Source organism: Medicago sativa, chromosome 6, assembly GCF_051527215.1.
Source record: "Medicago sativa cultivar Bolivia chromosome 6, Bolivia_mono, whole genome shotgun sequence".
Classification (NCBI taxonomy): Eukaryota; Viridiplantae; Streptophyta; class Magnoliopsida; order Fabales; family Fabaceae; genus Medicago; species Medicago sativa.
In genome coordinates this window covers 79,856,098-80,144,455 of record NC_140754.1, presented here as the reverse complement: position 1 = coordinate 80,144,455, position 288,358 = coordinate 79,856,098, and the positions used below count along the sequence as shown (strand labels likewise).

General features: G+C 34.8%; 10 protein-coding genes, 8 long non-coding RNA genes and 5 pseudogenes across 59 annotated transcripts; 14 read left to right on the top strand and 9 right to left on the bottom strand.

Moving 5' to 3' along the window:
- Positions 1–24,485: 24,485 nt before the first annotated feature.
- Positions 24,486–25,050, top strand: LOC146917233 (uncharacterized; annotated as a pseudogene).
- A 23,005-nt stretch (positions 25,051–48,055) lies between these two features.
- On the bottom strand, positions 48,056–108,067 carry LOC146917230 (disease resistance protein Roq1-like). 17 transcript variants are annotated; one of them, XM_085719017.1, is made up of 10 exons: positions 107,533–108,067; positions 106,195–107,296; positions 105,833–106,060; positions 105,013–105,735; positions 103,741–104,925; positions 103,331–103,508; positions 101,400–101,545; positions 100,516–100,776; positions 49,028–49,277; positions 48,056–48,766 (listed from the first exon to the last, which is right to left on the bottom strand). In XM_085719017.1, the coding sequence occupies exons 1-5, from the start codon at positions 108,003–108,005 to the stop codon at positions 104,308–104,310; spliced, it is 3,144 nt and encodes a 1,047-aa protein (XP_085575143.1). In that variant the 5' UTR covers positions 108,006–108,067; the 3' UTR covers positions 48,056–48,766; positions 49,028–49,277; positions 100,516–100,776; positions 101,400–101,545; positions 103,331–103,508; positions 103,741–104,307. The 17 variants fall into 17 exon arrangements, with proteins under 17 accessions (XP_085575143.1, XP_085575145.1, XP_085575147.1 ...); XM_085719014.1 differs by lacking the exons at positions 48,056–48,766; positions 49,028–49,277 and adding exons at positions 98,533–99,139; positions 99,410–99,601; XM_085719026.1 differs by lacking the exons at positions 48,056–48,766; positions 49,028–49,277 and adding exons at positions 98,533–99,139; positions 99,410–99,601 and having other exon boundaries at positions 101,400–101,550; positions 104,265–104,925.
- LOC146917232 (TMV resistance protein N-like) lies at positions 52,746–57,109 on the bottom strand. Its single transcript, XM_085719011.1, has 5 exons — positions 56,215–57,109; positions 54,850–55,951; positions 54,472–54,687; positions 53,659–54,378; positions 52,746–53,571 (listed from the first exon to the last, which is right to left on the bottom strand). The coding sequence occupies exons 1-5, from the start codon at positions 56,805–56,807 to the stop codon at positions 52,978–52,980; spliced, it is 3,225 nt and encodes a 1,074-aa protein (XP_085575137.1). The 5' UTR covers positions 56,808–57,109; the 3' UTR covers positions 52,746–52,977.
- Positions 87,750–94,295, top strand: LOC146917231 (uncharacterized). The gene is made up of 6 exons (XM_085717206.1): positions 87,750–87,938; positions 93,239–93,343; positions 93,436–93,499; positions 93,602–93,697; positions 93,798–93,900; positions 94,054–94,295. Exons 2-5 carry the CDS (start codon positions 93,300–93,302, stop codon positions 93,888–93,890), a joined length of 297 nt encoding a protein of 98 aa, XP_085573332.1. The 5' UTR covers positions 87,750–87,938; positions 93,239–93,299; the 3' UTR covers positions 93,891–93,900; positions 94,054–94,295.
- A 4,522-nt stretch (positions 108,068–112,589) lies between the features above and the next one.
- LOC146917229 (uncharacterized) lies at positions 112,590–112,907 on the top strand. Its single transcript, XM_085721848.1, has one exon. The coding sequence runs from the start codon at positions 112,590–112,592 to the stop codon at positions 112,905–112,907; it is 318 nt and encodes a 105-aa protein (XP_085577974.1).
- An 18,184-nt stretch (positions 112,908–131,091) lies between these two features.
- On the bottom strand, positions 131,092–132,890 carry LOC146917228 (uncharacterized). Its single transcript, XR_015015526.1, has 2 exons — positions 132,788–132,890; positions 131,092–131,405 (listed from the first exon to the last, which is right to left on the bottom strand). It is a non-coding gene; the product is annotated as an uncharacterized LOC146917228 (long non-coding RNA).
- A 10,747-nt stretch (positions 132,891–143,637) lies between these two features.
- Positions 143,638–144,294, top strand: LOC146917227 (secreted RxLR effector protein 161 pseudogene; annotated as a pseudogene).
- A 9,297-nt stretch (positions 144,295–153,591) lies between these two features.
- On the bottom strand, positions 153,592–164,715 carry LOC146917226 (disease resistance protein Roq1-like). 12 transcript variants are annotated; one of them, XR_015015496.1, is made up of 15 exons: positions 164,183–164,715; positions 162,845–163,946; positions 162,488–162,694; positions 161,665–162,390; positions 160,778–161,576; positions 159,856–160,266; positions 159,410–159,588; positions 159,115–159,174; positions 157,689–158,814; positions 157,330–157,488; positions 156,740–157,007; positions 155,745–156,114; positions 155,175–155,622; positions 154,597–154,848; positions 154,019–154,342 (listed from the first exon to the last, which is right to left on the bottom strand). XR_015015496.1 is itself a non-coding variant. In XM_085719010.1 (7 exons), exons 1-6 carry the CDS (start codon positions 164,653–164,655, stop codon positions 160,821–160,823), a joined length of 3,171 nt encoding a protein of 1,056 aa, XP_085575136.1. In that variant the 5' UTR covers positions 164,656–164,715; the 3' UTR covers positions 159,199–159,588; positions 160,778–160,820. The 12 variants fall into 12 exon arrangements, 2 of the variants coding, with proteins under 2 accessions (XP_085575136.1, XP_085575135.1); XR_015015498.1 differs by lacking the exon at positions 159,856–160,266 and having other exon boundaries at positions 158,535–158,814; XR_015015497.1 differs by lacking the exons at positions 157,689–158,814; positions 159,115–159,174.
- Positions 153,592–250,685, bottom strand: LOC146917219 (uncharacterized). 12 transcript variants are annotated; one of them, XM_085719049.1, is made up of 8 exons: positions 250,507–250,685; positions 248,006–250,218; positions 246,212–246,375; positions 156,740–157,007; positions 155,745–156,114; positions 155,175–155,622; positions 154,597–154,848; positions 153,592–154,342 (listed from the first exon to the last, which is right to left on the bottom strand). In XM_085719049.1, the coding sequence occupies exon 2, from the start codon at positions 249,896–249,898 to the stop codon at positions 248,018–248,020; it is 1,881 nt and encodes a 626-aa protein (XP_085575175.1). In that variant the 5' UTR covers positions 249,899–250,218; positions 250,507–250,685; the 3' UTR covers positions 153,592–154,342; positions 154,597–154,848; positions 155,175–155,622; positions 155,745–156,114; positions 156,740–157,007; positions 246,212–246,375; positions 248,006–248,017. The 12 variants fall into 12 exon arrangements, 8 of the variants coding, with proteins under 8 accessions (XP_085575175.1, XP_085575172.1, XP_085575171.1 ...); XM_085719046.1 differs by lacking the exon at positions 246,212–246,375 and adding an exon at positions 157,330–157,493 and having other exon boundaries at positions 250,507–250,684; XM_085719045.1 differs by lacking the exon at positions 246,212–246,375 and adding an exon at positions 157,330–157,488 and having other exon boundaries at positions 250,507–250,684.
- On the bottom strand, positions 179,856–183,356 carry LOC146917225 (disease resistance protein Roq1-like; annotated as a pseudogene). The gene is made up of 4 exons (XR_015015519.1): positions 182,821–183,356; positions 181,482–182,583; positions 181,101–181,318; positions 179,856–181,004 (listed from the first exon to the last, which is right to left on the bottom strand). The product of XR_015015519.1 is annotated as a disease resistance protein Roq1-like (transcript).
- On the top strand, positions 185,726–187,713 carry LOC146917224 (uncharacterized). The gene is made up of 2 exons (XR_015014135.1): positions 185,726–185,829; positions 187,461–187,713. It is a non-coding gene; the product is annotated as an uncharacterized LOC146917224 (long non-coding RNA).
- Positions 192,280–194,341, top strand: LOC146917223 (uncharacterized). Of its 2 annotated transcripts, XR_015014134.1 has the most exons (6): positions 192,280–192,478; positions 192,629–192,667; positions 192,813–193,136; positions 193,395–193,489; positions 193,614–193,629; positions 193,952–194,341. It is a non-coding gene; the product is annotated as an uncharacterized LOC146917223 (long non-coding RNA). The 2 variants fall into 2 exon arrangements; XR_015014133.1 differs by having other exon boundaries at positions 192,629–193,136.
- LOC146917222 (uncharacterized) lies at positions 201,247–202,750 on the top strand (annotated as a pseudogene).
- Positions 223,318–223,788, top strand: LOC146917221 (uncharacterized). Its single transcript, XM_085721847.1, has one exon. It carries the CDS (start codon positions 223,318–223,320, stop codon positions 223,786–223,788), a length of 471 nt encoding a protein of 156 aa, XP_085577973.1.
- Positions 242,101–243,969, top strand: LOC146917220 (uncharacterized). The gene is made up of 2 exons (XR_015014132.1): positions 242,101–242,406; positions 243,604–243,969. It is a non-coding gene; the product is annotated as an uncharacterized LOC146917220 (long non-coding RNA).
- Positions 250,686–252,013: 1,328 nt separating the features above from the next.
- LOC146917218 (protein FAR1-RELATED SEQUENCE 5-like) lies at positions 252,014–258,174 on the top strand (annotated as a pseudogene). Its single transcript, XR_015016659.1, has 5 exons — positions 252,014–252,037; positions 252,565–252,580; positions 255,392–257,571; positions 257,666–257,731; positions 257,868–258,174. The product of XR_015016659.1 is annotated as a protein FAR1-RELATED SEQUENCE 5-like (transcript).
- A 201-nt stretch (positions 258,175–258,375) lies between these two features.
- On the bottom strand, positions 258,376–259,630 carry LOC146917217 (uncharacterized). The gene is made up of 2 exons (XR_015015492.1): positions 259,267–259,630; positions 258,376–259,144 (listed from the first exon to the last, which is right to left on the bottom strand). It is a non-coding gene; the product is annotated as an uncharacterized LOC146917217 (long non-coding RNA).
- A 671-nt stretch (positions 259,631–260,301) lies between these two features.
- Positions 260,302–264,343, top strand: LOC146917216 (uncharacterized). Its single transcript, XR_015015491.1, has 9 exons — positions 260,302–260,556; positions 261,006–261,095; positions 261,941–262,091; positions 262,219–262,316; positions 262,699–262,775; positions 263,528–263,586; positions 263,769–263,881; positions 263,971–264,083; positions 264,198–264,343. It is a non-coding gene; the product is annotated as an uncharacterized LOC146917216 (long non-coding RNA).
- Positions 264,344–264,953: 610 nt separating this feature from the next.
- Positions 264,954–265,738, bottom strand: LOC146917215 (NDR1/HIN1-like protein 10). The gene has a single exon (XM_085717202.1). The coding sequence runs from the start codon at positions 265,700–265,702 to the stop codon at positions 265,076–265,078; it is 627 nt and encodes a 208-aa protein (XP_085573328.1). The 5' UTR covers positions 265,703–265,738; the 3' UTR covers positions 264,954–265,075.
- A 2,852-nt stretch (positions 265,739–268,590) lies between these two features.
- LOC146917214 (uncharacterized) lies at positions 268,591–269,022 on the top strand. The gene has a single exon (XM_085721846.1). It carries the CDS (start codon positions 268,591–268,593, stop codon positions 269,020–269,022), a length of 432 nt encoding a protein of 143 aa, XP_085577972.1.
- Positions 269,023–273,423: 4,401 nt separating this feature from the next.
- On the bottom strand, positions 273,424–274,231 carry LOC146917213 (NDR1/HIN1-like protein 10). Its single transcript, XM_085717201.1, has one exon. It carries the CDS (start codon positions 274,167–274,169, stop codon positions 273,540–273,542), a length of 630 nt encoding a protein of 209 aa, XP_085573327.1. The 5' UTR covers positions 274,170–274,231; the 3' UTR covers positions 273,424–273,539.
- A 5,606-nt stretch (positions 274,232–279,837) lies between these two features.
- LOC146917212 (uncharacterized) lies at positions 279,838–281,473 on the top strand. Its single transcript, XR_015014130.1, has 2 exons — positions 279,838–279,960; positions 281,226–281,473. It is a non-coding gene; the product is annotated as an uncharacterized LOC146917212 (long non-coding RNA).
- A 3,530-nt stretch (positions 281,474–285,003) lies between these two features.
- On the top strand, positions 285,004–286,727 carry LOC146917211 (uncharacterized). The gene is made up of 2 exons (XR_015014128.1): positions 285,004–285,174; positions 286,480–286,727. It is a non-coding gene; the product is annotated as an uncharacterized LOC146917211 (long non-coding RNA).
- Positions 286,728–288,358: the final 1,631 nt, after the last annotated feature.

The following is a 288,358-nucleotide window of genomic DNA, read 5'->3' as shown; positions in this document are numbered from 1 at the left end:
ATTTTTTTGTCCCTAATTTTGCCTGGATCGCCCTTTCGGGTTTTCGATCCACCGGGAAGCGCATTTTTGCCTAGGCCGCCCTTTCGGGTTTTCGACCTACCACGCTGTTCTTTTCTTTTTAGACAAAGTATTTCTTGACTATATCGGCATTAACAGGATTCGAAAGTTCGACACCATCCATGTGTGTAAGAATCAAAACACCACCAGAGAAGGCCTTCTTGACAACATAAGGACCTTCGTAGTTAGGTGTCCACTTGCCCCTTGGGTCGGGTTGCTGACTTATCCTTCTTTTCAATACAAGTTCGCCTTCCTTGAATTCTCGAGGTCGGACTTTCTTGTCAAACACATTCTTCATTCGCACTTGATACAACTGTCCATGAGCCATAGCATCCATACGTTTCTCTTCAATCAGATTCAATTGATCGTACCGACTTTGACACCATCAGCCTCAGTCAATTTTGCTTCCATGATCACTCGAAGAGACGGAATCTCCACTTCCAGAGGGAGAACTGCCTCCATACCATAAACAAGAGAGAAAGGGGTTGCCCCGGTTGAACTGCGCACTGTAGTACGGTAACCATGCAAGGCAAAAGGTAGCATTTCATGCCAATCTTTGTAAGTAGTGACCATCTTCTGAACAATCTTCTTGATGTTCTTGTTAGCAGCCTCAACTGCACCATTCATCTGAGGTCTGTAAGGAGAAGAGTTGTGATGTTCAATCTTGAATTCTTCACATAGAGCTTGCATCATGCTATTGTTCAGATTGGACCCATTGTCAGTGATAATCTTGTTGGGAACACCATATCGACAGATGATATTATTCTTGATAAACTTGACAACCACTTGCTTGGTCACATTTGCATAAGAAGCAGCCTCAACCCACTTGGTGAAATAGTCAATTGCCACTAGAATGAAACGATGTCCATTGGAAGCTTTTGGTTCAATCCTCCCGATCATGTCAATGCCCCACATAGAGAAAGGCCATGGGGAAGAGATAACATTGAGAGCATGTGGAGGCACATGAATCTTATCAGCATAAATTTGACATTTGTGGCATCTCTTAGCATGTTTGTGGCAGTCCCGCTCCATGGTTATCCAATAATAGCCGGCTCTTAACAATTTTCTTGACATGGTATGGCCCGTAGCATGGGTCCCAAAAGTACCATCATGTACATCATGCATCAATTTTTCAGCTTCCTGTTCATCAACACATCTTAACAAAACCATGTCGTAGTTTCTCTTGTATAGGATTTCTCCATCCAAAAGGAATCTACTAGCCCATCTACTAGCTCAGATAGTATATGGCATGTTCTTTCTTTCCAGTCTCATCCTGTTGTCCGAGAACACAACCCACTGAATCATCTAAAACTGACAGATACATAATCAAGGGCCTTCCTTCCACTGGCGGGACAAGGATAGGTGGTTCCAACAGGTATTCTTTAATGCTATCAAAAGCTTCCTGGCATTCATCATTCCATACAATAGGCTGATTCTTTCTGAGCAATTTGAAAATTGGTCCACATGTAGTAGTCATGTGAGATATAAATCTTGAAATGTAATTCAGGCGGCCGAGGAAGCCTCTGACTTGCTTTTCAGTTTGAGGGGCCGGCATTTCTCTGATGGCTCGGACTTTGTCAGGATCAACTTCAATGCCTCTTTGACTGACAATGAAGCCTAGCAATTTTCCAGACCTTACACCAAATGTACATTTGTTAGGATTCAACCGCAGCTTGTACTTTCTCAATCTTTCAAACATCTTTTTCAAATACACAACATGCTGCTCTTCATCACTTGACTTCACAATCATGTCATCAACATATACCTCTATTTCTTTATGAATCATGTCATGAAACAGAGTGGTCATACCCCTTTGATAGGTTGCACCGGCATTTATCAAGCCAAACGGCATCACTTTATAACAGAATGTTCCCCATGGAGTAATGAAGGACGTCTTTTCTCTATCTTCAGGTGACATTCGTATCTGGTTATAACCGGAGAAACCATCCATAAAGGAGAACACTTTAGACTGAGCAGTACTGTCAACGAGTACATCAATATGAGGCAATGGGAAGTTATCTTTCGGACTGGCTTTATTCAAATCTCTGTAATCAACGCACATCCGAACTTTCCCATCTTTCTTCGGTACTGGCACAATATTGGCAATCCATTCTGGATATTCAGCTGTCATAAGGAAACCCGCATCAATTTGCTTCTGCACCTCAGCCTTGATCTTAAGAGCCATGTCTAGACGAGACCTTCTCAACTTCTGTTTGACAGGAGGGCATTCGGGCCTTGTCGGTATCTGATGCTCCACAATCTTGGGATCTAGACCCGGCATATCTTCATAGGACCATGCAAAAACATCTGGATACTCATGGAGGAGCTGAGTGATTTTCCTTTTCACTTCTGGTTCAAGTGCAGCACTAATCTTGATCTCTCGCTTGTTCTCTTCAGTACCCAGGTTGATAAGCTCAATCTCTTCCTGGTGAGGCTGAATGGCTCTTCTTTCTTGTTCGAGCAGTCGAGTGATCTCATATGGTATCTCTTCATCATCATCCTCATCTTCAGCTTCATATGCAGGGAATTCAAAATTTGGGGGAACCGTAGGGTCACTGTGTTCAACGGGTTTATTACGGTTCAATCTGCATAATATGATTGGGATGATTTTAGAAAAAATGTTTTTCATGCAGATTTTTGAAATTAATAAGGAAATAAAGACGTTTTGGTTTTTTCTGGCATTACCATTATTTCCAAGGAAAAAGGCACTAAAAGTATAAAAAGCAAAGAGTCGCGGAAAAGACGACAATTTTTATTAATAACGGGAATGCCGAAACAAACACGCCCTTACAAAGATATCACTTTTGCCTTGGGCAGAGCGAAAGGATTGTTATTTTGAAAACAAAGAAAAACATGAGCAACAAAACACATTACATGGAAGCATGCATGACTAAAGGAATATCAATGGCTTCCCAATTCCTCGCAGTGCCTCCTGGTACAACAAACGTAGGTACATGACTACTCCCAGCAGCATCCTTGGTAATAGCATTGATAAATCCAGTACTGTAGAAAGTTCCTTTTGACACGCCTGAGGTTGGGGAGAACCCAAGACCCTCCTTATGCTTGTTCTCCAAGATCTGTATCATTTTGCCCCAGCCGGCAGCCTGTCCTTCTTGAACAGCGTTCTGGGCGTCTTTCAATGAAGCCATAGCAGTACCAGCTCTTCGAGGCTCCGCACCTTCAACAGTCAATCCTTGAAATGATGTCCCTTCAGCGGACCCTGCTTCAACACAAGAGAAAGATGACACTTGGCTGACCAGATACGCTTCTTCACCATGTACAGTGACAAGATTACCATTCCTCACAAACTTGAGTTTCTGATGTAGAGTAGAAGTTACTGCCCCAGCGTCGTGAATCCACGGTCTTCCGAGGAGGCAACTGTAAGAAGCATTGATGTCCATGACCTGGAAAATGATTTGGAATGTCTCAGGACCAATGGTAATCGGTAGATCTACCTCCCCAAGAACATCTTTGCGAGATCCGTCAAAAGCCTTAACCAAATAGCTGCTTCCCCTTAGGGAAATTCCAGGATGACTCAACTGTCTCAGTGTAGACTCAGGCATTACATTCAGGGATGATCCAGTGTCCACCAGCACATTGGATATCATATCAGACTTGCAGTGTACTGAGATGTGCAAAGCCAAGTTATGGCGTTTCCCTGCTTCGGGGAGTTCATCATCACCAAACCCCAAGTTATTGCAAGCAGTAATGTTACCCACTATTCCATTGAACTGATCCACGGAGACTTCATGATCAACATAGGCTTGTTCCAGTACCTTCATTAACACCTTCCTGTGGGCTTCTGAGCTCAGGAGCAGAGACAAGATGGATATCTTTGACGGAGTTTGCAGCAGTTGGTCAACAATCTTATAATCGCTCTTTTTGATGAGCCTCAAAATTTCGTCCAGATTAGACTCTTCAATAGACTGGCCTGATGGATCGGCGTTCTTGTCAACAGGAGGAGCAACTGGTGGAGTTATCGTGGCAACAGGTGTAACAACCCTCTTTTGAAACAAGGGTGGGCAGACCTTTCCACTTCTCAGAGTTGCAATTCCCTCAGCAATATTACCAACTGTAGCTGGGGATACCAGAGGCACTTTCACCCCATTCTCAATCATAGTTGCATCATACTTGTAGGGGATTGCCTTAGTAGAGGCATAAGATACCGGGCCAGGTAACCTGATCACTAAGGGTTCAACATCCTTCGTCGTAGATACCTTTTCAGCAGGAGAATCATGAAATACCGGCACAATCACACAAACATCACCGGCAATCAAGTGCTTGGCATCCATCAGGCTCTGTATGTCATCTTGCACTACACAACAACCCATAGGATTTTGAAGACATTCTGAACAAGAAGTATGATCGTGAGTGAACAAAGAAGCTTGACAAAGTTTGACATGTAGCGGTACCAAGGGAGTAACAACATTACGGACATTTAGGGTGGAAGCTTCTCGAGGAACACGAACTCTTTCGAAAGCCTCGATCATATTAACAGCACCATGATTTGGAAGTGGATTGTCAAGAATATGAGGAACACTATTTTCAAAAGTCAACCGTCCTCTGTCCATCAGGTCTTTTACAATATACTTCAGAGCATAGCAACCCTCAACATCGTGGCCTTGAGCGCCCTGATGGAATTCACATGTGAGATCCTGTCGGAACCTGGGAGGCAATGGCGTAGGCGGAGGCTTGCCTGGTCTGGTGATACAGTGGCCCTTAGCAAGTAGAGTTGGGAGTAGCTCAGCGTACCGCATTGGTATTGGTGGAAAATGAGTCCTGGGCCGAGGGCCCTGCTGTTGCGGAGGTTGTTGTGGAGCAGGAGGCTGTTGTTGTACCTGTTGAGCAATGGCATTTATGGGTGCTGGTGGTTGACCCGGCGGTAGAGGATACTGCTGGTAGAACGGTGCGAAGAAGGGATGTTGAGAGTACTGCATGTAGTGATAAGGTAACTGAGTAGCATTAGGAGCAACTGCAGCTGTAGGCTGATGACCAGATACCATCCCTACTTCGGATTTTTTCCTCTTGTGGTGGCCATTACCATATTTCTTTGGCGCACTGGTTGAGGACTCACCTTTTTCAAGAACAATGATACCTTCTCTGACAGCCTCCTCTAGATGAGTTCCCATGGTAACCATGTCGGAGAAGTTATTGGGTGCAGAGACTATCATCTTTTCAATGTATTCCTTCTTCAGAGTTTTCAGGAATGTCTGTGTTAGTTCTTCCTCATCCAGTCGAGGAGAAACACGGGCAGCTGCCCCTCTCCATCTCTGAGCGTATTCACGGAAAGTTTCATCTGATTTCTGAGTCAAGGACTTAAGAGAATCCCTATTCGGCTTTAAGCGGGTGTTGAACTCATAATGACTTTCAAAAGCAGCAGCGAGTTCCTCGGAAGTATGGATATTGTCTTTGCTCAGACCAGTATACCAGTCTGCTGCATCCTCTGCCAGACTGTCCTGGAAGCAGTGTATCATCAGAGCATTATTATCTGCGTAGTTGGCCATCTTTCGGACATATCAGATGACATGGTTGTGTGGACAAGAGGTTCCATTGTATTTGTCAAATTCTGGCTCTTTGAACTTCTTAGGAATCTCAAACCGGGATACCAGGCATAGATCACGAGCCTTAGTTGAGGTAGCGTTCCCACGGTTAGCTTTGACTTCACGGAGTTCTCCAGCTAGCTCTCTTAACTGTTCCCTCATAGCCTCCATAATAGGGTCCTGTCCACGCGGAGTATCAACGTCGATTACTTTCCGCACAGTGTGTACAACAGGCTCGGTAACAATGGGAGTCACTTGAGGCATATAAGTAGGTGTAGTAGCAAAAGTTGTTGCAGGAGTAGGCCCTTGATTGGCAACACCAGAGATACCGGCTGCAGTGTCAGGAGCATAGAAAGCTGAGAGCCCATAAGGACGGCCATTGGGCATAACAAATCGAGCATCAGAAGTCACTGTGGATAGTGGGATTGATGGAACCACTTCAGTAAGAACCGGACCGGATGTGACCGGTTGTTCTTGTGCAGCCATCAGAGTAGACATAGTGTCATGAGCCTTAGCCAAGTCTTCTTTCATAGCAGCCAGTTCGGCACGGAGCTGAGCATTCTCTTCCTCCAAATTAGCCATATTCCTTCTCTTGTACAGTCTTGTGTGATGAACTCTATCTGGTCGGTAAACTTTGCGAGCACGAGCCACCGTTCAGACTGCGGCGGAGAAACCAGGAGGTAATGAGCACGAGGGAAGTCTTTTGTGACCAATGAATGCATATGATGCATGAGGTGTGTTAATGCATATGCAAAAAAGACTCTTTTCATGTTTATCGAAGGGTTTTAGACAAATTAGAAACTCGTAAACATTACTAATGATTAAAACTAGACAAAACAATCAAACATTACGGAGTCTTACAAGATAACTCCCTTTGAAATACCAAGCCAAGGGATATACTTTGGAATGTAAAACAACATAAACAACTGGAAATAACGGTGGGAAACAGGAATCCTCAAGCATAGGAAGTGGAAGCATCATCCTCGGACTCAGACTCAGACTCATAGCTGCAGTATCGGGCATAGAAATTACGGGCTCCCTTAGCCCTCTTGGAATCCCTCATAAGCAGCTTATCCTTTTCTTCAATTTCTTCCCTAGCCTTGGCTAACTCCCTCTTCAATGTTAAAACTTCATGAGTCTTCTGCTCATCTTTCCCATCCAAAGTCATAATCAAGTTCTCAGCCTCATAGTATCTAGCTCTCCACTGATGCTTCTCTCGGCTCTCCATGGCTAGATGTTCCTGATACTTCTCCTGAGTGGGTGGTAATAGGGGTAAAGGCATGGTCGGAATAGATGCAGACACATATCTCATGGAAGGGTAAGGCATGCCAATCTCCTCAGCTCGGTTTATCACCCATTGAGTATAAGCCTCGTGAGCAATACCGGATCTCACACCCATATGCTTCACCTCTTTCTTCCGTAGCTTAGACCAAGCCTCTATGAAATCTTCTCTTATCCCGGTAGGAGCATTAGAGTAGTGAAAGAAGTAAGGAGATATAGCAAGATTGATGGGATTCTCCTTCATCGGGAAACCAAATTGTCGCAAGGCGAGTTCCGGGTTATAGTTGATTCCACCCCGGGTGCCAAGAAGAGGTACATTAAGAAACTTTCCACCACTGAAGATAATCTCTTTGACTCTAGAAGCGGGAGTGAGCCAAACCACTTCATTAGGAGTGAGAGCCATGATCCTCTGTGAAATAGACCAATTCTCCGCATTATCATGGAAAGACTTCGGAAGGTGCGAAATAAACCACCTATAGAGGAGAGGCACACAGCAGTAAATGTATCCACGACCCTTGCCAGAACGATCATGAATAGCATGGTATGTGTCAGCCAACAAAGTAGGAACCGGATTCTTGGAGCGGAAGATCATAATAGCATTCATGTCCACGAAGTTGTCAAGGTGTGGAAAGAGAATAAGCCCATAGATGAGTAGTGCAAGGATAGCCTCGAGAGTGTCCTGACAAGTAGTTTTGAGATTAGCCTTTTCAAGTAGATACTTCGAAGTGAACCCTCGGATGCGAGCCTTGGTGACAAGATTCTTGGAGACATCGGTGGTTTTGAGATAGAGATCCTTAGCAATAATCAAAGGCATGGGAGGATGCTCAAGACCTGTGAAAGGTGCTCCTTTGGCTATAGGTAAACCCGTCAGAGAAGAATAAGCCTCTAGAGTAGGTACCAGCTGAAAGTCCGGAAAAGTGAAACTCCGATACTCCCGATCATAGAATTGCACTAGAGTGTGCACAAGCTTCTCATCCACATTAGTCCGGAGAATAGTAAATAAGTCCCCATAACGGTGTTGGAAACCAGTCGGATCCTCGACCTTGAGTGCCAAATCTCTCAAACTAGCCAAATCAACTTCCATGAACTTGTAGGACTTGGTCTTCCCCATTCCTACAATGTTTACAAATTCAATTTTGTCTAAGCCCTTCTATAAATGCATGGAAAAAAGTTTATGCATGTATGCATGTATGCATGATCACATTTCAAGTATGGAGAAAACATGGAGGGTTAAGTTTCAAAGTCATGGAGCCATGGGTAGACACGGTGTCCGGTAAAACTAGGGCTTTAGGTAATAGTAATCGGGTTCTAAAAAGTTCCCAAGTTGCAACTTCTCCGACGTATATCATGGTGCCACGAGACAACACTCGCTCCATGATTATCCGTGGAAGGTCTAACTTGAGTGTAGTATCGCGTGATGACTAAAACTCGAGACAATACTCGATTTAGCCTCCGCACTACATCCTAGAAAATGGTCATGGATGGGTTTGGTTATCTACGGTTCATAGCGTCATAGAACAATTAGAAGCAAAGTGCCTAAACGCGACAACACGCGCCGACAAAGTCACCCCCAAAATGCCTCAGCTATGTGGGATTGATCGCATAATCCAAAACACGAGGCAACCCCTGGAATGAATTGTCGATTATATCCCCCCTAAATCCTAAGTTCACTCAGCCCGGGTGTAGGACTTTTGATATTCTCACCCCCACACGTTTGCAAGAATTTAAACATTTATTCACAAAAGAAAGCAAGTAAAAGAAGCAAGTAAAAATACAAGCGCAAGCGTGGAAATAAAGACTAGGCGTAACTCTCGAATCTCCCCAGTGAAGTCGCCAGCTGTTTTATCTTGGTTTTTCGGGTGTCAAACATTGATTACGTTTGAACCTTTTTAACCTTTGATATCTCATTTTTTCTTGGGAAGGGAAAAAAAAAAGCAAAACCCTTGAGAATCGAGGTCCGGGAGTTGTTTTCGCTACGGGAAGGTGTTAGGCACCCATAACGACTATAGTATCCTATAGGAACCGTCTTTTACTTTCTACACGCGCGCTTTATTTTTAAATGCTATTTGAAAAATGATATTTACACCTAAGAGTTTACTAAATGAAGAATTGGAGGGAGAAGAATGTGTTTGAATTTTAATTTTAATTGAATTGAAGGAATTTTGGTTCCTTGCCTACGTACCCTTTTAAGGGATCAAATCCACCGTAGTTCTCTTCCAAAAAATGTTTTTGTTTTTGTTGGTTGATTTTAAGTTTGAAAATTGGAATTTTTAAGAATGAGAGAGAGAGGCCTCAAGGGCATAGGGTTTTGAAAATGTGAGGTGGAATTAGTTATTTTGCAAAAGAAAGTCAAAGTATGGTTAAAATTCATTGAAGTTTGATTAAGAAAATAAAAGAGAAAATCAATGGGGTTTTGGACCCCAAGGTTTATTTAGAAAATGATTTGAGTGATATTATTCATATTTATTTGGAAAATGATTTCTCTAAGTGTAAATCCTAGGCATTCATCTAAAGCATTCAATCCTAAACATATATCTAAACATGCATATCCTAGCCATACATCTAAAGTGAGGTGTGTGCATGTGTCGGTGCTTGTGTCGGTGTACATCATTAGAGTCCATTATCCTTTACATCATTGGCATAGATACATTCTATGGTCTTGCAAGAAATTAAAAATTGTATGAAGTAAAATACACCACCCTAAGTTTTTTTTTACATGCTATATCTTGGCAAGGATTAAATTGCAAGAAAAATAGAGATGAATATGAGATGAGAGGAGCTTATGGGATGCATGAAACATGAAATGAAAGTGGTTAGTGGCATAAGGTGTAATAGCATGAAAATTATAAGCAAAAGAGATACTAAAAAAAACTTGACAAAAAGTAATGAAACTCTTAACCTAAAAGTGGCAAAATACACCTAAAATTTATCATGACATCAAGACAAATATATGGCCTATAATCCTCACATCATGACAATTTTCTAAAGGTTTTATTACAATCAATAATATGAGAATTATAAGAACACATTCAAGTCAAAATTCATGATATATTTAGGCATATTTGCATTTTTTATTCACAAACATAATTTGCAAATCAAGCAATTAAACAAAATCCACACACATGCAGCAAAAGCACATACAAACAGTAGCTAAAACTCCACAAAATCATGTGGTATGGGTCACAAACTTTTATCAAGAAATTGGAATTAGAATCAAGCAATTTTCACAAACTTTTAATTCAAAACATCACAAAATGGCAAGAAAATCAACACATCATTTTTTACCAATTTTTAAAGTGCAAAAAACCATCACAAAACACCACAAAGTTAACAAGAACATATATGAAAATTTTTAGAATTTTTTAAACTCAAGAACATATGAAACTTCACAATTTTTAACAAAAAATAATAAACCATTAACAAAAAAAACCACATATATTTTTTACCAAGATTTAACACACAACATTATCACAAAAATGCCAAAAAATGATCAAGAATCATAGAAAATTTTTTAGGATTTTTTATAAAGCAAAAATAAGCATGCAGGGGTGTAACTAACAATTAGTAGTGTAGAAATAGCAAAAAAGGAAACAAAACGAAAAAAGCAGCAAGCTGAGGCCCAAGCCCAAGGCCTTTGGTGGATTCGGATCCTCCAAACGCCTCAGAGGCGTTGGATTGATCCATCTCCCACAAAACCCTAGATCTGAGGGCTAAGGACACGTCATACACCATAAGACAATTTAGGCACACCAAAAGAACGAATCCACACCGTACACATCATAGGAAAGCAGATCAGACGGTGAGGAAGAAAGAGAAGACGGTTTGGGGAGCGAACCAGGCTGGTTCAGGTGAACCGGTCCGGTTCACTCCCTTATAAAAGCAATGAGCCGGTTCTCCTTTCATTTTTAAATGTTATTTCTCTTTCTTCTTCTCGTCTTCCTCTCGTTCTCTCTTCTAAACCCTAACGGCGCCGGTGACTTGAAGGAATGGCGATGAACACGCCGTAAACCTCAAGGAAGGACAGAATCTTCGTCTTCTCTGGTGAGAAAGACGGATTCCGTCCGTTCATTCTCTATCTTTTGCTAAAACGGAGGTTTACCGGTGTGTCTTCACTATTCTTTACTTCGTAACCCTAGATCTATGTGATGCGAGGCAAACAAACGGTTTGGAAGCAAGATTGGAAGGTTTTAGGGCTTACCTGAAGTTCAATCGGAGAAAAGAGAAGAGGAATACGTCGGAAACCTTCGTGTTACCCTCTTCGTACCTTCTGGTAAGAACTTCCACCGAAAATAAATCGGTTATCTCTTTCTTCTTCTTCACCGGTTCCGTTTTGCTTCAATCCTTCTTCTTACTTCTCTCGGAATTCTCTTTGTGATCTCGTTGAGTTTGTCGCAATTGTTGACGAACTTACGATTGAGTTGCAAGGAAAAATGGTTCGATGATGATGATTTTCGAAGAAAATCTCTGAGACTATTACAAATACAATCGAATTTCATGAAAACCTAACGAATTGGTATGATTCTTGTTTCGTTTTTGGATGATTTGTGTTGATTTTCGTGGAATTGAAAGGAGTTTTGGTGTTATGGTGATTCTGTGATGTTGAATTTTTGGTGAATTTTCTGGAGATTTGTGGTAGTTTTAGAGGTTGAAGATGAAGGTTGTTGAAGTTCTTTGATGAACTTCTTCAAGCTTCTGGGCTTCAATTCGGTTAGAAGAGAGAGAATGTGATTTTTTTTGTTTGTGGTGATGTGGCTCTCAATGATTGATCCTTCTGTGTAATTTGGTGAGTTGGCTCCTTATATAGCTTGACATGTGTTCTGATGCTCCAATAAAATGTTGACATGTGGACTTTGAACTTGGTTGACTCGGCCTTGCTGTATTTTTGGACCCAGGGACCAACCTGCAATTTTTGGAACTTAAGGGACTGGACTGCAATTTTTTAAAAAAGGACTGGACATCAATTTTTAAAGACTGGAGGATTTAATTGCAATTGACTTAAAAATTTGACCTAAAAAGGACTAAAATTTAAATTGAGAAAAAAGAAAGACTTTAAGAGAAGTTTAATGAAAAAGGACTAAAGTGCAATTTTTAGGGACTTTTAGGACTTAAAATGAAAAAATAAAATAAAATTGAATTAAAACTGGTAAATGGAAAATAACGTAAAGTGAAACGATTAAAAATGACAAAACGGACTAACACGAACCAACTACTTAAATGAGGTACTTTAAAGTAACCTCTCTCTGCCAAAATTTTGTGTGAAATGACCAAAATGCCCCTAGGGACTAAAACGACTCAGATGTGATTTTAAAATGGCTTTTATCATGAAATTAAAACAAGAATTTATTCAAACCAACTGGAAAGGCTCAGAGACAATTTGTGAAATTAAACAGAGTTTTATCATGTGAAAAGACTAAAATGCCCCTAGGGGCTAAACTGGCTCAAAATTACTTCAAATGCAATTTTTAAAATGGATTTTGACATAGAATTGAAATAAGGACTTATTCAAACCAATTGAACAGACCCAAACAATTTTTAAGGACTAAAATGAACTTGAATGCATGAAATGACTAAAATACCCTTTTTCATGAATTTTGCAAATAGCTTTGAAATAAGATGCAGAGAAAGATGCAATTGATCAGAGATATATCAAATGACTTAGAATGCAAGAAAGATGTTTTGGATGACTTGAAATGCAAGAAAACATAGACAAATACACAGTTAAAAGATTTGTAAAGCTAAGTTGAGAGATAAAGCAGAGTAAAATGTCAGTGTAAACAATAGTAAATTGGCAATTCTTCAAAAGTAATAGACATATATCAGAGATGAAAGAAAATTTTGAACAGGTATTTTTAGGTCCAAAATTAGGGTATAACATCGGTGAATTTCTTGCTCAGATAGTAGATAGCATGTTCTTTCTTTCCAGTCTCGTCTTGTTGACCGAGAACACAACCCACTGAATCATCTAAAACTGACAGATACATAATCAAGGGCCTTCCTTCCACTGGCGGGACAAGGATAGGTGGTTCCAACAGGTATTCTTTAATGCTATCAAAAGCTTCCTGGCATTCATCATTCCATACAACAGGCTGATTCTTTCTGAGCAATTTGAAAATTGGTCCGCAAGTAGTAGTCATGTGAGATATAAATCTTGAATTATAGTTCAGGCGTCCGAGGAAACCTCTGACCTGCTTTTCAGTTTGAGGGGCTGGCATCTCTCTGATGGCTCGGACTTTGTCAGGATCAACTTCAATGCCTCTTTGACTGACAATGAAACCTAGCAATTTCCCAGATCTTACACCGAATGTACACTTGTTAGGATTCAACCGCAACTTGTACTTTCTCAATCTTTCAAACATCTTTTTCAAATACACAACATGCTGCTCTTCATCACTTGACTTCACAATCATATCATCAACATGTACCTCAATCTCTTTGTGAATCATATCATGAAACAGAGTGGTCATACCCCTTTGATAGGTAGCACCAGCATTTATCAAGCCAAACGACATCACTTTATAACAGAATGTTCCCCATGGAGTGATGAAGGACGTTTTTTCTCTATCTTCTGGTGACATTCGTATCTGATTGTAACCAGAGAAACCATCCATAAAGGAGAACACTTTGGATTGAGCAGTACTGTCAACAAGCACATCAATATGAGGCAATGGGAAGTTATCTTTTGGACTGGCTTTATTCAGATCTCTGTAATCAACACACATTCGAACTTTCCCATCTTTCTTTGGTACTGGTACGATGTTGGCAATCCACTCAGGATATTCAGCTGTCATGAGGAAACCCGCATCAATTTGCTTCTGCACCTCAGCTTTGATCTTAAGAGCCATGTCTGGACGAGACTTTCTCAATTTCTGTTTAACAGGAGGGCATTCGGGCCTTGTCGGTATCCGATGCTCCACAATTTTGGGATCTAGACCCGGCATATCTTCGTAGGACCATGCAAAAACATCTTGATAATCATGGAGTAGCTGAGTGATTTTCTTTTTCACTTCTGGTTCAAGTGCAGCACCAATCTTGATTTCTCGCTTGTTCTCTTCAGTACCCAGGTTGATGAGCTCAATCTCTTCCTGGTGAGGCTGAATGGCTCTTCTTTCTTGCTCAAGCAGTCGAGTGATCTCATATGGTATCTCTTCATCATCATCCTCATCTTCAGCTTCATATACAGGGAATTCGAAATTTGGAGGAACCATAGGGTCACTGTGTTCAACGGGTTTATTATGGTTCAATCTGCATAATATGATTAGGATGATTTTTTTAGAAAAAGTTTTTTCATGCAGATTTTTGAAATTAATAAGAAAATACAAATGTTTTGGTTTTTTCTGGCATTACCATTATTTCCAAGAAAAAAGGCACTAAAAAGTAAAAAACAAAGAGTCGCGGAAAAGACGACAACTTTTATTGATAACGGCAATGCCGAAAAAAACACGCCCTTACAAAGATATCACTTTCACCTTGGGCAGAGCGGAAGGATTGTTATTTTGAAAACAAAGAAAAACATGAGCAACAAGACACATTACATGGAAGCATGCATGACTAAAGGAACATCAATGGCCTCCCAATTCCTCACAGTGCCTCCTGGTACAACAAACGTAGGCACACGACTACTTCCAGCAGCATCTTCAGTAATAGCATTGATAAACCCAGCACTGTAGAAAGTTCCTGTTGAAACGCTTGAGGTTGGGGGGAACCCAAGGCCCTCTTTGCGCTTGTTTTCCAAAATCTGAATCACTTTGCCCCAGCCAGCAGCCTGTCCTTCTTGAACAGCTTTTTGGGCGTCTTTTAATGAAGCCATACTAGCACTAGCTCTTCGGGGTTCTGCACCTTCAACAGTCAAGCCCTGAAATGATGTCCCTTCAGCGGACCCTGCTTCAACACAAGAGAAAGATGACACTTGGCTAACCAGATACGCTTCTTCACCATGTATAGTGACAAGCTTACCGTTCCTCACAAACTTGAGCTTCTGGTGCAGAGTAGAAGTTACCGCCCCAGCGTCGTGAATCCACGGCCTTCCAAGGAGGCAACTGTAAGAAGCATTGATGTCTATGACCTGGAAAGTGATTTGGAATGTCTCAGGTCCAATGGTAATTGGTAGATCTACCTCACCAAGAACATCTTTCCGAGATCCGTCAAAAGCCTTAACCAGATAACTGCTTCCCCTTAGGGAGATTCCATGATGGCTCAATTGTCTCAGTGTAGACTCAGGCATTACATTCAAGGATGATCCAGTGTCCACCAGCACATTGGATATCATGTCGGACTTACAGTGTACAGAGATATGCAAAGCTAAATTGTGGCGTTTCCCTGCTTCGGGGAGCTCATCATCACCAAACCCCAAGTTGTTGCAAGCAGTAATGTTACCCACTATTCCATTGAACTGATCCACGGAGACTTCATGATCAACATAGGCTTGTTCCAGCACCTTCATCAACACCTTCATGTGGGCTTCTGAGCTCAAGAGCAGAGACAAGATGGATATCTTTGACGGAGTTTGCAGCAGCTGGTCAACAATCTTATAGTCGCTCTTTTTGATAAGCCTCAGAATTTCGTCCAGATTAGACTCTTCAATAGATTGGCCTGATGGGCCGGCGCTCTTGTCAACAGGAGGAATAACTGGTGGAGTTATTGTGGCAACAGGTGTAACGACCCTCTTTTGGAACAAAGGTGGACAGACCTTTCCACTTCTCAGAGTTGCAATTCCCTCAGCAATATTACCAACTGTAGCTGGGGATGCTAGAGGCATCTCCATTCCATTCTCAATCATAGTTGCATTATATTTATAAGGGATTGCCTGAGTAGAGGTATAAGATACCGGGCCAGGTAACCTGATCACTAAGGGTTCAACATCCTTTGTTGGAGATACCTTTTCAGCAGGAGAATCATGAAATACTGGCACAATAACACAAACATCACTGGCAATCAAGTGCTTGGTATCCATCAGGTTCTGTATATCATCTTGCACCACACAACAACCCATGGGATTTTGAAGACATTCTGAACAGGAAGTATGATCATGATTGAACAAGGAAGCCTGACAAAGTTTGACATGTAGCGGTACCAAGGGAGTAGCAACATTGCGGACATCCAACATGGGAGCCTCTCTAGGAACACGAACTCTTTCGAACGCCTCGATCATGTTAACAGCAGCATGGTTTGGAAGTGGATTGTCGAGAACATGAGGAACACTATTTTCAAAAGTCAACCGTCCTCTGTCCATCAGGTCTTTTACAATGTACTTCAGAGCATAACAACCTTCAACATCGTGGCCTTGAGCGCCCTGATGGAATTCACATGTGAGATCCTGTCGGAACCTGGGAGGCAGTGGTGTAGGCGGAGGCTTGCCGGGTCTGGTGACGCAGTGGCCCTTAGCAAGTAGAGTTGGGAGTAGCTCAACATACCGCATTGGTATTGGTGGAAAATGAGTCCTGGGCCGAGGGCCCTGCTGTTGCGGAGGTTGTTGTGGAGCAGGAGGCTGTGGTTGCATCTGTTGAGCAATGGCATTAACGGGTGCCGGTGGTTGACCCGGCAGTAGAGGATATTGATGGTAGAATGGTGCGAAGAAGGGATGTTGAGAGTACTGCATGTAGTGATAAGGTAACTGAGCAGCATTAGGAGCAACTGCAGCTGTAGGTTGATGACCAGATACCATCCCTACCTCGGATTCTTTCCTCTTGTGGTGCCCATTACCATATTTCTTTGGCGCACTAGCCGAGGACTCACCCTTTTCGAGAACAATGATACCTTCACTGACAGCCTCCTCTAGACGAGTTCCAATAGTAACCATATCAGAAAAGTTATTGGGTGCAGAGACTATCATCTTTTCAATATATTCCTTCTTCAAAGTCTTCAGGAACATCTGTGTTAGTTCTTCCTCATCTAGTCGAGGAGAAACACGGGCAGCTTCCCCTCCCCATCTCTGAGCATATTCACGGAAAGTTTCATCTGACTTCTGAGACAAAGACTTAAGAGAGTCCCTGTTCGGCTTCAAGCGGGTGTTAAACTCGTAATGACTTTCGAAAGCAGCAGCGAGTTCCTCAAAAGTATGGATATTGTCCTTGCTTAGACCTGTGTACCAATCTGCCGCATCCTCTGCCCGACTGTCCTGGAAGCAGTGTATCATCAGAGCATTATTATCTGCGTGGTTGGCCATCTTTTGGACGTACCGAATGACATGGCTATGCGGACAAGAAGTTTCATTGTATTTGTCAAAATCTGGCATTTTGAATTTCTTAGGAATCTCAAACCGGGATACCAGGCATAGATCACGAGCCTTAGTTGAAACATCGTTCCCACGGTTGGCTTTGACCTCACGGAGCTCTCCAGCTAGCTCTCTTAACTGTTCCCTCATAGCCTCCATTATAGGGTCCTGTCCACGTGGAGTATCAACATCGATTACCTGTCGCACAGTGTGTACAACAGGCTCGGTAACAATGGGAGTTACTTGAGGCATAGAAATATTTGTGTGAATCTGTCCTTGATTAGCAACACCAGAGATACCGGCTGCGGTGTCAGGAGCATAGAAAGCTGAGAGCCCATAAGGACGACCATTGGGCATAACAAATCGAGCATCAGAAGTCACGGTGGATAGTGGGATTGATGGAACCACTTCAGTAAGGACCGGACCGGATGTGACCGGTTGTTCTTGTGCAGCCATCAGAGTAGACATAGTGTCATGAGCTTTAGCCAGGTCTTCTTTCATAACAGCCAGTTCGGCACGGAGCTGAGCATTTTCTTCTTCAAAGTTAGCCATATTCCTTCTCTTGTATAATCTTGTGTGATGAATTCTATCTAGTTGGTAAACCTTACGAGCACGAGCCACTTTTCAGACTGCGGCAGAGAAACCAGGAGGTAATGAGCACAGGGGAAGTTTTATGTTTTTTGGTGGTCAATGTATGATGCATATGATGCATGATATGTTTATGCAAAAGGACTCTTTTTGTGTTATCGAAGGGTTTTAGACGAATTAGAAACTTGCAAACATTACTAATGATTAAAACGAGACAAAACAATTAAACATTACAGAGTTTTACAAGATGATTCCCTTTGAAATGCTAAGCCAAGGGATAGACTTTGAAATGTAAAACATCAATAATAACTGGAAATAACAACAGGAAACAATAATCCTCAAGCATAGGAAGTGGAAGCATCATCCTCAGACTCAGACCCAGACTCATAGCTGCAGTATCGGGCATAGAAGTTACGAGCACCCCTAGCACTATTGGAATCTCTCATAAGCAGCTTATCCTTTTCTTCAATTTCTTCCCTAGCCTTGGCTAACTCCCTCTTCAATGTTAAAACCTCATGAGTCTTCTGCTCATCATTTCCATCCAAAGTCATGATCAAGTTCTCAGCTTCATAGTATCTAGCCCTCCACTGATGCTTCTCTCGGCTCTCCATGGCTAGATGCTCCTGATACATCTCCTGAGTAGGTGGTAATAGGGGTAAAGGCATGGTCGGAATAGATGCAGACACATATCTCATGGAAGGGTAAGGCATGCCAATCTCCTCAGCTCGGTTTATTACCCATTGAGTATAAGCCTCGTGAGCAATACCGGATCTCACACCCATATGCTTCACCTCTTTCTTCCGTAGCTTAGACCAAGCCTCTATGAAATCTTCTCTTATCCCGGTAGGAGCATTAGAGTAGTGAAAGAAGTGAGGAGATGTAGCAAGATTGATGGGCTTCTCCTTCATCGGGAAACCGAATTGTCGTAAGGCGAGCTCCGGGTTATAGTTGATTCCACCCCGGGTGCCAAGAAGAGGTACATTAAGAAACTTTCCACCACCGAAGATAATCTCTTTGACTCTAGAAGCGGGAGTGAGCCAAACCACTTCATTAGGAGTGAGAGCCATAATCCGCTGTGATATAGTCCAATTCTCCGAATTGTCATGGAAAGACTTCGGAAGGTGCGAAATAAACCACCTATAGAGAAGAGGCACACAGCAGTAAATGTATCCACGACCCTTGCCAGAACGATCATGAATAGCATGGTACGTGTCAGCCAACAGAGTAGGAACCAGATTCTTGGAGCGGAAGATCATAATAGCATTCATGTCCACGAAGTCATCCAGGTGTGGAAAGAGAATAAGCCCATAGATAAGTAATGCAAGAATAGCCTCGAGAGTGTCCTAACAAGTGGTCTTGAGATTAGCTTTCTCGAGTAGATACTTTGAAGTGAAACCTCGGATGCGAGCCTTGGTGACAAGATTCTTGGAGACATCGGTGGTCTTGAGATAGAGATCTTTAGCAATAATCAAGGGCGTAGGAGGATGCTCGAGACCCGTGAAAGGTGCTCCTTTGGCTATAGGTAAACCCGTCAAAGAAGAATAAGCCTCTAGAGTAGGCACCAGCTGAAAGTCCGGAAAAGTGAAGCACCGATACTCCCGATCATAGAATTGCACTAGAGTGTGCACCAGCTTCTCATCCACATTAGTCCGGAGAATAGTAAGTACGTCCCCATAACGGTGTCGGAAACCAGTCGGATCCTCGACCTTGAGTGCCAAATCTCTCAAACTAGCCAAATCAACTTCCATGAACTTGTAGGACTTAGTCTTCCCCATTCCTACAATGTTTACAAATTCAATTTGTCTAAGCCCTTCGATAAATGCATGGAAAAAAGTTTATGCATGTATGCATGTATGCATGATCACATTCAAGTACGGAGAAAACATGGAGGGTTAAGATTCAAAGTTGAGGGGTCATGGGTGGACACGGTGTCCGGTGAAACTAGAGCTTTGGGAAATAGTAACCGGGTTCTAAAAAGTTCCCAAGTTGCAACCTCTCCGACGTATATCATGGTGTCACGAGACAAACACTTGCTCCATGATTATCCGTAAGAAGGTCTAACTTGAGTGTAGTATCGCGTGACGACTAAAACTCGAGACAACACTCGGTTTAATCTCCGCACTACATCCTAGAAAAAGGCCATGGATGGGTTTGGTTATCTACGGTCCATAGCGTCATAGAACAATTAGAAGCAAAGTGCCTAAACGCGACAACACGCGCCGACAACATCACCCCCAAAATGCCTCAGCTATGTGGGATTGATCGCATAATCCAAAACACGAGGCAACCCCCGGAATGAATTGTCGATTACATCCCCCCTAAATCTTAAGTTCACTCAGCCCGGGTGTAGGACTTTTGATATTCTCACCCCACATGTTTGCAAGAATTTAAGCATTTATTCACATAAGAAAGTAAATAAAAGAAGCAAGTAAAAATACAAGCGCAAGCGTGAAAATAAAGACTAGGCGTAACTCTCGAATCTCCCCAGTGAAGTCGCCAGCTGTTTTATCTTGGTTTTCGGGTGTCAAACATTGATTACGTTTGAACCTTTTTAACCTTTGATATCTCATTTTTTCTTGGGAAGGGAAAAAATAAGCAAAACCCTTGAGAATCGAGGTCCGGGAGTTGTTTTCGCTACGAGAAGGTGTTAGGCACCCATAACGACTATAGTATCCTATAGGAACCGTCTTTACTTTCTACGCGCGCGCTTTATTTTTAAATGCTATTTGAAAGTGATATTTACACCTAAAGGTTTACTAAGTGAAGAATTGGAGGAAGAAGAAAGTGTTTAGAGTTTTTATTTTATTTGAATTGAAGGAATATTGGTTCCTTGCCTACGTACCCTTTTAAGGGATCAAATCCCCCGTAGTTCTCTTCCAAAAAATGTTTTTGTCTTCGTTGGTTGATTTGAAGTTTGAAAATTGGAGTTTTGAAGAATGGAGATTGAGAGGCCTTAAAGGCATGAGATTTAAGAAAAAGTGGGGTTTGATTAGTTATTTTGCAAAAAAAAGTCAAGTATGATTAATTTTCATTGAAATTTGATTAAGAAAATAAGAGAGAAAATCAATGGGGTTTTGGACCCCAAGGTTTATTAAGAAAATCACTTGAGTGATGTTGTTCATGTTTTTTTGGAAAGAAGATTTTCTAAGCGTAAATCCTAAGCATTCATCTAAACATGCAATTCTAAACATACATCTAAACATGCAATCCTAAACATACATCTAAAGATATCTATGTGATGTGTGTGCATGTGTCGGTGCTTGTGTCGGTGTACATCATTAGAGTCCATAGTCCATATTACATCCTTCACCTACATACACACTACTTCCTTGTGGGAACTTAGTCCCATACGAATAAATTAAAAGCAAAAGAAATGTAAAGAGATGGGATGAGAAAGTGTGATGGAGAATGTGCTCATGATGTATGAAACATGAAACAAGAAAATGTTAGTAGCATAGGGTAATATCAAAGAAAATAAAGCAAGTAAAATATTAAGGCAAAAACATAGAAAACTTCACAAAACAAAGCCAAAAAGTGCAAAAATATAACTAAAATTTACTCACAAAATGCAAGAATCCTATTGCCTAAAATTCCCACATTCTAATACATTTTTCAAAGGCTTAGAATCAGGTCTTAAAATGAGAATTAAGGCAACATGATGAACTTGACATTTTTAAAGTGAATTTTAGACATATATGCATTGTTTATTTACAAACATATCTTGTAAACCAAGCAACTAATCAAGACTCACACACAAGCATCCCAATTATGTACAAACAGTAGCTAAAGATTCATAGAATCATATAACATATACATCAAATAGTCATCAAGAACATAGAATGGAATTGAGCAAATTTTTAGAGGTTTTTTCCACATAAAACCAAGAAATAATGCAAGAAAATGTGTTAATATGTTTTTAACAAAATTTTCAGTGAACAAAGTGCATAGAAACATCACAAAAATAACAAGAAATAGGCATGAAATTTTTTAGAATCTTTAAGGGATTTTTAAAGCTCAAGAACATCTAAAACTTCACAAATTTAACAAAAATAGCAAACAATTAATCAAGAAAATACCACACATTTTTTATCAAGATCTAACACATAAAAATATCACAAAGAGGTTAAGAAAAATATCAAAAACATATGAAAAAAATTATGGAAATTTATAGGACAAAAATAAGCATGCAGGGGTGTATATAGCAGGCAAACAAGTGCATATAGCAAAAAAAACAAAAAAAACGAAAAGGAAAACCCAGGCCCAAAGGGAAAGTGGATCCTGGACTATCCAAACGTATCAGGGACGTTGGATTGATCCAGGATCCTAAACCCTAGATCAAACGGCACAGACACAGGTCCAGGAGTGAACCAGACTGGTTCAGGTGAACCGGTCTGGTTTACGTCCCTTTAAAAACACCAAGGACCGGTCCAACACTCACTTCTCTCTTCTCACTCTCTCTCTAGAACGCTCTCCTTCTCTCTCTAGTTGCAGAGCTTCGCCGAAAACTTCATCTTCTCCGGCGAGAAGTGCAGATTCCGACGAGCTTCAAAATGCTCCGATCTAAACAAACTTTACATTTTTAAACAGCTATTTCTCTCCTCTTTTCAAATCCATAATTAGTTTTCAAAGATGATGAATAGATCGGAGCAGATCTGCAGTTGAACTATTCGGTTTTAGGTTTTTCAAACCTTTTACGAATCTCTTGAAACGAAACCCTAATCTACTCTATCTTCTTCACTGATTATGGATTTGAACTCAGATTTCGCAAATAAACGGTGAATCTTCACGAATTTCATTTTTAGGGTTTCGGTTTCAAAGTTTTTCGAATGTTTTCAAGGTTCTTGCTTCGATTCACCGTTTATTTACGTTCTCAAGTCTTCGATGATGATTCAGAACGAAAAGACGAGAAGATTTGTTGAGTTTACCTGGAGGTTCTTCGTGAATCCTCTCTGATGTTTCTGGTAGGTGATTTGTTGTTGCGAACTGAAAACGAACCGGTGAACTCCTCTTCTTCTTCTCTGATTCGAATCTTTTCGATCTTTCTTCTTCTCTTCCTCAAAACTCTTCTTGTGATCGCGCTTGCGCTTGAATTGCAAGAAGCAGTTCGATGATGAAGATTCTCGCGAAGAATCTCTGAGAACTTGTTTCGAATTCGTTGAAATTTGTTGGATTCTGTTGAAATGGAACGTGAATTGAGCTTGTATCTTATGGAATTGGTAGAAAATTAGTGTGAATTTGTGAAATTCTGATCTGGAATTGGGAGTTTGAGACAGTTAGGGTTTAAGTTCTTGATGAATGTTCTTGAAGTTCATATGAGTTTGTGGCTTTGATCCATTTTTCTGGGAAATGGAAGGTGGAATCTGTTTGTGTGAGTTGGCGTGTGTTGAATGGTACTGTGTGATGACTTGGCCTTTTATAGGCTGACACATGTGATAGTTGGACCAATACCTTGCTGCCACGTGGATTTGGACTTGTAACAAACTTTTGGACTAATCTGCAATTTTTAAGAATTTGGGATCAATCTGCAATTGACCTAAAAAAGACTAAAAAAAAAAATAAAAAAAAAATAAAAGTTTGACTTGGAGGACTAAAATGCAAATTGAAAAAGATTTTAAAAAGAAAGAAAATAGAAAATAAAAAATGAAATAGAAGAAAGGACTAAAGTGCAAAAATTAATAAAATTGAATAATAAAAAAAAAAAGTAATTTGAAATAAACGTAAAGTGAAACCAATAAAAAACACAAAATGGACTAAAACGAACCAACTACTTAAATGAGGTACTTTAAAGTAACCTCTCTCTGTCGAAATTTCATGTGAAATGACCAAAATGCCCCTGGGGACCAAAACGACTCAAAATGACTCAGATGCAATCTTAAAATGGATTTTTAACAGGGAATTGAAGCAAGAGCTGTATACAAGCAACTTAAAAGACTCAGAGACAAATTTTAGAAATTAAACAGGGTGTTAACATATGAAATGACTAAAATGCCCCTAGGGGCTAAACTGACTCAAAATGACTTCAAATGCAATTTTTGAAATGGATGTTGCCATGGAATCAAACAAGGACTTATACAAACCAATTGAAAAGACTCAACCAATTTTAAAGGACTAAAATGAGTTTGGATACAGGAAATGACCAAAATACCCTTTTTCATGAATTTTGCAAACAACATTGAAATAAGATGCAGAGAAAGATGCAATTGATCAGAGACAATTTCAAATGACTTAAAATGCAAGAAAAGAAGAATTGAGCTAGTATTTTTAGGTCCAAAATTAGGGTATAACAAAGTGTTAGTTTGAACTGAGATTGTAAAAGTCTAAGTGGTTAACTTAGCAACAAGGTGCAAGCCCGCTGAGGCTTAGAGAATACAGAGTTGTAAGTGTTCAGGTGAGCACAGGTTTTAAGGTGCAGGATTTGAGAGGTTATCTCAAGCATCATAGTGGAAACTCGCACAAGATTGTGAGGAGTGGACTAAACCACATTGGGGAAACCACTATAAATGTCTGTGTGTTGATTCTCTCTTCCCTATACTCTTTACTTACTGCAAACACAAACACACACAAACACATTTACTTTGTTAAACTGTTTTTGCACTCAGACATCAGAACGTTCTGAAGTCTGCTATTAACTTAACCATTCCAAGTTTCAACTTGAGAATTAATTTTTAAGTTACAGAATAATTTTTAAAGGGTCACAATTCAAACCCTCCTCCTTCCTTGTGACTATTTTATCTACTTCAATTGGCATCAGAGCCCGGCTCTAAGGGTTTGAACACTTAAACAAATGTTAGAGAAAAGATTCAGGAAGTATGTCTAAAGTCAAGTACATAGCTGAAGGAGGATCATCAAACAGACCACCATTTTTTGATGGCTCAAACTACTACTTCTGGAAAGGAAAGATGGAGCTCTTTCTCAGATCTCAAGACAATGATATGTGGGCAGTCATATGGAGACTTTGTTCCAAAAACCAAAGAAGGAACTGTCAAAGAAAAGAGTGCATGGTCAACAGATGAAAAAGATCGGGTATTGTTAAACTCAAAAGCTAGACTCTTTCTATCATGTGCACTAACCATGGAAGAAAGTGAAAGAGTTGATGAATGCAAGAATGCTAAAGAAGTATGGGATACCTTGAGAATACATCATGAAGGTACATCTCATGTCAAAGAAACTAGAATTGACATTGGAGTTAGAAAGTTTGAAGTCTTTGAAATGAGTGAAAATGAAACCATTGATGAGATGTATGCTAGATTTACTACAATAGTAAATGAGATGAGATCTGTTGGAAAGGCATACTCCACTCATGAGAGAATCAGAAAAATACTGAGATGTCTTCCAAGTATGTGGAGACATATGGTCAAGTCTCATCCACTTTAAGGGTACTAAAGTGTTAGTTTGAACTGAGATTGTAAAAGTCTAAGTGGTTAACTTAGCAACAAGGTGCAAGCCCGCTGAGGCTTAGAGAATACGGAGTTGTAAGTGTTCAGGTGAGCACAAATTTTAAGGTGCAGGATTTGAGAGGTTATCTCAAGCATCATAGTGGAAACTCGCACAAGATCGTGAGGAGTGGACTAAACCACATTGGGGAAACCACTATAAATTTCTGTGTGTTGATTCTCTCTTCCCTATACTCTTTACTTACTGCAAACACAAACACACACAAACACATTTACTTTGTTAAACTATTTTTGCACTCAGACATCAGAACGTTCTGAAGTCTGCTATTAACTTAACCATTCCAAGTTTCAACTTGAGAATTAATTTTTAAGTTACAGGGTAATTTTTAAAGGATCACAATTCAACCCCCCCCCCCCCCCCCCCCCCTTCTTTCGTTGTGGCTATTTTATCTACTTCAGCCATGTCATGGAGTTTGATAATCTTTTCACCTGGGTATCATTTAGGCTAATATATTTATATATATGGTTGGAACTTCATGGTGAATTTGAATATTTATTTAAAAAGTTCAATTTTGTTTCAAAGAATTTGTTCTTATTTTGAGCATACAATTTGAAGTTTTGAATTAAAAGATTTGTTTATTAATGTTCAATTTGATCCATTTAAATTGTTTCAATTTTCAAAATCATGTGGCTGATAGAGAAATTAAATATTTCCTCTGGTTGTATGTGTTCGGTCTTTGATTATCTAGCAAACAATTTTCAATCAAAATGAAGTTACTTGAACAAGAGTTTTGATTGTTAAACTTCCTAAATCTATATGAAAGATGGTTTGAGTTTAATAATTGTTTGGGCAATTATTATTTTTATATGTGTCATACATTTATGAATACTTGTGAAATTGGTAAATTGATCCAATTTTGTGTGACTCCTTCTATTAAGTTTATGGATAGTTTCCTTTATATACGACCATCGTTTCTACTTTATTATTTGAGAGGATTTGAGATTTGGTTTATTTATAGATTGAAGTTCCTTTAAGAATATATTTATCATAATTGAATTACAATTGCATATGTGGATCCAGAGATAATTTTGAGTAGTCATGTTCAAATTGAAATCATGTGTTTTTGTGCTACTCCTTTTGATGTTGTGTTCGTCACTGCAAATTGATTTTTACATTTGCGGTTTTTGAAACAAATTTCACATGTTGTTATTCATTGTGCATGTGCATCTAATGTGTATAAACATTGACATGATTACTATATGAATATTCCATCGAACATAAATTTATTTTATCTCAAATCCGAAAGGAAACGCCATGATTAATTGTTTTATGGATCAAAACTTTGCATATTCAAAAGGATTTGATGTGATTTTGATGGATTGATTTGTTTTGAAAATTGAGTAATTTGATTGGAAATAATTTCCAAACATTGTTTTCACATTTTTATTTATGGGAATAAATTTTATTTTCTGAAATATGTAACTAATTGTTGTTGATTAGAAATGAAAAACATATATTCTTAAAGATGTGAGTCTAAAACATTATATGTGACAATCTTTTTTTTTTAGAAGTGAATTATTCTATTAAAGTGCTGTAATTGTGAAATTACTTTAAACTCAATTTTGTCAATCATAGTACCAAATGTTAAGTATATGAATTTATAATTATTGAATAAACTGTATGTTGCCTTGTTGTTATTTGCATGCCCAATTGGGGAATATCATAAAAGATAATTTTGAGCATTTCTAAAGGCAATCAAAAACTATTATCTTTGTATTTTATTGATTTACTATTAGAGTCTTTCTTTTTCTTTATTGGTGGTTGTTGAATTATGAACCAATTGAGATGACAATATGCCAAATTGTGCGGAACTTTCTTTAAGTCATCGAAGCTTACTTACTCTACAAGGAGAATTGATTACACTTTTCGAGGTTAGCCATGATTTAATTAATTTAAATTCTTTTATTGAATTTGATTACACATGTTCCCTTATTATATAAAGGATGGGCATATCCTATTGGTGTAATTTTAATTGACATGACCATTGTGTGATAGAGAATATAGTTGAATATTTGTTTAAATATTTTAAAAATCTTGGATTGATAATCCAACTATCATTCTCTATCAAGTGGGAGAATCTTACATGTCAATTATAGTCTTTTATTAAATATTTTTTGTGGCTCTTTTGTCTTTTATCCTCAAGTGGTGAAATTCAAATCTCATATATTTCCGCTACGGTGGTAATTGATTTAAATTATTACTTGTTAATGAGATTATGTGTTTAGCGGTAATAGTTACTTTTCCAAAATATAGGACATAATTACATTTTAATATTTCTTTTATGTGCTTTTAATGTACTATTCTACCGCATTGTATGAAAAAATGTATGATAAATGCAAATTAAAACGATATTGACCAGATTAGATGTATTTAAATGATGCATATTTTTTCTGTCGTATTTCGACAAGAGTTATTAATTCCTATGCAAAAGAATTTTATGCATTGGTATAGGCCTTTACCATCAAAGTGGGACCCCCTATATTGATTGATTGATGAAGTTTCCTTGTGTAGCTTGAGGAATGTTTTTAATAGTAAGATGTAGTTTTCTACTCAAAGGTGGTTATTGCATTTTACAAATAAAAATTTAATTGGGATAAAGTTATTGGAGAATGTTTTGAACTAAGGAATTTGTCTGCCCAAAGGTGACAAATTTCTGAATTCAATACATGCTGATTGATTAACTTATCTGAGGTTTTGACAGGGATTTTAACCTTAGTTTGTACACTCTATCCAAAGGTGATTGTACTATTATTGTATTGGCCTCATTGTGATAGCTTGTTTATTTTGAGTTATATGCTGATTGATTAACTTATCTAAGGTTTTGACAAGGGTTTTAACCTTAGTTTATACATTCTGCCCAAAGGTGATTGTACTATTATTGTATTGGCCTCATTGTGATAGCTTGTTTATTTTGAGTTATATCTTGTCTAATGATATATTTTAATGCATTCATGTTTTGTCTCACAAAGTGAATTTCTCCATGAATAATTGTTTTGTTATGTTTTGATTATTCATGATCATTACCTAACTTACATGAGATGGAGTTATTGGAGAATATGTTGAACAGAATAATTTGTCTGCCTAAAGGTGACAATTTCCCAAGTTTAATGTATCCTCATTGATTAACTCATTTGAGGTTTTGACCTTAGTTTGTGCATTCTGCCCAAAAGTGGTTGTACAATTATATTAAACTCGTTATAATAGCTTGTTTATTTTGAGCTAAATCTTGTCTTATGACATATTTTAATGAATTCATGTTTTGTATAAACAATGAGTTTCTCTGCGAATAATTGTTCTACTTCCATCGAAATGTTAAACAAGTCAAACTCTAAGAAATGGAAGTAAGATTTGGAGTTGCCTCTGGGAGAACATGCATGAGCTGTAATAACCTTTTGGTAAGTGGGAGATGACTCACAAGTTAAAGTACCTGACCATATTGGTCTCCATGTGTCTAATGAAAAGTTATTGGACATGAAAATATGACAATGTTGTAATCTAAGATAATTGTGGAGTCAGTGGGAGATGTCAACTTAAATTTAGATTAATATGATGTAGGAGTAACAGTGAAGTCAGTGGGAGATGTCACCATAATTTAACATTCTAGCTAGTTTTGAACTTGTTTTGAAAAATATTTATCACGTACCTTCATTTAGGATGAATCTTGTTTGTGTTTCTTTGTTGGAGCAACTTTGTTTTAACTTTACTCTTGGAGGTAGAAAACTAAGTTTGAGATTAAACTCACATAACCTTGCTTCATCATTTGTTCATCTATATAAATTATGGTGAATCATAGTAGATGGTTCATGACTCCCTGGATCTTTTGTCGATGGTTTATATAAGTGGTCTTTGACTTCACATAGCCTTGCTTCGTCTTTCATTGTCAAACCTTTTGTTGCTATAAGGTCTAATGTTGATGAAGACATCCTTTACTTTATGGCATAAGCACTTGGATCATATTTATTGAGGAAAGGGTTGAGAAATTAATCAAAATAAATATTCTACCTTTCTTAAAGTTTGATGATTTAGGTACTTGTGCGGATTGCATTAGAAGCAAATTTATTAAAACCAAAATTACAATTAGCTTTTCTAAACCCTTAAAAATTAAAATTAGTTGCTCCATACTCCTATAATTTATGGTAATAATTTATTTATTACATTCATTGGCTCCCTAACTTTGACGTTAATTCTCCTTCTCTAACCTTAGCTGTCACCCCTTTCTTCTTCTTCTTCTTGTCAGAGGGGTGATTTAGGGTCAATTTTGACCCAAAAATCATCCATCCGAGTTGTTTTTCCTTCTATTCTAATTGGATAAGTGATTTCACATATTTTCTGTTTTATTTCGTTTGTTTTTGTGATTTCGTCGCCTCTGAACGACTCTGTTTGTTTTTATTTCTCATCTTTGTGCGGTGTGTTTTTGATTTCCCGTCCTAGTGTGGTGTTTATTTGATTTAGGTTGAAAGATTAGCTTTGAACAAGTGCATATCCGATCAATGACAATGATTTTGGCGTCGTCAACGTTGCAGATCCGGAGACTTGAATATAGTCATATTAGTCATATTTGTAGGCATATATACTTTGCTGTTTTATGCTATTAACATGGATGTTGTGAGTTTGTTCACAAATTCATCCTTTTTGTTTTTAGAGAATTTGAATTTGTATTGTATCGATGTACTCCATCAATTTGAATGAATGAATATAGTTTTTTTCGTCAAAAAAAAAACTTTGACATTAATTGTTCTTTTAACCAAATGACTTAGATTTTTTGTTTTCAAGAGTCACTTTGAATAACATGAATACTATGAATTCATTTGATGCATTTGGTTAGTGGGAGTTTGAATTTTATATTATCAATTTTGCAATGATGGATTTTTCTTTCACCTACTTTCTTTGATATATTGATGTGAATTTCCATTCAATTTAATTGTTGATGATGAGATGAATTCTTGTATATATCAAATATCAAATGTGAAAAATTAAAGCTCAGTGTCGAAGGGATCACTATGCCGGTGATCGACACTATTTTGGAGCTGAGGTATTACATGTAAAAAAAATAAAAAATTTGAGCTCAATGTTGACATGATCTCTATGCCAGTTGTCAACATTATTCTGGAGTTGATGTATTATGTATGCAAATTTGAGCTCAGTGTTCATAGTATAACTATGTCGGTGATCAACACTATTTTGGAGCTGAGACATTATATACACATGAAATTTAGAGCTTAGTGTTAATGGGATCACTATGCCGGTGATCAACACTATTTTGGAGCTGAGGCAATGTGGTTTTCCGTGGACCACATAATTTCTCTAGCTTTAAGGCATTTGAGGGAAATCACATAATTTCTTTGGCTTTAAGGCATTTGAGAGAAATCACATCATTTCTCTGGATTTAAGGCATTGAGAGAAACTGAGGACCGACAATGAAAATGATAGTATGGTCGATGATCACGTTGACATATCATTTCTTGCTACACTCTACACAGATGACTAGTAGACGAAATTGGTGATATTTGTAACCATGGAAGGTGTTGTATCAATTAAGGATATAACTACCGCCATGATTCGATATCATTCTGTTCTTAGTTGGATGGAGTCTTAATTAAGTGTTGCATCATGGGATCATGTAGTGGCCACGTTAGGAAGTATGTTATCAGTCCGAGAGTCGTTTTCAAAATTTTTTTATTTTTTTATTTTTTTTAAAATACACAATTGATTTTGCCTAAGTGGGAGAATGTTAGAATTTCTTCTAATATTTTGTGGGCTGCATTCAATTGTTTGTTTTGGTTTTAATAAAAACGGACTGATGTTGTGATCCATTTGATTATGTTTAGGCCCTAATAAAAGTGATCAATAGAGATAGATAATGGGTTTTTTGGCACTTAATCTGATTTGTGTATAAACATAGTGTAGGCCCAAACACTAGGCACATGATGGGTGGTACCTAGGGTTGCACGATTATAAATAGAGAGGCTAGGCCCCCTTTGCCATCACTCAGACAATTTTGCTCATTAGTGGTTTGCCCCATCGAAAACCCAAAGTTTGGAGCATGTGAAAGGCAAAGGAAGACTTTGTCTCAAATCTCGGCGAATCCGGCAAGTAAGTATGTTCTAATTTCATATAATAACTCGATCTTGATGATTAAATAGTTTACATAACAAGGAAACGGAAATTCAAGGACTGTCCGGATGATGAGACTGAGAATCATAACAGGTCATACTCTTTGCATGGTGATAAGCAATGCGGTGGAGGGGGAAACACAAGTAAACTTCCGATAGAAATTCAACATAAAATTTTGAAACAAGAGGCAAAATCTGCAGTGGCAGAGCTGGAAATAATTCTGAGGGTGGGCCGATTTTCTAAAAATTTATATTATTTTTACGGAAGGTGTAAATTTATATTTTTTTATTAATTAATTCGAGGGACTCTTAATTTTTTTTTCTATAGAACATAATTTAAATCGATGTTTTAAGAATATTTTAACATAAATATCATATAATTTTTACTTTATTTTAACATAAATCGATATAGCATTGTATATATAATAATCAAAATCAAATTCTACTCTAGATAGGAAGTTGTCGTCCAAATGGTAAAGAATTTGTTGTTTCAGGTGCTTGTGCACCAGTTCTCGAACCCCACCAACACATTTTTTTTTGTAGTAAATCTTTTAAAAAAAAGGATAAGAAATTAAAATGAATGAATTGAAGCCAGGAGTTGTAGTAAATCTTTTAAAAAAAAGGATAAGAAATTAAAATGAATGATTTGAAGCCAGGAGTCGAATAGAACATAATTTAAATCGATGTTTTAAGAATATTTTAACATAAATATCATATAATTTTTACTTTATTTTAACATAAATCGATATAGCATTGTATATATAATAATCAAAATCAAATTCTACTCTAGATAGGAAGTTGTCGTCCAAATGGTAAAGAATTTGTTGTTTCGGGTGCTTGTGCACCAGTTCTCGAACCCCACCAACACATTTTTTTTTGTAGTAAATCTTTTAAAAAAAAGGATAAGAAATTAAAATGAATGAATTGAAGCCAGGAGTTGTAGTAAATCTTTTAAAAAAAAGGATAAGAAATTAAAATGAATGATTTGAAGCCAGGAGTCGAATAGAACATAATTTAAATCGATGTTTTAAGAATATTTTAACATAAATATCATATAATTTTTACTTTATTTTAACATAAATCGATATAGCATTGTATATATAATAATCAAAATCAAATTCTACTCTAGATAGGAAGTTGTCGTCCAAATGGTAAAGAATTTGTTGTTTCAGGTGCTTGTGCACCAGTTCTCGAACCCCACCAACACATTTTTTTTTGTAGTAAATCTTTTAAAAAAAAGGATAAGAAATTAAAATGAATGAATTGAAGCCAGGAGTTGTAGTAAATCTTTTAAAAAAAAGGATAAGAAATTAAAATGAATGATTTGAAGCCAGGAGTCGAATAGAACATAATTTAAATCGATGTTTTAAGAATATTTTAACATAAATATCATATAATTTTTACTTTATTTTAACATAAATCGATATAGCATTGTATATATAATAATCAAAATCAAATTCTACTCTAGATAGGAAGTTGTCGTCCAAATGGTAAAGAATTTGTTGTTTCGGGTGCTTGTGCACCAGTTCTCGAACCCCACCAACACATTTTTTTTTGTAGTAAATCTTTTAAAAAAAAGGATAAGAAATTAAAATGAATGAATTGAAGCCAGGAGTTGTAGTAAATCTTTTAAAAAAAAGGATAAGAAATTAAAATGAATGATTTGAAGCCAGGAGTCGAATAGAACATAATTTAAATCGATGTTTTAAGAATATTTTAACATAAATATCATATAATTTTTACTTTATTTTAACATAAATCGATATAGCATTGTATATATAATAATCAAAATCAAATTCTACTCTAGATAGGAAGTTGTCGTCCAAATGGTAAAGAATTTGTTGTTTCAGGTGCTTGTGCACCAGTTCTCGAACCCCACCAACACATTTTTTTTTGTAGTAAATCTTTTAAAAAAAAGGATAAGAAATTAAAATGAATGAATTGAAGCCAGGAGTTGTAGTAAATCTTTTAAAAAAAAGGATAAGAAATATAGTCGAACTGTGAGCAATAAGATACAAAATTCTCACCTAAACCGCTGGAACACGCTTGCAAACATGTTAAGTTGGGTGCAACAGATTATATATATAATATATTTTCATATTCTAATATTTGTATATACCTATTAAAAATGATTTTTTTTAGGGTTGGGGTGGGCCGTGGCCCACCTTGGCCCATAGGCAGCTCCGCCTCTGAAAATCAGTAGCCGAAGGTGATGATAAATTGAGGAAAGGTGAGATGAGGCGAGTTTCCTTACCAGGCAATCAAGACCAACTGACGGTTGAGACAGAAGGAAGATTCATGTAATTAAATAATATTGGAAAATAAAAAAGAATGTTGCAATAAAGGAAATAAAACTACAAGTATAGCTAAAAAATAGAATAAAAAAAAACTGAATCTAAAGGGACTTAATTGAATCATTCAATTCCGTATATTAAGAGAAGTGATATTTGTATTGTTTTCGGATAACTATTTTGGACCAATTTTTAGACAACTCTCTCATACTTTTAGTGTATTTTTACTCTATATCTCCTTCTCTTTCTCTATCTATTATTTATGAAAAATAAAAAGAGAGAAGGATAAGGTTGTCACAAAATTATCACAAACTAGTTGTAAAAATATCATTACTCGTAGATTAAACACCTTTATCTGTGTCTATCCTCATTATTTTTTTAAAGGAGAAATACTTATACGGACACAAATCAAAATCACTTAGACACACACTCATTAAAATATCTATCATTTAATTATTTCAAAAAGAGATATTTTTTATTTCCTTTCTCTTTCATACTTTTCCCTTTTATGTGTGTGCGCTTAAATGACACATTCCAATTATCAAAATATTATTATAATATTTTAAAAATGACTGTAAAAAATTATTCAATAACTCATGACCATTTTTGTTTTATTCAATAACTTTTTTTGAAAGAATTTATTCAATAACTTTTTTTGTTTTATTCAATAACTTTTTTTGAAAGAATTTATTCAATAACATAAAAAGCTGAAGAATATTTATATGATTACAATATACAAATATTATAGTATTTAATTAACAAAATGATTTTGTCCCGTGAGCATAGCTCAGTTGGTAGGATTATGCATTATTATATGCAGGGACCGGTGTTCGAACCCCGGACACCTCACTTATAAGGTGAATACTTATAAGGTGAATTCTAGCCACTAAGCTACATGACAAAAAACAAAAAAAAATTAACTAAACGAGCTTGCATTATAACTATACCTTACTACTTTTTTGGGTCGACGTGGGACTATTTTAAAAGTTCAAATTGGAATGGTAATGTGGATGCAAAGAGAAATATGCCATTGAAATTCCAAGTCAAATGCCCCAGTCGCATCAACCAGCTGCAGTCTTGTAATATCCCGCACGTAAAATTTCCGTCGGTTATCAGTACCAGTTATTTTATCCTTTGGTATTTTTAAGAGAAGGGCAAAATGGTAATTGTGCATAAGACTTTTCAGGACTAAATCATATTATTCTAACAGACTACGAGGGTTGAGACATGCCGCTTAAAACTTTCACGACATTTCATCGGATATTTAGTTTAACGAAGAATGTAGAAAAGGGCAAAATTGTCATTTTCAACAAATGGAGTATATAAGACAAAATATTCAAAATTCTCTACACTTTTCTACACACTACTCTCACTCAAAAAAATCTGATTTTCTTCCCCCTTTCTATCTACTTCCGTCGCCCCTTCCTTTCTTTCTCACCAATCCACCAAAATTCATCATTTCTTCATGAAATTTTTGCAAGCTTTGCTATTTTCTTGAGCTTTGGAAGACATGGGGCCTTTAAGCAACTTGCTGCTCCTATTTTTCTTCTTTGAAGAAATTCATTCAAGTGATTCTAACATGGGTTGTAGAGAAAATTGAAGCTTTGTGTTGTGTTTGGAGCATTAGAGGCAAGCTTGAGCAAGAAACAAGGATATTGAAGCTAGGGTTTGGCTTGGCAAGAAGATTGAAGCAAGGGCTGACTGTAAGTATAAGTGATTCATAGCTTAAGTTGTGATTAAGTTGCCGTGAGTTGTTCCAATAGTTGCTATAATTGATTATTGAGTGAAACAAGTTAAAATTTCGATGTAAGTGGTTTAGGAGATGTGTATACATGTTTATTTTGATTCTGGAAAATTTGAACAGAAATTGAATGGTTTAAAGGGAATAAGCTGTCAGTTAAGCTGTTTTGATCAAAATGCCTTAAATGATTAAGTTGTGGATTCAAACTGATGTGTAAGTGATTAATAGGGCTGATTATTCATGTTGGAATATTGTGTGAAAGTTTGAATTGAAATTGAAATGCTAAAAGTCATAAGTTTCGAGTTAAGCCGTTTGGATAATAGCTTAAGTTGGAATTTAAGTTGTGTCAGCTATTATCTTGTGATGAAAATTTTAGGAGGGATATGTTGAATTGGTATATGAGCAATGGAAAAAGAATAAGCTGTTCTAATCATGGTAAAGGTGCTTAAATGGTAATTAAGCTGTTTTGGAAGTGCTTAAATAGCCAAACGACGAACTTCGGGTGCAGGGACTGGAATGAAATTTTTTGTATATGCCGGTTAATGAAGTAAGAGTATGTCACAAATGATTTGAGTTGTTTCGGAAAGAGCAAGACCTATAAGCCAAGACATAAGCTATTTTGGAAAATGGATTATGGAGTTTTGGAGCTAGAAAAAGTTGCAAATTGTGGATAAGCTGCTTGAAATTTCGGGACTAATGCCAAGGTGAGTTCCTTTAGCTTAGAACCCACCTTTGGGGATCAATTGTGATTATGTTAGATTATTGAGATAACATGAATAAGCAGACCATTTTTATGATTACTTGCCGATTGTGCAAGCATGACTATCATGCCATATTAATGGTACATTTGAAACAGAATAAATATTATATAGTAGAATGCTTATTTCTGAATTAGGTATCCTTATTTGTTTATTCTAAAATTTCATTTATGTTAATAAGTATGTTTATGCTAGTATAAATGTTGGAGGGAAATTCAATCAACGCAATTGATGTATATAATTATAGTAATGCTTGGAAAGAAAAAAATTGAAATGAGTAGAAAAATTGAAATGAGTAACATGCTCAAAGAAAAGAAAGAAAGAAAAAAAAAACAATAACAATAAAATTGTGAAAAAAAATTTGTTTGCTGCAACGAAGAGATAATGCAGCCTATGAGTAACAAGCTCATAGATATTTTCTGAAATCTCCGTTTGCTGCAACGAAGAGATAATGCAGCCTATGAACCAAATTGTTCATAGTAAACCGTTCGCCACAACAAAGAGATAATGTGGTATATTTTCCGTTCGCCACAACGAAGAGATAATGTGGTATATTCCCGTTCGCCACAACGAAGAGATAATGTGGTATATTTCCGTTCGCCACAACGAAGAGATAATGTGGTATATTCCCGTTCGCCACAACGAAGAGATTATGTGGTAAATAATGAAAAGAGATAAATGATGAGATAGTTTATATTGAGTGGTACAAATGAGAAAATAATTTATATTGATGAGATAGTCTATATTGAGTTGTATAAATGAGAAAATAATTTATATACTTTATTAATAGTAAATTAACATCATGGGATGCGACGATAAAGTATACGAGAATGTGTCAAATTTCAGTAGCTTTGTACTTTAGAGAAGTGTATTAACATGAAAATTATGTTTAGAATGAATTAGCTACGAAACAATATCTTATGGTCATTTTGCCAATCATTGAAAATGAAGAATTTTAGTTATGGAACTCCGGCTTAGTTAGCCGAAACTAGTTGTTATCAGAAAAGAATCAGAGACATACTCAAATAAATATGTCAAAGTATAAGCTATACCAGAATACGATATATTGGATATATGTTTATGGTTATCAACATGATTATGGTGATTATGTTTATGATTAAAGTTATGAGTACGACTATATTATTATTATTATTAAATCAAGGCAGTATTTCAGACAGCGATTCTAGTTATTCTCTGATCGCTCAGTTATGCATAATGAAATTGTATAAACCCAAAATGGGTTGAGTTTAGAAATAGATGGCGATCCTAGGTTCCCCGAGGTTGCCTACAACCTAGGATAGGTGGAACTCACTGAGACATCTTGTCTCACCCCAATCCCTTTATTTATTTCAGATATACAAGTTATTATACGATAGGATGGTTCGTGATGAAGAAGAAGAAGCAGCTTGACCATATAAAGTTCACGTCAGTGGAATTATTTCTGAGGTAACAGGCGAGAAATTCTATGATTTGTTCATAGAATATTTATTTATTGTAATTTTAATGTATCTGACGCCAAGTTTAACACACATGCTAGATATCCTAGGTGATTTCTAGTAGGGGTGTTTCAATTTGGTATCAGAGCAGGTCGATTCAGATCGTGCCTTGGGTCATTAGAATTCAATAAAATGCAGTGGGACCATTGGGTTCCAGATATTTATTCCAAATGTCATGTCTGGCTGAGCCTGATCAACTCAGACTAGTATATGACAAATAGAATAAAATGTCTGAGAGTTGAATAGGGCCTTGGAGGAATGAAGCGTACGAAGAAGGAAAGGCATGATGTCAAATTTATAGTGAATTTTCTTAAGGAAGTATTCGACGCCAATGGTGGTTGGTAACTGTGCAGTTAAGATTTCTCACGGACATCAGGGAGATATCCAGTATAGTGACAAGTATATGAGTGGAAAAAAAAAATAATACTCAGAATAAGATTAATGATATTTGAACACGCTTTTAGTTATGAATGTTCGGAGAGAGTTTAATATGATGTTTGGAGGTGAAGAAAAGAATGTGGTCATATAAGTTGGGAAATCATCCGTGATCTACGGTATGGGACTGAACAAATTTAAGTCATGTTGCAACTATGGTTACGTAGTCAAAAGACTTTAAAAAAAATGAAACAAGGGAAACCGATAAATTAGTCGGTCAGAAAGAATCAGTTCCTAACGGACGTATGTTGGAATCTAAAGATGAAAGTACGGAGAAATTATTTTTGCTTATTAGCAAGTAAATTCCTAAATTTCGAGGACGAAATTTCTTTAAGGGGGGTAGAATGTAATATCCCGCACGTGAAATTTCCGTCGGTTATCAGAACCAGTTATTTTATCCTTTGGTATTTTTAAGAGAAGGGCAAAATGGTAATTGTGCATAAGACTTTTCAGGACTAAATCATATTATTCTAACAGACTACGAGGGTTGAGACATGCCGCTTAAAACTTTCACGACATTTCATCGGATATTTAGTTTAACGAAGAATGTAGAAAAGGGCAAAATTGTCATTTTCAACAAATGGAGTATATAAGACAAAATATTCAAAATTCTCTACACTTTTCTACACACTTCTCTCACTCAAAAAAATCTGATTTTCTTCCCCCTTTCTATCTACTTCCGTCGCCCCTTCCTTTCTTTCTCACCAATCCACCAAAATTCATCATTTCTTCATGAAATTTTTGCAAGCTTTGCTATTTTCTTGAGCTTTGGAAGACATGGGGCCTTTAAGCAACTTGCTGCTCCTATTTTTCTTCTTTGAAGAAATTCATTCAAGTGATTCTAACATGGGTTGAAGAAGTTAGAACTAAGATGGTAATCATGTAGAGAAAATTGAAGCTTTGTGTTGTGTTTGGAGCATTAGAGGCAAGCTTGAGCAAGAAACAAGGATATTGAAGCTAGGGTTTGGCTTGGCAAGAAGATTGAAGCAAGGGCTTGTTTTATCTTGGTTTTCGGGTGTCAAACATTGATTACGTTTGAACCTTTTAAACCGGTGATATCTTATTTTTTCTTGGGAAGGGAAAAAGTAAGCAAAACCCTTGAGAATCGAGGTCCGGGAGTTGTTTTCGCTACGGGAAGGTGTTAGGCACCCATAACGACTATAGTAACCTATAAGAACCGTCTTTAATTTCTACGCGCGCGCTTTATTTTTAAATGCTATTTGAAAATGTTATTTACACCTAAAAGTTACTAAATGAAGAATTGGAGGGAGAAGAATGTTTTTGGATTTTTATTTTAGTTGAATTGAAGGAATTTTGATTCCTTGCCTACGTACCCGTTTAAGGGATCAAATCCACCGTAGTTCTCTCTCAAAAATGTTTTTGTTTTTGTTGGTTGATTTTAAGTTTGAAAATGGGATTTTGAAGAATAGAAAGAGGCCTCAAGGGCATGAGATTAGGAAATTGTGAGGTTGGATTAATGATTTGCAAAAGAAGTCAAAGTTTGATTATTTCCATTGAAATTTGATTAAGAAAATGGAAAAGAAAATACAATGGGATATTGGATCCCAAGGTTTATTTGGAAAAGGTTTGAGTGAAGTTGTTCACATTTGTTTGGAAAATTGGTTTTTTCTAAGTATAAGTCCTAGGCATTCATCTAAACATACAATCCTAAACATACATCTAAACATGCATATTCTACCTATATAGTGATGTGTGTGCATGTGTCGGTGCTTGTGTCGGTGTACATCATTAGAGTCCATTGTCCTTTACATCATACCCTAGATACATTCTATGGCCTCTTTGCCAAGAAATTAAAATTGCATGAAGGTAAAATATTACAAAACCTCTAAGTATTTACATTTTAAACTTGGCATGAAATTGAAACTTAAAATGCAAGGAATTAGATGAAGAAGAAGATGAAGTGGGAATGCTTATGACGAATATGAAACATGGAATGGAAAGGTTAGTAGCATAGAGCAATATCAAAGGAAATAAAGCAAGAGAAGTACTAGGACATAAAGGATAGAAAGTAAAGGCAAAAGAGTGCAAATATAGCTAAAATTTATTCATAAAATGCAAGAACCAAGTGACCTATAATTCTCACATTCCAATTACAATTTAAAAGGTTTATAATAAAGTCTTGGAATGGAAATTAAGGCTACATGATTTTCTTGGCATTTTAAAACAAACTTTGAACATACTTGCATTGTTTAACTATTCAACTAACTTGCAAGCTAAGTAACTAACCAAAATTCATACTCATGCACTAATATCAAACACAAACAGTAGCTAAACCCTATGGAATCAAAAGGTATAGGTCACCAACATTCATCAAGCAATTGGAATTAAAATCAAATGAATTTTCATTTATTTTTAGCACAAAATGTCACAAAACATTAGGAAAATTAACCACACCATGCTCACCAATTTTTTATGTAAAATTAACACTAAAAGGTCACCTAATTGTCAAAAAAAACACTCATGAATTTCTTTGGAATTTTTTTAAAGAGTTTTGATCACAAGAACATGTAAAATTTTCACAAGTTTTAACAAATGTAATAAACTATTGGAAGAATACTACATATATTTTTTTTATCCAAATTCAACACATAATATCATCACAAGAAGATCAAGAAGCTAGTCAAAAACACATGAAAAAAAAATACTTGGAATTTTTAACAAATTTTTGAGCATGAAGGTGTGCAAATAGCAAGAAACAGTGACAAGAATAGCAAAAAAAAACAAGGAAACACGCAGGAATCTAAGCCCAAACCCAAGCCCAAGGGAGGAATGGATCCTGGATCCTTCAGGAGTCACAGAAGGCCGTTGGATTGATCCAACTGGATCAACCCCTAGATCTAACGGCCAAGACGCAAAGCCAGTGGTCTAAGACTGAACCAAACCGGTTCAGTCTGCTTATAAAAGGTCTTGAAGACCGGTTCACCTCATTCTCCCATTCGTTTCTCTCTCTTCTCTCAGATTTCTCTCGTTCTCTCTTCTTCTCACCCTAACCCTAGCAGCGCCGTTCATGGCATTCACACATCAAACATGATTTTGGACTATGAACTATGAATTAACACTCAGATCAAACATAGAATGGACGCGAAACACTTCGATCTTGCTATTTTTCTGAAGAAAGTTGTTCGAACCGTTCGATTTTGACTTTTTTGGAGAACAAGAGTTCGAAACGTTTCGATCTACAAGTTCTTTGAAGACGAGCGTTCCAAACGTTTCGATCTACATGTTTCTACAGGTTTGATTTTGGATCCTCATGTTTTTTTTAGGGTTTCAACTCTCTTTTCAAAAAATTTTGAATCAAAACCCTAATTCGAACTACTTTCTTCGTTAATCATGGATTTGAACCTCAATTGATGAAATAAACGGTGAATTTTGGACGATTCATGTTTCTAGGGTTTCGTTCGAACTTCTTCGAATCTTTTTCAAAATCTTTCTTCAATTCACCGTTTATTCTTGATTTCAAACCTTCGATGATGATTTCGAATCAAAAACGAGAAGGTTTTTCATGAATATACCTGGATTTGTTTGGAGGTTCGAACGTAAGATCCTTGAGCAAGCTTCGGCTTCTTCTGGTGAACTTCAAGACCGAAAATAAATCGGTGTTTTGGCTTTCTTCTTCTTCGAATTGTGATCTTGCTTCAATTTCCCCTTTCTTCTCTCTTCTTCGAACTGTGATCGTACAATTTCCTTGAAATTGTGCTGGAATTGCAGTCTTCAATTCGATGATGATGATTCCTTCGAATCTCTGAGAATTGCGAAACAAAATCACCTCAATTTTGAACTGTTTTGGTTATGCAATTGTTGAATTTGAACTTTCTGTGATGAATTTGTGGATTTTTGTTGTGAATTGATGAGTTTGAGAATTTTTGTGGCGGTGATTGACTTTGCTTGCGGTGGTTTTAGTTTGTTATGGTGGTGATTGAATTCTGTTACGGTGGTGATTGGAGAGAGAAATTCTGTTAGAGTTTTCTGATGGTGATGTGTCACTGAGTAATTGGGAAAAAGTTCTGTGTAATTGGTGATGTGGCCTCAATTTATAGGCCAAGTGTAATGTTCTGGACCAATAGCCTTGTGACACCTGGACCTGGACTTGAAATAATTCGGCCTTGGACTGTTTTTTGGACTTGGGGACCTGTTTGCAATTTTGAGAAATAAAAGGACTGACCTGCAAAAAATAAAACTTAAAAGAAATGACCTGGACACAAAAAAAAACTATTTTGCAATATTTGGAACTTTGGGACTAAAGTGCAATTTTGACCAAAAGGACTTAAACGAAATTTGACCTAAAATAATAAAAAAAAGTCTTAAAATAAGAGAAAATAACATGAAGGACCAAAGTGCAAATTTAGGAACTTTAGGACTTAGGAAAAAAACTAAAATAAAATTGGAATAAAAAAGGTAATTTGACTAAACGTAAAGTGAAACGTCTAAAATTTGACCAAACGGACTAAAACGAACCAATGGCCTAAATGAGGTACTTTAAAGTACCTCTCTGCCGAAATTTCGTGTGAAATGACCAAAATGCCCCTGGGGCTAAAACGACTGAAAATGACTCAGATACAAATTTTAAAATGGATTTTTATAAGAAATTGAAGCAAAGACTTATACAAGCAAAATTAAAAGACTCAGAGACAATTTTTAAGATTTGAACAGAGTTTTGACACTTGAAAAGACTAAAATGCCCCTAGGGGCTAAACTGACCTAAAATGACTTCAAATGCAACTTTTGGAATGGATTCTGACATAGAATTGAAGCAAGGGCTTATTCAGGCTATTTGAAAGGACTCAAACAAAATTTTGAAAGACTGAGAGAAAATTGACATAGGAAATGACTAAAATACCCTTGCATATGAATTTTGCAGATGACATTGAAATAAAATGCAGAGAAAGATGTAATTGATCAGAGACATATCAAATGACTTGAAATGCAAGAAAAAGAAGAAACAAGTATTTTTAGGTCCAAAATTAGGGTATAACAGGGCTGACTGTAAGTATAAGTGATTCATAGCTTAAGTTGTGATTAAGTTGCCGTGAGTTGTTCCAATAGTTGCTATAATTGATTATTGAGTGAAACAAGTTAACATTTCGATGTAAGTGGTTTAGGAGATGTGTATACATGTTTAGTTTGATTCTGGAAAATTTGAACAGAAATTGAATGGTTTAAAGGGAATAAGCTGTCAGTTAAGCTGTTTTGATCAAAATGCCTTAAATGATTAAGTTGTGGATTCAAACTGATGTGTAAGTGATTAATAGGGCTGATTATTCATGTTGGAATATTGTGTGAAAGTTTGAATTGAAATTGAAATGCTAAAAGTCATAAGTTTCTAGTTAAGCCGTTTGGATAATAGCTTAAGTTGGAATTTAAGTTTTGTCAGCTATTATCTTGTGATGAAAATTTTAGGAGGGATATGTTGAATTGGTATATGAGCAATGGAAAAAGAATAAGCTGTTCTAATCATGGTAAAGGTGCTTAAATGGTAATTAAGCTGTTTTGGAAGCGCTTAAATAGCCAAACGACGAACTTCGGGTGCAGGGACTGGAATGAAATTTTTTGTATATGCCGGTTAATGAAGTAAGAGTATGTCACAAATGATTTGAGTTGTTTCGGAAAGAGCAAGACCTATAAGCCAAGACATAAGCTATTTTAGAAAATGGATTATGGAGTTTTGGAGCTAGCAAAAGTTGCAAATTGTGGATAAGCTGCTTGAAATTTCGGGACTAATGCCAAGGTGAGTTCCTTTAGCTTAGAACCCACCTTTGGGGATCAATTATGATTATGTTAGATTATTGAGATAACATGAATAAGCAGACCATTTTTATGATTACTTGTCGATTGTGCAAGCATGACTATCATGCCATATTAATGGTACATTTGAAACAGAATAAATATTATATAGTAGAATGCTTATTTCTGAATTAGGTATCCTTATTTGTTTATTCTAAAATTTCATTTATGTTAATAAGTATGTTTATGCTAGTATAAATGTTGGAGGGAAATTCAATCAACACAATTGATGTATATAATTATAGTAATGCTTGGAAAGAAAAATTGAAATGAGTAGAAAAATTGAAATGAGTAACATGCTCAAAGAAAAGAAAGAAAGAAAAAAAAACAATAACAATAAAATTGTGAAAAAAAAATCTGTTTGCTGCAACGAAGAGATAATGCAGCCTATGAGTAACAAGCTCATAGATATTTTATGAAATCTCCGTTTGCTGCAACGAAGAGATAATGGAGCCTATGAACCAAATTGTTCATAGTAAATTGTTCGCCACAACGAAGAGATAATGTGGTATATTCCGTTCGCCACAACGAAGAGATAATGTGGTATATTTCCGTTCGCCACAACGAAGAGATAATGTGGTATATTTCCGTTCGCCACAACGAAGAGATAATGTGGTATATTCCCGTTCGCCACAACGAAGAGATAATGTGGTAAATAATGAAAAGAGATAAATGATGAGATAGTTTATATTGAGTGGTACAAATGAGAAAATAATTTATATTGATGAGATAGTCTATATTGAGTTGTATAAATGAGAAAATAATTTATATACTTTATTAATAGTAAATTAACATCATGGGATGCGACGATAAAGTATACGAGAATGTGTCAAATTTCAGTAGCTTTGTACTTTAGAGAAGTGTATTAACATGAAAATTATGTTTAGAATGAATTAGCTACGAAACAATATCTTATGGTCATTTTGCCAATCATTGAAAATGAAGAATTTTAGTTATGGAACTCCGGCTTAGTTAGCCGAAACTAGTTGTTATCAGAAAAGAATCAGAGACATACTCAAATAAATATGTCAAAGTATAAGCTATACCAGAATACGATATATTGGATATATGTTTATGGTTATCAACATGATTATGGTGATTATGTTTATGATTAAAGTTATGAGTACGACTATATTATTATTATTAAATCAAGGCAGTATTTCAGACAGCGGTTCTAGTTATTCTCTGATCGCTCAGTTATGCATAATGAAATTGTATAAACCCAAAATGGGTTGAGTTTAGAAATAGATGGCGATCCTAGGTTCCCCGAGGTTGCCTACAACCTAGGATAGGTGGAACTCACTGAGACATCTTGTCTCACCCCAATCCCTTTATTTATTTCAGATATACAAGTTATTATACAATAGGATGGTTCGTGATGAAGAAGAAGCAGCAGCTTGACCATATAAAGTTCACGTCAGTGGAATTATTTCTGAGGTAACAGGCGAGAAATTCTATGATTTGTTCAGAGAATATTTATTTATTGTAATTTTAATGTATCTGACGCCAAGTTTAACACACATGCTAGATATCCTAGGTGATTTCTAGTAGGGGTGTTTCAAGTCTTCTATTCAACCAGCAGCATCATGAGAACTCAAGTAGTCTTTTATTTTTAAGAAAATGTGCTGCTACATTTTTAACACATCAAAGAAAATACTTATGTGCCACATTACGATGTAAATAACAGAAGTAAGAAACCCAATGAAAAATGCAGCTTACATGCAAATATTGAGATAATAGATAAAATAAAAGGTTAAATATGGTTTTGGTCTTTATAAATATGTCAACTTTTCGTTGTAATCCCTCTCAAAAATTTCTTCAACTTTTAGTCCTCCAAAAGTTTTCCATCTTTAGTTTTGTTCCCTCCTTTAAATTAAACTCATATGTAAAATTCATATTTTTGAATAAAATTTTGCAGAAAAATTTATAATATTATAAGAATCTCTCCCAAAAATAATTAGAATTTTTTAACAAAATATGACTTCCACATTTTTTAGGGTCTGAAGTTGTTTAACCAACTAAAAACTGTGGCTATAATTTTGGAACTGCGACAGTCACTACTAGTAACTTTGAAAGACAGAGACTGACTCACCAAGACAGTTTCTTCTCATTGGCATCCACCCGGTTGTTGATCCCTTCACATAGGTCCTCGCAATATCCCCTGCACTGCAACGTTGCTGATCGCAAACAACGCTTCCTGCACGGCACCCTGCATAATAAAACACTAATAAAATCACAAACAAACAAACACTGAATTAGCGAAACAAATAACATTATGTCACGTCTCTTTTTTCTTTGTCAAGTTATAAGCTATCATGATTACAATCATATAAACTTCAGTCAATACCCATGTATATATAATTCTCCCATTGGCATAGTTTCCTCTTTTAAGAACATTCCCTTCGAATTTCTTTTGTATGCATATATCTCTCACAGAAATTTCCTTTTAAGGGGGCAAAGTTGAGGATGAACTTATAGAAGCTGCAATTTCTTTTGAATGAATTTGGATTCAATCTTAACTAAATTCTTATCGTGAAATACAATGTCCATGAAAATTTTCTTTTATAGTAAGCTGCACATTTAGTAAGTTGATATCAAATCTTTATTAACTGTGTGTTTTTGTTCAGTTTGCGGTATATGCTTTGTGCTCTTCAGTATGATCTTTGAATACATCATCTTCTTGATTACTTTGTTCAGTCTGAATTTTACAGCATCGCCAACTCTCACTTCCACCACTTGTCTTTTATGTTTAAATTGTATAGGAGTGTGACAGAATATTGGTTTTCTGTTTTGCTTGATTTTGAAATGTTTCAGTTGTTTTCGGATTCAAAAAAAGTTTAAAGAAGCATTGTCATTTGCCCTTAGGTTTCAAGAATGTCATATCATAAGTAGCTTAAGTTCAACGTAACATCACGTATGGATGACTGATGTCGAATATTGGAGATGACTGATTGCGACGTTGCTGACAAGCACCAAGTTAGATGTGAATTTGATCCCACCGCACTTTCTGCATAGAACCCTGCATAATAAAACAGTATAATAAAATCACAAACAAACACTGCGTTAGCAAAACACATAACATTATGTGACGTCTCTCTTTTATTTGTCAAGTTATAAGTTATGGTGATTTAAGAACATTTCTTCGAATTTCTTTTGTATGCATATATCTCACACAAATTTAATTTTAAGGTGGCAAAGTTGAGGCTTCAATTTCTTTTCAATGAATTTGGATTCTTAACTAAATCCTTACCGTGAAATACAGTGTCCATACAATTTTGTTTTTCATAGTGACACATTTAATCAGCTGATACCAAATCTTTATTGGCTGTGTTTTTTTGTGCTCTTCAGTGTGATCTTTGACTGCATCATCTTCTTGATTTCTTTGTTTTAGTCTGAATTTTACAGCAAGGCTCATCTATCCTACGATTACTGGCTGAAATACCATCGCCTGTTATCACTGCCACCACTTATCTGTTATGTTTAAATTGTCTAGGATTGTGACAGAATATTAGTTTTCTGTTTTGCTTGATTTTGAAATGTTTCCAATTGTCTTCGCCTTCCAAAAAAGTTCAAAGAAGCATTGTCATCCCTTAGGTCTCGAGAATGTCATTTCATAAGTAGCTTAAGTTCAACGTAACATCACTTATGAATGTTGGATAGTTATTTAGAATTTCGTACAAGTGCTCAAAAGTAAACCATTACAGAATATGATATGTTTGATCCTTCCAAATTTTCTCTTACCTGATAAATGATTATGAAGATATTTTCTGCCGTTTACTTTATCAATTTAAAATTCCGCGATAAGTCAATTTAAACTTCCGCGATAAGTGTGCACGCACGCACACTCTCAGAAGGCTGACTTCTCTTTTCTGTATTATAGATCCAACATATATGATCCTAGTTGTTCCAAGTAATGCTTCTGACAATGTGTACCGCACAATTATTGCTCAAAGTTCTGTTCATTTAGCAATGACAAGTTACATACAAGTGGACTTGACAGTGGAACTCAGGCACGACAGTAGTGGATGATGACACTGATGTGGTCGGCTATGGTTGCAGGGACTCTCTCCTTACCTCTCATTTCTTGGTTTTTAAAATTGATACATGAATTGTAGTTTCATTTTAAAATATTTTCTTTTTTAATTCAAGTTTGTAACACTTTTTGGGCATAACGATTAGAGGTAAAATGTTTCATTGCATTTCTCTTCTTTAGTTTTTGTTAGTTTTGAAGAGGAAAATTAGATATAGTAATTAACATCTGACCAAAGCATAAGAAATGTTAAGGATAGAAAGTAAAAATTGCACCAATTTGATATAATGAAATAAAACACTATATTCACTTGTAATGCCATGAACACAATAAATCCATTTGCATTCTTATTTGAGGTATGCAGCTTAACACATTCCTGGAGTTCTTATTTATTAGCATATAGAACACGACAATCACATTCCTGTTTCACTCATGGAACTGAGGCATAGTAACAAGAATGCAAGCTATCGACACAAGGGGTTGTGGTGGTTTCAACAAATCCATTTGCATTCTTCCATCAACCTTTTCTTTTTGGTTACTAAGTCCTAATCAAGGACACTCCAACAATGTTAACTAACAAAGCCGAGGAGAGGAACTGCGGCAGCACGTAGACCCTAACCATGTACAAGTAACTCCCAATTTTGCTAGAATATCTGCCCAAAGCATTGCCCTCACGAAGAGTCTGATGGAAAGAAAAATTCCAATCTTTCTTCACGTGAGCTCTGATAATCTCCAACATATTGGCATAATGGTGAAAGTGATGAATGCCCATTGGTACTAACTGCACCAAGTGAAGAAAACCTGAATAGCAGATAACCTTCTGAAAGCCAGCTTGCCAGCACAACTTGAGACCAACCAGGAAAGCCTGAATCTCTGCATGAAGGATATTTGACCAACCTATATATCCATAAAATCCAAATGGAAAAACTTTGTCATAATTCCGATCAAGTCCTCCAAATCCTGCAGTCCCTGGATGAGTTCGTAAAGACCAAATCAGCCTAGTAAATGCCACTCTAGAAGCAAAAATAACACTGCAGTATCATCCTCTTTAAACAAACATGTACTATTCCATTATACGTCAAAAAGACCGAGCATAGAAACTTGGATAAGGAACCAAAAATGCAAGAAAAAAGTCCATAACCCTGACCTACACAATAGCAATACAAGAAACAATAATTGAAAATCAATCCAGCTAACTACTTGTAGAGCTTTGAAATCCTTTGTGATTACCTGCAATCTTTCTACAGGTTCCAGTCACTTCCAGACCAGAAGATTTGTTGGCAAATTCCTATCACAGCCACCAGAACGGCCCCTAGGACTTTGCTTTCGCTTTTAGTGATAGCAGGAAAGTGGCAGCGGTACAGAGGCATCAACTTTGCATTTTCACCAAATCATGCATTCACCAACAGATCCAATTTCTTTTCCAACTGCAACATAAGATCCATGTAATCACCCACACTGCTGTTGTGATTCTTCACATCTGCACCCATTATTCAGCTATCAATAGGCATTTCAAATACAATATACATTCTAGAGGCATTTTTATGTATTAACTTGTAAAGGGCATTTTATGTCTTTCACTGATCATGCTAATTCATTAAGACCTCTTGGAACACCGTTGCAATTAGTCTATAACTCTTCAGTTATTTCTAAGACATTTGAAAAGTGTGAAATAGGAGAGTTACTATAAAAGAGACTAGAAACAATTTGGTTAGAAACAAAAATTGCAGATAACAGTGCTCCCACAAAACATAATTCTTGCATATATACTTAAGACAGATTGCAAAACCAGGAAAACTGCTTTGGAGGTATCCAAGGATATGCTTCTTTAAAAGAACGATCCCTACCAGCTAAAAGTCTAAAACTAAACAAAAGCACTTAGATGCATATTCAGCTATTGAAGTCCTTATTCCTTGTTTTCAAATCACTTAAAATTCATTTACGAAGTTAGATTATGAAGAAACATTCACCTCCAAACAGAATTTGGTTGATCATAAATTTTTTGATTCATTTGTTTCTTATCCACTAAAATTTAGCAGTGATTGAAAAAAATTGAAGCGCGTAAAGTAATTCACTTGGAAATGGGAAGAAAAATAAAGTCATGTCAGGACTTGAAAAACCAACAAGTAAACAACATATGACTTCAACCAAAAACTACGGTGATAGTGACCACACTGCATAGTTTGTCTTCTTTTATAATGTGTAAATATAGAACAATAGGAAAGACTAGATGGTTGTCATTTAAAATAAAATTCCATCATATATTTGCTTATATCTTTATGCAATTGAATTTTGATGAATGGGCGTGGCAAACCCATTTAATTGAAAATTAAATTCTATTACCTGAGTAACTGAGTTGCTTGTGAGCGAATGCTTCAACACTTGTTTCCATGAATGTGTGTAACTAATCGCCAGTTAAGGCCCTTGGTCTATGTTCAATAGTAGAGAGAGACATCCCCATCTGTGAAACTGCTCTGACCAATGCCATATTTTTCATCGAAGTTGGGACACATGTCAATGGTCACCAGTGCCAAAGGCAATTTTGTTATTTTAATGCCAGTTTCCTAGTTGATGGGAGGCCCATCATACGTTCTGAAGAATTATCAGAAACAACCTAGTGGTCATCATCAAACTTGTCAGTGCTGAATGTTGTGAACATTGTTTTAAGCATTGGTAACATTGGAAGAAAATTACATCGACGTAGAAACTTAATGTCAAGTGCGAACACACAGGATTAGGTTAAGAAAATCAATAACTGTTACTGTACGATACAAGTTCATAATCTCTCTCCTACAGTATGATGTCAATTGCGGATTACAGAAAATAGCAGTTTGTTCAAATTTCACTATATTTACATACTGAATAGCGTATAACAGAACAATTTTTATTTGTTCAAATTCCACTACGTTATAGCGTCTCTTTAGCCACTATTTGACAATGCTGCTCTACTAATCATGATAATTTGTCAACTTGGATTGTAAAATGTGTCTTTATTGGGTATTCCTGAGTCTAGAAGGTATATCAATGTTATCATCCTATTATACATTTTTTATATATGTTTGTGTATGTTCCAATCTTTGAGGAAACATCATTCTTTGTGCCTAACACTATAAAAAATAAAAAATAAATCCTTGGTTTGTTTTGCTGATAAACTTAAGTGGTTTAAATAGATAATGAATAGCTCATCATACTCACCTGCGACAATTTATCAACTTGTCAGCTCCAAGTTTCTCATTGGGCCCTCCACGCATCAGTACCAACTTACATTCTGAAAGAACACCCTCACTAATTATCTCATCCTTCCCACATGGGACTCTACCAAATTCCAGATGGATTGGATATTGAGGAAAGCTTTTGTCAATTTATTTGACTCTGATAAAAACCAGAATAGATTATAAAAACTACATACAATGCAAATATTGAATTTTCATAGTTAACTAAAACACCATATAAATTTAGGTTATTAAAGTTAATTCATAGGAAGGACAAAAATATGCAAAAGTTCAAAAAACACAAAGCAGGTGGCAAAAAAAAATCGATAACTCATTTAAGCAATCACAAAGTCAAAGTTTCCTTTAAATTGCTGTCTCCGCTCACTTTCGAGAATAGGCAAAAAATTCTTCGTTACACCATTACTAATTACAGATACAAAGGCTATCAAAGTTGTTGTATCAAAATTTACCAGATCACACCGACCAAAAAGATTACTAATTACTGATACAAAGGCTATGAAGTTTGCATTTGTAAAGTTCTATAAACAATTGTAATGTTCCAAAAAAATTACTAATTACTGTTACTGCACTCAGCTAGTGATAGCTTCAGATCACATCATTTAATCTTTTAATTTCTTCCAATCTCAGATCACATCAAATAGATATGGTTGATTCGATGGAGTCCAGACTACTTTTTCATAGCCCTTGACAGACAAATTGACTACTTTCTCATTTGAATTGGACGGATCCAGAAACAGAATAATAATACAACTTATAGAAGGGATTTCTTTACGAAACCAGAAAGATATTGTCTCCCGTGATTCGGTGCTTTAACCAATCAGGAATCCCCTCTGTTCCTGTTGGAAAACAAATATTGGTGCATCTATCCTCATGTAGTTTCTGTCAGTATTGCATAAGAAATATTACGCTATGAATTAGGGGATAAGTTGTATAAGGCTTTTAAATATCAGAAATGCACATTTAAAACTAACAATCATATGGTAGCAGCACAACTAGGCATGTCACAAATTTTCAGTACATATTTAGCCTATCCTCTCTATTCTCTATCCTTTTATGCACCCTTGCAATAGCCAAATCTTATAATCAGAAAACTAACAGTCATTGAACAACTAAAGTTAGCAAGATTGAAGTTCCTAATATTTGCTTTTTCAGTACATATTTACATAAAACATTCAAATACATTATCCGAGGTTGGCCTCCATAATTTACATGTGCTTCTATAATCTAATGCATGCCTCTAAACGTACAGGAATGAAAGCATCAAATTCAAACAATATCTGCAGCACGAACATCCTCCATAAAAATTTACACCAGGTCTCACAATATCAAAACCAGAGCGGTACATTGAGTACTTCATCAAGAATGCTGATTTGGATTTTGGAGAACAAAAGTCATGACTCTTGCAAAAGCTCCTTTCCAGTATGGACAGAGTTTAGTTTGGGAAACCCCTCACTTCATAGTCGTTTTGACCTGGTATGCACATTTTACATGTGCCATTAGTTAGATGAGATATGAGATACAAGTTCCAATTTGAATCATAATTAATGAGATCAATACAAGTTTATGAAACGTGTATAGTTACGGTAAGACAATCTACTTTTTGACCTTTAAGCAATTGCAAACTCTGAGAACTTTCATTTCGACATTTTGAAGCATCAACACAGTCATGGATACGGAACTAGACACCGACACTGATTCGTTGACATTGGTAGTACTTTGAGATAATAATATATTTTAATGGTATTACATGTATCGGTGTTAGACACAGAAACTTACATCATGTCTCATGGTTTAAGAAACTTCTCCAGCTAGAAACATTGAATTTGTAACTGACTATATACAGAAATTAATCAACATTTATACAAAGTATAAACAGCAAAGCACAAACCTGCAATGTTGAGATTGAGAGAATAACAAGAAGACGGTTAACTTTATGATGGACCTAGACTAAGGAATGTACCCCAAGTCTTTTCTATTATTAGGATTGTTCAATATTACATCCTCATCCGTGTCACTAAAACCCTCCTCCTCCTCCCCTTTCTTTGAAACTCCCACTTCCACCAATCTTTGCTTTTTTTGAGGAGGCACAAATTGTGATAATGAAGGATCAATGAATCTCACACCCCCCTCCATGTTGCTTTTCTCCTTCCACACGTGGATTCCCATTAACGTATCTTCCTCCTCTTCCTCATCGAACCACAACTTAAACTCCACATGGATCCATTCATTTTTCAAAAGTCTTTCACCGAGTTCATTATCTTCATCCAATATTATATGCAACAAAGTTGTATGGTCATCCAACAAAGCATCATTGTCCACTAGCTCACCTATCTCTTTTTCATATCCATCCACAAAGAATTTGACTGCTGGGGGGAACCAGTAGTTCTGACGAATAAGAATAAAAGTAAAACTAATAGAAGGGAGTTCTTTATCAAACCAGAAAGAAATTGTGTCTCCCCTGCTTTGGTGCTCAAACCAATCAGGAATCCTTTCCGTTGTGTTTGGGAATCGAAAATGGGTGCATCCAGACTCATGTAGTTTCTGTTAGTTTATATAAAAAGAATAATAATTACACTATGAACTAAAATACTATATGTCAAATACTAGTGCAATAAAAAAACAACAAACCTGACTCATTAACATTCTTATACTTGAGGAACTCAATGAATAACACTCGCCTGCAAAAAGCCTTTCAAGATTTGGTGGAATCCCTCTAATTTCCTCAAGAGCCTTGCAGTTCTTCAAATAAAGATGCTTAAGATGGTGACATTCACTAAGGCACTCAGGAAGAATTGTGAAATCGTTCTCCGATAAGTCCAGAAATGTCACATTAACAAACCACTTGAGAAGTATTGGTAGACATTCATCTGAGAGGTTGTTGTCTGTGAGGTCAACATGTTCCACATTTGAAAACACTATTGAATTCATTTTATCATTATATTTTGGGAACCTGAGCTTTCCCCCTCCAGATATTGATAACCGTTGAAGTTCACTGAAATTTTGAAATGAAGATGGCAATTCTTCTATGGAAGTATAATCTATATCAATATCTATTATATTTGTCATCTTGCATAATAATTCTGGAAAATTCTTGAGACTTGAACACTCAGAGATTTCGAATTTCTTAAGACAGGGCAGCTGTAAGGGTGGAAAATGCTCAAGCTTTTTGCAACCATATGCATTTAAGATTTCAAGTTTGCTTAGGTGTCCAATCGAACTGTGAATTATAATTAAACTAATACAACAATGAAATGAGAGCTTTTCTAAATTTGGAAGACCTGAGACATCGGGTATATGGGTTAAATATGAAGAATAGTCAAATGTCAAGACTTTCATATAGTTGAACTCCTGCATAAAAAAATAAATAAGTTGAAATTAAAATTATAATCTAATAGTGAATTATCAATATACACAATTGAAAAATGAACTTATTTCACTTGCCTTGCTCGAAATACAAGACAGAGACTTCGAAGGACAAAATATCCATTTCCAATATCTCAAACTACTTGGAAGATACCCAGGATCCCTCGAAAATTTAAAATCTTCAATGATAAGTGTTTTGAGATTTGTCATCTTCTTGCAAGCCATTCCATCCCACTCTATTTCTCTTGCCGTGAAGGCACATTTGAGATATATCATTTCAATATTCCCAGTTCCCTTTTACAAAATAAAAAAAGAATAAATCACAATACAAATAATATATAGAGTAATATACATGCAATTAAGTGAATAAAAAACACTAGTATGAGGTGGCAGGATGATCAAAGTCATGGCTAAAGCTAAAACAACAAATTGTTCAAAAATATTAGTTTTTCTTACCGTATTATCTCTTAAAACTTTAAGTATATCATCGCGAAACCACAACCTACTGCGTTCTCCAGGCTTGTTGGGAGATTCTTGTCGGACAACTTCTTTACCCATGTCCTCTATCAAGTCATGTAAGGTCACAAAAGTGTCATATTCCCAATGGCCTATGAGAGATTTTTCAGCCAACACTCCAACATGATGTTCTATGCAATGGCCATAATGAGCATGAAGTATTTCTCTAACTTCTGTCCATTCACACCCTTTGAAGCAGCAAGCAATGTCTAGAAAGACACTCTGATCCTTTTCTTCCAAAGCATCATAGCTTACTCTAAGTATCCTTTGAATCTCTTTATTGGGAATCTTTTCATACTCATCTAATGTACGCTTCCAATCTTCTACCTTCCTTCCAAACAGATTGGCCCCTATTGTTACTATAGCTAACGGAAGGCCAGATGCATAAGTAACTACACGGTTTAAAATCTCTTCATAACTTGAAGGAACTTTGTCATTTTTAAAAGCCATTCGCCTCAACAATTCAAGAGCTTCTGTTTCATTCAACCCTTCTACTGCATGTGTACTTGTAATCCCATGACAGGCTAGTAAGTGTTTATCACGAGTGGTAATGATGACTCTGCTTCCAGGGCCGAACCAATCAAGTCCTCCAGCCAAAGCCTCTAGTTGCTCCAGTTTGTCAACATCATCGAGAATCAAAAGAATCTTCTTTCGACACAGCCTTTTCTTTATGATTGGAATCCCCTCAAAAACATGATCTGACTTGATTTTCAATCCAGTTGTTTTTAGAAGAAGCTTCTCTTGGAGATGTTTCAAGTCATTTTGAGCTGAATTCTCTCTCACATCATGAAGAAAACATAAACCTTCAAACTGATCAGCAACAAAATTATAGATTGCTCTTGCAAGCATTGATTTACCCAAGCCTCCAATGCCATAAATTCCAACCATATGGACCCCATCATCAGGTCCCTCATCAAGAAGCGATTTCACCTCTTGTACTCGAGACTGCAATCCAACAGGGTAATTGGCAACATGTAAGGGCTGACGACTGATCTTGTTGGAGATGTTCTTGACTATCTCTCCAATAAACTTGTACTCATATCTATTCATGTCCAATAAGATAAGTTAGTATGTAACAACATCACAATCACATCCATGTACTCATAATATATTATATATTTCTAACTATTTCGACATATAAATAACTAATACTTGTTTAAAAATGTATATGAAAAAAGGTATTTCCCATTTAACCTTTAAGGTGAGATTAAAGAAGAAAAACCTTCAAGATGAGATTAATGTGAAAATGAAATTAGAGAAATAAAATAGAAAAGGGAAAAATAGGATTTAAGGAAAGTTGGGTACCTAGGAGGACTATCATGGTAGCCGGACAAGTTAGCAGCCTGGTTCAGAGCCACTTTCCATCGCTGCAACCTCTCCATGTTATTCTTATCATTTTGAAACCTCTTTTCATGCTCAGCCAGTGCTTCGCCATAACTACCTGTCTGATGTCGCACATTAGTAGGTTCCACACCAAAGAAAACTGGCAAAACAAGACGACCCTTTGTCTTGTAGCACATAATAATGTGGACAAGTTCGTCCAAACAAAACGAAGAAGAGGCATAGTTGATAGAAAACACAGGAATAAAAATCCTAGATTCTTCAATGGCCTTGACGAGTGATGGTCTGATTTCATCTCCTCTTTGAAGATCATTGTCATCAATGAAGGTATGGATTCCCTTATCAATAAGAGCCTTGTAGAGATTGCCGGTAAAACCGTGCCGAGTGTCAGTGCCCCTAAAACTGAGGAACACTTGGTAAGTGAATCCATAGGAAATTGAAGAGGAAGAGGAAGGTGGTTGTATAGCCATGAGAATTGAGAGAAGTTGGATGAAAAAAGAGTTTGAGAATGCAGAATATGAATGAGTAAGTTTTTGTGGTTTGTGATGTAAAGTCATTGATAAGTAACTTTATGGTCTCTGAAACTTCCTGGTCATTTCCTACAATAGCCGTGTGGACCAAATATCATTGTGACTTTTGACATGTTTTAGTTTTGAACTGCTTTTACTCTTCTTGGTCATAGTATTTGGCTAGATCTATGTAAAGAAACATTCTACAAGACTTTTTACAAGTTTTAGTTTTCAACTGCTTTTATTCTTCTGCTGAATGAAATTTTTCACTTTGTTACTTAATTAATCAGTGTTAAATAACATGAAATAAAAATAAATGAAAACTATGCTCTTCTAACATATAATTATAACTAATTATGACTAATATTCTATTTTATCAGTTACTCCTTTTTCATTTTTTTATGTTAATTATTACAAATAGATATATACATATATATGGTTGGAAGTAAGTAAAAGAAAAAGTTTGATGAAGGCTAGTTCTACTGAATAATTGTGCTTATTACACAATCAAAATTTTGCTTTAAAAATGGATTCGCATGTCATTGGTAACCAACTATGTCTTCAAAATATGTTGAATGCTTAATTAGCCATACAACTGTAACATAGCCAAAGGTAATGATAGTATTTCCATTGAATTTAAATTTTCAATTGAAGATGAGATAGAGAAGCTAATTTTATTTAAAACATTCTTCTAACTGAATTAACAATCACATTTCAAAGTCAGAAATATGCTACCCTTCCCAAAGGAATATATATTACACATATTCAAAAGTTTTGATAGTTTTCGCATCTTAAACTAAGTTAGTTAACAACAAGATTAGGGTAACATAGATATGAAATCTTTCCATCTCAAGTTTTGACTACCTAGTCTACACTTTTACTACCATGACAAGTCTGAAACTTCCTTCTCATCTTCCATGTGGACCAATGTGGGACACTTCCTTTGAATTTTCTACATCTGTACCCATCAATGAAGGATGGATAGGTTGATGAAGACTAGTAATACTTATGTAAACCAATGTGTGCCTTAAAAATCAATGTCAATGCCTTAAAAATCAAATGACATTTTCGAGTGGACCCTAAAAATTAATTGAGCTGTGATATTTTGTTTCAAGTGGACCCTTAAAAATCAAAAGTCAAAAGTCGTTCTGATATTTATTATGTGTGTCCAAACAAATACTTAATCTCATCTATTGAACTGACATTTTCAGCTGTTATTATAAGTCTATATAGTAACTTGATATTTATATTTGAAATTTGATTCACCTCTTGTAAACTCTTCATAAAGTTTTAAAGATAAATAATTGGTGTTGGCATCCAATTTAAAAATGAATAAAACTAAACAATACAAATAATATAAAAGTATAAACTCTTAAAGGAGAGGGGACACGGTTCTTTGCTCCCAATTAAAGATTGTTGCATCATCATTTAATATAATCAGAGAATCGATAATCATTGAACAATAATGATAAATGTTACAAATTACAATGAATGAAGCGTAATAAAGATTGCATCATATTCAAATGTCCTATAAATTTCTCAAAAAATAACAAGAAGCTACCATCTCTATTTGAGAAACTTCATTTTAACATTTTAACCATTAAAAGAGTGAGGGAAATACAATATGTTGGTAAGTTATGTGCGTGAAAATGATTTCATTTATAATTTCAGAAATTCAATTCAAACGACAAGCTGGAAAAAATACTTCAACTTACAGAATGATTGATGTAGAATCATTATTTTTCATTTCTAAATTTTATCTGATTCTAGTGTGTTGTTAAATTTAAAAAATTTAAAATATAAGTTTAGTAGAATTAAAATATTTACATGGAAATGTTTGGAGGTGATAATTTCTAGTTGAAAAAATATATTTATTCATGCTAAAGAAAGGAGCAAGAATGTAGAGGGAAATATGAGTACCTGTATATCACTTTTTAGAGAGACTTTGCTAAAGCTCGACATGGTGCAACATAAAGGTTTTAGTAACATAAAGCTCTTCACAAATAAGAACTGCTTCTTCCAAAATGTGATTACGTCGTAAAATAGTTAAACAAAGTAAGACTGCATTCATTCCGTACAAATTTCATCATATCAGTATTCCTCATGGAACTTCCTAACAGGAAATCTAAAGTGAAGCCAGTAGGAATGTTTTGTGCTTTTGTGAAAACGTTATGGATGCATTGAACTTCTCTGAAATAGAATCTGATAAATCATCCAAGCTAAGGGTAATTTAATACAAAAAATTCATGCTTTTCGTTTTATTCTCTACATTTTCTCAATAACCAACTATGAAGCACAAACAGTGGACATGACATTGACCCGAACACGTTGACACTGGGGATAATGGACATTACATTGATGACGTGAACACGTTGACACCGGGGGTAATTTAAGAAAATGGATAAATTGAACATAATCACAAGTGTCACATGTGTCGGTCTCTTGACGTATACTAGACAAACATTCCATCAGAGGTGTCGGTACTCCAGAGGTGATAATAACACCTACAAAATTACAATTGAGACATATTCCTACCAAAGAAGTCAATACATTGAGGCACCAGATATAGTCGAACCTCTTTTGTGTTCAGGGTGAAAAGGTATTGATTTACATCTTCATACAATAAGATTCTTGAAAGTTGCTCATTCTCTTCTGATTTGAGTGCTTCACTAGTAGAAGAGATTGTAAATGTTCATGGTTAATTAACACAATCAAATAAGCACAATGTTTGTAATGAAACTGGACCACATTCAAAAGAAAATAAGCAAAGAAAAGCCTATAACATACACATGCGCGCCTAAATAAATGTCAAAAGAAGTATAGTAAAGAATCTAGAGAGAAAATCCTACCTGACCTCCTTCGAACAGGCATCCACTGATTGTTGTGTGCAAGTGTGAGTTATATGTCCCACATCGGATAGAAAAGTAAAGTAAGAGTACTCATAAACCCATTGCCTTAAGGTTTTGTGGACGGTTCCCCGAGCTCCCCCAGGGACCCAACACTGATCACAATCTCTAGAAGTCTCTTCTTCTGCTCATTTGTTCCAGGTCAAACTGTCATTAACTTTGCAACTATTTCCAGCATTAATATCAATTCCCAGCAGCTTTAGCAAATTCTCAGTATCATCTTGATTATCATCCGTAACGATATCATTGTCAAATTCATTTTCAAAACCAGTGACACCCTCGTTATCTTTAGACAATGGCAACTTCCGCCTTCAATTTCATGTACAAGTTCCTGTTTGATGACTCAATGCCTAGTTCAGTCCTCTTTCTCCAACCACGTGGACCAACCAAGAACTTCTCCAACCACGTGGATCAACCAAGAACTCGTTCTTCTCCAACTCTAGCCCCATCACTATTCCAAAAATGCTCAAACTGTATTCGCTTACTCTGCTCAGTGAGTAGCAAAGGTGGACCAAATAAACTAAACTTAATTTCAGCCTGAGATAATGTAGTGGCAACTTCTTTATAACAAGCCTTCCACTCAAATCTGCCAGGACTGAGAAATATAAATATATCTCTTGATTAAGCTTTAATATCCCAATATATTTATTTCACCTGCATACATCTTAATCGTTTTCTGTAATTGAATGAGAAACTTATTGCAAGTTCAACATGCTCTCAATGCAAAACATAAGAGTTTTGACTAACATGCTCTTATTATCCTCACTTGTAAACCCTTCACCCATAATTATAAAAGTAAATTTCCTTAAAGAAACTGTAAAGTTATATTGCAACAAACATATATTTGGACTTTTTTTTCTTTCTTTTGTTTCGTGTGGAAATTGCCATTTAGAGTTTGGCTAAACTTGGTTTGAAATTCCATGTACAATTGAAATACAAAAATGTCATATTGTCGTAAGTAATAATCAAACATTTAGTTGATAAATGGAAGCCCACATCATTTGACAGAGATTTGGAGGAAATATATGTCGGTATCGCAATATGTACAAACTCTTGAATAGGCATGGCAATGGGGCGGGGTGGGGACGGTTTTTACCTTCCCCGTCCCCATACCCGATTTGAATATACTTATCCGTTACCCTACCCATACCCAACGGGGAAATGAAATTGAATCTCATCCCAGTCCCCGACGGGTTCGGGTATCCCCGCCCCATCCCCGTCCCCGCATTGAATATTTTTTTTTAATATAAAGTAGAAGTTTTTTTCATCCCCAAGAGCATCGTTGTAATACATTATCCAACAATACGTTCACTTTAACATTTGTTAGACGGATTGATTTAGTTGATCCTTTAAATATCAATGGTAGTTTTTATTAAAATGATAATTATCAAACAAAATAACATGACATATCATCATAAAGTAATTTTTTACATTTGGGACGGGCTTGGGTATGGATTCGGGGTGGGTACATATATACCCGTTACCCGTCCCATACCGGTGTTTTGAAATCGGGGAAAACCCATACCCATACCCAAACCCAGTCAAGACGCGGAAAACCCGTCAAATTGGGTTTGGTTCGGGCGGGTAACCGCGGGTATGAGTTTGGTTGCAATGCCTACTCTTGTATTATTAAAAGCAAATTAATCATACATACATATGTTATTTCTGCAATTCTGCTACACAAGTTTGGTCTCAGAAAAGTGATTTGGCAGACAAGTGTTTTCACACAAGAATAATTTATTAATCCCAAGAGCCATGAAGTGTTGTTGCTGCTACACAAGTTTTGTCTCAGAAACTTCCAAATTCTGATTTTCACCTGAATTACTCCCGTTGGAACTTGTGTTGGGGTCTGTAACAGCCGGATTTCGCTAGATTTATTTTATTATTTATTTAATTGTTCTATGTGTGTTTATATGTGCTCATATATGATTAATTGCCTCTGTGTGTATTTTTGGTTGGGAATTGTAGAATTCGGTGTTAGAAGGGTATTTTAGTCATTTTGGACTCAGGGGTATTTTGGTCATTTTAAGAGTAAGGGTAATTTAGTAATTTTGATGAAGATTATTTTTAGTACTTAGTGAGAGCTAGAATTATTTTAATAAGTGCTAGAGAGTTGCAATGAATTGTTTTATTACCGATAGGTGACCGTTAGTATTACATTTTACCGTTAAGTGAATAGTAACATTTTGGGTTAGAATAGAAATGGGTTAGGCCCATTAGGTTGTTGTGAGTTGAGCCCAATTAGGTTGAGCCTATATAAACACTATTGTTTGAGAAAATAGAGTTTTTACCAACATCTTTACAATTGAGAGGTGATAGAGATAGAGAGAAGATAAGGATTGAAGAGGAAGATCTAGAGGGAGAGCTAGAGGATAGAGATTCAAGCTTTGGGAGCTAAAGTGATGCCCTAGTTGATTTTGTGAAGAATTAAGGTAAGGGGGTTAGGCTTTAATCATAATTAATAGTTGTTGTTCTTCCCTAATTCTTTGATTAAGTGATTAAGTTGAAACTAGGTGTAGAAATTCGTGTGTAATTTTGATGACATGATTATGTACATGAATTGAATGATAATTGTGTTGTTGTTGTTGAATTTGTATGTCAATTTGGGTTTATATGCATATGACATGTTCTTGTGAAAAATTGATGATGAATGATGTTGTGGTTGTTGAATTATGAGTGAATCCATGTTCAAATGTTGTTGTTGTTGTTGCTATTGTGTTGTTGATGAATTGATGCATTGGGTATCAAGAATTGGTAAATTGATGATGAAATTGGTTGTTGTTGTTGTTGAAAGTTGAGAAAGTGTTGGTGAAATGGTGAATTTGGTTAAATTTGTTGGAACAAAATGTGTTTAACAATAAACCTTTAGAGTTTTGATGATAACAAGGTATTAAAAATTGACAATTGGAATTGCTAATATTTGTTCAAGTTTACAGGACCATAGACAAAAATTTATATCATACAAAGGTTCTGAATGAGCAAATAAAGAGCAAAGGAATCAACAAGATTGAAGCTTAGAAACTCATGAAGACTAGAAGCTCCTGAAGACTAGAGGTTCTGAAGTGCCACGTCATCAGAAGCTGCCTCATGAGAAGCTGCCTTATCAGAAGCTATTTTCACCAGAAGCTGAAGATCAACTGAATTTGTAGAATTCAAGGATTCAAGATTGTTTCATGGATTGAAATTTGTCTAAAGATGGCAGAAGACTAGTGGAACTTTGCAACGGTCATTTCAAAAGTATTTGAAGGCATTTGCTTGCAAAAGGAACAAAAGCGTTGATATTGTACTATGTACGAACTGTCCAACCACCTTCTCCACTACTCTGTTTTGTGTCTCCGCTACAAGACAAGATAACAGCTCTGAATATACAACCAAGCCTGCAGAAATGTTTCCTCTCAACTGGAATGGATTTGAAATTGGTTCTTCATAGGACAACAACTAAATCAGGCAAGGAATCATTGGTGAAAGATCAAGCTTCAACAACGACTCTTTTTTATGTGCTGGCAATTTCACAATGTCTCTTTCACACCTCTATATAAAGGAGTGAAGACTTAGAGATTGGCGAATGCTGAACACAAGACTCAACAACATTTTACAAGTGCCAAAACTCTGCTGAAATTGTTCTACATTCACTTAGAATTTCTGTTTTCAAGTTCACATCTTAGAAATTCTTAAGTCTTAAGAGTCTTATCTGATTTGTATTGTGAGCACCTCTGATTGTATATCAAGTGTTCAAACTCAAACATCTTTCTATGTAATTTTGTTTGTTTAGAAGTCTCTTGCTTGTGTGCTTGAGCATAGAAGTCTCTTGATTGTGTTCTTGAGCATAGGAAGTCTCTTGCTTGTGTGCTTGAGCAATTTGAAGTCTCTTGCTAGTTGTAGCAGTGAGCAGTTGTAATTTGACATTACATTTTTAGTGAAATCTCCTTGGAAGTGCAAAGGGGACTAGACTACTTACGGATTCTGGAAGGAACCACTATAATTGCTTTGTGTCTTTCTTCTTCCCTTTCTCTCTGTTTTATTCCGCTGCATACACTCGTTTTATCACACATTTCAGAAGCTCATTATTGCTTCTGAACTCAAGTGTCCTTATCTGTTAAGAGAAAAAGAAGAAAAATCAAACACAATTCAACCCCCTTCTTGTGTTTTTCTCACCTTCAATTGGTATCAGAGCCTTGGTCTGTTGTCTTAACACTTAACAGTGTAACAGAAAAAGATCTGAGAAAAACATGTCTGGTGATACTTCTAGTTCTGGACAAGGTCACAATCATACTTCAGTTCTATATGATTATGGTGACAACAAAAAGTCCAACTCTGGAAAAGTTCCTAAATTCAATCGAGATCCTGAAGAATTTTCTTGGTGGAAAACCAACTTCTACAACTATATCATGAGTTTAGATGAAGAACTATGAGATATACTTAAAGAAGGAGTTGGTGACTTGGTTCTTGATGAAGAAGGAGCTGTTGTTGATAGAAAGAAACATACTCCTGCTTAGAAGAAGACTTACAAGAAGCATCATATTATCAAAGGAGCACTTGTCACTGCTATTCCTAAAGCAGAATATATGAAGATGAGTGACAAGTCAACTTCTAGAGCAATGTTTGCTTCTCTGTGTGCTAACTATGAAGGCAGCAAGAAAGTTAGAGAAGCAAAGGCTTTTATGTTGGTTCATCATAATAACAAGTCCTTCACTAGCCAAAACCTTAACTTATAATTTCATGTTTTATACCTAATTTCTAAAGATCGGTTTCCCTTTAGCCCCTCACCTTTCCGACCAAGTCCAGTGAGAGTTTACTTCTAGCAGCCAAACCTATTTCGCTGATTTGATTACTAGAAGAAGTTTATAAGGATTGAAACTACCCATGTCTCAAGAATTGTAAAGACTATTTCGCTGCCTTTGCAATTCTTGTCTAAATCAACTTGTTCCAATATCAAAGCTCCGCTTTCGCATTATGAATTGATATTTGAGATGATGGATTAACAATTATCAAACCCTCCACTTTCGTTTCCACAGTTTGATAATTGTTAATTCATGTTAAAACGGTGAATTTAGATTAGAAATTAAGGTTACATGAAATTAGGGTTAAGGCTTGGTTCGATTAGGATTATGTCATCAGTCTTATCCAACAATCCCAAGACAAGAGAAGAAGTCTACTCACTAACGTTCATTTTAGACATAGAGAAGAAGAAGAAGAAGAAGAAGAAGAAGAAAAAGAAAAAGAAGAAGAACATAAAATAAAATAAAGAAAATAAAGATGAACTTTTATTCAAAGAAACAATTGTCACTTATTATTTCAGAGAACAAAAGATGAATATTTGTGATGGGAGGCTACTCTATTTATAGTTTACATTCGACTTAAAATCTAAGCAACTACATGAGTTTTTTGGTAAAACTAAAACAGAGTAGCTTAAGTCCTAAGTAAAAGCAGCAAAAGGGCTTCTGGGAGGTGGAACGGTCGTGCCACATGTTGGCACGGGCCGTGCCAAGCTTCTGCCTTGGGGGAATTATATTTTTGTTCCCGAATCTTCGTATTTTCGCTCCGAATCAGCTCCAGACTCATTTCTTTTGATCCAAGACTCAATCCATCAAATATTTATTCATGAAATATAAATATATGCAATTGAAGTAAAATAGCTCAAAAAGGAAACAATATTAAAATAAAATAAAATCAAATCTAATTAAAACGAACTAAATATTATACTAAAACTAGCTAATTATTGACTCATAAACTTGGTGGTGTTAAATGGGTATGTTGCTTTGATCTAATTATTGACTCATCAGTAAACTAGCTAACTACTTTCCACGTATCAATTTTGGGTGAACTTGGTATGAAGGAATCGTGGATCGTGTAACACCCCGTTCTCCCAACAACGTAATATTAATTATTATAATCAGAGTAAACTATACGACGGAGTGTCACACTGCTAATCAAAATTTCATAAATAGAAAATATCTATTTATTTAAATCCAACATTTAGAATATCTTAATAAACTGCAGCGGAATAATTCTTTAAAAATATAATTTCAACCAAAATTCAACATCAATGAAAATCTTGGCACAAAGGCCCCAACATAATTCAACTTTATTTTCAACAACGATAAACTCTAATAGCAAGTCTTTTCCAAAATATGTGATACATAAAAGAAATGAGAAGACATTCGCAACGATTTCCCCATCCTAGTATGTATCAGAGCCCTAGACACTGAGCCGACCAAACCTACAAGTCATCAATACCTGCACATTACCCACGGTCGAGGCAACATATACGCAGAAGGGGTGAGAAACTTATCCAATAATAATAATATATAATTCATCAAATTAATGAAAACAACAAGCATATCACAATAGACATCATTAATAATGTATATGAATAAACACATAAGCAACGACATAATTATTTTCAGCAACAAGGTACATCAACAACAACAACAACAACAACGTTATCCACAACGACACCGACAACTCGACAATGCGACAACGACAACAACTCGACAATGCTACAACGACAACAACAACTCGACAATGCTACGACAACAACAACTAATGCATCATGCAGGTGGTACCAATCTACGCGCGTTGAATGCTAAGCATTCCAGGGCATAAGCCCCCAACAAATTGGATGGTTAAAGCATCCCAGGGCATAAGCCCCCAACAGGTGAATGATAAACATTCCAGGGCATAAGCCCCCAACGGGTGAATGATAAACATTCCAGGGCATGAGCCCCCAACAGATGTGAGTATGCAAATGGACTCAACTTGTGTATATCAACATACAACTCCAACAACGACTACAACAACGACATATGTGCCTACAACAATTATGACACACTCCCCAACTTCGACATTAGATGATACAACAACGTCAACAACGGAGAACAACAACATATGTGCCTACAACAATTATGACACACTCCCCAACTTAGACATTAGATGATACAACAACGTCAACAACGGAGGACAACAACATAACATATATATAAAATCAATTACATTCATCTCAAGGTTCAAAACATCCTTCAAAAGCAATTAAGTTTTGATCAATATCACATAATCCAAATACTCATAAAACATCTCAACTAAGTCCCTAACACTTAAGTTTGAAGTTGGGAAACCAACCATATGTTTTTGGACTAACTTGGGATTAGTTATGCTAAGTTTTCTTAAAGTTTTCTGAAGACCCACTTGGACTATTTTCATCATAACTCAAAAACTATGAATCATTTTCATGTCAAACCAAAACCATTAGAAAGCTAACTCAAATATCTACAACTTTTATGTTTACACCGAAAGCTAATTCAACACGGAAAGGGGTGAAAAAGACACAAGAACGCAACAATCGAAGTTCTGACAGCACGCAACGAAAACACAACAAGCAGTCACCCATGAGGGGCTGCCTTGCTGCGCCCAGGCGTGGAAAACTGCGCCCAGGCGTGGGAAGGCAGTAGCCACCTGCGCTGCAGCTCTGTGCAGTCCCATTTTTTCGGTTTCACCGTTTCGTCCGTAAAAACCTAACCGTTACTCCGAATTCGATTCCGTTTTCGCCTACGCGTTCTATTCGACAAATCCTATCATATTTTACTGAAAAATCATATTTTTAAATCTCCAAAACAGCTTATCCTAGAATCACTTATTTCTCAAAAACACTTAAAAATCACTTTTTCTCAGAATCTCAACTTTTCATCCATTCTCATGTTTCTAACCATCAAACTACTTCTAATAACATTCCTATAGGATATCTAAGATGTGTTCATGATTCTCTCATCAATTCTACGGTTCTTCATCATCTAATCATCAATTCACCACCTTTAACCTAATTTCCAATTTTCATCAACCCAATTTCTGATCACCCAAACCCCAAAGTGATTTGCAACAATGTTTATAGGTTTATTAGACAACATACGGGATAAAACAACATATAATCATGCAATTCAACAACAAGTTTCATCATCTAACATAACTTCTCAACCCTAAAAACCAAGAACAACAAATTCATCAATTTCCAAATTATATATTATGATTATTGAAAGGAATCCCACCCTTACCTTATCTCAGCAATTCTACAGCAAAAACGATTGGATTCTCTCCTCCTAGCTCTTCTCCTAGCTTTCTCTTGGTTCTTCTCCTTTTTCTCTCCAAAAACCAGTTTTTCTATTGTTTGTACGTGAAACTGTTTATCTCTGCTTCTCTTTCTTTTTCTCCCAAAAATATAACTTCTTTCTTTTCATTTAACTCCCACTAAACTCTCATAATTACTAATTAACTCCCATTAACCAAAATATTAATATTTTACTCCTATTTTTATTTCTCCTAATATTTCCACAAATAATAAAGCCATATTCTTTTAAATAATATACAACACATCAAATACCAAATAAATCATATAAAATTATATAAAACACTCAAACATCCACTAAAAATAATAGAATAAAAATGGGGCGTTACAACTCTCCCCAACTTATAGAATTTCGTCCTCGAAATATTACCTCAAGCAAACAACTCAGGATATGACTCCTGCATCTTACTTTCCAACTCCCAAGTAAGATTTTCACCAGTTGCTCCTCCCCAAACAACCCTCACTAGAGGTATCTCCTTGCCTCTCAACGTCTTCAAGTCGTGGTACATCTTTGTAGCTCCCGGATGGATACTCAAGTTGCTTCTGTGACTTTCTTCTAAAATCAACTTTTTCAATTCATTATTATCAGGAATACAAATCCTACCTCGGAATCTCAACACTCCTTGATCATCAACCTGAAAATCACCATCTGCATTCTGATTACTAGCACCCATCAAGTCTACAAATTTCACATCAACCTCCTGTGCTTCCTTGATACTCTGCAAGAAATCATTATTAATCTTCAACATACCCAACTGCACACTCTGAGGTGCCAATTCACAAACAAGACTTAAGTCTCTAAACTGTTCCAGCAATTCAAATTCTTTCACCATCATAGCCGACATGTGCAACGTTTTCCTACTCAAGGCATCTGCAACCACATTGGCTTTACCCGGATGATAATTCAAACCAAAATCATAATCCTTCAACAACTCTAGCCACCTTCTCTGCCTCATATTCAACTCCTTTTGATCAAATAAATATTTCAGACTCTTATGATCACTAAACACCTCAAATCTGGAACCGTACAAATAGTGCCTCCAAATTTTCAACACAAAAACCACAACAGCCAACTCTAAATCATGTGTAGGGTAGTTCTTCTCATGTATTCTTAACTGTCTCGAAGCATAAACTACTACCTTGCCATCTTGCATAAGCACACCGCCTAAGCCCAACTTAGACGCATCACAGTATACCACAAAAGGTTTATCTGGCTCTGGCAAAATCAAAATTGGATCCGTCGTCAATCTTCGCTTCAACTCATTGAAGTTATTCTCACACTGAGCATCCCACACAAAAGCTTTACCTTTACAGGTCAACTGAGTCAATGGAAGTGTCAACTTCGAAAATCCTTCGATAAATCTCCTGTAATAACCAGCCAAACCAAGAAAACTTCTAATCTCCGTAACTGACTGAGGAGTCTCCCACTGTGATACCGCTTCAACCTTCGACGGGTCTACAGCAATACCACTACCAGAAATAATATGGCCAAGGAAACTTACTTCACTTAACCAGAACTCGCACTTTGACAGTTTTGCATACAACTTCTTTTCTTTCAGCACCTGTAAGACAATCTTCAAATGTTCTGCATGCTCTTCTTCATTCTTAGAATAAATCAAAATATCATCAATAAATACAACAACAAACTTATCCAGAAAAGCATGAAAAATTCTGTTCATATACTCCATGAACACACCCGGCGCATTAGTAACACCGAAAGGCATCACTTTATATTCATAGTGTCCATACCGTGTCCTAAAGGCCGTCTTCTGCATATCTTCATCCTTCACCTTAATCTGATGGTAACCTGACCTCAAATCAATTTTACTAAACACGCGAGCACCCACTAATTGATCCATCAAGTCGTCAATTCTCGGAAGTGGATACCTATTCTTTATCGTCACTTTATTCAGCTGACGGTAATCTATGCACAATCTCATGCTACCATCCTTCTTCTTAACTAGCAACACAGGTGCTCCCCAAGGTGACACACTTGGTCTTATAAACTTCTTATCAAGCAAGTCTTCTAACTGTTTCTTCAACTCTGCTAACTCAACTGCTGACATACGGTAAGGAGCCATCGACACAGGCTTCGTACCCGACACCAGATCAATTGAAAATTCAACTTCCCTCTCTGGTGGCACATCTGGAATCTCATCAGGAAAAACTTCTGGAAATTCGTTTACAACCGGCAACCTATCAATCACAACCTGATTCTCCACAGACAAATATGACATTAAAGAGAACATCAAGTTTCCATCATGCTCTAACTGCTTCAGCTGCTTAGTAGATAACAATTCTGCTCCACTCTCTTCTTCGGCAGAAGAAAAACACACCGACTTACTAAAACAATTAATATGGACATGGTTGTACTCCAACCAGTCCATACAAAGGGTTACACAACAAACAACAAACAGGACAACAAGGACAATACAAAATTGTCACACAACACTACTAGGCTCGACACGACTCTACTAATTGGCCGGACGGACCGACCTGCTCTGATACCAATTGTAACACCCCGTTCTCCCAACAACGTAATATTAATTATTATAATCAGAGTAAACTATACGACGGAGTGTCACACTGCTAATCAAAATTTCATAAATAGAAAATATCTATTTATTTAAATCCAACATTTAGAATATCTTAATAAACTGCAGCGGAATAATTCTTTAAAAATATAATTTCAACCAAAATTCAACATCAATGAAAATCTTGGCACAAAGGCCCCAACATAATTCAACTTTATTTTCAACAACGATAAACTCTAATAGCAAGTCTTTTCCAAAATATGTGATACATAAAAGAAATGAGAAGACATTCGCAACGATTTCCCCATCCTAGTATGTATCAGAGCCCTAGACACTGAGCCGACCAAACCTACAAGTCATCAATACCTGCACATTACCCACGGTCGAGGCAACATATACGCAGAAGGGGTGAGAAACTTATCCAATAATAATAATATATAATTCATCAAATTAATGAAAACAACAAGCATATCACAATAGACATCATTAATAATGTATATGAATAAACACATAAGCAACGACATAATTATTTTCAGCAACAAGGTACATCAACAACAACAACAACAACAACGTTATCCACAACGACACCGACAACTCGACAATGCGACAACGACAACAACTCGACAATGCTACAACGACAACAACAACTCGACAATGCTACGACAACAACAACTAATGCATCATGCAGGTGGTACCAATCTACGCGCGTTGAATGCTAAGCATTCCAGGGCATAAGCCCCCAACAAATTGGATGGTTAAAGCATCCCAGGGCATAAGCCCCCAACAGGTGAATGATAAACATTCCAGGGCATAAGCCCCCAACGGGTGAATGATAAACATTCCAGGGCATGAGCCCCCAACAGATGTGAGTATGCAAATGGACTCAACTTGTGTATATCAACATACAACTCCAACAACGACTACAACAACGACATATGTGCCTACAACAATTATGACACACTCCCCAACTTCGACATTAGATGATACAACAACGTCAACAACGGAGAACAACAACATATGTGCCTACAACAATTATGACACACTCCCCAACTTAGACATTAGATGATACAACAACGTCAACAACGGAGGACAACAACATAACATATATATAAAATCAATTACATTCATCTCAAGGTTCAAAACATCCTTCAAAAGCAATTAAGTTTTGATCAATATCACATAATCCAAATACTCATAAAACATCTCAACTAAGTCCCTAACACTTAAGTTTGAAGTTGGGAAACCAACCATATGTTTTTGGACTAACTTGGGATTAGTTATGCTAAGTTTTCTTAAAGTTTTCTGAAGACCCACTTGGACTATTTTCATCATAACTCAAAAACTATGAATCATTTTCATGTCAAACCAAAACCATTAGAAAGCTAACTCAAATATCTACAACTTTTATGTTTACACCGAAAGCTAATTCAACACGGAAAGGGGTGAAAAAGACACAAGAACGCAACAATCGAAGTTCTGACAGCACGCAACGAAAACACAACAAGCAGTCACCCATGAGGGGCTGCCTTGCTGCGCCCAGGCGTGGAAAACTGCGCCCAGGCGTGGGAAGGCAGTAGCCACCTGCGCTGCAGCTCTGTGCAGTCCCATTTTTTCGGTTTCACCGTTTCGTCCGTAAAAACCTAACCGTTACTCCGAATTCGATTCCGTTTTCGCCTACGCGTTCTATTCGACAAATCCTATCATATTTTACTGAAAAATCATATTTTTAAATCTCCAAAACAGCTTATCCTAGAATCACTTATTTCTCAAAAACACTTAAAAATCACTTTTTCTCAGAATCTCAACTTTTCATCCATTCTCATGTTTCTAACCATCAAACTACTTCTAATAACATTCCTATAGGATATCTAAGATGTGTTCATGATTCTCTCATCAATTCTACGGTTCTTCATCATCTAATCATCAATTCACCACCTTTAACCTAATTTCCAATTTTCATCAACCCAATTTCTGATCACCCAAACCCCAAAGTGATTTGCAACAATGTTTATAGGTTTATTAGACAACATACGGGATAAAACAACATATAATCATGCAATTCAACAACAAGTTTCATCATCTAACATAACTTCTCAACCCTAAAAACCAAGAACAACAAATTCATCAATTTCCAAATTATATATTATGATTATTGAAAGGAATCCCACCCTTACCTTATCTCAGCAATTCTACAGCAAAAACGATTGGATTCTCTCCTCCTAGCTCTTCTCCTAGCTTTCTCTTGGTTCTTCTCCTTTTTCTCTCCAAAAACCAGTTTTTCTATTGTTTGTACGTGAAACTGTTTATCTCTGCTTCTCTTTCTTTTTCTCCCAAAAATATAACTTCTTTCTTTTCATTTAACTCCCACTAAACTCTCATAATTACTAATTAACTCCCATTAACCAAAATATTAATATTTTACTCCTATTTTTATTTCTCCTAATATTTCCACAAATAATAAAGCCATATTCTTTTAAATAATATACAACACATCAAATACCAAATAAATCATATAAAATTATATAAAACACTCAAACATCCACTAAAAATAATAGAATAAAAATGGGGCGTTACAGATCGAACTCTTCACATTTGGACCATTGCCTTGTGTTGAGCACCCTATTAAAGTGGGGGTGAAGGGGGAAATATTTTTCAAAAGAAAAGATAAAGAAATAGCTTGGTTTGATTTGAGCACCCAAATGATTGAGATGCTTGGTTGCAAAGGAGATGGTTGTACTTGGATAACAATATACAAGGAAGGCTTTCTTCCACTTGGAAGAATAAGTAACTAGTTGTATTTCTTGTCTTCACCAAGAGGTATATGAATGTCGTTATTGGAATATTACCTTCTATACAAAGTGGCTTGTCAATTGTGCATATCATAATTTGATCTTGCTTTTTTATTTTGTATGTTTAATCTCTTTATTTGCAAACTTATCTCGTTTATATATCAATGAATGATATTTTGTCTTTACCGAATGAACTAGGTTTTGGTACTACTCTTGGAACTGTGTAATAAGCATGCACATTTTGGATATGTTTGTAAAGATATTTTCTAATAAATGTGGGTTTTTCAATGGGGCAGAGGCAAATAATTAGTTATAAATGTTTATAAAGATATTGTTTGCTTCTTACTTTAATCATTTTGATCTTCTAGGATAATTTTGTCATAGAGAGCAGCACATGATGCAAACAGATAGTCTTTTGGTACAAACTGTAATTTGTGAACATGATTACCATTTCAAGAAACAACAATTTTGGTACTAGCCTATGATGAGTTATGGAGGGATTGTGAACATTTTAGTTTAGTTGCAGTCAGGGCCGTCTTAACAAATTCATAGGCCCGGTTTTAGTTTTATAAGGAATGTTAAAAAAAAAAAAAAAATCTGGGCCCCCAAAAAAATAAAAAGGTCATTTAAAAAAAATATACTCAAAAACACACTTTAGTGGGAGTTGAACTCCTGACCAAACACTAAAAACAGACAGGCCACGCCACTGCAACTCTGTAAATGGATTGAAAATTGCTCGCTTTTATTGGATATAACCATTATTTACGTGTCATACATATAAAAAAAATTATTTGGGCCCCAAAAAAATTGAGGCCCGGTGACATAGCCCAGCCCCGACGGGCTATGGGCCGGCCCTGGTTGCAGTTCGATTGACAACCCAGAATTGGAAATTGTTCGCTTTATCTTTTGTTGTCTTTCATTAAGTATGTTTATATATTTTCATGGTATGAAGTATGAACTTCAGCCAATACCAATGTTTGATTTTCAAATTATTTTTGGTTTTGAAGACACCTCTATCAATTTGTGAAGTACGAACACCTCTAAGAGTAGGCCTGTCGCGGTGCCAAACACGCGTCAGTGTTCGACCCGTGTATGACAGTTGTTTGACATGTGTCGGAAACCGGATACAAGTGTCCAATATTTTATTTGCTTCGACACTTATTGGACCTGTGTCCAACACACCCACATAACATTTGCAGGACAAGTGTCAGACAACTCACATAAGTGTCCGTAAAATGTTTTTTTTTTCTTTCTGTTTCTTAGAGACTTCTTAAACATGTCTAAAACACATCTACAAGGATAAACAATGTGTCAGAGCAATGCCGATCAATTAGGGGTCAAAGGCATTATGTTTGATATAACATTTTCAGCTTTCTTGTAGTAGATGAACAAATAAAAAGTTAAATATTATTGTATCTTGTTTAAGAATTTTTTTAAATGAAATAAGTTGCTCAATTTAGATACACATGTATATATTTTGGTTCTCAGTTATAAAATTTTATGAAAAAATAAATAAATGTATGCAGCGGTGTCAGTCTCCTATATCTTTAAGCTAGTGGTGTCAGTGTCCTATATCTTTAAACTAGTGGTGTCAACGTGTTTGTGTCATGTCAGGTGTCCGTGTTGATGTTTGTGGTTCATAGGTAACAATGGATTTTTTTGATGGTATTTAGGAGGCTGACATTTATGAACGTGATAAGAATAAGCTCGAGTTGTGAACTGTTGCTTAACTCCAGAGTCACCTGTTTACCTAGAAGCTAAAATGTCTTTATACTAGCGGTATCAGGTGTCCGTGTTGATGTTTGTGCTTCATAATAAAGCCATATGCTTTCTGAAATAACTCTAGTGGTTAGTTACTTTGCATTGCACCGTAACTTCCTGAGTTTGTGTAAATTCAATAACTAACCAATCATTCCTAAGTCTATCATTTGATTAAGGGGCGAATAGAGAGACAAGGGTTTCTGTTAAGGGGATAAATGATTAAGGTTCTGAATAATTGTGGAAATGTATAATTTAACTTAATTGTATCTATGCTTAATGTTGACAATAACTATATAGGTGGTGAAATAGTGTGTGTGTGTAATTACAGAATATAAAGCCAACGAACCAATTTTTTGACATGCTTACTTCGATTTGTAGGGAGTTTACATATATTTCATTGCAGTAGTTGGTCTTTAGTCTACTATTTTATAAGGTAATTTAATTCAAGTACTTAACATATTAAAGATATACTTTGTAGATACATCATAACAAACCACGAGTGTGTTAAAATTACAACCCTTGATTTTCTCGCTTTAGAAGATTGAAATATTCATGATATTTTTTGTGATGGCTGAGTGTTTTGTTCATTATTAATCACAGAAAACAAACTTTTATATATATATATATATATATATATATATATATATATATATATAGTTCATTAAGCATGATATTTGTTGGTTCTAATAGAGGATTTGTTTGGTTACTTAAACACATTATAATGTATTATTGATCACATTATAGCTGCATGAATGGTACTATTGCTAACTCTCATATGTTTGGTTGAATTTTTATGAACAGAATGATAGAGAGATGGAATACTGTAATGATACCTGATATAAGAGTGACAATAAAGACCTGAAAAGTATAAAAACTTATTGGACAAGTTGCAGATGAACATTGTTTAGAAGACATTTCTGTCGATGAAATAAGCCGTCGCATCTTCTTCGCGATTGCTTGCTAATTGCTATCCTTTCTCATGCGTTATATTATAGAGCTGTAATTTTTTTCCACCACTCATGTTCATAAGAGATGATAATGGAAAACTTGGCCTTAATTTAATTATGAACTTGTTAGTTTGAATGTATTATCAATGACTTGTTCAGTGGTCTACTTGAATAATGTATTACCAAATTTTGTTTGTTTGATTGACCTAATGATCGATATATGATCTTCTTATCTGTCAGATTAGTCCAACTTTCAAAATTCTATCGGAGAGGTTTATGAGGAACTAAGCTTATGTATGCATGTGTAAATTTGTTTGGCATTGAATAACTTCTAGAAATTGAAAAGTGTGTATGACCAAATGTCACTGTGAGCAAAGCACGGCACATGTTGCTTCTTCAACATTCAATGTCGCATTCTTTGTAACACCCATGTCTACATGGATGGAGTGTGTCATCGGTTGTGTAAAAATCATAGCCCTGACAGACCATGTTTAGTATCATTTAACTTGAGCAATGAGGTGTTCTTCATAACATTCATACCCTCTGATTGTTTTGATGTTAAATAGGTCCACTTTTTTTTATCTCATATCATGAAAATATGACTACTATTCACATATCAATTTTAGATGAACCTGATATGAAGGAATCGTGGACCATACTCTTCACGGTTGAAACATTGTCTTGTGTTGAGCGTCAAATTTAATGAGTACCCATATGATTGAGGAGCTTGGACGCTTGGTTATAAACCAGATATACTTCATGTAGGATAATAAATTACAAGGAAAGCATTTTTCCGTTTGGGGATAATAAAGCCTAATTAAAGGTCCTTAACCTCATCCGTTTAATTATATAAAGAAATGGTGAAAACCTAGTTTATAAACCTAAATGGCAATGAGGGTAGTCATTATTTAATAACGTAAAAAGTTGAATAATATTTTATATGATTAAAATATACAAATATTATAGTATTTAATTAACAAAACGATCTTGCATTATAAACTATGGAAATCAAACAAAAGGAGTCAAGTTATACTTGAAAAAAAAAATATTCAGCTCATTTATAAAAGAGTTAGAAAGAATCAGGAATAAGATATGTTATTCTCAATTCTTCAAGAACCTAACATGTGTGTACACATTAAAGTTTATAAACACTACCTTACTACCATTTTTGGTCGACGTGGGACTATTTTAAAAGTTCAAATAGGAGCGGTAATGTGGATGCAAAGATAAATGTGACCTCAAATATGTCATTGGAATTTCAAATCAAATGAAGGTCTGGTATAAGAACATCAATGCCCCCATCATGAGAACTCAAGTAGTAGATAACAGAACTAAGAAAGCCATTGAAAAATGCAGGGAGTAAATCGGAAAATATTACTAAAGCCTTATGTTTTAAAAAAATGTTAAGTATGTTTTTGGTCCGTATAAAAAATTTAAATTTTAAGTTTTAGTCCCTATAAATTTTTCATCAAATAACAAAATTAAGAAAGACATTGAAAAATGCAGCTTACACACAAATATTGAGATAAGAGATAAAATAAACTACGTTACAAATATCGAAGCAAGGCAAATTTTTCTTATTTTTCACAAAGAAGTATATGATTGTGGTTGTTGGGAAATCACAATTACTGTCAAGTATACTAAGAAAATACTTGATCTTGCTTTTGCATTTTTATTTTGAATGTTTACTCTCGTTTTATTTGCAAACTTATCTGGCTTCTACATCAATAAAATGTATGATCGCCTTTACCAAATGACCTCTAGTTTTACGTAGAAATAACTTATATATGGAAAAATTTATAATCCGATGAGCAATAAAAATGTTTTGGTCGAAAGAGGGGAAAGAATTATGATGCAACAGATAGGGGAGCAAACTGTATATCATGAACATGGTTTGGTCTGATTTAGTGCTCCAATTCTCAACATTTTTTTGGGTCTGAAGTTGTTTAACCAATAAAGAAGTGTGGCAATAATTTTGGAACTGTGACAGTTACTACTAGTAACTTTGAAAGACAGGGACTGACTCATCAAGACAGTTTCTGCTCATTGGCATCCACCCGGTTGTTGATCCCTTCACATAGGTCTTCACATTCACAATAACCACTGCACTGCGACGTTGTTGATCAGCACTAAGTTAGATGTGAAATTGATACACCGCGCTTCCTGCACGGTACCCTGCATATAATAAAACACTATAATAAAATCACATACAAATACTGCGTGAAAAACACGTAACATTATATCAAATCTCTCTTTTTTCTTTGGTATAGTTTCCTCTTTAAGAACATTCTCTTCAAATTTCTTTTGTATGCATATATCTCTCAGAAATTTCCTTTTAAGGGGGCAAAGTTAAGGATGAACTTATAGAAGCTGCAATTTCTTTTGAACTTATACAATGTCCATGAAAATTTTATTTTATAGTGGCACATTTAGTAAGCTGATATCAAATCTTTATTGACTATGTTTTATTTATAGTGGCACTAAATCCTCTAATGTTGGATCTTCGACTGCATCATCTTCTTGATTTCTTTGTTCAGTCTGAATTTTACAGTAAGGCTCGTTTATCCTATGATTACTGGCTGAAATACCATCGCCTACCATTACTGCTTCCACTTGTATTAATGTTTAGATTGTCTAGGATTGTGACAGAATATTGGTTTTCTGTTTTTCTTGATTTTGAAATGTTTCCAATTGTTTTTGGCTTCAAAAAAAAAGTTTAAAGAAGCATTGTCATTTTCCCTTAGGTTTCAAGAATGTAATTTCATATGTAGCTTAAGTTCAACGTAACATCACTTATGGATGTTGGATAGTTATTTTGAATTCCATACAAGTGCTCAAAAGTAGACCATTACAAAATATGATACGTCTGTTCCTTCCCAATTTTCTCTTGCTTGATAAATGTTTATGAAGATATTTCTGCCGCTTACTATTATCAGTTTGATCTTCTGCGACAAGTGTGAACGAACATACACTCTCAGAAGGTTGCCTTCTCTTTTATCTGTTCAGTTAGCGGCTTACACACCCTTCTATGTGAGTTCATTTTTTTTGGTAAAGTAAAACATACTGCTATCAATAAAATTAAGCATGACATTTATTGGTTCCAATTCTTATGACATGTTTCGTAACTTTAACATGTTATAGCAGCATTGATCTCATTCTGTCTGCATGGATTATACTCTTGCCAACTCCCATTTTTTGTTGCGTTGTTATTCAAACAATCACAAACAGAAAAATAGATGGAGGGAGATGATATATGAGACATGAGAGGGGAAGGGCGAAATCAGGAAAGGGAAAAATAGTAGCAGCGGATTACCAGCGACAAAATGACCACCTGGTTTCTCTTTCACACAACATGGTGGAGAGACGTTGGAACTCGGGCAAACCAGTATTGGAGGATGAAACTGATGTGGTTGGCTATGGTTTCTCTTTCACCTGGTTTCTCTCCCTCCCTCTCATTTCTATTTCCATTTGTTTAACACTATTGCTACTACTTTTATTGTTTCTTTTTTCTCCTTCTTTTACAATTTCAGTTTATATTTTCTTCTTCTTCCAATCTTTTTCTTTTTTATTTATCACTTCATTCTTGGTATTTAAACAATCTAACTTTCACATTATTGCCATTGTAATGATTACTTCTTGATTTCCTAATAATCCATTGCAAGCTGCTTCAGCTTCTGCATTCTCATTTTCCGTTGCAATAGCTAGTTCGGAAGCTATGCTTGGTAAGACACTGACAATGATGGTTCTTTACTTTTTTTATTATCATTTATCACTGTTACTTTTGAATTGTTTCTTATTTTACTATTTTAGTTTATATTTTGCTCTTATTGTTTTCTTTTGCAGGTGATTAATGATGACATCCTGTCATTACGTAATATTAGGGACTTATTGTGACATTTTGATAGAGTTCTGATGCAATTTAAGCTGTTTTGGAGTGCAAAATGATGAAAAACTGGTGTGCTGCCAAGAAGAATCGCGCTGCTCCAATTTACAGCCTTGCTGCGATTTTTGTTGAAAAATTCACTATGTTCTGTAAAGGCAAAATCGTGGCGCGGCTAAAAAGTGGCGCGGCGCGATTTTGTGCTGGCAGTTTGTTATTTGCCTATAAATAATGCACTCAAGTTGAAGAACAAGGGTTACGATTTTGGAGAGCAAAGTGCGATTTTGAGACATCAGAGACGGCTAGAAGGGCGATTTCTTCAACCTTTTACCAATTCATGTATGTTTTAATTATTTCATTGATTATGCTATTTGTAAACTCGATTATGAGTAGCTAAATCTCTTAGAGATTAGATCCGAGATGAATCTTTGTAACCCTAATTGACACATGTTGCTGTGAAACTCTATTTTGTTTATGAATTCAATTCTAGTTTATTCAATTCAATTGTTCTTAATGCTTTTTATATATTGATCACATATAACTTGATTTCGTGAGAACGAATGACCACTGACCATGGCTTTCGACTTAGACCTAATTGAATTGTTCTAATAAACATGGTTAGTCTAGGAATAGATAATCGTTTGTTAGTGATAATAGGTTAACGTTCGGTAAAACCTTCAAGAATTCTTAGACCACCTAAGGAATTAGGGGCTGTAGTTTAAGAAGAGGGTCCTAACTCAAGGGATTGATTAGGGCTATTTTGTTAATCATCGTAAATTAGAAGAGGATTCATAACAAATAGGTGCAGTAGACCAATTAGGGGAACTTAGAGGATTCGAAGGATTTGATCTCATCTTTCTCTCCTATTTTCTTAATCAAATCTAACTTCTTTTATTTGATTTCATAAAATCAAACCAAATCTTCCGCCTAGTGGCAAACTAAAAATAAACTTTATACATCCTAATTATATAACGCAATTGAATTATTGAAGTTAAAAACAGTCCTCGTGGGATCGATATTTTTACTACTTCGATAGTATTTGGTGCACTTGCCAAACGTCTATCAAGTTTTTGGCGCCGTTGCCGGGGACTGTTGAATTATTTCAACAAGGCAATTACGTTATTATTTAGGATTTCTGTCTTTTATATTTTTGTATATATATATTAAAAAAAAATATTATGCTCTTTGTTTCCTTCTCATTGTACTGTGCTACTGAAAAGTTTATCCAAGTTTTGCAGCTATGATAGACAGGGTACTCCTCTATGACACAGAAGAGATTGCTAAGTTGCAGTATGAAAAATATATGCTATCTTTTAAGATCAAAATTTTGGACAACAAAATCTCGAGTTGTGATCATCATGAGGCAAATCAACCAGGTAGTGATGGTGAAGGGAAGAAAGAGATGATGAACATCGATTACAATACTCAACTTCAGAATATTTTAGATGATTTCTTGGTGTCAAATCAAGTTTCATTTGAGAAGTTTGATGTTCAGTGTGGTGATCTTGTTGAGAAAGCACATGAGTCTCAGAGGAAGCTGGTTCAGATGGAGATTGAGTGTCACAATGTTGTGGTGGAAGAAAATTCAAAAGTGAGGAGTGCTGACATTTTCCCAAAGTCTGAACAAACAGGGTTTAAGGAAATCTCTCGTGTGCAAATGGATGCATGTCCTTCTTTACGGTGGGAGAGCTTAAATTCCAAAGGTTTAACTGTGAGTGCATGGGAGCATCTACTTCTTTGTTACAAATTCATGGAATTCCTACCAAACAAGAGGAAGAAGAAGGATGATGTGTTCTTTTTGACATATTTGCCACCCTAACAGTGGTTGAAACGTCAAGCTCAATGACGTAAAAGAAAGCGCTTGGTGGGAGGCAACCCACTATTTATTTTTCAGGTATGATTTTATTGCTTTCAAAAACAAAAACACAAAAATATTTTTCTTTTCTTTTTAATACGAGGCAGGAAAGTTTTAAAAAATTGTTCAAGTATACCTCCTGCAAAGAAAATCATGCAAGGTACTGATGTCTTGCATGATTCTTTCCTCAAAAGTTTTTCAAAAATTCAATGAACTCAGGCATTTTTCAAGAAAACAAAATTTTTGGCCTGAGGAAGCAAAGCATGCTCCCTGTTTGATCAAAATCGCGCCGCGCCTTGTTATATGGCGTGCCGCGATTTTGCCTACCAGTCTATAAAAACCTAGCTTTTCCACCATTTTTCCCATTCCATTCTTCCTACCTTTCTCTACCAAAACTTCCCTAAACTTCCCATTCACGAATTTTTCTCATATTCATCTCCTTATTCACTTCCTGAACATCATCAAATCATAATCCTATCACAAATTCATCAATCCAAACCACCATCAAACCACAATCATTCCCAACTTGCCCAAACTTCACAAAACTTCCCTTTCACCATCTTCCTAAACCACAAATGGCCTCTAACCAACTAAACACCCGCTCAAAGAAAACCACCAACCCAAAACCATCCACAAGCAAATCCAAATGCCCTCGTGGCGCATCCAAACCACCCGAAAACGCCATTCATTTCATCAATGACCAAGCCCAAGAGTTCCACCAATCCATGAAAAGTTTTGAAGTTGTGGGGGAGAGAAAGTTTGACTTCACAAGGCTTGTTAAGTATTCGTTCTTTGAGGCTGAATTACGAAGGAGAGGGTGGACGAAGTTGAATGAGGTGATCGAAGAAGCAAACAACAAAACCGTGATCGTTGAATTCTTTGCAAATGCACGGGTTTCCGATACACCCTTTCAATCTTTTGTTTGGGGCAAGACCATTGATTTCAGCCCTGAAGCGCTTAATGAATGGCTGAATGTTCAACCACCGGAGGAGTGTTGGGTTGAGAAACTGAGGAGGGAGAGATTTGGTATGACAGAGGATACATTTGATGACATCATTACCACGATGTGTAGGCCTGGGTCGACTTGGAAAAAGTCCCGGATGCTTACCTATGCTGAGATGTTACCATGATGATGTGAACATGGGCTGATCTACTGATGGATTAGCATTTTCTGCTTTGTATTTTATTTTTCAGTTATTTTCTTTTTGATGTCTTTTCTTTATTTTCTTTTTAATGTCGAAGTCCATTGAACTTATTTCCCTATTGTAATTGCTCCTGCACTTGTTTTATTAATGAATTTGTTTTGTTTCATGTGACCTATTCCAGTTTAGTAACAGTTGTTTGATGAAACGGTATTCCAAAAGTTCTAAAGGAGGGGTGACTTGATTCAAAGGCGAAGTGTACGGCGTTGCTAGGTAGTCACATACTCCCAGAAATCTCAGCCATAAGGTTCATTGCCAAATCTTGTTTTTCAATTTACTTATATTTAGATTAGTTTTCCATGCAACTACATTTCTAGAACTTGCATTGTTTCTCTATTATTGATTGGTCTTTGTCAATTACACACTGAGGCAAAAGTGCTTGGTCCTGTGAGCCTTTTTGAAGCCTACCCTGTTTTAATTTGTTGAATTTATCCTTTCTTAACCAATTGTGAGCCGGTAGGATTAGAACTTTTTGTTCGGTGACAAACTACATTACAAGCCTAGAGACTTTTAGGACTTGTCCCTTAATGTATTTTCTGAGTTAAGGCATTATAGAATGTTGCTAAAGATTAAGTTTGGGGTTACTATTGGAATTTGCAACCAACTAAGTTTGGGGTGGGGGTACTAGAGAATTAGAGAACAAAAATGAAAGAAATATGATATTGTCATGCAAAATATACACAAAAATGGTGTATCAAAAAAAAAAGAAAAAGAAATTGAATGATGAAAAAGGGAAAGAACATTTAAAATCCGAGTAACTTCAAACTCGATTGTCCCTAAATGTTAAAAATATTCTCTAGTACCTTTGCATTGATTGTTATTCCACAAGGTGAATGATTGAAGGATTGAATTTTGTGCTTTAACTTCCGTAGGAATGCCTAACTCAAATTTTGTGTAGCCTACTTATCCAAATATATCCCACCTTTCACCTAAGCCCCGTTATAACCCTAAAGACCTCAAAAGTGTGTAATGATATTGACTTTGATTGATGTTTAGAAACTTTTCAAGCGTATGGTAATATGTAGCCATGCATGTCGACTGGTAGAACCCTGTTTCAATTTGATGCGAGGAGTTGTGAATTGGTGGATGCGAACAAGTCAAACTAGCTCATCTTTAGCTAGAAGGAGAATGAACTTTTGGGTACTATCGTTTTGTCATGTAACTGTTATTTTACTGTCGTTTGTCACTGTTGCAAGCAAATTCCTTGAGGACAAGGAATGGTTCAAGTTTGGGGTTGTGATGACATCCTGTCATTACGTAATATTAGGGACTTATTGTGACATTTTGATAGAGTTCTGATGCAATTTAAGCTGTTTTGGAGTGCAAAATGATGAAAAACTGGTGTGCTGCCAAGAAGAATCGCGCTGCTCCAATTTACAGCCTTGCTGCGATTTTTGTTGAAAAATTCACTATGTTCTGTAAAGGCAAAATCGTGGCGCGGCTAAAAAGTGGCGCGGCGCGATTTTGTGCTGGCATTTTGTTATTTGCCTATAAATACTGCACTCAAGTTGAAGAACAAGGGTTACGATTTTGGAGAGCAAAGTGCGATTTTGAGACATCAGAGACGGCTAGAAGGGCGATTTCTTCAACCTTTTACCAATTCATGTATGTTTTAATTATTTCATTGATTATGCTATTTGTAAACTCGATTATGAGTAGCTAAATCTCTTAGAGATTAGATCCGAGATGAATCTTTGTAACCCTAATTGACACATGTTGCTGTGAAACTCTATTTTGTTTATGAATTCAATTCTAGTTTATTCAATTCAATTGTTCTTAATGCTTTTTATATATTGATCACATATAACTTGATTTCGTGAGAACGAATGACCACTGACCATGGCTTTCGACTTAGACCTAATTGAATTGTTCTAATAAACATGGTTAGTCTAGGAATAGATAATCGTTTGTTAGTGATAATAGGTTAACGTTCGGTAAAACCTTCAAGAATTCTTAGACCACCTAAGGAATTAGGGGCTGTAGTTTAAGAAGAGGGTCCTAACTCAAGGGATTGATTAGGGCTATTTTGTTAATCATCGTAAATTAGAAGAGGATTCATAACAAATAGGTGCAGTAGACCAATTAGGGGAACTTAGAGGATTCGAAGGATTTGATCTCATCTTTCTCTCCTATTTTCTTAATCAAATCTAACTTCTTTTATTTGATTTCATAAAATCAAACCAAATCTTCCGCCTAGTGGCAAACTAAAAATAAACTTTATACATCCTAATTATATAACGCAATTGAATTATTGAAGTTAAAAACAGTCCTCGTGGGATCGATATTTTTACTACTTCGATAGTATTTGGTGCACTTGCCAAACGTCTATCAATTAAATTTATGGACTGTTCATCAATTTGTTTTTCTTTGGCCTCAACTAAATTTTGATGGGTTTGTGCATTTATTCCCAGTTTTGAATCTATATTGAGAACTAAGTACAATTTTTTCTACTGTCTTTTGTGAATGGTATATGGTGATTAGGACATTTTTTGAAATACATCTTTCACTCTTTATTCCTGCTCCCCATACTAGTAACACATACAAGTATTTTGAAATAAAAGGCTAGCATAAAGTTGACAAATTCTACTGCTGGTGAAATATAGTACATCAATTTATGAAAAAGTTCAAATAAGTCAATATGCTGATAAGAATGTTGGAACTTGTGTTGGGGGTCTGCTGCAATAACTTGACCAAGAAAATGATGAAGTTGAACATGATGAAGTGTGCACATAAATTCCAAAGATTGTTGTATATCTTGATTGTTGGGAAGATGTTACTGCACTTGAAACATGAAAAGTATAATGGTTATGCATGTAAAACTCAAAGCGCATGGGATTGCCATACTAACCTTTAGGTTCGATTCGCCCCCACCAATAACTGTATATTGGATGCAATAAGGAATGACTGGTGAATCCCCTTCAGGATACTATGAGTTCCTTGACGTGTATTGCACAACCACACCAAGCGTATCTCCTAACAGTATTTTACAGATTTATGGTTCCAGCAATTCACTCATGCATTAGAGAATTGATGAATGATTTAGAATAAGAGAATGAGGGAGAATTATTTTGTTAATGCAACAAAATTCCGGTTTTGTGTCTGTTGTGTGTCAAACTAATGCCCAAATGTCAAGCATTTATAGTGCATTATATGACCCTTCACATGAGAGAAAGCACCTTTTTGACTTGAATCAATGTGATGGTTCATTAAGCACCCTTTTGCCAAAGGTTATGATCATACACACTTGAATCAATGCTAAGCTTCATTAAGCACCCCTTTGCCAAAGGTTATAATCATATACACCTGAATCAATGCTATGGTTCATTAAGCACCCTAATGTTATAACCATATACACTTGAATCAGTGTCATGGTTCATTATCTATCAATAAATAATAGGCTTAATTGCACTTTTGGCCCCCTATCTTTCCAAAACTCGCGGTTACAGCCCCCTAACTAATTTAAATACAAAACAGCCCCCTAAGTATTGAATCTTTAGTAGTTTTGGCCCCCAACGCTGACGTAGCACCCTAAATGAGGTGCCACGTGTCATTTGTTTTTATTTTTTTTTTTGCCTTGGGGGGCCAAAACTGCCAAAGATTCAATACTTAGGGGGCTGTTTTGTATTTAAATTAGTTAGGGGGCTGTAACCGCAAGTTTTAGAAAGATAGGGGGCCAAAAGTGCAATTAAGCCTAAATAATAATGTTCCAATGTATATGATTGATTCCCATGAAGAGTTACAACTCTTGGTTCTAAAGTGATTCCATTATTTTGAAAATCACCAACAAAGAATCAAAATACTTGAAATCCCAGATCGTTGTAATTTGTTTTTCTGCTGGTTGGATAGCACAATATCATATGGCAGTGTCTTTAACTGTTTTCATGATTCATCCATGCTTTTGTGATGGCAAAGAAAAACCTATCTTCATGAATCTTCGTAATCAACAAATGAAAGCAAAGTCACCTAAAAACATTTCCCAGCAGAAATATAAATGTAAAGAGTTGTCACAGCCTTGCTTCTATGGAAGTTGAAAAGGAAAGAATCTCTTCATAGTGAAATCTAAAACATGTATTGCCAATGGAGGCTGCTTGTGTTGACTTATTGGTTAAGGAAGTTTGATGAAATTGAGCATTTAAAGAAATCAAAGGCGTGGATCCGTTTGACTTGTGGTGAAAAGGAAGAGTTGATGACTTAAGTCTTAAAGGATGAGAAGAAGAAAAAAACTGCAAAAGGCATTGTATGACTTGCATGATTTGAAGAATGAACTTCTGAAGAAGCTTTACGCAACAGAAAAAATCATTTGTCTAAAGTAAGCAACAAATACATAGAAAACCAATATTTTACAGGAAAAGAATTATTTGGTTGATATCTGTTTCATTTAAATCATGTTGAAAAATTGTGTAGTGTTTAGAGTTTCAGTACTATACATGGTCTGGTTTGGCACATCTAATTTGCTAACTTTCTATCTCATTGATATTGTACAATATGATTGTTTTGTAACCCTCTTTATGACTGAATGAAACTTCCTAAATCATGTGATTATATTTTAATTTAGTTCATTTGATCATTATAGAAAAATTGCACTAAGAATGAATAAAGATGCTCACTCGAGTCACTGAACATTGGCCGAAAATGAACTGTGTAAAATATTTGATGCATTACAATGTTTGGTTCACTTATACACTACTACAAAATATATATTTAACATCATGGGGGTTTTAGTTTTCACATCAGCAGGGAAAATATCTGATGGGAAAAATACACACTGTGTGTTTTTACATCAATTGACATAAGCAAATGAGGGGAATTCCTAATAGCATTTAGCATTTACATCAGTGGATAGTTGAAATGAGGGGAAAAAAACGCGGTGGCATTTTCGCAATTTGGATGAAAACTTTGGCTAACTGTTTTCACATCAGTGGTGAGAAATGCATAAGGTAAAAACAAATTTTTTCACTATTACCTTATCCCTTCCTCTTTTGTAAAACGCACACCACATATCCCTTCCTCACTTTTTCACCGTCCAAGTTGTTCTCCCGTCTAAGCTCACCGCCCCTGTCACCGTCGAAGTTCACCCTCTCGTACTCTCAATCTCACCCTTTCACCGTCCAAGCTCACCCTCTCCCGTCGAAGCTCACTGTTGAAGCTCAACCTCTCTCCCGTCGAAGCTCAATCTCTGTTTTTCTCCGGTGAGTTCTCTCTCTCTCTCTCTCTCTCTCTCTCTCTTTCTCTCTCTCTCTCTCTCTCTCTCTCTCTCTCTCTCTCTCTCTATATGGCTTTTCAATCGTGAAACCCAAACCCCTTTTCAATCGTGAAACCCTAACCCTTTGTCAATGTCATCACCGATATTCTACCATATTTGAATTCCAAGTTTCAAGTTATAAAAGTTTCAAAGTTATACCACGTTTTGGTAGGTATATGCAAAATGGTGATTTCATTTGGGGTTGTTTTGGAGGCCGATTTTGAGGATGAAAACGTGGATTTGAGTTAGTCTTGGGAGTTTGTTGCATGAATTTGAGTTAGTTTTGGGATAGTTTGTTCTGTTAGTCTTGTTTTTGCAATTACTTTTTGTTATACCCTAATTTTGGACCTAAAAATACTTGATCAATTCTTCTTTTCTTGCATTATAAGTCATTTGATATGTCTCTGATCAATTGCATCTTTCTCTGCATTTTATTTCAATATTATTTGCAAAATTCATGTAAAAGGGTATTTTAGTCATTTCCTGCATTTAACTCATTTTTATCCTTGAAAATTGTTTGAGTCTGTTAACTTGGTTTGTATAAGTCCTTGTTTCAATCTCGTGTCAAAATTCATTTCAAAAAATATCAGTTGGATCATTTTTTAGTCAATTTAGCCCCTAGGGGCATTTTAGTCATTTCCTGTGTTAAGATTTCTTTCAGTCTTTTAAAAATTTGGTTGAGTCCTTTCAAATAGTTTGAATAAGTCTTTGTTTCTTTCTATGTCAAAACCCTTTCCAAAAATTGCATTTGAAGTCATTTTTAAGTCAGTTTTGCCCCTAGGGGCATTTTAGTCTTTTCATGTGTTAAAACCCTGTTTAAAATTCTAAAAATTGTCTCTGAGTCTTTTAATTCGCTTGTATAAACTCTTGCTTTAATCCCTTGTCAAAAAATCATCTTTAAATTGCATTTGAGTCGTTTTGAGTCATTTTAGTCCCTAGGGGCGTTTTGGTCATTTCACATAATATTTCTGATCCGTTTTAATCTGCTTTGTTGTTTTTAATCGTCTCGTTTTACGTTAATTTTCAATTTACTTTTTTAATTCAATTTTAGTTTTAATTTTCATTTTAGTCCTCGCACTTTTGTTATTTACGTTTTAATCCCTTTTAAGTTTGTTAGAGTCCAAGTGCCATGTGTCCAAATGTTATTGGTTCTTAAGAGTTTGTTAGAGTCCAAGTCCATGTGGCATTTCCTCATTGGTCCAAGCATCCCTTTCATCACCTATATAAGTCAAAGTCTTGGTCAATTTTTCATTAACCATTAATTATTTTTACACATCCACAAAAATCACAAAGCTTTTTCTCTCAAATTTTTCCCTCCCATTTTCTCACTTCTAACTAACTTTCTCATCCCTAACAACCTTCTCTCTCAACCCTAACAACTTTCCACCACCACCAAAACCACCTCTAACCACCTCTAACCACCACAAAACCACCTCTTTCCACCATCACCACTCCATTTTCATTGCCTCCGATCAATTCACAACCTCCACCATCAACCTCAAATACAAACACCAATCCACCAATTTTCTAGATCGATTCGGATCAAACACTCCAATTTCTAGCAATTTCCTCAAGAACACCATGAATCAAGATTCCAGCAATGCTATCATCATCAATATTCCTCCATCTTTTCTCACGAACACAATGAACACTTCATCAATTTTTCATCGAAGCATTCTCGAATTCGTCAACAAGCCGCATCAATTCATCCTCAATTGCTCATAACCGAATTTCTGAGTTCAACAACATCAAAGCACGCACTTTCAGAGCGTGATCAAAGGAGGAACAGCAGGAACGAAGAAGAAGAAAATCGGAGTTTCGAAGATTCGAACAACAACGAGAGCAATGGCGCTTCTGGACCTCAAAGGCAGGAAGCGAATCTGGCTCAAAATCAAACTCGGATCCATGAAGCAAGAACGTGAAGGAAAGAATTGAAGCTGCACGCAAGCATTCAAGCTGTCCAGAATCAAGAACAAGGAACCTTTAGCTTGCGAAATCAGTGTTCTTGGCGCCGCTTCTTCATCTGGAGCCTTCCCTCCGTTTGCTTCATAAGGTAACATCACCCTCTCTTTTCCTGCATCGATCTGTACATGTATCCTCTTTCAATTTGTGATTTGTGATGAAATTTTCGTTTGAAACCAACCTAAAAAATCCAGATTGGTGTTATGATTATGATCGAACTCATTTTGTGATGTTTCTATGCTTGAGATTGTGTTTCTTGAATGAAATTTGGTGTTGATGTATGGGTGAATCTGGCTGTGATAGTATGCTTTTCATTTGTGTCTGCGAATTTGAGAAAGAATTGAACAGAGAAGGATCCATGCTTGTGTTGTTTTCACGCGTTTGAGAAAGGGGAAGAAGAAGAAAGCTTTTCACGTTTTGACTAGTTAACCCATTTTACACAAAAGCTTTGACCCATGCCCATTTGCAATACTGGTTCAGGGTCAACCCTACCCGATCCATCCCTTTTGTTCTTAAGCCCAAGCTGTTTCATTGCTTTCTGTTTCCTGCCATGCCTGTCTGCTATGAACACCCCCCTGTCTTGCATGTTTCTTGCTGTTTTTTGCTATTTGCACCATGACTTGTCCAAATTTCTTCACAAAAATTTCTAAATCTTTTCCTAGGTGTTCTTGACATTTTTTCTAACATTTTTGTGACCTTTTTTTGTGCCAAAGCCTGAGAAAAGTATTGAAGTATTTTTTTTTCCTTATTTTTGTTAGAATTAGTAATTTTCTTGCACTTTTTTAGCCTAAAAATCCCTTAAAAATTCCTAAAAATTTCCTATGTGTTCTTAACCATTTTCTTGATATTTTTGTGATATTTTCATATATTGAATCTTGGTTAAAAAAATGTGTGATATTTTTCTTGACAATTGTTTACTATTTTGGTTAAAAATTGGTGGAAATTCTATATGTTTTTGTGGTCAAAAATTCTCTAAAAATTCCAAAAAAATTCATACATATTTCTTGATAGTTTTGTGGTATTTTGGTGATGATTGTTGCATGTTGAAATTGATAAAAATATATGTGGAGTTTTCTTGTGATTTCATGTTACTTTGTGACAATTTCTTGTGAAAATTTTGCATGATCTTGGCCCTTAATCTTGAGTATTTGACATAGAGCCTTGTTATATGAGTTTTATGAAATTTGTGATTGTGAATCCATGAAATTGGTGCTGTTTGTGAATATGTCATTAATGCCTTGTGTTCCAAGTTTTGTTTGTGAATAAATAATGTAAAATTTGCCTAATTTTTGTCTTAAATGCTTGGTAGTGTATATTCCTTTAATCCTCTTTGTGAAAATTGAATTGAAATTCTTTGGAAACCCTTTGAAGTATGAGGATTATAGGTCATATTCAAGCCTTGCATTGGTGATGATTTTTAGGCCTATTTCACATTTGTTTTTGCTTGTTTTTCTTATGTTAATTTTCTTACTTTTGTTATGATAGCTTTGACTTGCTTTATATCTTGTGCTACTAACCATTTGTTCATTGTTTCATATTCATCATAAGCATCTTCATTTCATCTCATATTCATCTCTATTTTCTTTCTTGCAACTTAATTTGTACCAAAATTAGAATGTAAAGATTTAGGAGTTTTGTAATATTTTCTTTTATGCAATTTTAATTTCTTGGCAAAGAGGCCATAGAATGTATCTAGGGTATGATGTAAAGGACAATGGACTCTAAAAATGTACACCGACACAAGCACCGACACATGCACACACATCACTAAGTAGCTAGAATATGCATGTTTAGATGTATGTTTAGGATTGTATGTTTAGATGAATGCCTAGGACTTATGCTTAGAAAAAAAACCATTTTCCAAACAAATGTGAACAACTTCACACAAATCTTTTCCAAATAAACCTTGGGATCCAATATCCCATTGTATTTTCTTTCCCATTTTCTTAATCAAATTTCAATGAAAATAATCAAACTTTGACTTCTTTTGCAATTCACTAATTCAACCTCACAATTTCCTAATCTCATGCCCTTGAGGCCTCTTTCTATTCTTCCAAAATCCATTTTCAAACTTAAAATCAACCAACCAAAAACAAAAACATTTTTGAGAGAGAACTACGGTGGATTTGATCCCTTAATCGGGTACGTAGGCAAGGAATCAAAATTCCTTCAATTCAAATAAAATAAAAATTCAAACACATCCTCCTCCCTCCAATTCTTCACTTAGAACATTCTTAGGTTTAATAAACATTTTCAAAATAGCATTTAAAAATAAAGCGCGCGCGTAGAAATTAAAGACGGTTCCTATAGGTTACTATAGTCGTTATGGGTGCCTAACACCTTCCCGTAGCGAAAACAACTCCCGGACCTCGATTCTCAAGGGTTTTGCTTACTTTTTCCCTTCCCAAGAAAAAAATAAGATATCACCGGTTTAAAAGGTTCAAACGTAATCAATGTTTGACACCCGAAAACCAAGATAAAACACTTTTTAATTTCTGTTGATTTTGAATGTATGTGTATCTTTACTTTAGACACATTTAATTGCAATAAATCCATTTTGCTAGTTACCTAAGAGAAGATTATGGTCTCAGCTTCAGGGCAACTGTATTGGTATATGTCAGTCCCTAATGGACTACCAGTATCTGTATCACCATCATTCACTCTGGCTGCAAATGCTGAAGTGAGGTTGAGTATCACCAAACACAATAATATTACTAACTTCATAGTCATTTTTAGTGGACAGTAACTATTTCTAGTGATATTAATGTTAATGAATTGGATTGTTGGGCACTATTGTATTATATATATAGGATAGGAACCTACTGAATCAAACGGTTAAAAGACAGAGTCAAGGATAAGAACTAAGAAGTGGTTTTGTGAGTAGTTTTTGATCACATAATGCCATGTGCCTTTTGGTTCATTGTAGATTCTTTCATCTGCTCCGTTTTGATATCATAAGCAGCAGTGATACTGATAGTGATGCTTGATTACCGTTTTGATATCATAAGCAGCAGTGATATTGATAGTGATATTGACTTTTGTTCAATATTTTTGTGTTTTCTGTCTGATGTTCTTAATTCATCCTTCGTGTATTATGATGGCTAATACATTAAAGAAAAAAGTTAGAATAGAAATTTTACGAGAAGCTGTAGCATAGCAACAAAAATTGAACTTGATGAATTGTACCAATATGTTGAGGTATATAGGCTGATTTTAACTCGTGCAGAAAATAGTTAATTATCTTTGATAGCTTAAACCTTAATAATTGTTCTTCTACGTGTGCAGAGGACACTGGCAGTTAATAATTATTTGTCCCAAGCACAATAGTTTAGTTGTCCTTTGTTCAATGCACCAAGATCTTAATGAAGCAATGATTAAGATTGTTTCAAAGTAAGTATATATTTTACGTTGTATTTGATATATTACTTCCTACAACACTAAAATGTATAACTTTGATGATTTTTTTAATTTGGTTAACACAGAGCTTTAGAGGTTCATCAACTTGCTCAGGGCAATAGAAAGAAGGCTAAATGGTTTCGTCCCAAAGTAAGTATGGTGTAGATTCTGTCATTTTTTTACGTTAACAAATGAAATTTGTTTTTTTTTATATGAACTAATCACTATATAAAAATGGCCATTCATTTGTAGCCAAGAAAGCAACCTAATGTCAATGATTGTGGATACTATGTGATGAAGAATATGCTAGATATCATCTCTGCTAATATTACTAAGTCTTGGATGGAGGTATTTTAATTTTATGATAACATGTTTATACTATATGTATTGCCAAATATAAACATATCCTTATTAATATTAATTACTTATATTAACCTACACATTGTAGGTATTCAATGATCCAACGACATTAATTGAAGATGACTTGTATGATTTGCGAAACCAATGGGCAACTTGTTTTCTTGACTTGTATAACGCTTAGGATTTACATGGTATGTTTCAAAGCCAATCTCATAAATTTGACATTTGTAGAGAGAGTAGAATTTTGAACGGACTTGTATCTGTCTTAATGTGTGGTGGTTTTGGTGTGTCAAGTGCGTTTCTGCAGTTTAGATAACTTTTTCAATTTATTTTGTTTTTTGTAGCTGAAAATTGATTATGATGTGGCTGAGATGGGACATTGCCGATGAGATGAGATGCTTTTTGCAGCTGAAGTTTAGCGTATTTACAATGATGATTCTGCTGTGGATTTTTTTTGTTTGATATTTCTGCCTAAAGTTGTTTTATTGGATTATTTCTAGCTATATTGTATTCATATACCTCTTTTATAGATTGGAATATTGACGTGAAAAATTGAGGATTCATTATGTAATATCCAATTAGATAATATGACTTTTTTTTTGCATTAAAATTATACATAATTTGTTTTCATTTTATTACTATAAAAAAAAAAGAGCAGGGGTCAAGCTTATTTGATAAGCCATTTAAAAAAATATTTAGAAAAAATAATTATTTCACTACAGTGATATTGTATAACTGATGTGAAAACTAAAGGGTTAAATTTCAAAGTGCATCTATTACATCAGTGCAAGTGGACCTGATGTAGAAATTCAAGATTTCACATCAGTCGCAACCTGATGTGAAAGGATGTGGACTTACCACATCATATCAGTTTACATCGGTTACAAACTGATGTAAAAAGTCATTTCCAACTGATGTAAAAAATAATTTCTGTAGTAGTGATATTATTGCTTTCAGGTTAGTTCTTTTTATTGAATAATTTAGAGCTTCATTTAAGGCAATGAGTTGTCTTTGAAGAATTTACAGCATAAAGAAAAGAAACATCAACACTACTATGCATAATTTGACAGCATGAAGGCAAAGAGATAACAACACTACTTTGCAAAATTTGAGATTGATAGAAAATTTGTGAAGTGTCAGGCCATTGTAAAATATTTTCTTTTTTTATTCATGTCTGTAACTCTTTTTGGGCATAATGAATAGGGCTTCATAACAATTCAAAGTGATCTAGTAATCTTTTCAAGTTGATGGACAGGCCAATTTGCAAAATATTATAATATTTTAAACATGACTATAAAAAATTATTCAATAATTTCTTCCAAAAAAATTTATTCAATAAATTTATTTTCAAAGAATTTATTAAATAACTTAAAAAGTTGATAAATATTTTATATGATTAAAATATACAAATAGTGTAGTATTTAATTAACAAAACGAAATGGCAGTGGACAAATATGACAGTTTTGGAGGGGGATGTAGTAGCCTTACTCGATGTCATTCACTTTGTTGATGTTAACAGATGGGACCGGGTTGTCTTCGAGTCCGACTCAGCTACTCTAGTGCAAGCTCTATCGTCTTCAGGCCATGGTGATTCAGAATTTTATGCTATTGTTTCTAGTATTATATATTAGTTATCTCTACATTCCAACTTCGAGGTGAAGTTTGTTAGGAGACAAGCTAACATAGTTGCTCATACTTTAGCTAGGGCGGCCTGTTCTCGGGGTAGTCACCGCATTTTTTATTCTTATCCTTCTTGTATTGAATATTTGTTGATTAATGATAATAGTTAATTTTGCTTTGATAAAAAAATAAAATAACAAAACGATCTTGCATTATAAACTATGGAAATTAAACAAATGGAACCAAGTAGTTATACAAGAAAAAAAATATTCAATATTCAAAAAAATAAAATAACAAAACGATCTTGCATTATAAACTATGGAAATTAAACAAATGGAACCAAGTAGTTATACAAGAAAAAAAATATTCAATATTCAACTTATCTCTTATATTCGTTAAAATCCACAGGAGGTCAGGAGGTATTCGTTAAAATCCACAGGAGTCGTTAAAATCCACAGGAGGTCAGGAGGTATAATAAAATCCACAGGAGGGAGGTATAATAAAATCCACAGGAGGTCAGGAGGTATGGTATTCGTTAAAATCCACAGGAGGTCAGGAGGTATTCGTTAAAATCCACAGGAGTCGTTAAAATCCACAGGAGGTCAGGAGGTATAAGTAAATCCACAGGAGGTCAGGAGGTATAAGTATAAGATTAACATCATGTTACTCAAACTCTCAATTCTCCAATGATCTGAAATGTGCGTACACATTATAGTTTATAAACACTACCTTACTACCTTTTTGGGTCGAGGTGGGACTATTTTAAAAGTTTAAATAGGAACAGTAACGTGGATGCAAAGAGAAATGTGACCTCAAATATGTCATTGAAATTCCAAGTCAAATGAAGGTCTGGTATAAGAACATCAATGCCCCAGTCGCATCAACCAGCTGCAGTCTTCTATTCAACCAGCAGCATCATCAGAACTCAAGCAGGAAATATGCAAACATTACCAAAGCCTTATGTTTAAAAAAAATGTTAAATATATTTTTTATTCCTATAAATTTTTTAAATTTCAAGTTTTAGTCCCTATAAAAAATTTCATCAAATAACAGAACTAAGAAAGCCATTGACAAATGCAGATTACACACAAATATTGAGTTAAGAGATAAACTAAACTACGGTACAAGCAAGTTTTTCTTATTTTTCACAAAGAAGTATATGATTGTAGTTGTTGGGATATCACAAATATTGTCAAGTATAATAAGAAACTACTTGATCTTGCTTTTGCATTTTTATTTTGAATGTCACTCTCGTTTTATTTGCAAACTTATCTGATTTCTATATCAGTAAAATGAATGATATTTTGCCTTTACCGAATGACCTCTAGTTTTATGTTGAAATAACTTATATATGGAAAACTTTATAATCTGATGAGCAATAAAAAAAAATTGGTAGAAACAACAAATAGTGTTTTGGTAACTTATGTAAGAGGGGAAAGACTTATGATGCAATAGAGAGGGAAGCAAACTGTAAATTATGAACATGGTTTTGTCTGATTTAGTGTTCCAGATAGTGTTCTTGGTGCTATTGCTGCAATTCTCAACATTTTTTTCGGGTATGAGGTTGTTTAACCAACAAAGAATTGTGGCAATAATTTTGGAACTGTGACAGTCACTACTACTAACTTTGAAAGACAGAGACTAACTCACCAAGGTAGTTTCTTCTCATTGGCATCCACCCGGTTGTTATAGGTCTTCACAACATCCACTGCACTGCGATGTTGTTGATCCCACCGCGCTTGCTGCACGGCACCCTGCATAATGAAACACTATAATAAAATCACAAACAAACACTGCGTTAGCGAAACACATAACTTTATGTCACATCTCACTTTTTTCTAGAGCCTTGGTATCTAGAGCCTTGGTTCTGTTGATAACACCTAACAGTGTAACAGTCCAAGATCTGAGAAAAACATGTCTGGTGAATCTCCTACTCCTACTCCTGGTCAAACTAGCTATAATAATGTCTCACATGATTATAGTGACAGTAAGAAATCTAGTGTTGATCCCTTCACATAGGTCCTCGCAATATCCCCTGCACTGCAACGTTGCTGATCACAAACAACGCTTCCTGCACGGCACCCTGCATAATAAAACACTAATAAAATCACAAACAAACAAACACTGAGTTAGCGAAACACGTAACATTATGTTACATCTCTCTTTTTTCTTTGTCAAGTTATAAGTTATGATGATTATAATCATATAAACTTCAGTCAATAACAATGTATAATTCTCCCATTGGCATAGTCTCCTTTTAAGGATGCTTCTGACGATGAGTACTGCACAATTATTGCTCAAAGTTCTGTTCAATGAGCAATGACTAAGTTACATACAAGTGGACTTGACAAGCTCACACACCCTTCTATGTGAGAGTTCATTTTTTTTGTTGAAGTAAAACACACTACTATCAATGATATTAAGCATGGCACTTATTCGTTCCAATTCTTATGACATGTTTTGTAACTTTAACATGTTATAGCAGTTTTGTTCTCATTCTAGCTGCATGGATTATACTCTTACCAACTCTCATGTTTTGTTGCATTGTTATGCGAACAATCACAGACAGAAAACGAGATGGAGGTGAGATGATATGTGAGACATGAGAGGGGAAAGGAGAAATCAGGAGAGGGAAAAACAAGAGAAGCGGACTAACGGCGACAAAACGACCACCTGGTTTCTCTTACACCGGGATGACTGAACGACACAATATGGAGGAGAGACGGTGGAACTCAGGCACAGCAGTAGCGGATGATGACATTGATGTGGTCGGCTATGGTTGCATGGACTCTCCTCTCCCTCCCTCTAATTTGTTGGATTTTAAAATTGATAGATAATGAATTGTAGTTTCCTTGTAAAATATTTTCTTTTATGATTCAAGTTTGTAACACTTTTTGGGTATAATGATTAGAGGTAAAAGTCTCAATACAATTCTCTTCTCTAGTTTTTGTTTGTTTTGAAGAGGCAAAATAGATATATATTAATTAACATCTAACCAAAGCATAATAAATGTTAAGGATAGAAAGTAAAAATTGCACCAATTTGATATAAAGAGATAAAAACACACATTTAGAACCAAAAACTCACTATATTCACTTTCTGCATTAACCTCTTATTTGAGATATGCAGCTTAACAAATTCCTGTAATTCTTATTTATTAGTATATAGCACAAGACAATTACATTAAAAAGGAGACCATAAGATTAAAATATATATGGGATTTGATTGAAATCATCCACTGTATTACTCGGGGAATGGAGGCATAGTAACATGAGAATGCAAGCTATCAGCATAAGGGGTTGCGGTGATTTCAACAAATCCCTTTGCGTTGTTGCATCTTTTTTTTTTGGTTACATAATAAAAAAGAAACAAAAGGAAAAGAACCAAGTTATATAATAAAGGACGCTCCAACAATGTTAAATAACAAAGCCGAGGAGAGGCACAGCAGCGGCTTGTAGACCGTAACCAAGGTATCCATACGATTAGCTCCCAATTTTTTTAGAATATCTGCACAACCATTTCCCTCACAAAGAGAGTGATGGAGAGAAAAATTTCAATCTTTCTTCATGTAAGCTCTAATAATCTCCAACATATTGGCATACTGGTGCAGTCGATGAGGGCTCATTGATACTAACTGCACCACGTGAAGAAAATCAAACTAGCATATAAACTTCCGAAAGCCAGCTTTCCAGCACAACTTGAGACCAACCAGGAGAGCCTGAATCTCTGCATGAAGGATATTTGACCAACCTATACTCACATAAAATCCAAATTGAAAAGCTTTGCCATAATTTCGAAGTCCTCCAAATCCTGCAGTCCCAGGATGAGTTCGAAAAGACCAAATCAGCCTAGTAAATGCCACTCTAGAAGCAAAAACAACATTGCAGTATCATCAACTTTAAACAAACATGTACTATTCCATTATACGTCAAAAAGACCGAGCATAGAAACTTGGATAAGGAAACAAAAATGCAAGATAAAAGTCCATAACCCTGACCTACACAATAGCAATACAAGAAACAATAATTGAAAATCAAACCAGCTAACTACTTGTAGAGCTTTGAGATCCTTTGTGAATACCAATCACAGCCACCATAATGGCCCCTAGGACTTTGCTTTCGCTTTTAATGATAGCAGGAAAGTGGCAGCAGTACAGAGGCATCAACTTTGCATTTTCACCAAATCATGCATTCATCAACAGATCCAATTTCTTTTCCAACTGTAACATAAGATCCATGTAATTAGCCACGCTGCTGTTGTGGTTCTTCGCATCTGCACCCATTATTCAGCTATCAATAGGCATCTCAAATACAATATACATTCTTGAGGCATTTTTATGTATTGACTTGTAAAGGGCGTTTTATGACTTTCACTGATCATGCTAAATTTATTTTTCCCTCTCAATATGTTTTCATTAAGACTTCTTGGAACACCGTTGCAATTAGTCTATAACTCTTCAGTTATTTGTAAGACCTTTGAAAAGTGTGAAATAGGACAGTTGCTATAAGAAACTAGAAACAATTTGGTTAGAAACAAAATCCGCAGATAACAGTGCTCCCACAAAACATAATTTCTTGTGACATCAACTATTCGGATAATTGCATATATACTCAAGACAGATTGACAAAACAAGGACAACTGCTTTGGAGGTATCCAAGGATATGCTTCTTTAAAAGAATGATCCCTACCAGCTAAAAGTCTAAAACTGAACCAAAAGCACTTAGATACATATTCAGCTATTGAAGTCCTTATTCCTTGTTTTCAAGTCACTTAAAATTCATTTACGAAGTTAGATTATGAAGAAACATTCACCTCCAAACAGAATTTGGTTGATCATAATTTTTTTTGATTCATTTGTTTCTTATCCGCTAAAATTTAGCAGTGATTGAAAAAAATTGAAGCACGTAAAGTAATTCACTTGGAAATGGGAAGAAAAATAAAGTCATGTCAGGACTTGAAAAACCAACAAGTAAACAACATATGACTTCAACCAAAAACTATGGTGATAGTGACCACACTGCATAGTTTGTCTTCTTTTATAATGTGTAAATATAGAACGATAGGAAAGACTAGATGGTTGTCATTTAAAATAAATTTCCATCATATATTTGCTTATATCTTTATGCAATTGAATTTTGATGAATGGACATGGCAAACCCATTTAATTGAAAATTGAATTCTATTACCTGAGTTGCTTGCGAGCGAATGCTTCAACACTTGTTTCCATGAATGTGTGTAACTAATCGCCAGTTAAGGCCCTTGGTCTATGTTCAATAGTAGAGAGAGACATCCCCATCTGTGAAACTGCTCTTATCAATGCCATATTTTTCGTCGAAGTTGGGGTATGTTGACGGTCACCAGTGCCAAAGGCAATTTTGTTATTTTAATGCCACTTTCCTAGTTGTTGGGAGGCCCGTCGTACGTTCTGAAGGATTATCAGGAACAACCTAGTGGTCATCATGTTAGTGCCACATGTTGTGAACATTGTTTTAAGCATTGGCAACATTGGAAGAAAATTACATCAACATAGAAACTTAATGTCAAATGCGAACGCACACGATTAGGTTAAGAAAATCAATAAATGCTACTGTACATACAAGTTCAGCAAAACATCTGCTTATTGCAATTGTAATTATCATTTGTTCATAATCTCTCTCCTACAATATGATGTCAATCGCGGATCACAGAAAATAGCAGTTTGTTCAAATTTCACTATGTTATAGTGCTATAACACTACTATATTTACATACTGAATAGTGTATCGCAGAACAATTTTCATTTGTTCAAATTCCACTATGTTATAGTGTCATTTTAGCCGCTATTTGACAATGCTGCTCTACTAATCATGATAATTTGTCAACTTGGATTGTAAAATGTGGGTATTCCAGAGTCTAGAATAGGTATCAATGTTATCATCCTATTATACATTTTTTATATATGTTTGTGAATGTTCCAATCTTTGAGGAAACATCATTCTTTGTGCCTAACACTATAAAAAATAAATCCTTGGTTTGTTTTGCAGATAAACTTTAGTGGTTCAAATAGATAAAGAATAGCTCATCATACTCACCTGAGACAATTTATCAACTTCTCAGCTCCAAGTTTCTCATTGGGCCATCCACACATCAGTACCAACTTACATTCTGAAAGAACACCGTCACTAATTATCCATCCTTACCACCAAATTCCAGATGGATTGGATATTGAAGTTCAGGCCTGATCTAACGAAAAAATTGAGGAAAGCTTTTGTCAATTCATTTGACTCAGATAAAAACCAGAATAGATTATAAAAACTACATACAATGCAAATATTGAATTTTCATAGTTAACTAAAACACCATATAACTTTAAAGTGTGTTTGGATGGGGGAATGTTTTGAGGAAATGTAATGTTATGAGGGAATTCAAATACTTTGAGGTAAATTGTCTAGAATTTTAAATTTTTTAAAATTTCCAAATTACTTCATCCAAACACACTCTTAGGTTATTAAAGTTAATTTATAGGAAGGACAAAAATATGCAAAAGTTCAAAAAACACAAAGCAGGTGGCAAAAAAAAAAAAAAAATCGATAACTCACTTAAGCAATCACAAAGTCAAAGTTTCCCTTAAATTCCTGTCTCCGCTCATTTCGAGAATAGCCAAAAATTTCTCTGTTACACAGTTACTAATTACTGATGCAAAGGATATCAAAGTTGTTGTATCAAAATTTACCAAATCACACCCACCAAAAAGATCACTAAAGGAAAGTTTGTATTTGTAAAGGAAAGTTTTATACACAATTTAAACCAAAATTCAAGATAAAATTCACATCTAAAACTACAAAATCACAATTGTGCAGCAAATAGAATCATGCCTCTTACAAGTATTCAAGATCTAAAATCTAAGTTGAGTTCCTCGTAACAACTTCATGAGCTGCTTAGTTACTCGTTACACAGAAATATAAGTGACATGCTTGTGCTTATTGTGTGTGTACAACTCAGGTCTAAAACAGTTAAGCTTGGTAAAATTAGATTCATTATGCAGCAGCAAGAGTATTATAAGGAAACACTTATAAGTCACTTGTTTATGTGACAATAAATCACATTATTACAGAACCACTTTAAGCTCTTTGCAACAAATCAACAAGTGGATATGTTGGTAATTATTTTGCATTAAAAAAAAAAAAAAAAAAGAATGCAAGTTTGCTCAGGACATACATCATATGTCGATACCGAAAAATTTCATCTGATAAAACGAGAGTTATATTCTGTATAATGCATATGGTCTGGCTTATATTTTAGAACTACTAATGGTCCCGAGTGAATAACAGAAAAACTTTTCCTTGACTCCTCTCTCTTCTAGTCATGCCACACTGCACTCTGTAGTGTTGGCCATAGTTTACTGTTACTGCACTCTGCTGATGTGATAGCTTCAGATCACATCATTTAATCCAGACTACTTTTTCATAGCCCTTGACAGACAAATTGACTACTTATTTGAATCGGACGGATCCAGAAAGAGAATAAATACAAGTTATAGAAGCGATTTATTTACGAAACAAGAAAAAAATTGTGTCCCGTGATTTGGTGCTTTAACCAATCTATCCTCATGTAGTTTCTGTCATTTTAGCATGAGAAATATTACACTATGAATTCGGGGATAAGTTGCATAAGGCTAGCAGCACAAACTAGGCATGTCAGAAATTTTTGAATCTTTTCCCTACCCTCTCTATTCCCTATCCTTTTAAGGACCCATGCAATAGCCAAATCTTATAATAAGAAAACTAACAATCATTGACCAACAAAAGTTAGCAAGATCAAAGTTCCTGATATTTGCTTTTTCAGTACATATTTACATAAAACATACAAATACATTATCCAAGGCATTGAATTTACATGTACTTCTAAAATGGTATTGATTCTATAATCTATTGAATGCCTCAAAGTACAGTAATGAAATCATCGAATTCAAACAATATCTGCAGCACAAACATCCTCCATATTAAATTACATCAGGTCTCACCATATCAAAACCAGAGCGGTACATTGAGTACTACACCAATAATGCTGATTTTGACTTTGGAGAACAAAAGTCACGACTCTTGCAAAAGGATCTCATAAATTCTTACAGATCTGAAAGCTCCTTTTCAGTATGGACAGAGTTTAGTTTGGGAAAACCCTCACTTCATAGTCGTTTCGACCTGGTATGCACATTTACATAAATAAATCAAAGAACGAGAACAATAGCAACAACTTATAATATACAAACTAAACAGTAGACATGTTTCATTATAAAAATTTTAGTATAGAACAAGTCTTCCCATTTTTTGGGGAGAGGGAACATTTTGTGATCATTACAGAAATAATCTAAACTCCAGTTCGAACAACCAAAGTACAGATGCAGAAGGATCACATGAAATGTTCAATTCATACCCAACGTGGCAACACCAAAGTACAACTGAGCTGCAAAGCATATGATCACCTGATTCCCTTTCGAGCAACCAACGAATTTTGATCAAAATCATTTTACATAGCATAATCATTTTACATAGCATGCCAAAACAAATCATTTAACTCATTGTAAACCTCGTGTTTGCTTATAAGCTAGTGGAATTTTGATCAATTATAAATCATGTTTAAATTGCAATCACGTTAAAATTTATCTAAAAAGTTAAAAATGGATGTACTACTTAAATTATCCATATGTGTCAATCTACTTGTTGACCTTTAAGCACTTGCAAACTCAGAACTTTCATTTCGACATTTTGAAGCATCAACAAAGTCATTGAGATAATAATATATTTTAATGGTGTTACATTTATCGGTGTTAGACACAGAAACTTACATCATGTCTCATGGTTTAACAAACTTCTCCAGCTAGAAACATTGAATTTGTAACAGACTATATACAGAAATTAATCAACATTTATACAAAGTATAAACAGCAAAGCACAAACCTGCAATGTTGAGATTGAGAGAATAACAAGAAGACGGTTAACTTTATGATGGACCTAGACTAAGGAATGTACCCCAAGTCTTTCTGTTATTAGGATTGTTCAATATTACATCCTCCTCCTTGTCACTAAAACCCTCCTCCTCCCCCCCTTTCTCTGAAACTCCCACTTCCACCAATCTTTGCTTTTTTTGAGGAGGCATAAATTGTGATAATGAAGGATCATTGAATCTCACACCCCCCTCTATGTTGCTTTTCTCCTTCCACACGTGGATTCCCATTTGCGTATTTTCGAATATCTTGAACGGCAAAGAATCCTCCAACTTAAACTCCACATGGATCCATTCATTTTTCAAAAGTCTTTCACCGAGTTCATTATCTTCTTCCAATTTTATATGCAACAAAGTTGTATGGCCATACAACAAAGTAATATTGTCTACTAGCTCGCAACCTATCTCTTTTTCATATCCATTCACAAAGAATTTGACTGTTGGGGAGAACAAGAAATTCTGACAAATAATAATAATAGCAAAACAAATAGAAGGGAGTTCTTTATCAAACCAGAAAGAAATTGTGTCTCCCCTGCTTTGGTGCTCAAACCAATCAGGAATCCTTTCCGTTGTGTTTTGGAATAGAAAATGGGTGCATCCAGACTCATGTAGTTTCTGTTAGTTTATATAAAAAGAATAATAATTACACTATGAACTGAAATACTATATGCAAATACTAGTGCAATAAAAAAAACAGCAAACCTGACTCATTAACATTCTTATACTTGAGGAACTCAATGAATAACAACTGCCTGCACAAAGCCTTTCAAGATTTGGTGGAATCCCTCTAATTTCCTCAAGAGCCTCGCAGTACGAAAAATTAAGATGCTTAAGATGGTGACATTCACCAAGGCACTCGGGAAGAATTTTGAAATTGTCGTTAAAGGATAAATCTAGAAATGTCACATTAACAAACCACTTGAGAAGTATTGGGAGACATTCATCTGAGAGGTTGTTGCATATGAGCTTAAGATGTTCCACATTTGAAAGCACTATTGAATTCATTTTATCATTATATTTTGAGAACCTGAGCTTTCCCCCTCCAGATATTGTTAACCGTTGAAGTTCACTGAAATTTTGAAATGAATATGGCAATTCTTCTATGGAAGTATGATATATCTCCATATCTTTTATATTTGTCATCTTGCATAATAATTCTGGAAAATTCTTGAGACTCGCACACTCAGAGATTTCGAATTTCTTAAGGGATGGCAGCTGTAAGGGTGGAAAATGCTCAAGCTTTCTGCAACCAGATGCATTTAAGATTTGAAGTTTATTTAGGTGTCCAATTGAATTGTGAATTGTAATTAAACTAATACAATATCGAAAGGAGCACTTTTCTAGATTTGGAAGACCCGAGATATCGGGTAAATGGGTTAAATATTGAGAATCATCCAATGTCATGACTTTCATATAGTTGAACTCCTGCATAAAAAAACAAATAAATAAGTTGAAATTAAAATTATAATCTAATAGTGAATTATCAATATACACAATTGAAAACTGAACTTATTTCACTTGCCTTGCTCGAAATACAAGATAGAGACTTCAAAGGACAACTTCTCCATTTCCAATATCTCAAACTACTTGGAAGATACCCAGGACAGTTACTTGGACCCCCAAAATAGTAAGCATCTTCAATGATAAGTGTTTTGAGATTTGTCATCTTCTTGCAAGCCATTCCATCCCACTCTTTTTCTCTTGCCATTGATTCATATTTGAAATATATCATTTCAATATTCTCAGTTCCCTTTTAACAAAATGAAAAAAGAATAAATCACAGTAATTAAGTGAATAAAAAACACTAGTATGAGGTGGCAGGATGATCAAAGTCATGGCTAAAGCTAAAACAACAAATTGTTCATAAATATTAGTTTTTCTTACCGTATTATCTCTTAAAACGTTAACTATATCATCGTGAAACCACAACCTACTGCGTTCTCCAGGCTTGTTGGGAGATTCCTGTCGGACGACTTCTTTACCCATGTCCTCTATCAAGTCATGTAAGGTCACATAAGTGTCATATTCAAAATGGCCTATGAGAGATTTTTCAGCCAACACTCGAACATGATGTTCTATGCAATGGCCATAATGAGCATGAAGTATTTCTCTAACTTCTGTCCATTCACACCCTTTGAAGCAACAAGCAATGTCTAGAAAGACACTCTGATCCTTTTCCTTCAAAGCATCATAACTTACTTGAAGTATCCTTTGGATATCTTTATCGGGAATATTTTCATACTCATCTAATGCACGCTTCCAATCTTCTACCTTCCTTCCAAACAAATTGGCCCCTATTGTTACTATTGCTAAGGGAAGGCCAGATGCATAAGTAACTACACGATTCAAAATCTCTTCATAACTTGAAGGAACTTTGTCATTTTTAAATGCCATTCGCCTCAACAATTCAAGAGCTTCTGTCTCATTCAACCCTTCTACTGGATGTGTACTTGTAATCCCATGACAGGCTAGTAAGTGTTTATCACGAGTGGTAATGATGACTCTGCTTCCATGACCGAACCAATCAAGTCCTCCAGCCAAAGCCTCTAGCTGCTCCCGTTTGTCAACATCATCAAGAATCAAAAGAATCTTCTTTATAGATAGTCTTTCCGTTATGATTGAAATTCCCTCACTAACATCTCCTAACTTATAGTTCAATTTAACTGTTTTTAAAAGCAGATCTTCCTGGAGATGTTTCAGGTTATTATGACTTGAATTCTCTCTAACATTATGAAGAAAACATACACCTTCAAACTGATCAGCAACAAAATTAAAAACTGCTTTTGCAAGTGTTGATTTACCCATGCCTCCAGTACCATAAAGTCCTACCATGCGGACCTCATCCTTAGAGCCCATGTCAAGAAGCAATTTCACTTGTTCTATTCGGGACTGTAATCCAACAGGGTATTTGGCTACGTTTAAAAAAACATGATTGATATTGTTGGAGACGTCTTCGACTATCTTCTCAATAAACTTGTATTCATATCTATTCATGTCCAATAAGATAAATTAGAACATACACTAAAATCAAAATCACATCCATGTATTATATATTATGCAATTCTAACTTTTTTGACATATAAATAACTTACACTTGTTTTAAAACCATTAATATATAGAAAATATGTTCCTATTTAAGCTTTCAGAGTAGATTATTTAGGCATAAGAATTAAAGAAATAAAATATAAAAAGGAAAAACAAGATTTAAGTAAAGTGGGATACCCATGAGGACTATAATGGTAGCCGGACAAGTCAGCAGCTTTGGTAAGAGCCATCTTCCATTGACGCAATCGCTCCATGTTTTTCTCGTTATTTTGGAACCTCTCTTCATGCTTAATAAGATGCTCACCATAACTCCCACTCTGATGTCGTATGTGAGTAGGTTCCACATCATAGAAAACGGGCAATACTAAGCAACTCTTTGTCTTGTAGCAGTGAATGATGTGGACAAGTTCGTCCAAACAAAATGAAGAAGATGCATAGTTGGCAGAAAATATGGGAATAAAAATCTTAGATTCTTCGATGGCCTTGACAAGTTTTGGTGTGATTTCATCTCCTCTTTCAAGATCATTATCATCAATGAAAGTACGAATTCCCTTGTCAATAAGAGCCTTATAGAGATTACCCGTAAAATTGTTGCGAGTGTCACTGCCTCTGAAACTGAGGAACACTCGGGAAGGTGATCGCATAGCCATGAGAATTAAAAGAATTTGGATGAACAAAGACTTTGAAAGTGGAGAATACGAATGAGTAATTTGTGTGGTCTGTTAGGTGGATTCTTTAAAACAAGGAGAAAGAAAACTAATGACAAAAGTAGTAAGTGAAGCTTCCTTGCAAAATCCTATAGCCGTGTGGACCAATCACAGAGTAAAAAGTAAAATATCACCTCTTCTTGCTAATATCTACGAAACTTCCTTGCTCCTTCCGTCATTACCGTTCAACTTTTTGAACAAAACTTAAATAAATAAATAAAACAAGTGAATAAAATAAACAAAACTTAAATAAATAAATAAAACAAGTGAATAAAATAAGTATCTCAAAAAAAAAAAACATTTTTATACCTTTGTATCTCCATATAAATATGGGGCGAGTTCATCTATGCTCCATTTATGTTGGCTCCATTTACTCCTTTTCAATGCATAGATGTGTGACATGTGGTAAAAATAAATCCAATGGTTGAGATTAAAATGCCTCACTACATGCTCTCTCCACTATAACACACTGATTCTTTTCTCCTTCACCTCCATTCTCCCAAATTCATCTTGAACCCTTACCCACCATTGAAGATCTTCAATAGTAACTTGAAAACATGATCTCTCCTCTCCTCGTGTGGATATTTAACAAACAAAATGAACATTCTATTTGAAGACAAGTTGGTTTCAAAAATGATTATGAGGATGATGCAACTTGATTTTTCTTGATTGGAACTGTGGAACATCACAGTCAAACCATTTTCTTGTAAATATCCAATGTTCAATAGATTGTTCTTAAGCTCTAACACATAGTATTATACATCAGTGACCGACCATATGAGTGATCCCGTGAAAGATTTCCAAGGCTTCCAATTTCAGTCATCAAAATCATCTTCCAATCATCTTAATTTTGCTTCTCTCAGTTTCAATTTTGGATCCAGATCCAATTCAACAATCAAATTCGCCGCAAACGACGGAGATGGGTGGCGCAGGAGGCGGTGTCGTTAGTGAGAGGAAGAGACAAGAGGAATATGAAAGTTAAGCACTGTATCAAGAGAGGAAAAAAAGATGCGTTACATTTTTTGTAACAATACTTCTTTTTAATCTTTTAATCATAGCCTTCGGATTTGTTTGTTCCACGAGTCACACATCTATGCATTGAAAAGGACTAAATTGAGCAAACATAAATGGAGAAAAGATGGCATTTGCAGTAGAAACACATACATAAGAAATACTCCTTCCGTTTCAAAATGAGTGTGTTTTAGCCAAAATAATTTGTTTCAAAATGAATGTCGATTTACATTTCCAATACAACTTTAATTTTTTCCTTCCAACTTTACCCTCTCCAACTTTTCTCTCACACAATTTTCAATGCAACTTTAAGTTTGTCTTTTTCTTATAAAGTAAGGATAGTTTAGTAAAAGTGTTATGTCTAATGATTATTTCATTTCATTCCTTAATCTGTGTGCAATTGGCAAAAGCGACACTCATTTTGAAACAGAGGGAGTACTAAGAAAGTATCCTCGTGAGCTTAACTCAGTTTGTAGAGATATTGCATATTATATGCAGGGGTCGGGGTTCGAGGTTCGAATCCCGGACACCCCACTTCTCCACAATTAAAACATGTGAGCTCTAGTCATTAGACTATTTGAGGGAAAAAAAACATGAATTACTAAGTAGGTACACAATTCTTCTTTTTGATATATTGTCGATTAAATTAAACTCTCTTCCCCTTAAATATGCTTAAATTACACTCTCTTTCTCTCTTATGTTAAAATATACATTTCCCTCGTCTTTTATTCAGAACATACTGTATTAGAAAAGATTTCCCTCCCCTCCTCTAAGAGAAGTTTGAGTTACATTCCTCTCCCCTCTTATATTAAAATCTACACTTTACTTCTTCAATAATTTTTTTCATTTTCAATAATCTAGCAAAAAAATTATAATCTAACACGCTTCGAAAAAATGGTATTGTGGATCTATTTTAATATAATCAAAATCTGAATTCATATTTTTCGATATTTTATATTCATAATTTCATTGACATATTGTTTCAAATCCTATTATACCATATGAAACAACTCAAAATAAAATTAAAATATGCGAAAAATTACTAAAGACAATAAAGTATGGTTATTTAATAGTTAACTTTATACTCTAAATTATAAAATTAATAGCAAAATATTTAAATTTAGTTATCATTGACATTTATATTATAAAGAAATGAATTTATTTTTCTTTAATGGTAGTCCAAAATTATTATATATCATAAAAATATCAATTTTCTTTGAATGCTGATTTCAATTGGTTTGATGATCATTGAGAAAAACCTCTTTTTTTTTTCTTTCTTTCTTCACGGTTTATATCTGTTTGTTAACAGATATTACCTTTTGGTATCCTTTACAGTTCCGATTTATGTGCATATATGTGTTAGTACTAATAATAGGTTGCAACTTATCTTATCAAGATTTTACAAAACAAAATCGAATTGATTTGTTGAAATTAAGACATGAGATTTTGTGTTTAAGGTTCTCAACTATTTTTATAATTTGGGGATTTTCTTTTGTTCCGAATTTTTTTTTTTTTTTTTTGGTACAATTGTTCCGAATTTTCTATTAAACCTTATTACGATACTGGAAATCGTGATAGAAACAATTTTGTTGTACTTGCAATTTTAGTTATATTTTGTTGAGTAACAATGATTTAATAAAGGGACAGCGTTATATATATTTTTTGAGATGACTTGGTTGAAATAATATGTCATCAAAGTGCTCTCAAATTTATTTATTTTATATAAATATGAATTGGAAAAGGTATATTTTTCTCATCATGTACTTAAATTAAAGTACTTGAAATAGATATGGATATCGATTGATTTTGAGTCATGTATTTCTTGAGTTGAAAGATTTAGAATTAAAACATTTTCGCTTTGACTCATTTTTCTTTTAATGTCGTTGCCATTGTTGAGGTAAAATCCCTAATTAATTTTAAAGATAATAAACTTTAATGATTAAGGATTAAATGGACTTTGATTAATTCTTTGGTATTTAACTTGTGCTCTTGAGTGTTTTACTAAGACAAGAACAAGGTTTAAATCATACCAAGATACAAGAAATCAAAGGACATTGAATTCATGAACTAACTCTGAAGTTCATAAAGTTAGTTCAGAATGTTGATCAGTAAGTTGATCAGAACGTTCTGATGGAAATTAAGAAGGGTGTTCATAAGGAAACCCAGATTCATCAAAAACGTGAAGAACATGCAAGTACACTTGACATGAATAAAAGGTCCAGAAAAATACATCTGCATGGATCTACCAACAAATAAAGGCATGAACAAGGAACTATGTCAAAGGATCTTAAATGTTCATCTAAGACTATGAACATTAAAGTACTAGGAATATTCCAATGAGAATATTATCCTAGATGTTGCATTCACTGCACTTCAGTTATGTCTTTACTATTAGGATTGATTACATTAAAAGTAAGTCTTACAAATCATCCTAAAGTAAGAACAAATGGAACATTCTGATGGTCAGAATGTTCATCTCTGCACATGCTTCTAACTATGAACAATGTAGTTGGTAAAGAGTTGGTAAGCAAAGCAAAAGGAGATCTTGCGCAGAGATAGACATGTCCTCTGCTAAGAATCAAGCAAATCTCCTAGAAGCATGGGCCTGAAGCTGCAGATCCACTATCCTCTCTCTCCTGCACAATGTCCAAGACAGATTTGTTAAACTGTTATGAGCCCAGGACACGTGGCATAACACCATTGGACACCCTACAACGGCTATATGAGCCCAAACACTATAAATAGAGATCAAAGGCTCAGCATAACTTGCACCATTGCAAAGCATACAAGAAAACAACAAAGATTGTTTGAAGCTCTTGCAATTGAAATTGATCATCAATGAAAGCTTTGTTTACCTTCTTTGTAGTGTAAATCAATACTTTTTGTTATCTCTCTTAAAGATAACTTCTTCTTCTCCCTCTTCTATTTGATTTTCACACATTCAAACTTCTCACAAATTGTAATCAAGTCTCATCTAGCTTTAGGGGTACTAAAGTGTTAGTTTGAATTGAGATTGTAAAAGTCTAAGTGGTTAACTTAGCAACATGGTGCAACCCTGCTGAGGCTTAGAGAATACAGAGTTGTAAGTGTTCAGGTGAGCACATGTTGTAAGGTGCAGGATTTGAGAGGTTATCTCAAGCATCATAGTGGAAACTCTCACAAGATTATGAGGAGTGGACTAACCCACATTGGGGGAACCACTATAAATTTATGTGTGTTGATTCTCTCTTCCATATACTCTTTACTTACTGCAAACACAAACACACACAAACACATTTACTTTGTTAAACTGTTTTTGCACTCAGACATCAAAACGTTCTGAAGTCTGCTATTAACTTAACCATTCCAAGTTTCAACTTGAGAATTAATTTTTAAGTTACAGAATAATTTTTAAAGGGTCACAATTCAAAACCCCCCTCCTTCCTTGTGACTATTTTATGTACTTCAATTGGCATCAGAGTCCGGCTCTAAGGGTTTGAACACTTAAACAAGTGTTAGAGTAAAGATTCAAGAAGTATGTCTAAAGTCAAGTACATAGCTGAAGGAGGATCATCAAACAGACCACCACTTTTTGATGGCTCAAACTACTACTTCTGGAAAGGAAAGATGGAGCTCTTTCTCAGATCTCAAGACAATGATATGTGGGCAGTCATCACAGATGGAGACTTTGTTCCAAAAACCAAAAAAGGAACTGTCAAAGAAAAGAGTGCATGGTCAAATGATGAAAAGGCTCGGGTATTGTTAAACTCTAAAGCTAGACTCTTTCTATCATGTGCACTAACCATGGAAGAAAGTGAAAGAGTTGATGAATGCAAGAATGCTAAAGAAGTATGAGATACCTTGAGAATACATCATGAAGGTACATCTCATGTCAAAGAAACTAGAATTGACATTGGAGTCAGAAAGTTTGAAGTCTTTGAAATGAGTGAAAATGAAACCATTGATGAGATGTATGCTAGATTTACTACAATAGTAAATGAGATGAGATCTGTTGGAAAGGCATACTCCACTCATGAGAGAATCAGAAAAATACTGAGATGTCTTCCAAGTATGTGGAGACCTATGGTCAAGTCTCATCCAGCTTTAAGGGTACTAAAGTGTTAGTTTGAACTGAGATTGTAAAAGTCTAAGTGGTTAACTTAGCAACAAGGTGCAAGCCTGCTGAGGCTTAGAGAATACAGAGTTGTAAGTGTTCAGGTGAGCACAGGTTGTAAGGTGCAGGATTTGAGAGGTTATCTCAAGCATCATAGTGGAAACTCTCACAAGATTGTGAGGAGTGGACTAAACCACATTGGGGAAACCACTATAAATTTCTGTATGTTGATTCTCTCTTCCCTATACTCTTTACTTACTGCAAACACAAACGCATTTACTATGTTAAACTGTTTTTGCACTCAGACATCAGAACGTTCTGAAGTCTGCTATTAACTTAACCATTCCAAGTTTCAACTTGAGAATTAATTTTCAAGTTACAGAATAATTTTTAAAGGGTCACAATTCAAACCCCCCCCCTTCCTTCCTTGTGACTATTTTATCTACTTCAATTGGCATCAGAGCTCGGCTCTAAGGGTTTGAACACTTAAACAAGTGTTAGAGAAAAGATTCAGGAAGTATGTCTAAAGTCAAGTACGTAGCTGAAGGAGGATCATCAAATAGACCACCACTTTTTGATGACTCAAACTACTACTTCTGGAAAGGAAAGATGGAGCTCTTTCTCAGATCTCAAGACAATGATATGTGGGCAGTCATCACAGATGGAGACTTTGTTCCAAAAACCAAAGAAGGAACTTTCAAAGAAAAGAGTGCATGGTAAACAGATGAAAAGGCTCGGGTATTGTTAAACTCTAAAGCTAGATTCTTTCTATCATGTGCACTAACCATGGAAGAAAGTGAAAGAGTTGATGAATGCAAGAATGCTAAAGAAGTATGAGATACCTTGAGAATAAATCATGAAGGTACATCTCATGTCAAAGAAACTAGAATTGACATTGGAGTCAGAAAGTTTGAAGTCTTTGAAATGAGTGAAAATGAAACCATTGATGAGATGTATGCTAGATTTACTACAATAGTAAATGAGATGAGATCTGTTGGAAAGGCATACTCCACTCATGAGAGAATCAGAAAAATACTGAGATGTCTTCCAAGTATGTGGAGACCTATGGTCAAGTCTCATCCAGCTTTAAGGGTACTAAAGTGTTAGTTTGAACTGAGATTGTAAAAGTCTAAGTGGTTAACTTAGCAACTGTAACACCCCGTTTTCCCAACCTAAAATTTTCATAAATAAAATCAGAGTTTTTCATCATAAAACGGAATGTCACATTTCTTAAAAATCATAAATGGAATAAACAATAATTTATCCTTCAAAACGTTCAACAACATAATATTAAAAACTTCGCAGCGGAATAATTTGACAACTTAAATAATCTTTGGCACAAGGGCCTCAATATAAAATCTCATAAAACTTAGTTCAACATCAATTCTTGAAAGATTCATAAAGTATTACGTAAGGAACAGAAAGTAAAGACATAATCCCATCTCGTTACGTATCAGAGCACCTAAGACACACACTTGTGAGGAGTCCACTCACGACCGCAACTAATCTTGGTTACCTGCAAGTTACCCATACGAAGGGCAACATTTTCAAGCAGAAGGGGTGAGATTTCACAAAAGAATAATATTAGGCATATAATTTAACAATTATATCTAACATCTTAAACTTCATTAAGTAGCATCATTAATCTTCCTACATTAGTCATAAACTTCATCATACATCATCAAAAATACAATCATAAACATCATCATATATCTTCATAAATATATTCATAAAAGCATTATCACATATCATCAAATATTAGTCATAAACAGTCATCACATTATCATCAAATACTAATCACAAGCATCGTATATCATCTTAATCGTAACATCTTATATCATTTAATAAACATAGACATCATATCATAAATCATATAGCATCATATCATAAATTATATAGCATCATATCATCAACTTATCATAGTAATTATCATTATAGCATCAACATAACATCATCATCATAAACAACTTCATAATCATTCATCATAAACAACTTCATAATCATTCATCATAAACAATTTCATAATCATTCATCATCTTAAACATCATAACTTAACGACTTGACTCGAATATGCAACTTTTCATCTTAAATCATCTTGACTCAACTATGCAACTCTTTCGTCTTAAATCATCTCGAATCATCATGAAATGCAAATGCATGTGGTACCATTTTAGGGCATAAGCCCTCATCGTCGTGGTTGAGCATAATTATACTCCTAGGAAATAAGCCATCATCGCCGTGGTTGAGCATAAATATACTCCTAGGGCATAAGCCCTCATCGTCGTGGTTGAGCAAAAGCTCCAGGGCATGAGCCCTCATCTATAAATGAGTATGCATGGACTCAACATCTTACGTGTTAGGAAACATCATGAACATCTATGACATCTTAACATCTAAACATCTTCGACTACTTGACATCTTAACATTTTAACAACTCGACAACTTGACATCTTACAACTCTTTGACTTAGACCGACATTTATATCTTAAATAAGATCAGCAGCAATATATATAAGGCTTAAATGCACTTTTGGCCCCCTATGTTTCAAATAGTTGCGATTTTGGCCCCCTAAGAAAAAAAATGGATATTTTGACCCCTTATGTTTTGGCCCTCTTTTGATTTGCTGATTTTGACCAGTCAACGCCCATGTGTCAAGTCACTTAGCTGAGGTGGCATGTAATTATTATTTAAAATTAAAAAAAAATATTTTCGCAATTAAAAAAAATAAAAAAAGGATGGAATATATAGAAACATCACGTGACCTCCTCCAAGCCATCCTTTTGTTGCCCAATAAAAGCACCATGTGTTTGTGCTTGCAATTTTCTTTCAAATGCTTCTCTAAATGATAACATCTCGTGCCTTGTGGATCCCTTGCATCTATAACCTGGACAACAACATCTGAAGAATCTATCACTTTGTAAAGTTCACCCCATATGCGTTTGCTTTGACCCTTCTCAACTGCTTCATCATCCATCTGCTTCATCAGCTTCTGCAGCCGTACCAGAAGCATGCTTCTCTTCGAAAGCATCTTGAGAACCATCAGCTTTCTTAGCTAAAGACTCATAATCAGAAGCCAAAAGACTTGGACGCTTTCTTTTAGTCTTAGGTCCAAATGCATCCGAAAAAGGCTCTCTATCAAGAAGATGAACCCTCGATTGCTTCTGATAATCATTGAGAAGCGACATAGGCAAATTCTTCCCCTTAAGAATAATATTGTAATTACTTGCACTATGCTTCGCCATTTCTTCTCTGAAAAACTCAAGCTCTTTCTGATTCACAACACGAGTATTCCCGAACCATTGACGATCGGGTTTGATTCTGGTGGATGAAAGATCTTTAGATTGAAACTCATTACTCAAGACATGACCCTTACGGTTATGAATGGCCGCAGAGAGAAACTCATAGGTTAACGTTTCGCTCTTTCTTCTTCGCCATTGCAGAGAGACGAAGAATGGCCGCAAGGTGGAATTAGCAGCATCTTCGCCATTGCAGAGAGACGTGATGTTTCTATATATTTCATCCTTTTTTTATTTTTTTTAATTGCCAAAATAATTTTCTTTTAATTTTTAAATAATAATTACACACATGTATGCCACCTCAGCTAAGTGACTTGACACATAAGCGTTGACTGGTCAAAATCAGCAAATCAAAAGAGGGCCAAAACATAGGGGGTCAAAATATCCATTTTTTTTCTTAGGGGGCCAAAATCGCAACTATTTGAAACATAGGGGGCCATAAGTGCATTTAAGCCTATATATAATACTTTTAAGTCACATCATATCAGCATCATAACATAACAATATCAAATGATAATAATAGCATCTTAAGCATCGCATCAACATAAACATCATAAATAACACATATAGTGCATATATAACAATCTCACATCATTAACAACATTAAATCATCTTACAACAACTTCACAAATCATCATTAATATTATATTCAAACATCAACAATTCATCATATATCATCGTATTCAAGTATCAACAATTCATCATGCATCTTTGTAAGAACATAACTAATCATGCACACCATACTTTCATGTCAAACCAAGGCTACTGGAAAGATATCACAATTACCAACAACTCTTATGTTTACAACAAAGATCAATTCAAAACAGAAACATATGAACAAAATGCAAAAATATGAAACAGAGAATGGTGTCACTGTATAATTTCGCTAAGACCTCCTTGTAGTATTTTCATCATAACTCAAAGACCAAACATCATTTTCACGTCAAACTAAAGCCACTGGAAAGCTAACAAAATTATCTAAAACTTTCATGTTTACGCCTAAGACCAATTCTGTACCGATCAATACCAGTTTTCATTTTAAATTCGGAAAAGTTGTGCTGGAAGTCCATAAAAAATCATTGTGACCTACTTGCAGTAATTTGACCATAACTGAAGTTCTATAAATCCTTTTGAAGTCAAACCAATGGCATTAGAAAGCTAACATCCATACCTACAATTTTCGTGTTTACACCTAAAGCCAATTCGAAACTGAAATGTGTGAAAAAGATGCAAAAACATGAAACAGAGAATGCTGTCAGAGATAGCTCTCGGGAAAACTCCACTTTTCATCCAAAAATCCCAATTTTGAACTAAAACATCCTTTCAACAAAAATCACCATTTGACCCACTTTTCATGAAAACCTTCAAGAACAACATAAATTCACTTCAAGCTCTATGATTATGATTACCCATTGCATCAATCATTAACAAAAACATATCATAACAATAACAACAACAAGCAGTCATGAATTCATCAACAACAACATTATATTTCATCAATTTTGAGTGAAACCTAATTTCTCTAATCATCAAAATCAAACAACAACAACAACCATGTTAAACCCTAATTCTCAAATCCTCACAAACTCAACCTACAACATGTTAAATCTAATTATCAGAATCATAGACTTAATAATATTGAATGTTAGTCCCACCCTTACCATAACAATCGATGCAGCCTCTTCTCTCTTCTCTTTGTCTTCTCTTCTCTTCTCTTCTCTCTAAACCTTGTTTTCTCCAAAAACTGACCGTGCGTTTTATGTCTTTCTAAACCTAACTTCTCTTATTTATAACCCCTCATCTAATTTCTCTTACACCTCAAAATTACTCTTTTCGTCATAATCTTATTTATTTCTAAATTAAATATATATTTCTCCCACTTAATAATATTAATACACCAAATAACACATAATAGCATATTTCATCAAAATATATACGTATATAATAATTTAACACCAAATAACAAATATACCTCTTCACTGAATAACAAATATATTTCTACATATACGTATATAATAATTTAACACCAAATAACAAATATACCTCTTCACTGAATAACAAATATATTTCTACACCAGATAACATATATATTTCCACACAAAATAACAAATATATTTTTACACGAAATAACATATATATTTCTACACAAAATAACAAATATATTTCTACACCAAATAACATATATATTTCTACACAAAATAACAAATATATCTCTACATCAAATAACAAATATATTTCTACACAAAATAACCCCACAACTTAATATTTATTTTATTTAGGAATCTTATTTTATTAAACTATAAAATAAGTCACAACATTTCATAAATTTCTCCAAAATCATATAAATCACATAAATCTTATAAATCACACTAATCATATAAATATATCTTAAAACTTATTTAAAATAATTAAATAATCGAAATGGGTGTTACAACTCTACCCCCCTTAAAAGAATTTCGTCCTCGAAATTCAAAGCACAAGAAAAAATGAATTTAATTATTGCTTAAATATCTTAAACCATATATAACAAAATAGTAACTTCAAACACTACACAAAGTCACATTAAGGTTAGTCAGTCAAACATGATCACATAATAAAACATAACTATTAATTAGAAAACACAACGACAATATTCAACCGTCACACGACACAAACGACTCAACTACTTGGCCGGACGGACCGACCTGCTCTGATACCAATTGTAACACCCTGTTTTCCCGACGTAAAATTTTCATAAATAAAATCAGAGTTTTTCATCATAAAACGGAATATCACATTTCTTAAAAATCATAAATTGAATAAATAATAATTTATCCTTCAAAACGTTCAACAACATAATATTAAAAACTTCGCAGCGGAATAATTTGACAACTTAAATAATCTTTGGCACAAGGGCCTCAATATAAAATCTCATAAAACTTATTTCAACATCAATTCTTGAAAGATTTATAAAGTATTACGTAAGGAACAGAAAGTAAAGACATAATCCCATCTCGTTACGTATCAGAGCACCTAAGACACACACTTGTGAGGAGTCCACTCACGACAACTAATCTTGGTTACCTGCAAGTTACCCATACGAAGGGCAACATTTTCAAGCAGAAGGGGTGAGATTTCACAAAACAATAATATTAGGCATATAATTCAACAATTATATCTAACATCTTAAACTTCATTAACTAGCATCATTAATCTTCCTACATTAGTCATAAACTTCATCATACATCATCAAAAATACAATCATAAACATCATCATATTTCTTCATAAATATATTCATAAAAACATTATCACGTATCATCAAATATTAGTCATAAACAGTCATCACATTATCATCAAATATTAATCACAAGCATCGTATATCATCTTAATCGTAACATCGTATATCATTTAATAAACATAGACATCATATCATAAATCATATAGCATCATATCATAAATTATATAGCATCATATCATCAACTTATCATAGTAATTATCATTATAGCATCAACATAACATCATCATCATAAACCACTTCATAATCATTCATCATAAACAACTTCATAATCATTCATCATCTTATACATCATAACTTAACGACTTGACTCGACTATGCAAATTTTCATCTTAAATCATCTTGACTCAACTATGCAACTCTTTCGTCTTAAATCATATCGAATTATCATGAAATGCAAATGCATGTGGTACCATTTTAGGGCATAAGCCCTCATCGTCGTGGTTGAGCATAAATATACACCTAGGGCATAAGCCCTCATCGTCGTGGTTGAGAAAAGCTCCAGGGCATGAGCCCTCATCTATAAATGAGTATGCTTGGACTCAACATCTTACGTCTTAGGAAACATCATGAACATCTATGACATCTTAACATCTAAACATCTTCGACTACTTGACATCTTAACATCTTAACAACTTGACAACTTGACATCTTACAACTCTTTGACTTAGACCGACATTTATATCTTAAATAAGATTAGCAGCAACATATACAGTACTTTTAAGTCACATCATATCAGCATCATAACATAACAATATCAAATGATAACAATAGCATCTTAAGCATCGCATCAACATAAACATCATAAATAACATATATAGTGCATATATAACAATCTCACATTGTAACACCCCGTTCTCCCAACAAATTGATATTAATAAATAAAATCAGAGTAATCACACAACGGAGTGTCACACTACTTTTCAAAATTTCATAATAGAAAATTGTCTATTTAATTAAAACCGACATTTAAATTATCTTACAAACTGCAGCGGAATAATTCTTTAAAATATAAATTCAACCAAATTCAACATCAATAAAAGTCTTGGCACAAGGCCACAACATAATTCAACTTTATTCTAATAGCAAGTCTTTTCCAAAATATGTGATACATAAAAGAAATGAGAAGACACTCGCGACGATCCCCATCCTAATATGTATCAGAGCCCTAGACACTTGAGCCAATCAACCTACAAGCCATCATTACCTGCACATTACCCACGGTCGAGGCAACATATACGCAGAAGGGGTGAGAAACTTATCCAATAATGATAATATATAATTCATCAAATTAATGAAAATAACAATATATCACAACATGCATCATTAATAATGTATATAAAGAATACATATAACAACAACATAATCATTTTCAGCAACAAGGTACAACAACAACAACAACATTATCCACAACGACACCGATAACTCGACAGTTCGACAATGACAACAACTCGACAATTCGACAACGACAACAACTCGACAATGCTACAACGACAACAACAACCCAACAATGCTACGACAACAACAACTAATGCATCATGCAGGTGGTACCAATCTACGCGCGTTGAATGCTAAGCATTCCAGGGCATAAGCCCCCAACAAATTGGATGGTTAAAGCATCCCAGGGCATAAGCCCCCAACAAGTTGGATGATAAACATTCCAGGGCATGAGCCCCCAACGGGTGAATGATGAACATTCCAGGGCATAAGCCCCCAACAGATGTGAGTATGCAAATGGACTCAACTTGTGTATATCAACATACAACTTCAACAACGACAACAACAACAACGACAACAACGTATGTGCCTAAAACAATTATGACACACTCCCCAACTTCGACATTAGACGATACAACAACTTCGATAATGGAACAACAACTTTTATTATACAAAAGTGCTTACACATACATTTCATATAGTACAACCTTCGATAATAATATATTCACTTCATAAACATGGCTTAATAAATCAAGGGAACCTATTAAAATAATTAGAATAGACCCCTAGTGCTCTAAACAAAATTCAGAAAATGGTCGTACAGGACCAGGGACGCTTTCGCGACAGAAGGACGCTTTCGCGTCCTCTACAAAAAGGGACAGGACGCTTTCGCGAGAGAAGCACGCTTTCGCGTCCAAAATGTCGTAACTCAGGATGAGGACGCTTTCTGCACGCTAATGGGACGCTTTAGCGTCCTCAGCAAATGGGTAGGACGCTTTCGCGTCAAAAGGACGCTTTCGCGTCCTCCACAAAAATTTCTGGGCAGCTACAAGGTGTGGACGCTTTCTGGACGCTAATGCGACGCTTTCGCGTCCTGCTTCAGATTTCAGAAAAATGCTGCGATTTCCACATAGTTTCACCCCAAAAATCCTAGCTTTGATCCCTTAATCACCCAAATTGGTTTACAAACATGTTTACAGGTTTAGTATACATCATAGGGGTAAACCAACCTATATTCATACAATTAAACAACATGTTTTATTATAAATTATCATCTAACATAACCTCTCAAACCCTAAACTCAAGAACAACAATTTCATCAATTTTCAAATTATATATCAAGATTATTGAAAGGAATCCCACCCTTACCTTAATTCAGCAACACCAAACGACAAGCTACCGCAATCGATTCCTTCCTAGCTCTCTCTTTGCCTCTTCTAGGTTCTCTCTCCAAAAGCAGTTTTCTTCTAATGTTTTCACGTGAAAATGTTTCTCTCCCTTTTTCCTTCTTTTTACTTCAAAAATATCTCTCTTTTTCTTTTCTCACCCAACTCCCTTAATTTCTATTAATTTCCACTTAATTCCCATTAACCAAAAATAAATACTATTTCTATAATATTTCTATTTCTCATATTATTTCTATCAAATAATAACAACATTCATTTAAATAATACACAACCCCAATATTCATATAATAAAATTGCATCATAACATATTTCATATAAAAATCATATAAAACATATATTTCACATAAAATCATTTATATAGCAATTAAAGTCATATATAAAATATTCACACATCTACTAAAATATTAGAATAAAAATGGGGCGTTACAACTCTCCCCAACTTATAGAATTTCGTCCTCGAAATATTACCTCAAGTAAACAACTCAGGATAAGACTCCTGCATCTTACTCTCCAACTCCCAAGTAAGACTTTCACCAGCTGCTCCCCCCCAAACAACTCTCACTAGAGGTATCTCCTTGCTTCTCAACGTCTTCACCTTGCGATCATCAATCCTCAAAGGTAAAGTTTCTACCGTAAGGTTGTCTCTAACTTGCACATCATCTCTAGGAATGACATGTGAAGGATCCGTTACATACTTCCGAAGTTGCGACACATGAAACACATCATGCAAGTTCGAAAGATGTGGTGGCAAACCAACTCTATAAGCCACTGTGCCAATTCTCTCAGATATTTGATAAGGACCAATAAACTTCGGAGTCAACTTCTTGGACTTCAATGCACGACCCACACCGGTCATAGGAGTGACTCTCAAGAACACATGGTCACCCTCTTGAAACTCAAGGTCCTTCCTACGCTTGTCATGATAGCTCTTCTGTCGACTCTGCGACGCTTTCATATGCTCTCTTATCATCTTGACCTTTTCCGTAGTCTGCTGAACTATTTCAGGCCCCAACACAATACTTTCACCCGACTCAAACCAACATAAAGGAGTCCTACACCTTCGACCATATAAAGCTTCGAAAGGTGCCATACCAATACTCGAGTGGTAACTATTGTTGTACGTGAACTCTATCAATGGTAGGTGACTGTCCCAAGCTCCACCTTGCTCAAGTACACACACCCTCAACAAGTCTTCTAATGATTGAATCGTTCTTTCTGACTGACCATCTGTTTGCGGATGATACGCTGAACTCAACTTCAACTGAGAGCCCAAAGCTTCTTGCAAGCTCTTCCAAAATCTCGAAGTGAACCTCGGATCTCTATCCGACACAATACTCGATGGGACACCATGCAACTTCACAATATTATGGATATAGATCTCCGCCAACTGAGCTACTGAATAGGTGAAATTAATCGGAATAAAGTGTGCCGACTTCGTCAATCTATCGACAATAACCCAAATGGCATCATGCCCTCTTTGAGTGTTTGGTAAACTCGTCACAAAGTCCATGGAGATGCTATCCCATTTCCATTCCGGCACATCTAATGGTGTCAACAAACCAGCAGGCTTCTGATGTTCAACTTTCGATTTCTGACAAGTCAAACATGCATAAACAAATTGTGCGACATCACGCTTCAATCCAGACCACCAAAACAGTTTCTTCAAGTCATGGTACATCTTTGTAGCTCCCGGATGGATACTCAAGATACTTCTGTGACTCTCTTCTAAAATCAACTTTTTCAATTCATCATTATCAGGGATACAAATCCTGCCTCGGAATCTCAACACTCCTTGATCATCAACCTGAAAATCACCATCTGCATTCTGATTACTAGCAGTCATCAAGTCTACAAATTTCAAATCAACTTCCTGGGCTTCTTTGATACTCTTCAAGAAATCATTGTTAATTTTCAACATACCTAACTGCACACTCTGAGGTGCCAATTCACAAACAAGACTCAAGTCTCTAAACTGTTCCAGTAATTCAAATTCTTTCACCATCATTGCCGACATGTGCAACGTTTTCCTACTCAAGGCATCTGCAACTATATTGGCTTTACCCGGATGATAATTCAAACCAAAATCATAATCCTTCAGCAACTCTAGCCACCTTCTCTGCCTCATATTCAACTCTTTTTGATCAAATAAATATTTCAGACTCTTATGATCACTAAACACTTCAAATCTGGAACCGTACAAATAGTGTCTCCAAATTTTCAACACAAAAACCACAGCAGCCAACTCTAAATCGTGTGTAGGATAATTCTTCTCATGTATTCTCAATTGTCTCGACGCATAAGCCACTACTTTGCCATCTTGCATAAGCACACCACCTAAACCCAACTTAGACGCATCACAATATACCACAAAAGGTTTATTCGGCTCTGGTAAAATCAAAATTGGAGCCGTCGTCAATCTTTGCTTCAACTCATTGAAATTATTCTCACACTGAGCATCCCACACAAAAGCTTTACCTTTACAGGTCAACTGAGTCAATGGAAGTGCCAACTTCGAAAATCCTTCGATAAATCTTCTGTAATAACCAGCCAAACCAAGAAAACTTCTGATCTCCGTAACTGACTTAGGAGTCTCCCGTTGCGATACCGCTTCAACTTTCGACGGGTCAACTGCGATACCACTACCAGAAATAATATGGCCAAGGAAACTTACTTCACTTAACCAGAACTCGCACTTTGACAGTTTTGCATACAACTTCTTTTCTTTCAGCACCTGTAAAACAATCTTCAAATGTTCTGCATGCTCTTCTTCATTCTTAGAATAAATCAAGATATCATCAAATAATACAACAACAAACTTATCCAGAAAAGCATGAAAAATTCTGTTCATATACTCCATGAACGCACCAGGTGCATTAGTAACTCCAAAAGGCATCACATTATATTCATAGTGTCCATACCGTGTCCTAAAGGCCATCTTATGCATATCTTCATCCTTCACCTTAATATGATGGTAACCTGACCTCAAGTCAATTTTGCTAAACACACGTGCACCCACTAACTGATCCATCAAGTCATCAATTCTCAGAAGTGAATACCTATTCTTTATCGTCACTTTATTCAGCTGACAGTAATCTATGCATAGTCGTATGCTACCATCCTTCTTCTTTACCAACAATACCAGCGCTCCCCAAGGTGAGGCACTCGATCTTACAAACTTCTTATCAAGCAATTCTTCTAACTGCTTCAGCTGCTTGGTAGATAACAATTCAGCTCCACTCTCTTCTTCGGCAGAAGAAAAACACACCGACTTACTAAAACAATTAATATGAACATGGTTTTACTCCAACCAGTTCATACTAGGGATTGCACAACAACAACAATCAGGACAACAAGGACAATACGAAATTGTCACACAACACTACTATGCTCGACACGACTCTACTAATTGGCCGGACGGATCGACCTGCTCTGATACCAATTGTAACACCCCGTTCTCCCAACAAATTGATATTAATAAATAAAATCAGAGTAATCACACAACGGAGTGTCACACTACTTTTCAAAATTTCATAATAGAAAATTGTCTATTTATTTAAAACCGACATTTAAATTATCTTACAAACTGCATCGGAATAATTCTTTAAAATATAAATTCAACCAAATTCAACATCAATAAAAGTCTTGGCACAAGGCCACAACATAATTCAACTTTATTCTAATAGCAAGTCTTTTCCAAAATATGTGATACATAAAAGAAATGAGAAGACACTCGCGACGATCCCCATCCTAATATGTATCAGAGCCCTAGACACTTGAGCCAATCAACCTACAAGCCATCATTACCTGCACATTACCCACGGTCGAGGCAACATATACGCAGAAGGGGTGAGAAACTTATCCAATAATGATAATATATAATTCATCAAATTAATGAAAATAACAATATATCACAACATGCATCATTAATAATGTATATAAAGAATACATATAACAACAACATAATCATTTTCAGCAACAAGGTACAACAACAACAACAACAACATTATCCACAACGACACCGATAACTCGACAGTTCGACAATGACAACAACTCGACAATTCGACAACGACAACAACTCGACAATGCTACAACGACAACAACAACCCAACAATGCTACGACAACAACTAATGCATCATGCAGGTGGTACCAATCTACGCGCGTTGAATGCTAAGCATTCCAGGGCATAAGCCCCCAACAAATTGGATGGTTAAAGCATCCCAGGGCATAAGCCCCCAACAAGTTGGATGATAAACATTCCAGGGCATGAGCCCCCAACGGGTGAATGATGAACATTCCAGGGCATAAGCCCCCAACATATGTGAGTATGCAAATGGACTCAACTTGTGTATATCAACATACAACTTCAACAACGACAACAACAACAATGACAATAACGTATGTGCCTAAAACAATTATAACACACTCCCCAACTTCGACATTAGACGATACAACAACTTCGACAATGGAACAACAACTTTTATTATACAAAAGTGCTTACACATACATTTCATATAGTACAACCTTCGATAATAATATATTCACTTCATAAACATGGCTTAATAAATCAAGGGAACCTATTAAAATAATTAGAATAGACCCCTAGTGCTCTAAACAAAATTCAGAAAATGGTCGTACAGGACCAGGGACGCTTTCGCGACAGAAGGACGCTTTCGCGTCCTCTACAAAAAGGGACAGGACGCTTTCGCGAGAGAAGCACGCTTTCGCGTCCAAAATGTCGTAACTCAGGATGAGGACGCTTTCTGCACGCTAATGGGACGCTTTAGCGTCCTCAGCAAATGGGTAGGACGCTTTCGCGTCAAAAGGACGCTTTCGCGTCAAAAGGACGCTTTCGCGTCCTCCACAAAAATTTCTGGGCAGCTACAAGGTGTGGACGCTTTCTGGACGCTAATGCGACGCTTTCGCGTCCTGCTTCAGATTTCAGAAAAATGCTGCGATTTCCACATAGTTTCACCCCAAAAATCGTAGCTTTGATCCCTTAATCACCCAAATTGGTTTACAAACATGTTTACAGGTTTAGTATACATCATAGGGGTAAACCAACCTATATTCATACAATTAAACAACATGTTTTATTATAAATTATCATCTAACATAACCTCTCAAACCCTAAACTCAAGAACAACAATTTCATCAATTTTCAAATTATATATCAAGATTATTGAAAGGAATCCCACCCTTACCTTAATTCAGCAACACCAAACGACAAGCTACCGCAATCGATTCCTTCCTAGCTCTCTCTTTGCCTCTTCTAGGTTCTCTCTCCAAAAGCAGTTTTCTTCTAATGTTTTCACGTGAAAATGTTTCTCTCCCTTTTTCCTTCTTTTTACTTCAAAAATATCTCTCTTTTTCTTTTCTCACCCAACTCCCTTAATTTCTATTAATTTCCACTTAATTCCCATTAACCAAAAATAAATACTATTTCTATAATATTTCTATTTCTCATATTATTTCTATCAAATAATAACAACATTCATTTAAATAATACACAACCCCAATATTCATATAATAAAATTGCATCATAACATATTTCATATAAAAATCATATAAAACATATATTTCACATAAAATCATTTATATAGCAATTAAAGTCATATATAAAATATTCACACATCTACTAAAATATTAGAATAAAAATGGGGCGTTACAACTCTCCCCAACTTATAGAATTTCGTCCTCGAAATATTACCTCAAGTAAACAACTCAGGATAAGACTCCTGCATCTTACTCTCCAACTCCCAAGTAAGACTTTCACCAGCTGCTCCCCCCCAAACAACTCTCACTAGAGGTATCTCCTTGCTTCTTAACGTCTTCACCTTGCGATCATCAATCCTCAAAGGTAAAGTTTCTACCGTAAGGTTGTCTCTAACTTGCACATCATCTCTAGGAATGACATGTGAAGGATCCGCTACATACTTCCGAAGTTGCGACACATGAAACACATCATGCAAGTTCGAAAGATGTGGTGGCAAACCAACTCTATAAGCCACTGTGCCAATTCTCTCAGATATTTGATAAGGACCAATAAACTTCGGAGTCAACTTCTTGGACTTCAATGCACGACCCACACCGGTCATAGGAGTGACTCTCAAGAACACATGGTCACCCTCTTGAAACTCAAGGTCCTTCCTACGCTTGTCATGATAGCTCTTCTGTCGACTCTGCGACGCTTTCATATGCTCTCTTATCATCTTGACCTTTTCCGTAGTCTGCTGAACTATTTCAGGCCCCAACACAATACTTTCACCCGACTCAAACCAACATAAAGGAGTCCTACACCTTCGACCATATAAAGCTTCGAAAGGTGCCATACCAATACTCGAGTGGTAACTATTGTTGTACGTGAACTCTATCAATGGTAGGTGACTGTCCCAAGCTCCACCTTGCTCAAGTACACACACCCTCAACAAGTCTTCTAATGATTGAATCGTTCTTTCTGACTGACCATCTGTTTGCGGATGATACGCTGAACTCAACTTCAACTGAGAGCCCAAAGCTTCTTGCAAGCTCTTCCAAAATCTCGAAGTGAACCTCGGATCTCTATCCGACACAATACTCGATGGGACACCATGCAACTTCACAATATTATGGATATAAATCTCCGCCAACTGAGCTACTGAATAGGTGAAATTAATCGGAATAAAGTGTGCCGACTTCGTCAATCTATCGACAATAACCCAAATGGCATCATGCCCTCTTTGAGTGTTTGGTAAACTCGTCACAAAGTCCATGGAGATGCTATCCCATTTCCATTCCGGCACATCTAATGGTGTCAACAAACCAGCAGGCTTCTGATGTTCAACTTTCGATTTCTGACAAGTCAAACATGCATAAACAAATTGTGCGATATCACGCTTCAATCCAGACCACCAAAACAGTTTCTTCAAGTCATGGTACATCTTTGTAGCTCCCGGATGGATACTCAAGATACTTCTGTGACTCTCTTCTAAAATCAACTTTTTCAATTCATCATTATCAGGGATACAAATCCTGCCTCGGAATCTCAACACTCCTTGATCATCAACCTGAAAATCACCATCTGCATTCTGATTACTAGCAGTCATCAAGTCTACAAATTTCAAATCAACTTCCTGGGCTTCTTTGATACTCTTCAAGAAATCATTGTTAATTTTCAACATACCCAACTGCACACTCTGAGGTGCCAATTCACAAACAAGACTCAAGTCTCTAAACTGTTCCAGTAATTCAAATTCTTTCACCATCATTGCCGACATGTGCAACGTTTTCCTACTCAAGGCATCTGCAACTATATTGGCTTTACCCGGATGATAATTCAAACCAAAATCATAATCCTTTAACAACTCTAGCCACCTTCTCTGCCTCATATTGAACTCTTTTTGATCAAATAAATATTTCAGACTCTTATGATCACTAAACACTTCAAATCTGGAACCGTACAAATAGTGTCTCCAAATTTTCAACACAAAAACCACAGCAGCCAACTCTAAATCGTGTGTAGGATAATTCTTCTCATGTATTCTCAATTGTCTCGACGCATAAGCCACTACTTTGCCATCTTGCATAAGCACACCACCTAAACCCAACTTAGACGCATCACAATATACCACAAAAGGTTTATTCGGCTCTGGTAAAATCAAAATTGGAGCCGTCGTCAATCTTTGCTTCAACTCATTGAAATTATTCTCACACTGAGCATCCCACACCAAAGCTTTACCTTTACAGGTCAACTGAGTCAATGGAAGTGCCAACTTCGAAAATCCTTCGATAAATCTTCTGTAATAACCAGCCAAACCAAGAAAACTTCTGATCTCCGTAACTGACTTAGGAGTCTCCCGTTGCGATACCGCTTCAACTTTCGACGGGTCAACTGCGATACCACTACCAGAAATAATATGGCCAAGGAAACTTACTTCACTTAACCAGAACTCGCACTTTGACAGTTTTGCATACAACTTCTTTTCTTTCAGCACCTGTAAAACAATCTTCAAATGTTCTGCATGCTCTTCTTCATTCTTAGAATAAATCAAGATATCATCAAATAATACAACAACAAACTTATCTAGAAAAGCATGAAAAATTCTGTTCATATACTCCATGAACGCACCAGGTGCATTAGTAACTCCAAAAGGCATCACATTATATTCATAGTGTCCATACCGTGTCCTAATGGCCATCTTATGCATATCTTCATCCTTCACCTTAATATGATGGTAACCTGACCTCAAGTCAATTTTGCTAAACACACGTGCACCCACTAACTGATCCATCAAGTCATCAATTCTCAGAAGTGAATACCTATTCTTTATCGTCACTTTATTCAGCTGACAGTAATCTATGCATAGTCGTATGCTACCATCCTTCTTCTTTACCAACAATACCAGCGCTCCCCAAGGTGAGGCACTCGATCTTACAAACTTCTTATCAAGCAATTCTTCTAACTGCTTCAGCTGCTTGGTAGATAACAATTCAGCTCCACTCTCTTCTTCGGCAGAAGAAAAACACACCGACTTACTAAAACAATTAATATGAACATGGTTTTACTCCAACCAGTTCATACTAGGGATTGCACAACAACAACAATCAGGACAACAAGGACAATACGAAATTGTCACACAACACTACTAGGCTCGACACGACTCTACTAATTGGCCGGACGGATCGACCTGCTCTGATACCAATTGTAACACCCCGTTCTCCCAACAAATTGATATTAATAAATAAAATCAGAGTAATCACACAACGGAGTGTCACACTACTTTTCAAAATTTCATAATAGAAAATTGTCTATTTATTTAAAACCGACATTTAAATTATCTTACAAACTGCAGCGGAATAATTCTTTAAAATATAAATTCAACCAAATTCAACATCAATAAAAGTCTTGGCACAAGGCCACAACATAATTCAACTTTATTCTAATAGCAAGTCTTTTCCAAAATATGTGATACATAAAAGAAATGAGAAGACACTCGCGACGATCCCCATCCTAATATGTATCAGAGCCCTAGACACTTGAGCCAATCAACCTACAAGCCATCATTACCTGCACATTACCCACGGTCGAGGCAACATATACGCAGAAGGGGTGAGAAACTTATCCAATAATGATAATATATAATTCATCAAATTAATGAAAATAACAATATATCACAACATGCATCATTAATAATGTATATAAAGAATACATATAACAACAACATAATCATTTTCAGCAACAAGGTACAACAACAACAACAACAACATTATCCACAACGACACCGATAACTCGATAGTTCGACAATGACAACAACTCGACAATTCGACAACGACAACAACTCGACAATGCTACAATGACAACAACAACCCAACAATGCTACGACAACAACAACTAATGCATCATGCAGGTGGTACCAATCTACGCGTGTTGAATGCTAAGCATTCCAGGGCATAAGCCCCCAACAAATTGGATGGTTAAAGCATCCCAGGGCATAAGCCCCCAACAAGTTGGATGATAAACATTCCAGGGCATGAGCCCCCAACGGGTGAATGATGAACATTCCAGGGCATAAGCCCCCAACAGATGTGAGTATGCAAATGGACTCAACTTGTGTATATCAACATACAACTTCAACAACGACAACAACAACAACGACAACAACGTATGTGCCTAAAACAATTATGACACACTCCCCAACTTCGACATTAGACGATACAACAACTTCGACAATGGAACAACAACTTTTATTATACAAAAGTGCTTACACATACATTTCATATAGTACAACCTTCGATAATAATATATTCACTTCATAAACATGGCTTAATAAATCAAGGGAACCTATTAAAATAATTAGAATAGACCCCTAGTGCTCTAAACAAAATTCAGAAAATGGTCGTACAGGACCAGGGACGCTTTCGCGACAGAAGGACGCTTTCGCGTCCTCTACAAAAAGGGACAGGACGCTTTCGCGAGAGAAGCACGCTTTCGCGTCCAAAATGTCGTAACTCAGGATGAGGACGCTTTCTGCACGCTAATGGGACGCTTTAGCATCCTCAGCAAATGGGTAGGACGCTTTCAGGTCAAAAGGACGCTTTCGCGTCCTCCACAAAAATTTCTGGGCAGCTACAAGGTGTGGACGCTTTCTGGACGCTAATGCGACGCTTTCGCGTCCTGCTTCAGATTTCAGAAAAATGCTGCGATTTCCACATAGTTTCACCCCAAAAATCCTAGCTTTGATCCCTTAATCACCCAAATTGGTTTACAAACATGTTTACAGGTTTAGTATACATCATAGGGGTAAAACAACATATATTCATACAATTAAACAACATGTTTTATTATAAATTATCATCTAACATAACCTCTCAAACCCTAAACTCAAGAACAACAATTTCATCAATTTTCAAATTATATATCAAGATTATTGAAAGGAATCCCACCCTTACCTTAATTCAGCAACACCAAACGACAAGCTACCGCAATCGATTCCTTCCTAGCTCTCTCTTTGCCTCTTCTAGGTTCTCTCTCCAAAAGCAGTTTTCTTCTAATGTTTTCACGTGAAAATGTTTCTCTCCCTTTTTCCTTCTTTTTACTTCAAAAATATCTCTCTTTTTCTTTTCTCACCCAACTCCCTTAATTTCTATTAATTTCCACTTAATTCCCATTAACCAAAAATAAATACTATTTCTATAATATTTCTATTTCTCATATTATTTCTATCAAATAATAACAACATTCATTTAAATAATACACAACCCCAATATTCATATAATAAAATTGCATCATAACATATTTCATATAAAAATCATATAAAACATATATTTCACATAAAATCATTTATATAGCAATTAAAGTCATATATAAAATATTCACACATCTACTAAAATATTAGAATAAAAATGGGGCGTTACACACATCATTAACAATATTAAATCATCTTACAACAACTTCACAGATCATCATTAATATTATATTCAAACATCAACAATGCATCATATATCATCGTATTCAAGTATCAACAATTCATCATGCATCTTTGTAAGAACATAACTAATCATGCACACCATACTTTCATGTCAAACCAAGGCTACTGGAAAGATATCACAATTACCAACAACTTTCATGTTTACAACAAAGATCAATTCAAAACAGAAACATATGAACAAAACGCAAAAATATGAAACAGAGAATGATGTCACTGTACAATTTCGCTAAGACCTCCTTGTAGTATTTTCATCATAAGTCAAAGACCAAACATCATTTTCACGTCAAACCAAAGCCACTAGAAAGCTAACAAAATTATCTAAAACTTTCATGTTTACGCCTAAGACCAATTCTGTACCAATCAATACCAGTTTTCATTTTAAATTCGGAAAAGTTGTGCTGGAAGTCCATAAAAAATCATTGTGACCTACGTGCAGTAATTTGACCATAACTGAAGTTCTATAAATCCTTTTGAAGTCAAACCAATGGCATTAGAAAGCTAACATCCATACCTACAATTTTCGTGTTTACACCTAAAACCAATTCGAAACTGAAATGTGTGAAAAAGATGCAAAAACATGAAATAGAGAATGCTGTCAGAGATAGCTCTCGGGAAAACTCCTCTTTTCATCCAAAAATCCCAATTTTGAACTAAAACATCCTTTCAACAAAAATCACCATTTGACCCATTTTTCATGAAAACCTTCAAGAACAACATAAATTCACTTCAAGCTCTATGATTATGATTACCCATTGCATCAATCATTAACAAAAACATATCATAACAATAACAGCAAAAAAAAAAAAAAAAGTAGCCATGAATTCATCAACAACAACATTATATTTCATCAATTTTGAGTGAAACCTAATTTCTCTAATCATCAAAATCAAACAACAACAACCATGTTAAACCCTAATTCTCAAATCCTCACAAACTCAACCTACAACATGTTAAATCTAATTATCAGAATCATAGACTTAATAATACTGAATGTTAATCCCACCCTTACCTTAACAATCGATGCAGCCTCTTCTCTCTTCTTTTTGTCTTCTCTTCTCTTCTCTTCTCTTCTCTTCTCTTCTCTCTAAACCTTGTTTTCTCCAAAAACTGATCGTGCGTTCTATGTCTTTCTAAACCTAATTTCTCTTATATATAACCCCTCATCTAATTTCTCTTACACCTCAAAATTACTCTTTTCCCCATAATCTTATTTAATTCTAAATTAAATATATATCTCTCCCAATTAATAATATTAATACACCAAATAACACATAATAGCATATTTCATCAAAATATATATGTATATAATAATTTAACACCAAATAACAAATATACCTCTTCACTGAATAACAAATATATTTCTACACCAGATAACATATATATTTCCACACAAAATAACAAATATATTTCTACACTAAATAACATATATATTTCTACACAAAATAACAAATATATTTCTACATCAAATAACACATATATTTCTACACAAAATAACAAATATATCTCTACATCAAATAACAAATATATTTCTACACAAAATAACCCCACAACTTAATATTTATTTTATTTTCGAATCTTATTTTATTAAACTATAAAATAAGTCACAACGTCTCATAAATTTCTCCAAAATCATATAAATCACATAAATCTTATAAATCACAATAATCATATAAATATATCTTAAAACTTATTTAAAATAATTAAATAATCGAAATGAGTGTTAAATCAACAAGATGCAAGCCTACTGAGGCTTATAGAATACAGAGTTGTAAGTGTTCAGGTGAGCACATGTTGTAAGGTGCAGGATTTGAGAGGTTATCTCAAGCATCATAGTGGAAACTCTCACAAGATTGTGAGGAGTGGACTAAACCACATTGGGGAAACCACTATAAATTTATGTGTGTTGATTCTCTCTTCCCTATACTCTTTACTTACTGCAAACACAAACACACACAAACACATTTACTTTGTTAAACTGTTTTTTCACTCAGACATCATAACGTTCTGAAGTCTGCTATTAACTTAACCATTCCAAGTTTCAACTTGAGAATTAATTTTTAAGTTACAGGATAATTTTTAAAGGGTCACAATTGAAACCCCCCTTCCTTGTGACTATTTTATCCACTTCAGCCATATCATGGAGTTTGATATTCTTTTCACCTGAGTATCATTTAGGCTAAGATATTTATATATATGGTTGGAACTTCATGGTGAATTTGAATATTTATTTAAAAAGTTCAATTTTGTTTCAAAGAATTTGTTCTTATTTTGAGCATACAATTTGAAGTTTTGAATTAAAAGATTTGTTTATTAATGTTCAATTTAAACCATTGAAATTGTTTCAATTTTCAAAATCTTGTGGCTGATAGAGAAATTAAATATTTCCTCTGGTTGTATGTGTTCAGTCTTTGATTATCTAGCAAACAATTTTCAATCAAAATGAAGTTACTTGAACAAGAGTTTTGATTGTTAAACTTCCTAAATCTATATGAAAGATGGTTTGAGTTTAATAATTGTTTGAGCAATTATTATTTTTATATGTGTCATACATTTATGAATACGTGTGAAATTGGTAAATTGATCCAATTTTGTGTGACTCCTTCTATTAAGTTTATGGATAGTTTCCTTTATATATGACCGTCGTTTCTACTTTATTATTTGAGAGGATTTGAGATTTGGTTTATTTATAGATTGAATTTCCTTTAAGAATATATTTATCATAATTGAATTACAATTGCATATGTGGATCCAGAGATAATTTTGAGTAGTCATGTTCAAATTGAAATCATGTGTTTTTGTGCTACTACTTTTGATGTTGTGTTTGTCACTGCAAATTGACTTTTACATTTGCGGTTTTTGAAACAAATTTCATATGTTGTTATTCATTGTGCATGTGCATCTAATGTGTATAAACATTGACATGATTACTATATGAATATTCCATCGAACATAAATTTATTTTATCTCAAATCCGAAAGGAAACACCATGATTAATTGTTTTATGGATCAAAACTTTGCATATTCAAAAGGATTTGATGTGATTTTGGTGGATTGATTTGTTTTGAAAATTGAGTAATTTGATTGGAAATAATTTTCAAACATTGTTTTCACATTTTTATTTATGGGAATAATTTTATTTTCTGAAATATGTAACTAATTGTTGTTGATTAGAAATGAAAAACATATATTCTCAAAGATGTGAGTCTAAAACATTATATGTGACAATCTTTTTTTTTTAGAAGTGAATTATTCTATTAAAGTGCTGTAATTGTGAAATTACTTTAGACTCAATTTTGTCAATCATAATACCAAATGTTAAGTATATGAATTTATAATTATTGAATAAATTGTATGTTGCCTTGTTGTTATTTGCATTCTCAATTGGGGAATATCATAAAAGATAATTTTGAGAATTTCTAAAGGCAATCAAAAACTATTATCTTTGTATTTTATTGATTTACTATTATAGTCTTTCTTTTTCTTTATTGGTGGTTGTTGAATTATGAACCAATTGAGATGACAATATGCTAAATTGTGCGGAACTTTTTTTAAGTCATCGAAGCTTACTTACTCTACAAGGAGAATTGATTACACTTTTCGAGGTTAGCCATGATTTTATTAATTTAAATTCTTTTATTGAATTTGATTACACATGTTCCCTTATTATATAGGGGATGGGCATATCCTATTGGTGTAATTTTAATTGACATGACCATTGTGTGATAGAGAATATAGTTGAATATTTGTTTAAATATTTTAAAAATCTTGGATTGATAATCCAACTATCATTCTCTATCAAGTGGGAGAATCTTACATGTCAATTATAGTCTTTTATTAAATATTTTTTGCGACTCTTTTGTCTTTTATCCTCAAGTGGTGAAATTCAAATCTCATATATTTCCGCTGCGGTGGTAATTGATTTAAATTATTACTTGTTAATGAGATTATGTGTTTAGCGGTAATAGTTACTTTTCCAAAATATAGCACATAATTACATTTTAATATTTCTTTTATGTGCTTTTAATGTACTATTCTACCACATTGTATGAAAAAATGTATGATGAATGCAAATTAAAACGATATTGACCAGATTAGATGTATTTAAATGATGCATATTTTTTATGTCGTATTTTGACAAGAGTTATTGATTCCTATGCAAAGGAATTTTATGCATTGGTATAGGCCTTTACCATCAAAGTGGGACCGCCTATATTGATTGATTGATGAAGTTTCCTTGTGTAGCTTGATGAATGTTTTTAATAGTAAGATGTAGTTTTCTACCCAAAGGTGGTTATTGCATTTTACAATTAAAAATTTATTTGGGATAAAGTTATTGGAGAATGTTTTGAACTAAGGAATTTGTCTGCCCAAAGGTGACAAATTTCTGAATTCAATACATGCTGATTGATTAACTTATCTGAGGTTTTGACAGGGGTTTTAACCTTAGTTTGTACATTCTTTCCAAAGGTGATTGTACTATTATTGTATTGGCCTCATTGTGATAGCTTGTTTATTTTGAGTTATATGTTGATTGATTAACTTATCTGAGGTTTTGACAGGGGTTTTAACCTTAGTTTGTACATTCTGCCCAAAGGTGATTGTACTATTATTGTATTGGCCTCATTGTGATAGCTTGTTTATTTTGAGTTATATCTTGTCTAATGATATATTTTAATGCATTTATGTTTTGTCTCACAAAGTGAATTTCTCCATGAATAATTGTTTTGTTATGTTTTGATTATTCATGATCATTAACTAACTTACATGAGATGGAGTTATTGGAGAATATGTTGAACAGAAGAATTTGTCTGCCTAAAGGTGACAATTTCTCAAGTTCAATGTATCCTCATTGATTAACTCATTTGAGGTTTTGACCTTAGTTTGTGCATTCTGCCCAAAAGTGGTTGTACAATTATATTGACCTCGTTATAATAGCTTGTTTATTTTGAGCTAAATCTTGTCTTATGACATATTTTAATGAATTCATGTTTTGTATAAACAATGAGTTTCTCTGCAAATAATTGTTCTACTTCCATCGAAATGTTAAACAAGTCAAACTGTAAGAAATGGAAGTAAGATTTGGAGTTGCCTCTAGGAGAACATGCATGAACTGTAATAACCTTTTGGTAAGTGGGAGATGACTCACAAGTTAAAGTACCTGACCATATTGGTCTCCATGTGTCTAATGAAAAGTTATTGGACATGAAAATATGACAATGTTGTAATCTAAGATAATTGTGGAGTCAGTGGGAGATGTCAACTTTGTTGGGTATTTGTATTGGCTGCATTGTTGATAAAACAAATATCCTTGTTCTGTAAGTTGGAACCAATGTTCCAGCATGTAGTTAGGCAGCTCTGTGTGATGTTGGATACAATGTTCCAACATCCTGGCATGGTTCAGTGTGCCTGAGTTCTGCCTTATCTGTACGTGCGTAGTTTATCCATTAAGGAAATCGTATTTCCTTTTACTTACTGACCAAGTAACGCGCATATCTTATTAGAATCAGCTGTGGAATATTACTAAAATAGACATTTTATTTTAGGAAATATTTGTTACGATTTGGAATGTTTTAATATAGGTTCCGACATATTAGGACTTTCCAGATTTGTATCTGATTCTGTTTTGCAGGTTTGCTGAACTGATCTGCAACTTTTCTGAAGCCCAACGAATTATTTAGCCCAAGCTGCTTCAGTATAAAAGGAAGACTTCAAGACCTAATTGCTTATTCAAGCCGTCACGCTAAAATGTTTAGATTTTTAGGGTTTGAGTCTTCATGTATTCTACTCTTGTATCGTTTATGATGCAGGTTTAGGATCTATACTGTGTTCTTGCTAGTGTCGAGTTTAGATACTTGTTAGGACTGGTTTTGTGAGTATTGATACTCTTGTGCATCAAACCGAAGTTGTGAAACAAGGTTTGGTTGTTTGTGTTGGAAGGTAACTTCTATTTCTTTGTGTTTGAGGTCTGATAGGTCACTGGGGCAGTGACTGACCATTAGGATAGTGAGATGAGATCTCAGATCTAGGAGTTCCTAGGTTGAAGTCTAGACGGGTAGGTCCTAGGTCATATAGTGTAAACGAGGAGTTTGCTGAGAGCTATTGAATAAGGACTACACTAGTGGATTTCCTTCCTGGCTTGGTAGCCCCCAGATGTAAGCGTGTTGTGCTGAACTGGGTCAACAAACTTCCTGTGTTCTTTATTTTTCTGCACTTTATTTTCTTGTTTTATTTTCTGTTTATCGAATGATGTTGAAACATTAATCAGAACATCGCAAACGTTTAAACATCTGACAGAACCTAATAAAACAAGTACGCTAGAATTTCAATTGGCATCAGAGCAGGCACCCTGCCTGTTTTAGGGTGAGCTCCAGGGAGTTTTATTCTAGCACTATGGACAAGGAAGGTGGATTTGTAAACAGACCTCCTCTGTTGGATGGTTCCAACTATGACTACTGAAAATCACGCATGAGTGCCTTCCTCAAATCTATTGACAGCAAAACATGGAAGGCTGTTCTGAGAGGTTGGGAACATCTTGTACAACTTGATGCTGATGGCAACAGGACTGATGTGTTGAAACCTGAGGAAGAATGGAGTGCGGATGAAGATGAATTGGCTCTTGGAAACTTAAAAGCTTTGAATGCTCTGTTCAATGGTGTGGACAAAAATATGTTCAGACTGATCAAGCAATGCACTGTGGCTAAGGATGCTTGGGAAATTCTCAAAACTGCTCATGAAGGCACAACTAAGGTAAAAAGTGCTAAAATCCAACTTCTTACCGCTAAATTTGAGAATCTGAAAATGTTAGAAGATGAGAGCATTCAGGATTATCACTTAAATATCCTAGATATTACAAATTCTTTTGAGTCCCTTGGAGAGAAAATCTCTGATGAAAAGCTTGTGAGGAAAATTCTCAGATCTCTACCTAAGAGATTTGACATGAAAGTTACAGCTATAGAAGAAGCTCAGGACATTTCAAGCTTGAAGGTTGATGAATTGATAGGATCTATGCAAAACTTTGAACTAAATGTCAATAGCAAGTCTGACAAAAAGGGGAAAGGTATTGCTTTTGCTTCTAGTGTGAATATTGATAATACACTAGTAGATATTGAAGATGATGAAGACATGGCAGAGTCTCTGGCACTACTTGGGAGACAGTTTAAGAAGATCTTCAAAAGATTTGACAGAAGGTCCAGATCAAATGGGCAGAACATCCGACCCAACACTGACAGTCAATCAAGTAAAGAGAAGATAATAAAACCTGATGAAGCAGACTCTCAATACAAAGGGGTACAATGTCATGAATGTGAAGGATATGGTCATATCAAAACAGAGTGTGCCACTTTTCTTAAGAAACAGAAGAAAAGTCTGGTTGTGTCTTGGTCAGATGGGGATGACTCAGATGATGAGGTTAAAGCTGAATCTGCCAATCATGTCTCTGCCTTAGCTGGTAGAATTATGTCAGACACTGAGTCTTGTGAGGAAGAAATGTCTTATGAAGAGCTTGCTATGTCCTATCATGACCTAATGGACAAAAACAGTGAATTAACTCAAAAACTTGAAGAGCAAGCAAGGAAGATTGCGCAACTGCAGGATGAAAGGTTTGATAATGTGGCCCATATCTCAGAACTCAATGATGAACTGTCAAGGTTGAACCTACAACTGAACCAGATTGAACAGACTGGAATGAAGTCAGCAGAGTCAGTGTTCCAACATTCTGAGGAACATCACACTAAGAAGAAATCAAAGATATGGGTTTGTGACCATTGTAGAGAGAAGGGACACATCAGACCCTACTGCTATAAACTGAAGGGTGACTTCATGCATTTTCAACAGAATCTATCCAGGAATGGGTGGAATCACTGAAACACCAAGGCTGGTCTAATTGCTCATACATCCCTTAGAGCATCTTCTAAAGAGGACTGGTATTTTGAAAGTGGATGTTCAAGACATATGACTGGTGTTGAAACTTACCTGGAGGATGTGAGACCCTATGTAACCAGTTATGTCACATTTGGTGATGGAGCTAAAGGAAAGATAGTGGGAATTGGGAACCTGATAAAACATGGGTTACCAAGACTTGATGATGTACTACTAGTCAGAGGACTAACTGCAAACCTGATTAGCATTAGCCAGTTGTGTGATCTAGGTCTGAGAGTAAACTTCACCAAACGAGAATGTCAGATCTCAGATGAGAAAGGAGAAGTGCTTATGAGAGGTACAAGATCCAAAGACAATTGCTATTTATGGGTATCTCAGGAAGAATCTTTCATCTCAACATGTCTCTTGAGCAAAGAGGAAGAGATCAGGTTGTGGCATCAATGGTTGGGTCATTTGCATCTGAAAGGGATGAGGAAGGTCATGACATCTGAAGCCATCAGAGGTTTACCAGATCTGAAGATTGTTGAAGGTAGCATATGTGGTGAATGTCAGATTGGAAAACAAACGAGGATGTCTCATCCAAGGTTGGAACATCAAGCAACCACTCAAGTTCTTGAACTTCTACACATGGATTTGATGGGACCTATGCAAGTTGAAAGCATTGGTGGAAAGAGGTATGTTCTTGTAGTTGTTGATGATTTCTCTAGGTTCACTTGGGTTAACTTTATTAGAGAAAAATCAGACACCTTTGATGTATTTAAAGAATTGTGTACACAATTACAAAGAGAAAAGGGGTGTGGTATTGTTAGAATCAGGAGTGATCATGGTACTGAATTTGAAAACACTAAGTTTAGTGAATACTGTGCTGAATAGGGCATTAAACATGAATTTTCATCACCTATAACTCCCCAACAAAATGGTGTGGTGGAAAGAAAGAATAGGACTCTCCAAGAATCAGCAAGAGTCATGCTTCATGCTAAAAACCTACCCTATCGTTTTTGGGCTGAAGCCATGAACACAGCTTGCCACATTCACAACAGGGTGACACTGAGAACTGGCACCACAACAACTCTCTATGAGCTTTGGAAGGGAAGAAAACCTACTGTTAAATATTTTCATGTGTTTGGCAGAAAATGCTATATTTTGTCTGATAGAGATTATAGAAGGAAGATGGACCCTAAGAGTGATGAGGGAATTTTTCTGGGGTACTCTACTAACAGCAGAGCCTACAGAGTTTACAATTCTAAAACTGAAACTGTGATGGAATCAATCAATGTAGTGATTGATGATGTGCCTAAAGAGAAGGTTCTTGATGTTGATGATGACGTTGCAACATCTACTGAAGCAACAAATACACCTACTCAGGTGATTGAGTCTGAACCAGAGAAAGATGAAAATAATGATACTGAGCCTGATCAAATGTCCACTAAGAAGGGTCCTTCTGTACGAGTTCAAAAGAATCATCTTCTAGAACTTGTTATTGGGAATCCTGATGAAGGTATCACAACCAGAAGATCAGTTGGAGTCATTGCCAACTCTTGCTTTGTGTCCAAGATTGAGCCTAAAAATGTCAAAGAAGCTCTGACAGATGAGTTCTGGATTGAAGCAATGCAATAGGAACTGAATCAGTTCAAAAGAAGTGAAGTGTGGGACTTAGTTCCAAGACCTGAAGGTATGAATGTGATAGGCACTAAGTGGATCTTCAAGAACAAGTCTGATGAACAAGGGATTGTGACCAGAAACAAGGCAAGACTAGTAGCTCAAGGCTACACTCAGATAGAAGGTCTAGATTTTGATGAGACTTTTGCTCCTGTTGCTAGATTGGAGTCTATAAGATTACTGTTAGGTGTATCTTGTATTCTTAAATTTAAGCTATTTCAGATGAATGTTAAGAGTGCCTTTCTGAATGGGTACTTGAATGAGGAAGTCTATGTTGAGCAACCTAAAGGATTTATTGATCCTAGCTTGCCAAATCATGTGTACAGATTGAAGAAAGCTCTGTATGGATTGAAGCAGGCCCCTAGGGCCTGGTATGAAAGACTCACTCAATTTCTTGTAGGTCAAGGATACAGGAAAGGAGGTACAGACAAGACATTGTTTGTAAAGGAGGACAATGGAAGACTTCTGATTGCCCAAGTTTATGTTGATGACATTGTTTTTGGTGGAATGTCGAACAAGATGGTTCAACATTTCATTCATCAGATGCAGTCAGAGTTTGAAATGAGCTTAGTTGGTGAACTGACCTATTTTCTTGGACTTCAAGTTAAACAAATGGAGGACACAATCTTCATTTCTCAGAGTAAGTATGCCAAGAACATTGTGAAGAAATTTGGGTTAGATAATGGTGGTCACAAAAGAACTCCAGTTGCCACTCACTTGAAGTTGACAAAGGATGAAGGAGGCATATCTGTTGATCAAAGCATGTAAAGAAGCATGATTGGCAGTTTACTATACCTTACTGCAAGCAGGCCAGACGTCACCTTTGCTGTAGGTGTGTGTGCAAGGTATCAAGCTGACCCAAAAATGTGTCATCTTACCCAGGTGAAGAGCATTCTGAAGTACATCAACAACACCAGTGACTATGGAACTTTGTACTCATCCTGTGAAAATACTAAGCTGATAGGATACTGTGATGCTGACTGGGCTGGAAGTGCTGATGACAGAAAAAGTACTTCTGGAGGATGTTTCTTTCTAGGAAATAATCTGATTTCCTGGTTTAGTAAGAAACAGAATTGTGTGTCTTTATCTACTGCTGAATCTGAATACATAGCAGCTGGGAGTAGTTGTTCTCAACTTGTTTGGATGAAGCAGATGCTACAGGAGTATAATGTGGAACAAGATGTTCTGACTTTATACTGTGACAACCTAAGTGCTATCAACATTTCAAAAAATCCTATTCAACATAGCAGAACTAAGCACATTGACATTCGACATCATTTCATCAGAGATCTTGTTGAAGAAAAGGTTGTGACACTTGAGCATGTAGACACTGAGGAGCAACTGGCAGATATCTTTACTAAGGCTTTGGATGCTAAACAGTTTGAACATCTAAGAGGCAAGTTAGGAATTTGCCTACATGAGGAAGCCTAATCATCTGATGTGTGAGGCGTGCTGAACATCTTCTACTTTTACATGTCTTTGTAATGTGGGGTATACAATTTGATGTACTCCTGATGCTCTGAACATTTTTACTTGGCATATTTTGTGGCTAAAAAGGGGGAGAAAAATTGATGTTTCTTTGCTTATACTCCCTTCTGTATATGTGCTTTGCATGTATCTATGTATGCCTGTTTGTGTGTATGCCTGTTTGCTTATTATTCATATTATATGTTGTTGCATTTTTGCAACTATTTCAGGCTTGTGTGTAGATGTTGGCCCCCATGTTGCAACATCTTGTTGATCTGTTAGGTCTTCATGATGATCTGAGAATCTGTTCTCAGTTATTTTGTTTTGTACATGTTCCATGCTGACATCCTCTGATATGTTGGAACATGTCTATGAAGACTGGTGTAGATGTTAGCACTTGTGCTAAAACATCTCTCTGCTTCTAAGAACTCTGTTTTTCTCAGATGTTGTACATGTTCCCTGCAAATGATCTATCCTAGGTTGGAACATGTCTATGAGACTCTGTGCAGATGTTGGCACTTTAGCTGCAACATCTTGGTGTAATTCTGAGAATCTGTTTTTCTTAGAATTCTAGTGTACATGTTCCCTGCTGCTGTCCTATTTTATGGAACATGTCTATTGACTTCTTTTTAAGTCAAATATTATGTGTGTGACCTTTGATAGGTCTGCTAGCATGTATCTGCTGATAAGCTTGCTAGCTTGTGAATATTCCTAGAATGTCTATGCCCAGATCCTGAATCTTTTATGTCTATGCATTGGGAGCTTTTAAATGTCCAAATTTTCTGTATGCATGTATTCAGGGGGAGTATTGGAATATTCCTGTAAGTAGTCATTCATGAGTTCATATATTCAGGGGGAATGATACTTCTATGTGTGCTTGTGCTTTGACCAAGCTGAGTGAAGGATGTTGAGTCAGAAGTTTAAACATCTATATCTATCACTTGTAAGTTTGGAAATTTGTGTTTCTTGACTTCTATTTGCTTTTAGTGATAGTTATCTGAAGACATCCAAGTCTGTCACATGTAAGTATAGGAATTTAGATTTCTGTGCTTCTATGGTTGGTTGGTGACAGTACTCTGTAGGTATGGGAAATTTATTTTTTCCCTTGTCTCTATGTGTGGCAGGTACTCCTGTCTGATGTGCTAAAGGATGTTGGAACATCCTATTTATGTAGCATTGGAACTTGTTTTCCATTGCTCTAGAGAGAGAGCTTGCATCTCTCCACTTCTGTGTTGGAAGTTATCTTCCTTGACTGTAGCATTGGAGTTTTGCTTTCCACTGCTCTTGAGAGAATTCTGGTTCTCTCTTCTTTTCTTGTACAAGAACTTAGGTTCCCTAGTTGTAGCTCAGGAATTTATTTTTCCTTAGCTCTTGAGACCATGCTATTGATTTGATCCGCTGCTGCATGTCTCTGATCCAGTGTAATACCTCTGCCAGCTCAAGCTGTGATTGTAGATCTGTGAGGTATTCTATGTATGCACACTTTTGTTTCTTCTAGAGTGATATCATCTACTACTTCTTCTTCTTGAATATGTGTTCGTGATGACTTGAGGAAGTGTATCTTTGGTGTCTCTTTGGATTCTGTGTGCTAGCTGTTTCTTCATTGGTGTGTTGCTCATGCTCTTGGAGGAATGGTATTTTTTTTGTATCCCTCAGTTTCATAAGAATTGGGCTTAATTTGTTTTAGCCAAAAATTTGCCAAAGGGGGAGATTGTTGGGTATTTGTATTGGCTGCATTGTTGCTAAAACAAATATCCTTGTTCTGTAAGTTGGAACCAATGTTCCAGCATGTAGTTAGGCAGCTCTGTGTGATGTTGGATACAATGTTCCAACATCCTGGCATGGTTCAGTGTGTCTGGGTTCTGCCTTATCTGTACGCGCGTAGTTTATCCATTAAGGAAATCATATTTCCTTTTACTTACTGACCAAGTAACGCACATATCTTATTATAATCAGCTGTGGAATATTACTAAAATAGACATTTTATTTTAGGAAATATTTGTTACGATTTGGAATGTTTTAATATAGGTTCCGACATATTAGGACTTTCCAGATTTGTATCTGATTCTGTTTTGCAGGTTTGCTGAACCGATCTGCAACTTTTCTGAAGCCCAACGAATTATTTAGCCCAAGCTGCTTCAGTATAAAAGGAAGACTTCAAGACCTAATTGCTTATTCAAGCCGTCACGCTAAAAAGTTTAGATTTTTAGGGTTTGAGTCTTCATGTATTCTACTCTTGTATCGTTTGTGATGCAGGTTTAGGACCTATAATGTGTTCTTGCTAGTGTCGAGTTTAGATACTTGTTAGGACTGGTTTTGTGAGTATTGATACTCTTGTGCATCAAACCGAAGTTTTGAAACAAGGTTTGGTTGTTTGTGTTGGAAGGTAACTTCTATTTCTTTGTGTTTGAGGTCTGATAGGTCACTGGGACAGTGACTGACCATTAGGATAGTGAGATGGGATCTCTGATCTAGGAGTTCCTAGGTTGAAGTCTAGACGGGTAGGTCCTAGGTCATATAGTGTAAACGAGGAGTTTGCTGAGAGCTATTGAATAAGGACTACACTAGTGGATTTCCTTCCTGGCTTGGTAGCCCCCAGATGTAAGCGTGTTGTGCTGAACTGGGTCAACAAACTTCCTGTGTTCTTTATTTTTCTGCACTTTATTTTCTTGTTTTATTTTCTGTTTATCGCATGATGTTGAAACATTAATCAGAACATCGCAAACGTTTAAACATCTGACAGAACCTAATAAAACAAGTACGCTAGAATTTCAAACTTAAATTTAGATTAATATGATGTAGGAGTAACTGTGAAGTCAGTGGGAGATGTCACCATAATTTAACATTCTAGCTAGTTTTGAACTTGTTTTGAAAAATATTTTTCACGTACCTTCATTTAGGATGAATCTTGTTTGTGTTTCTTTGTTGGAGCAACTTTGTTTTAACTTTACTCTTGGAAGTAGAAAACTAAGTTTGAGATTAAACTCACATAACCTTGCTTCATCATTTGTTCATCTATATAAATTGTCTCTAGTAGATGGTTCATGACTCCCTGGATCTTTTGTTGATGGTTTATATAAGTGGTCTTTGACTTCACATAGCCTTGCTTCGTCTTTCGTTGTCAAACCTTTTGTTGCTATAAGGTCTAATGTTGAGGAAGACATCCTTTACTTTATGGCATAAGCACTTGGATCATATTTATTGGGGAAAGGGTTGAGAAATTAATCAAAGTAAATATTCTACCTTTCTTAAAGTTTGATGATTCAGGTACTTGTGCAGATTGCATTAGAAGCAAATTTATTAAAACCAAAATTACAATTAGCTTTTCTGAACCCTTAAAAATTGAAATTAGTTGCTCCATACTCCTATAATTTATGGTAATAATTTATTTATTACATTCATTGGCTCCCTAACTTTGACGTTAATTCTCCTTCTCTAACCCTAGCTGTCACCCCTTTCTTCTTCTTCTTCTTCTTGTCAGAGGGGTGATTTAGGGTCAATTTTGACCCAAAAATCATCCCTCCGAGTTGTTTTTCCTTCTATTCTAATTGGATAAGTGATTTCACATATTTTCTGTTTTATTTCGTTTGTTTTTGTGATTTCGTCACCTCTGAACGACTCTGTTTGTTTTTATTTCTCGTCTTTGTGCGGTGTGTTTTTGATTTCCCGTCCTAGTGTGGTGTTTATTTGATTCAGGTTGAAAGATTAGTTTTGAACAAGTGCAGATCCGATCAATGACAATGATTTTGGCGTCGTCAACGTTGCAGATCCGGAGACATGAGTATTCCGGAGACTTGAATATAGTCATATTAGTCATATTTGTAGGCATAGATACTTTGCCGTTTTATGCTATTAACATGGATGTTGTGAGTTTGTTCACAAATTCATCCATTTTGTTTTTAGCGAATTTGAATTTGTATTGTATCGATGTACTCCATCAATTTGAATGAATGAATATCGTTTTTTTTTGTCAAAAAAAAAACCTTTGACGTTAATTGTTCTTTTAACCAAATGACTTAGATTTTTTGTTTTCAAGAGTCACTTTGAATAACATGAATACGGTGAATTCATTTGATGCATTTGGTTAGTAGGAGTTTGAATTTTATATTATCAATTTTGCAATGATGGATTTTTCTTTCACTTACTTTCTTTGATATATTGATGTGAATTTCCATTCAATTTAATTATTGATGATGAGATGAATTCTTGTATATATCAAATATCAAATGTGAAAAATTAAAGCTCAGTGTCGAAGGGATCACTATGTCGGTGATCGACACTATTTTGGAGCTGAGGCATTACATGTAAAAAAAATAAAAAATTTGAGCTCAATGTTGACATGATCTCTATGCCAGCTGTCAACATTATTCTGGAGTTGATGTATTATGTATGAAAATTTGAGCTCAGTGTTCATAGTATAACTATGTCGATGATCAACACTATTTTGGAGCTGAGACATTATATACACATGAAATTTAGAGCTCAGTGTTAATGGGATCATTATGCCGGTGATCAACACTATTTTGGAGCTGAGGCAATGTGGTTTTCCGTGGACCACATAATTTCTCTGGCTTTAAGGCATTTGAGAGAAATCACATAATTTCTTTGGCTTTAAGGCATTTGAGAGAAATCACATAATTTCTCTGGCTTTAAGGCATTGAGAGAAACTGAGGACCGACAATGAAAATGATGGTATGGTCGATGATCACGTTGACATATCATTTCTTGCTACACTCTACACAGATGACTAGTCGACGAAATTGGTGATATTTGTAACCATGGAAGGTGTTGTATCAATTAAGGATATAACTACCGCCATGATTCGATATCATTCAGTTCTTAGTTGGATGGAGTCTTAATTAAGTGTTGCATCATGGGATCATGTAGTGTCCACGTTAGGAAGTATGTTATCAGTCCGAGAGTCGTTTTCAAAAATATTTTATTTTATTTTTTATTTTTTTTAATACACAATTGATTTTGCCTAAGTGGGAGAATGTTAGAATTTCTTCTAATATTTTGTGGGCTGCAATCAATTGTTTGTTTTGGTTTTAATAAAAACGGACTGATGTTGTGATCCATTTGATTATGTTTAGGCCCTAATAAAAGTGATCAATAGATAATGGGTTTTTGGGCACTTAATCTGATTTGTTAGAAACATAGTGTAGGCCCAAACACTAGGCACATGATGGGTGGTACCTAGGGTTGCACGGTTATAAATAGAGAGGCTAGGTCCCCTTTGCCATCACTCAGACAATTTTGCTCATTAGTGGTTTGCCCCATCGAAAACCCAAAGTTTGGAGCATGTGAAAGGCAAAGGAAGACTTTGTCTCAAATCTCGGCGAATCCGACAAGTAAGTATGTTCTAATTTCATATAATAACTCGATCTTGATGATTAAATAGTTTACATAACGAGGAAACGAAAATTCAAGGACTGTCCGGATGATGAGACTGAGAATCATAACAGGTCATACTCTTTGCATAGTGATAAGCAATGCGGTGGAGGGGGAAACACAAGTAAACTTCCGATAGAAAGTCAACATAAAATTTTGAAACAAGAGGCAAAATCAGCAGCGGCGGAGTTGGAAATAATTCTAAGGGTGGGCCGATTTTCTAGAAATTTATATTATTGTTAGGGAAGGTGTAAATTTATATTTTTTTTATTAATTAATTCGAGGGACTATTAATTTTTTTTTTCTATAGAACATAATTTAAATCGATGTTTTAAGAATATTTTAACATAAATATCATATAATTTTTATTTTATTACACATATACTTTTAATTGAAAAATAATTGTGCTTTATTTATTGGTAAGCGATATAGCATTGTATATATAATAATCAAAATCAAATTCTACTCTAGATAGGAAGTTGAAGTTGTATATATAATAATCAAAATCAAATTCTACTCTAGATAGGAAGTTGAAGTTGTTGTCCAAATGGTAAAGAATTTGTTGTTTCAGGTGCTTTTCAGGTGCTTGTTCACCAGTTCGAACCCCACCAACACCCCACCAACACATTTTTTTTTTGTAGTAAATCTTTTAAAAAAAAGGATAAGAAATTAAAATGAATTGGAGCCAGGAGTCGAAAAAAAAGGATAAGAAATTAAAATGAATTGAAGCCAGGAGTCGAATTAAAGTAAATCTTTTAAAAAAAAGGATAAGAAATTAAAATGAATTGGAGCCAGGAGTCGAAAAAAAAGGATAAGAAATAAGAAATTATAAAATGAATTGAAGCCAGGAGTCGAACTGTGAAAAAAAGGATAAGAAAAGGATAAGAAATAAGAAGAAAGAAATAAGAAGAAAGAAGAAAATTATAAAATGAATTGAAACCAGGAGTCGAGTAAAATGAATTGAAACCAGGAGTCGAGAACTGTGAGCAATAAGGTACAAAATTCTCACCTAAACCGCTGGACCACGCTTGCAAACATGTTAACTTGGGTGCAACAGATTATATATATAATATATTTTCATATTCTAATATTTGTATATACCTATTAAAAATGATTTTTTTTAGGGTTGGGGTGGGCCGTGGCCCACCTTGGCCCATAGGCAGCTCCGCCTCTGAAAATCAGTAGCCGAAGGTGATGATAAATTGAGGAAAGGTGAGATGAGGCGAGTTTCCTTACCAGGCAATCGAGACCAACTGACGGTTGAGACAGAAGGAAGATTCATGTAATTAAATAATATTGGAAAATAAAAAAGAATGTTGCAATAAAGGAAATAAAACTACAAGTATATCTAAAAAATAGAATAAAAAAAAAACTGAATCTAAAGGGACTTAATTGAATCATTCAACTCCGTATATTAAGAGAAGTGATATTTGTATTGTTTTCGGATAATTATTTTGGACCAATTTTTAGACAACTCTCTCATACTTTTAGTGTATTTTTACTCTATATCTTCTTCTCTTTCTCTATCTATTATTTATGAAAGAGAGAAGGATAAGGTTGTCACAAAATTATCACAACTAGTTGTAAAAATATCATTACTCGTAGATTAAACACCTTTATCTGTGTCTATCCTCATTATTTTTTTAAAGGAGAAATACTTATATGGACACAAATCAAAATCACTTAGACACACACTCATTAAAATATCTATCATTTAATTATTTCAAAAAGAGATATTTTTTATTTCCTTTCTCTTTCATACTTTTCCCTTTTATGTGTGTGCCCTTAAATGACACATTCCAATTATCAAAATATTATTATAATATTTTAAAAATGACCGTAAAAAATTATTCAATAACTCATGACCATTTTTGTTTTATTCAATAACTTTTTTTGAAAGAATTTATTCAATAACTTAAAAAGCTGAAGAATATTTATATGATTACAATATACAAATATTATAGTATTTAATTAACAAAATGATTTTGTCCCGTGAGCATAGCTCAGTTGGTAGGATTATGCATTATTATATGCATGGACCGGGGTTCGAACCCCGGACACCTCACTTATAAGGTGAATTCTAGCCACTAGGCTACATGAACAGTCGCATCAACCAGCTGCAGTCTTCTATTCAACCAGCAGCATCATGAGAACTCAAGTACTCTTTTGTACTCTTTTATTTTATAAGGTGAATTCTAGCCACTAGGCTACATGAACAGTCGCATCAACCAGCTGCAGTCTTCTATTCAACCAGCAGCATCATGAGAACTCAAGTACTCTTTTGTACTCTTTTATTTTATAAGGTGAATTCTAGCCACTAGGCTACATGAACAGTCGCATCAACCAGCTGCAGTCTTCTATTCAACCAGCAGCATCATGAGAACTCAAGTACTCTTTTATTTTTAAGAAAATGTGCTGCAACATTTTTAACATATCAAAGAAAATGTGCTGCAACATTTTTAACATATCAAAGAAAATATTTATGTGCCACATTACGACGTAAATAACAGAAGTAAGAAACCCAATGAAAAAAGGCAGCTTACATGCAAATATTGAGATAATAGATAAAATAAAAGGTTAAATATGGTTTTAGTCTTTATAAATATGTCAACTTTTCGTTGTAATCCCTCTCAAAAATTTCTTCAACTTTTAGTCCTCCAAAAGTTTTCCATCTTTAGTTTTGGTCCCTCCTTTAAAGTAAACTCATATGTAAAATTCATATTTTTGAATAAAATTTTGCAGAAAAATTCATAATATTACAAGAATCTCTCCAAAAAATAATTAGAATTTTTAACAAAACATGAGTTCACATTTTTTTTAGGGTCTGAAGTTGTTTAACCAACTAAAAACTGTGGCAATAATTTTGGAACTGCGACTGTGCGACAGTCACTACTAGTAACCTTGAAAGACAGAGACTGACTCACCAAGACAGTTTCTTCTCATTGGCATCCACCCGGTTGTTGATCCTTTCACAAGAGACTGACTGCGACGTTGCTGACGAGCACTAAGTTAGATGTGAATTTGATCCCACCGCGCTTCCTGCACGGCACCCTGCATAATAAAACAGTATAAAAAAATCACAAACAAACACTGCGTTAGCAAAACACATAACATTATGTCACATCTCTCTTTTATTTGTCAAGTTATAAGTTACTGTGATTTAAGAACATTCTCTTCGAATTTCTTTTGTATGCATATATCTCTCACACAAATTTCATTTTAAGATGGCAAAGTTGAGGATGAACCTATTGAAGCTTCAATTTCTTTTGAATGAATTTGGATTCTTAACTAAATTCTTGCCGTGAAATACACTGTCCATACAATTTGTTTTTCATAGTGACACATTTAATCGACTGATACCAAATCTTTATTGATTGTGTTTTTAGTTATATTTGTTGTATATGCTTTGTGTTCTTCAGTGTGATCTTTGACTGCATCATCTTGATTTCTTTGTTTAGTCTGAATTTTACAGCAAGGCTCATCTATCCTACGATTACTGGCTGAAATACCATCGCCTGCTATCACTGCCACCTCTTGTCTTTAATGTTTAAATTGTCTAGGATTGTGACAGAATATTGGTTTTCTGTTTTCCTTGATTTTGAAATGTTTCCGGTTGTTTTCGCCTTCCAAAAAAGTTCAAAGAAGCATTGCCATCCAGTAGCTTAAGCTCAAGGTAACATCACTTATGAATGTTGGTTAGTTATTTTGAATTTCGTTCAGAAGGCTGCCTTCTTTTTTTTTGAATTATAGATCCAACATATATGATCCTAGATGTTCCAAGTAATGCTTCTGACAATGTGTACTGCACAATTATTGCTCAAAGTTTTGTTCATTGAGCAATGACAAGTTACATACAAGTGGACTTGACAATGATATTAAGCATGACATTTATTCATTCCAAGATCTCATGACATGTTTGGTAACTTTAACATGTTATAGCATCATTGTTCTCATTCTGGCTGCAAGGATTATACTCTTGCCAACTCTCATGTTTTGTTGCATTGTTATGCGAACAATCAGACAGAAAAAGAGATGGAGGGAGATGATATGTGAGACATGAGAGGGGAAGGGAGAAACCAGGAGAGGGAAAAATAGCAGCAGCGGACTACCGGCGACAAAATAACCACCTGGTTTCTCTTACACCGGCAATGACTGAACGACACAACATGGTGGAGAGACGGTGAAACTGAAGCACGTCAGTAGTGGATAGAAGGTGAACTCTCTCCTTCTCTTCCTCCCTTTAATTTCTTGGTTTTTAAAATTGATACATAGTGAATTGTAGTTTCATTGTAAAATATTTTCTTTTTTTATTCAAGTTTGTAACACTTTTTGGGCATAATGATGGAGAGAAAAATTCCAATCTTTCTTCATGTAAGCTCTCATTATCTCCAACATATTGGCATAATGGGGAAAGCGAGAGTGCTCATTGATACTAACTGCACCACATGAAGAGAATCATAATAGCATATAAACTTCCGAAAGGCAGCTTTCCAGCACAACTTGAAACCAACAAGGAGAGCCTGAATCTCTGCATGAAGGATATTTGACCAACCTATACTCGCATAAAATCCAAATTGAAAAGCTTTGTCATAATTTCGAAGTCCTCCAAATCCTGCAGTCCCTGGATGAGTTCGAAAAGACCAAATCAGCCTAGTAAATGCCTTGCTAGAAGCAATAACTACATTGCAGTATCATCCTCTTTAAACAAACATGTATTATTCCATTATAGTCGAAAAGACCGACCATAGAAACTTAGATAAGGAACCCAAAAAAAAAAGTACATAACCCTGACCTACACAATGGAAATACAAGAAGCAATAATTGTAAATCAAACCAGCTAACTACTTGTAGAGCTTTGAAATGTTTTGTGAATACCTGCAATCTTTGTACAGGTTCCGGATCAGAAGACTTGTAGGCAAATTCCTATCATAGACTCCATAACAGCCACCATAACGGCACCTAGTACTTTGCTTTCGCTTTTAGTGATAGCAGGAAAGTGGCAGCAGTACAGAGGCGTCAACTTTGCATTTTCACCAAATCATGCATTCATCAACAGATCCAATTTCTTTTCCAACTGCAACATAAGATCCATGTAATCACCCACGCTGCTGTTGTGATTCTTCGCATCTGCACCCATTATTCAGCTATCAATAGGCATCTCAAATACAATATACATTCTAGAGGCATTTTTATGTATTAACTTGTAAAGGGCGTTTTATGTCTTCACTGATCATGCTAATTCATTAGGACCTCTTCAGTTATTATACCATTGCAATTAGTCTATAACTCTTCAGTTATTTCTAAGACCTTTGAAAAGTGTGAAATAGGAGAGTTACTATAAAAGAGACTAAGAACAATTTGGTTAGAAACAAAAACCGTAGATAACAGTACAACAACCAACAACAACCAAATTCAGACTCATACTCAGCTTTGGGTAATATTGATGCATCTACCTCAAGAGTATTGGCGGAAGAACACTCTTTTTGAAATTGCCTCTGGAATAGGTACCCCCTTAACCATTGATGATGCCACACAGTCCAAATTATTTGGGATTTATGCTTTCTTGTCGATATTGACCTCTCAAGCAAATTGTTTGATTCAATTTTGGTAGAGAGGGGCATGCGTTCCCAGTGGAGGTGCAGTATGAAAAATTGCCATTATTTTGCACTCATTGCAAGTTTCTAGGACATAGCATCCAACATTGCAAGAAACTGAGTTCAAGCACTACTCAACAAGGTCCAAGGGATATACAAAGGAAAGCTCAAAATACTCTTCTTAATAAGCACAGTAATCCCTCAGCTAGTTTGCCTCACAAGAAATATGTGCCTGTTTTTGAATCCCAAGAGGGAAAGGGTGAATTCCCTGCATCAACTACTGATCCTGGTAGGGTGGAGGAGACATCTGCACAAGACAAAGTTGAGACATCAGCACAAGACAAAGTTGAGTTTTTAGCAAAAGACACAAATCAAACAGTTGAAAATTTGAACTTGGAGGTTAGTAATGAAGTTGAGTTTCTACATAACTCTTTTTCCTTATTGAACTCTGATATGGAAGCATCTAATGAGGAGGTTTTGATTGAGGACTTGGATCTCAATGCTTCTCAGAAGCTTCAGTTACAACATGTGACTACCTTGGCTTTGGATCCTGTTATTCCTGAAGTGAGGCTCTTCTTTGCAGCAGCCTTTGCCTCAGCCTATCACTATCTATCACACTTCTCTGACACGTGATAAGCTTCCTGTTTTTCCTGCTTTAGAACCTATGAATATTGGATTGGAAACTACAGTTTCTTCATCTACTGCAGATCAGAACAATGTGGCCTTGATGCCAAAGTTTTGGGGAGACCTTGCTGATGAAGAAATTGACCATTCCTTAGAGAAGGATCTCACTCTCCAACTAGTGAAGAATACAACACAAAAAGACATCAGCATTGTTCCTATACATAGTGAGGCTGCTTTAAGAAGTGTTGACATAACCAGGAAAACTGCTTTGAAGGTATCCAACGATATGCTTCTTTAAACGAACGATCCCTAACAGCTAAAAGTCTAAAACTGAACCAAAAGCACTTTGATACATATTGAGCTATTGAAGTCCATATTCCTTGTTTTCGTCACTTAAAATTCATTTGCGAAGTTAGATTATGAAGAAACATTCACGTCCAAACAGAATTTGGTTGATTTTAGATTCATTTGTTTCTTATCCACTAAAATTTAGCAGTGATTGAAAAAAATTGAAGCATGTAAAGTAATTCACTTGGAAATGGGAAGAAAAATAAAGTCATGTCAGGACTTGAAAAACCAACAAGTAAACAACATATGACTTCAACCAAAAACTATGGTGATAGTGACCACACTGCATAGTTTGTCTTCTTTTATAATGTGTAAATATAGAACGATAGGAAAGACTAGATGGTTGTCATTTAAAATAAAATTCCATCATATATTTGCTTATATCTTTATGCAATTGAATTTTGATAAATGGACATGGCAAACCCATTTAATTGAAAACTGAATTCTATTACCTGAGTTGCTTGCGAGCGAATGCTTCAGCCTTCAACACTTGTTTCCATGAATGTGTGTAACTAATCGCCAGTTAAGGCCCTTGGTCTATGTTCAATAGAAGAGAGGGACATCCCCATCTGTGAAACTGCTCTGACCAATGCCATATTTTCCGTCGAAGTTGGGACATGTCAATGGTCACCAGTGCCAAAGGCAATCTTGTTATTTTAATGCCAGTTTCCTAGTTGCTGGGAGGCCCATCATACATTCTGAAGGATTATCAGGAACAACCTAGTGGTCATCATCAAACTTGTCAGTACCAAATGTTGTGAACATAGTTTTAAGCATTGGCAACATTGGAAGAAAATTACATCAACGTAGAAACTTAATGTCAAGTGCGAACACACAGGATTAAGTTAAGAAAATCAATAAATGCTCCTGTACGATACAAGTTCAGTAAAACATCTGCTTATTGCAATTGTAATTATCAATAAATGTCCTACAATATGATGTCAATCACAAATCACAGAAAATAGCAGTTTGTTCAAATTTCACTAGTTACAGTGCTATAACACTACTATATTTTACATACCGAACAGCTCATCATGCTCACCTGCGACAATTTATCAACTTGTCAGCTCCAAGTTTCTCATTGGGCCCTCCACGCATCAGTACCAGCTTACATTCTGAAAGAACACCCTCACTAATTATGCTATTCTTCCCACATAGGACTCTACCAAATTCCAGATGGATTGGATATTGAAGTTCAGGCCTGATCTAGCAAAAAAATTGAGGAAAGCTTTTGTCAATTTATTTGACTCTGATAAAAACCAGAATAGATTATAAAAACTACATACAATGCAAATATTGAATTTTCATAGTTAACTAAAACACCACATAGGAAGGACAAAAATATGCAAAAGTTCAAAAAACACAAAGCAGATGGCAAAAAAAAATAAAGCGATAACTCACTTAAGCAATCACAAAGTCAAAGTTTCCCTTAAATTGCTGTCTCTGCTCATTTCGAGAATAGCCAAAAATTTCTCTGTTACACCTTTACTAATTACTGATACAAAGGCTATCAAAGTTGTTGTATTGTATCAAAATTTACCAAATCACTCCCACCAAAAAGATTACTAATAACTGATACAAAGGCTATGAAGTTTGTATTTGTAAAATTCTATAAACCAATTAAACCAAAATTCAAGATAAAACTACAAAATCACAATTGTGCAGCAAATAGAATCATGCCTCTTACAAGTACTCAAGATCTAAAATCTAATTTGAGTTCCTCGTAACAACTTCATGAGCTGCTTCGTTACTAGTTAGTCGTTACACAGAAATATAAGTGACATGCCTGTGCTTGTTGTGTGTGTACAACTCAGGTCTAAAACAGTTAAGCTTAGTAAAATTAGAATTATTATGCAGCAGCACGACTATTCTAAGGAAACCCTTCTAAGTCACTTGTTTATGTGACAATAAATCACTTTATTACAGAACCACTTTAAGCTATTTGCAACAAATCAACAAGTAGATACGTTGGTGATTATTTTGCATTAAAAAAAAGAATGCAAGTTTGCATGCTTGTGCTTGTTGTGTGTGTACAACTCAGGTCTAAAACAGTTAAGCTTAGTAAAATTAGATTCATTATGCAGCAGCAAGAGTATTCTATGGAAACACTTCCAAGTCACTTTTTTATGTGATTATAAATCACATTATTACAGAACCACTTTAGGCTATTTGCAACAAATAAACAAGTGGATATGTTAGTGATTATTTTGCATTAAAAAAAAGAATGCAAGTTTGCTCAGGACATACATCATATGTGGATACCGAAAAATTTCATCTGATAAAATGAGAGTTCTATTCTGTATAATACAGATGGTCCTGGCTTATATTTTAGATCTGTTGAAATTTGAAACTACTAATGGTTCCGAGTCAATAACAGAAATAACTTTTCCTCGACTCCTCTCTCTTCTAGTCATGCCACACTGCACTCTGCTAGTGATAGCTTCAGATCACATCATTTAATCCAGACTACTTTTTCAAAGCCCTTGACAGACAAATTGACTACTTTCTCATTTGAATCGGACCGATCCTGAAAGAGAATAAGAATACAAGTTATAGAAGGAATTTCTTTACGAAACCAGATAGAAATTGTGTCCCGTGATTTGGTGCTTTAACCAATCTGGAATCCCCTCTTTTCCTATTGGAAAACAAATATTGATGCATCTATCCTCATATAGTTTCTGTCAATTTAGCATAAGAAATATTACACTATGAATTAGGGGATAAGTTGTATAAGGCTTTTAAATATCATAAAGGCACATTTAAAACTAACAATCATATGTTAGCAGCACAACTAGGCATGTCACAAATTTTGGAATCTTTTCCCTACCTTCTCTATTCTCTATCCTTTTATGCACCATTGCAATAGCCAGATCTTGTAATCAGAAAACTAACAGTCATTGAACAACAAAAGTTAGCAAGGTTGAAGTTCCTGATATTTTCTTTTTACATAAAACATTCAAATACATTATCCGAGGTTGGCCTCCATAATTTATATGTACTTCTAAAATGGTATTCATTCTATGATCTAATGCATGCCTCTAAACGTACAGGAATGAAAGCATCAAATTCAAACAATATCTGCAGCACAAACATCCTCCATAAAAAATTACATCAGGTCTCACCAGGAACGCTGATTTGGATTTTGGAGAACAAAAGTCACGACTCTTGCAAAAGGATCTCATAAATGTCGGTTCTCAGATTTATTTCTTTATCCCGCATAATTTCTTGCAGATCTGAAAGCTCCTTTCCAGTAAGGACGGAGTTCAGTTTGAGAAACCCATCACTTCATAGTCGTTTCGACCTGGTAAGCACATTTACATAAATAAATCGAAGTCAAAAACAATAGCAACAACTTACAATATAGAAACTAAACAGCAGACACATTTCATTATAAATTTTTTAGTATAGAACAAGTCTTCCCATTCCATTGTAGTTATACTGAATATCTATGTCAGAACACAAAATAGTACAACTGCAGAAGGATCACGTGAAATAATCTAAACACAAGTTCGAACGAAAGAAAATACGTCCAGCTGCAGAAGGATCACGTGAAATGTTCAATTCATACCCAACGTGGCAACACCAAAGTACAACTGAGCTGCAAATGGTTTCCTGACAAATGTAGATATATATTACTTTGGTGTAATAATCAATTTCTTTTTCAGACTATGATTAAAAGCATTTATTCTTTAAAAGTATAAGAGTCTTATTTGTAACAACATTAATCTTGGATCCGCTCAATTTCTTAGATGCTGTGTGAAAGTGGCCAACTTCCACCACAGCTTTAAAAGTTCAATTTGATAGATGGACTAAAGGGTTATAGCTGGAGGCCGCGAGAGATGGATTCCCAAACTTTTACCAGACCTGATTGCTTCTTATGTAATAATTAAACAAAAATTCAATTTGATAGCTATGGCTTCTCCTCTCTGAAGGTAACAAGCATTCAAATAGATGTGATGGGTAACACTATAGAGTTATGCTGCAACAGATAAGATCGATATTGATTACTCGACAAAATCATTTTACATAGCATGCCAAAACAAAGCATTTAACTCATTGTAAACCTCGTCTGTGATTATAAGCTAGTGGAATTTTGATCAATTGTAAATCATGTTTAAATTGCAATCACGTTAAAATTTATCTAAAAAGTTAAAAATGGATGTACTACTTAAATTATCCACATATGTGACAATCTACTTGTTGACCTTTAAGCACTTGCAAACTCAGAACTTTCATTTCGACATTTTGAAGCATCGACAAAGTTATGGATACCGAACTAGACACCGACACTGATTTGTTGACATTGGTAGTACTTTGCGATAATAATATATTTTAATAGTATTACATGCATGTATCGGTGTTAGACACAGAAACTTACATCATGTATCATGGTTTAAGAAACTTCTCCAGCTAGAAACATTGAATTTGTAACAGACTATATACAGAAATTAATCAACATTTATACAAAGTATAAACAGCAAAGCACAAACCTGCAATGTTGAGATTGAGAGAATAACAAGAAGACGGTTAGCTTTATGATGGACCTAAACCAAGGAATGTACCCAACATCTTTCTTTCATCTTGTGCACTGCTTAATATTTCAATCTCATCCCCATCCATGTTGCTTTTTGATGCACCTAGACTAAGGAATGTACCCCACATCTTTCTATTATTAGGATTGTTCAATATTACATCCTCCTCCATGTCACTAAAACCCTCCTCCTCCTCCCCTTTCTCTGAAACTCCCACTTCCACCAATCTTTGCTTTTTTTGAGGAGGCACAAATTGTGATAATGAAGGATCAATGAATCTCACACCCCCCTCCGTGTTGCTTTTCTCCTTCCACACGTGGATTCCCATTTGCGTATTTCTGAATAATCTTGTAACCTCCTCTTCCTCATCAAACCGCAAATAACCACACAACTTAAACTCCACATGGATCCATTCATTTTTCAAAATTCTTTCACCGATTTCATTATCTTCTTCCAATTTTATATGCAACAAAGTTGTATGGTCAACCAACAAAGTATCATCGTCCACCAGCTCACCGAATTCCCCAGTGAATTCGTCGCAACCTATCTCTTTTTCACATCCATTCACAAAGAATCTGACTGTTGGGAGAATGTCATACTTCTGACGAATAAGAATAATTGTAAAACTAATAGAAGGGAGTTCTTTATCAAACCAGAAAGAAATTGTGTCTCCCCTGCTTTGGTGCTCAAACCAATCAGGAATCCTTTCCGTTGTGTTTGGGAATCGAAAATGGGTGCATCCAGACTCATGTAGTTTCTGTTAGTTTATATAAAAAGAATAATAATTACACTATGAACTGAAATACTATATGTCAAATACTAGTGCAATAAAAAAAACAACAAACCTGACTCATTAACATTCTTATACTTGAGGAACTCAATGAATAACACTCGCCTGCAAAAAGCCTTTCAAGATTTGGTGGAATCCCTCTAATTTCCTTAACCTTGCAGAACTTCAAATAAAGATGCTTAAGATGGTGACATTCACTAAGGCACTCAGGAAGAATTGTGAAATTATCGTTCTCCGATAAGTCTAGAAATGTCACATTAACAAACCACTTGAGAAGTATTGGGAGACATTCATCTGAGAGGTTGTTGCCTGCGAGGTTAAGATGTTCCACATTTGAAAACACTATTGAATTCATTTTATCATTATATTTTGGGAACCTGAGCTTTCCCCTTAGGCCTCCAGATATTGATAACCGTTGAAGTTCATTGAAATTTTGAAATGAATATGGCAATTCTTCTATGGAAGTATCATATATCTCAATATCTTTTATATTTGTCATCTTGCATAATAATTCTGGAAAATTCTTGAGACTCAAACAGTGAGATATTTTGAATTTCTTAAGAGAGGGCAGCTGTAAGGGTGGAAAATGCTCAAGCTTTCTGCAACCAGATGCATTTAAGATTTCAAGTTTATTTAGGTGTCCAATCGAACTGTGAATTGTAATTAAACTAATACAATGTTGAAATGAGAGCTTTTCTAGATTTGGAAGACCGGAGACATCGGGTATATGGGTTAAATATGGAGAATAGTCAAATGTCAAGACTTTCATATAGTTGAACTCCTGCATAAAAAAACAAATAAATAAGTTGAAATTAAAATTATAATCTAATAGTGAATTATCAATATACACAATTGAAAAATGAACTTATTTCACTTGCCTTGCTCGAAATACAAGATAGAGATTTCAAATGACATATTCTCCATTTCCAATATCTCAAACTACTTGGAAGATACCCAGGATAGTAAGCATGTTCAATGATAAGTGTTTTGAGATTTGTCATCTTCTTGCAAGCCATTCCATCCCACTCTGTTTCTCTTGCCATTAAGGCATCTTTGAAATATATCATTTCAATATTCTCAGTTCCCTTTTAACAAAATAAAAAAGAATAAATCACAATACAAATATTATACATGTAATTAAGTGAATAAAAAACACTAGTATGAGGTGGCAGGATGTTCAAAGTCATGGCTAACGCTAAAACAACAAACTGTTCATAAGTATGAGTTTTCCTTACCGTATTATCTCTTAAAACTTTAAGTATATCATCGCGAAACCACAACCTACTGCGTTCTCCAGGCTTGTTGGGAGATTCTTGTCGGACGACTTCTTTACCCATGTCCTCTATCAAGTCATGTAAGGTCACATAAGTGTCATATTCCCAATGGCCTATGAGAGATTTTTCAGCCAACACTCCAATGTGATGTTCTATGCAATGGCCATAATGAGCATGAAGTATTTCCCTGACTTCTGTCCATTTATGCCCTTTGAAGAAACAAGCAATGTCTAGAAAGACACTCTGATCCTTTTCCTTCAAAGCATCATAGCTTACTTGAAGTATCCTTTGGATATCTTTATCGGGAATATTTTCATACTCATCTAATGCACGCTTCCAATCTTCTACCTTCCTTCCAAACAAATTGGCCCCTATTGTTACTATAGCTAACGGAAGGCCAGATGCATAAGTAACTACACGGTTTAAAATCTCTTCATAACTTGAAGGAACTTTGTCATTTTTAAAAGCCATTCGCCTCAACAATTCAAGAGCTTCTGTCTCATTCAACCCTTCTACTGCATGTGTACTTGTAATCCCATGACAGGCTAGTAAGTGTTTATCACGAGTGGTAATGATGACTCTGCTTCCAGGACCGAACCAATCAAGTTTTCCAGCCAAAGCCTCTAGCTGCTCCAGTTTGTCAACATCGTCAAGAATCAAAAGAATCTTCTTTATAGATAGTCTTTCCTTTATGATTGGTATTCCCTCACTAACATCTTCTAACTGACCGTCAAATTTAACTATTTTTGAAAGGAGCTTCTTCTGGAGATGTTTCAGGTTATTATGACTTGAATTCTCTCTGACATTATGAAGAAAACATACACCTTCAAATTGATCAGCAACAAAATTAAAAACTGCTTTTGCAAGTGTTGATTTACCCATGCCTCCAGTACCAAAAAGTCCTACCATGCGGACCTCATCCTCAGAGCCCATGTCAAGAAGCAATTTCACTTGTTCTATTCGGGACTGTAATCCAACAGGGTATTTGGCTACGTTTAAAAAAACATGATTGATATTGTTGGAGATGTCTTCGACTATCTTCTCAATAAACTTGTATTCATATCTATTCATGTCCAATAAGATAAATTAGAACATACACTAAAATCAAAATCACATCCATGTATTGAGAATATATTATGCAATTCTAACTTTTTTGACATATAAATAACTTACACTTGTTTTAAAACCATTAATAGAAAAAATGTTCCTATTTAAGCTTTAAGATTAGATTATTTAGGCATAAAAATTAATGAAATAAAATATAAAAAGGAAAAACAAGATTTAAGTAAAGTGGGGTACCCATGAGGACTATAATGATAGCCGGACAAGTTAGCAGCTTGGGTAAGAGCCATCTTCCATTGACGCAATCGCTCCATGTTTTTCTCGTTATTTTGGAACCTCTCTTCATGCTTAGTAAGATGCTCACCATAACTCCCACTCTGATGTCGTATGTGAGTAGGTTCCACACCATAGAAAACGGGCAATACTATGCAACCCTTTGTCTCGTAGCAGTGAATGATGTGGACAAGTTCGTCCAAACAAAATGAAGAAGATGCATAGTTGGCAGAAAATATGGGAATAAAAATTCTAGATTCTTCAATGGCCTTGACAAGTGATGGTGTGATTTCATCTCCTCTTTGAAGACCATTGTCATCAATGAAGGTGTTGATTCCTTTGTCAATAAGAGCCTTATAGAGATTACCGGTAAAACTGTTGCGAGTGTCACTGCCTCTGAAACTGAGGAACACTCGGGAAGGTGATTGCATAGCCATCAGAATTGAAAAAAATTGGATGAAAAAAGACTTTGAAAGTGGAGAATATGAATGAGTAATGTGTGTGGTCTGTGAGGTGGATTCTTTAAAACAAGGAGAAAACTAATGACAAAACTAGTAAGTGAAACTTCCTTGCAACATCCTATAGCCGTGTTGACCAATCACAGAGTAGACATCGTTGCACGACCACCTCTTCTTGCTGATATCTAGAATGTGGTTACCATGCAAAGCTATAAAACAACACGAGAAAACTTATATAAATAAATAAACAAAAAATAAATTGTCTACGAAACTTCCTTACTACTTCCGTCATTTACCGTTCAACTTTTTATACAAAACTTAAATAAATAAATAAAACAAGTCAATTAAATAAGTACTGGAACTATCTATCTATATTATATTATATTATTAGCAAGACTTTTTACAAGTCTTACTTTTCTCTATTCCTTTTACTCTGCTACTTAATTACTCAGTGTTAAATTCAAGCTATGCTGTTCAAGCACAAAAGAGTTTTTTTTTTTTTTTTTGTAGGGAAAACACAAAAGAGTTAGTAATGCATATACAAAAAAGTTCTGATAAATTCCATTTAAAAAGCTAGTTATTTAACATTAAACAACAAGATCATATTAACATATAATAAAGACCATGTAAGTAAAAATTAAACATTTTATATTCATTCATCAAATGATGTATGTAATCTACTAGGATTTCCACCCGTGCAACGCACGGGGCGAAAAAAATATTTATTGTGGCGTTAACAAAATATTACTCTGAACGTATTACCAAAATAAAAACATATAATGCACTTTTTAAATAAATAAGATGTTGTCATCATCAGAACAAATATGTCATCATTTGACATAGTTCAATTGAATTTAAAGCAATTACATAACCCTGACCAATAATGATTAAATGACTACATAATTTAAAGTATTAAGAATATATAATACCTATATACCACATGTCTTTTGAGAATATGTTTAGGTTTTACTAAACAGAAACTTAAATCAAATATTCATAGCCTCCCGTGTTTTGGAATTTTTTTCCACTTTAAAAGGGAAATCTCATCCCAATCAATCAATTTAATTGATCGTTAAATATCTGATACATGACAATGGTGTAATCACAAAGTAGCCTTGTCTATTCTAAAGAAATTTCTAAAGAACATAGTATTAGGAAGTGTAAGAGGGTTTCATTTACATCACCATTATAAAGAGACAGTACATATGTAAATCTAAATTAAGATAGCAGTAGGATAAATTGATTTTCAAAAAATAATGCACATTGAATTTGGTCCTTCGTAGATAAACTTTCATAGATAAACTCCCTCCATGCATGCACCTAACTCCACTTGTACGTTAACTAATCTACCAAGTCTTCTTACCCAAGATTCAACATAGAGCCTTCCTAGTAGATCCTATTCCTACTAAACACTTCAAAGTTAAAATAGAGAGAAAGAAAGCAGTTGCAATTTATAGCTAATCATCAAAGTTCAATTTATAGCCTTCTTTAAAAAATAAAAAAAACAGACTTACTCCATAGTCAAAGCATTTGTAAAAAGCAAAAATCATGTCATCTTTCCAATGAAAAAAAAAATACCTTCCATAACATTAGTAAATAACATTTTCCGAGAAACAGGGGCAAGACTGCCCTTAAGGTTAACCTTACCATCATATGAACTACTATATAACCAGTTGATAAAGTTTACATTAATTAAGCAATGAAAGTCAACACAATAAAAAATTACAAACCAGTGCAAGGTCTAGCAAATTTAAAAAGCAATTGTTTAGCATACTTAATTTCAGGAATCAAACTTGAAGTCTGAAGGTAAAGCAATGCAAAGCCTAAAATTCAAAACTTAATGTTGTTGCATATGGGAATCCCAATTTGGAATCACAACCAAATGAATATCAACCCAATTTTTAACACAATGAAACAATCATCAATCGAAGTAACCAAGCAAAGGCTAACAAACATTGTAAAAAAGCACAAACCTTCCTTCAAATTGTTCTACTTTAATTTCAAACAGGACAACAAAGCTACAATATTGAACAAAAAGTTTGATATTCCTAAAGTGCAAAGCTACTGCATGAAAATGAAAATAGAAAATCAGTCATTTATATCTGAAATTAAAAATGAACAGAAGCAGAGGAGTTTATGATACCTGGAATCCATAGGCGACTCAGAAGTAATGAGACCATTCCGGTCTCCAAATCGGTTTTCTTTCTTCAGATAAAAGGGAGGAAGATATGTCTTTTTCACCTTGCCATTTTTCACCAGCCACAATTCATACTTCAAATAAACCATATAAGTATGAGCTCTAAAATTTGAAAAACTAAATATTTATGTAATCTGCAGTATACCAAACAACATGATTAAGGCCATTCAGAAACATAAACTTGAAGCAACAAAGGCTTTCAATAATTCTAAGGCTTTCAATAATCCAAACAGGGTTATAAACTGTATATCTAATATTATTTTAGATATAAGAAGTAACATCAATTTTGCAATCTATTAATGCAGAATTCAAACAATAAGATGGCAGATATAAGAAGCCTCAATTCACAAATCTATTAGTGGAGATATAAGTAAGAATAACAATGATACATGAGCATGGTACACTCACAGAAAAACTACAAAATAGGAATTCAATTGTGAACTTTTCTCAATATCTCCACAACCTATTAAGTGTATGTAACCTTTGTACTATCTTACTCTTTCAGATGCCTTAAGCAAAACAACAGACTTTAGTTCTCTTGTACTATATAATTAAATTTCATAGCTTTTCTATATCCCATGGTAAATGGAAAATGAGTTGTTTCAATAAATTAATAAAAAGATGCTTTTGAATTGAAAGTGGATTCAAAATTGCAAGAAGTTCTTCCTTCATAGCAATCGTCATAAACTCTTACAGTAATACATATCTATTGTCATTCAATACTCGAAGTAGCAATTCACAATAAAGTTTGAATTCACTTTAAATTGTATAAAATCTAAATAGAGGACCAATGAATAATTTCATGTAAACATAATATAATGATTACAATTATTATAACAATTACAAAGAACGACCCAAATTCATATATTAATATTAACCTGTTGCAAATTGTCATTGCTCCAAATCTTGAGATCTTCATAATTTGTCCACCTTTAACTAAACCTAAAATAAAAAAGAAAATGGTTCTATATTAATATCAATCAAAATCAAATTGGCAGAGGAGATGATATATTGAGACTAACAACTTATATATTTGAAACTAAAATAGGTAGATTAAAACCAAACAATATCGATACTCAGAGATGAATGATATGATAATTAAATAACAAATGAAAACAAATTTCATCAGAGAGATGGGTAATTTCGGATCTGATAAAAAAACAGGTTAAGATTTTGAAATTCAAATATCACCTTGCTTATTCTTCTTCCTTGATATCTTCTTGAAAGAACCTGTACACAAACAAATTAACTCAAAACATCATAAACTAAATGTGAAAAAGGAAGAAGAATAACTATGGATTGTAATTAACAACTTTATCGATTCAAATACCTTCAGTTATTCAAGACTGTGTTCTAAAAAATATCAGGTTTTGATGCTAATCAAAATAACCTGGTTTAGTATATAAAATCGATCACAAACCTGCCCAATTGTTCTCATCATTGCTTAAGCCTAATATATAATTCATGATTTTACAACTTCTCATTGTCTACCTAAAAATTCTATATAAGTACATGCAAATATAAGTTGAGTCTTTATTATAGGGATACTAAATTAATACAATAACCAATATAGTGTAATGCAATAGGGTTGTATGAATGATTCATGAAAGCTTAATAATCAACATAAAAGGTTATTCAAAACCAAAAGTTGACACAGAGACTTTTAGATTACAAAATTACACTCGGTTATACTAAAATCTTCAAACCATGAATTGGCTATTTAATAGTAATTTCCTGAACAGTTTTGCAAGTCTGGACATGATATTGGATCATTAAAAGATTCCCAAACATATCACATTTGTAACTTGTAAGCCGTCACAGAGAATTCCACATGCAAATATTATATAAAATACCTATTTCATATGGCATATGACTTGATTTGCTATTGCACAATATTTTAATTGAAGAACTAATCTAAAAAATTATCAAATTACACACTTAACTAAAGAATCAAGGCATGTGCAACAATGCCATATAGTAGACATGCAGCCAATGTCAGCTATAAGACTAAAACAACAATAGAAGCATTTATGGACAATTTTTTTAGTGACAGATTTTATAATTTCTAATCAAAAAGATATAACAAACGATTTTCAACGATCAAGAATACAAAACAATTGTCCTTCAAAGAAGCATACTAACAAACACAACATGTGAATCATGTGATACAGAGATTAGGTTTTTTTATTTCTTTGGCTTCATAGGATCTAAAGTTCAATTTTAATCCATCAAATCACAACAACAACAACAAAAATGGCGAAAGGAGCAATTTTAGTTACCTTAAAATGAAGTCCTCGCTCATAATGTCAATATTTGTAGACTGACGTAAAGTCCTTGCTCGTGATATATAGTCACACTTGTCCAAATAACTGTTAAAACAGTGGCACCTGTCCATCAAAACAAACAAATGAACATGTATCAAAAGATTACCAACTCCTTCAGAAACTGACAATTGAAAGCATGTTGATAAGTATATATAGAATTTATAAAATTTTATGTGGAAATGGTATGTATATATAGCTTACAGAGATTGGTAAAGTCATTATAATCATAATAAATAATCATAATAAGTATAAATCACCAATAAAAAGTCCATGGATCATTTAAATCACTTAAATACAAAAATAACAATTAGCTTTATTCTTTAGTATAATCTGCAAAATAGCAAGGTAAAAACTGACATCAAACAAAATGATGAATAATGTAAAATGAAAATCAAAACTTGAAATGGTTTTTCTTTTTTAGGGAAAAAAAAATCAAAACTCAAATGTTGATAATCAGACATCAAGAATCAAAAATCAAAACTCAATAATCTAAAATAAAAATCAGAAATAAATAAATCATAGGAAAACTTTGGAGTATATGTGGTATCTTATAGATTCAATTGTATTGAAATGAAGACAGAGTTTGAACTTGGATATTCCATAACTACAACAACAACAAACAGAGGGAGAGGGAGAGGGAGTAAAAGAACAGTTATATAGTTTGAACATGAACATGGATCATGAATTCAAAAACAAAAATGGATTTAGAATTCTTACCTTCGCAGCCATCGTGCGTTTTTTCGTAAATTCGACTTTGACAGGATTTCGATTGATATTCAGAATCGCATTTGGAAACAATGAAACAGAAGAGAAGAGAGGAGGAAAAAGAGAGAATGAATTTGTAGATAGAGAGAGAGAGAGAGAGAGAGAGAGAGAGAGAGAGAGAGAGAGAGAGAGAGAGAGAGAGAGAGAGAGTGAGAGATTGAAGGGGAGGATTTGAATTTTGAATTTGAATTGAGTGAAGTTTGTCTCATAGCTGATGTGTGTTCATTTTGAGGGTTTGGTTTGAAGTTTCAGCAATTCAGCGTGAGAATAGGGGAAAAGCAGCCCTTTTTAGTTGTTTGCAATTAATGTTCTGAAAAAAAATCTGATAAAGGGTTGGACTTTAGTGTTGGGCTGGGTATGTATTGGCCTTCATTTCAAATTGGCCATTTGTTTTTTTCTATATAATAGCACCGAAAATGACATTTCTTAGAGGGAAATTAACACATTCAAATATTTATACTCTAAATTGAATTTTGATGATTTTAAAATTGTGAAAAAATGTGGATTACTATTTTGGATGATAAAATGAGCTTTCAAGATGTGCTGATTTGGCATTGGATGCTTAAGAAGTTGACACATTGGATTGAGGATGTGCCACATTGGATTGGTGTAAAAAAAGTTGCTATTTGTTGCTTCATGTTTGTATATTATTAAGATATCATATACATCGTTAATTGAATGAATCTAAAATGCATATTTTTACTTATAATAGTAACCGAATATGTTTTGGTCAGTTAGGAGTTATTAGACCCTCTGCTTTTACAATGTGTGCAACTTCCTTCTTATCTTCCGTACGAAAATGTAGTTTTATTTTATTTTATGTTTGACCAATCGTCAATAATATCATGGAAATTAAACACGTCTTCGGCGTCTTTCTCCAAAATTCAATGTGAGGAAGGACAAATAGGTGGATGAAGACTAGTTCTACTGGATAATTTTGTGCATTGCACTACACAAAACATTGTAATATTTGTTTCCATTGTAAACTAGTTTGTCAATAACAATAGCACCCACCGATAGATTATAGATATTATAGCATGAAAAAAACTTAATTTTACATCAATTCACTCGCTGCACTCTTTTACTCCGATCCATAAGTATTACTCCCCTGTTTCAAATTATAAGTCGCTTTAGAAAAAAAATTGTCTCAAATTATAACTCTGTTTTTACAATACCAACAAACAATAATATTACTTTTTCTATCTTGCCTTTTAACTATTTATTACTGTCTCTTCTTTTAATTCTTTAATTTATCTTTCTCATACCATTTATTTAGGACAATTTTGTAAAACAACTCATAACATATATTTTTCATACAAAATTAATTACATTTCTTAATAATGTGTGAAATGCCCAAAACATCTTATAATTTGGTACAATGGAAGTATTTATAGTATTTTTGAAGGAAATGTTTACGAGGAAAATCAAGTTAGTGTACAATGTATTTGAAACATCCTTGCAACATCCTATAGCCGTGTTGACCAATCACACAAAAAGGAGAAAACTTAAATAAATAAACAAACAAAAAAATGGTCTAAGAAACTTCCTTGCTACTTCCGTCGATACCGTTCAACTTTTTGGACAAAACTTAAATAAATAAATAAAACAAGTCAATAAAAAGTACTGGAACTATCTATCTATATTATATTATATTACTAGCAAGACTTTTTACAAGTCTTACTTTTCTCTATTCCTTTTACTCTGCTACTTAATTACTCGGTGTTTTTTTGAACAAACTTAATTACTCAGTGTTAAATTCAAGCTATGCTGTTCAAACACAAAAGAGTTTTTTTTAAGGGAAAACACAAAAGAGTTAATAATGCATATACAAAAAAGTTCTGATAAATTCCATTTAAAAAACTAGTTATTTAACATTTAACAACAAGATCATATTAACATATAATAAAGACCATATAAGTAAAAATTAAACATTTTATATTCATTCATCAAATGATGTATGTAGTATATGATTAAGATTATATACATCATTAATCGAATGAATCTAAAACGTATATTTTTACTTATAATAATAACCGAATATGTTTTGGTCGGTTAGGAGTTATTAGACCGTCTGCTTTTACAATGTCTGCAACTTCCTTCTTATCTTCCGTATGAAAATGTAGTTTTATTTTATTTTATGTTTGACCACGTCTTCGGCGGCCTTCTCCAAAATTCAATGTGAACCAGTACCTCAAAAATCAAACAGCAACCTTCAAAGTCATGATAATCCTATCCATAAGTATTACTTTTTCTATTTTGCCTTTAACTATTTATTACTCACTTCTTTTAACTTTTTAATTTATCTTTTTCACACAATTTATTGGACAATTTTGTAAAACTACTCATAACATATCTTTCTTATACAAAATTAAGGTGGATTCTAGGGTGAGGGATCAATTAAGTCCCTCACCGGTGGACCAGAACATAAATGTCATTAGATTGAATCAATGGTTTAGATTTATCAAAAATAAAAATGAGAATATTCACAACATGTCACACACAATCTTTTCCCAAAACTTTGAACCCAGAAACGGTTTTTCTTTTTGTTGAAATCATCATCTTCAACCTCCATTCAAATTGCTGTAAAAGAGAATCTGCGAGAAAAATTGAGTATTGCTTTCAAAAGTTTATGGGTTTTGCTAAGAACATAGTTTCTAAGTTCAATTAGTGATGGTGACCTTTTAATACACATAACCTAAGAAACATGAGATCTTTGAATTCCCATTAAAAAATGAGTTCTTTGAATTTACGCTGTACAAAACACAATGAATAACAAATTAACCAATTTAAGAGGGATATTGCTCAGCACTTGCATTTCCAACATATAAAACTCCATTACTCCATTACGTTGTATACAATTAAAATTTGCAATGCATTCTTGTTGATTTTGTGGCTTGTAATCCTTCAGTTTTCTTTCTGTATTATAGTTGGTTGATTAGAAGTCTGTTCAAGCAATTTTAAAGGAGTTAGATTGGTGCTTGTAGAGATTTTTTTTTCTTTTCATTTAGGGTTCATAATTTGATCTCAGATTTTATTGTTTGGGTGCATGATAATTGGAGGTAAAGAGAGTATCTCATTTTGAACGAAGAAATTAGAGTAAAAATTATAAATATAACTGAAAACCAATTGTGGATGCTATTGAGTGTGAAAAGTTGCATATATTCTCCCTTTTGATTTGAATAAATCTGAACCATGTATTTCATCCATTGGTGTTTTTCTCATGGTTCACCGGTGAGGGACCTAATTGGACCCTCACCCTAGAATCCACCCAAAATTAATTACATTTCTTAATAATGTGTGAAACGCCGAAAACATCATATAATTTGGTACGATGGAAGTATTTATAGTATTTTAAAAGGTAATGTTTATGAGGAAAATCAAGTTAGTGTACAATGTATTTGTCAAACAGAAGATACTCTGAAGCATAAGTAATTGTAAAACGTTAAAGTACTCGTACCACGTACACATCTATACTGGGTACGCGTACGGTACTCGTGGTACTCCTTCTTTGCTCATTAATGTATTGTGAGTGAAATTTATGGCTTTCTCTTGTACATATTAATGACACTGTAATATTATTTGTGCATTTGAGTTTCTTTGTTGTTGTAACCAACTCTAAATTTTGACTTTTAAAACTTCTAATGTGATTTTTTTTAATGAATTGAAGAATTTAACTCTTCCATGTTATATTCTAGGGTTAATAGTGTTTTACCACCTGTAACATAGGTCATTTTTAGTTTACCTCCTGTAATAAAAAAATAGATTTCATCCTTGTAAAATCAAGATTCTTCAGAAATAGGTCTCATCTAACTGTGTAACTAAGGTGATGTGGCGTGTTGAGTCAGCATTTTTTATTACGTGACGTTGTGATTGTATAATTAATTTTATTTTTAATTTTTTTTGTCCAGTATATAAGTTCAACATCATCTTCATCTTCTTTAACTTACAAGTTCATGGTGTTCATCACAAATCAAGAAATTTTATTAAAAAAACCTACAAATTCATTAAAAAAAAACAACACAGACACAACAACACCACCTTCCTCTTCTCTTCGTCCTTTTCTCTATGATTTGTTTTATTCTCTTCTCAAGAACAACAATAGCATTTTGTAATCTGTTTTCTTTGAAGTGGAAATAATAGTCACAAGAAGGGAGTTTTAATTAGGACCCTTTTAAATTTAACCTGCACTTGTGGTAAGTGATTCTCAAGTAGATACTTGAAAGAAATAAAAACTACGTTAACTTCAGAATGTTCTGAAGTACATTCAGAAGTGTTAGTCTAATAAACAATAAATAAAGTGATAATGGTGTGTAAAGTGAATGTAAACATTAATGTTGAAAATAAAGAAGGGTTAATTATGTTTCTAGTCCCTATAAAATAGCAACCTTGTAAGTTTAATCCTTACTTAATTTTAATAGCATTTTTAGTCCCTATAAAAAAAATTTACTTATAATTTTAGTCCCTGCTAAAACAAAGTTTGATTAATTATCCTTAAACTCTTAAATTTTTGAACGATTTTTTTGAGACAAGATTAGAACACTATGGAAGGTTCGTTTACTAAAATTTAGAATTTTCTGACATAAAATGAATTAAATATGAATTTTTTAAAACGACAAAAGTTAAAGATAAAAAGTAATAAAATCTGGATGTAGAAATCAAATTTTGCGATAATTTTTTGCAGAGGAACTTTTAGTAATGTTCTAAACATGTCTGCAAAAAATTGTTCAAAAATTTAAGAGTTTAAGTATAAATTAAACAAATTTGAATTGAGTAGGGACTAATACTCAGTGCAGAAAAACAAAATTAGGGACTAAAAATGCTATTAAAATTAAGTAAGGACTAAACTTATAAGGTCGCTATTTTATAGGGACTAGAAACATAATTGACCCAATAAAGAATAAGGGTAAAGAATATAACACACGAGAATTATAGTGGTTTACGTGGGTTAGTCCACTCATCACAACTGTGAGATTTTCACTATGATCCTTGAGACAACCTCTGCATGAAGGATATTTGACCAACCTATACTCGCATAAAATCCAAATTGAAAAGCTTTGTCGTAATTCCGATCAAGTCCTCCAAATCCTGCAGTCCCTGGATGAGTTTGAAAAGACCAAATCTGCCTAGTAAATGCCATGCTAGAAGCAATAACTACATTGAAGAATCATCCTCTTTAAACAAACATGTATTATTCCATTTTAGTCGAAAAGACCGGCCATAGAAACTTAGATAAGGAACCAAAAAAAAGTTCATAATCGTGACCTACACAATGGAAATACAAGAAACAATAATTGCAAATCAAACCAGCTAACTACTTGTAGAGCTTTGAAATGCTTTGTGAATACCTGCAATCTTTGTACAGGTTCCAGACCAGAAGATTTGTTGGCAAATTCCTATCACAACCACCATAACGGCCCCTAGGACTTTGCTTTTGCTTTTAATAATAGCAGGAAAGTGGCAGCAGTACAGAGGCATCAACTCTGCATTGCATTTTCACCTGTTGAAAATGTCTTAAAATTGAAGAATTTTTTGACTTGTGCCTGTTTCTGTCTGTCAAAAATCGGCGCCCGATGGTGTGAGATCGGGGCCCGATTTTGTTGTGCCTGGCAAGCCTTTGGCTGCGGAAAAAATCGGCGCCCGAGGGGATATGATCGGCGCCCGATTTTGCGGATAAGGCAGATTTTTTTTCTGTCCTTTTGTCGTACATCGGGGCCCGATGGGTGTTTTCGGGGCCCGATTGGTCACGTTTTCTGGCACTATAAATGGCTTATTTCTTCACTTTGAGGGGATGAGAGTCATGTGTAGGGATGGCAATGGGTACCCATTGGGCAGGGTACCATAGTGCCCATCCCCATACCCGCGTTTTAAGAAAATCCCCATACCCGAGCCCATACCCTCGTGGGCAATAAGTTTGGTGCCCGTCCCCATACCTTATGGGTATCTAAGTGCTCGTACCCGCACCCATTACCCGCACTTTCACAAGAAAAAGATAATAAATAACAAAAAATATCACAACATAATTAAAATATGATATGATATGAATACAATAAATATCAAAGACTTAGGATTAATTAACTAAATTTAATATAAATAAAATTATTTGTATAGTCTATATAATGTGCGGGCATGGGGCGGGGTGGGCACTAGAGTGCCCGTACCCGCACCCATACCCGTTCAAATTTGCGGGCAATTACCCATGTCCAAGCCCATACCCAACAATGCGGGTATTTACCCGCCCACCATGGGTATTTTTTGCGGGTGCCCATTGGGCTTGGGTCCAATTGCCATCCCTAGTCATGTGAGAGCTCAAGAGAGCTTGGTGAGGCTTGGTGAATCTCATGGAAACCAAAGGAGGGAACATTTAGGGTCTTAGATACTAAATGTTGAGAGTCTTTGGGTGAGGATTCAAAGCTTCATGGTGTGATTCCATGGAAACCAAAAGAGGGGGCTCTTGGGAAAAGGGTTGGTTCCTTTTGGTGGTAGATTCATGGGGGTTTGGGAAACACATGAGTGGAGTGACCTTGTAGTGAGGTTATCTTGTGTGGGAAACATTGTAAACACCATGGGTGTGTGATTATCATGAGTGATTTGTTCATGGGTGAGATAGGGAAAATGGGTAGAAATTAGGGTTGTTCAATTGTGAGCTTTCAAAGCTAATTTCTTGTAACTCATTTGTATATCTTTGTAAGAACTCATTGATAGTGGATTGGAGAGTAGAATCTCTCCCCCGGAGTAGGTTGGATTGAACCGAACCGGGTGAACAATCCTTGGTGTTGTCTTGGTGTTCTTTTACTCTCTTTAGCTTGTTGATTTCTTTGATTAGATTGTGGGTTTATGCTTTACACTTGATTGTTGTTGTTGCTTGTGCTTAAGTTTGGTTTTGGTTTGCCATTGACACTTTGCCCCACTTTGGAAAGTGATTGAAAATTCACAACATCACCAAATCATGCATTCACCAACAGATCCAATTTCTTTTCCAACTGAAACATAAGATCCATGTAATCACCCACGCTTCTGTTGTGATTCTTCGCATCTGCACCCATTATTCAACTATCAATAGGCATCTCAAATAAAATATACATTCTTGAGGCATTTGTATGTATTAACTTGTAAAGGGCGTTTTATGTCTTTCACTGATCATGCTAAATTTATTTTTCCCTCTCGATATGTTTTCATTAAGACCTCTTGGAACACCGTTGCAGTTAGTCTATAACTCTTCAGTTATTTGTAAAACCTTTGAAAAGTGTGAAATAGGAGAGTTGCTATAAAAGACTAGAAACAATTTGGTTAGAAACAAAAACCGCAGATAACAGTGCTCCCACAAAACATAATTTCTTGTGACATCAACTATTCGGATAATTGCATATATACTCAAGACAGATTGACAAAACAAGGACAACAGCTTTGGAGGTATCCAAGGATATGCTTCTTTAAAAGAATGATCCCTACCAGCTAAAAGTCTAAAACTGAACCAAAAGCACTTGGATACATATTCAGCTATTGAAGTCCTTATTCCTTGTTTTCAAGTCACTTAAAATTCATTTGCGAAGTTAGATTATGAAGAAACATTCACCTCCAAACAGAATTTGGTTGATCATAAAATTTTTAGATTCATTTGTTTCTTATGCACTAAAATTTAGCTGTGATTGAAAAAAATTGAAGCACGTAAAGTCATTCACTTGGAAATGGGAAGAAAAATAAAGTCATGTCAGGACTTGAAAAACCAACAAGTAAACAACATGTGACTTCAACCAAAAAACACAGCAGGTGGCAAAAAAAAAAAAAAAACGATAACTCACTTAAGCAATCACAAAGTCAAAGCTTCCCTTAAATTGCTGTCTCCGCTCACTTTCGAGAATAGCCAAAAAATTCTCCGTTACACCATTACTAATTACTGATACAAAGGCCATCAAAGTTGTTGTATCAAAATTTACCAGATAACTCCCACCAAAAAGACTACTAATTACTGATACAAAGGCTATGAAGTTCGTATTTGTAAAGTTCTATATACAATTTAAACCAAAATCCAAGATAAAATCCACATCTAATACTAGAAATTCAGAAATTGTGAAGCAAATAGAATCATGCCTCTTACAAGTATTCAAAATCTAAGTTGTGTGCTTGTTGTGTGTGTACAACTCAGGTCTAAAACAGTTAAGCTTAGTAATAATTATAATCATTATGCAGCAGCACAAGTGTTCAAAGGAAACACTTCTAAGTCACTTGTTTATGTGACAATAAAGCACTTTATTGCAGAACCACTTTAAACTATTTGCAACAAATCAACAAGTAGATACGTTGGTGATTATTTTGCATTGAAAAAAAGAATGCAAGTTTGCTCAGGACATACATCATATGTGGATCCTGATATTTGCTTTTTCAGTATATATTTACATTAAACATTCAAATACATTATCCAATGTTGGCCTCCATAATTTACATGTACTTCTAAAATGGTATTGATTCTATAATCTAATGCATGCCTCTAAACGTACAGGAATGAAAGCATCAAATTCAAACAATATCTGCAGCATAAACATCCTCCATAAAAAATTACATCAGGTCTCACCTTATCCAATGTTGTTCTCGTTCTTTGATTTATTTATGATTTTGAGCTTGGAGAACAAAAGTCACGACTTTTGCAAAAGGATCTCATAAATGTCGGTTCTCAGATTTATTTCTTTATCCCACATAAATTCTTGCAGATCTGAAAGCTCCTTTCCAGTATGGACAGAGTTTAGTTTGGAAACCCCTCACTTCATAATCGTTTCGACCTGGTATGCACATTTACATTAGCAACAACTTATAATAGCAACAACTTATAATATACAAACTAAACAGTAGACACGTTTCATTATAAAAAATTTAGTATAGAACAAGTCTTCCCATTTTTGGGGAGAGGGAACATTTTGTGATCATTACAGAAATAATCTAAACTCCAGTTCGAACAAAAGAAAATATGTACAGCTGCAGAAGGATCACATGAAATGTTCAATTCATACCAAAGTACAACTGAGCTGCAAAGCATATGATACATGATTCCCTTTCGAGCAACCAACGAATTTTGTGGTGTGAACCACCTCTAGACATCTCGTATGACAATGCAAAAAGAAAGGCCGCTAGATATGGTTTCCTGCCAAATGTATAATTATATTACTGATAGAGCCAAACCGCAAGCGCACGGCCTATCGAAGTAATAGTAGTAAGTAGAGTATCGTTCCGCTAGGGAGTTGGTCAATTTAATTAACTTTTAATGAATGATTAGAGGAGAGAAAGTTGATTAGAAAGGGTTTGATTGCTGAAGGTAAAAACAATAATAATAAAGGGCCTTAGGATCATTGGTTCATCTTAATAACTAATCCTTCACTTGACAAAACCTAAACTTCTAATTTCATGGTTTACACACTAATTTCTAAAGACCGGTTTCCCTTAGCCCCTCACCTTTCCGATGAAAGTCCGGTGAGAGTTTACTTCTAGCAACCAAGCCTATTTCACTGACATGATTACTAGAAGATGCATAGAGGATTGAAACTACTCTTTGTCTCAATAGTTGCAAAGACTATTTCACTGTTTTGCAACTATTGTCTAGATTCACTTGTTCCAACATCAAGACTCCGCTCTCGCTTTATGAATTGATGTTTAGGATGATGGATTAACGATTATCAAACCCTCCGCTTTCGCTTCCACAGTTTGATAATTGTTAATCCACGTTAAGACGGTGAATCTAGATTAGAAATTAGGGTTACATAGAAATTAGGGTTTAGACATGTTTTGTTTAGGATTGAGTCATTAGACTCCCCAATAATCCTAAGACTAAGAAGTCTACTCACTCATGTTCATCGTAGACATGGAGGAAGAAGAGAGAAATACGGTAAAATAAATTGCAAAGAAAGTAAAAGAGAAAATAAAGACTTTTATTAAAATTGCAATTGAAATAAACAAAGTAAAGGATGATTGTTCATGGTGGAGAGCTACTCTATTTATAGCTTTACAATCGACTTAGAAACTAAGCAAATAAAAGGGTAAAACAGTAAAGCTGCAACAGGGTAACTTGGCCTTGAAGAAAAAGCAGCAAAAGTGGCTTCTGGAGGTGGCACGGCCGTGCCACATGTTGGCACTGGCCGTGCCAAGCTTCTGACTTGGTGGGAACATATTTTTGTCCCGTATCTTCGTATTCTTGTGCTGTATTTGCTCCAGTCCTCTTTCTTTTGCTCCAAGACACCTTCCACCATATATTTATTCCTAAAATAAAATAAAACATAATTTGAAGTAAAATATTCTAATATAAAATAAAATGCAATAAAACTAAATCAAATCTAAAATAAAACTAAACTAAATAAGGCAATAATTAATACTATCTATGACTCATCAAACTCCCCCACACTTGAATCCTTGCTTGTCCTCAAGCAAAAGACAGCAAACATAGCAGCAACAAAGATTTGATTATGGCAATATTAAGAACAAATGTCTCTAGAGAAAGGCCTTGCCTCAAGTACACTAATTACAATTTCAAATACTTCTCATGAACCTATTCTACCCAACATCAAGTCTCAAGTGAGTGTGTGTGTGCAGTCCAACCCTTTTCTTGCTCCTGTATAAGACAGATATTATGAGGAATAGGTTCTATCCTTAGTGCTAAAGTAACCGAGAAAAGTCCTTTCTTCATTTCATATAAGAGTGATGGGAATTTGATTTAAAAATGAAGATGGCAATTCTTCTATGGAAGTATCATATATCTCAATATCTTTTATATTTGTCATCTTGCATAATAATTCTGGAAAATTCTTGAGACTCACACACACACAGATTTCGAATTTCTTAAGACAGGACAGCTGTAAGGGTCGAAAATGCTCAAGCTTGCTGCAACCAGATGCATTTAAGATTTCAAGTTTGTTTAGGTGTCCAATCGAATTGTGAATTGTAATTAAATTATTACAATATCGAAATGAGCACTCTTCTAAATTTGGAAGACCTGAGACATCGGGTATATGGGTTAAATATAGACAATAGTTCAATGTCAAGACTTTCATATAGTTGAACTCCTGCATAAAAAAAAAAAATATAAGTTGAAATTAAAATTATAATCTAATAGTGAATTATCAATATACACAATTGAAAAATGAACTTATTTCACTTGCCTTGCTCGAAATACAAGATAGAGACTTCAAAGGAGAACATGTCCAGGACAGTTACTTGGAAGATACCCAGGACAGTTACTTGGACCCCCAAAATAGTAAGCATCTTCAATGATAAGTGTTTTGAGATTTGTCATCTTCTTGCAAGCCATTCCATCCCACTCTGTTTCTCTTGCCGTTAAGGCAGCTTTGAAATATATCATTTCAATATTCTCAGTTCCCTTTTAACAAAATAAAAAAAGAATAAATCACAATACAAATATTATATTGAGTAATATACATGTAATTAAGTGAATAAAAAACACTAGTATGAGGTGGCAGGATGTTCAAAGTCATGGCTAACGCTAAAACAACAAACTGTTCATAAGTATAAGTTTTCCTTACCGTATTATCTCTTAAAACTTTAAGTATATCATCGTGAAACCACAACCTACTGCGTTCTCCAGGCTTGTTGGGAGATTCCTGTCAGACGACTTCTTTACCCATGTCCTCTATCAAGTCATGTAAGGTCACATAAGTGTCATATTCCCAATGGCCTATGAGAGATTTTTCAGCCAACACTCCAACATGATGTTCTATGCAATGGCCATAATGAGCATGAAGTATTTTTTTAACCTTCGTCCATTTACACCCTTTGAAGCAACAAGAAATGTCTAGAAAGACACTCTGATCCTTTTCCTTCAGAGCATCATAGCTTACTTGAAGTATACTTTGGATATCTTTATCGGGAATATTTTCATACTCATCTAATGCACGCTTCCAATCTTCTACCTTCCTTCCAAACAAATTGGCCCCTATTGTTACTATAGCTAACGGAAGGCCAGATGCATAAGTAACTACACGGTTTAAAATATCTTCATAACTTGAAGGAACTTTGTCATTTTTAAAAGCCATTCGCCTCAACAATTCAAGAGCTTCTGTCTCATTCAACCCTTCTACTGCATGTGTACTTGTAATCCCATGACAGGCTAGTAAATGTTTATCACGAGTGGTAATGATGACTCTGCTTCCACGACCGAACCAATCAAGTCCTCCAGCCAAAGCCTCTAGCTGCTCCAGTTTGTCAACATCATCAAGAACCAAAAGAATCTTCTTTCTTGATAGTCTTTCCTTTATAATTGGTATTCCCTCACTAACATCTGCTAACTGACCGTTAAATTTAACTGTTTTTGAAAGGAGCTCCTTCTGGAGATGTTTCAAGTTCTTAAGAGTTGAATTCTCTCTAACATTATGAAGAAAACGTACACCTTCAAATTGATCAGCAACAAAATTAAAAACTGCTTTTGCAAGTGTTGATTTACCCATGCCTCCAGTACCATAAAGTCCTACCAAGCGGACCTCATCCTCAGAGCCCATGTCAAGAAGCAATTTCACTTGTTCTATTCGAGACTGTAATCCAATCGGGTATTTGGCTACGTTTAAAAAAACATGATTGATAATGTTGGAGATGTCTTCGACTATCTTCTCAATAAACTTGTATTCATATCTATTCATGTCGAATAAGATAAGTTAGAACATACACTAAAATCAAAATCACATCCATGTATTGAGAATATATTATGCAATTCTAACTTTTTTGACATATAAATAACTTACATTTGTTTTAAAAACATTAATAGAAAATGTGTTCCTATTTAAGCTTTCAGATTAGATTATTTAGGTATAAAAATTAAAGAAATAAAATATAAAAAGGAAAAAACAAGATTTAAGTAAAGTGGGGTACTCATGATGAGGACTATAAGGGTAGCCGGACAAGTTAGCAGCTTGGGTAAGAGCCATCTTCCATTGACGCAATCGCTCCATGTTTTTCTCGTTATTTTGGAACCTCTCTTCATGCTTAATAAGATGCTCACCATAACTCCCACTCTGATGTCGTATGTGAGTAGGTTCCACATCATAGAAAACGGGCAATACCAAGCAACTCTTTGTCTTGTAGCAGTGAATGATACGGACAAGTTCGTCCAAACAAAATGAAGAAGATGCATAGTTGGCAGAAAATATGGGAATAAAAATCCTAGATTCTTCGATGGCCTTGACAAGTGATGGTGTGATTTCATCTCCTCTTTCAAGATCATTATCATCAATGAAAGTACGAATTCCCTTGTCAATAAGAGCCTTATAGAGATTACCGGTAAAATTGTTGCGAGTGTCACTGCCCCTGAAACTGAGGAACACTCGAGAAGGTGATTGGATAGCCATGAGAATTGAAAGAGTTTGGTTGAAAAGACTTTGAAAGTGGAGAATATGAATGAGTAATTTGTGTGGTCTGTGAGGTGGATTCTTTAAAACTAATGACAAAAATATTATGTGAAACTTCCCTGCAAAATCCTAGCAAGACTTTAGTATAATGATGAAAGACGGTAAAACTGTGTGTGCTATAATGACAAAACAAGTCAATAAAAAGTACTGGAACTATCTATCTATATTATATTATATTACTAGCAAGACTTTTTACAAGTCTTACTTTACTATGCTACTTAATTACTCAGTGTTAAATTCAAGCTATGCTGTTCAAACACAAAAGAGTTTTTTTTTTTTAGGGAAAACACAGAAGAGTTAGTAATGCATATACAAAAAAGTTCTGATAAATTCCATTTAAAAAGCTAGTTATTTAACATTTAACAACAAGATCATATTAACATATAATAAAGACCATATAAGTAAAAATTAAACATTTTATATTCATTCATCAAATGATGTATGTAGTATATGATTAAGATCATATACATCATTAATTGAATGAATCTAAAATGTATATTTTTACTTATAATAGTAACCGAATATCTTTTGGTCCGTTAGGAGTTATTAGACCCTCTGCTTTTACAATGTGTGCAACTTCCTTCTTATCTTCCGTATGAAAATGTAGTTTTATTTTATTTTATGTTTGACCAATCGTCAATAATATCATGATAATCATATCCATAAGTATTACTTGCAAATTATAAGTCGCTTTAGAAAGAAAAAAAATTGTCTCAAATTATAACTCAGTTTACAATACCAACAAACAATAATATTACTTTTTCTATTTTGCCTTTAACTATTTATTACTCTCTCTTCTTTTAATTTTTAATTTATCTTTCTCATACCATTTATTTAAGACAATTTTGTAAAACAACTCATGATATATCTTTCTCATGCAAAAAAATTACATTTTTTAATAGGTGTGAAATTCCCAAAATATCATATAATTTGGTACAATGGAAGTATTTAAAGCATTTTAAAAGGTAATGTTTACAAGGAAAATCAAGTTAGTGTACAACGTATTTGTCAAACAGAAGATACTCTGAAACATAAGTGCCAGATACGTGTACAGTATTTGTGATACTTTTTTTTTTTTGAAGGAGTATTTGTGGTACTTCTTTTTTGCTTATTAATGTATAGTGAGTAAAATTTATGGCCTTCTGTTATACATTAATATGATACTGTATTATTTGTGCGTTTGAGTTTCTTTGTTATTGTAACCAACTCTAAAATTTGACTTTTTAAACTTCTAATGTGATTTTGTTTTTTGTGAATTGAAGAATTTAACTCTTTCATGTTATATTATAGTATTAATAGTGTTTTACCACCTGCAACATAGGTCATTTTCAGTTTACCCACTGTAATAAAAAATTAGATTGCATCCTTGTAAAATAAAGATTATTCAGAAATAGACCATGACCCCATCTGACTGTGTAACTAAGATGATGTGGTGCGCAGAGTCAGCATTTTTTTATTATGTGGCGCTGTAATTGTATTATTTTTTTATTTTTTTTGTCCATGATATAAGTTTAAAATCATCTTCATCTTCTTTAACTTAAAGGTGCATGGTGTGTTGGATTAATTATTTAATTAATCAATTATGAATTGACAATAATCAATTATTATAAGTTAATCTTATAATATAAATTCTGGTCTATTGTGTTAAGCACTAATTATATGATGAATTTGAGTGATTGGGTTATTGTTACTAAATGGACCGTGATGGGTTGCACCATTTAGATAAGCCCAATGAGAGGTCCCTGCCCTCAGCCATTTAGCTATTTAAACGTCATCCCATTAGACAGTTAATTATTCTGAATATCATTGTGTAGACCTAAAGCTAGACGGAATGAGGGTAGTTATCCCTCTCATAGTTGTCGGCGTTGTCTACGGGTATCCTTCATCAAGCTAATGCAAAGGTACACAATTTGTAGTTCCTTCCTTTGTTACTGATGATATGCTATAATTTGTATCTAGTGATTGATGGCTAAACCCTAAAACTTTTATCATGGTGTTCATTACAAATCAAGAATTTTTTATTAAAAAACCTACAAATTCATTAAAAAACCTACAAATTCATTAAAAAACAACATGGGCACAACAACACCACCACCTTCCTCTTCTGTTCATCCTTCTCTCTCTGATTTGTTTTATTTTGTTCTCAAGAACAACAATAGCACTCTGTAATCAGTTTTCCTTGATGTGGAAATAATAGTCTCAAGAAATGAGGGTTTGATTTGTGACCCTTTTTAGATTTAACCTGCACTTGTGGTAAGTGATTCTCAAGTAGATACTTTAAAGAAATAAAAACTGGGTTAAGTTAAAAAGTTCAGAAGTACGTGTAGACTCATTCTAATTGTTTGATATTTCTATTAATTTATGGCTGTAGAATTTCTATCCACATAAAACATAAGTGTAGACTCATCCTAACAAGTGACAATCAGCATCACAGACAGAGAGAGAAGTAGAACAGCTCAATTATTTCATCATGGTAAATATTTCATCATGGTAAATATATTGAATAGTATAGTTGCATTGCATTAATTCGCAACAATATGACATTCTGGATCATTGAGATGTCCCATCATCTGTCCTTTCTCATCACAATTTTTGCACCGCAAATTTTTATCTCTTTTATCAATTGCTTGCATTTTTTTGTCTTTCCCTTGAATCCAACTTATGGTACAACATGTGAGAGTGTACTACTACTACCTAATCCAAATGAATAAAGAATTGATGATGATGTTGTTTTGTCTGCAAAGTTTGATAATTGATGATGTAACTTTCAACCCTTTTTTTGTATAAGTGGTGGGTTTAACATATTAATAATTGTTATGATTACATATATGAATAAGGTATGTTGGTCTCATTCTTGAAGTTTTTGTGGTATGTATGTCTAGATAAAGTAGGAATAAAATAACTGGAGAAGAGAAAAACTATTTTTAGTTAAATGACATCCTTATTTATTAATTTTATTAGGTCTGTAGCAACTTAACCTAATAATTTTCCTCTAAAATGTTGCATTAGGTTTGCAGCAATTTAACCTAACAAATTCCATCTAAAATACAGCGCACCAATTTAACCTAACAAATTCCTTCTAAAATGCAGCAATCCCTAATATTTCTCCTCACTGATGAGCTTTTCATTCCTATTCTGTTGTGTCATCGTTTGTATATATCTATTGTTTCTATAGACTTTTTTTTGGACAAGTTATTGTACACTTATTTAATACGTTTACAAACAGAATACCCTAATTTCCATGCAAACTCGGCTACCCTAATTTCCATGCAAACTCGATTATATATAGAAAACCCTAAACTGTGTTTCATAACAAAATGTATTGAATAGTATAGTTGCATTGCATTAATTCACAACAAAATGACATACATTCTGGAGCATTGAGATGTCCCATCATCTGTCCTTTCGCATCACAATTTTGCACCGCAAATTTTGATCTCTTGTATCAATTGCTTGCATTTTCTTGTCTTTCCCTTGAATCCAACTTATGATACAACATGTGAGAATGTACTACTACTAGTACATAATCGAAATGAACAAAGAATTGATGATGATGTTGTTTTTGTCTGCAAAGTTTGATAATTGATAGTGTAACTTTCAACACCCCTGAAAATTTCAACATATTAATAGTTGTTATGATTACATTTATGAATAAGGTATGTTGGCCTCATTCTTGAAGTTTTTGTGGTATGTAATGTCTAGACAAAATAGAAACCTCAATAAATGGGTGACTAGAGAGACAAGGGTTTCTATTAATTAGATGCTAAATGATTAAGGTTCTGAATGATTATGGAAATGTATAATTTAACTTAATTGAATATTAGTCAGAATTGAGTAACAGAGGAGTAGATATATGATAATGTAACATTGAAGAGGTGGTAGAATAGTGTATCTATGCTTAATGTTGACATATACTATTAGGTGGTGAAATTCATGCTAACGAGTGCCTTCGGATCACTCTTTAAGGGCTTTAAATATGTGTGTATACTAGTATTATTGAAATCCAAAAATGATCTTAATTAAACCTGTTATACTAGTATTATTGATAAACATTAATGGTACTATTTTTAACTCTAATATGTTTGGTTAAATTTTTATGAACAGAATGACAGAGAGATGGAATACTGTAATGATACTTGATATAAGAGTGTCAATGAAGACCTGAAAAGGATAAAACTTATTGGACAAGTTGCAGATGGACATTGTTCAAAAGACATTTCCGTCGTTGAAATAAGTCGTCGCATCTTCTCCGCGATTGCTTGCTAATTGTTATAAACAGTGTGTATTATAGAGCTGTAATTTTTCCCACCACTCATGTTTGTAAGAGATGATAATGGAAAACATGGCCTTAATTTAATTATGCTTAATTATGCACTTGTTAGTTGGAATGTATTATCAATGACTTGTTCAGTGCTCTACTTGAATAATGTATTACCAAATTTTGTCTGTTTGATTGACCTAATATCGAGATATGATCTTCTTATCAGTTAGATTAGTCCAACTTTTGAAATTCTACTAGAGAGGTTTATGAGGAACTAAGCTTATATTTGCATGTGTAGATTTGTTTGGCATTGAATAACTTCTAGAAATTGAAATGTGTGTATGACCAAATGTCACCGTGAGCACCTCACGGCACATGTTGCATCTTCAACATTAATGTCATGTTCTTCAAAACACCCTTGTCTACATGGATGGAACGTGTCATTGGTTATGTAAAAATCATAGCCCTGGTGGATCATGTTTGGTATCATTTAACTTGAGCAATGAGGTGTTCTTCATAACACCCACACCCTCTGATTGTTTTGATGTTAAAGTTGAATGGATAAATTTGGTGGTGTTAAATAGGTCCATTGTTTTGATCTCATATCATAAAAAATATGATTACTTTTCATATATCAAAGCCCTAATTTTTCCAAAACCCTAATGGCTACAATTACTGTTTTACCCTAACTAAATCTATATATAAAAGTTGTCCCAAGCCAATTTTGAAGCCCTAATTTTTCCAAAACCCTAATGGCTACAATTACTGTTTTACCCTAACTAAATCGTTAATTATGAAAACAAAAAAAAAGGAAATCACAGGATAAACATAAAACCCTAATAAAAGGAAATCATAATAAAAGGAAATCATCTATCTATATATAAAAGTTGTCCCAAGCCAATTTTGAAGCCCTAATTTTTCCAAAACCCTAATGGCTACAATTACTGTTTTACCCTAACTAAATCGTTAAAAGTTGTCCCAAGCCAATTTTGAAGCCCTAATTTTTCCAAAACCCTAATGGCTACAATTACTATTTTACCCTAACTAAATCGTTAATTATGAAAACAAAAAAAAAAGGAAATCACAGGATAAACATAAAACTCTAATAAAAGGAAATCATTTGAAGCCCTAATTTTTCCAAAACCCTAATGGCTACAATTACTGTTTTACCCTAACTAAATCGTTAATTATGAAAACAAAAAAAAGGAAATCACAGGATAAACATAAAACCCTAATAAAAGGAAATCAAGGAAACAAATTGGACGGATAAACATCACACAAAAAAAACGTGAATCACGGTTCTATATTGTTTCCTATTTTGTTTCCACACTAAACTATCTGCTTCTATAACAAATAAAGCCGCAAGTCAGAAATCCTTTCTCCAATTCTTGACCTATGGCTGGAAGAACCATGGAAACTCTCCTCTCCTATCACTGCCTAACTGGTAGACACTTCAACACATATTCCTAAATATTTAACTCTTATGGTCGCCGACCCATAGAAGTACTGCCGTTTTCCCCTTTTTTCTTTTCTCCAATTCATTTTCTTTCTGATATGAAATTTAACTTACCATCTTTTCTCCTCTTTATGCAATCCTGGATGCGGCAAATTAGAGCAGAGATTGGTGATGTATCCAAAGCTGATGGGTAGATACTTTTATCTTTCTCAATTTATTTTTTTATATTCCATGCATTTCACCTTAAACTTCTTTTTCATTGTAAAACCAGCTCTGCCATTTTCGAGATGGGTAATACCAAAGTCATTGCTATTGTTTATGGTCCTAGAGAGGTACTTTACAATCAATCATTTTACTTGCTTATGCATCGTCATTCGTCTAAATTTATATATTTTCTAATGGAATAATCAGCTTTGCTGCTTACAAAAGTTTTGAGCTTTAGATGATGTTGTCGTTTTTATAGTATCTTCTATATATTTCAGGTGCAAAATAGGAGCCAACAAATGAGCGACAAGGCTCTGGTATAGCTCAAATTTCATTTTTTTTTATTTTGTTTATATGATTTTTGAGGAGATAATCATGATTTGTTGATAGTTTAGGAAAAATTTAATTTTGGGCTTATTTTGTATATCCATTGATCTTGATTTGTATGTTTTGGGTTTGAAGGTCTTAATTTTGTGTCAGTGTTATTTGGCCCTAATTTTTCCAAAACCCTAATGGCTACAATTACTGTTTTACCCTAACTAAATCGTTAATTATGAAAACAAAAAAAAGGAAATCACAGGATAAACATAAAACCCTAATAAAAGGAAATCAAGGAAACAAATTGGACGGATAAACATCACACAAAAAAAACGTGAATCACGGTTCTATATTGTTTCCTATTTTGTTTCCACACTAAACTATCTGCTTCTACAACAAATAAAGCCGCAAGTCAGAAATCCTTTCTCCAATTCTTGACCTATGGCTGGAAGAACCATGGAAACTCTCCTCTCCTATCACTGCCTAACTGGTAGACACTTCAACACATATTCCTAAATATTTAACTCTTATGGTCGTCGACCCATAGAAGTACTGCCGTTTTCCCCTTTTTTCTTTTCTCCAATTCATTTTCTTTCTGATATGAAATTTAACTTACCATCTTTTCTCCTCTTTATGCAATCCTGGATGCGGCAAATTAGAGCAGAGATTGGTGATGTATCCAAAACTGATGGGTAGATACTTTTATCTTTCTCAATTTATTTTTTTATATTCCATGCATTTCACCTTAAACTTCTTTTTCATTGTAAAACCAGCTCTGCCATTTTCGAGATGGGTAATACCAAAGTCATTGCTACTGTTTATGGTCCTAGAGAGGTACTTTACAATCAATCATTTTACTTGCTTATGCATCGTCATTCGTCTAAATTTATATATTTTCTAATGGAATAATCAGCTTTGCTGCTTACAAAAGTTTTGAGCTTTAGATGATGTTGTCGTTTTTATAGTATCTTCTATATATTTCAGGTGCAAAATAGGAGCCAACAAATGAGCGACAAGGCTCTGGTATAGCTCAAATTTCATTTTTTTTTATTTTGTTTATATGATTTTTGAGGAGATAATCATGATTTGTTGATAGTTTAGGAAAAATTTAATTTTGGGCTTATTTTGTATATCCATTGATCTTGATTTGTATGTTTTGGGTTTGAAGGTCTTAATTTTGTGTCAGTGTTATTTGGCCCTAATTTTTCCAAAACCCTAATGGCTACAATTACTGTTTTACCCTAACTAAATCGTTAATTATGAAAACAAAAAAAAGGAAATCACAGGATAAACATAAAACCCTAATAAAAGGAAATCAAGGAAACAAATTGGACGGATAAACATCACACAAAAAAAACGTGAATCACGGTTCTATATTGTTTCCTATTTTGTTTCCACACTAAACTATCTGCTTCTACAACAAATAAAGCCGCAAGTCAGAAATCCTTTCTCCAATTCTTGACCTATGGCTGGAAGAACCATGGAAACTCTCCTCTCCTATCACTGCCTAACTGGTAGACACTTCAACACATATTCCTAAATATTTAACTCTTATGGTCGCCGACCCATAGAAGTACTGCCGTTTTCCCCTTTTTTCTTTTCTCCAATTCATTTTCTTTCTGATATGAAATTTAACTTACCATCTTTTCTCCTCTTTATGCAATCCTGGATGCGGCAAATTAGAGCAGAGATTGGTGATGTATCCAAAACTGATGGGTAGATACTTTTATCTTTCTCAATTTATTTTTTTATATTCCATGCATTTCACCTTAAACTTCTTTTTCATTGTAAAACCAGCTCTGCCATTTTCGAGATGGGTAATACCAAAGTCATTGCTACTGTTTATGGTCCTAGAGAGGTACTTTACAATCAATCATTTTACTTGCTTATGCATCGTCATTCGTCTAAATTTATATATTTTCTAATGGAATAATCAGCTTTGCTGCTTACAAAAGTTTTGAGCTTTAGATGATGTTGTCGTTTTTATAGTATCTTCTATATATTTTCAGGTGCAAAATAGGAGCCAACAAATGAGCGACAAGGCTCTGGTATAGCTCAAATTTCATTTTTTTTTATTTTGTTTATATGATTTTTGAGGAGATAATCATGATTTGTTGATAGTTTAGGAAAAATTTAATTTTGGGCTTATTTTGTATATCCATTGATCTTGATTTGTATGTTTTGGGTTTGAAGGTCTTAATTTTGTGTCAGTGTTATTTGGCCCTAATTTTTCCAAAACCCTAATGGCTACAATTACTGTTTTACCCTAACTAAATCGTTAATTATGAAAACAAAAAAAAGGAAATCACAGGATAAACATAAAACCCTAATAAAAGGAAATCAAGGAAACAAATTGGACGGATAAACATCACACAAAAAAAACGTGAATCACGGTTCTATATTGTTTCCTATTTTGTTTCCACACTAAACTATCTGCTTCTACAACAAATAAAGCCGCAAGTCAGAAATCCTTTCTCCAATTCTTGACCTATGGCTGGAAGAACCATGGAAACTCTCCTCTCCTATCACTGCCTAACTGGTAGACACTTCAACACATATTCCTAAATATTTAACTCTTATGGTCGCCGACCCATAGAAGTACTGCCGTTTTCCCCTTTTTTCTTTTCTCCAATTCATTTTCTTTCTGATATGAAATTTAACTTACCATCTTTTCTCCTCTTTATGCAATCCTGGATGCGGCAAATTAGAGCAGAGATTGGTGATGTATCCAAAACTGATGGGTAGATACTTTTATCTTTCTCAATTTATTTTTTTATATTCCATGCATTTCACCTTAAACTTCTTTTTCATTGTAAAACCAGCTCTGCCATTTTCGAGATGGGTAATACCAAAGTCATTGCTACTGTTTATGGTCCTAGAGAGGTACTTTACAATCAATCATTTTACTTGCTTATGCATCGTCATTCGTCTAAATTTATATATTTTCTAATGGAATAATCAGCTTTGCTGCTTACAAAAGTTTTGAGCTTTAGATGATGTTGTCGTTTTTATAGTATCTTCTATATATTTCAGGTGCAAAATAGGAGCCAACAAATGAGCGACAAGGCTCTGGTATAGCTCAAATTTCATTTTTTTTTATTTTGTTTATATGATTTTTGAGGAGATAATCATGATTTGTTGATAGTTTAGGAAAAATTTAATTTTGGGCTTATTTTGTATATCCATTGATCTTGATTTGTATGTTTTGGGTTTGAAGGTCTTAATTTTGTGTCAGTGTTATTTGTAATCGAAATATGTGTTTTCAACATGCGCTTCTCTGTTCTATGGTAGATAGTAGAAGACTGAATTGTGAACATCATGGTGAGTTTTGTTTATTTTTTATTTTTCTGAAAGAGGTGAGTTTTGTTTAATTGTTGGTTAATAATCTTTATTCATTTGATTCTATGCTTATTTGGTATTGTATCCCTTATCTACCTCTAGGGTTCGACATTTCTTGCTGGCTTTGAACTTTGTGGCTGATCCACAACTCAAAGTCACAGTGGCGACCCATTTCGGCGACGATTCATTTTCGACCGTCAAGGTAATGATTCCCATAAAATTGTAAAATATGACCCCTACTCTTTCTCTACAAGGTACCGCATATACTCTATAGTTTTCCTATGATTTATTTATGATTTATATTTTAGATTATTGAGTTTTGATTTTTGATTCTTGATGTCTGATAATCAACATTTGAGTTTTGATTTTTTTCCTAAAAAAAACCATTTGAAGTTTTGATTTTGATTTTACATTATTCATCATTGTGTTTTGATTTCGGTTTTTACCTGCTATTTTGCAGATTTTATTGGTGATTTATGCTTATTATGATTATTTAAAATAACCGCACGAAAGTGAGAAATTCGGGTTTTTTAGCTCCAACACAGATTGCAGCAGGTAACAATATTACTTCTCATCGTTGTCGATTTGTGTTCACGGCTTCTCAAATTTAAATGTTTACTTATATATGTTAATATAAACACTCATGCTTCTCAAATTGTATTTTTTTGAATGTTTGCAGGTGAATTGGGAGCTAGGTGAGCAAATTTTGATGCCATTATTGTTTCAAGACCCATCGGTCAATATATGTATTGGAAGTCAATCTAATGACATTGTAAATGCATTATGTTATATTCTTGGTGTGAAAGGCATACATTTAGTATTACTAAGTGCCTTATTGAGATAATGTATTTCTAAGGTACCCTATTAAAAAACTGTGTATCCAATCCTATCGCGGAGTCAACGTAATCTTTCAAACTCACATTAACTCAATTGTATTGTTTTGTCAAAGAATTTGTGGGTATTTTATATCTATTCAAGTTATGTTTTAAACAAATTTTTTTACGCAAATGTCTGCAGGATGTACAGGAGGTTGAAGACTCATGCAGCAATACCTCTGTGATTGACACACCAACCAGCAAGACAAGTCTTAAGAGGTCCTCTGATAGCATTAACTCTGTGGTTGTTGAACCTGGTGAAGCTGGTCAGGCATCGGTTACAAAACCTAACAGGGCTGTTCGTGTCAAGATTGAGCCTACCGACACTAAAGTTGTTTAACTTGCTCAAATGCTGGAACTATCTGCTTTGTTATCGAATTTCTTCAATCTCAATGAATCAGACATTTAGGATTCAATGTTTTTCCTTTCTATAACAGAGTCGATGTCATGGAAATTGTTTAATATGGTACATTATAAACGTTTGTGGCAATTTATTTTATGAGTTGAATTATACTATTTTTTCGATTCAAGGTAAGTATTTACTTTCATATTTGCGCTATATTTGTTCTTTTGTATGACCCGTGCGTTAGCACGGGTCGATGGTCTAGTTTTCCTCTAAAATGTTGCATTAGGTTTGCAGCAATTTAACCTAACAAATTCCATCTAAAATACAGCGCACCAATTTAACCTAACAAATTCCTTCTAAAATGCAGCAATCCCTAATATTTCTCCTCACTGATGAGCTTTTCATTCCTATTCTGTTGTGTCATCGTTTGTATATATCTATTGTTTCTATAGACTTTTTTTTGGACAAGTTATTGTACACTTATTTAATACGTTTACAAACAGAATACCCTAATTTCCATGCAAACTCGGCTACCCTAATTTCCATGCAAACTCGATTATATATAGAAAACCCTAAACTGTGTTTCATAACAAAATGTATTGAATAGTATAGTTGCATTGCATTAATTCACAACAAAATGACATACATTCTGGAGCATTGAGATGTCCCATCATCTGTCCTTTCGCATCACAATTTTGCACCGCAAATTTTGATCTCTTGTATCAATTGCTTGCATTTTCTTGTCTTTCCCTTGAATCCAACTTATGATACAACATGTGAGAATGTACTACTACTAGTACATAATCGAAATGAACAAAGAATTGATGATGATGTTGTTTTTGTCTGCAAAGTTTGATAATTGATAGTGTAACTTTCAACACCCCTGAAAATTTCAACATATTAATAGTTGTTATGATTACATTTATGAATAAGGTATGTTGGCCTCATTCTTGAAGTTTTTGTGGTATGTAATGTCTAGACAAAATAGAAACCTCAATAAATGGGTGACTAGAGAGACAAGGGTTTCTATTAATTAGATGCTAAATGATTAAGGTTCTGAATGATTATGGAAATGTATAATTTAACTTAATTGAATATTAGTCAGAATTGAGTAACAGAGGAGTAGATATATGATAATGTAACATTGAAGAGGTGGTAGAATAGTGTATCTATGCTTAATGTTGACATATACTATTAGGTGGTGAAATTCATGCTAACGAGTGCCTTCGGATCACTCTTTAAGGGCTTTAAATATGTGTGTATACTAGTATTATTGAAATCCAAAAATGATCTTAATTAAACCTGTTATACTAGTATTATTGATAAACATTAATGGTACTATTTTTAACTCTAATATGTTTGGTTAAATTTTTATGAACAGAATGACAGAGAGATGGAATACTGTAATGATACTTGATATAAGAGTGTCAATGAAGACCTGAAAAGGATAAAACTTATTGGACAAGTTGCAGATGGACATTGTTCAAAAGACATTTCCGTCGTTGAAATAAGTCGTCGCATCTTCTCCGCGATTGCTTGCTAATTGTTATAAACAGTGTGTATTATAGAGCTGTAATTTTTCCCACCACTCATGTTTGTAAGAGATGATAATGGAAAACATGGCCTTAATTTAATTATGCTTAATTATGCACTTGTTAGTTGGAATGTATTATCAATGACTTGTTCAGTGCTCTACTTGAATAATGTATTACCAAATTTTGTCTGTTTGATTGACCTAATATCGAGATATGATCTTCTTATCAGTTAGATTAGTCCAACTTTTGAAATTCTACTAGAGAGGTTTATGAGGAACTAAGCTTATATTTGCATGTGTAGATTTGTTTGGCATTGAATAACTTCTAGAAATTGAAATGTGTGTATGACCAAATGTCACCGTGAGCACCTCACGGCACATGTTGCATCTTCAACATTAATGTCATGTTCTTCAAAACACCCTTGTCTACATGGATGGAACGTGTCATTGGTTATGTAAAAATCATAGCCCTGGTGGATCATGTTTGGTATCATTTAACTTGAGCAATGAGGTGTTCTTCATAACACCCACACCCTCTGATTGTTTTGATGTTAAAGTTGAATGGATAAATTTGGTGGTGTTAAATAGGTCCATTGTTTTGATCTCATATCATAAAAAATATGATTACTTTTCATATATCAAATTTTAGGTGAACCCGATATCAAGAAATCGTGGACCATACTCTTCACGGTTGGACCATTGCCTTGTGTTGAGCATCATATCGGATTGGGGACCAAAGGAGGAAATATTCTTCATAAGAAGAGATTGAAAAGTAGCTTGGTTTGATTTGAGTACTCATATGATTGAGTAGCTTGGTTATAAAATAGAGAAACTTCATCGTAGGATAATAAATTACAAGGAAAACATTTTTCCGTTTAAGGAAAATAAAGGCCAATAAAAGGTCCTTTCCCTCATCCATCGAATTAAATTAAGAAATAGTGAAAACCTAATTTGTAAACCTAAACTATCTCTATTATGAATATGTCCAAATTTTGTGTTTCTTGATCCATCAAACGGTTGAAATCCAACACATACATCAATCTATCTATTCACATAATTAAATAATATTGAAACAATCAAAATGAAGCTGCAACAAAGGAAATAAAACTACAAACACAACTAAAAAATGACTCTTTCTAGTCTTATCCCATATAACTCTAGTTACACCCAAATTTATTTAAAATTTTACAATAATATCAAAATTGTCATCTTCATGTAAATTTCTAAAAACCCTTCTTTCATTATCATTCTAAACTGTAACGTCCGTCGTAAATTATTTAATTATTTAGAAATATATTTATATATATTTATATCCTTATTTATTAATTTTGTTACGTCTGCAGCAGCTTAACCTAATTTTTTCCCGCTCATTTGCTTTATTAGGTTTGCAATTATTTAACCTAACAAATTTCATCTAAAAAAATGCATTGCACACCAATTTCATTCCTATCCGCTTGCCTTTTTTTTTTGAAGAAAATATTTTATACCATATTAATGATCACGTATCCCCTTGATCAAAAAAATCAATGATCACGTATGATCCTTCTATTTTATACTTTTTTTTTGGTCAAGAATTTTACACTTTTTTTTTAATTTTTTTTTAATTTCATGCCTTTTTTTTGTGATCCTTATTTATTAATTTTGTTACGTCTGCAGCAACTTAACCTAATTTTTTCCCGCTCATTTGCTTTATTAGGTTTGCAATTATTTAACCTAACAAATTCCGTCTAAAAAATGCATTGCAAACCAATTTCATTCCTATCCACTTGCCTTTTTTTTTTTTTGAAGAAAATATTTTCTACCATATCAATGATCAGGTATGATCCTTCTATTTTATACTTTTATTTTTTGGTCAAGAATTTTACACTTTTTTTTTTGGATTTTTTTTTAAATTTCATGCCTTTTTTTTTTACATCCTTATTTATTAGGTTTTTTACGTCTGCAGTAACTTAACCTAATTTTTTTGCCGCTCATTTGCTTTATTAGGTTTGCAATTATTTAACCTAGCAAATTTCATCTAAAAAAATGCATTGCACACCAATTTCATTCCTATCCGCTTGCCTTTTTTTTTTTGAAGAAAATATTTTCTACCATATCAATGATCACGTATGATCCTTCTATTTTATACCTTTTTTTTTTGGTCAAGAATTTTACACTTTTTTTTTGGATTTTTTTTTTAAATTTCATGCGTTTTTTTGACATCCTTATTTATTAATTTTGTTACGTCTGCAGCAACTTAACCTAATTATTTCCCGCTCATTTGCTTTATTAGGTTTGCAATTATTTAACCTAACAAATTCCATCTAAATATATGCATTGCACACCAATTTCATTCCTATCCGCTTGCCTTTTTTTTTTGAAGAAGATATTTTCTACCATATCAATGATCACGTATGATCCTTCTATTTTATAATTTTTTTTTGTCAAGAATTTTACATTTTTTTTGGATTTTTTTTAAATTTCATGCCTTTTTTTTACATGCTTATTTATTAATTTTGTTACGTCTGTAACAACTTAACCTAATTTTTTCCCACTCATTTGCTTTATTAGGTATACAATTATTTAACCTAACAAATTTCATCTAAAAGAATGCATTGCACGCCAATTTCATTCCTATCCGCTTGCCTTTTTTTTTTGAAGAAAATATTTTCTACTGTATCCATGATCACGTATGATCCTTCTATTTTACATATTTTTGTCAAGAATTTTACACTTTTTTTTTGGATTTTTTTATTTCATGCCTTTTTTTTTTTGACATCCTTATTTATTAATTTTGTTACGTCTGCAGCAACTTAACCTAATTTTTTCCCGCTCATTTGCTTTATTAGATCTGCAACAATTTAACCTAATTTTTTCCCTCCTAATACTAACCCTAATTTTTTTAGATTTGGCTAATACTAACCCTAATTTGTAGGAGTTTTTTTACTTCCCTCAAATATATTAGCAAGCAACAAATTTTACTACTATTTATCAGCTATATTTAATTTTATTAGGTCTGCAACCACTTAACCTAATTTTTTTCCCTCCTAATACTAACCCTAATTTTTTTAGGTTTGGCTAATACTAGACCTAATTTGTAGGAGGTTTTGTTACTTCCCTCAAACACTAATTTTTTTAGGTTTGGTTAATACTAACCCTAATTTGTAGGAGTTTTTGTTACTTCCCTCAAATGACATATTGCAAGCTCTCTATTGTTGTTATAAATTGAAGAATGAGATGGTTGCAGTAGAGGTTCCATTGTCATTACATATTGAAGAATTGAATGAGAGTAATTGGCACGAGAAAATAAATTTATTGTTTATGTTGAATTGTTTTCTTATCTATGTAAGGATCATATTGCAATATATTAGTTTCTCCATTGTTTATGACCCGGGCGGTAGCACGGGTAAAAGTTCTAGTGATTTATGAATTTAAGTGATTTATGAGGTTTACGTGATTTTATGAGAGATATATGATTTATCTGAAAATTATGTGATATATGCGATGTTATGATTTTTAGAGATGTTATGAGGTGTTGAGACTTATTTTATTATTTAATAAAATAAGATATGAAAATAAAATAAAAATATTAAGAAGTGAGGCTGTGTTGTGAGATGAGTAATTTATTGGTGAGAAGAGTAATACAAGTGTTATAAATAGAGGGTTAGGTTGAGAGAATAAGTTTTAGAACGTACGTGAAATGCTTTTGGAGAAAAAGGGAGAAAAGTCAGAACAAGAGGAGAACAAGGGGAGGGCTGCGATTTTCTGCAATAACCAGGTAAGGGTGAGACTAACTTTCAATATCATTAAGGGTATGATTCTTAGAAATGGATTTAGCATGATTAGGTTGAGTTTTGGTGAGAATTGGGAATTAGGTTTAAGACCGATTTTGATGATTGGACCATGAAAAGATGTTGGATTGATGCAAAATTAGTGTAGAGACCTTAGATATTACCTAGGGTGATAATTAGATGCTATTTGAATGAAAGAATCATGAAGATAAGTGAAAAGTTGTGATTTTTAGGTTCCTGGCCGTACTGACATTCATCGCTCGCAACTGCGAGCAGTAACACTCGCAACTGCGAGCTAGGAACCATCGCTCGCCATTGCAAGCAATACAACTCGCAACTGCGAGTAACCCGTAACGCTCGCCATTGCGGGCAATGTAGCTCGCCATTGCGAGCAAGGTCTTAGGGGTTCCAGAGAGCGCGTTTTGCTCGCCATTGCGAGCAAAGTTACTCGCCACTGCGAGTGAGGCTGTTAGTTGCCCAAAATTGTTCCGATGCAATCCTTTCGCACGTGTAGTCCTGAGTTGATCTTAGAAGTAAGAATGAGGGTTGTTTAGGATGTTTCCAGATGTTACAGAAGTCTGATTATAGGGATGAGATGATTAGTAATGTTGCATGAACAATGTTATGATGTTTTATGATATTTATGTTGATGTAATTCATTCCTTAAATGATGTTGAGACATTCCAGCACTGTTATATGTTGTAAATTTGTTGCTGTTCATTGCTGCTGACCTTTAAAGTCTTGAAATTGCATGAGTCGGTCTAAGTTGTAAGAATTTAAGAAGTTGTTCATGATTATGGAATTGTATAAGATGTTCACGTTGTTGTCTAAGTTGTAGGAAGATTGAGTCCATTGCATACTCATTAAAGATGGGGGCTTTAGGCCCGGCAGCTTTATGCTCAAACTACATTGGGGGACTTTAGGCCCGGCAGCTTTATGCTCAAACTACGTTAGGGGCTTTAGGCCCGGCAGCTTTATGCTCACTTGACGAAGAGCCTAATTACGCTCATATATGTTGTTGAATGGTACCACATGCATTTGCATATCAAGAAGTTTCACGATGGTTTAAGTTGTTAAGTTGTTAAGAGTTGCATTATCAAGTTGAGTCGTGTTGTTGAATCAAGTGCTAAGTTTAATATGATGTCTGATGATGATGTTTGTTTATGATCTGATATGATGCTAAGTGATAAATGTTTGATATGTTAATAATGTTTTATGTTGTTGAATGCATTTTGATGAATTATATGTTTAATTTATTGACTGTGAAATCTCACCCCTTCTGTTGTAATGTTGCCCTTACGTTGGTAACGCGCAGGTAACCAGGACTAGCAGTTGTTCGTGAGTAGACTCCTCACATTGTGTCTAGGTGCTCTGATACGTAACGGGATGGGGACTGCTTTTACTTCTATTCCTTACGTGTCATTTTTATGAACTTTTTATGAATAAGTATTGAACCAACCTTATGAGATTTTGATGAGGCCTGCGTGCCAAGACTTTTATCATGTTGAACTATTTCCGCTGCGTAGTTTCAGATTTTATGATGTTAAATTTTGAAGGATAATTATTATTATCTATCTTATGACTTTCAAGCAGTATGTGACATCCCTTTTATGAATTAAATACTCTGATTTAAATGAAATTTTTATCTTGGGAAAACGGGGTGTTACAATTGGTATCAAAACAGGTCGGTCCGTCCGACCAAGTAGTGAGTCGAGTTGTGTCTTTTAGCAGTTGGAATACCATTATTATGTTATTCTAATTGTTTTGTGTTGTGCAGAATAGAGACCTGGAGGCTGCAAATTTTATCTGTTATAAGAGAACTAGAATGGCTGGAAGGAATGATGCTGCGGTGGCTGCTGCATTGGAAGTTGTGGCCCAAGCTATAGGACAACAACCAAATGCTGGTGCTGGTGTTAATGCTGAAGTGAGAATGTTGGAGGCCTTTTTGAGAAACCATCCTCCCACTTTCAAAGGAAGGTATGACCCTGATGGAGCACAGACATGGCTCAAAGAGATTGAAAGAGTTTTCAGAGTTATGCAATGTACGGATGATCAGAAGGTGCGTTTTGGTACGCATATGCTGGCTGAAGAAGCTGATGACTGGTGGATGAGTCTCCAACCTACCCTAGAGCAAGATGATGCGGTTATTACTTGGGCTGTGTTTAGGAGAGAGTTCCTAAACAGATATTTTCCTGAAGATGTTCGCGGAAGAAAAGAGATCTAGTTCCTTGAGCTGAAGCAAGGAAACATGTCGGTGACAGAGTATGCGGCAAAGTTTGTGGAGCTGGCTCAGTTCTATCCACACTATACTGGGGACAATGCTGAGTTTTCTAAGTGTATCAAGTTTGAGAATGGTTTGCGTGCTGATATTAAGCGAGCCATTGGTTACCAACAGATCCGTGACTTTTCTGCTTTGGTGAGCAGATGCAGAATCTATGAAGATGATAGCAAATCTCACTATAAGATTGTGAGTGAGAAGAGAGGTAAGGGTCAGCAAAGTCGCCCAAAGCCTTACAGTGCTCCTGCTGACAAAGGAAAAGGAAGAGCTAATGATGAAAGAAGGTCAATTAAGAAAGATGCTGCTGCTGGGATCGTTTGTTTTGCTTGTGACGAGAAAGGCCATAAGAGTAATGCTTGCACTAAGGATATTAAACGGTGCTTTCGTTGTGGCAATAAAGGACATACACTTGCAGAGTGTAAGCATGGGGACATTGTGTGTTTTAACTGCAACGAAGAGGGTCATATTGGGTCTCAATGCAAGAATCCGAAGAAGACTCATACTAGAGGGAAAGTTTTTGCTTTGACCGGTACTCAGACTGAAAATGAGGATCGTTTGATCAGAGGTACTTGTTATATTAATAATACTCCTTTAGTTGCTATTATTGATACTGGTGCTACACATTGTTTTGTTGCTTTAGATTGTGCTTCTAAGTTGGGCCTTGCTATGTCTGATATGAATGGAGAAATGGTTGTCGAAACTCCAGCTAAGGGTTCCGTGACCACTTCTCTTGTTTGTTTACGGTGTCCTTTGTCTATGTTTGATCGTGATTTTGAGATTGATTTAGTTTGTCTACCTTTGAGTGGAATGGATGTGATCCTTGGTATGAACTGGTTAGAGTATAACCATGTTCTCATTAATTGTTTTAGTAAGTCGGTGAGTTTCTCTTCTGCTGAAGAGGAAAGTGGAGCAGAGTTTTTGTCTACTAAGCAGCTGCAGTAGTTAGAACGCGATGGAATCTTAATGTTTTCTTTGATGGCATCCTTATCTTTGGAGAATCAAGCAGTGATTGATAAGTTACAAGTGGTGTGCGATTTCCCTAAAGTTTTTCCTGATGAAATTCCTGATGTACCACCGGAGAGAGAAGTTGAATTTTCTATTGATCTTGTTCCGGGAACGAAGCCTGTGTCTATGACACCTTACCGTATGTTAGCTTCTGAGTTGGCTGAGTTGTAGAAACAGTTGGAAGATTTGCTAGATAAGAAGTTCATAAGACCGAGTGTTTCACCTTGGGGAGCGCTGGTATTGTTGGTTAAGAAGAAAGATGGTAGTATGAGGTTATGTATTGACTATCGACAGTTGAACAAGGTAACTATAAAGAATAGGTATCCACTCCCTAGAATTGATGATTTGATGGACCAGTTAGTGGGTGCACGTGTGTTCAGCAAGATTGACTTGAGGTCGGGTTATCACCAGATTAAAGTAAAAGATGAAGATATGCAGAAGATGGCTTTTAGGACGCGATATGGACATTATGAATATAAGGTGATGCCGTTTGGTGTTAGTAATGCGCCTGGCGTGTTTATGGAGTATATGAATCGCATTTTTCATGCATTTTTGGATCGCTTCGTGGTTGTGTTCATCGATGATATATTGATTTACTCTAAGACAGAAGAAGAACATGTTGAACATTTGAAGATTGTCTTGCAAGTGCTAAAGGAGAAGAAGTTGTATGCTAAATTGTCTAAGTGTGAATTCTGGTTGAATGAAGTGAGTTTTCATGGCCATGTTATTTCTGGTAGTGGTATTGCAGTTGATCCATCTAAGGTTGAAGCAGTATCACAATGGGAGACTCCTAAGTCAATTACAGAGATTAGAAGCTTTTTGGGTTTGGCAGGCTACTACCGAAGATTTATAGAAGGATTTTCTAAATTAGCACTTCTGTTAACGCAGTTGACGTGTAAAGGTAAAACCTTTGTGTGGGATGTTCATTGTGAGAACAGTTTTAATGAATTGTAGAAGCATTTGATGACGACTCCAGTTTTGATTTTGCCGAAACCTGATGAACCTTTTGTGGTGTATTGCGATGCATCCAAGTTGGGCTTAGGTGGTGTACTTATGCAGGATGGTAAGGTGGTTGCTTATGCATCAAGACAGTTGAGAATTCATGAACGAAATTATCCTACTCATGATCTTGAATTAGCTGCAGTTGTATTTGTGCTTAAGATTTGGAGACATTACTTGTATGGTTCGAGATTTGAGGTGTTTAGTGATCACAAGAGCTTGAAGTATCTGTTTGATCATAAGGAATTGAATATGAGACAGCGAAGGTGGCTCGAATTGTTGAAAGATTATGACTTTAGTTTGAATTATCATCCGGGTAAAGCTAATGTTGTTGCAGATGTCTTAAGTAGGAAGAATTTACACATGTCCACTATGATGGTTAAAGAGTTTGAATTGCTCGAACAGTTCAGAGATTTGAGTTTAGTTTGTGAGATGTCGTCTCGAAGTGTTAAGCTAGGAATGCTGAAAATTGATAATGATTTCTTGAAAAGTATTAGAGATGCGCAGAAAGCCGATGTTAAGTTTGTGGACTTGTTGGTTGCTAGTAATCAAACTGAAGATAGTGACTTTAAGGTAGATGATCAACGTGTGTTGAGGTTTCGAGGTAGGATATGTATTCCAGATAATGATGAGATAAAGAAGATGATTCTTGAAGAGAGTCATAGAAGTAGCTTAACTATTCATCATGGAGCTACAAAGATGTATCATGACTTAAAGAAGTTGTTTTGGTGGTCTGGATTAAAATGCGATGTAGCACAATTTGTGTACTCTTGTTTGATTTGTCAGAAGTCGAAGGTAGAACATCAGAAACCTGCTGGATTGATGACACCGTTAGATGTACCAGAGTGGAAATGGGATAGTATATCCATGGATTTTGTGACGAGTTTGCCGAATACTCCTAAAGGGAATGACGCCATTTGGGTGATTGCTGATAGATTGACGAAGTCGGCACACTTCATTCCGATCAATATTAGTTTTCCTGTAGCTCAGTTGGCGGAAATTTATATTCGAGACATTATGAAGTTGCATGGTGTACCTTCAAGCATTGTGTCAGATAGAGACCCAAGATTTACTTCGAGATTTTGGAAGAGTTTGCAAGAGGCTTTAGGCTCTAAGTTGAGATTGAGTTTGGCTTATCATCCCCAAACAGATGGTCAGTTGAAAAAAACGATTCAGTCACTCGAAGATTTGTTGAGAGTATGTGTACTTGAGCAAGGTGGAACTTGGGATAGTCATCTCCCGTTGATAGAGTTCACTTATAATAACAGTTATCATTCAAGTATTGGAATGGCACCTTTCGAGGCTTTGTATGGTCGGAGGTGTAGGACTCCGTTGTGTTGGTTTGAAACAGGTGAAAGCGTAGTTTTAGGACCAGAGATTGTTCAGCAAACAACTGAGAAGGTGAAAATGATTCAAGAAAAGATGAAAGTGTCGCAGAGTCGACAAAAGAGTTACCATGATAAGCGTAGGAAAGACCTTGAGTTTCAAGAGGGAGATCATGTGTTCTTGAGAGTTACTCCAACGACCGGTGTTGGTCGTGCATTGAAGTCAAAGAAGTTGACTCCGAAGTTTATTGGTCCGTACCAGATATCGGAAAGACTCGGGACGGTGGCGTACCGAGTGGGTTTACCACCGCATTTATCGAATTTTAATGATGTGTTTCATGTGTCGCAGCTGAGGAAGTATGTTCCAGACCCGTCCCATGTGATTCAGAGAGATGATGTGCAAGTTAGAGACAACCTTACGGTGGAGACTTTACCTTTGAGGATTGATGATCGCAAGGTGAAGACGTTGAGAGGCAAAGAGATACCTTTAGTGAGAGTTGTTTGGAGTGGAGCAACTGGTGAAAGCTTGACGTGGGAGCTAGAGAGTAAGATGATGGAGTCTTATCCAGAGTTGTTTGCTAGAGGTAAATTTTCAAGGATGAAAATTCTTTAAGTTGGGGAGAGTTGTAACGCCCGTCGTAAATTATTTAATTATTTAGAAATATATTTATATATATATATATATATATATATATATATATATATTTATATGATTTATGAATTTAAGTGATTTATGAGGTTTACGTGATTTTATGAGAGATATATGATTTATCTGAAAATTATGTGATATATGCGATGTTATGATTTTTAGAGATGTTATGAGGTGTTGAGACTTATTTTATTATTTAATAAAATAAGATATGAAAATAAAATAAAAATATTAAGAAGTGGGGCTGTGTTGTGAGATGAGTAAGTTAGTGGTGAGAAGAGTAATACAAGTGTTATAAATAGAGGGTTAGGTTGAGAGAATAAGTTTTAGAACGTACGTGAAACGCTTTTGGAGAAAAAAGGAGAAAAGTCAGAACAAGAGGAGAACAAGTGAAGGGCTGCGATTTTCTACAATAACCAGGTAAGGGTGAGACTAACTTTCAATATCATTAAGGGTATGATTCTTAGAGATGGATTTAGCATGATTAGGTTGAGTTTTGGTTTGAATTGCTAGAACATCGTGCTAGCTAGCAGTAAATGAAAATGAACAAGGAAAGTAAATAACAGAAAGATAAAAGGCACAAGAGAATCGTTAATCCAGTTCGGTGCAACGTCACCTACTCTGGGTCTACGAAGCCAGGAAGGAAATTCAATAGTGTAGTCCTTATTCTCTAGTTCTCAACAAACACCTTATTTACACTAAAGACCTAGGACCTATGTAACACCCCTACTAGAAAATTACCTAGGATATCTAGCATGAGTGTTAAACTCAGCATCGTGTACATTAAAATTACAATAAATAAAAACTCTCTGAACAATTCGTAGAATTTCTCACCTGTTAACTCTGAAATAGTACCACTGACGTGTACTTTATATGGTCCAGCTACTTCTGCTTCTTCATCAAGAACCATCCTGTTGTATAATAACTCGTATATCTGAAATAAATAAAAGGGATTGGGGTGAGACAAGATGTCCCAGTGAGTTCCACCTATCCTAGGCTGTAGGCAACCTCGGGGAACCTAGGATCGCCATCTGTTTCTAAACTTAACCCATTTCAAGTTTATAAGATTTCATTATGCATAACTGAGCGATCAAGGGATAACTAAGATCGCTGTCTAAAATACTATTTTGATTATATAATACATATAGTCATACTCATAACCTTAATCAAAAATATAATCACCATAATCACAATAATAATCATAAACATATATCCAATATATCGTACTCTATGTAGCTTATAATTTTACATACTTATCTGGGTATGTCTCTGGTTCTTTTCTGATAACAACTAGTTTCGGCTAAACTAAGCCAGAGTTCCATAACTAAAATTCCTCATTTCCAACGATTGGTAAAAAGGCCCATGAACTATTACTTTGTAGCCAATTTATTCTAAACATAACTTTCGTGTTAATATGCGTATGCTATGTTAGAATTCATGTTGGAGGGTCCTTAGAATTTTTCCTTGGTTCCATAATTTTATTTTTGTTCTCATTCAAATATTATTCAAATAATTCTTGACTTAAAATTTCATATCATTAATTATACATTTCATTCGTTACTATGAGTCGTACCTCATAGGCTACATTATCTCTCGTTGTAGCAAACGAAGTTTTCATATTCGTTACTATGACCCGTACGGCATAGGCTACATTATCTCTCGTTGTAGCAAACGGAGTTTTCATATTCGTTACTATGACCCGTACGTCATAGGCTACATTATCTCTCGTTGTAGCAAACGGAGTTTTCATATTCGTTACTATGACCCGTACGTCATAGGCTACATTATCTCTCGTTGTAGCAAACGGAGTTTTTCTCAATTTTCTTTTTCTTTTTTTTTCTTTTTCTATGAGCATGTTACTCATTTCAATTTTTCTACTCATTTCCATTTTTCTGGGATTTTTTAAAATTCACTTTGAGCATGTTACTCATTTCAATAATTATATACATCAATTGTCGATAGAATTTCCCTCCAACATTTATACTAGCATAAACATACTTATTAACATAAAAGAGATTTCAGAATACACTAATAAGAATACCTAATTCAGAAATAATCATTCTACTATCTCATATTTATTCTGTTTCGAATATACCATTCATATGGCATAATAGTCATGCTATAATTATGTCAACTTATTCTAATAATTCATAATCACACAATAGCAATCTAATGATATAATTTACTACCCAAAGGTGGGTTTTCTAACTAAAGGAACTCACCTCAACCACTTTTAGCAACTTTATAACAGCTTAAGCATCCATTTTTATGCCATTTCTTCAGTCCTTAATTTCACTGCTAAGCTTCTGTTCTTCAGCCAACATGAAAACAACTTACAATTCATAGTTCGGCACAATTTATACTTCTGCCCCCAAACTTCAAAGTCACCTATAGACTTCAATACTGGTTTAAAATTCATGGAACTGGTGTCAAAATGTCCAGAATTTCGTTAGCTAACCATAGCATTAAAAATCACTTGATTCCAGGTTACAGAGAGAAAGTTCTTACTGTTTTAGTGGAGCCCTGTCCCAAAACCCGTAACCAAATTCCAGCAGGATTTTACCAACTTCAATTACATTTTCCGAATTCGTTTCTAATCCGAATCATACGAAATTTGTATCCAAACTGTATGAAATTGAATGAGGAATCCAAAAATCCAATTATTACCCAATTATGGATCACACAGCAGTATGTACAAGCCAGTGAAAACCATACGAATTTCGTCTCAAAATCATGAATTCAAGTGTAATCACTTATATCAACAATTACCATTTTAAATTCATCATCAACAATTCATCATCATAATCACCAACATAAAAGAGTCATTTAGGACAACAAGTAAGGGTACCTAGCTTATGACATAACTACACTAACTATGTCACAATTATTCTATGTCACATGTTAGCATGTCATATAGCATAATTCAACTACCCAAAAGGAAGAGTTCTAACTACAAAGGACTCACAATCTTGTGGAGGTTCCTCTTGAACACTTTGTGGCACCTTCTCAAGTTCCAAACTTCTAGCCAAGCTATTGTCTCTTCCGAAGGTACCAATGACTTAATACTTCATGGTTACTCCTATAATCAAGCTTCCAAACGATTTCCCATGGATTGGAGTGAGAAATGATGATTTGGAAATTTTTTGAATGAGGGGCGGTTTGCTTCTATGAGAGGGGAAGGATGAATTTTGCTGCTAAACTATTGTAGTAGCACCACAAGGGACCTATTTGTGGTTAAATTTGGATGATTTCATGAAGGATGAAAAATTTTGTGATGGTGGTGAGGAAGGATGATGGTGGCCGATGGTGTAAAGAGAGAAGGGGGAAGAAATTGTGTTGGACTTTTTGAGAGAGAAGGACTAGAATTGTGTAGAATGTTGTGGTGAAATAATTTATAAAATGAATTTTGGTTGACAAATACCAATTTTTCCCTTAGCTTAAAAAAATCTCATGGAGGGATATTACAACCTACCCATATAGACTTCAACCTAGGAACTCCTAGATCTGAGATCTCATCTCACTCCCTTACAGATGATTACAGCTCCTATGATTCTCAATATACAGATACAATCAAATGAAGTTACCTTCAATACAAAACTACATCGTGCTTAAAAGCTTTGGTGTATCACAACGGGTTTACAACTCAATAAATAGTCCTTAGCATGTATCAAGATGATACAAGAAAGGCTCACAATAAAACAGAACTAAACTTGCAACAACACGTTACAAGAGTAGAACACACAAAGACTCAAAACCCTAAAAACTAAACCTTTTTAGTTTGACGGCTTCGGTGAATGAATTAGGTCTTGTAGTCTTCTATATATACTGAAGCAATACGGATCAGAACAACTTGTTGGGCTTCAGAACAAACGGTGATCCATTTCGCAATCAACAGAACCAGAAAAAGAAACTCCTAATAAGTAGGCACTTAATTAGGAACATCCTGATCACCTCCAAAACTTTCCTAATTAAATAGCACAATCTTAGGAAATCACAAACGATCTGATTCTGTACTAAAAACACGCAGCTTGACCAACAAGAATAAAGGCGTGGATTCCTTAAATATAAAACGTGTACGTAAATCAAGGCACATGAATAGGTCACACTGAACCTTGCCAGGATGCTGGAACATCGTATCCAACATTACACTTGAATATTTGTTTTAGGCAAAAGTGAAGCCAACATACAAATATCCAACAATCACCCCCTTTGGCAAATTTTTGGCTAAAACAAATTGAGGCCAGTCCAAACATAGAAGAGAGATAACACACAACCTATTCTTCAATCATCACAAACATACAACCATGAAGAAAGTTACACAACCTCAGATAACTAATAGATACCAAACATATAGTTCTTCAGTCACATCATAATCTTCAAGACTAGAAGAAGTATATCACACATCTCAGACTCTGCTTCCAATATTTTCACAAAATTTCATCACATGGAATTATGCAGATAAGAGAGAAAGATATCATACTAGATAATCAGAGACTTGCAGCAACGGAACCATAAGGGAAAAATAAATTCCCAGAAATCATGCAGAAGCTACTTAAAATGTTTCAACATCCATCCAAACATCCAACTGATAGGAAAAATAAACATCTATATAAACTAGCAACTGCAACACACCTCATAGTATCACTCCCCCTCAAAGATGCAACCATAGAGTGAATACTAACACGAATATTCCATTACTCCCCCCAAGCTAGCAGACCTATCAAGGTCACACAGAGACATGTTCCAATTTCTTTATAGCATTTTTCTCCCCCTTTTTAGCCATAAAATATGCCAAACAGAAAGTAGCAGACTTCAAGAGTATATCATTGCCATGTATACCCCACAATTTAAAGATGTGCGCAAAAGAGGCAGAAATAGAAAGAACAACAGCAGTACATAAGATTACGACACATAAGTACACAGAAATCCATAAAAACAAGATTAAAATAGGAGAAAACTCCACACACTTTGGTCATCACTTTTTGATCCATCCCTCTCATCACCAACAAACACATTATTACAGTCCTCATGGTCAGAAGCCTTTTTACTTTGAGATTTTTCATTATCAGAGGCTGACTCAGCCACAAACTTTATTTGATCAGATTGAACCGGGGATGCTGTAACATCCGATGCAACATCCGGTGCAATAGCAGTTTTAGAAGGAGTCCCAAGAACAATTTCATTAATAATATTATCAGCATCAGCAACATTCAAACTAGATTTAGGATTTTTTCGGTTTCCATTCTTTCCTAGCTTGAACACTCTTACCACTGACCTTTGGTTGAACATGAGGCTGAGGATACAATTGATAACAGTACGGCCTTATGTGACCATATCTACCACAATGGTGACATATCCAAGGTGATTTCTTTTCTTTTTTTTAGAATTATGATGTTCTTCAGGATGCTTCAACATTGGCTTGCTAGTAGAAGCAACATCTGTTCCTGCAGCACCTACAAATTTGATATCTTTGTCTTGCTTTTGCTTTCTTATCAACCCACGGTCTTCTAAGGCATAGGCAAAATTCCTGTTCCGTTGTTTCTAGTTTAGATGTTCATAATCAAAACCTATTCCATTTGGTTTTCCTTTAACTTGACCTTCTAAAATTTCATCTAACACATTAGAACTTTTGTTCAACATTCGAACAGATCTAGTCATGTTTTCTAATTTCGAATTTAACATGGTGTTTTTCTCTTGTATACTAGTGATGTTTGATATAAGTTTCTCTTTCTCTAGAGAAAAATCATTGATGGTTTCCTTCTGTTTCTCTACTTTAGAAGATAGAAGAGTTACCTCATTTTGAAGATCAGAGTTAGTTGACAAAAGTTTGTTCTTTTCAGCCTGCAGTTGAGTTATGATTCTCTTCTGCTCATCTCCTTCCTTAATCACTTCTACACTTTTGGCATAGAGATTTTTGAAGGATTCAAGCAATTTTTCATTGGTGACCTCTTCATCATCAGATTCTTCATCAGACTTACATCTTCATATCAAAGCTGTTACATAATTGGAATATTCATCATCATTTTTATCCCTTCTTTGAGACTCACTATTTCTGCTGATGTTGGACGAGATGTTCTGAACATTTGGCCTCGACTTTTTGCCAATCATCTCCAACACTTTGTTAAATTCACTACCAAGACGCATAATTGCATCTAAAATAATTTCATCAGTGTCCATTTCACAATGAACATCTTCCTCATCGGTTTTAGAAACGAAGGCTATATTTTTCTTCTTAAATCCATTAGCTAATTCAAAAATTTGAAGTGATCCTATTAGCTCATCAACCTTCATACTGGAGATGTCTTGTGCTTCTTCAATCGCAGTCACCTTCATATCAAATCTCTTAGGTAGAGATCTGAGAATTTTTCTAACAAGCTTTTCATCAGAAATTTTCTCTCCAAGTGAGTCAAAAGAATTAGCAATATCAAGAATGTTCAAGTAATAATCATGTATGTTCTCATCCTCCATCATCTTTAGATTTTCAAATTTTGTGGTAAGAAGTTGAAGTCTTAAACTTTTTACTTTAGATGTACCTTCATGAGCAGTTTTGAGAATTTCCCAAGCATCTTTGGCCACTGTGCATTGCTTGATCATTCTGAACGTGTTCTTGTCTACTGCATTGAAAATGGCATTCAAGGCTCTAGGGTTTGCAAGCGATGATTCATCTTCAGCTGTAGTCCATTTTTCTTCTAATTTCAGAACAGCTGTCTTGTTGCCATCTTTATCAAGAGCCACAGGATGCTCCCAACCTTTGAGCACTACCTTCCATGTCTTGCTATCAATGGATTTGAGAAAAGCAATCTTGCGTGATTTCCAATAATCATAGTTGGAGCCATCCAACAAAGGTGGTCTGTTAACAAATCCTCTTCTCTTGTCCATTATGCCATAAAGTATCTTCTCTGGATCTCACCCTAAAACAGGAAGGGTGCCTGCTTTGATGCCAATTGAAATTCTGGCTGGCTAGCAACAGAATGTTCTATGCGATGTTCCAACACCAGGCACAAATAACAGATGTTGAATGAGATGTTTAGAACATCGTGCTAGCAGTAAATGAAAATGAATAAGGAAAGTAAATAACATAAAGATAAAAGGCACAAGAGTATTGTTAACCCAGTTCGGTGCAACGTCACCTACTCTGGGGGCTACCAAGCCAGGAAGGAAATCCACTAGTGTAGTCCTTATTCTCTAGTTCTCAGCAAACACCTTGTTTACACTAAAGACCTAGAACCTACCTGTATAGACTTCAACCTAGGAACTCCTAGATCTGAGATCCCATCTCACTCCCTTACAGATGATCACAGCTCCTATGATTCTCGATATACAGATACAATCAAATGAAGTTACCTTCAATACAAAACTACACCGTGCTTAAAAGCTTTAGTGTATCACAACGAGTTTACAACTCAATAAACAGTCCTTAGCATGTATCAAGATGATACAAGAAAGGCTCACAATAAAACAGAACTAAACTTGCATCAACATGATACAAGAGTAGGACACACAAAGACTCAAAACCCGAAAAACTAAACCTTTTTAGTTTGACGGCTTCGGTGAATGAATTAGGTCTTGTAATCTTCTATATATACTGAAGCAATATGGGTCAGAACAACTTGTTGGGCTTCAGAACAAAAGGTGATCCATTTCGCAATCAACAGAACCAGAAAAGGAAACTCCTAATAAGTAGGCACTTAATTAGGAACATCATGATCACCTCCAAAACTTTCCTAATTAAATAGCACAATCTTAGGAAATCACAAACGATCTGATTCTGTACTAAAAACACGCAGCTTGACCAACAAGAATAAAGGCGTGGATTCCTTAAATATAAAACGAGTGCGTAAATCAAGGCACATGAATAGGTCACACTGTACCTTGCCAGGATGTTGGAACATCGTATCCAACATCACACTTGAATATTTGTTTTAGGTAAAAGTGAAGCCAACATACAAATATCCAACAGTGAAAGCAGACCAAAACAGGAACAAGAGCTCAAGAGAAGAAAGTGGTGAAAAGATAGAAAAATTGCCCAAGTATGAAGCATCGTGCCACGTTGAGGACATTTCTTGGCACGATTTATGAACGTGGGCCAAAGTGATTGTAACTGGAAAATTTGTGGCACGAAGGTTTTTGTAACATGCCACGATTCTTAATGTTGTCTGCTGCTACGTAGGATTAATGAAGGGATCGTGCCACGTGTAACACCCCGTTTTCCCAACGTAAAAATTTCATAATTAAAAATCAGAGTAATTCAACTTTAAACGGAATGCTACACTTCTTAAAAATTCATAAACTGAATAAATAACAATTTATTCTTCAAAATCATTTAACATAAGTAATTCAAAACTTCGCAGTGGAATTAGTTCATTCAACATAAAAAGTCTTTGGCACGCAGGCCTCATCAGAAAATCTCATAAGTCTTAGTTCAATATTTATTCATAAAAGTTCATAAACAATACGGAAGGAATAGAAGTAAAGTCAAGTCCCATCCCATTACATATCAGAGCACCTAGACACACATGTGAGGAGTCCACTCACGACGCCTCTAATCTTGATTGCCTACAAGTTACCCATACGAAGAGCAACATTTCCAAGCAGAGGGGTGAGATTTCTCAAACAATAATATTAAGCATATAAATCATATAAAGTACATTCAACAACTTAAACATCTTATAATTCATTAATCATATCTAACAACTTAAACTTCCTTAACTAGTGTCATTATTCTTCCTACATTAGTCATATACTTCTTATTATATCATCATATAAATATCATCACATATCCACAAATATTAGTCATAAGCATTATCATATATCCTTTTAATCATAGCATCATACATCATCCTAATCATAGATATAAACATCATCATATAACATCAAATAATAGTCTCCAACAATCATCACATAGCATCAATATTAATCACAAACGTCATAATCAACATAATTATAACTCACATAACAACTTATCATAAATCATTCGTCTTCATTCATCATAGCACTTCATTAATAACTTATCAACTTGACATATTAACAACTTGACAACTTGACATCTCAACATCTTAGACATCTTCATTATGCATGTGGTACCACCAGGGCATTAAGCCCCCATCTCTAAGGTCATAAAGGACATGTCGGGCATTAAGCCCCCATCTCTAAGGTCATAAAGGACCTGTCGGGCATTGAGCCCACATCTCTGACTATGCAACGACACAACTCTAATGCAACGACATAACTTTCGTACAACTTAGACAACTTCATAAACATCTATGACATCCTATCATATTGACAACATAACATCTTAACAACTTGATGACTTCATAACGACTCGACGACTTAACAACTCTTATCATCTTAACGTCTTAACATCTTAACATCTTAGCATCTTGACAACATATGGATCACATAAATAATTCATGTCATATCATAATATAACAATATCAAATGATAATAAACAACATCTTAAAACATCATATTCATCAATCATAAACAACTTCATATAACATCGTATTTAAACATCGACAATAATTCACTATGTATCTTTGTAAAAACATAATAAATTATCCACAACATATTTTCATGTCAAACCAAAGCTACTGGAAAGATATCACAAATATCAACAACTTTCATGTTTACAACAAAGATCAATTCAAAACAGAAACATATGAACAAAACGCAAAAACATGAAACAGAGAATGTTGTCACCGTACAATTTTGCTAAGACCTCTCTGTAGTATTTTCATCATAAATCAAAGACCAAACATCATTTTCACGTCAAACCAAAGCCACTAGAAAGCTAACAAAATTATCTAAAACTTTCATCTTTACGCCTAAGACCAATTCTGTACCGATCAATACCAGTTTTCTTTTAAAATTCGGAAAAGTTGTGCTGAAAGTTCATAAAAATTCATTGTGACCACATGCAGTAATTTGACCATAACTCAAGTTCTGTAAATCGTTTTGACGTGAGACCAACGACATTAGAAAGCTAACATCCATACCTACAACTTTCGTGTTTACACCTAAGACCAATTCCGCACCGATCAATACCGGTTTTAATATCAAAAGTCGTGCAGAATGCTGATTTTCTTGAAGTTTCACCTAATCTCATGGTGCTAAGCTCAAAACTACTTCGAATAATCATCCTATGAATTATCTAAGGTTTGTACACAATTTATACATCAATTCAACAAGTTTTCATCATCTAATCATCAAATCTCTCTCAAAACCCTAATTCTCAAATTCTCACAAACTCTCCCCAACTTGTTAGGTGTAATCTAATGATTTAACAACTTAATATTGATGCAAGATAGTCTCACCCTCACCTTAGATTAATTCCTGAATCAGCAGCAGCGTTCTTCTTTCCAAAGGTATTCTCCTCTTCTCTTGACTTTTCTCTTCTCTTCTCTTCTTTCTTGTTCTCCTCTTTTCCAAAAAGCGGTTTAAGGTAAACTCTTTCCAACCTAGGCTTCTCTATTTATAATACTAAAATATTTTTCCCAAACCTATTTAGGCCCAACAACTTATTCTTCTTTCTATTCTAACCCCCAAATCCACTCACACTAATAATCCTCATATTCTAATAAATAATATTTCTCTACTAAATATATAATAATACACCAAATAACAAATATATATCTATGACAATTAACAAATATATTATGCTAGTAAATACCAACATATAACATAACAAAATATCACTCAACAAAATATATTAACTAAATTATAAAAAGACTTCTGATCTCAACAAATCATATATCCCTCATATACATATAAATATATAAATATGTTCTAAAACTAATTAAAATAATTAAATAAAAAGGAGGGCGTTACAACTCTCCCCACCTTAAAAGAATTTCGTCCTCGAAATTCAAGCACAATAGAAAATAAATTTAGTCATTACTTCTTCAAACAAAACACAAAAACCATATCAAGTTAGTCAGTTAAACATGATCACATAAAAAACATAACTACTAACTAGAAAACATGACGACACGACACAACGACTCATCTACTTGGCCGGACGGACCGACCTGCTCTGATACCAATTGTAACACCCCGTTTTCCCAACGTAAAAATTTCATAATTAAAAATCAGAGTAATTCAACTTTAAACGGAATGCTACACTTCTTAAAAATTCATAAACTGAATAAATAACAATTTATTCTTCAAAATCATTTAACATAAGTAATTCAAAACTTCGCAGCGGAATTAGTTCATTCAACATAAAAAGTCTTTGGCACGCAGGCCTCATCAGAAAATTTCATAAGTCTTAGTTCAATATTTATTCATAAAAGTTCATAAACAATACGTAAGGAATAGATGTAAAGTCAAGTCCCATCCCGTTACGTATCAGAGCACCTAGACACACATGTGAGGAGTCCACTCACGACGCCTCTAATCTTGATTACCTGCAAGCTACCCATACGAAGAGCAACATTTCCAAGCAGAGGGGTGAGATTTCTCAAACAATAATATTAAGCATATAAATTATATAAAGTACATTCAACAACTTAAACATCTTATAATTCATTAATCATATCTAACAACTTAAACTTCCTTAACTAGTGTCATTATTCTTCCTATATTAGTCATATACTTCTTCTTATATCATCATATAAATATCATCACATATCTACAAATATTAGTCATAAGCATTATCATATATCATTTTAATCATAGCATCATACATCATCCTAATCATAGACATAAACATCATCATATAACATCAAATAATAGTATCCAACAATCATCACATAGCATCAATATTAATCACAAACGTCACCACATTTCATCAAACATTATTTATAAGCATCAACACCTAATATCAAATCTAATCATAAGCATCATCATGTAATTTCACATAAGTATTATTATCAAAACATAGCATTACCGAAAACAACTTCATAATCAAATTCGTAATCAACTTCATATATCAACATAATTATAACTCACGTAACATCTTATCATAAATCATTCGTCTTCATTCATCATAGCACTTAATTAATAACTTATCAACTTGACATCTTAACAACTTGACAACTTGACATCTCAACATCTTAACAACCTCGACTCGACTATGCAACTTTTACTTCTCAAATCATCTTAAATCATCATAGACATCTTCATTATGCATGTGGTACCACCAGGGCATTAAGCCCCCATCTCTAAGGTCATAAAGGACCTGTCGGGCATTAAGCCCCCATCTCTAATGTCATAAAGGACCTGTCGGGCATTGAGCCCCCATCTCTAAGGTCATAAAGGACCTGTCGGGCATTGAGCCCCCATCTCTGACTATGCAACGACACAACTCTAATGCAACGACATAACTTTCGTACAACTTAGACAACTTCATAAACATCTATGACATCCTAACATCTTGACAACATAACATCTTAACAACTTGATGACTTCATAACGATTCGACGACTTAACAACTCTTATCATCTTAACGTCTTAACATCTTAACATCTTAGCATCTTGACAACATATGGATCACATAAATAATTCATGTCATATCATAATATAACAATATCAAATGATAATAAACAACATCTTAAAACATCATATTCATCAATCATAAACAACTTCATATAACATCGTATTTAAACATCGACAATAATTCACTATGTATCTTTGTAAAAACATAATAAATTATCCACAACATATTTTCATGTCAAACCAAAGCTACTGGAAAGATATCACAAATATCAACAACTTTCATGTTTACAACAAAGATCATTTCAAAACAGAAACATATGAACAAAACACAAAAACATGAAACAGAGAATGTTGTCACCGTACAATTTTGCTAAGACCTCCCTGTAGTATTTTCATCATAACTCAAAGACCAAACATCATTTTCACGTCAAACCAAAGCCATTAGTAAGCTAACAAAATTATCTAAAACTTTTATGTTTACGCCTAAGACCAATTCTGTACTGATCAATACCGGTTTTAATTTTAAATTCGGAAAAGTTGTGCTGAAAATCCATAAAAATTCACTGTGACCTACGTGCCGTAATTTGACCATAACTCAAGTTCTATAAATCGTTTTGACATGAGACCAACGACATTAGAAAGCTAACATCCATACCTACAACTTTCGTGTTTACACCTAAGACCAATTCTGCACCTATCAATACCATTTTTAATATCAAAATTCGAGCAGAATGCAGATTTTCTTCAAGTTTCACCTAATCTCATGGTGCTAACCTCAAAACTACTTCCAATAATCATCCTATGGATTATCTAAGGTCTGTACACAATTTCTACATCAATTCAACAAGTTTTCATCATCTAATCATCATATCTTCTCTCAAAACCCTAATTCTCAAATTCTCACAAACTCTCCCCAACTTGTTAGATGTAATCTAATGATTTAACAACTTAATATTGATGCAAGATAGTCTCACCCTCACCTTAGATTAATTCCTGAATCAGCAGCAGCGTTCTTCTTTCCTAAGGTATTCTCCTCTTCTCTTGACTTTTCTCTTCTCTTCTCTTTTTTCTTGTTCTCCTCTTTTCCAAAAAGCGGTTTAAGGTAAACTCTTTCCAACCTAAGCTTCTCTATTTATAATACTAAAATATTCTTCCCAAAACTATTTAGGCCCAACAACTTATTCTTCTTTCTATTCTAACCCCCAAATCCACTCACACTAATAATCCTCATATTCTAATAAATAATATTTCTCTACTAAATATATAATAATACACCAAATAACAAATATATATCTATAACAATTAACAAATATATTATGCTAGTAAATACCAACATATAACATAACAAAATATCACTCAACAAAATATATTAACTAAATTATAAAAAGACATCTAATCTCAACAAATCATATATCCCTCATATACATATAAATATATAAATATATTCTGAAACTAATTAAAATAATTAAATAAAAATGAGGGCGTTACACCACGATTGTCTCGCAACGTGACACGATGGTGGGCTTTTTTGAAACCCTAAAATTCTTTCTATAAAAAGCAATCTGCGGTTAGGGCACCGATTATTATTGTGATTTTGAGCATAGAAGACACCAGGAGACCGAAAAACAAGCCCTGAATCTCATACCAACTCTCCGTTGGTCGGATTTATGTATGTTTTCTCTTGTTTATGTCTATGATTGTTTAGTTATGAGTAGCTAAACTCCTAGTTTGATTGAGCCATGATGAACCTATTGTAATATATGAATCAGTAGTTGAACTCTCTTTATTATCAATGTTATTCAGTCTTTATTCAGAATTATTTATGTTCATTGCTTTTCATGTGATCATTTTGTATGACTATTAACCCTAGCTTCTTGCAATTACATGAATTGATCTTAGGAATTGAATGACTACTAGCCCTAGCTTTTAATCCTGAAATAGTAATTTTGTTTAACTCAACACTGGGAACCTAGAGATAGGAAATTGAGGGTTATGACATATAAATTAACGTTCCAACATCGCTTCAGCGATTATTCAATCTGATTAAGAGATTAATAGGGTTATAACTTAGGAAAGGGTTTTGAGTCGAGAGATTGATCAAAACCACTTAGTTAATTTGTCGTAAATATTGAGTAGTAATTGAGAGTAAAGAGAGGTAAACTAGTCATATAAAGCAATAGCGGATTCACCGGCTTAATCATTCATCTCAACGTAATTTTTTCTCTCACTTTGTTTACCAAGTATTGAATCAAAAATCTTCTGCCTAGGGCAACCATTATAATCTTTACACATCCTAACTAATAACACTCTTGCTAGAATTGAAATTAACACAGTCCTTGTGGATCGATATTTATTACTACTTCGATAGATTTGGTACACTTGCCAATTATCTATCAAGCATCTTTCCTCCTAAAGGTTACTGAACACAATAAAGAAGTTTTGTATTCTTTTTCTGGTGAGAGGTTTGAGAATAAAATCAAACTAGATTTCTCAAATCCTTTTCTTGAAAAGGATAGCATTCATGTTTTTGGTTTTGGTAGTATTAATGGTACATTTTGTCTCCATGAATATCAAGAAGGAGATTATGAAAAAAATTGTATTGTGGAACCCAGCTACCCAAACATTTAACCTCCTTCCTCTTAGTGAGATTGAGTCATTTATCCCATATGAAGCTAAGGGTTTTGTTGAAGTTTTGTTTGATTCCCGTCTTCATGAATTTGGTTATGACCATGTTATAAATGACTATAAGGTCATTCGCAATGTACAAGTTTTGATACAACCATCATATCAATACTTTGATGACCTTGAAGAAAACTGGTTGAAAGAAATAATTCTTGGGAGATATATAGCCTAAGAAGTAACTCGTGGAGAAAGCTTCATGATGAGATGCCGTCTTCTTGGGAGTGTATTGAGGGAACCCGAGTCTACATGGATGGAGTGTGTCATTGGTTGTGTACCAAAGATAGTCACGTTGGACCATGTTTGGTATCATTTCACTTAAGCAATGAGGTGTTTTTCGTAACACCCATACCAGGACCGGACCCTGGGGGGGTGCAAACAGCTCAATGGAGCTGGGCCTCCCCAGGACATGGGCCTCAAAAAAAAATTATAGCCCAGTACCCCCATTAAAAAAATATTCTTTCTCTCTCTGATACATACACGTGTTCCATTCCTCAATCTCACCATCAGACATCATACGTTTCGTCTTCTTCAAACGCGTTCCTTCTTCTTCACACGGACGACAGGCCACATCTCTCAACCTCGATTTCCGACCAGACCATCATCATCATCCACGGGTAGCACTTGGGTGACATTGGTGACATTGTCCAACCACAATGTCACAAGTGGTTTTTCTTCTTTCTCTTTCATAAGGTATTTTGTTTTATGTACACTTGTGACATTGTGGTTGGCCAATGTCACCAATGTCACCAACCACAATGTCACCTAAGTATTTTCCATCATCCACCATCGTTTTGAGTTTTGACGTTTTCCCCTTTCCAAAACAACACTACTCTGTTACTGTTAGGTAAATAATAACCTCTCTTTCATTGATTTCTTTTACTTCCTTTCATGAAATTGGCTGATTTTTGTTGAATGTTATAGTTGCTAAATGCTAAAATAGAGATTGATAGAGATTAATTTTATGAGTTCTTCAAATAGAAATTAATTTTATGAGTTATTCAATCTTCAAATTGCTAAATTGGCTGATTTATGGTTTAATTTTATGAATTTTATGAGTTTTTTCTTCAAACAGAGATTAATTTCATGAGGCAGAAAGTAAGCACACAAACGAAGTATTGAACAACATGTACTTTTTCTTTTGTCTCATGACTCGTGTGATCATTTCAGCCAAATGATAATTTTTCATTGAAAGCTAATTGTTTAGAGAATGAAGAGTAACCACAACTGATGGTTGGTTGATGCAAAAGTTAATGGTTAAAATTGTGAACTCAATTTATAAGTTTCTCTGTTCTGTTTCTAATTTTACAAGTTATTGGTTATTCTTTGTTTTAACATGTATAATTGATATATTTTGCTAATTACTAATTATGTCTTAATTTTATTTTATGGTTCAACTTCAACATTGTACGTCTAATTTGGAATTGGTTCAACTTCGACATTGCGGAATTGCTCAAGAACAGTCAAGAATTTCAGGGTCTATACTTTTTCAATCTTTCTCCATGCCTCCTAAATTGCCTCTTAAATTTCCGCCTAAGATTAGAAAGTTTGAGTCTGGCGTTGAGAAGCGAAGGAAAAAGAAAAAAGAAGCTGAGTTATTTTTTTATTATTTATTAGAATATGGATATTTTTTTGTGTTAGTTACAATTATGATAATTTTCATCTTTGGGTGTCCCGCATATATACGGCACCTTGTATTTATCTTTTAGCAAATTTTAATAGAACATTGTTCCATTAAAAAAAATTCATTTTTATTTTGTTACAGGCCTCCGGATTCGTGGGAACGGCCACATATATGATTGTTCTGGTGTTAAATTAAACTGGGTAAACTTGGTGGTGTTAAATGGGTATGTTGCTTTGATCTCAAATCATGAAAAGATAACTACTTTTCACCTATCAATTTTGGGTGAACTTGGTATGATGGAATTGTGGACCGAACTCTTCACATTTAGACCATTGCCTTGTGTTGAGCACCCTATTAGAGTGGGAGTGAAAGGGGAAATATTTTTCAAAAGAAAAAATAAAGAACTAGCTTGGTTTAATTTGAGCACCCAAATGATTGAGATGCTTGGTTGCAAAGGAAAGGGTTGTGGTACGTACTCGGATTACAATATACAAGGAAGGCTTTCTTCCACTTGGAGGATTAAGTAACTAGTTGTTTTTCTTGTCGTTTTTGGAATATTACATTGTATACAAAGTGGCTTGTCAATTGCTTTGTGCATATCATAATTTGATCTTGCTTTTTTTTTATTTTGAATGTTTAATCTCTTTATTTGCAAACTTAGCTGGTTTATATATCAATGCATGATATTTTGTCTTTACCGAATGTACTGTGTTTTGGTACTACTTTTGGAACTGTGTAATAAGCATGCACATTTTGGATAATTACAGCTTGTTAGTTTAAATCCTTTGTACGGAACTTCTGGTTTTGTTTGGTTTCTCTCTTCGTTCACGCTTTTTATCAAACACCTTGCCTGCGTTCTCCATCATGGTTTGCCCCTGGCCTTTCTTGGCGAATTTGGATGATTCGGTACCCAAATCCACTGTTGTGAAGTCTTTTGCACAAGCCTTATCGAATTCTGATGATTTTCACTTCAATCAACCACCTCCTAAAGTGGTAATGGGAAAATTTGTTCGTGTTCGTATCACACAAGTTGTTTATGAATCTGGAATTGCAGATTGCATGATGAATCTTCATGGTCGAGTTACTCTACATAAAGGTGACCCACCTCTAACTACACAAGCCCTGAAATTGAAATTAGAAGGCTTATGGCCAAATGTGAAAAACTGGAGTGTGATCCCTCTGGGTAGAGGGTTTTTTGAGTTCAAATTCATCAATGTTGAAGATATGCGTAAGGTTTGGTCATTGGGAGTAGTGAGTCTGAAACCTGGCTTCTTAAGATTCTATTGTTGGTCCAAAGATTTCACTCCTCACAATCAGGTTCAAACCCATGCTTAAATCTGGGTTAGATTGTTGCATTTACCCCAAGAATACTGGAGGAAGCAAACCCTCTTTGAAATTGCTTCTGGTCTAGGTACTCCTCTCAACATTGATGAGGCTACTCAACATAGAAGATTTGGTATGTATGCCAGGGTTCTTGTGGATGTTGACTTATCTGAAAATTTGTTTGAAAATGTTTTGGTGGAAAGAGAAGGTAATGTCTTACCTATTGCCGTTCAATATGAAAAACAACCTTCATATTGTGCACATTGTAAGATGTTGGGCCATACCTTACAGGATTGCATGAAAATTGGACAAACTAGCTCATCTCTCAATGTTAAAAAGACACAACAAATCAATACCACCAGCAAGAACAACTCCTCCACTACCTTGAATGGCAAGACAGCTGAAAACTCCAAGACAGTCAAATAATAGAATTCCTGAAGCTACTAACACCATTGATCCACCTGCCAAACAACATGACAGTGATAGTTTGATTGCCTCTACTTCTTTGGAGAAGGATGGAGCTAAGGTTGATAAGCCTGTTACAGTTCTCATGAAGGGTGCTTCCACAGATCTGGCCTTAGTTCTCAACAACTCATTTGACCTTTTAAGTGAGGATGGTGAAATTCCTTCTGGGGAGACTGTTTTAGTGGTGCAGGAACTGATTCACAGCACAACAGATATGCAGCAAGATATCCTGATGCCTGTTGAATCAGGTCCTAAGGAGAATGCTTGCTTTGACTCTGGTGTCAAAGGCAAAGAGAATGATAATTACACAGCTATTGACATCCCTATTTCTCAACCAACCTCCAAAGATGGAAACAGAGCTACCTCTGATGCAATGCAGAGTGTAAGTATATTAAAAACTCCGTGGGGAGACTTGGTTGATGAAGAGACTGATATGAGTGATGATGAGCAAGAGCATAACCTCGAAGGAGATCTTGAAGAGGGAAGTATACTCACTCCTTTTATGTCAAGAAGGCAGAAAACTCCTTACACTGTTCTGGTTACCATGAAGCAGACAAATCAAAGCTCCCAAGCTAACACTGCAGATTCAATTTCAGAGTCAGGCAAAGTGCAAGAGACTCCTACTCCCTCGGAATCCAGGCCCTCTCAGCCTTTGCCTTTTGTTTCTAACCAGTCTGTGCTGAACCTTGTCTCAGGTTGTGCTATGCCTCAGCCTATCACCACTTACCACACCTCCCTATCAGCAGACAAGCTTCCTTTGAAGCCTCCAGTGCATACTGCAGTTGTTTGTTCTTCTGAAGCTCAAAGAAGTGTGGACATTTTACAAAAGTATTGGGGGAATTATACCAATGAGGAGCATGAGTCTAGCCTTGTTTGTGCATCAGCAGCTAGAAACAAAAAGCAAAAGAAGCAAACAAATAGACAAGTTTCACCAAAAAGCACAAGTAGTGAGCACATACAAACTCGTTCCAAAAAAGGTGTTATCAAAAGCAATCCCAAATATTGTGATTAGAGGATTAGGATGGTTTGATACTCATATATTTTGCATAACAGATGCTATGTCTGATTAGAATTCTCTAGGGGTATATGTAGCCCTTTGCTTTTCATGGCAGGCTGCTCTTTGTTTTTGTTGATGTAGGATAGCCTTTGGCATCCTTTCTCTCTCTTGTGTACACAGGTTCAGGCCTTAATCCTGATTTGCATTTTATTTTCATTGCCTTAATCAAAAAAAAAGTTTAAATGTGTTATCAATGACTTGTTCAGTGGTCTACTTGAATAATGTATTACCAAATTTTGTCTGTTTAATTGATCTAATGATCGAGATATGATCTTCTTTTATGTTAGATTAGTCCAACTTTCAAAATTCTACCATAGTACTTAATTAACAAAACAATCTTGCATTATAACTATGAAAATTAAACAAAAAGAACCAAGTTATGAACCAAGTTATACTTGAAAAAATATATTCAACTCATTCATTAAAATCATTAAAAGCTATGAAAGGATTCGGAATGACATCGTATCACTCCCAATTCTTCAACAACCTGACACGTTTGCACACATTAAAGTTTATAAACACTTCACTACTACCTTTTTGGTTCGACGTGGGACTATTTTAAAAGTTCAAATAGGAATGGTAATGTGGATGCAAAGAGAAGTGTTACCTCAAATATGTCAATGGAATTCCAAGTCCCATCAACCAGCTGCAGTCTTCTATTCAAGCAGCAGCATCATGAGAACCTACTTAGTCTTCTATTTAAAAAATAAATAATATATTGCTGCTTCGTTACGAAGTAAATAATAGAACTAAGAAAGCCATTGAAAAATGCAGCTTACATGCAAATATTAAGATAAGAGTTAAATAAACTACGGTGCAATTATCGAAGCATAGCCAAACCAACATCCTTCTAACCGATGGTTTGACGTGATAAAATACTTAACTAGTGTTTGGGTACGGTCATATTTTTCAGCATAAGGTGTCTATTCAGGAATTATTTGAGAAAGACCAACTTCTCTCTTTCTGGTGGCAGAAGCGAAGGACATTTACTTATCTTTTGATTTTATCAATAACTAGTTACAAACCCGTGCTTCGCACGGGTTCAATAACATATTCGATAAAAAAATTCTTCGAAAGAAGAGATGTTAAAACGATGGAACATTGTGATACATCATAAAATATGTATGGGCTGATTATGAGAGCATATAATCAGTTTATGAGATTAGGAATTGACATAATGTTTAGGATGAAAACAATTGGAACCAATAAAGGAACCAATGATGTGTGAATTATGATTACATATTATCAAAATTTATAAAAAAGAGTTTTGTTGTTAGAGAGTTACCAAAAAAGGATTGATACTCATATTTACATCAGATAAAATCAAGCAAAGAAGTAGCATCGGTCAGTGAAGATAATCTAGTCTAGGATTAAAGTTAAGGTGATCTGTTGAAAGTGCAGATCAAGAACACCAAATCTTTATTTGGGAACGATTTGAACGTACATATTTTTAGGTGACTTCTCTAGATCAAAAATTAGCTTATCACCTACCTCTAACATATGTTCTCTGCAAAAGTTGAACCATTGGCCGCCTAAGTATTTTTCTTAACTTGCTCTCTTTGTCGTTATCAAGCGACACTTATACCTTTTTTGAGTTTGTTTGTCAATGAGTGCGATTGTTTTCCGTGTTCCTTTTAGAAATGTCCTTGATATCTCATTTGGGAATTGCTAGGTGCAAAACAAATTGCAGTGTTAATTAGATGTTATATATATATGTGTGTGTGTGTGTGTGTGTGTGTGTGTGTGTGTGTGTGTGTGTGTGTGTGTGTGTGTGCATTTTTAAAACATTTACCAAAGCATTATAAAGATTTACTGTAGGAAAAGAGCATGTTCTATTTTGTTCAAGAGATTAGTAAAACATTATAATTAACATGATACTAATTGGAACCAATGAAGGAACCAACAATATGCAGATTAACTTTACATAATAGTTAGGTTTATAAAAGAGACTACAAGTGTCATAGACTAACCAAAAAGGGATTTTTGCCTATATTTACATCAGACAAAATGAAACGAACAAATGGCATCCCAAAGTCAAGATAGTTTACGATTACAGTCCAAAGCGATACGTCAAAATAGTAGAAGTTCAAATAGTTCAGTAGCAAAGATCTACTTTGGAACAACTCGAACGTGCAAGTTCTTCGGTGACTTTTCGAGATCAAAGATGAGCTTACCACCTTCTTCCATCACACGTTCTCTGCAAAAATTGAACCACTGCCCACCCAAGCATTTTCATAGCTTGCTCTTTCGGCGGTAATGAGGCGACACTTATACTTTCTTTGTGTCTGGTCATCAATGAGTGTGATTGTTTTGCGCTTTCCTTTCAAAATTATTCTTGACACCTCGTTTGGGAAATGCTAAACAGGAAAATAACTGCAATATTAGTCTAATGCATAGTAACATGGATAAGATGTATGCGAATATAGTTACATATAATTTATAAAATAAAGGTAGCATAACTGATTTTAAGCTAAAGAAAATGTACCATGACTTCTAATTTATCTTCCTATTATCTTCCTATAAAGTCTAGATAAATGCATGCATGTGCATTATATGTACCCCGTTGACCAATTAACATTGTTTAAGCAAATGGAAATTAACCATCACTCCCGCATGTGCATCTATAGTTAGCACCTTTGACATTGATGTCTTCAAACATTTGGTGCAACTCTCATAATACCATCCAAACGGGTTAGGATTGAATTTAGTTGTTTTCCAAATAGTGATGCAGTATGTATCCTAACAGAAATTATGCACATGAAATAAAGAATAATGCAATATGTATTTTTAATTTGTGCGTAAAAAAAACTCAAAGCATGTTTATGCATAAAAAAAGCAGACCTTGACTAAGTTTATAAATTCAGAAATTGGCCTAACCTGAGACAGATTGGAAAAATCGTTGTATGAAGTACGTTGAGAAGAAGGCGAACTCTGACTTAAGTTTTGCCTAAAGTTTTGACTATGAGCTTGAGAAGTGTTAAGGTCACGACAACAATTCAAGAAACATGGTCAAAAAACAATCAAACCAGATTGTGAAATAATAAGTTACTCTAACACTGTATTGTGAAATCATAATGCAAACTTACTAAGTCTTAAACTTCTCAAAATCGAATGATATAGGTTGATGAGCATCCTCTAACCTAACAAATTGTTTTATATATTTTGGTTGTCATTGACTACAAAATGGAAGCAAAGATCTCAAGGTAAATAAATGGTCAATGATAAAGCTACAGAGTATTTTTCCCATAGTGTTACATCAACTATATTCCCACTGCATAAGGAAAGACATCTTTCAGGTCATTATCAAACTTATACAAAATCCTATCATCTGATGCTGACAAATTAGAAAATTATACCTTTTATCTTTCAACACAATGTTCGTACACGGTTTCTTTCCAGTCCCAATTGGCGTTGTCTTGACAATCTCATGAAGAAGCCCGATGATTTTTTAATTTTTTTTTTTTTACTTCTATCGGAGAAAACACAAATAAATTAAAGCACATAACTATACCATATAAAACGTCAGTTTTGAATTTTTCATCTTGAATTTTCTTAAATGACTTAAAGCGAAATTCATGAGTAAGAACGTTAGTTAACTTTCATACTTCTGCACCTTTGTACCAGAACCAAAAACAACCTTAAAGGGATTAAATGCAATGTCATTATCAAACACATGACAATTATAAAAAGTATAAGATGTGTTTTCCTCGATCAAAGTCTTCCAATGCTCCAATTCTCTATATCGAGTTATTACATGAACTCGATCCCCCTAAATTCGAGAAAGAAACCAAAAAATATAAATGAATCAAAATGTACACTAATAAGTAACATTGATAAATCATAAAGGAAATTACAACAAATCTTAACTAACTCATCTAACCTTTGCATCACAAATATTGAGCTTCATAAGTTGATTCTTATTACTACCAGTCACAATCCAAGAATCCAGCACTCCAAATCCTATTTTCCAATGTCCAAATCATTTTTTAGATCCTTAATGTAGTCATAATCCCTTGACATTGAAAGTTCTATATAGAAATACAATAATACATCATTTAATTTTATTCCCTTTGTTCATTCTGATATCGAAAGAATCTAACATATTTCTATGTGATCAATTTTTGTATCATCAAATCAACATGATCTTAAATGCACAAATTTTTGTATCATCAACTTTCTGGGCCTCAATGATATGACCAAAACAAATTTACACCGATCAACTTTCGTACGGCTCAATGATATAGGAAAAAATAAATCAAATATGGAAACTGTTACAACTTTGGGATTACTCACAAAAACTAAAATAACTCACATGCATCAATTTTTTTGCAACTACAGTACCAGAATCTAAAATAACAATTGTGTCAAAACCTTACCATGAGCTAAAATTCAATCATCATGGCCTCTACTATACTCCACACGACAAAGGAAGATTTTTCTCCAACCATTCAACATAACAATTTCTGGTACATAATCCACTAACAATTGAAAAAAAACCTTAAAATGCAGAATCGTGAAAAAAGGAAGAAAACCACCTATGATGAAGCAAAAACTAAAACAATGTCGAAAAATGAACCACTCAAGCCATAAAAATCAGTCAATTCAAGTCATGCATGGTCTCAGAACCATGAAAAAAGGAAGAAAATGACCTCTTATGAAGAAGAAATTGAAACAGTGTTCAAAGCTGAACTTAGATATCGTTTGGCCAAGGTTTTTTACGGTCTAAAAGTTACTTCAAAACAAAGTTAAAATAAAGGCCTTTAAGAAAGAAGCTAAACATTTCTTTGATTTTTTAGTTTTGAAGCTATTTTTAAGTTAAATGTTGTTTGACAAAATATTGTACAAACTTTGATTTTTTTTATGGTGTCTGTGTAACGCCCCATTTTTATTCTAATATTTTAGTAGATGTGTGAATATTTTTATATGACTTTAATTGCTATATATATATGATTTTATGTGAAATATATGTTTTATATGATTTTTATATGAACTATGTTATGATGCTATTTATTATATGAATATTGGAGTTGTATATTATTTAAATGAATATGGCTTTATTATTTGTGGAAACATTAGGAGAAATAAAAATAGGAGTAAAATATTAATATTTTGGTTAATGAGAGTTAATTAGTAATTATGTGAGTTTAAGGGAGTTAAGAAAAATAAAGGAGAGGTTATGTTTATTGGGAAATAGAATAGAGGGAGTCAGAAACATTTTTCACGTACAAAAGAAAAAACATAAGTTTTGGGAGAAGAAGAGAAAATCTATAAGAGGCAAAGAGAAGAGGAGGAACAATTCCGTAAGCTTTTGATTCATCTAAACTAAGGTAAGGGTGGGATTCCTTTCAATAATCATGGTATATAATTCTGAAATTTGATGAATTGTTGTTCTTGGTTTTAGGGTTAGAAGTTTTATGTTAATTGAAGAAAATATGATGAATGGTGTTGTTTGATGCATGTTTCTATGTTGTTTTAGTTACTATGTTGTATATAGAACCTGTAAACATTGTTCTAATTCATTTTGGGTGATTAGGGGATCAGAAAATGGGTTTTTGGGGTGAAAATGGTGTTAAAATCGTAACAGTAGATGAAAAACTCGCCAGAAATTCGCTATTAGCGAAACCCTCTGGAACATGTACGCTATTAGCTCAATTTTCGCTATTAGCGAAATTGTCCAGTGACAGCATTTTCTGTTTCGCGTTCTTGTGTCTTTTTCACCCGTTTCTATTTTGAATTAGCTTTAGGTGTAAACATAAAAGTTGTAGATAATTGAGTTAGCTTTCTAATGGCTTTGGAGTGACTAGAAAATTATTTGTAGATTTAGAGTTATGATGAAAATAGTCCAAGTGGGTCTTCAGAAAATTTTAAGAAAACTTAGCATAATTAATCTCTAGTTAGTCCAAAAACTTATGGTTGGTTTCCCAACTTCAAACTTAAGTGTTAGGGATTTAGTTGAGGTGGTTATGGATATTTGACTTATGTTCTATTGATCAAAACTTAATTGCTTTTGGGGGATGTTTTAGACTTTGAGATGAATGTAATTGATTTATATATATGTTATGTTGTTGATTTCCGTTGTTGATGTCGTTGTATCATCTGATGTCGAAGTTGGGGAGTGTGTCATAATTGTTTTAGGCACATATGTTGTTGTTGCAGTCGCTGTTGAAGTTGTATGTTGATATGCACAAGTTGAGTCCATTTTCATACTCACAATTGTTGGGGGCTTATGCCCTAGAATGTTCATCATTCAACCCGTTGGGGGCTTATGCCCTGGAATGTTTATCATTCACCTGTTGGGGGCTTATGCACTGGGATGCTTTAACCATCCAAATTGTTGGGGGCTTATGCCCTGGAATGCTTAGCATTCAACGCGCGTAGATTGGTACCACCTGCATGATGCATTAGTTGTTGTTGTCGTTGTAGCATTGTCGAGTTGTTGTCGTTGTCGAATTGTCAAGTTGTTGTCGTTGTCGAATTGTCGAGTTGTTGTCGTTGTCGAATTGTCGAGTTATCGGTGTCGTTGTGGATAATGTTGTTGTTGTTGTTGTACCCTGTTGCCGAAAAATGATTATGTTGTTGTTATATGTATTCTTTATATACATTATTAATGATGCATGTTGTGATATATTGTTATTTTCATTAATTTGATGAATTATATATTATCATTATTGGATAAGTTTCTCACCCCTTCTGCGTATATGTTGCCTCGACCGTGGGTAATGTGCAGGTACTGATGACTTGTAGGTTTGGTCGGCTCAAGTGTCTAGGGCTCTGATACATACTAGGATGGGGAAATCGTTGCGAATGTCTTCTCATTTCTTTTATGTATCACATATTTTGGAAAAGACTTGCTATTAGAGTTTATCGTTGTTGAAAATAAAGTTGAATTATGTTGGGGCCTTTGTGCCAAGATTTTCATTGATGTTGAATTTTGGTTGAAATTATATTTTTAAAGAATTATTCCGCTGCAGTTTGTAAGATAATTTAAATGTCGGTTTTTAAATAAATAGACAATTTTCTATTATGAAATTTTGAAAAGTAGTGTGACACTCCGTTGTGTGATTACTCTGATTTTATTTATTAATATTAAATTGTTGGGAGAACGGGGTGTTACAATTGGTATCAGAGCAGGTCGGTCCGTCCGGCCAATTAGTAGAGTCGTGTCGAGCCTAGTAGTGTTGTGTGACAATTTTGTATTGTCCTTGTTGTTGTTTGTTGTTTGTTGTGCAATCCCTAGTATGAACTGGTTGGAATACAACCATGTGCATATTAATTGTTTTAGGAAGACGGTGTACTTTTCTTCTGCTGAAGAAGAGGGTGGAGCGGAATTTTTATCTACCAAGCAACTGAAGCAGTTAGAGCATGATGGAAACTTGATGTTTTCTTTAATGGCGTATTTGTCTGTAGAGAACCAGTCGATAATTGATAGATTTCCCGTTGTGAATGAATTTCCTGAAGTTTTCCCTGATGAGATTCCAGATGTGCCACCAGAAAGGGAGGTTGAATTCTCGATCGATCTAGTGCCGGGTACGAAGCCTGTGTCGATGGCTCCTTACCGTATGTCAGCCTCCGAGTTGGTAGAATTGAAGAAGCAGTTGGAAGAATTGCTTGATAAGAAGTTTGTAAGACCGAGTGTCTCACCTTGGGGAGCGCCGGTATTGTTGGTGAAGAAGAAGGATGGTAGCATGAGATTGTGCATAGATTACCGTCAGCTGAATAAAGTGACGATAAAGAATAGGTATCCACTTCCGAGAATTGACGACTTGATGGATCAATTAGTGGGTGCTCGCGTGTTTAGTAAAATTGATTTGAGGTCAGGTTACCATCAGATTAAGGTGAAGGATGAAGATATGCAGAAGACGGCCTTTAGGACACGGTATGGACACTATGAATATAAAGTGATGCCTTTCGGTGTTACTAATGCGCCGGGTGTGTTCATGGAGTATATGAACATAATTTTTCATGCTTTTCTGGATAAGTTTGTTGTTGTATTTATTGATGATATCTTGATTTATTCTAAGACTGAAGAAGAGCATGCAGAACATTTGAAGATTGTTTTACAGGTGCTGAAAGAAAAGAAATTGTATGCAAAACTGTCAAAGTGCGAGTTCTGGTTAAGTGAAGTAAGTTTTCTTGGCCATATTATTTCTGGTAGTGGTATTGCAGTTGACCCGTCGAAAGTAGAAGCGGTATCGCAATGGGAGACTCCTAAGTCAGTTACGGAGATCAGAAGTTTCCTTGGTTTGGCTGGTTATTACAGAAGATTTATCGAAGGATTTTCGAAGTTGGCACTTCCATTGACTCAGTTGACCTGTAAAGGTAAAGCTTTTGTGTGGGATGCTCAGTGTGAGAATAATTTCAATGAGTTGAAGCGAAGATTGATGACGGCTCCAATTTTGATTTTACTAGAGCCGGATAAACCTTTTGTGGTATATTGTGATGCGTCTAAGTTGGGTTTAGGTGGTGTGCTTATGCAAGATGGCAAAGTAGTGGCTTATGCGTCAAGACAATTGAGAATTCATGAGAAGAATTACCCTACACATGATTTAGAGTTGGCTGTTGTGGTTTTTGTGTTGAAAATTTGGAGACACTATTTGTACGGTTCCAGATTTGAAGTGTTTAGTGATCATAAGAGTCTGAAATATTTATTTGATCAAAAAGAGTTGAATATGAGGCAGAGAAGGTGGCTAGAGTTGTTGAAGGATTATGATTTTGGTTTGAATTATCATCCGGGTAAAGCCAATGTGGTTGCATATGCCTTGAGTAGGAAAACGTTGCACATGTCGGCAATGATGGTGAAAGAATTTGAATTACTGGAACAGTTTAGAGACTTGAGTCTTGTTTGTGAATTGGCACCTCAGAGTGTGCAGTTGGGTATGTTAAAAATTAATAGTGATTTCTTGAAGAGTATCAAGGAAGCACAGGAAGTTGATGTGAAATTTGTAGATTTGATGACTGCTAGTAATCAGAATGCAGATGGTGATTTTCAAGTTGATGATCAAGGAGTGTTGAGATTCCGAGGCAGGATTTGTATCCCTGATAATGATGAATTGAAAAAGTTGATTTTAGAAGAGAGTCACAGAAGTAGCTTGAGTATTCATCCGGGAGCTACAAAGATGTATCATGACTTGAAGAAACTGTTTTGGTGGTCTGGATTGAAGCGTGATGTCGCACAATTTGTTTATGCATGTTTGACTTGTCAGAAATCGAAAGTTGAACATCAGAAGCCTGCTGGTTTGTTGACACCATTAGATGTGCCGGAATGGAAATGGGATAGCATCTCCATGGACTTTGTGACGAGTTTACCAAACACTCAAAGAGGGCATGATGCCATTTGGGTTATTGTCGATAGATTGACGAAGTCGGCACACTTCATTCCGATTAATATCACCTATTCAGTAGCTCAGTTGGCGGAGATCTATATTCATAATATTGTGAAGTTGCATGGTGTTCCATCGAGTATTGTGTCGGATAGAGATCCGAGGTTCACTTCGAGATTTTGGAAGAGCTTGCAAGAAGCCTTGGGCTCTCAGTTGAAGTTGAGTTCAGCGTATCATCCGCAAACAGATGGTCAGTCAGAAAGAACGATTCAATCATTAGAAGACTTGTTGAGGGTGTGTGTACTTGAGCAAGGTGGAGCTTGGGACAGTCACCTACCATTGATAGAGTTCACGTACAACAATAGTTACCATTCGAGTATTGGTATGGCACCTTTCGAAGCTTTATATGGTCGAAGGTGTAGAACTCCTTTATGTTGGTTTGAGTCGGGTGAAAGTGTTGTGTTAGGGCCTGAAATAGTTCAGCAGACTACGGAGAAGGTCAAGATGATAAGAGAGCATATGAAAGCGTCACAGAGTCGACAGAAGAGTTATCATGACAAGCGTAGGAAGGACCTTGAGTTTCAAGAGGGTGACCATGTGTTCTTGAGAGTCACTCCTATGACTGGTGTGGGTCGTGCATTGAAGTCCAAGAAGCTGACTCCAAAGTTTATTGGTCCTTATCAGATATCTGAGAGAATTGGCACGGTGGCTTATAGAGTTGGTTTGCCACCACATCTTTCGAACTTGCATGATGTGTTTCATGTGTCACAACTTCGGAAGTATGTAGCGGATCCTTCACATGTCATTCCTAGAGATGATGTGCAAGTTAGAGACAACCTTACGGTAGAAACTTTACCTTTGAGGATCGATGATCGTAAGGTGAAGACGTTGAGAGGCAAGGAGATACCTCTAGTGAGAGTTGTTTGGGGAGGAGCAGCTGGTGAAAGTCTTACTTGGGAGTTGGAGAGTAAGATGCAGGAGTCTTATCCTGACTTGTTTACTTGAGGTAATATTTCGAGGACGAAATTCTATAAGTTGGGGAGAGTTGTAACGCCCCATTTTTATTCTAATATTTTAGTAGATGTGTGAATATTTTTATATGACTTTAATTGCTATATATATATGATTTTATGTGAAATATATGTTTTATATGATTTTTATATGAACTATGTTATGATGCTATTTATTATATGAATATTGGAGTTGTATATTATTTAAATGAATATGGCTTTATTATTTGTGGAAACATTAGGAGAAATAAAAATAGGAGTAAAATATTAATATTTTGGTTAATGAGAGTTAATTAGTAATTATGTGAGTTTAAGGGAGTTAAGAAAAATAAAGGAGAGGTTATGTTTATTGGGAAATAGAATAGAGGGAGTCAGAAACATTTTTCACGTACAAAAGAAAAAACATAAGTTTTGGGAGAAGAAGAGAAAATCTATAAGAGGCAAAGAGAAGAGGAGGACCAATTCCGTAAGCTTTTGATTCATCTAAACTAAGGTAAGGGTGGGATTCCTTTCAATAATCATGGTATATAATTCTGAAATTTGATGAATTGTTGTTCTTGGTTTTAGGGTTAGAAGTTTTATGTTAATTGAAGAAAATATGATGAATGGTGTTGTTTGATGCATGTTTCTATGTTGTTTTAGTTACTATGTTGTATATAGAACCTGTAAACATTGTTCTAATTCATTTTGGGTGATTAGGGGATCAGAAAATGGGTTTTTGGGGTGAAAATGGTGTTAAAATCGTAACAGTAGATGAAAAACTCGCCAGAAATTCGCTATTAGCGAAACCCTCTGGAACATGTACGCTATTAGCTCAATTTTCGCTATTAGCGAAATTGTCCAGTGACAGCATTTTCTGTTTCGCGTTCTTGTGTCTTTTTCACCCGTTTCTATTTTGAATTAGCTTTAGGTGTAAACATAAAAGTTGTAGATAATTGAGTTAGCTTTCTAATGGCTTTGGAGTGACTAGAAAATTATTTGTAGATTTAGAGTTATGATGAAAATAGTCCAAGTGGGTCTTCAGAAAATTTTAAGAAAACTTAGCATAATTAATCTCTAGTTAGTCCAAAAACTTATGGTTGGTTTCCCAACTTCAAACTTAAGTGTTAGGGATTTAGTTGAGGTGGTTATGGATATTTGACTTATGTTCTATTGATCAAAACTTAATTGCTTTTGGGGGATGTTTTAGACTTTGAGATGAATGTAATTGATTTATATATATGTTATGTTGTTGATTTCCGTTGTTGATGTCGTTGTATCATCTGATGTCGAAGTTGGGGAGTGTGTCATAATTGTTTTAGGCACATATGTTGTTGTTGCAGTCGCTGTTGAAGTTGTATGTTGATATGCACAAGTTGAGTCCATTTGCATACTCACAATTGTTGGGGGCTTATGCCCTGGAATGTTCATCATTCAACCCGTTGGGGGCTTATGCCCTGGAATGTTTATCATTCACCTGTTGGGGGCTTATGCACTGGGATGCTTTAACCATCCAAATTGTTGGGGGCTTATGCCCTGGAATGCTTAGCATTCAACGCGCGTAGATTGGTACCACCTGCATGATGCATTAGTTGTTGTTGTCGTTGTAGCATTGTCGAGTTGTTGTCGTTGTCGAATTGTCGAGTTGTTGTCGTTGTCGAATTGTCGAGTTGTTGTCGTTGTCGAATTGTCGAGTTATCGGTGTCGTTGTGGATAATGTTGTTGTTGTTGTTGTTGTTGTTGTTGTACCCTGTTGCCGAAAAATGATTATGTTGTTGTTATATGTATTCTTTATATACATTATTAATGATGCATGTTGTGATATATTGTTATTTTCATTAATTTGATGAATTATATATTATCATTATTGGATAAGTTTCTCACCCCTTCTGCGTATATGTTGCCTCGACCGTGGGTAATGTGCAGGTACTGATGACTTGTAGGTTTGGTCGGCTCAAGTGTCTAGGGCTCTGATACATACTAGGATGGGGAAATCGTTGCGAATGTCTTCTCATTTCTTTTATGTATCACATATTTTGGAAAAGACTTGCTATTAGAGTTTATCGTTGTTGAAAATAAAGTTGAATTATGTTGGGGCCTTTGTGCCAAGATTTTCATTGATGCTGAATTTTGGTTGAAATTATATTTTTAAAGAATTATTCCGCTGCAGTTTGTAAGATAATTTAAATGTCGGTTTTTAAATAAATAGACAATTTTCTATTATGAAATTTTGAAAAGTAGTGTGACACTCCGTTGTGTGATTACTCTGATTTTATTTATTAATATTAAATTGTTGGGAGAACGGGGTGTTACAGTCTGGGGTTCGAACCCTGGACTTGGCATATATTTATGCATTGTTTCTACCATCTGAGCCAAACTCACAAGGACAAAACTTTGAAACATATATGTTTAGTTTTTTTGAATAAGAAAAAGATATGCATAACAGACACAAATAAAGTATTACTCTAAACGCTAATGTGTGTGTGTGTATTTGCGAGGTTGAAGAGAGAAAATAAAAATATTTGCTATCATTAAACAACAGCTTGAATAAAAATATTTGTGAGGTTGTGATGATTAAACGATATCGAAATAAAAAATATAAGTGATAAAAAGATAATAAAATTCCTTTGAAAAAAGCTAATAAAATTAAATGGAACCTCTTTAAAAAAAATTAAATGGAACGGTTCAAAAAAAATTAAATGGAAGAACAAAACATATTGAAATATAATATTAAAGAATAAAAGAAAAGGTTCCCAACATGAATTGAAGAAAGATGCTTGTGAAATAAATTGTCGAGAAGTAGTTTTTTGAAGTAACATTCAACAACTTTTGGCCAAAGCTCGTTCCATTCAATTTTATGCATTAAAAAAAGTACCTTTTTTAGTAAGTACTTAATTGATATTGTATTTGACCTAACTTCTCCTTAAAAATATAGAGAAGTTGAAAAAAAAAGGGTCAAATGGTATCTTAATCTTCCACAACGGCAGTGTAGAAGCAACTGAATTTAGGAGAAAAAAAATTGGAAAATAGTTAAAAATAAAAAAATTGAAAAATAGTTAAAAGTTTTTAAAAATATAAAAATTGGAAAATAGTTACTAAAATCGGTGAGGTAGCACTCAACCAAGCAACACTAAAAAAAATTATATGCATTAGTGTAACAAAAAACAGACAGACGGACATAAAATATTACTCTAAACGTTAATGTGTGTGTCTGTATTTGTGAGGTTGAAGAAAGGAAATAAAAATATTTGGTATCATTAAATGACAGTGTGAATAAAAATATTTGTAAGGTTGTGATGATTAAACGATATTGAAATTAAATATATAAGTGATAAAAAGATAATAAAATTTCTTTGAAAAAAAGATAATAAAATTAAATGGAACCTCCTTAAAAAATTAAATGGAACGGTTCAAAAAAATAAAATAAAATAAAATAAAGTTAAATGGAACAAAAAAAACATATTGAAATATAATATTAAATAATAAAAGAAAAGGTTCCCAGCGTGAATTGAAAAGAGGTGCTTGTGAAATAAATTGTCGAGAAGTAGTTTTTTAAAGTAACATTCAACAGCTTTTGGCCAAAGCTCATTCCATTCAATTTTATTCATTCAAAAAAAATTACTTTCTTTTAGTAAGTACTTAATTGATACTGTGTTTGGCCTAACTTTTCCTTAAAAATGTAGAGAATTTGGAAAAAAAAAAACGGGTCAAACAATACCTTAATCTTCCACAACGGCAATGTAGAAGCAACTGAATTTGGGAGAAAAAATCGAAAAATAGTTAAAAACATAAAAATTGGAAAATAGTTAAAAGTTATTAAAAATACAAAAATTATAAAATAATTATAAAAAAAATTAATGAGGGCAAAATGGAGAATTCACCCATATCATGAGGTGGCAACAACCAAATTCCACTAATTAGAAAATTACAAAAATACCCCTAAGAGGGGCAAAATGGTAAAATCATAGGGATTAATATTTAATATATAGTAAGTAGATGGATAAATCCACTTCATTGTTGTATTCATGTTTAGTTTTTGTTTATTTTTTGTATATATATTGTTAATGACCAACAAAAAGAGATAAAAAAAGGTTACGTTGTCATAAATGTTATCACAAAATAGTTGTGTAAATATCATTACTCGCATATTAAAGACCTTTTTCTAGGTTTATCCGCATTATTTTTCTAAAGAGACCAAGTTATACGATAGAGTCATGTGATTTTATCTGGTTCAATCATTCGTTCAATTAATGACTCATAGTTCAAAGTGATCCAATAATCTTATCAAGTTGATGGACGGTCCAATTTTCAAAATATTATAATATTTTAAACATGACCATAAAAATTATTCAATAACTTCCGTCAATTCTTTCTTATTCAATAACTTAAGCAATCTTGCATTAAAAACTATGGAAATTAAACAAAAGGAACCAAGTTATTCTTTAAAAAAAAAAAAATCATTCATTCATTCATTAAAAACTATGCCGAAGACTTGGAAAGTAACATCACGTTACTCCCCATTCCTTAACACTTACTTCCCATATGGTACACGTTAAAGTTTATAAACAATACCTTACTTTTTGGGGTCGACGTGGGACTATTTTAAAGCCTCTTTTCTGGCTTCTTTGAGATTTGTGGAAAATGATACCGTGCTATTCATCGCGAAGCAAACGTACCCGACACCATCACAAATGAACTTCAGCTGTTAGGAGTTGTGATGCCTTCGCGAGTAATTTTTTCGTGACATATATCATTATCCATGTTTTCAAATAGGGAGAGAAATGTGACTTCAAATATGTCATTGGAATTCCAAGTGAAATGAAGGTAATCCATTAACCAGCTGCAGTCTTCAATTCAACCAGCAACATCATGAGAACTCAAGTAGTAAATATGTAAATATTACCAAAGCCTTATATTTAAAAAAATGTTAAATATGTTTTTTATCCCTATAAAAATTTTAAATTTGAAGTTTTTGTCTCTGTAAAAAATTTAATCACATAACAGAACTAAGAAAGCCTTTGAAAAATGCAACTTACACACAAATAAGAGATAAAATAAACTACGGTACAAATATCGAAGCAAGGCAAAGTTTTCTTATTTTTAACAAAGAAGTATATGATTGTGGTTATTGGGATATCACAATTATTGTCAAGTATACTAAGAAACTACTTGATCTTGCTTTTGCATTTTTTTTTTTTTGAATGTTACTCTCGTTTTATTTGCAAACTTATCTACTTTCTATATCAATAAAATGAATGATCCTTTGCCTTTACCGAATGACCTCTAGCTTTACGTAGAAATATATGAAAAACTTTATAATGTGATGAGCAATAAAAAAGTTTTGGTAGAAACAACAGATAGTGTTTTGGTAACTTATGTAAGAGGGGAAAGAATTATGATGCAATATAGAGGAAAGCGATCTGTAAATTATGAACATGGTTTTGTCTGATTTAGTGCTCTAGATGGTGTTCTTAGTGCGTAATCCAATGGTCATCCTTTTAAAAAAAGATCAAACGGTTTAAATTAAAAAAATTGATATGATCACTCTTAATGTTGGTCCACCATATACATTTAAAGTTAAAGTTAACAGGCAATAACCTTTTTGACTAACAAGCAAAACAAGAGGAATGAAATGTTGATTTTATGAGTTATGGGACCAAAATGTAAACAAGAAATTAGTCAGGGACCAAAAGTTCAATTAAACCTAGAAAAAAATAGTCAATTCTTCATTAAAAACTAGTTAAGAAAACTGGGGAGTAACGTTGAGAGAACATCGCATTACTCCCCATTCCTTAACAAAGTAACATATATGGTATACATTAAAGTTTATAAACAATACCTTGCTACTTTTTGGGTCGACGTGGGACTAATTTAAAGCCTCTTTTCTGGCTTCTTTGAGATTTATGAAAAATGATACCATTACCGAAGTTAGATGCTGCCTAAAAGTTCAAAGCAGTGCTATTCATCGCGAAGTAAACGTTCCCGACACCATCGAAAATGAACTTCAGCTGTTGGTAGTTGTGATGCTTTCGCGAGTAATTTTTTCGCGACATATATGATATATCGTTATCCAAGTTTTCAAATAGAAACGGTAATGTGGATGCAAAGAGCAATGTGACCTTGAATATATCAAATGAAGGTCTGGTATAAGAACATCCATGCCCCAAGTTGCATCAACCAGCTGCAGTCATGACAACTCAAGCAGTAAATATGCAAATATTACCAAAGCCTTATGTCTAAAAAAAATGTGCTGCTCCATTTTTAACATATCAAAGAACATATTTATGTGCTACATTACGATGTAAATAGCAGAACTAAGAAAGCCAATAAAAAAATGCAGGTTACATGCAAATATTGCGATTAGAGATAAAATAATAAACTACGGTACAAATATCGAAGCAAGGCTCATTTTTCTTATTTTTCACAAAGAATTATATGATTGTGGTTGTTGGGATATCACAATTATTGTCAAATAAACTAAGTAAGGCAAATATCGAAGCAAGGCAAATTTTTCACAGTTAATTTTCACAACAGATAGTGTTTTGATAACTTAAGTAAGAGGGGAAAGAATCATGATGCAAACTGTAAATTATGAATATGGTTTTGTCTGATTTAGTGTTCTTGGTGCTATTGCTGCAATTCTCAACATTTTTTTGGGTCTGAAGTTGTTTAACCAACAAAAAACTGTGGCAATAATTTTTGAAAGACAGAGACTAACTCACCAATATCTACTGCACTGCGACGTTGTTGATCAGCACTAAGTTAGACGTGAATTTGATCCCACCGCACTTCCTGCCAGGTACCCTTCATAATAAAACACTATTGTAAAATCACAAACAAACACTGTGTTAGCAAAACACATAACATTATGTCACATCTCTCTTTTTTATTTGTCAAGTTATAAGTTATGGTGATTTAAGAACATTCTCTTCGAATTTCTATTGTATGAATATATCTCGCACACAAATTTCCTTTTAAGGTGGCAAATTTGAGCATGAACCTATAGAATCTACAATTTCTTTTGAATTAATTTGGATTCTTAACTAAATCCGTACCTTGAAATACAATGTCTTTTATAGTGGAACATTTAATCAGCTCCTACCAAATCTTTATTTGATTGTGTTTTTTAGTTCTATTTGTTGTATATGCTTTGTGCTTTTCAGTATGATCTTCGACTGCATCATCTTCTTGATTTATTTGTTCAGTCTAAATGTTACAGCAATGCTCATTTATCATATGATTACCGGATGAAATACCATCCCCTAATATCTCTGCCACCACTTATCTTTATGTTTAAGTTGTCTAGGATTGTGACAGAATATTGGTTTTCTGTTTTTCTTGATTTTGAAATGTTTCCAATTGTTTTCGCCTTCCAAAAAAGTTCAAAGAAGCATTGCCATCCCTTAGGTCTCAAGAATGCCATTTCATAAGTAGCTTAAGTTCAACATAACATCACTTATGAATGTTGGATAGTTATTGTGAATTTCGTACAAGTGCTCAAAAGTAGACCATTACAGAATATAATGCGTCTGTTCCTTCCCAATTTTCTCTTATCTGATAAATGTTTATGAAGATATTTCTGCCGCTTACTATTATCAATTTGATCTTCCGCGACAAGTGTGCACGCACACACACTCTCAGAAGGCTCCTTCTTTTTTCTGTATTATAGATCCAACATATATGATCCTAATTGTTCCAAGTAATTGTTCTGACAACGCACACAATTATCGTCAAAGCTCTGTTCATTGAGCAATGACAAGTTACATACAAGTGGACTTTACAAGCTCACACAGCCTTCTATGTGAGAGTTCATTTTTTTGTTGAAGTAAAACACACTACTATCAATGATATTAAGCATGACATTTATTCGTTCCAATTCTTATGACATGTTTTGTAACTTTAACATGTTATAGCAGCTTTGTTCTCATTCTAGCTGCATGGATTATACTCTTACCAACTCTCATGTTTTGTTGCATTGCTGTACGAACAATCACAGACAGAAAACGAGATGGAGGTGAGATGATATGTGAGACATGAGAGGGGAAAGGAGAAATCAGGAGAGGGAAAAATAAGAGAAGCGGACTAACGGCGACAAAACGACCACCTGCTTTCTCTTACACCGGGATGACTGAACGACACAATATGGAGGAGAGACGGTGGAACTCAGGCACAGCAGTAGCGGATGATGACATTGATGTGGTCGGCTATGGTTGCATGGACTCTCCTCTCCCTCCCTCTAATTTGTTGGATTTTAAAATTGATAGATAATGAATTGTAGTTTCATTGTTAAATATTTTCTTTTATGATTCAAGTTTGTAACACTTTTTGGGTATAATGATTAGAGGTAAAAGTCTCATTACAATTCTCTTCTCTAGTTTTTGTTTGTTTTGAAGAGGCAAAATAGATATATATTAATTAACATCTAACCAAAGCATAATAAATGTTAAGGATAGAAAGTAAAAATTGCACCACAAACTCACTATATTCATTTTCTGCATTAACCTCTTATTTGAGGTATGCAGCTTAACACATTCCTGTAATTCTTATTTATTAGCATATAGCACAAGACAATCACATTAAAAAGGAGACCATAAGATTAAAATATATATGGGATTTGATTGAAATCATCCACTGTATTACTCGGGGAATGGAGGCATAGTAACATGAGAATGCAAGCTATCAGCATAAGGGGTTGCGGTGATTTCAACAAATCCCTTTGCGTTGTTGCATCTTTTTTTTTTTTGGTTACATAATAAAAAAGAAACAAAAGGAAAAGAACCAAGTTATATAATAAAGAACGCTCCAACAATGTTAAATAACAAAGCCGAGGAGAGGCACAGCAGCAGCTTGTAGACCGTAACAAGGTATCCATACGATTAGCTCCCAATTTTTCTAGAATATCTGCACAACCATTGCCCTCACAGAGTCTGATGGAGAGAAAAATTCCAATCTTTCTTCATGTAAGCTCTGATAATCTCCAACATATTGGCATAATGGTGAAAGCGATGAATGCCCATTGATACTAACTGCACCACGTGAAGAGAACCAGAATAGCAGATAACCTTCTGAAAGCCAACTTGCCAGCACAACTTGAGACCAACAAGGAGAGCCTGAATCTCTGCATGAAGGATATTTGACCAAACCTATACTCGCATAAAATCCAGATTGAAAAGCTTTGTCGTAATTCCGATCAAGTCCTCCAAATCCTGCAGTCCCTGGATGAGTTTGAAAAGACCAAATCAGCCTAGTAAATGCCACCCTAGAAGCAATAACTACATTGCAGTATCATCCTCTTTAAACAAACATGTATTATTCCATTACAGTTGAAAAGACCGACCATAGAAACTTAGATAAGGAACCAAAAAAAAAGTACATAACCCTGACCCACAATAGCAATACAAGAAACAATAATTGTAAATCAAACCAGCTAACTACTTGTAGAGCTTTGAAATCCTTTGTGAATACCTGCAATCTTTCTACAGGTTCCAGACCAGAAGATTTGTTGGCAAATTCCTATCACAGCCTCCGTAACGGCCACCATAACGGCCCCTAGGACTTTGCTTTCGCTTTTAATGATAGCAGGAAAGTGGCAGCGGTACAGAGGCATCAACTTTGCATTTTCACTAAATCATGAATTCATCAACAGATCCAATTTTCTTTTCAAACTGCAACATAAGGTCCATGTAATCACCCACGCTGCTGTTGTGATTCTCCACATCTGCACGCATTATTCAACTATCAATACGCATCTCAGATACAGTATATATTCTTGAGGCATTTTATTTTTTTTTGAAGAAATTCTTGAGGCATTTTTATGTATTAACTTGTAAAGGGCGTTTTATGTCTTTAACTGATCATGCTAAATTTATTTTTCCTTCTCAATATGTTTTCATTAAGACCTTTTGGAACACCGTTGCAATTAGTCTATAACTCTTCAGTTATTTGTAAGTCCTTTGAAAAATATGAAATAGGAGAGTTACTATAAAAGAGACTATAAACAATTTGGTTAGAAACAAAAACCACAGATAACAGTGCTCCCACAAAACATAATTTCTTGTGACATCAACTATTCGGATACTTGCATATATACTTAAGACAGATTGACAAAACCAGGAAAACTTCTTTGAAGGTATCCAACGACATGCTTATTTAAAAGAACGATCCCTAACAGCTAAAAGTCTAAAACTGAACCAAAAGCACTTTGATACATATTCAGCTATTGAAGTCCTTATTCCTTGTTTTCAAATCACTTAAAATTTATTTGCGAAGTTAGATTATGAAGAAACATTCACCTCCAAACAGAATTTGGTTGATTTTAGATTCATTTGTTTCTTATCCACTAAAATTTAGCAGTGATTGAAAAAAGTTGAAGCACGTAAAGTAGTTCACTTGGAAATGGGAAGAAAAATAAAGTCATCAAACTTGTCAGTACCAAATGTTGTGTACATTTTTTAAGCATTGGCAACATTGGAAGAAAATTACATCAAACGTAGAAACTTAATGTCAATCGCAAATCACAGAAAATAGCAGTTTGTTCAAATTTCACCAGTTACAGTGCTATAACACTACTATATTTTACATAATGAACAGCTCATCATACTCACCTGCGACAATTTATCAACTTCTCAGCTCCAAGTTTCTCATTGGGCCCTCCACACATCAGTACCAACTTACATTCTGAAAGAACACCCTCACTGATTATCCCATCCTTCCCACATAGGACTCTACCGAATTCCAGATGGATTGGATATTGAAGTTCAGGCCAGATCTAGCAAAAAAATTGAGGAAAGCTTTTGTCAATTCATTTGACTCAGATAAAAACCAGAATATATTATAAAAACTACATACAATGCAAATATTGAATTTTCATAGTTAACTAAAACACCATATAACTTTAGGTTATTAAAGTTAATTCATAGGAAGGACAAAAATATATAAAAGTTCAAAAAACACAAAGCAGGTGGCAAAAAAAAAAACGATAACTCACTTAAGCAATTACAAAGTTAAAGCTTCCCTTAAATTGCTGTCTCCGCTCACTTTCGAGAATAGCCAAAACTTTCTCCGTTACACCATTACTAATTACTGATACAAAGGGCTATGAAGTTTGTATTTGTAAAGTTCTATATACAATTTAAACCAAAATTCAAGATAAAATCCACATATAAAACAACAAAATCAGCAATTGTGCAGCAAATAAAATCATGCCTCTTACAAGTATTCAAGATCTAAAATCTAAGTTGTGTTCCTCGTAACAACTTCATGACCTGCTTAGTTACTCGTTACACAGAAACATAAGTGACATGCTTGTGCTTGTTGTGTGTACAACTCAGGTCTAAAACAGTTAAGCTTAGTAAAATTAGAATCATTATGCAGCAGCACGAGTATTCTAAGGAAAATTCTAAGTCACTTGTTTATGTGACAATTAATCACTTTATTACAGAACCACTTTAAGCTATTTGCAACAAATCAATAAGTGGATATGTTGGTGATTATTTTGCATTAAAAAAAAAGAATGCAAGTTTGCTAAGGACATACATCATATGTGGATACTGAAAAATTTCATCACATAAAATGAGAGTTCAGGGTGATGGAAGGTTATAGAGATGTTAGTTCTATTCTGTATAATGCAGATGGTCCTGGCTTATATTTTAGATCTGTTGAAACTACTAATGGTTCCGAGTCAATAACAGAAATCACTTTTTTCCTTGACTCCTCTCTGCTAGTCATGCCACACTGCACTCTGCAGTGTTAGCCATAGTTTACTGTTACTGCACTCTGCTAGTGATAGCTTCAACTACCATCTATAAAATATGAATGGTGCACAATTTATCAGATTGAAAATAACACAATTCAAATTCTTTAATTTTCTCCTTTTCTCTCAAATTCTCTCTACTCTGAAACTTACTTTTATACATGTCTCATGCATACAGAACTAATAGATGTATATGAAAAGTGAAGAACTTATAGATTCTTAATGTGGTAGGCTAAATAATTATTATTCAGCGTCTGCCTATCAATTTGGGATATCTCTATCAGATTTCAGTCTCTTCACCAGTGGTCGATCCATTATCCCATCGGATTCCACGCATATTCTCCTTTTCTATTGAAGTGGTTTTTCTATAATCTAGAGTAGCAAGATATTAACTATTGAGAATAAGAAATTGGCTAAATCAAGAGTAGCACAGTTTGTAAAATCCCAGGACAACGATAAAAATTATATTCTACCACTTCCCCTCAAGCTAAAACTTCTCAGTTTCTGAAGTATAAACACACTAAACAGAAACAACAATAACAAAATTATGTATCTCATTAGGTGAGGTAAAAGCAAAATCAAAATAATGTCATAAAGTTGAAATGTAAATTCAAAATAACAATTTGTAACAAGAGAACTATCTTACCTAATTACACTCTTATAGTACACCACTCGCAATCATTTCACGAAGTTTCCATGCCTTATCGTTTTCACCTTTAGCAAGAAGAGAACTGATAATTGTTTGATAAGTTACAGTGTCTGGAAGGCAATTGTTGTCTCTCATTTTTGACAGCAACATCAAAGCTTCATCAAACAAGCCCTCTTTACAAAACTCATGGATCATAATGGTATATGTATATACATTAAGATTAAGATTGTAGCTATTGACCAAAAGATCTTTAAAAACTTTCCATGCATCCTCTAGTCTTCCATTTTTACACAACCCATCAATAAAAATAGTGTATGTGTGCACATTTGGTTGAATACCCTTGTCTTTAAATTTTTTAAATAATTCAATTGCTTCTTCAACCTGATGGTTTTTCAATAAAGCATCCAATATAGAACTGTAAGTAAATATATTTGGTGGTTGACCTCTATCATGCATCTCATAGACAAGCTTCAAAGCATTAGGGATTCTCTCCAATTTGCACAAACCATCAACAAGGGAACTGTAAGTTACCACATCAGGAAATATTTGTTTGGACTGCATTTCTTCAAAAAGTTTCCTGGCTTCATCCACCATTTTAATCTTACAAAATTTACTAATCATGATAGTGTAGCTAAGAACGTCAAAAGTCACTCCCCTTTGAGTCATACTTTTGAATATTCTCTTGGCCTCGTTCACTTCATTAACTAGACAATATCCATACATTAAACAGCTATAAGTGATAACATTAGGTGTCACGTCTTTTTCCATCATCACATTGAGCACATAGTTAGCTTTGTCAATCTTCCCATCCTTACAAAAAGCATCAACCAATATAGTAAAAGTATACACATTCGGGTTAACCTTTCCCAATATCATTTTATTAAACAAACCAACTGCTTCTTTCAATTTACCAACAATGCAAAAGCCACGAATTAAAGTACTATAAGTGACAGCGTTAAGTTTAACTCCTGCTTTCATCATCAAGGCTAACACTACTTTAGCATCTTTCACCTTTCCTTCCTTAGAAAATCCATCAACCAATATATTAAAGGTATACACAGTTGGGTTGATGTCTTCCGATACCATTTTCTTAAACAAACTAATTGCATGTTTCAATTGTCCCACGATGCAAAGGCCATGAAGTAGAGTATTGTAAGTGATAACATTAGGAGAAATTCTCTTAGCAAGCATTTCAGAATATAAATCAAAAGCATCCTTAACAAGTTTATCTTTACACATTCTATCAATAAGCACGTTGTACATTACTACATGAGGCTGAACCAATTTACCATCAACCTGTCTCAACAGTTGTAGGGCTTCTCTTGTCTCTCCACCTTTACATAATTTGTTAATCAATGTACCATAACTAACTTGGTTCAACTGAAATCCCAAACCTACCACCTTATCATAAAAGCACAATAGCTCATCATTCTCACCTTTAAGACAATATCCATTTATAAGTGTATTGAAGGTAACAACATCTGGATGATAACCAATCTTGATAATCTTCGCCAATACTGAAAAAGCAAAACTCATTTGACCTAAGTGGCTGTAACAATTCAACAAGATATTGAAAGTGACTAAGTTAGGTTTAACTCCGTCATTTAATTCCATTTTTCGACAAAGAGAAACAACGGTGGGATAATGGTTGGATTTGGCAAGTGAAGCTAAAATCTTGTTAAACTGAGAGATGGGTGGGGTGGGATGCATATGGAGCATACGGTTGAATAAGGAAGAAGCGTTGTCGCGATCGATATTATCGATTTGAGGGAATAGGGTTGAAGTTGAGTAGAAGGAGCAGCAAAAACAAGGAAGGAGGTTTTTGTGAAAGAAAATAGGAACAACATACCTCATGAAGCTTGTAGAAGAAGAAAAGATTGTTGTAGTCATTGCATGCAGTGAATCCTTGGAATCCACGGAGAATCGATCAAAAACAAATTAGAAAGCACAAAGGTGGATGAATCCTTGGAATCCACGGAGAATGGAAAAAAGGCAGGCAGCACTAAGATGTGCTACGAGCCTACCACCATGGATAGGAGTTTTTGAGTGACCAGGACAGTGTCGTCTCTATGAAATTGGAGGCCCGGTTCTCATAGTAAAAGTGGACCCTTACGAGGCATAGAGGAAGATCGAAAAAAGAAAAAAAAATATATATGTAGAACCTGAAATTTGTGACTGTTCTTGAGCAATTCCGCAAAGTTGAAGTTGAACTACATAGATATACAATGTCAACGTTAAACCGATAAATAAAATTAAGAGAAAATTAGTAATTAATTAGCAAATAACAATGAAATTAGACACACCATATGATATAATAAATTAAATAAAAATCAACAAAATTAGCAACAAAATTTCAAACTAACAAGATTATATCCATACAGTGAAATTTCAGAATTTGTAAATACAGTGAAATAAGCAGAATAACAGTGAAATTAGCAAAGAATAATAAGTAATTAACAGTTAGAGAAGAAGAAAGAATGAGCAATTTTCAAACTAACCTTCAATTTCGTTTTCTCCTTTTTCCGTTTTCCCCTTCTGTTGGTTTGGTGGTGACGAGTGAGGCGGCGCTTGGCAGTGGTGGTGGTGGTGGGAGGGGGCGCGGCGGAAAGTGTGGCGGGAGAAGAAAGAAGAACACGTTTCTGAACTCTGAAGTGATGGTATTGGTATTTGCTTTTACCTAAATTGCATTCTTTGAAATTTTGAATTTTTTTTACGTTAGAATTATTTTTACTTTTTTAGGAATTATAGAATATTTTATCTTTCAAAAATGTTTAGAATACTATAAAATGTAGAAATTTTACTTTTGTAAAAAGATGAATTTAATTGAATTTTAAGCATTTATCACTTAAAAATTTATTTTAAATTCATATTTTGTTAAAAAGAAAAAAAATTATGAGAGATATTGTTATAATATTTTATATAGGGTTAAATATATTTTTTGTCCCTATAAATATGTCATTTTTTCATAGTTTCTCTAAAAAAATTCTTCAATTAAGTTTTTCATCTTCACTCTTGGTTTCTACTTTAAGGTAAACTCGTATATAAAATTCATATTTTTCAATAAAATTTTGCAGGAAAATTTATAAAATTATAAAAATCTCTCTTAAAAAAAATAGAATTTTTTAATAATAACAAAAATTACATATTATTTTTTATATTTTTGGCAGTTAAAAATTCATATTTAATTCATGATTTGTGAAAAAATTCTATTTTTTTTGAGAGATTTCTATAATATTCTACACATTTCTGCACAATTTTATTTAAAAAATACAAAAAATGACTTAAAAATAAGGACCAAAAGTAGTGATTGAAAATTTTATAGACACTAAAAGTTGAAGAAAAATTTTAGAGGGGCAGAAACAAAAAGTTGGTATATTTATAGGGATCAAAAATATAATTAACCCTATTTATATATCTTTGTAAAAAAATCATTAAAAAATATGAAGGGTACATTAAATTGACTTAAAAAGCATTGATCTAAGGTCGTGACGGAAAAAAAAAAAATTGGATACCAAAACTTATCGAAAAATTTTAGACATGCAAAAAACAAAATATTAAATATTTTTAGAGATCAAAAACTTATTTAACCCTAAAATTTATTGGTAAAATTAAGTAATTTTTTCACTTATAAACTACATTAACCCAGTTTAGATAAAAGAATATGTAAACTTTTTGCGTTGCATGGCTTTAGATACACATGAAAACTTATTTTATTTTAAGAGTATTTTGATCTTATTGAAGTGTAAATACATTAACCAGCATTTTTGTGATGTGACTTGAAATTGTCTTAGTCAAATTGTCCTGAAATTTGTTGCCCTCTTTTTTGAAGTTATAATTTAAGAGTATTTTGATCTTATTGAAGTGTAAATACATTAACCAGCATTTTTGTGATGTGACTTGAAATTGTCTTAGTCAAATTGTCCTGAAATTTGTTGCCCTCTTTTTTGAAGTTATAATTAATTTCATCAGTTACAACTTCATATGTTATGCATGATACTTACCTCGATGGGGTCAATGGATGATCATAAAGTCTCATAACCTAAGAAAATGACCTCGGATGAATTTTTGGAAGGGGTGTTATCCTAAAATCAACTCAAATGGTGAAATCTACATCATATTTTCTTGCAGTTGTCCTGCGATCGACGATCCCACGACCCCCCTTGAAAAAAGAGTTACAACATTTGATATGAATTAACTAACATCTTTATATTTTTGTTATCATGTTACTGATATAAAATCTTCACCTCTATTTAATAGTGACTAATCTTTATCTGGTAACATGCAAGACACACATGACGAGTTCTTCCCTCTCAACTTGAATTATCTCCTTCTGGCCAAACTATCATCTTTTCTTAATTTTGAGAAATTAAATTATAATTTACGTAACATATTAAACCCCTCTTGCTCCGATATTTACATGGATAATGGATAAATCCTTATGTTGTTGGGGGATACGTGGCGCCCACGTTTGACTTGATTTTGTAGTTTCGTGACATTTTTCCATTGCTCTTATCCAAATGTGCGCAACTCTCTTAGAACATGTTTTATGCTCTTAGCTTTCTTCACTTAGCGGTGTAATAAACATGGAGCACGATTAAATTGTCCAATTATCAAGTTCTACTGAATTTTGACTAATTATAATAGGCTTAATACATCCCCAGGTCCCTTAACTTATTTTTTCTTCTCACTTCAGTCCCTTAACTATTAAACGTGTCAATTCAGTCCTGTAAGTCCTCTTCCGTTTACTTAGTTGGTCCAATTTTATTAATTTTAAATCCCTACCGTTGGATCAAGGAAGTTCATCATATCTTACCGTGTACCACCAACACCTAAGTATCTGAAATTTAATTTTTAAAAATAATATAATTCCATTTATATTAATTTAGAAATAAAAAAATCTAAAAAATTTGAAAAAATTGGAAAATTAATTTTCAAAAATAAAAAAAATCTAAAATATTGGAAAATTAATTTTTAAAAATAAAAAAAATTCTAAAAAATTTGAAAAAAATTCAGGAATTTTTTTTTAAAATCTGGACACGCAAAATTCAAATCCTTCACATAATTAAAATCCATTTATGTGAAGAAATTAAAATCTGTTGGTTAAAAAATTTGAAACAAATGGAAGGAAGCAGTGAGAGGACACGCAAAAATCATCACACAAACAACACAGAGCCAATTTGCAAATCATCAACCAATCCACAACGCACACACGCACAACACCATTCTTTTCAAAGAACAACCCAATCTCCAAACTCATAGCCAATTCCATAAATCATAACCTCATAAACACCGAAACAACACAAATTCCCTATCGATCAACAATCAACAATCTTCATCACATAACCCTCAAACATCATACACAGTCAAAATCCAATCCCAAACACACACCTAAGTCTGCCGTCGAAATCGAATCCAAACCTTACGCCAAACACAATTTTCAACAAACCATACCAACCCTCAACCTCAAGAAACGGACAAACCGAAACCGCACCATAACCCATACATCCAAAGGTTTTCTTTTTCTTTTGTTTTTTTTAGATCTAAGCCTTTTTTTTTTATTTTTGTTGTTGTTTGTATATATAAAAGGGAAAAAACAAAAAAAGAGAAGAAGAGAAAAGGAAAAAAAAGAAAAAATAAAGAAATGGAGAAGAAGAAGAATTAACGGGAGAGAGAAAGAAGAAGGGGAATTGTAATTTTTGTTTGAAAAAAAAAAAGAAAGAAAAGAAAAAGATGAAGAACGAGAGAGAGAAGGAGAAGTGAGGAGAGAGAAGAGAAAAGAAAGAAATGAAGGAAAGAAGGAAGGGCTGTGCTGCTGATGTGGTTCTAGAGGATGATGCTTCAGCTTTTTGTTTTAAGTTGCAATTTTTTTTTCCTCCTGTGAGCTCACGCTAGTAGCAGCTGGGTTTTAGAGGGAGGTTGTATTTTGCTTCTGTTTGGTTTTTTCCTTGGCTTTATGCGCTGGGAATTTGTTTTTCTGCCGACAATATTTCCACTTTCTCTTGCTTGTATCAATATATTGGCTGTTAAGAAAGAAAAAAAAAACAATGATGGTTTTGTGGTGATTAAAGATTAGGATTAATTATTTATTTTTTGGATTTTCTGAATTTTATTTTTAGAGATTAGGTTGTGTGGTGATTAAAGATTAGAATTAATTATTAAAGATTAGGATTTTATTTTTTTGGGATTTTCTGGATTTTAAAAAAAATCCTGTTTAAAAAATTTGGCTAAATCCGTAAAAAAACATTTCCAGATTTAAAAAAAAAAATATTCCAGAAATTTTTTCAAATTTTTTAGATTTTTTTAATTTTTGAAAATTAATTTTCCAATTTTTTAATTTTTTAGAATTTTTTTTATTTTTTGAAAATTAATTTTCCAATATTTTAGATTTTTTTGAATTTTTTTATTTTTGAAAATTAATTTTCCATTTTTTTCAAATTTTTTAGATTTTTTTATTTCTAAATTAATATAAATGGATTTATATTATTTTTAAAAATTAAATTTAAGATACTTAGGTGTTGGTGGTACACGGGAAGATATGATGAACTTCCTTGATCCAACGGTAGGGATTTAAAATTAATAAAATTGGACCAACTAAGTAAACGGAAGAGGACTTACAGGACGAAATTGACACGTTTAATAATTAAGGGACTGAAGTGAGAAGAAAAAATAAGTTAAGGGACCTGGGGATGTATTAAGCCATTATAATACTTCAACAACCTTTATAGACGTTAGTAGACCTATCCTTTATATCTAATCCTAGCAAACATGCTTACCCTAATTCCTAGGGTGCAGATCCTCTCCATTTCTTAAGAAATTGAGATCTTCAAGTTTGTTGAGTATGAGCTTGACACGTGGCACATTAAAACTCCAATGGCTGAGATTCATTTTAAAATAAAATTATTTAAAATAAAATAAAAATTCAGAAAATTAGAAGAGAATATGAAGAAAACGGTTTCACTTCCTTCGTCGTTTCACTTCCTTCACCTCTCTATGGTCTGAACCAATACTATGGTGTTCCCAACCTCCTTCTCCTCATTACTGTGACTTACCATCATCATTTGGTTTCACTTTTGTGTCGTTGCTTCACTTCTGCGTTGGTGTCATCTCGCCTCCGACGACGTCGATTCTGAATTTTTGTCGTCCTTGTTCCACTGTATTGTAGACCTGAAGCTTGCTCCAATGGTAGAAACGACACACGTAGAACATGATGCAAATCTTCACCATTCATCACCACCTCTGGGCACCGGTAAGATTTTGTTCTTTGTCGATGAATATACACACGTAGAACATGAATATTTGAAAGTATTTGGACAATATAAAATTAATATAAAATGTCTATGAATATTAACATGTTGACTTTATATTATTTTTTCCATTTTCTAGATAATGTGAATATTACATCCAATCCAATGGTTGAAGGTGTAGAAAAATTGGTGAATGATATCGTGTAACAGGGAAAAGAGAGTACTGTTAGTAATGTACCACACTTGGAAATGGAGTTTGAGTCTGAGGCCTTGGCATATGAATTTTATAATGAGTATAGTAGGAAATGTGGTTTTGGTATCCGTCGAGAATATGCAAATAAAAGCAAAAAAGATGGAGTTCTTACTTCAAGAAAATTTGTGTGCTCCAAAGAGGGTAGACGCGGTGTCGACAAACGTGATTACTTAACAAAAGAGGCTCGAGCAGAAACTAGAACAGGATGTTTAGCACGTATGGTTATTTCACTTGATCGGAAGATTGGAAAATACAAGGTTATTGACTTTGTAGCGGAACATAATCACCTTCTTCTGCCAGCTGAGTATGTTTATATGATTCGCTCTCATCGACACATATCTGAGTCACAAGCATCCCAAATTGTATTGGCTGATGAATCTGGATTGAAACCAAAAGATTTTCATGAATTTGTGTCAAAACAAGCTGGTGGAATAAACACTGTTGGTTACACAAGACAAGACCATAGAAATTTGCTTCGCACTAAAAGGAACCACTCACTAAGGTATGGTGAAGTAGGTGCATTACTAATACATTTCAAAAAGCAAAGTGAAAATCCTTCATTCTTTTGAGTTTCAGATGGATGTTGAAGAGCAAATAACAAACATATTTTGGGCCGATGCACAAATGATAAATGATTATGGGTACTTTGGTGATGTTGTCACTTTTGACACCACATTCAAGACAAATAAGAATTATCGTCCGTTGGGAGTATTTGTTGGCCTTAATAGCCACAGACAAACAATTGTTTATGGGGCAGCATTGTTATATGATGAAACAATCCCTTCTTTTCAATGGTTATTTGAAACCTTTCTCAAAGCAATGGGTGGGAAAAAGCCTAAAACCATTCTAACAGATCAAGATGCAGCAATGGCTAAGGCTCTTTCTATAGTCATGCCAGAAACATTTCATGGATTGTGCACTTGGCATATAAGGGAAAATGCCTTAAGGCATGTGAATCATTTATATCAACAGAGCTCACAATTCTGCTCAGATTTTGAAGCATGCATTGATCTACACGAAGAGGAAGAAGAATTTTTGAGTGGATGGGAGGCTTTACTAGTTGAGCATAATGTTTCTAAAGACTCATGGCTCCATAAATTTTTCGATTCAAGGAAAAATGGGCATGGGCTTATGTGCGAAAGACTTTCACTGCAGGTATGAGATCTACTCAATTAAGTGAGAGTTTTAATGCTGATTTAAAAAATCATTTGAAGTCAGATTTAAATTTGATACAATTTTTCACACACTTTGAAAGAGTTGTCAACGGAAAGCGGAATAATGAGTCAGAAGCTGAATATGAGTCGAGACAAAAGTTGCCAAGATTGAAAATGAAAAAGATCCCTATGCTTGTACAAGCCGGCAATGTTTACACTCCAAGAATTTTTGAGGAATTCCAAGATGAATATGAGGAATGTCAAGCTTCTTGTTTAAGAAATTTGAAAGAAGGGTCATATGTTGTTACAAATTATGATAACAGCAAGGAGCGGATAGTAGTAGCGAATCATATGGATAAAACAGTTGCTTGTGATTGTCGAAAGTTTGAGACACATGGAATCTTATGCAGTCATGCTTTGAAAGTTTTAGATTTTATGAATGTTAAGCTAATTCCTCAGCAATATATACTGAAACGTTGGACAAGAGATGCAAGGTTGGGATGTAATCAAAATTGGAAAGGGGAACATATTGAATTGGACATAAAAGCTCATTTCATGAAATGATACAATGAGTTATGTCCTCGAGCAGTTAAATTGAGCAATAGAGCATCAGAATCTCATGAAACTTACACATTTTTGTCCAAAGTTTATGAAGAGTCTCATAAAATAGTTGAAGATATGCTGACTAAAAAGTCTATGGATGGAGAGTCAATTGGAATGAGTCATGTGTCTATATCAATTGCAAATGAAAAAAAGGATCAGAATGTGGGCACTGTTGATCTTGGTGGGGCAAAAGCAATAAAGATCCGAGATTGCTTAGATAGGACTAAAAAAAGGCATCCAACTTGGCTTGAGAAATTGGATAAAAAGAGACAAAAAAGGCTATCACAGACTAAGAGAAAGAAAAAATTGGTAAACAACTCTTTACTTTCTTTTTAACATGTGCCTAGAATTTTTGTACTGCTATCACATATACATAATACATGTTACTTTTACTACTATGTAGGAAAAATCTCCTGCAAACAATGATGGTACACATGCTTTGAATGGAAGGAAGAGAAAGAAAAAATTGGTAAGAATATCCATACTTTCTTTTTAACATGTGCAGAATTTCAGTACTGCTATCACACACACACACACACACATATATATATATATATATATATATATATATATATATAATACATGTTACTTCTACTATTATGTAGGAACAATCTCCAGCAACCCATGATGGCATACATGCTTGGAATGGAAGCCAATCTGGATATGGAAGCCATGCTTTGATGGCATCTCAAACTGAGAATGCAAGTCGACATTTACCTTTAACAGAAGCTGACAATGGAAGTCTACATGAGATTAGGATCCAAATGTCAAATGAGATTAGGATCTAACACAATTGGGATGTATAACTTTTTTTAGACATTACTACTTTTTCTATTAGGGGACCTATATTGCATTTTGTTGATCACTTTTTGGGTTTGATGACAATTCTGATATACTAGTTTATTTTGGCTACTTTTATCTTATAATTTGGGTCGATGCTCTTATTTTGGCTACTTTTCATTTCCATCTATATGTACCATTTTGCTATAATGTGAAATAGAAAAGGTTCTGCTATAGTTACACTTGAAAAAAAAATGTGAAATAGAAAAAGTCCTGCTATAGAAAAGGTTCTGCTATAGTTACACTATTAAAAAAAAATATGAATATGGTACATTTGATAACAGTACAAAGCCAATTCATTACACGAAAATCCAAACATTACATTTGATATGCTAATTTTATTGACAACGAATGGGTGCAAGCCGCACAAAAACCAACCGCGCAAGCGAAAAGAAACAAACCAATACAAACAAGGGTGCCGTATATAGGCGGAACACCCGACACAAACCCGTGAAACAACACTCCCTAAAGAGACTACCAAAATAAAACCCCGCCGCCTAACACTAGAGAATGATGCAAAGGTCTAAACTGAACCAAAACAGCCGAAAAATGAACATCCGGACAAGAGAAATGCCCCCTACGCATAGGTAGCATACAACTGCATCAAAACCAGCCCCCTTGCACAACAAACCGCGTAGAACCGCGCCACAGATAGCTGCTGGCAGCTGCTAACACCAACTGACAGCAGGAGCAAATAGCACCAACCGCCCCATATTGATGGCAGACACCAACCAAAACCGCAGCACTTGCAATGAGCACAAAACCAGAAGCCCCAAAATCTAAAACACATATGACAATACAATTCAATACAATGTTGGGCTCCTCTGAGGATTCTTCCTTTAGGACAACAATACAACAGCAGGACATAAAAACAGTCCGCAAGACAGAAAAAATAACAACATTTTATCCCTTGAACTTCATCATTGCTTATGGACTTGGCTCAGTAACCCTCTCAACTATGATATTATCATATATGTATCAGCATTACATGTAACAGCAACCAAAGTCTTGCTCAAATTATGAATATCATCACTAGCAAAATCTGCAAAAATAATAAGCAGTAAAATAAAATACAAAGTGAGTTCCTCTAAATTGATATGAACAATTGAACATGTTTGCAAAGGTATCTGTCAAAATTGAAGAATTAGAATGCCAAGGGAAAACCTTCATGTCTTTGTTGTCTTTTAGAAAACATGAACGAGAAAGGGCAGATTTAGGTCGTCGCAGTAACATATGGTGTTGGCTTCTAGAAAGGGTAGGTTTGCAAAGAGGCGCGACGGTGGCAGTGGCGGAGGGCTTTGCTTTGAGATGCGGCGACGGCGGAAGTGACGGAGGTCGTTAGTCGGAGATACAATTGTGAGAGATGGAGAAAGTGTATTATCTCTCTTCGTATTCACTATTCCCATCCATGTTTTCTGACTTTTTTTTCTTCAGTAAATCTCAGCCATTGAGTTTTAATGTGCCACGTGTCAAGCTCATACTCAACAAACTTGAAGATCTCAATTTCTTAAGGAAATGGAGAGGATCTGCACCCTAATTCCTAACCCCTAAACCTACTTTTTTGGCTCCAATCTATCCAAACCGTTAGATCATTGTAATTAGGGGAGGTTATCATATCAGCCGTTGATCAAATCTCACTCCTTGAAAATTTGATTCACGCGCATAGGTATCCACCTTTCTTCTTCTTCTCTTCTGTGCGCTACCTTTTGAATTCCACCTAGCTCCAATTGCTACTTGCGTTCTCTCTCTCTCTCTCTCCATGACCTTGCAGCTGATGTGGTCTCCCAACACTGTTGTGGTTGTTTAACGGTGTTTTGACTGAGAAAGCATAGGAATTCCAATACACCTATTGCTCTCTCACTCGCTCTTTCCTTCTGTCAATGAAGCATAGACACAAGTTTCAATTACTTCTGGGTCTTTTTCACTCTCACTGTCGTCTTCCTCCTCTAATCTCTCTCGATTCCGGCACAACCCTTGCTGTCGTCGACTCCCCCGCCACCGTCTACTGCATCGTATCGTCACAACAAACACATAACATCATTTTCCTTTGCCACGGTGAGTTGTCTCTCCCTCTATCTTTCCATGATCATGCTTTCTTCACCATGGCCAACCAATCGGTTTCCGATTTCCTTATTTTTACTGATTCAATCATTTAATCAGCTTTCTCTTTCTTCGATTTTTGTTTGAAAATCAAATGGCGAGGTGATGACGGTCTGATACTTGCATGCGAGCATTGATTGAAGCTTAGGGTCGGATACTTTGATGTGGCAACGACAACATAATGAAGCGGAAGTGAATGAGGAGTGATAGTTTACTGGATTTCTTTGAGCACAAAATCTGATGGATCGAAGACGGCGGCAGATGAATTGTTCGATGGCCCAATATAGTGTTCGATGCAGAAGCCCAATCGTCTATGTGAATATAGTGTTCATTGAGTTCTCAAAGGATTTACATGTAAGAAATTGTTTTTAACCCCCTTTTTAATTATGTGATTTAAGAACATTGTTTGAATTTAGGAATGAAGATGCTACTATATATATTTGATCGTAAATCCACATCTATGACGATGTTGTTCATGTAACTTTTAATGAGTCTGGTGTTACAAAATGAGCTTGAAGACGAATCGGGAACATTGAATTCACTTGCATTTTGATTCCTTTTAGGGTTTGGTGTTCTATGTTAAACAAAATCAAAACCACTACCATAGGATGAAGCAGAAGTTTTAGAATCAAGTGTTGTTTGACATGAAGTTATCTTTGTAGTCAAAGTCGACTTACTTGATGCCAATGTGTTTTCTATAATGTTACTTTATCAGATTTTATGATTAATTATTTCCTTTTAACGTTACTTTGTATTCTCATATTTTTTCTGCGATTGTTGATTTTTCCTTTTCATTGTTTCAGCCCTCCTAAAGCAACAAGGTATCCTAGATTTTAAATCCCTTTTTTGATTGTTGACAACTTGCATGCGATGGTGGAGCAGAGCTCACAGTGGTATGACGATGTCTTTGAACTATAATGTGTGTTTCTTCTTTGTTTGATGATTTTTCTTTGATGATTTTTCATTGTTTCTTTCATTATTGGTAACGTATTTGGGATTAGCGTCACTAATTGGATTCTAAATATGAGCTTTAATTTGGCAACTATTTGGTGTAGAATCAAAATAGAGCAATTGGGTTTTCAGGAACTGCAGTTTTGAACCAATCAATTTGCTCGATTGGTCGTTGTTAATATTTGTTTTTAAAGTTTTTAGCTTTGGTTAAAAATAGTTGAAGAACTAAACGTGGCTGTGTGTTTCTGTTTTATATAATTTCTAGCATGAGATGATGTATTTTTTGGGTGTGTTTGTTGATGATGTTTAACTTTGTATTTCACTTTTTTTTTGTTACTTATGTTGGTTGTTTTGGTTTTTCTTCTAATCATGGCAAATAATTTGAGTTCGGTGTTTCAAAGTGAGCTTGAAAATCTATAGAAAGAGGCTATGAGACCAAATCAATTCACTTGCTTTTTGAATTTTCTTAGAGGTTTGTGTTCTATGTTGAAAAAAGTTAAAACCACTACCATATGATGAAGCAAGAGTTTTAGAATCAAGTGTTGTTTGACAGGAAGATATCTTTGTAATCAAAGACGTCTTACTTGATGCCACTGTGTTTATTGTTATGTTAGATTACTTTATCATATTCCATGATTAATTATTTCCTTATATTTTTATAGTTAAATCTGCAATCCGTTTTTGATGATTCCAAAACATCATGTTTACTCCTATACACAATAAGAATTTCACTAATTGAATTTGCTAGATAATTATCAACTAACTCATGTAGTTTTTCATTTAAAAGGGAAATGGCACTTTGAAGCTGCAATTATAATAGATCCCTCCTTCTCTCGGTACCCCCAACGTTTAACTGCAAACAATTGGTGAGAGAACAACTTGCAGCAGCACTAGCCATCAAGAACTGAGGGATAGCTAGATGACTCTGATTCCACCATGTATTCTCATATTCTTCTCACTATCTTATTTTTGCTCATCTTTCTTTCTCTCCTCCTTTTAACGTTGCGTCTTTTTATTCTCATGTGTTTTTCTGTGATTGTTGATCTTTCCTTTTCATTGTTTCAGCCCTTTTAAAGCAACAAGGTATGCTAGATTTTTAGATTTTGAATCCCTTTTCGGATCGTTGACAACTTGCTCGCAATGGTGGGGCAGAGCTCACAGTGGTATGACAATGTCTTTGTACTATAATGTGTTTTTCTTCTTTGTTTAATTTCTGTTCCAATGTTGAAAATAAACAAATTTCTGGTGGATTTTTTAGTTTGAAGTTTATAGTGATATTCGAACAGACCTAACTCAGTTATATTATTTTCTGAAAGGGTTCTTCATATAAACTTTAGGCCTTAACCAAAAATGTATGACACATTTGAATCTTAAAGCAGCCTATAACACAAAAAGTTATTTAGCATTACCTTTTATGGAGAATGTGTCTTGGCAAATGTTGTTATGTATCTCATTTTCAAATTGCTATATGGTGTTGGTAGTTGATATGTTTTTAGATTGTATTTGAATTAAGAAGACTTAAGTTTATACGTTGGGATGTGACAGTTGGAGGACCATTTCAACAATTTTGGAATGGGCATTTGCAGAGATCTTGAAGGTCGAGATGAAATAAGGATTTTCAGGTATGAATTGGAAGTAGATATAATATTGTGAATTAAATGAACTACTTGAAGTGTGTACAATCAAAGAAACTTAAGATTATTACTCTTCTTTTGATACATGTCGAAATTTTATCTACTATGTGAAATTAAATTTGTTTATACTCTGTCAAAAAGGAGTTTTTTTAATTCATGTGTAACCTCTTCGTTTTGAGTTCCAACCCCTCCAATTATATAATTTAAATAATATCATGATCTTTGATTGCTGTCAAAAATATGAAGATCATTTAAGATTTCAATAGAGAAAAATATGTAATAATGAAGTTATAGAATATCAATATTAGTAAGTTTTGACCATTGTTGGAAAATTTGACACATTTAAACTTATGTCTATTCCATGATCATTGATTGTTGACAACAACATGAGGATCATTTAAGATTCTAATTCTACTATTAATTTTCTTAGAAATTAAAATAAAGTTGGAAACTTGGGATGCTTAGGCTGAGAGAAATTGTTTTGATCATGCAAATATTTCTTATTAGTTTTATTTGTCTTCCTTTGAATCCTCTCTAAACTTTGCCTTCTTTTTCTTCTGTGTGTTTCATATCTGCAAATATTCATCTCCATGTTGTTTCCTCTTAGTTTCTTCATCTTTGTTTTTTTTATTCATTGCTACTGGGAAGACAGGTAACCAGCTGAACTGATGAGTTATATGCTTTGCTTTAATTTGTTTGAATGTAATAATGGTTAATTTAGTTAGCAATTATGTGTCCAGGCGATTCCAATTTGTACCAGAAGCTGTTAGCCGTTTATGCATCTTTCAGAACCACTGATGTAAGAATCATGCTGTCTACACTATTTTAATATCCTTGATGTGAAGTCATTTCTCCCGTTTGGCTGATACATTATTTTTGCATGAAGACATGTAAATGTTAAACTAATACATTATATGCTATCATTTTATTCATGTCTATCTAACTGTGATTGGTTAATTTAGTTGGCAATTATGTGTCTAGGCGTTTTGAATTTGTACCAGAAGCTGTTACCTGTTGGGTGTATTTCAAAACCACTGGTCTAAGAATCATGATGCTCATACTGTTGGTATAATTAAAGGAATTTGAGGTTACTGGTATGTTAAACTAATACATTATATGCTATCATTTTATTCATGTCTATCTAACTGTGATTGGTTAATTTAGTTGGCAATTGTGTGTCCAGGCGTTTTGAATTTGTACCAGAAGCTGTTACCTGTTAGGCGTATTTCAAAACCACTGGTTTAAGAATCCTGATGCTCATACTGTTGGTATAATTAAAGGAATTTGAGGTTACTGGTATGTTAAAGTTTAATAGGCATATTCCATATTGAAAGATGCTAAATATTAGTTACATATTATGCTATATGTACTGTAATATCTAACGCTATTTATATTTTACTTGAATTGCAGGTCATTTGGAAACTGATTAAGAGCATTTGGAGGCATTTGTTGTTACATGACTGATCTGCATAGTATATGTACTAGCTTTCTTTTTTATTGTGTTGAGAATGTATTCTGATTGGCTTAAATGTTAACTCTGTATGCTTCATATTTCACATTGTGGTTCATTTAGCGTACTTTTAACAATATTTAGTTTATATTGCTTTGTCAAAGATATTACGTGTATTATGAATCTCTTTAATTCCTGCTGTTAAATATATATGACCCGTGCGGTAGCACGGGTAGACGTCTAGTTTGTGAAATATCCGACTAACTTCTAATTGGTTGCACACTCGTCTAACCTTCAATAGATTGAGAGGAGTTTGTCTGACACTAAATCACATGTCTCCCAGTTTTGGCTAACAAGTTATTTATTTTTCGCCGTAAAAACAGTTAAATCTACTTGTTTACTACTTGTTTCGACTATGTTACCACAACCTGATAGATCTCAAATGGAATATATCTTGTTCTGCAATATGTAGAAGAGTTTGGCTCCATCAAAGTTTTGTAACTTCTTGTAGAAGCTTATCCTTGATAAAATTCCAACAAGAGTTAAGTTGCTTCAAAGGGGGATTATCTCACACTTGGATCCAATTGGTTGTTAGTGTGGAGGGTCATCGGAAAATTTGATTCTATTTTTGGTTTCAGCAGTTGGTACATTTTGTGCTCAGGCCTAAGTGTTTCAACATATATAAATTATCGATTCAAATAAAAAAGAAGGCAAGAACATACATCAGGTGAAACGAAATTAAAAATAGTTGAAGAACGGTATTTCTTAAAACAAAACACCACATGAATTTTAAGATGTACAATATGAGGAAAAGTTGTATTAAATCTACATAAAGATATCAATATTTATTTATATCACGGTCAATAAAGAAAGAATCAGCACTACATCTTCTGGGACTAAAAGAAAATGTCGATGATGAGGAGTTACCATTGGAAGAAGAAACCAAAGGAACACTCAAACGACCACACTGAACAACAGGTGGCTTAAACCGACCACTTTTATACAAGCTGCCAAACTTGGCTCTAATTCGAAAATCAAAATCAACAGCCAAATCGTTATAAATCCCAAGACGCGTCTCTTCAGAATACTCGTTAAGTTGTTGACGTCCAAGTTTGATCGTAGCATTTCCTTTAAATTCTATAGGTCCAAGAAAAGTGGTATTCTTATGTCCTTGATCAAAGGGAGTCAAACTCACACGACTGAAATCATTGTCTTTGTACCAGGCAATCGCGGTGATTCTTCGATAATAGACTATGATGTTGTTGTTGGGGTTTCTTGCCGTGATATTCACTTTGAAATTGTAATATAAGTTGTTGTTTGTGAGGTTGAACTCAGTGAGAGTTGCATCGGTTACGTGAAATTTCACGCTTGAGGGGGAAATTACTATCCAGAAGACGATGATGGCAATTACGAAGAGGACTACAGCCGCACATAATGCGCAACAAGTGCGTGCGCACCAACCCATATTGGTGATGAGGTTTTTGAATTTGTTTTTGTGATGGTGAGATTTTGTGGTCGACGAATTTTATGGTACGAAATTGTGTACTTTTAAAGGGTTGGAATTCATGAGTTTTGGGTATGGTCTGTTGATTTTCTAGGTAATTTCCTTGTAATATACACAGCATTGACTTTGGGAAACGAGTGATTCCTAATGTAAACTACTCCCAGTCTCCCACGTATTACAATTGTTTTGTTTATAATATTTATTTGTCTCAAATGAAATATGGACTTTTTCACTAATATAATCCCTCTAATTTATTGTAGTTTAACCCATCAAACTATCTTACCAATTACAATCAATGCTAGAATATTTTGATATTAAACAAAACTCATTTTATCATTGAAATCAACAAACATGACATAGAGAGACAGATTTGAAGATAAGAAGGAAAGTAGAAATAAAATATACTAACACTTGTCCCCGTTACAGCCTATAAATATCGTTGATGAAAGACCAAAACACAAGAAAAAAAATTACATTAAAAAAAATTTAAAACTTGACCGGACTTGCATTTAGTAGACTACATTAGTATTAGTTAATGACTACATTAGGAGACAAAAAAAGACTACATGTGTAAGTGATTCGAACAAAATCGATGAAACCGAAAATTTAAACCGAACCAAACCGAAAAAGTATCCGATTTTGTTTGGTTCGGTTCTTGGTTTTTAATTTTTAGATCCAAAGAACCGATGAACCGAACCGATGTTAACCTCACTCTCCATTTTAGTAGTATTATCCCTCCTCACACACACAATTATGATTAAGCTCAAAATTGAAGTTCAACATAAAATACTGATTAATTCATTCACTTTCTCTCATCATCATCTCATCTCATCATTTACACTCTATTTCATTTCTACTAAAAAAGAACACTAGCCGCAGTCACACCTAACCCATTGTTCTTCATCGTTGTTGGGATATCGTCCATCTCTTGTTAGTTTTTTCATATTAGTTATACAAAGTAGTTTGAAAAATAGAGAACATGGAAGACAAAGTTATATGAAATATTTGAGTATGTTGTATGCATGAAACACATTTGTGAAAATATGGATTTTATTAATTGTATTTTCAAACAAACCGATCAACCGAACAAATCCAAACCGACTAGTTTGGTTTGGTTTCTTTTTTGAAAAACAGTAAAAACTGAACCAATCCGAACCGGTGAAGATTTCATTAGTTTGGACTTTTTTTTTACGAAAAACCGATCCAAACCGAACCGTTACACCCCTAACTACATTAGTTAAAAAAAGACCGTAGTCCCTTTTTTTATGTCTCGAATACCAAATATTGATTAATAAGAAATAAAGCGCACTTCGTTCATAGGTTTTAATAGGTAAAAATAACAAAATTGTGAAGTTGAATGTCGTAATTTGAATTCGTATCTCAAATCTTCTACTTAAATTTTTAGTGACTATCATTTCGTCTATCTAAAAAAATATAATAATTTGTTTCACTCAAATTAGTTTTCTATTCATCTTGAAATTATATGAATTTGCAAAAGCAATCATATAATATTGAGTTATTAATTCCTCAAAATAAAATTATCGAATAATTATATAATCACTTTTTTTTTGTGGTGGCCGGGGTTCGTACCCCAGATCATACATATTTTATGCATTTATCCTTACCAACTAAGTTGAACTCACGAGGACATATAATCACTTGTTTTACCAACTATTATAAGATCTAAGTCACAATGTGTTGAATTAAATTTCATCTAGGAATTCCTCTTAGAATTGGATTGTTAAAATAAAAAAAGACTATTACTTTTCCCACCTTATGTGCTACTCGCACGCCTTATAAATTTCCCAAAATATCCTTCGGATTTTATAATCCGAATTTGATTCCAGAAATTTTTGGAGAATATAATCCGAAAATACCTTTTACCATAATTTAAATACACTTTTGTTTATTTTATATTATTTAGATGCCAAAATCATAAACTAAATGCAAATATAAACAAAAATAAAAGAACAAAATTGATATACATAAATTCTTATTTTATTATTATATCAATACATTTACAATAAGGTATGTTTCTTGTCTAGGGAAGGGGGATTGGGGTAAAGCTAAATCTCTTTTACAAAAAGATGGGGGTGATGGGGTAAAGCTAAACCGGTAGTCCAAGGTGATGGGGAGGGAAGGGGAAGGAGATGGTGGGAGGTGGGGGAGGGGATTGTGGTAAGGTATGTTTCTAGTCTAAGGTGAAAGAGACCTTGATGATCAACCTTGCACCCAAACAAATCAACATGACACCCGGACAAACCGCACTTCTTTGTAGTGCGTTGCCATCTCCATTGACCGTTCATACAACCATGAGTTTCCAAAGAGGCCTATTTTTATGAAAGGCCAACGATTAAACACATTGTTGCAGAAGGAAGAGGATGAGAAGGGGAAGAGAGTGTGAGATGATGGTGTGACAAATGATGAATATTTGAAGCCTATTTATAGGGGAATTGGTTACATAGGTTATAACTACACTAAATGCAGTCAAAAAACGTGTAAAATCAAGTTTGAACAGTTGACCACCGTCCAAAAAAACGTTTGAAAACGTGTTGTATGTGGTGTTGACCACCGTCCAAAGAAACTGACTTGGTTCAGATTATATAATATGAATTCCTACCCATGATTTTCGGATTATATAATCCAAATTTATTCGATATTGGTGAAAAATGAAGGAAACTGCGCACCTTATGTAGGGTGATGGACACTTCGGATTATATAATCTGAAACATGATTTTTTTTTTCTTGTGCTTCACATTGCACTGACAGATTATGTGGTCCAGGACGCCCAGAGACCTCTATAAATAGGTGTCCCTGCTTTCATAACCAAAACCACACCAAAAAAAAACATGGAAAACTTTGTCTTTGATCTGAACACCAACCTAGCTACAGTTTACTACAACGGGGGGAAACCACCACATCTGTTCAGGATTCCCACTGATGTCATCCTCTTCGGGTTGAAGGATCAGCTGAATCAAATCAACCTCGAACTCAACTACAAAGACACATGGAGGGTGGATGGTGTTGAGTATCGACGTCCGTCGACCGACTCAGTCGGGAATGTGCGGTTCAGTCGGATAAAGCTCATGAACGACGATGACATGAGAACCATGTTCTCGATCTTTGATCAGTACAATACTAGAGAGTCTATCGAGTTGGACGCTTCCTTGGTCAGATCTGTTGAACAAATTCAACAAAGTTTGATCCGGCCCAGAAACTACGAAGAGATCAGGGCACTAATGGACGCACCACACGACGATATTAATTTAGATGATCTGTGATGATGTGTTATGTTTTATTTAATTACGTGTTTTATGTTGCTTTTTATTACGTGTTAGTTATATGTTGTTGAACTAAGTTGTTTTATTATGTTTTAAATAATTTATATATTATTTAAATTTTCATTATGTTTTACTTTACGCCAAATATGTTCATTTAAATGCTAAAATAATCCGAATTCAACTCAATTTTATAGGGTGTAAGTAGAATTCGGGTTATATAATCTGAAATTAACTAGGGTGTAAGTGCAATTCGGATTATATAATACAAATTCCTTTACCATAGGATTCTTTTGTATGATCCACATTGCACCAACAGTTTTTGTGGTCCACAATGTCCAGATACCTCTATAAATAAGTGTTTCGAGTTTTCATTGTCATTTCCAGCAAAACACACCAAAGAAATCATAGATATTTTTGTCATTGTGCTGAGGATCTTTCTCATGCTGTCGCAAATAAATAGCTCTCTATTTGACGGCATGATGAAGATCTTCAGCATGTTGTCAAAAATATATAAATAGATAGATAGATACAAAGAGGTTCTAACTCTTTATTTGAATACCAAGAGGTTGCTATGAGCTAGATCTTGTTGCCTTGGTGATATAAATATCTCAGTTGGCAAGGCAGCATAATCTAACTCAAAACAATCCTCTTGAAACACCTTGTCTTTCATCGTGATGTTGCAGATTTGAATCCGAAAAGGTTTTTATGAACTCGATCCAGTTGACTACCGATAGAAATATGTCAGTTGGCAGGCCAGCTGGATCGAGTTCAAAAGCACCTCTTCGAACACCATCCTAGAATATTATGTTGTTTATGTTGTTTTAAGCTGATTACTTGTTTTTTTATGCATATTTTCTATGTCATCTTCTATGAAAACCCTCCAAAAACAAAGTTTGTTGCCCTTTGGATTATATAATCCGAATTTTTTTAGTGAGTTTCGGATAATATAATTCGAATACACTCGGTTTTTTTGGACGGTGGTGTTTCATCAAAGGTTTGGACGGTTAGTGGAGTGTTTAATGCATTTATGGACGGTTGGACGTTGAAACACGTTTTATTTGACTGTAGTTATGATCTATGACTTGTTTTAGGCTATAAATAGACTTGCATCTTCAACAAATTCCTTTATTCTTCACTTCACCTCTTTTCTTACATTTTCTTCAACATTTTTTTAGTTTTTTAGAAGTGTTTATGGTGTTATGGTCATTGTATATATCCCTGCAATTGCTTTGCAGCTTATGCGGGGATTATACGACGGTCAACGAAGACCTTTGACATAAAAAAAAACGCAAACAATAACATATCGAAGTAGTTCAAATTTTAAAATCCGAAAATTGTTAACAATCTAGTTCGAATTATATAATCTGAACCAGTGATATTTTCGTCTTTTTTAGGACGCGTGAAAACAGCGGATGGTGGTAAAAGTAATAGTAAAAAAAAATCATTTAAGAAAAGTGAAGCATTTAATATCCAATAGTAATTTGAATGTAATTTGTTGAAAAAATCGACTATGATCATCTCAGGTGAATGGAACCTATAAAACAAGGAAAAATATTAGCATGTCCTTGTTTTATGCTATGTAACAATTCATAAGACATATTTTAAAAGAAAAAAAAAACTATTTGTAAAGCACTTTATAGAGGTGTAACGATTCGCCTTGGTTCGATTTTCGGTCAAAAAAAATGTCCAATCAATTAAATCTACATTCGTTTGATTTGATTATGTTTTTGTTTTGTCAAACTAGTCCTTATAAGTCCTCGTGAGTTTATCTCAGTTGGTAAGGACAATGCATTAATATATGTCCAGAGTTCAAACCCCGGCCACCACAAAAAAAAAAAAACTAATCCTTATAAATTAACATAAAGACCAAGATTCTTTTCTGTCTATTTTCAAATTTCAAAGGATGAATGTTCAACGCCTACAATTTTAGGGTGTGAAATGGTGATTCATGTATATGAAATGATAATTTTACTAAATTTTCCAATATTTATCGCATTTTCAAACAAAAATGTTATTTTACACGCAAATTTGACAATAAATTTTGAGAATAATTTAACTTGGTAAAACAATTTAAATGTGTTAATTACTTCAATAGATAGTTAATGAAAATAAAAAAGTGTCATAGCTCATTAATCATTTACTCAATATAATTTTCTTAGAACATCATTAACAACATTTTCCAGTATCCAAATTAGTGTTTCAAAAAGGTTTAATAGTAGTTTTCGCCCCCTAACTTTCACGAAGTTGCGATTTTGGCCCCCCAAGAAAAAAACTACAAAACTACCCCATTAGTTTTGCAACTGTAGCAGTTTTGGCCCCCAAGGCAAAAAAAAACGTGCAACCTCACTTATGGTGCCACGTGAACGTAGACCGAGTCAAAATTAGCCTTGGGGGCCAAAACTGCCACAGGTGCAAAACTTAGGGGGCGATTTTGTAGTTTTTTTTCCTTAAGGAGCCAAAATCGCAACTTTGGGAAAGTTAGGGGCTAAAACTGCTATAAAGCCTTTCAAAAAATGTCTAAAGATCGAATTGATGAGACCTCTAAATTATTGTTGATTTGGATGAACCCATTTGAACCGGGCGACAAATAAAGAGAGACTAATTTCACAAGTATTAGGTCTTGGAAGAAGCTTTAGGCGCTAAGATTTAACTAGGACTCTTGTCATAGGCTAAAAGCTTAGCATAATAACACTTGGGTGAAAAATGTTAATGACCTAACCTAGCAATGTTGCATGTTAAGATTATGTGATTGTACTTCGATTCGTAGTCTTCAAGGACTTAACATGAAGGTTGAGTGCACAACACATCCAATGGCCACCAGATTGCCAAGAAGCTATGCGAAGCTATAGCTCTTTACATCTTTCCTTGGAAAGTTGTATGAAGCTATAGCTTCCATCTCAGAGTTGTAACTTTCTAAATCTTGCAAATCTTTATCTTTACCAAGTAAACTCCTTACCACGCTTTTTCACTTGAATCTCTAATTCCTTTTTACATGCTTTATTTACATCTTCATTTTACTACTTTAGTATCTTAAAACATTGTCCTTGTTATTTATCTTTATGGATCTTAAATGATTAAACTTAGTATTTGAAATTACTTAGAACTTATCCACAACAATCCTCGTGGGATCGATACTCTACTTACTCTTTATTACTTGTTGCGACAATGTATACTTGCACTGGGAATGCATGGGAAATAGGCAACTATTTTCCGAGCATCACCAGATCAGGCTTTTAAATAGGCCAGACCATGCAAAAAAAAAAAAGGCCTACGAAAGGCTATAGACCAGGCTCAGGCCTGTAAATTTTTTCGTAGGTCAGGCTCAGGCCTATAAAAGCCTGGCCTAACCTGGCATATTCCCACCTCTGTTTTTTATGAAGTTGTAATTAATGTTTTGCCCTCGATGGGGTCAATGGATGATCATGAAGCCCCGTAACCTAAGAAAATGACCTCCTCAGTTGGATTTTTGGAAGGGGTGTTATTCTAAAATCAACTCAAATAGTGAAATCTACTGTTGTAGTTGGCCTGCGATCAACGATCGCACAACCCCTCTTGAAAAGAGAGTTACAACCCTTTATATGAATTAACTAACGTCTTTATATTTTTGTTATCATGTTACAAATACAAAATCTTCACCTCTGTTTAATAGTGGCTAATCTTTATCGGGTAACATGTAAGACACACATGACGAGTTCTTCCCTCTCAACTTGGGTTATCTTCTTTCGGCCGAACTATCATCATTTCTTAATTTTGATAAACTAAATTATAATTTATGTAACAAAAATGTCTAATATGGTCTCAAAAATAAAATCACATTAAGTAACACACTCTTGCTCTGTTATTTACGTGGATAATGGGTGAATCCTTCTGTTGTTGGGGGATACGTAGCGACCACGTTTGACTTGATTTTCCAGTTTCTTGACATTTTTCCATTGATCTTATCCACATGTGTGCAACTCTCTTATAGCGTGCTTTCATGATCTTAGCTTTCTTTGGTTAGTGGTGTTATAAACATGGAGCACGATTAAATTGTCGAATTATCAAGTTCTACTAAATTTTGACTAATTCTAACACTTCAACGACGTTTGTAGACGTCAGTAGACAAAGATCCGACTAACTCGTAATTGGCTGCATTCACACTCATCTAACCTTCAATAGAATTGCATGTCTTCCGATTTTGGCTAATTAACAAGTTATTTATTTTTAGGTGTAATGTAACAACGGTTATTTGCTACTTGTTTCGACCATGTTACCACAACCAGATTGATCTCATATGGAATATAGCTTATTCTGCAATATGTAGAAGACTTTGGCTCCCATCAAAGGTTTGTTTCAATATATATAAATTATCGATTCAAATAAAAAAAGAAGGCAAGAACATACAGCATGTGAAACGAAATTAAAAAAAATCGAATACAATATTTCTTAAAACAAAACAAATGAAGTGAGTCACAACATGAATTTTGTGAGGAGCAATATGAAGAAAAGTTGTATAAAAGAAAATCCAGCTAAAGATATCAAGCTCCTGCTGGTTTATTTGTAAAGAAAGAACCACTGCTACATCTTCTAGGACTAAGAGAAAATGGTGATGATGAGTTACTATTGGAAGAAGAAACCAAAGGAACTCTCAAACGCCGACACTGGACAATCGGTGGATTAAACCGACCACTTTTATAAAAGCTTCCATACTTGGCCCTAATTAGAACATCAAAATCAACAGCCAAATCTTTATAAATCCCAAGTCGTGTCTCTTCAGAATACTCGTTAAGTTGTTGCCGTCCAAGTTTGATGATAGCATTTCCTTTAAATTCTATAGGTCCAAGAAAAGTGGTATTTTTGTGTCCTTGATCAAAGGGTGTCAAAGTTATATGACTGAAATCATTGTCTTTGTACCAAGCAATCGCCTTGATTCTTCGATAATAGACTATGATGTTGTTGTTGGGGTTTCTTGCTGTGACATTCACTTTGAAATTGTAATATAAGTTGTTGTTTGTGAGGTTGAACTCGGTGAGAGTTGCATCGGTTACATGAAATTTCACGCTTGAGGGGGAGATTACTATCCAGAAGACGATGATGGCAATTACGAAAAGGACTACAGCCATGCATAATGCGCAACAAATGCGTGCTGCCCAATTACCACAACCCATATTGGTGATGAGGTTTTTGAAATTTTTGTGATGGTGAGGTTTTTTGGTGGATGAATTTTATGGTACAAAGTTGTGTACTTCTAAAGGGTTGGAATTCATGATTTTCCAGGTGATTTCCTTGCAATATACAGCAATGAGAGTAGCATTGACTTTTGGAATTCATGATGTTGTTGCTTGCTTGTTTGTCAAACAAGTGTTTCCTAATATAAACTACTCCCACGTATTACATTAATATAGTCTAATTTATTGTAGTTTAACACATCAAACAACATTGCCAATTACAATTAATAAAAGAATATATATTTCATAATTAAACGAAACTCATTTTATCATTGAAATCAACAAACACGACATAAAGATAATTAGATTTTTATCATTGAAATCAACAAACACAACATAAAGATAATTAGATTTTAAGATAAGAATGAGAGTGGAAATAAAATATAATAAACACTGGTCCTCGTTACAGCCTATAGATATTGCTGATGAAAGACCAAAACACAAGATAAGAAAAGAAAAAATTACATTATAAAATACTTTTAAACTTGACCAGACTTACATTAAGTAACCTACATTAGTTTGATGAATTAAAAAGAGACCGCTGTCCCATTTTTTAAGTCTCGAATACCAAATGTTGATTAATAAAAAATTAATCAACTATTTTTTAATCTCCAATAGTAATTTGAATGTAATTTGTTAAAAAAATTGACTATGATCATCTCAGGTGAATGATACCTATAAAACAAGGAAAATTATTAGCATGTCCTTGTTTTCTGCCATGTAACAATTCATAAAACATAATTTTAAAAGGAAAAAAAAAAAACTATTTGTAAAGCACTTTATAGGGGTGTAACGATTCACTTTGGTTCAATTTTCGGTTAAAAAATGTCCAATTAAATCTACATTTGTTTGATTTTATTATGTTTTTGTTTTGTCAAACTAGTCCGTACAAGTTAACATAAAACCAAGACTCTTTTTCGTGTACATTCAAATTTCAAAGGGTGGATGATCAACGCCTACAATTTTAGGGTGTGAAATGGTGATTCACGTATATGAAATGATAATTTTACAATAAATTTTGAGAATAATGTAACTTTGGTAACACAATTTAAATGTGGTAATTACTTCAATAGATAGTTAATGAAAATAAAAACGTATCACAACTCATTAATCATTTACTCAATATAATTTACTGAGAACATTTTGTCAAAAAAAAAAAAAAATAATTTACTTAGAACATCGTTAACCACATTTTTCAGGTATCCAAATTAGTGTTTCAAAAATAGGACCAAAGATCGAATTGATGAGACATTTAAATTATCGTTGATTTGGATGAACCCGTTTGAACCGGGCAACAAATAAAGAGAGTCTAATTTCACAAGTACTAAGTCTTGGAAGAAGCTTTAGGCGCTAAGATCTAATTAGGACTTTTGTCATAGACCAAAGGTATCAGGAAGCAAGATAAAATGAATGAAAGTGAATTCTCATTGATTGTTGAATGATTACAATAGGTTTATATAGACAAACTAAGGAGCATCATATCATAATATGTGCATGCAATATCATAACAAATCCCTAGCTTCTATTACTTGCGCAGCAAGTTATTGTCTAAAACTAATCATTCTCATCATAAACTAATCATTCTCATCACTCTGTAATAGCCCCCCACAAGTTGGAGGTTGATAAATGTTGATCAACCCTAACTTGGATAAAAGAGCATGAAAAGTCTTGGGAAGCAAAGCTTTGGTAAAGAAATCAGCCACTTGATCCTGGGAAGATATGGGCAGAAGCTTAAGGATCCCTGCTTGTAACTTTTCTCTAATGAGGTGACAGTCAATTTCAAGATGCTTAGTACGTTCATGAAAGACAGGGTTAGCTGCTATATGAATTGTACTGTGATTGTCACAATATAATACTGGCAGTTTGGAACAAGTGATGTGCAAATCTTTGAGGATATAGAGGATCCACTGAAGTTCACAAGTGGCAGATGCTAAAGCCCTATACTCAGCCTCTGAAGAAGATCTGGACACAGTGATTTGCTTCTTGGTTCTCCAAGAAATCAAAGAGCTACCCAAAAAGAAACATTGTCCAGATATTGACCTTCTAGTGTCAAGGCAACCAGCCCAGTCTGCATCTGAAAACCCTTGTAATGTGATAGAAGAACTTCTGGGAAAGAACAAGCCTTTACCAGGACAGTCTTTGAGATACTTGAGAACCCTAAGAGCTGCTGCATGATGTGATTGTGTAGGTTTAGATAAAAATTGACTCAATTATTGAGTGATGAATGTAATGTCAGGTCTGGTATTGTTAAGATAAAGCAGTCTCCCAACCAACCTTCTGTAGGCAGGAACATCCTCAAATGGTGCACTTGAATCTGAATGAAGCTTAAGAGAGGAATCAGAAGGTGTTGATAGTGGTTTAGATCCCAAACTCTCAGTATCTTCAAGTAAATCCAGGCAGTATTTCCTTTGGCAAAGTGAAATGCCCAGCTTTGAATGTGCAACTTCAATGCCCAGAAAATATTTCAATACACCTAAATCTTTGATTTTGAATAAAGAATCCAAAATAGACTTGATGTCAGAAAACTCAGTGAGAGAGTTGCCTGCAAGGATGATATCATCAACATAAACCAGAAGAATGGTGAATGAAGTGGGAGTTTTCTTAACAAAAAGGGAATGATCAGAAGCAACTTGAGTGTAGTTTTGATCATACAGCACAGAGGTCAATTTTTCATACCACTTTCTGCTAGCCTGCTTCAAACCATAAAGGGATTTGGTTAATTTGCAGACTTGATTTGGTTTGGTGGATTTGATGCCAGGAGGGAGCACCATGTACACATCTTCCTGTAAATCTCCATGTAAAAAGGCATTATTAACATCAAGTTGATGTATATGCCAATTATGAATGGATGACAAGGCAATAACAAGTCTCACAGTAGTGAGCTTGGCAACTGGAGAGTAAGTATCAAAATAGTCTAAGCCCTCAATTTGATTGTAGCCTTTAGCAACCAATCTTGCCTTGTATCTTTCAACAGTCCCATCAGCATGAAATTTCACTTTATAAATCCACCTGCAACCAATAGGCTTCACATTTGGTGGCAGATCCACCAGTTTCCAAGTCCCGGTTTTCTCAAGAGCTTGGAGTTCAACTTGCATAGCATGTTTCCAACAATCAAGCTTACTAGCCTCTGCATAGGTCTTGGGCTCAGGTTGAGTATGTAAAGACATGACAAAAGAAGAGTGATTATTAGATAAATGATGATGAGAAATGTAATTAGAAATAGGGTATGTAGATGCAGTAATATTATTGCATATATAATCTTGAAGGTAAGCAAGAGTACGGACATTTCTAGAGGAATGTCTAGGAGCAATAGGTGGTATATGTGGTGAAGGGGATGGAGATTCAGGTAAGGAGGGAGAGGGAGTGATAATGTCATCAATAATAGGTGGAGAATGTAATTCAGGAGATGTAGGTGAAGAATGAAAATGAGAGAAGTATTGCCAAGAAGGAGAGGTGGAAGAAGAAGTATGAAGATATGGAAGGAAGTTTTCATGAAAGGTAACATGTCTAGAGATGAAAATTTCTCTAGAATTGAGGTCATAGAGTGTAAAACCCTTATAACCTGACTGATAGCCAATGAAGACAGATTTCCTGGCTCTAGGGTTTAGTTTGGTTCTGTGAGAATGCAAAGTTGAAGCATAACATAAACATCCAAACACATTGAACAAAGAAATATCAGGGACTTTGTGATGAAGAACAAAATATGGGGATTGAATTTTAAGAATAGGTGTAGGAACTCTATTAATGAGAAAGATAGCATGTTGTAAAGCATAAGACCAAAATGAAGGAGGTAATTTGGATTGATAAAGCAAGGCTCTACCAACATTGAGAATGTGTTGATGTTTTCTTTCAACACGACCATTTTGTTGTGGAGTTTCTACACATGACCTTTGATGAACAATACCATGAGAAGAATAAAAGGAAGACAACATGAATTCAGGACCATTATCAGTTCTCAAAACTTTGGGAGTAATATGAAAATGGTTCTGAATCATAGTAATGAAGTTTTTAACATGAGATGAAACTTCAGATTTGGTTTTAAGAAGAATGATCCAAAGGAATCTACTGTGATCATCAAGAATAGTTAAGAAATATATGTGTCCATGAACAGATGCAGTAGATATAGGTCCCCAAATGTCAAGGTGAATGAGATCAAAACAATTTGAAGCATGAGAAGTGCTTGTATTAAAAGGTAAATGTTTATGTTTTGCAAAATAACACAAATCACAAGCATCTTTATTATTTATAACTTTGATAGAGGGATACAAAAGAGACATAGTTTGTTGTCTTTGAGAAGACAAATGCCCTAATCTGAAGTGTCATAGGGCATTATTGGGAACAAAGGTATGTGATTTATTACAATGGGAAGGTAAAACAGCATTACAAGAAATATTTTTGGAACTAGACAATTCTAAATTGCAGTCTTTGCTAGAAGGATAAAATTTGTATAGGCCATCCATTTGCTTAGCCAAACCAATCATCTTCAAAGATTGTTGGTCCTGTATGAGACATTTGTCAATGGAAAAGTGAAAGAAACAAGTCAAGGATTCACACAACTTGGCAACAGAAATGAGATTGAGTAAGAAATGTGGTGAATAAAGAACATGGTTAAGGTAAAACTTAGAGTTAAATTCAACAGTGCCAGCATAATGAACTAGAACAATGTTACCATTAGGCAAAGAAACATGGACAGGTTTAATTTTATAGAATGAAGTAAAACAAGTAGAATCACAACATATGTGTTCATTAGCACCTGAATCAACAAGCCAAAAGGAAGGTTTCAATGAAGAGGAAATAGGAATAGATACAGGTATACCTGCAGATGATTCAGTAGCAGAGATGCTGGTAGAAAGAGTAGTGTAACTCCCTACTTTTATTATTTATTATTTTATTGATATTAGATGTCTTTTTATAATTTAGTCGATTTATTTTGATGAGTGATATTTTATTATTGTTAACTAGATTAGATCTTTGAGAATTAGACTAAATTTTAGTGGATGTACACATATAAGAACTAAAGTATCATTTAGAATATGTATATATATTTGTTTTTGGAAATAAGCACTCGGTGTATAATATTCATGTATTTCTCTTTTAAATGGTTTAAATAAGATAATTATTATTTGACTTGTAAAGTAAGATACGGAAGAAGAAAAAAAAAAGGGGGTTATAGCACGTTTACTTATATATGTGCATAGGGATAACAAAAAAACAAAAGTTGTTCAGCCCCTTTTCTTTGATTAAACCTAATGCGGCTCACAATCGTCTCTCTCTCCCAAATAGAGCAGCCATAAAATCTACCATAAAATCTCCAAATTTTACTCATAGGTAACGTGAAACTATTTCTTGTATAATACCATGTTCCTTATCTTAAATTCCTAGTCTGGTGTGTCTTAGATATAAGACCTCTCTACAAGTCTTTGGAATCGATAACTTGTTTCATGTTATCATTGTGTCTCCTTGTTGGATAACCATCACCCTTTGTCGTTATGAGACCATGGATTGTCTCTAGGAACGTATTCATTGTCCTTTCCTCAAACCAGCAATTGTGTGGTCCTTTCTGAACATTTCAACGGATTCTTGTGTATGTTGTTTGGCTTTTTCGATTACCATTTGTGATGCTTGACGGAAAGGAGAAGTTGACTCATGAAATCCTCTGAGTTATTGTTGGTGTCGAGTACATAGTCGTTGATGCCGTTGACTTTGCCTTTGTCTGAAAGCTTCAATCCAGGTAAGGGTGAGACTAATTTTCAATATTATTAAGGGTATAATTCTATAGGAGGAATTTAGCATGATTAGGTTAAGTTTTGGTGAGAATTGAGAATTAGGTTTAAGATCAATTTTGATGATTGAATCATGAACAGATGTTAGATTGATGCAAAATTAGTGTACAGACCTTAGATATTACTTAAGATGATAATTATATGCCATTTGGATGAAAGAATCATGAATATAGGTGAAAAGTTGTGATTTTTAGGTTTCTGGCCGTACTGACATTCATCGCTCGCATCTGCGAGCAAGGACACTCGCAACTGCGAGCTAGAACCCAGAGCTCGCAACTGCGAGCAATGCAACTCGCAACTGCGAGTGACCTGTAAGCTCGCCATTGCGAGCAGAATGATAGTTGCCCAAAATTGTCCCGATGCGATCCTTTCACACGTGTAGTCTTGAGTTGACCTTAGAAGTAAGTAAGAGAGCTGTTTAGGATACTTTCATAAGCTCCAGAAGTTTGTTCAGGTGACTGAGATTAGTAGTGTTGTTGCATGAATGTTATAATGATGCTTTATGATACTTATGTTGATGTAATTCATTCCTTAGATGATGTTAACACATTCAAGTGTTATTAAATGATGTATCTTGTTGTTGTTCCCTGCTATTGACTGTTAGTGTCTTGAAGTTGCATGAGTCGGTCTATGTTGTTGGAATTTAAGAAGTTGTCCATGATTATGAGTCGTATGAGTTGTTCATGTTGTTGTCTAAGTTGTTGGAAGTTTGAGTTCATTGCATACTCATTAAAGTTGGGGGCTTTAGGCCCGGCAGCCTTTGTGCTCATTAAAGTTGGGGGCTTTAGGCCCGGCAGCCTTTGTGCTCATTAAAGTTGGGGGCTTTAGGCCCGGCAGCCTTTGTGCTCACATGTTGAAGAGCCTGTTATGCTCATTTTTGTAGTTGATTGGTACCACATGCATTTGCACATCAAGAAGTTTCATGATGGTCTAAGTTGTTAAGCTGTTGTTGAGTTGATAGAGTTGCATGGTCAAAGATGAGTTGTGTCGTCAAGTTGAGTGTTAAGTTGATTATGAATTGAGATGAAAATTAGTAATAGTATTTGATGATTGTATTTATTATGAAATGAAAAATATGCTAAGTTTTAATTGTTGAGATGTTATTAATGTTTAACTTGTTAAATGCATTTTATTGGATTATATGCTTAATGTATTGATTATGAAATCTCACCCCTTCTGCGTATATGTTGCCTCGACCGTGGGTAATGTGCAGGTAATAAAGATTAGAGGCGTTCGTGAGTGGACTCCTCACTTGGTGTCTAGGTGCTCTGATACGTAACGGGATGGGGCTTGCTTTTACTTCTATTCCTTACGTGTCTCTTTTATGAACTAATTTATGAGATTTTCCAATAAGGCCTGCGTGCCAAGACTTTTAAATGTTGAACTATTTTCCGCTGCAACAGTTTTTAAGATTTTCATGATGTTGAATTTGAAGGATAATTATTATTATCCCTTTTATGATTTAAATGAAGTATGTGACATTCCGTTGGTGATCAAAATACTCTGATTTTTAAATGAAATTTTAAAGTTGGGAAAACGGGGTGTTACAATTGGTATCAGAGCAGGTCGGTCCGTCCGGCCAAGCAGTTGAGTCGCGTTGTGTCGTTTTACAGTTTTGTACTGTATTTAAGTTGTACTTATTGTTGATTGTTATGTAGAGAACCAATACCTGATATGAACTGGTTGGAGTACAACCATGTTCGTATTAATTGTTTTAGTAAGTCGGTGTACTTTTCTTCCGTCGAAGAAGAAAGTGGAGCAGAGTTTTTGTCTACTAAGCAGCTGAAGCAGTTAACACGTGATGGAATTTTGATGTTTTCGCTGATGGAGCCACTGTCTATTGAGAATCAAGCAGTGAGTGATAAGTTGCAAATTGTGTGAAGATTTCCCCAAGTTTTCCTGAAGAGATTGTTGTTTGATCTTACCGGCACATTAGGAAGTGTCTGCCGCCGGAGAGAGAGGTTGAATTTTCTATTGATCTTGTTTCGGGAACGAAGCATGTGTCGATGACACCTTATCGTATGTCAGTTTCCGAGTTGGCTGAGTTGAAGAAACAGTTGGAGGATTTGCTTGACAAGAAGTTTATAAGGCCAAATGTATCACCTTGGGGAGCACCGGTGTTGCTAGTAAAGAAGAAAGAAAAGAAGTTATATGCCAAGTTGTCTAAATGTGAATTCTGGTTGAAAGAAGTAAGTTTTCTTGGCCATATTATCTCTAGTAGTGGTATTGCAGTAGATCCATCCAAAGTTAGAAGCTTTTTGGGGCTAGCAGGTTATTACCGAAGATTTATAGAAGGATTTTCCAAGTTAGCACTTCCGTTAACACGGTTGACGTGTAAAGGCAAAACCTTTGTGTGGGATGTTCAGTGTGAGAACAGTTTTAATGAGTTGAAGAAGCGTTTGACGACGGCTCCAGTTTTGATTTTGCCGAAGCCTGATGAACCCTTTTGTGGTGTATTGGGATGCGTCCAAGTTGGGTTTAGGCGGTGTGCTTATGCAAGATGGCAAGGTAGTGGCTTATGCTTCGAGACAGTTGAGAATACATGAGAAGAACTATCCTACACATGATTTAGAGTTGGCTTCTGTGGTTTTGGTTGAAAATTTGGAGACACTATTTGTACGGTTCCAGATTTGAGGTGTTTAGTGATCATAAAAGTCTGAAATATTTATTTGATCAAAAAGAGTTGAACATGAGGCAGAGGAGATGGCTTGAGTTACTAAAAGACTATGATTTTGGGTTGAATTATCATCCTGGAAAAGCTAATGTAGTTGCACATGCATTGAGTAGGAAGACTTTACACTTGTCGGCGATGATGGTTAAGGAGATGGAATTGCTTGAACAGTTCAGAGACTTGAGTTTGGTTTGTGAAGTGTCGCCAAAGAGTGTGAAATTGGGGATGTTGAAGATCAACAATGAATTTCTGGATAGTATCAGAGAGGCGCAGAAAGTAGATGTGAAGTTGGTAGATTTAATGGTTGCAAGCGATCCTGCTGTAGACAGTGACTTTAAGGTTGATGAGCAAGGAGTGTTGAGGTTTCGAGGAAGAATTTGTATTCCTGATAATGATGAGATGAAGAAGATGATCCTTGAAGAAGACCATAAAAGCAGTTTGAGTACTGCTAAAATGTATCAAGATTTGAAGAAAATGTTTGGGTGGTCTGGTTTGGAGCGCGACGTCGCACAATTTGTGTATGCATGTTTGACTTGTCAGAAGTCGAAAGTTGAGCATCAGAAACCTGCTGGGTTGTTGACACCGTTAGATATTCTGGAGTGGAAGTGGGATAGCATATCCATGGATTTTGTGACAAGTTGGCCGAATACTACTAAAGGGAATGATGCGATTTGGGTAATAGTAGATAGATTGACGAAGTTGGCTCATTTCATTCCGATTAATATTACTTTTCCTGTGTCCCAGTTAGCAGAGATTTATATTAGAGATGTTGTGAAGCTACATGGTGCCATCGAGCATTGTGTCGGATAGAGATCCGAGGTTTACGTCGAGGTTCTGGAAGAGTTTGCATGAGGCTTTGGGTACTAATTTGAAGTTGAGTTCAGCGTACCACCCGCAGACAGATGGATAGTCGGAAAGGACAATTCAGTCGCTGAAAGATTTATTGAGGGTTTGTGTGCTTGAGCAAGGTAGAACTTGGGATAGTTATCTACCTCTGATAGAGTTCACGTACAACAACAGTTACCATGCTAGTATTGGAATGGCACCTTTCGAAGCATTGTATGGTCGGAGGTGTAGGACTCCGTTGTATTGGTTTGAAACAGGTGAAAATGTGGTTTTAGGACCGGAAATTGTGCAACAGACTACTGAGAAGGTAAAGATGATTCAAGAAAAGATGAAAGCGTCGCAGAGTCGACAAAAGAGTTACCATGATAAGCGTAAGAAAGACCTTGAGTTTCAAGAAGGAGATCACGTGTTTTTGAGAGTTACTCCAATGACCGGTGTTGGTCGTGCATTGAAGTCAAAGTAGTTGACTCCGAAATTTATTGGTCCGTATCAGATATCGGAAAGGGTTGGAAAGGTGGTGTACCGAGTGATCCAGAGAGATGATGTGCGAGTTAGAGACAACCCTACGGTTGAGACCTTACCAGTGGGAATCGAAGGTCGTGGAGTGAAGAAGTTGAGAGGCAAAGAAATACCTCTTGTGAAAGTCGTTTGGGATGGAGCGACTGGCGAAGGCTTGACGTGGGAGCTAGAGAGTAAGATGCTGGAGTCTTATCCAGAGTTGTTTGCTTGAGGTAAATTTTCGAGGACGAAAATTCTTTAAGTTGGGGAGAGTTGTAACGCCCTACTTTTATTATTTATTATTTTATTGATATTAGATGTCTTTTTATAATTTAGTCGATTTATTTTGATGAGTGATATTTTATTATTGTTAACTAGATTAGATCTTTGAGAATTAGACTAAATTTTAGTGGATGTACACATATAAGAACTAAAGTATCATTTAGAATATGTATATATATTTGTTTTTGGAAATAAGCACTCGGTGTATAATATTCATGTATTTCTCTTTTAAATGGTTTAAATAAGATAATTATTATTTGACTTGTAAAGTAAGATACGGAAGAAGAAAAAAAAAAGGGGGTTATAGCACGTTTACTTATATATGTGCATAGGGATAACAAAAAAACAAAAGTTGTTCAGCCCCTTTTCTTTGATTAAACCTAATGCGGCTCACAATCGTCTCTCTCTCCCAAATAGAGCAGCCATAAAATCTACCATAAAATCTCCAAATTTTACTCATAGGTAACGTGAAACTATTTCTTGTATAATACCATGTTCCTTATCTTAAATTCCTAGTCTGGTGTGTCTTAGATATAAGACCTCTCTACAAGTCTTTGGAATCGATAACTTGTTTCATGTTATCATTGTGTCTCCTTGTTGGATAACCATCACCCTTTGTCGTTATGAGACCATGGATTGTCTCTAGGAACGTATTCATTGTCCTTTCCTCAAACCAGCAATTGTGTGGTCCTTTCTGAACATTTCAACGGATTCTTGTGTATGTTGTTTGGCTTTTTCGATTACCATTTGTGATGCTTGACGGAAAGGAGAAGTTGACTCATGAAATCCTCTGAGTTATTGTTGGTGTCGAGTACATAGTCGTTGATGCCGTTGACTTTGCCTTTGTCTGAAAGCTTCAATCCAGGTAAGGGTGAGACTAATTTTCAATATTATTAAGGGTATAATTCTATAGGAGGAATTTAGCATGATTAGGTTAAGTTTTGGTGAGAATTGAGAATTAGGTTTAAGATCAATTTTGATGATTGAATCATGAACAGATGTTAGATTGATGCAAAATTAGTGTACAGACCTTAGATATTACTTAAGATGATAATTATATGCCATTTGGATGAAAGAATCATGAATATAGGTGAAAAGTTGTGATTTTTAGGTTTCTGGCCGTACTGACATTCATCGCTCGCATCTGCGAGCAAGGACACTCGCAACTGCGAGCTAGAACCCAGAGCTCGCAACTGCGAGCAATGCAACTCGCAACTGCGAGTGACCTGTAAGCTCGCCATTGCGAGCAGAATGATAGTTGCCCAAAATTGTCCCGATGCGATCCTTTCACACGTGTAGTCTTGAGTTGACCTTGGAAGTAAGTAAGAGAGCTGTTTAGGATACTTTCATAAGCTCCAGAAGTTTGTTCAGGTGACTGAGATTAGTAGTGTTGTTGCATGAATGTTATAATGATGCTTTATGATACTTATGTTGATGTAATTCATTCCTTAGATGATGTTAACGCATTCAAGTGTTATTAAATGATGTATCTTGTTGTTGTTCCCTGCTATTGACTGTTAGTGTCTTGAAGTTGCATGAGTCGGTCTATGTTGTTGGAATTTAAGAAGTTGTCCATGATTATGAGTCGTATGAGTTGTTCATGTTGTTGTCTAAGTTGTTGGAAGTTTGAGTTCATTGCATACTCATTAAAGTTGGGGGCTTTAGGCCCGGCAACCTTTGTGCTCATTAAAGTTGGGGGCTTTAGGCCCGGCAGCCTTTGTGCTCATTAAAGTTGGGGGCTTTAGGCCCGGCAGCCTTTGTGCTCATTAAAGTTGGGGGCTTTAGGCCCGGCAGCCTTTGTGCTCACACGTTGAAGAGCCTGTTATGCTCATTTTTGTAGTTGATTGGTACCACATGCATTTGCACATCAAGAAGTTTCATGATGGTCTAAGTTGTTAAGCTGTTGTTGAGTTGATAGAGTTGCATGGTCAAAGATGAGTTGTGTCGTCAAGTTGAGTGTTAAGTTGATTATGAATTGAGATGAAAATTAGTAATAGTATTTGATGATTGTATTTATTATGAAATGAAAAATATGCTAAGTTTTAATTGTTGAGATGTTATTAATGTTTAACTTGTTAAATGCATTTTATTGGATTATATGCTTAATGTATTGATTATGAAATCTCACCCCTTCTGCGTATATGTTGCCTCGACCGTGGGTAATGTGCAGGTAATAAAGATTAGAGGCGTTCGTGAGTGGACTCCTCACTTGGTGTCTAGGTGCTCTGATACGTAACGGGATGGGGCTTGCTTTTACTTCTATTCCTTACGTGTCTCTTTTATGAACTAATTTATGAGATTTTCCAATAAGGCCTGCGTGCCAAGACTTTTAAATGTTGAACTATTTTCCGCTGCAACAGTTTTTAAGATTTTCATGATGTTGAATTTGAAGGATAATTATTATTATCCCTTTTATGATTTAAATGAAGTATGTGACATTCCGTTGGTGATCAAAATACTCTGATTTTTAAATGAAATTTTAAAGTTGGGAAAACGGGGTGTTACAAGTAGGATTGGCTGCAATGTGGTTAGAAGTTGCTTGAGGAGTGGGTGATGCAGAGACAACTAAGTTTGATTGTTGCAGCAGAGATACAAGTTGAGACAACTGTTCTTGAGAGAAACTGAGATTGGAACTTGAAGAAGCACCAGAACCAGTTGAAGAAGAAGCACCATCATCTGAATCCTCTTGAGAAGCAGCATTAGCACGAGGCTGCCCCCTATTAACATTGGGATATCCATGTTTCATATAGCAAAAATCAACAGTGTGATTTGTACGATTGCAAAATGTGCAAAATCTATAAGGCTTGTTTTGTGAATAATTCTTGCCACGCCCTTGAGGTCTTCTAGTATCAGAAGCATTAACTTGAATAGATGTATCATCAGTAACACTCAGAGAAGGAATGGAGGCATGATTACTCTCCTCTTGAACAACTAAAGAGTAACCCTTGTTCAAAGAAGGAAGAGGATCAAGAAGCAACACTTGAGTTCTAACCATTGAGAATTGATCATTCAAGCCAGTAAGGAACTGCATGATTTGATCTTCATTCCTATGAATCTTTGCAGTTCTAGAAGCAACACAACGACATTGATGAACACATACACAGTTTGGTATAGGTCTGTGTGAAGAAAGTTCTTCCCAAAGGGATTTCATTTCAGTGAAGTAATCCAAAACACTTTTATCACCTTGTTTCAAAGTGTTAATATAGGGACGTAAATTTGCAATTCGAATACGATCTATTTTGGAAAAACGTTCTTTCAAGTCAATCCAAACCTCAAGAGTTGTATCACAGAAAACAACAGTTGGTGCAATTGATTCTGAAACTGAATTGATGAGCCAAGATTGCACCAAATGATTACAACGCTCCCAAGCTGCACGGTTCAGATCATCTTCATCAGGCATAGGGATAGATCCATTGATAAACCCGAGCTTGTTCTTTGTTCCCAAAGAACGTTCAATTGTGCAACTCCATGCAATATAGTTGGAACCAGTGAGTTTGGGAGTAATAGAAAGAGAATTAGGATTCTCACTAGGAACAAAGTATACAGACTCAGTATCTGGAGAGGAATTACGAGGCGCCATGGAAATACAGAGAAAACTTCAAATTTCAGAAAAACGGAGTATGAAAAGCTTCAAGGAAGAAGATGAAGAAAAAGTGAAATTGCGAAAAGCAATGGCGTATCAAGGTTGAAACAACCACTAGAAGCAAGAATCACGGTGGATAAACAAGAATCAACACCGGAAAAGCAAGAATCAACGATCAAAATGATGATCGGAGAAGAAGAAGGTGCAGCGGAGATAACGGTTACAGAAACTGTTATGGATCGTAACAACCTTTCTTCTATTGAGAGAAGGCGCGTGATACCATATCAGGAAGCAAGATAAAATGAATGAAAGTGAATTCTCATTGATTCTTGAATGATTACAATAGGTTTATATAGACTGTAACACCCCGTTCTCCCAACATTTTAATATTAATTATTATAATCAGAGTAAACCATACAACGGAGTGTCACACTGCAAATCAAAATTTCATAAATAGAAAATAGCT

Bases quoted from the DNA above. Each gene is read 5' to 3' on its own strand.
- LOC146917229 (XM_085721848.1), top strand. From the start codon at position 112,590: ATGTCTAAAGTCAAGTACATAGCTGAAGGAGGATCATCAAACAGACCA.
- LOC146917231 (XM_085717206.1), top strand. From the start codon at position 93,300: ATGCACCAAGATCTTAATGAAGCAATGATTAAGATTGTTTCAAA. The intron at 93,344-93,435 runs GTAAGTATATAT...TGGTTAACACAG, and splicing joins ATGATTAAGATTGTTTCAAA to AGCTTTAGAGGTTCATCAAC. The intron at 93,500-93,601 runs GTAAGTATGGTG...ATTCATTTGTAG, and splicing joins CTAAATGGTTTCGTCCCAAA to CCAAGAAAGCAACCTAATGT.
- LOC146917215 (XM_085717202.1), bottom strand. From the start codon at position 265,702: ATGGGTTGGTGCGCACGCACTTGTTGCGCATTATGTGCGGCTGTAGTC.
- LOC146917226 (XM_085719009.1), bottom strand. From the start codon at position 164,655: ATGGCTATGCAATCACCTTCCCGAGTGTTCCTCAGTTTCAGAGGCAGT. The intron at 162,391-162,487 runs GCAAGTGAAATA...TTTTTTATGCAG, and splicing joins TATCTTGTATTTCGAGCAAG to GAGTTCAACTATATGAAAGT. The intron at 161,577-161,664 runs GTTTGTTGTTTT...ATAAACTAACAG, and splicing joins TAAGAATGTTAATGAGTCAG to AAACTACATGAGTCTGGATG.
- LOC146917219 (XM_085719049.1), bottom strand. From the start codon at position 249,898: ATGACTACAACAATCTTTTCTTCTTCTACAAGCTTCATGAGGTATGTT.
- LOC146917232 (XM_085719011.1), bottom strand. From the start codon at position 56,807: ATGACTTTACATCACAAACCACAAAAACTTACTCATTCATATTCTGCA. The intron at 55,952-56,214 runs GTACCCAACTTT...GGACATGAATAG, and splicing joins TACCATGATAGTCCTCCTAG to ATATGAGTACAAGTTTATTG. The intron at 53,572-53,658 runs GTTTGTTGTTTT...ATAAACTAACAG, and splicing joins TAAGAATGTTAATGAGTCAG to AAACTACATGAGTCTGGATG.
- LOC146917214 (XM_085721846.1), top strand. From the start codon at position 268,591: ATGGAAAACTTTGTCTTTGATCTGAACACCAACCTAGCTACAGTTTAC.
- LOC146917230 (XM_085719017.1), bottom strand. From the start codon at position 108,005: ATGGCTATGCGATCACCTTCCCGAGTGTTCCTCAGTTTCAGAGGCAGT. The intron at 107,297-107,532 runs GTATCCCACTTT...GGACATGAATAG, and splicing joins TACCATTATAGTCCTCATGG to ATATGAATACAAGTTTATTG. The intron at 106,061-106,194 runs GTAAGAAAAACT...TTTTGTTAAAAG, and splicing joins ACGTTTTAAGAGATAATACG to GGAACTGAGAATATTGAAAT.
- LOC146917213 (XM_085717201.1), bottom strand. From the start codon at position 274,169: ATGGGTTGTGGTAATTGGGCAGCACGCATTTGTTGCGCATTATGCATG.
- LOC146917221 (XM_085721847.1), top strand. From the start codon at position 223,318: ATGGTTTGCCCCTGGCCTTTCTTGGCGAATTTGGATGATTCGGTACCC.